Source organism: Microplitis mediator, chromosome 5 (genome assembly GCF_029852145.1).
Source record: "Microplitis mediator isolate UGA2020A chromosome 5, iyMicMedi2.1, whole genome shotgun sequence".
Classification (NCBI taxonomy): domain Eukaryota; kingdom Metazoa; phylum Arthropoda; class Insecta; order Hymenoptera; family Braconidae; genus Microplitis; species Microplitis mediator.
Genome location: NC_079973.1, coordinates 12108854 through 12354820, shown reverse-complemented (window position 1 = coordinate 12354820; position 245967 = coordinate 12108854). Strand labels below are relative to the sequence as shown.

At 30.7% G+C, this 245967-nt stretch overlaps 3 protein-coding genes and 1 long non-coding RNA gene across 4 annotated transcripts in view; 2 read left to right on the top strand and 2 right to left on the bottom strand.

Moving 5' to 3' along the window:
* The window catches only part of LOC130668840 (putative ankyrin repeat protein RF_0381), a 2900-nt gene extending 1580 nt beyond the window's left edge, over positions 1 to 1320 (bottom strand). Inside the window, exons 1-2 of the mRNA XM_057471330.1 lie at positions 837 to 1320; positions 66 to 695 (exon numbers count right to left, since the gene is read on the bottom strand). Coding sequence (XP_057327313.1) covers positions 66 to 695; positions 837 to 1320 — 1114 coding nt within the window. The remainder of the gene's footprint in view (positions 1 to 65; positions 696 to 836) is intronic.
* A 5023-nt stretch (positions 1321 to 6343) lies between these two features.
* Positions 6344 to 7660, top strand: LOC130668839 (putative ankyrin repeat protein RF_0381). Its single transcript, XM_057471329.1, has 2 exons — positions 6344 to 6827; positions 6969 to 7660. Exons 1-2 carry the CDS (start codon positions 6344 to 6346, stop codon positions 7658 to 7660), a joined length of 1176 nt encoding a protein of 391 aa, XP_057327312.1.
* Positions 7661 to 52984: 45324 nt separating this feature from the next.
* LOC130667966 (uncharacterized) lies at positions 52985 to 237709 on the bottom strand. The gene is made up of 8 exons (XM_057469914.1): positions 236444 to 237709; positions 142137 to 143231; positions 91133 to 91414; positions 86142 to 86302; positions 82067 to 82313; positions 70047 to 70162; positions 55398 to 55538; positions 52985 to 55125 (listed from the first exon to the last, which is right to left on the bottom strand). The coding sequence occupies exons 1-8, from the start codon at positions 236583 to 236585 to the stop codon at positions 54151 to 54153; spliced, it is 3159 nt and encodes a 1052-aa protein (XP_057325897.1). The 5' UTR covers positions 236586 to 237709; the 3' UTR covers positions 52985 to 54150.
* LOC130667967 (uncharacterized) lies at positions 106406 to 108757 on the top strand. The gene is made up of 4 exons (XR_008989935.1): positions 106406 to 106551; positions 107079 to 107202; positions 107302 to 108449; positions 108546 to 108757. It is a non-coding gene; the product is annotated as an uncharacterized LOC130667967 (long non-coding RNA).
* Positions 237710 to 245967: the final 8258 nt, after the last annotated feature.

Here is a 245967-nt window from a genome sequence, read left to right as displayed (position 1 = left end):
ATTTCATTGTAATTTTTTCAAGTCTTTATTGGTTAGTAATTTAAAAATATCCTTTGTAAACGTACTTGGGAGTTGGATTTCATCGAAAATATCGTTAGTTAAACTAATAGCTTTGAATAACATTTTTTTTCGTCCTAATGCTTTTTTTAAACGATAACTTATCATTCCACCGTATAGTGGAAAAAGAGATGGAATGTCCAAATCAAAAATATCACTATCACTAACATACTTTAAACTAACAGCCAATTTGTGCTCACATTTATTGCACAGAACATTATAATATGTAACATTGCTCGTACAAACATATGTTATCTTCATTTTTTCTAATTCACTTAAACACTGAATGCGTAATTTACCGAATTGTTCTTGATTTACGATTGCCAAATTTTGTTTATGGATATAAAAATTCGCCGCACTGAGTTTTGCAATATGTTCGATAATTGCGTCATTAACTTTTGGTGAATTATTAAGATTTAAAGTAAAAGCTGTTTCACCATCACTGTTTATTAAATTGATATCAATACCAGCATTTAGAAGTTGTCTAATGATCGTATCGTCGGTTGCGAACTCAATTGCGTAATGAAGCGCTGAATTTTCACACACTGTCACTATATTTTGATCAACCATACTATCATTAAGGATCAATTCTACTGCTTCCGTGTTCAGGCATTTGACAGCAAAATGTAGAGAAGTTCCTATTGAAAAACCAAAATCACTTACACTATTAACATCTGCACCGTATGCCAGCAGAAGCTTTGTAATTAGTGAGTTTTTTTCACTAATAGCACAGTTTAGTGGTGTTAAAAAAATAGTAACAAGATTCGGATCTGCATTACTTTTTAAAAGTAGCTCCACCATTTCTTCTTTACTTTGATCAACAGCAATTTGTAATGGTGATTTGGCAAAACACAATTCATAAAGAATCAATGTCCTATTCACATCGTCGTCTCTTTTCAATAAAAACTCAGGAATATCTTCATCATTTTCGTTAACTGGATACCGGAAACGAGTCACATAAGGGTCCACAAGTACCCGAGCATTAACGTCTGCCCCATAATTTATTAGACTCTCAGTTATAGGCAGGTACTTCATTATGACAGCAGTATGAAGAGCTGTACCCCAGTATCGGCTTTTTGAATGTACATTAGCTTTCTTGCGAAGCAGATAATCCACCAATTTTTTATCATTGTTGAAAGTTGCGATCTGAAGCAGCGTTAAACCACCCATGACTGGAACCACAGTATCAATATCTACGATAACTCCTTGTTCAATCAAGTTGCAAACGTATTCGTAGGTATAGGTTAAACGGTTTAATTCCATTGTAATGAACTTTATTTAGTCAATAATTGTTGATTTTTAACCAATAAACTTTTGAGTTTACGAACTTTAGCACTTTACTGTTAGAGTCACTGTTCACTTTATAATAATTTAAAGTTAAATTATTAAATGCCACTGATTTTAAGTTTGTGATTTCAATACAAGAGTAACTTTCGAGAGTAACTATATATGCGACTGCTCGTCTCAAGATCAAAAACGATTTTAAATGATGATATCTATGGGTACTATATGGGTGCACTCCATGGTACCCCCACTCTTAAATATCCATGATCATAATTTGTGGAGGAAGGGGCAGTATAGAGTACTTCCGGAAATACTAAGTTTTTGGGGATTCAAATAACACAGTGAAGCGGGGGGGGGGCGGGTAAAATAGGCCCTCAAGTACTTATCATTTGTTTTACTTCTTTCAAACCCCACCCCATATTTTTGGTCTCAATATGCCACATTTGTTGAAAATTACAAATATTTAAATTTGGGGCAAAATGGACCCTCGAAGAAATCTACTAAAATTCGCTTATTATTTTATTTCATCTGGAAAGCTAATTAATCAATTTTCATGATTTGTATACAGATACATATAGCATGTCATATTACTTTTTCGATATCTCAAATTATTTATCCCAATGATAACTTTATCTAGAAAAATATTTGTTAAATCAAAATGTTAGTCAATAAAATAATAATAATTTAGTTAAAATTTAAATAAACAAAATTACATGGTACTCAAAAACTAAAATCTTTGTCCATATAACTAAAATTTCCTAATCAAATAAATTGACATAATATTTATTATTTACTACTTTAAATATAAAAAGAATAAGTTTCTCGCTACTCATGTCTTATAGAATTTAAATTCATTGATTGTGATGAATATTTATTATAAGACGAAATAACAGTAACTGATTTTCATCGCTAAAAATATTTTTTTCCTGCAGAAATAACTTGAATTCATGAAATTACTATTTATGTACGATTTCTAGTAAGCATATTTTTACAATGTTATTGATTATTGTGAATAAAGAGTTCTAAACATTTTTTTATGTTCAGTTAAGTAACGCTTTAAGAGTGATTTAAAATTTTCATTGAAATAATCTTTGAAATTAATTATAATTTAAGAATGAGAATTATCATCAAAGAAAACAATAATTTAGACTTCAAATTCTAATCATCACCATAGCCACAATTTTAATTCCAACTTTGATTTACTGTTATATCTCCATTCCACCAAAAATTTTATAAGTCATAATTTGAGTTTACAGTTTGAATTCAAATTATCGTTAATGATAATTTTATTTTATAATTCAAATTAATATTGTCTTTAAAAATTACTAAAATGCAAAGTCTGAATTAATATTATCTCTAAGAATAATTAAAATCGAAATTCTAAGTTTAAAATTATTGCTGAAAATAACTTTTATTCGCAAATTTAACTGTAGCATTGATATTTATTGTAAAAGCATAGTATTTTTACTGCTATTAAAACTGCAAAGTCTTTTTTTTCATACGAAAATTGAAGTATTTTTGAATCAGTATTGATGAAAATGTTCTAATTTTGCATTAAAATGAAATTTATAAACAAAAATTAACCTCCCAGTGAAAATAATTGTTTGAATTAATATTTGCGACGTAAAAACCCCAAAGTCCCATACAGGTCATTTAAAGTTCTTAAATTGTACTCAGAATTATTTTTTTTTGTCCTAAAATTCACATAGCCCATTTAACAATAAGGAATTCCCAATAGGCTCATCGTCTCGACTATTATAAACCTTATAGTTGTCTCAGTTATAATAAACGTATCGTATTGTTAAATCATTAAAATTAAAGCAAAATTTTAGGCGCCATAAAGATGTTATCTTGTTCTTAAAATTATTTATTGTCTATACTAATCCTATCGTCTCGACTATTATAGTCGTCCAGTCTATCTCTGAATAACCAGAATTATCTTAATAATCTTTCTAGTTTTAAAATTAAAATGGATTTTGGGCCATTATTGAAGATTCTCTATCATAGAAAAATCCATCAACGCTTATCTTTCATGACATTTATGAAAATGCAAGTCTTTCAAATATATATATTATACTATTGTTTAATTGTATATGAGTGTCGTTAAGATAATCCAAGATATTTTTACCTAACTCAGGTTTATTGACGACACTCATTAGTGCTCAAGTACAAATTCAACAGTAAAATTGTTTATAGAAAACATTCATCTCTGAATATGGATTAACGTAATGACACGAATGGCGCCTAAAATTGTTGTCCATTTAACAATAAGGGATTTCCGATAGGGCCATCGTCTCGACTGCTATAGTCGTCTTACACAGAAAAAAAAAATTCTCGACTGAAGGTAAATATTCTTGATTCAAGAAAATTTTTTTGGAGACCCAAATTTCCTCAGATAAAGAACCAAGACGAATTCTCTTGGCTCAAGAAAATCTTGACTTGGTTCCCGAAAACGTTTGTCTTCAAAAATATTTTCTTGACTCAAGATAACTTTTTTCTCTGTGTAGATATATTATACGTTCTATGCTGTCTATGTAAGAAAAATTACTATTTGAATTTTAAAAATCGTAACTGATACTTAAAAAATAGACGACACGTATTATAGAATTTATTATCGGAATGTTAAAATTCCCCATATTGACAACCGGGTTCCGGGTTATAATTTCAAATAGTAATTTTTAGAGTTTATTTTTTTCCGTGTAATTTTTTTTTAATTTCAATGTTTTTTGAATTTTAGGCGCCATTAGTGTCATTACGTTAATCCATATTCAGAGATGAATGTTTTCTATAAACAATTTTACTGTTGAATTTGTACTTGAGCACTAATGAGTGTCGTCAATAAACCTGAGTTTGGTAAAAATATCTTGGATTATCTTAACGACACTCATATACAATTAAACAATAGTATAATATATATATTTGAAAGACTTGCATTTTCATAAATGTCATGAAAGATAAGCGTTGATGGATTTTTCTATGATAGAGAATCTTCAATAATGGCCCAAAATCCATTTTAATTTTAAAACTAGAAAGATTATTAAGATAATTCTGGTTATTCAGAGATAGACTGGACGACTATAATAGTCGAGACGATAGGATTAGTATAGACAATAAATAATTTTAAGAACAAGATAACATCTTTATGGCGCCTAAAATTTTGCTTTAATTTTAATGATTTAACAATACGATACGTTTATTATAACTGAGACAACTATAAGGTTTATAATAGTCGAGACGATGAGCCTATTGGGAATTCCTTATTGTTAAATGGGCTATGTGAATTTTAGGACAAAAAAAAATAATTCTGAGTACAATTTAAGAACTTTAAATGACCTGTATGGGACTTTGGGGTTTTTACGTCGCAAATATTAATTCAAACAATTATTTTCACTGGGAGGTTAATTTTTGTTTATAAATTTCATTTTAATGCAAAATTAGAACATTTTCATCAATACTGATTCAAAAATACTTCAATTTTCGTATGAAAAAAAAGACTTTGCAGTTTTAATAGCAGTAAAAATACTATGCTTTTACAATAAATATCAATGCTACAGTTAAATTTGCGAATAAAAGTTATTTTCAGCAATAATTTTAAACTTAGAATTTCGATTTTAATTATTCTTAGAGATAATATTAATTCAGACTTTGCATTTTAGTAATTTTTAAAGACAATATTAATTTGAATTATAAAATAAAATTATCATTAACGATAATTTGAATTCAAACTGTAAACTCAAATTATGACTTATAAAATTTTTGGTGGAATGGAGATATAACAGTAAATCAAAGTTGGAATTAAAATTGTGGCTATGGTGATGATTAGAATTTGAAGTCTAAATTATTGTTTTCTTTGATGATAATTCTCATTCTTAAATTATAATTAATTTCAAAGATTATTTCAATGAAAATTTTAAATCACTCTTAAAGCGTTACTTAACTGAACATAAAAAAATGTTTAGAACTCTTTATTCACAATAATCAATAACATTGTAAAAATATGCTTACTAGAAATCGTACATAAATAGTAATTTCATGAATTCAAGTTATTTCTGCAGGAAAAAAATATTTTTAGCGATGAAAATCAGTTACTGTTATTTCGTCTTATAATAAATATTCATCACAATCAATGAATTTAAATTCTATAAGACATGAGTAGCGAGAAACTTATTCTTTTTATATTTAAAGTAGTAAATAATAAATATTATGTCAATTTATTTGATTAGGAAATTTTAGTTATATGGACAAAGATTTTAGTTTTTGAGTACCATGTAATTTTGTTTATTTAAATTTTAACTAAATTATTATTATTTTATTGACTAACATTTTGATTTAACAAATATTTTTCTAGATAAAGTTATCATTGGGATAAATAATTTGAGATATCGAAAAAGTAATATGACATGCTATATGTATCTGTATACAAATCATGAAAATTGATTAATTAGCTTTCCAGATGAAATAAAATAATAAGCGAATTTTAGTAGATTTCTTCGAGGGTCCATTTTGCCCCAAATTTAAATATTTGTAATTTTCAACAAATGTGGCATATTGAGACCAAAAATATGGGGTGGGGTTTGAAAGAAGTAAAACAAATGATAAGTACTTGAGGGCCTATTTTACCCGCCCCCCCCCCGCTTCACTGTGTTATTTGAATCCCCAAAAACTTAGTATTTCCGGAAGTACTCTATACTGCCCCTTCCTCCACAAATTATGATCATGGATATTTAAGAGTGGGGGTACCATGGAGTGCACCCATATAGTACCCATAGATATCATCATTTAAAATCGTTTTTGATCTTGAGACGAGCAGTCGCATATATAGTTACTCTCGAAAGTTACTCTTGTATTGAAATCACAAACTTAAAATCAGTGGCATTTAATAATTTAACTTTAAATTATTATAAAGTGAACAGTGACTCTAACAGTAAAGTGCTAAAGTTCGTAAACTCAAAAGTTTATTGGTTAAAAATCAACAATTATTGACTAAATAAAGTTCATTACAATGGAATTAAACCGTTTAACCTATACCTACGAATACGTTTGCAACTTGATTGAACAAGGAGTTATCGTAGATATTGATACTGTGGTTCCAGTCATGGGTGGTTTAACGCTGCTTCAGATCGCAACTTTCAACAATGATAAAAAATTGGTGGATTATCTGCTTCGCAAGAAAGCTAATGTACATTCAAAAAGCCGATACTGGGGTACAGCTCTTCATACTGCTGTCATAATGAAGTACCTGCCTATAACTGAGAGTCTAATAAATTATGGGGCAGACGTTAATGCTCGGGTACTTGTGGACCCTTATGTGACTCGTTTCCGGTATCCAGTTAACGAAAATGATGAAGATATTCCTGAGTTTTTATTGAAAAGAGACGACGATGTGAATAGGACATTGATTCTTTATGAATTGTGTTTTGCCAAATCACCATTACAAATTGCTGTTGATCAAAGTAAAGAAGAAATGGTGGAGCTACTTTTAAAAAGTAATGCAGATCCGAATCTTGTTACTATTTTTTTAACACCACTAAACTGTGCTATTAGTGAAAAAAACTCACTAATTACAAAGCTTCTGCTGGCATACGGTGCAGATGTTAATAGTGTAAGTGATTTTGGTTTTTCAATAGGAACTTCTCTACATTTTGCTGTCAAATGCCTGAACACGGAAGCAGTAGAATTGATCCTTAATGATAGTATGGTTGATCAAAATATAGTGACAGTGTGTGAAAATTCAGCGCTTCATTACGCAATTGAGTTCGCAACCGACGATACGATCATTAGACAACTTCTAAATGCTGGTATTGATATCAATTTAATAAACAGTGATGGTGAAACAGCTTTTACTTTAAATCTTAATAATTCACCAAAAGTTAATGACGCAATTATCGAACATATTGCAAAACTCAGTGCGGCGAATTTTTATATCCATAAACAAAATTTGGCAATCGTAAATCAAGAACAATTCGGTAAATTACGCATTCAGTGTTTAAGTGAATTAGAAAAAATGAAGATAACATATGTTTGTACGAGCAATGTTACATATTATAATGTTCTGTGCAATAAATGTGAGCACAAATTGGCTGTTAGTTTAAAGTATGTTAGTGATAGTGATATTTTTGATTTGGACATTCCATCTCTTTTTCCACTATACGGTGGAATGATAAGTTATCGTTTAAAAAAAGCATTAGGACGAAAAAAAATGTTATTCAAAGCTATTAGTTTAACTAACGATATTTTCGATGAAATCCAACTCCCAAGTACGTTTACAAAGGATATTTTTAAATTACTAACCAATAAAGACTTGAAAAAATTACAATGAAATAATTATAGAAATATTTTTAAGGAACATTATTAAGTTTGTATCAAATCAGTAGTTATCGTAAGTCGAATTATAAAATCATTCAAATGAAATGTTTTACACTCGTAGTGTTGATAAGCATGATTAATAAATATGTAATCTTTATTAGCAGTATTGTAAATTTGTAATTACTTATTTAGTTTATTTATTTTTAATACATATTTTATGCATATCACATTAAGTTTACTATTTATCTTATAAGTTTGTGATTAAATCGATTAAGATTTGTTTTTACTTTTTTATAATTTTATAACTATTTATTTAAATTTTTTTAAGTTGTTTCACATAAAAGAATTAAATTCATTGTAAAATAAAAAAAATCAATTAATTCTAATTTGGTTCCAGAAATTAATTTTTAATACATCAGTTATCTCCAATAAATTAGTAGTTCGTAAGTTATTATCTAAAATTGTAATTACTAAGTTAATTTGTTTATTTTCATTATATGTTGGTCTATTGTATATATCATAAATAAATTATTGTACTTTTAAAATGTTGTGTAATTGTCACAATTTAATTTAATATTTAATTATTTATTAATTTTCTTTAATCAAAATTTTTGCAATGGTTTTCCATTTGATTCGTTTTTCCATTGTTCTCTTACTATTTCAAAATAAAACAAGTAATGTAGAAGTAAAATAATTAATTAAATTAAAAAAATCATGTTTTTGCTTTAAATATCGATTTTAAATAAAGATTCCAAGCTTCAATTTGAAAAATTTATAGTAGGAATTGGCAGGGATGTAGTATAAAGTAATCATAAGTGTAAAATATTATCTATAGTCATCAAATTGTAAATTATAGGCTCCATTGACGATTAATTAAAAAAAAAATAAAAATTAAGAACGAGCTTGCCGATTAAAAACAAGATTTAGAAAACAAGATTTTAAAACAGGTACGTACAAATGTCATACCCAGTGAACACATGACCTTATTTTGACGTCATACGTAGGTCATAGAAATGTCACGGCATCTGATGTAAATTTGATGTCAATCTGACGTTCTGCATGACTTTAATATGATGTAAAGCTTGTGACATCATATTGATGTACACATGACTCTTGTATGACGTCAGAGTTATGACTTATGTATTACGTACGTTTGACATAAAATCTACATCACATTATTACGTAGTAATAAAGTCATTATCGTATATCATAATGATGTAATTTTAAAATCATACATTTATGTCAGTAGCAAAGTCACGGTTATACCTAATATGGATGTCACTCTTAAATCATATCTTTACATCAGTGACAAGTCATTATTTTACGCAATGCTGATGTAATTTCCGAGTCTTAGTTTTTGTCATCTATTTATTAAAATAAAACAATCATAGAATAAATTTTCAAAAATTTGTAAATGTGTAAAAATAACAACTAAACGTCGTAGATTTTTGGGTCCAAAGTAATCGATAAACTCGATAATAGATTATTCAGACGTTTTAGATTGAATCATTAGCATCATAAAAAAATTAATTTTATTTTTTTAAATGATATATCGAAATCATCATTTAGGATGACAAAGAAAATGTAACGACAGTTTAAACTCTTTTGATATTAAGATTATAAAGTTTAGTATCGCAATTTTTCAATCGATTAAATTTCATTCGATTTTGTGCAATTGTTTAATATTTCGCAAAATTTTATATAAGATTTTTCAAATTTCACATCACAACAAAAAATTAAAAAATTGGATGAAACTTAATGAAATTTTAAACAATTATCATCGAGGCCGAAAAATATTGTTTCTATAAATATTCATATAAGTTCATAAAGTTTTTTTAAATTTTGTAAAAATCTTTCACGAAAACTTATGAACATTGTCTTTTCCGGCATTTCACTCTAAATACATCAATTAAGCACAAGCTTTGAACTCTCGTGATGTGGACCAGTGAGCAACGTTCAAGACTACCAGCCAAGAGGAACCGTGTTCGAACCCAGCAGACGCCCAGGATTTTTATATTATTTAACGTTATCTAATCTTGTTTCTGAATTCACAATACATTAGGGCGGTAATAATCAGATCAAAATTTCGGTATTTCATTTTTTTTTTTTTTTTTTCAAAAATATTTTTTCTGAATTGATAATTTTGACATCACCCATATGTCATATTGACGTCATAGAATGTCACACAGACATCACATTGACGTCATGTATACGTCATTAGTTTTACATCATAATCTTACGTAAAAAAGTGGGAAATAATGAGTCACACCTGACTCATTCGTGACTTATATCTTACGTAAATGATGACTTAGCGTAAAGTCACACTGACGTCAAATTTACGTAAATGTGTTTACTGGGTACTAACGACCCAGCATTCATCTACATCTGCTTTCATTGCTTGCATTGCAACGATTATGCCACAAATTCTTTGATTATTGTAAATTTTTCATGTGTCCACAACAATTGCCATCGGGTGGTCAGCATGATCCGACTTTTCTATGACACCATAGCATTTCAAATAAGAATAATTTTTTAGAGTTTCGAAATTGAAGATGGAATTTTTAAGTTTTAATTGATAAATTTTCAATTGGATTTAGTTCTTTAAACTATTTCTTCTTGAAAATATAAGTAGAGTAATTGATTTTTATATGTCAGAAATACTAACGTACTTTCCCTGTTTAGAAAATCTCATGGAATCCAATAGATTCTTATAAATTCCCATCGAGATTTTAAATGGATAAATCAGTTCTATGAGAAGTGCTATAGCTTAGTATAGGACCTTATACATACAGCTATAAACATCTATTGAAATTTTAATCAGGGGTATCGTAAAAATAGTTATTTTTAGAGTATGTTTCTATGAAATTGTACTAAAAATTACTGAATCAAACAATGTAATTCTTAAAATTATTGAGTTGTCACCGTAATCCAAAATTTTTATGATCCTGAAGTTAGCAGACAATTGACAATTTTCGGATTTTTTTTTAAACAAATCAAATAGAAAAAAAAAAAAACTAAAAATGTGCACCAGTAGAAAATTTAAAAAACTATATGTGCAATTTTTTCAAATATTGTTTTTTTCATAATTTATTATTTAAAAAAAAAATCCAAAAATTATTAAACGTCGGCTAACTCCAGTATCGTCAATTTTTAGGTAACTTTTACCATACAATTTTCTTCGTGTGCTATTTCAGTTTATAGTCTTACAAGGTTCTAAAATTAGACAACGAATTTGTCAAGCGATAGAGAGATTTGTTAACTTCCCGCTAAGAAAATCGATGATTTTCGAAAAATTGGGAAGTTATTGTTTTCACTCCGATTTGAGAAAGTCGAGTTTTCATCAGATGTCGACGTTTTGAGGTCCTAGGAAGCTATTCTGACTATTTTCAGAATGATATCCGAGTGGATGTATGGATGTGTGTACATGTGTGCACGCTTATGTGTGCACGTGTGTATGGATGTGTGCCCACATGTGTGTGTGCGTGCGTGTTTGCGCGTGTTCGCACTTGTGTGTGTGTGTGCAGAAAAAAATATATATCACCGTTGTTGATTCTCAACTCCACTAATATACATTATTACCCTTATTATGAATCTAAGATTATTCCTGTGGCTGCAACAGGACTGATCTTGTAGCTGTAACAGGAATATCCTGTTGAAGCTACAGGATCATGCTACAGGAACGCTCCTGTTGCAGCAAAATTTCTTTTTTTCCGTGTATTCAACTCTACATCAGTTCAGACATTTTGGGTATTTGTTATTAAAAATAGATCAACACATACGCTTGAAATCGTACTGTGCCATTTTTTCATGGATTTTAGGTGTATGTTATTGTAAAAATCGCTCAACACATACGCTTGGATTCGTATTGTGCCATTTTTTCACGAATTCCGGGCATATGTTATTACAGGAATAAGCCAACACATTTGCTTTAAATGGTATAGTACCCATTTATTGAAAATGGTCAATATTTTTTTAAGCAAAATATATTTTTCTCCCCTCCGAGTGGAAAGCGTCAACTTCCGTCCCACTGCGCGAAACGAAGTTGTTTCCGCCTTTTATTCACTATTTCGGAATAAAATTTGGGTATTTTGCCGCAGTTATTTTATCGTCGATCATTTTGTCAAGAGTTATTTTGTCGCGGTTATTCTCTTGTTGGTTATATAGCTGTATCACCGACTGTGTCACCTCTTTTATTTGCTGGTAAAAAACATCGCTATTACAAACTTAACAACCGATTTTTAGATTTGTTTTTCACTTAGAATTCATCACATTAATTTTTCATTGATAAAAAATTTGCCTCTAAAAAATGCGGGAACAAGAAGTATTGAATGAATAAAAATAAATTAAGTAATAGTGAGCAAAAATAACTAAAATGCACAGTCGCTGTAAAAATCTTTACGTATACGATTTGATATAAACTAGCATATATTAACACTGCCTTCATGTTTCAAACTTCTAAATGAGACTCTCAAGATCCAACTACCTCAAAGTCATTGTAAATTACGAGAGCCCTGAATCGCTAATAATGCAAGTGACAGTGTGTTAAATTTAAATTCTTTCGTACACGTATATATTGAACGTGAATTATTTTTTACGTGTGTCATTTGATTTACAAAACATTAAGCTTGTATATATATATATATATATATATATATATATATATATATATATATATATATATATATATATATATATATATATGTATCCATCGTTTAAATTTTTAACTAAAATAAATTTTCATTGAAACGTCAATCATTTGAAATTTTACGGCTATCAAACCAGGCCGTGATTAACTTTTACTGTCTAATCCTTCATATCATTCACTCTGACAATATCCCAAATTAATCTGTCTGTTTAAGCTTGATTATGATATTGCACACAGAATTAAAAATTAACTTGAATCGAGAACTTTCTTTCTCTTCAAAATTGAATTTTTACTTTATGTTCTCCTGACTTATTAATTCGAAAATATTTTAACTTGCATCAAAAACGATAAAATTTTCTAAGTATTTTCACTTTAGTTATTAACAAAATAAATACAACACAACCACGCGGTATAACCCACTTCCCATGTGATGAATTGAAATAAACATACTTAGTGTACTAGCCGTTCAACATGGATTTTGAGTTCTTACGATGCTTAATAGATGTAGCTCAGTTAAAAATCTTGAGATGCGTAGTAAAACGTCATTTCACCACTGGTGAAGAGAATTTACCGATAAAATAAATATTTCACTTATTTTACCAATTTTCAGCAGGTTATTTACCGGATAAATGACCAAAGTAGTTAATTTTGTTCCGTGGGTGGCGTTGATGTGCGATTGAAGATGTGGACAATGTAGGCTAAAAATTATTAGCAATTATCTATTATCTTTCAATATTATTGAGCTAATAAATAAATAGTTAAAAATGATACTAGTGAAAAATTGATCAAAGTTATTCGCGGATCTTGTCAAATGCAGCTTTAGTATTGAAATACGATCCTGTCTGTAAAGGTCTGTTATAGCAAAGATGGTTCAGAAGAATTTGAGATTTATCAATCCAGGTTCGAATCCGCGGCATGCAATTTAATATTTTTATTATTATTCTGAAGTTAGCCGACGTTTTTAATTTAAAAAATTTTTTTTCAATAATTAAATTAGAACAAAACACATTTTTTTAAAATTGCACTTAAAGTTTTTGAAGTTTTTTACAAATAAAATTTTTTTTTATTTTTTTGCAATAATTTTTTCAATAAAAAAAAATTCATTACGCCATATTGCTTTCAAAACTTAGTATACTAAACTACATACACATTCGACACAAGTAGATATTTATCATTTAAATTAATATTTTACCGGTTAAATAGCCAAATACCGGTTAATAACCGGATGTTTGTCCACTTGAATCACTATTCACCACTTACTTTTCACAACGCCGGTGAGAGTCAAGGACATCTATTTTGATTTTACTCAACTTCTGTGCATTGGTCGGTAAACAGCCATTTAGGGTTTGCAACGCAGACGTCATAAAAAGCGCAAATCAGGCCTGTGTTGAATAAAATACTTTTCTTGCCTCCGGCCCGTGTATGTAACCCTACGACTCGTGCTGAAACCATTGCCCTCGCCACGTAAAGACTATCTTAGTATCCTAACTATGCAATATACTATTATTTAATGATTTCTTTTAACTCATAGTTCAAAACGTACACGTTTTGCGAATTGATTATTTTGAAAAAAAAACTGAAACTTTCGTCACAAAGTAATGTTTAAATGTTTTGATTCATCAAAACATCATAAGAGACCTTCTTCGTAGAACATTTAACTCTCTGAAAAAATATGTTTTAGTCGTTTCAATTTATTGACCCGTTATCGAGTTATAAAATTTCACAGGTGAAAAAAATTTTTCTCATGTTATTCAAATAGAAAATTTTACTTAAATCTGCGCGCGTTTTAAAATGGAGTTGGAGGGCCTAACTCGGTACCCAATTTTTTCTTATGCTATATTCAACGTAATTATCATATGGGACTGAAAAAACATATCGATTTCATTTGGCACAGTCTAATATTTATATATATACACATACCCAGAGAGGAAAGTACCACGGGCCCAAGCTTGGCCCAGACTTGGCCCAACTTTGTAGAACCTTGGGCCAGGCTTGTAAGCCAGTCTTGGCCCAGCTTTGGTAGAAGCCTGGAATGATAATCTCGGGCCAAGCCTGGTTGCCAGACCTGGCCCATGCTTGGTTACCAGACCTGGCCCATGCTTGGTTGCCAGACCTGGCCCAGGCTTCCAGGAAACGAATAAATTTAATTAAAAAAAATTTATTATTATTAACCTCGTAGAATTCATGATCATTAACGTTTTAATTATTCAAGGGAGGTAAATGATGTGAAAAAAACTCGGTGGAAATTCTGCTGGACTTTGGGCGCGAACTGCCGTCCTTCTGATTACTGGGTCCGAACGGTAGCTACTGGACGAACCTACTAACGTTGAACTGGTACATTTATATGATCTACTTGTATAAACCATGGGTATATCCAAACTTGGGTAATCCTACCTTGGCCCAAGCCCGGGTAATCATTGTAACGGCCAAGGCTAGGTTACCCAGTCCTGGCCCAAGCCTGGCTTGCCATTGGATGGCCAAGACTAGGTTACCCAGTCTTGGCCCAAGCCTGGCTTGCCATTGGATGGCCAAGGCTAGGTTACCCAGTCTTGGCCCAAGTCTGGGTTGCCATTGGACGGCCAAGGCTAGGTTACCCAGTCCTGGCCCAAGCCTGGGCCAATATAGGTGTGCCAAAGCTAGGTTCCCCAGTACTGGGCCAAGTCGGGGCCCGTTGTTCAACTCTGGCAGCTCCTGTATGGGTATATATATAGATATATATATATATATATATATATATATATATATATATATATATATATATATATATATATATATATATTTGTTTAATACAGCTGAAAAACGCGCATGCGCCAACATGTACTCTTTGCATACTACTATTTCTCGACCATAGGAACCAACCTTTTCATTCTTAGAATTTCATATTCTTTGCTCGGACAGTAGCTCTTTCCATTTTCGAACTCAAAGCTTGTCTGTACAAACTAGCTTCCCCTGTAATCGTTTATTTCACCTCCCCTTAAATTTGAACTCTCGTTTACAAACAGATTCGTCGCTTAAGAAGTTACACTTAAAATAAAAAAATAATCTGCTAGCTAGTTCAGATTTATCTTCATACGGGGTGCTAAGAGTACATACATAAGTGGAATATATAGACAGTATGAGTATAGAAAACAGTGCAAGATGTATAAGAATGTAAATGTGGAAAGAAAATACAGAAAGACATACGGGAGAAAAATTTTTAGAAAAAATCTCGAGAAAGTCATCGATTTTTATTGATAGTTTTCAAATGTGAAAGAGTTGGTTGCACATATTCAATAGAATTCTTCCCAAGGATGAATAACAACTTCTACAACAAGAATTAGGTTGATTCAATTTTCGTGACAGCTCAAGTCCAGGTGACTGACAGACATACATTCTAAAGGATGTCACTATAATACATGTTTTAATTGAATTTTTTTTCCATTGTGAAGAATCCAATTCAATAAAAAATAGTCGACCATCACATTCATCAGACTTTAAAGTTTACAAAAATCATTAATCAGTACACAATGAACTAATCCTTTGAGTTATGGAAATGACTTTATGCGAGCGTTTTGCGAAACGGTGGGTATTTGACAGTAAATCCCACCTAAATACTTTGCATTTGAGGCGTGCAATATAGTTTCTATAAAACATCGGAATACCGATCGTTCACATGACATTCTCTGATAATATTATTAATGAATTATTTGATCACTCATATCGGTCGAAATCGAAAACAAATTATGATTAATTAAAAAAAGCTACACGAAAAAAAATGATGCTCAAAATTTTAATAGTTTATAGTTTATTTTTGACTTAAAATTAGTATATTTGTATACTGATATCAAACCAGGATCATTATATATTACAAAATGGCTATTATTTATAGTAAAATTTGATACACATAGAAGAACAAAATTTGTAATTTCGTATATTAAAATTAAAATGGAAAAGAATCGATAAATTGGTATCTACAGTTATTTATTACTATTCAAATAAACATAAAAAAATTAAAAAAATTTACCACTTATTCGATTTATGTATACCCTGGCGGTTTTGAATCACCCTAGAAACACCCTGGAATCACGGTGGATCCACGGTGGGTTTTTTTTTATTTTATCACCATGATTACACGGTGGTTAAACGGTGTACCCACCCAGATTCTACGGTGGTTACACGGTGTACCCACCGTGATGCCACGTACACCGCGTAATCACCGTAGATACACCATGGAATCTCGGTGAATACACCGTGGAATCATGGTGGGTACACCCTGTAATCATCGTGGAAACACCATGTAACCACCGCGAATACACGGTGGTAAAATGGCACAAATCCACCGTGATTCCACCGTGTTTCCACTTCCAGGGTGTTTCCAGGCTGTTTCCAGGGTGATTCATAACCGCCAGGGTATAATAAATTAATTTATAATAACGAATAAATAACATTTTATATTAATTATTAGTCAATGGGATAGAATTTATAAAAGAAGAGTTAAAAGTTATCGGTATTTTTATGAGCAAAAAATCAGTATCTAGTATACTAATTTTTCATTTAGTTATTTACCACTTATTCGATTTATGTATGTTGTATATTAATTTATAATGACGAATAAATGATATTTTAAGCTAATAATTGATCAGTGATATCGAATTTATAAAATAAAAGTTAGTAACTTTTCGGATGGAAAAATGGTATCACGAATGCTTGCCCGCGTACATAATATCCGCGGCATTGGATCCGCAAACATTAAATCCGTGAAGATTAAATCCGTAGACATTATGTCCTTTGCAACAAAAATTGACAGCACAGAAATATTTTTTATTTGAATTTCCCGCTTTATCATAGTTGAAGTTTTTTAGAAGCCGAAAACTATTTACTTATCTGTCGTATCTGTGCGCTGCTGTATGGGCATGCGCTCTTTATACTTAGCCACTTGGTAGTAATAAAGTATTTATTGATTTATAAAAATTTATCAACCACTTAACGTAGTTATATTATAATTCATAAATATGCCTCTCAAATTCATAAAATCAAACCGTGATAAAAAATTATTGCTATATGAAGGATACTTATATTCCCTAAAAAGTGACAATAAACATGATGTTACTTGGCGTTGTGCTCAATATTCGAGGTTATCATGTAGCATTATTATTCATACCGATTCAACAAACCGTAATGGTAATTTATAACCTATAAATTATTGTTTTATTTGAGTTTATTGTATTTAATCAGTATTAAATTAGTTATTATTCATAAATTATAAATTTTAGGTAAAATTATTGGTGATGCACCTGCACATTCACATATGATGTGAATAACAAAATAAAGTATTTAAAATACATCGCTCAAGTATTACCTATTAATTAATTTATGTCAGCTGATCAATAATATGATGTAATAAATAATTACTTATGTTCTATTAATAAATATTATTATCTATTATTAAGTATCTATTGTCTATTAATCAAGTATTTTCTATTAATTAATTTATGTCAGATGATCAATAGTATGATGTACTAAAACATCTATTATCTATGATCAAGTTTCTATTATCTATTAATCGTTAAATTTATTTCGAATTCTATCGTTAAAGATTTATGTGAATTTTTTCAGGTTATTGTTGTTCAGGTTATTTTATAACAAAGTTATTTTTTTCAGGTTATTTTGTTCTAGGTTATTTTGTCCGAGGGTAACCGGTCGGGGCACCATGAATGAGTTATTATTTATATTTTATTTAATCATAATACTATCGATTGAAATCTAAAATTGCAGATCAATTGTCCGTGGATTTAATATCTGCGGATCCAAAATGTCGCGGATTTAACGTCGGCGATTTGACGTCAGCGGATGAAACATTAGGGAACCGGAAAAATCAGTATCTAAGATACTAATTCTTAAATTGACCAATCATTACTTTTCAATAGATGTATGCCATAAATTAATTAATTTTCACTAGTAGGGGAGACCGGTGCAAGACGGCCCACCTGGGGCAAGAAGGCCCACCTCAAAAATTAACCAAAAATTTTTTTTTTCTTGTTTTCTTTTGATTATCACAAATTTAGATTATTTACTCATTTTTAGCCCGATACGTGAAACTTGGGGCAAAATGAACCACTGAAAAATTCTAAAAGGAAATGTATTTCATAGTATTATAACCTAGTCATGATTAATTTAATAGAAATATCATTTTTTGGTTAATTATATGGATTTGGATTAAAATAGAGCATTTGAAAAAGTTAAAAAAACCAATAATCAATTTTCTACAGAAGTGAAAAAATGACTCGTATTATATCAAAAAAGGTTATTTCGAGTAATATTAAAGTAAATACAGTTGTTAAAGAGAAAAATATGAACATTTGTTACGCGGGAAATTTTTTTACAATAAAAAAAAAAAAATTTTTTTTTTCATTTTTTTTCGGAGGGGGCCGTCTTGCCCCAAAAAAAAAAATTTTTTTTCAGGAGCTTCACCAAAATTTTGGTGAATTGAGTTCAAGTTGCACAAGAGTAAATCGACTTGATGGTTAAAAGCCACAAATAATAATAACCGGCTTAGGTGGGCCGTCTAGCCCCGGTCTCCCCTAAGTCACGTATTTATTTACCTAAAAGTAATAATATTTACTTACTTTTTGAAATAATTGATAGTAGTTTTTAGGAATCTACAAAAATTAGTAAACTACTTTGCATTAAGTACATAATAGTACTAATTATTGATAACAGATTCCACTTTTTACTATCATTTATTAATTTTTAATATTATATTTTTTCTGTGTAATTAACAAACAATTTTTATTATAATAAAAATTAACATCGACTTCAATTTATGATGAAAGTTACAAAGAAGCTAAACGAATAATTATTAATTGTTATATTTTTGGTACAAAAAAAAAACATCATACACTTTGTAGTCGGAAGTGAAGAAAAATGATGTAGAATGAGGTCGAAAATATATAGCACGAAATAGACTGCAGGTAAAAAGGGAAAATACAGTTTACGAACAAGTCAACTTACCGTTCGACCACTTAACTTACTGCTAGCTTTTGATGTTGTTTACTCTCCGTCGCTTTTTGTAATTTCCTTACAACAGAACTTTCATATCCACTTTTACTTTAACTCTTATTTTTCACAATAGTAATAATTGAATATTATAATTTAATATGCGAAGTATAAAAGTTTACACAGAACTTATTAAATCTCTGCTATGGCAAATGATAGCCCGGGTCGGAAAATTTGATTTGATTTTAATCTAACTGGATTTCATTTGAACTAATTGATTTATTTTTTATCTTTTATAAAAATTTCAAGCTGTTGTTGATCTGCTGCTTTAAAAAACAATTGTGATACAGAAGGACAAAACTAGATTAATTCTGGAAATTAGAAAAATTTTGATTCTGAAACTGCAAGAACAAAACTAGATTAAATCGTGGACTTGTAATAATTTCATTTATATATAAAAAAAACTTAACAAAAATATTCTAAGTTCCAGAATTGATTATGTTCTGTTGAATATTTAGTTTGGCTTGAAAACGACGCCATCTATAAATAATTATTCCGAGCCAACTATGATGTAATAAAGAGTCAGAATTTCATTCTCGTAAAGCGCCATCTGTAAATAATAGATAATGGCCATCTATTAGCTTATAGTGAGCTATTTTTTTATTTGAAAACAACGGCATCTATAACCAATTGTTTTGAGCCAGCGGTGAGGCAGCTGGTGAGTCAAGATTTCATTCTTGTACAGCGCCATCTGTAAATAATAAATATTGTTCACTCACGAGATGTCAGTGAGCTAAAAATATCATTGAAAAAAAATTACTCAATGTGAGGCTACGGCGAGGAGGTTTTTAGTGAGTGAAAATCTCACACTACCGACCATCATCTTCAACTCACACCCGTCAGTGTCTTTTGAAGATTTTTCCTCCTCATCCTAAAAAAAAAAAATAAAAAAAAAAGTTTTCCAAATGAGTCTATTTATGGCTCTATACATAAAGTGTCTAAAATCGCGCCTGTATTAAAATAGCTGCCGAGCACGAGGTAAGTAGGAACTAGCATAGTTCTACTTATCTCCTCTCACCTCACTGACTTAAACATTTAATTTCTCTTGACTCCGGTAGTTTTTCACCGACGAAGAAGAAGACGATGTCATTATTGCAAGTGTGAATATTATCTCAACGTACTACGAGTGTACTTCGCGCCATTTTTTATCATATGGTTGAATACGAGTTATTTTGTGATTCTCGAGATAAATTAATAGTTTTTCTCAGTGATTCACTTCAATTAGTAATCTGAATTAATTATTATATTAATATTAGTCCTCCCAATTTTAATTACAGTAAATGAGGAATTCATACTGAGAAGTTATAAACAATGTACCGGACTCTTAGTTTTTATGCAACACGTGCTCAGTAAAATTATCTAACGTTGGTTTTCATTTATATTTATGCAATCTTATTAATTGAAAGACTTAAAATTAACTCAGTCGTGGAACCACGTCTCATTTCACTTGCTACTTGTATACATTTGGGCTTTATCTCAGTCTTAACTTTTCAACACGTAGTTAAATGATGTCTTACGAATGAGTACATGCCATCGAAAATAGTTTCTCTGTAAGAAATCTGGCCAAGTACGCGCTCAAAATTTTTTGTAAAGAGCAAAAATTTACTCTACAAAAGAAAGAAAAAGATTCAAAAAATATCAAATAGCTGGAGAAATTTAAAATCATAAGAAAAATATTAATAAAAATACGAGCGGCAGGGACAGCCGATCGATTCTCGTGTATCTCGGGCGATCACCGAAGTTAAGTAGCATCGAGCATGGTCGCAACTTGGCTGGGTGACCGCTAAGCCAAGCGTTGAGCTCGATCGGAGGTCTCTGGCCGTTAGGCGCGGGATGAAGATCCAGCGATCGGTAAAATGGGAATTTTACCGATCACTAGAGCCTCACCCAAACCGAACTGTACTGGCAATGGTTTTCTCTGTGGTTTCCCTTGCCCCTATACTCCCACAGCCAAGGTGGGGGGTAGGGTATCACCGTAATGGTACAGTACAGTATAAGCACAAGTCGGGCCACATCCGCACAATGAAAGCAGATAAAGAAACGAAGCAGTTGCGATGTAAAGGCAAAAAGTGTAAAAGGCCGTAAATGCGGCTATACACTGGAACAATTAAAAAAAAAAAATATCAATAGCAATACATAAATTAATAAAAAAATATTCGAATGTACTTAGTGTTATGTGAACGGTGAATTCCATTCCCTGGAGTCGTTTATTTGAAATCAATTATAACTTAAAATCAAGCATAGAAAGTAACTTTTGAAATCGATTAACCCGGGAGAAAACGTTTTATAAAATTTTACAAAATTATGGTACTAAAACTTAACGAAAGTTTATACTGAAAATGACCTGGTAAAATTTCATGAAATTTTACGAAATGTTATAAAATTTGATAAAGTTTGATGAAATATTATCAAGTTTTGTAAAATTTTACCAGGAGATTTTCAATATAAAAGTTTGTAAGATTTCATTAAATTTTATAAAAACTTTTTTTTCCAACCATGATCATCCACACATCTAATGCCCCACGTGAATGCTGCTCAACTTTTGTTATCGCTGGATTGTAGTCTGCTGTACCCTGGGTCGAAATATCTAGCCTCAATCAGTTCTGATCGAACCCAAATAAGCCTCAATCCAGCCAAAGCTCAAAGAGCCTCAATGATCCTCAAATAATACTAATCGAATTTAAATTACATAGTCGAGACTAGGTTCATTTGAGGCTTATTGAGGATCTGTGACCATCATTTGCGGCTCATTAAGGCTTTTTGAACATCATTTAAGGCTACCTAATTTAAGGCACCTAATACTTTAAACCTGACTGTAATTTTGGCAACAAACTAGCAGAGTTAAATCATCGGCGACGATTCAAATTCACGTATAGGATTCAACGACTCAACTGATCCAGACCTCCTAGCAAGTACCTGCCTACAATCAGAAAGAGAAACGTCAGATAAATTCACAAACAGCAATGGTAGACTGCTCTTTGCCAGTATAGATGAATTGAATTTTATTCTATTTAACGGCCGTACCAGAGAAGACAAACTTCCAAGAAAAACCTTTTGCAATAAAAACGGCTCAAGCGTAATTGACTTCGTCTGGGCAAGTCATGAAGCTCTGTTATTAATTAGTAATCTCAAAATCTTATCAGATGCCTTCGCTTCAGACCACTTTTCTGTTATGCTAGAGCTATTGGATCCGACTTCTCCCATTAAACTTCCTCACCACACTGAAATAAATTTTCTTTAAAAATTACCGTTGTATTCACGGTAATCGTGGCACGAATGGCACGACCTAATCATTTGTCGGTAAGTGAGATAATTTTTAACTTTTTTTTCAACAAATTTTACCGTAGTCAACAGAATACATAAATTTTTTCGTAATTTTTACTTCAAAAATGGTAATAATCAAAAGCACCGCATTATGTCCCACTATTACAGTGAATTTAACGGTAATTTTTAAAGAAAACTTTTTTCCGTGCACAACTCAATCATTCAGCATTGGTATGGAGGAAAGAAAGAAAGAACTAAGCGCAACTGCTCAATAAACCGTGGTTTAATAAATCTTGTAAAAACGCAAAAAAATTACTAATACTGCACTTAAAACTTTCTTTTAAACCAGCTTTAACGAAATGGATAGATCAAATTACCTGACACTTGAAACAGATTACAAAGTGCTGATTAAAAGCAAGAAAGACCTATATACCAACCAAAATCAAGACTCTTTCACCAACACGAAAAATCCAACTGAATTCTGACAAGCTGTCAGACGGTGTGAGTCATCAAGTATGTCTCAGCCAGAACCCGCCATTCAGATTTAGAACTTTGTCTATGAGTCTGTACATCCTAAAATACAACCCTACCAAACCACACTAAGCTATCAGCATATGAAAGAACTAGACTGTGAATTCACTGCAATGGAACTAGATCTATGCCTAAAAATCTGAAAAACAAGTCACCAGGCCCAGACCAAATCCCAAACAAGTTTTTATTCAATCTTCAACACGGCAAGAAATTTTTTGCGGATATCACTATGACAGTATGGCCGTGAACGCCATACTGTATGGTATCGAAGATTTTTATAGGTTATAAAATTGTATGCGTAGATGATTCAACCATTGCGGGAATAGTAACATTGGCTATTGTTGTCGCGGACGCCGCAATGTCAGTATGGCCGTCAGGCCCGTACTGCTTTACTGTATCCTCATTGCTTCTGGCTGATAAGCCTAGTCTAACGACATGATTGATTGAAGCTGTACACGGAAAAAAAATTCTAGTTAAATTTACAATGTTAACATCGTAATTTGTCCTATTCATTATTGTATTGGTGGACTAGACTTTTAACATCGTAATTTTTCCGATGTAGGGTTGGAAATTTCACTTAAGAAATAATACTTCAGACAAACAATACGAAGTCTTAAGCTCTTTAATATAAATTACGATGTAACATCGTACAATTTGAAGAGAAATTTTGAATAAAAGATTAAAATAATATTCGTTCGGCAGTTGGATTCGAACCCGAGTCCTTTCGAGTGCGAAGTGTCCGACACCTTGGACCACTCGGCTACTGAAGGGCCTACACTATAGGTTGTTTTTAAGATCCATATAAACGATTTGAATAAACAGTCATAAGTCACGAGAGCGCCTCTTGCGGAGGACGCAGTTACTATTTAAAAATTACGATGTAACATCGTACTTTTCACAGCTTCCATCGTATTATAACAGAGGCAGCGCTGTAATATTATTTTGTTAAAAAGTAAATAGAAATATTAAATGTACGAATAAATATAGTTTTTAAAGTGTAAGTTTTATTTATTTTTTTTTACGATGTTAAATCGTAATTTTTGCAGTAATTTTTAATCCTAAAAGTCTTTGTTAAAATTACGATGTTAAATAGTAAAAAATATAACCCACATAATAAATTTTGAAATAAGACATTTGAAATATTGACATGAATAAAAGTCTAGTCCGCGATTACGATGTTAACATCGTAAATTTTGGTAGAATTTTCTTTCCGTATATGTAGCTTTTACTCGGAAACAGTATTTTAAAAAAGCAAAGAGTTTCTTGAGACCCGGCGAGCAGTTGACCCCAATGATTTGGCTCATTAGACGATGATTCGATAAGGATGCACAGTTCCAAAATTTTTGCTTAGCCTCCGCAAAAAATGGGCATATCACTAGGAAGTGTTTAAAAAAAAAATATATATATATATATATATATATATATATATATATATATATATATATATATATATATATATATATATATATATATATTATAAGGTATACAATTTTTTTTTAATTTTGGAAAATTGACTGACGAGACAACAAGGAGTTTTTACATTTCAACAATGAATTAATTTATGAAAAAACTGAGGTATTAAATAACTAAAATTTGAGTGAAATTACTTGAATGTCTACGCTGGAGAATAATTTAATGACAACTGATCGATTTCCAAGGTATTCTGGCTCTACCACACGTTTCTAAGAGCTTCTTTACACCTGCTATTAAATCATCCAAGAAATAGTAGCTGAAGCCTATAATAGAACTATAAAATTGTAATTTACTGATAAAACGATAAACATAAAAAAATTTTTTTTTCTAACACGTACTCTTGAAACAAAATTTGTGGTTACACGTAAAACATGTTGATATATTATTTAAACTTTAATTATCGTAAATATTACGTAAGTTAATTTTTAACATATAGTTTAATATAAATTCTTGTTTGCTATATTTACGTATTATAATTTATGACTTGGTATCACTTCAACTGGATATTTTCCATGAAGTATAAATTTATTATCTGCTGCATCATAAAAGCAATCCATTGAAAGATCATATATTCTATGGATGACGGCATTAAAAATTTTTTGATGATTTCATTATCTATTTTTTGTTTAACAAAATAATAATCGTTTATACGATCACACATGATCTACAGGATTTTCCTGGCGCACTAATTTATTACTTTTATGAAAATGAATTAAATCATAATGATATGAGACTCAGTTAACTTTTATTCTAACTATTCATGTTTTTTATCTACCCAATTAAGAAAAACGGTTAAATTTACCCCCAAACCGGTAGTATTTAAGCAACGATAGTGACGTGTTGAAAATTTAGGTATGCATACCATGGTAATTGTAAATGAAAACATATCAATTTATTGAACCAATTGAAACTTGTTCCGGCTTTTTAAAACTGCGCGCTCTAGGATGTGTCTTCAATCTTCAGAGGTTTAGTTTAGACTGCTTAAACTAACTTAGTTTATTAAAGCTGTATTATCCCCATGTATTATCATTAATAATGTATTATTCAATAGTGCGAGGCCCATGTTACGTTCTAAGGTGCTCAGGAAATTTTGTAATGGCTATCATAACGAATAAAAATAGTGCTGTTTGCGAGCATTTCATTGTCAGTAAACTCGGTTTTTTCGTCTTATCTCGCAAATGCTCACAATGGAAGATTATTCAATTCGGCTAAACAGGCATAAATGTACGAGGCGATCGTCGGTAGTTTCCGAAATTTAAATATAAAATAAAAATTATTATCGAGGACAAATTCCTCAGCTGCGTTCTTTTACCCACAGCGAGTCATCACCTGACTACCCCATATTTATCGAGGCTGACTCACATCCGTTCTTTAAAAAAGTTTAAACCTACACTGCAAATCCAAGTGTTTTGTTTTAAAACATTTTAAGCGTTTAAATACTTGTAGTCAATTACTAAACACTTTTTAGTGTTTAAAGTGTAGTAAACACTTTAAACGTTTAATTTCAACACACATAAAGTGTTTTAGATAATAAGGCACTTAAAGTGTTTAGGCATCAATACACACTTTAAATGTTTAGTGTCATTAATTAATAATATAAATATTTTTAAATTAAAAATAATAATTTTTCCATTGAAGTACAATCAATGAAATTTTTATAATAATATTTATAATATTAAAAATAATAGTTGCCTTTGAATAAAAGTCGTTATTGATTGTTGTCATATCCTGGAATAATATTCTTATTATCAATAGATTCAGATAATTATTGCATCACACATTCAGCATAAAAGTAGAAATGGAATTTAGTATAAATTAAAAATATATTTGTATTTTTGTCCAAAAAAAAGCTCTAAAAAGTGTTTACACTTGAAAAAAATTAGAAACCATAAAAGCAACTTTAAAATAACTGGTTATTTATTGAGTTATGAAAATCATTCAGAATCTGAAAATATACAGTATAATACAAATAATTAATTACAATAAAATAATAAAAGAACTAGAAAAAGATCGTCAACACATTTAATAAAAATTATTTAAAATTCGAAAAATTAAATAAATAAATATTAATTTTCTTCCATTAAGTGTAACATAAATTTTATAATATTGTTCGAATGTCATTTTTAAATTATGTCCATATTACTGCCATAGCATCTTCCAATTGTGACAGTCCTTACAAATTTCCGCATTTGTTTTATCCATCTTAAGAACTGGAATAGAAATTGAATAGTACCATTCATAGTCATAAAATCTACAATAACAGAATCTTAGGTTGATGAGCAAATTTTATTGTAGAGAAATTAATATTAAAAATTAATAATTTAATTAAATATTTAATTTTCATTATTATTTAATATTTAATTATTTATAAAAAATATTAAATTTAGAGAATAATCAATATATATTATATATGTACTTTATACAAAATATTATTAGATTATTAATTTTCATATTTATTATTTTAATTTAATATTCGATTGTAATTTTTATCACAAATTTTGTGTTAAATTTATTGATTTATTTTTTAAATATTTATTTATTTATTTATTTTTTCTTAATTGTACAACGTTACGTTTTTTACAGGTTATATCTTACGTATATTTGAATATATTTTTATAGTTTTTATATTTATTTTTTAAATATTGAATAATCAATAATAAATATTTTAAATTAATAATTTAATAATATTTAGTAGAAATTAGATTAAATAATAATATAATAATTTATATCAATAAATAATACATACGGATAGTTAACCTTAATTATATTGGAACACTTGAAAAAGTATATAAGCACAATTTTCTTCACTAATATTTACAAATAAGTAGTAAATAATATTTATCAAAATGTTCAATCCCTGATTAAAAAAAATGATTAAAAAGTATTTAAAATGATTTGTTTTTTAATCATTTTAAATACTTTTTAATCCTTTAAATCATTTCTAATCCTGTCTCTTATGGACATTTAACGTGTGAAATCATTTTTAATCATTTTTTTTAATCAGGGATTTAAATCACTATAGTGATTCAGTATACTGAATAAAATTATTAAGCACCTATACAATTCGCACTTTTAAAACACGTGTTGTGTATGTAGCAACTTCAACATTTAGTTTTCGTGTAAACCCTGTGCGCGCGCATCGTAAAGATGCGGATTATACATTAACATATATGATAGTACATTTAGTAATGTATGGCCTAAGATTAAAATGAAAATAACTAGAAAACACTCGGAATTCAAATGAACTTTATTTAAACTAATTTGTAGGAAATAAAATTGTCCATAAAAAAGATCCTATAACATTTTTTGATAAGTCTGATAGTTTTGCTGGAAAAGTAAAAAGATCTGAAAATTTATTATAGATTTGACTTCCAGCTCCGATAATTTTCGAATGTATGGATTTATCAAAAAACGATAAGAGACCTTTTTTGTAGAGCGTTAAATTCTCGGCGAATGCCGAGCTAGAAAAATAAAAAAATAAAAAAATTTTTTCCCATGTTATTTAAATGGGAAATGGAGAATTGTAAATAGGCACCTCTTAATATTAATATTAAAAGCTCAAATTTTAATAGAATTTTTTTTCATCATCTCAAACAATATTTTTACTGTAACTAAAGAAAAAAATAGTCACTTTTTTTGGCCCACCCTAATGGACAGATATGATCATATCTAAGCATTTTTTCCCGGGCTATTTTTTTCGATTCATCATATGCTTATTTTAAAATACTATTTCTTATTAATTACAGAAAGAATCTCATCAGAGAAAATACGCTGATACACAGAAACTTAACTTTAAAGATATAAAAAATGTATTAGTTCAAGAATATCTCTATCGTCGTTTAAAATTAAAAATCTACCATTTATTTCAATAATAAATTATGATCGTTTAGAATTCATTGGATGATATGAACCGAGTTCAATCAATTGTAAAATTTTATTTTTAATACAAAAAAATACGTTTTGATACATCTATATCGTAATGCATAAATATATTTGAAAATTATTACACTTTTATATTTTGAAATTGGTATTTGTATCATTTGTCGATTGACAAAATTGATAGAATTTTTTTAAACTGTTTAAGAAATTTAAGCGTTTTATAATATACATGTTTTTTAGATTAAACGTTTTTTCTGAAAAAGTGTTTAATTCCGGAATATCTGTTTTAATTTAAAACACTCGATGTTTTTTTAAACATTTAATGTAACAGTAAGCGCTTTATAATAAAACACATAGAAGTGTTTTTTTCTTTAAACGGATAAAACGTTTTCGGATTAAACACTTAAGTGTGTTACACGAACCTTTAAAACACTTGTAATGATTTATGCGATTGTTTAAACGTTTATACCGTTTTACTTCTAAGCGCTTAAGTTGCAGAAAACACTAACGTGTTTTATTTTAACACACTAAGTTAAACACTTGGATTTGCAGTGTAGTACATACTATTCCTTTCTATCCACCTTGCTTTGTTCTAGTTAAAGATAACGGCTGCTCCGCGTTTCAATGGCAAGATGTATAAATCTTAATATTACCGCGGTACCGATTCCCCGAATTAAACGAAATACGTTACCAACAAGAATCAGCTGTGTAAACACGAATATAAAACCAAGATGATAATAAAGAATCTCTTGTAAATTATGATGTCCAGAGTAGTCATTGTTACTAGCTCTGGCAGTCGCGAGTCTTTGTGTTCACAAGATAAGAATTCAACAAGGAGCTTATCAATGGCCCCCTACTTGCCTGGCCTAGCTACCTATCTTATTCTATGAAACTAACTTATACGTTCCCCTATTCTGCCTAGGATAAAGAAAATCTCACCTATTACTTCCTCCACTTCCTCATTACCCTACCTCGTAATGTCTTATCCCGCCTCTTTCAAATTTCTAGTAACTACACATCTAGGGCCCACCTACTTCCCTCTTTATTACAATTTGTATCTTCCTCAATTTCAACACAGAAAAAAAAGTTATCTTGAGTCAAGAAAATATTGTTGAAGACAAACGTTTTCGGGAACCAAGTCAAGATTTTCTTGAGCCAAGAGAATTTGTCTTGGTTAAAAAAAATTCGTCTTAGTCGGAGAAGATTTCTACTTTATCTGAGAAAATTTAGGTCTCCAAAAAAATTTTCTTGAATCAAGAATATTTACCTTCAGTCGAGAATTTTTTTTTTTTCTGTGAAGAGAACTAAGTGTCTATCTCCCTTATCAAGGTGCTAGATTTGCCACCCACCTGTAACTAAGTCAAGGCATATTGGTTCCCTCAAAAATGGAACTTCACGCCCCCTACGCAATTCAGAAAAATAATCCTCTAGTACCCCGACAGTCAAAAATTCTCCCTCGCCAGTATTCAGTTTCGAGAGTATAAAAAGACCCATCGGTTGTTACGAAACGTTCGCTCGTTCGTTTGTTCGCTCGCTCGCTCTGCCATATTTAATTTTTGAATATACTTTTTAACTTCTAAATTGCTATCAAACCTCTTCCAATAATTCATTAAGAATTCGATTTAATCGATTTATTCTGTTTTTGCAACAAATAGTTAATAAATTCTTATAACTTTTCTCGGTAATTAGTGCGGTTCTGAATTTACGAATAAATGCTGATTAGCGTGAATCTCATTAATTTACTTAAGTCTAATCTCGATATCTGATCCTAACTTAACGGAAATCATCAATTAGTTCAAGTGATAGTGACCAGTGAAATTGTCGAAGTAAACCGGAAGCACCGGCAAAACGTAATTCACCTCCAACTACTTGCCGCCAATTAGAAGCAGTCAAATTCGGGAGGTGTCCGAGTGTCTTGTCCAGTAACCACTGATTATTGTAATCATCATCGACTTGTGTACATTCTGAATAACTGTCTTCAATAAACAAACCGCATCTGTAAGTACTGACATTTTTATTGTTAACTCCAAGAACGCACATACACTTCTCCTATTATTCATATTATTCATGCTTGGCACCAAATAACGTGGTTCCCGAGTAAAGGACTTAAGTGTCCTGACTCAAAACAAGGGACTGCGATATATGTTATGTCATTTGGACGTAACACCCAACAACGTCTCCACTTTTTCTAAAATATAGATGTATAGTTCAAAATATACACTGAGAAAAGAATCTATCAAATATTAATAAAATTTATCAATATTTGATAAACAGCTTACTTAGATTTTCTCAAGTCGGTCATTATCAAATATTAATGCACAGCTTATTAAATATTAATAAACAGTTTATCAATTATTGATCAGCGGTTTATAAAATATTAATAAATACGAACTGATTTATAGTTTACGTTTCCACACATATTACATACTATCGTGATATGCAAGCAGTTTTTTGGTTAATACAAATAATAAAGGTTAGGTGGAATTTAGCAAGTTCCATTTTTTTTTAATAATTTTTCCATAACACTTTATTTTATTTTTTTTTTTTTTTTTGTTTACTATTTCAACTGGCATAAAAACAATTTGTTAGTTGTAACGCACATATAAGGCAATATGTTAGTTTAGAGGGTACAACGCCACCAAACCTATTAATACTGCATACAAATCTCACTTATCAATAGTTACATTTGAACGAAATACAACAATTAACATAATGAGATCTTATTATATCTGCTCAGATATAATCATGTATGCATTGTATTTTTATTGAAAAATGTTTATATCTGGTTATTTACACTCACGCGGTTGCATACGTGGGTCAGCGCAGTGGATATTATCAAAGACTTTGAGTGGAAAGGATGCAGGTTCGAGCCCATTAGTCACCGAAATTTTTTCATTAATCATAATCATGTAGGGGAGGGTGGGGCAGAGCGGCCTCCCTGAAATTTTGATAAAAAAAAATTTTTTTTTTTTCGACTAATTACTATAAATCTGATATGTTCGCTCATTTTTACCCCTACGCATGACATTTGGGGCAAAATGAACAAACCCAAAATTTGGAAAAAGTGATTTTTTTATATTTTTATCGTCAAATTAAAATAAAATTATTACAATTCCACATTTCTAGCCCTACGTATAACATCTAGGGCAAAATGGACCAGCTGAAACTTCCGAAAAAATTATTTTTTCATATTTATCGGCCGTTTCTCTATGTGAGAGGCAAATTTGGTCACTAAAAATTTATAAAAATAAATTTTTTTTTTTAGTTGATAAATTTTTGAAATAAAGTAAAACTATAGAATTGTATTTTTTTTTATTAAATAACAATTAGTAATTAAGGTAATCGAGAGTGAACGATTTATTACACCTTCAAAAATTTTTTTCGAGTAATATAAAATAAAAAATAGTTGTCAAGAGAAAAAAATACATTCTTAAAGATGAAAACAATTTAAAAAAAAAAAAACGAAAAAAAAATTTTTTTATCTTTTTTGGGAGGGGGGCCGCTCTGCCCCACAAAATTTTTTTTTTTTCAGAATTTCGGCAAAATGTCCATAAATTTGTTCGAAATAGGACAAAAGTAAAGTGATCTCACGGTTGAAAGCCACAAAAAGTAATAATTGGCTTAGGAGGGCCGCTCTGCCCCACCCTCCCCTATAATTCTTTTAAGTAACCCCCGGGAAAAAAGGGCTTAGATCTGACCATATATCATTATATCTGATCATATCTGTCCAGATCTCGTCAGATAGAGACAATTTAAAGATCTGGCCAGATCTTATCAGTTATAATTATGTATAGTCAGATTTAAACCTTTTTCCCCGAGAGGTCAATTTTATTTATCACACAACAACTACAGTCAAAGCTCTCTAAAGTTGCTCTCTCCGTACAGGATCATTCTCTAAAGTTGCTTTTTCCCCTTCTCCCCACTCTGCATTCTCGTTAGGATAATTGATTCTCCTATGCGCGTTTCGATGCGTCACAAAATGAAAACAAACAGTGTGATACATATGCGTTGAGGCTAACCTCAAATCGAGATTAATAAATAAATAATAATGAAATAAAATGAAAAATACTTAGAGTTTATGAAATAATCACTAATTTGAAACATTGACTGAATTGTTATTTGCACTGACGAAAAATAAAGTAATAAAATTTATTACATCTCGAAAATAATTTTGTTCATTAATTATAAGTTGCTCAGATAGTTTTATTAATGATAAAAAAAAATTGTATTTCTAGGTTAACTATCTCGCATAACAGAATATGTATTCAATCAATTATAGAAGTTTAAATCGCGCGCTAGAATCTTGAATTCTGATTCGTTTAGTAAAAAAAAGAGTGGGAGAAAATCCGAGCAGCTTTAGAGAGCACATCCTGTCAACTGTAAGGAGCTAGAAACTTTAGGGAGGGCAACTTTAGAGAGCTTCGACTGTAAATGACTTCTTTTCTACATGTGTCCCCTGGACTATTGTTTTCCACAACTACAATTGAAGGATCCCGGAAAAAATAGACCCGGAAAAAATAGACTTGGTAAAAATAGATCCGGAAGAAATAGACCCGGAAAAAATAGCCCCAAAAAAAATCAAAGTAATAAAGACAACCACATACAACAACAACAACAAAAAAAGAAACAATTGTTCATTCACCAATATCGTTAGAAATTAATTAACATTTTTATTAATTTAATAACAAACATTTTTATATTTGTAAGATTTATAAATATTAATCTTTATAACTCAACTAATTATGAATATGAAAAATTAATTTTTAATCACACAGTTTCAACTTAATAATAATAACAATAATAATAATAATAATAATAATAATAAGACACTCTTTCGGTGTCCTTAAATGGACCCGAAAAGAGCTTAGAGATCTCGATATCAAGACACGCAAAGTCATGAACATCAATCGGAGCATGCACCCTAAGTCCTCAGTCACCAGATTATACCTTTCCCGGCACATCGGAGGGAGAGGTCTACAGAGCTTGGAGTGTCTACACGATCGTTTGGTTTTGGGTCTAACATACGAAGTTGTCAATTTCACTGCAGATGAGAACGACTTCCTTATGCAGATTGTTCATAGTCATGAGAATCAGCAGAAGGGAGCGTTCTTATATAAGGCAGCACGATACGCGGCAAAATCCCTCGGTCTCGGAAGAGTAAACCCTCTTATTGAACTCCCTAAGGAGGAATTTAAGAGTGTCGTCAGGAATGCTGAGCAGCAAAAACTGCTCAGTACACACATGGACAAGTCCATGCACAGCGTGTTCTTTAAACACGTGCGTGATCATGGCTTGTCCACCCAGCTGACGTTTTCCTTCCTTAAGTCAGCTGGCCTGAGGTCCGAGACCGAAGGATATATTTTTGCCTGCCAAGATGGTGTGATCAATACCCTTGAATACCGTGCAAAAGTACTCCAGATGCAGCTACCCGACACTTTGTGTAGGGTGTGTAAGCAACATCCTGAGACGCTTATGCATCTCTTGTCAGCATGTCCTGTGCTGGCAAGAAGTGCATACATCCAGCGTCACAATGCTGCTCTGCGAGTACTTTATTACCACCTTCGACATACGCACGGTATCGATAAAACACCAGTGCTGCCTTACCTGCCAGGAGATATTCCGCAAGTTGTTGAGAATGACCGTTGCCGCATTTATTGGAACGTGCCATTCGCAACAACGCGGAAAATCGACCATAATAAACCTGATATTGTGCTCTTCGATAAAACCGCTCGTGACATTTATGTCATTGAGTTTTAAGCTCCTGCTGAGTATAACATCACGGTTAAAGAAGAGCACAAACACGAGATATATCAGGATCTCCTGTTCGAAATTGGCAAACTTTACCCCGGCTACCGTGTCAAACTTGTCGTCCTCATTGTTGGCGTCCTTGGAGGGATGAAACAGTCTTTAGTATCTGCATTGGCTAGAATACCAACTTGTTCAGCGCAAGTTGAGCTTCTGGCATCGAGGATGCAAAAGGCTGTAATTCTTGGATCCCTCCGTCTACTTAGGCAACGAAACTTGGCCTGCTGCGCATGCTGATCATCTTGTTGATGAAGCATCGCAGCAGTAACGATTTCGCGCTCAGGTGAGGCCCTCGGTAGAGTCGGACTACCGGGGATAACCCCCTGAGTATTTCATAAAAAAAAGAAATAATAATAATAATAATAGATCCGTGATTTTTTTTTTTTTTTTAATTAAAAATTCATCCTCAAAAAGTTAGATAATGGTAGATCAGGTAATCGGAAAAAATGGCCCCGGAAAATATAGGGTAGGTCATGCTGTTGCGTTCACAAAATAATAAAAAGTTTTATCTTCATCTGGGGGGCTTCGCCCCTGGATCCCACCAGGGCTTTGCCTCTGGACCCCCTTGGAATACCTTTTTTCCACGGAAAAAATTAACAAGATCGTTAAACAGTTGAAAAATTGATATTCCGAGCCTGTTTTATCCGGGTCTATTTTTTCCGGGGCTATTTTTTCCGGGTCTATTTTTTCCGGAACTATTTTTTCCGGATCTATTTTTTCCAAGTCTATTTTTTCCGGTCTATTTTTTCCGGATCTATTTTTTCCGATTACCACAATTGATTCCCCTTGGCTGTGTTTAAAATAAGTACCTGGACTTAATTCACATATGCACACACACATACACACACAATATTCCGTATGCAGTCCTTTGGTCTTAATCACACACATATACCTTTTACTTAAACTTCATTTTTCTTATACACTTTGTTTCGTATAAATTTTACAATTCCGCATATTACTATTATCAAATTTTCCATTTCTGCATTACAATTTAATGTTTTGTATTAAATTAATCATACCTATTTATAACTAAATTTCGCACTTTCAACTCTGGTAACAACACTTTAGACTTTATTTTATTTATCCCTCTCTATTCCGTATATACGTACTGACCACCTTCTTCTCTCGCTCCTTATTTCATGTATGCGCTATTCACCCTTGACAGAGGAAAAAAATATCTTCATTTTTCATTCACTCCCATTTTATGTTCCACAGAAAAAAAATTCAAATTTAAAAATGTATTTCTCTGATATATTCATTTCCGTTATTAAATTTCGAGTATTGTTACTCGTAAAAAATATTTAACAAAATTACTGTATACAAAATCAATCGTCTGTAATCATTCAGCTCTAGGGGATATTCATAATCCCGAATTTTTCGCGCAGTAGATGTACAGCAGTTTAATATTTATATTTTACTGAATGTTTCAGTTTAAAATACATAAATTCTCTTTGTATTATTAACCGATTTAATCACTAGAATAAATGATTTTTTTTTCTCCAAATTATTCGAGTACTTGATTCGAGTTTAAAATAGTTCTTTGATTTGATCGTCTAGCTTAATTTGTGATTTCAAATGTTCGTATACTTCTACGGAATATCTTCTTTCCAATAAATCTTTTTTTGCTTTATTTCAATAAGTTTTATTTTATTTTATCTTGAATACTTCTCATTTGGATTTCTTTGTGTGAACTGAACGGCTCGAGTGACATAAGAAAAACGACAGGAAAAAAAAATTGAGAGTACAATCAGATAATAATGAAATTAATGTGAAAATAAGTTATACAAGAATGTTTAACAATAGAACTTCTGCAGAACAATAATTAAAAAATATTCCAGTCAACAATTGATAAAATGTGTGGAGTGAAACAAAAGATTTTATACAATATACTGTTATATTTAAATCAACATTCGCATTTTCATTTACAATTACTTTTCATTAAATAGAGTAGAGCTTTATTTTTAATTAAAATATATAGGGGTATAATCAACAAATCAGATAATTAAAATTAATAATATGATCCTTCTTAATATTTGAGCCCTTAATTAATTTAAATAAAAGTATTAATTGTTTTCTTCCTTAAAACCATATTGTTAATTAGAAAATACGCTTATATTTTTATAATACATTTTAATTTTTATAAAGTTAACATACTTAATAAAAATTTAAATTATTCAAGTGATTTGTGGGGACTTAGTTAAATTTATTTCAGAGTCTCACAAGTTAAAAGATTTACAATAAGTAAGCACTTTTACTTTATCTTTGTATTAATAATGGTTTTTTAGCCTCTTTTATTCAAATAAAAACAGGAGACAATTTTTTTTTGCAGATTTCAAACTTTTTAATCTTTGTTTACTTAAGAACAGAAAATCTCGTACGATTTATATGTTGAATGTATGTGTAAAATTTTGCTTGACATTATGAATTTAATTTTTCAACACAATTAAAATAAATTATCATAAATATATTTAAGACTTTTTCCTGTGAGGATTAATTTTTTTTTCTTTGAAAAAAAAAGAAACTACACGGAAAGGAAATTATGGAAAAGGTTCCCATAATTCTATAAAATTTTTTCCTATATCAACATAGGAACTATGACCATAAATTATGGCAGCAGTTCCTATGATTATAGAAATGTTTCCCATAATTATAGGAACAGTTCCTATAATTATGGGAATGCTACCCATGTCCTTATAGAAATGGTTCCTACAATTGTAAGACTGGTTCCTAAAATTGTAGGACTAGTTCCTATAATTTATTGGAATTGTTCCAATAATACAATGGGAATCATTCCCATAATATATAAGAATGAACCCTATATTTTATAGGATTGGCTCCTAAAATTATAGGACTGGTTCGTATAATTTGTAGGAATTATTCCAATAATATAATGGGAATCACTCCTATAATATATAAGAATGAACCCTATATTTTATAGAAATCATTCCCATAACATTATAGGAACGGTTTCTATAATAGTGTGGGAACTATTCCCATAATATTATAGGGATGATTCCCATAATGCTATTGGAATAGTTCCTATACCATATGGGAATCATTCCTATAAAATAATGGAAACTGTTCCCATACCATTATAGGAACCATTCCTATAATATTATGGGAATGGTTCCCATACTATCATGAAAAAATTAATTTCATGAAAAGTGGAGTAATCACTTCTACAATACACAGAAATGTTATTTAATATGAAAATAAAAATTCAAACATTAAAAAAAAAATCGTATTTGGCAAAAACATTAAAATTTTTAACAAATTAGCGTCGAAGAAGCTCCATTCGAATCTCTCCAAATCATGAGGGAAATTTCTACACTATTTTGCAAAAAAAAAATTTTATGATATTATGGGAATGGTTCCCATAATATTATAGGAATAATTTCCATAATGTTATGGAAACTATTTCCATACTACTATGGGAACTATTTCCATATATTTATTTATTTAACGCCAATCGGCAATATACAATAACAATTTACATATAATATGAAAAGGGAATAACAGGCGAATTAACGCTATAATCGATGGATTGTAATAGAGCTACACTGAGATTATAAAGACAAAAAGATAAAAAAGATCGCACGTGGAGGGGTTTGTGGTTAGTCGTTGTATTCCAGTACCAGCTTTTTGACAGACGTCCTGAAGGACGGGTAGGGACAATCAAAGAAGTTTACATCCAAGCAGATAGCATTGACCAAGTTAGATAATCTGTTGATAGGCCCAAAACGGACATAGGTTTTGGAGGATTTTGTATAGGATTTAGTAGCCGGCTATGTCGTAGGCTCGTTTTGGGGCAGATAAATTTAAACTGTTCAAGTATTTCTGGGGAGTCAATGTACCCGTTGATTACCTTCTAAAAGAACGAATTGTCGTTAACTTGCCTTAAATTTGCTAGGTAACTGATCTGAAGGTCCTCATATACCACGTTGGTGTCCAATTCATTGCCTGTCTGTCGCAAGAAATACGATAAGAACTTGCAGAATTTGCGTTGGTTTTATGGGGATTATATTATGGGAACCATCCCTATAATCGTATGGGTACAATTCCTATACCATTATGAGAACTATTTCCATATTGCAAAGCAAAAGTTCCCATAATTTTCTTTCCGTGCAATGAATTTGGTACGACGTTCGCAACTTAAATATTGAACTGATGTCGATGTTTTAATTTGTATTTCACAATATCTTCGGAACCAACTAAATGATTTGATCACGATTTTCGACAATCGAAAGTATTTACCAAGACTGAGATCTAAATAGCTCTCGAAATCGGTCTGTTTCATCTTAAAAAGCAGTGTCCCATTTTAACACCCACACTTATGAAAAATTTAATGTCTGAATCTACCCCATTGTCTCATTTCATCCCACCCTCCCTGCTCCCTACACGAAGTGATTTTTTATAAAACTCTGGAGCTTCGATGAGTGACGAAGTAAATTCAGATTAAAAGTTCACTCCGAATATATATCGATTTGTTATAGTGCAGTTTCTAAGTTATTAAAAAAGAGCAAAAAAAGAAATTTTTTTCACTTTTTTATCTTAGAGCTCGTAAAATATTAAACTAAATTTTCTCAAAATTCATTAAAATTAAAGTTTCCACAAGTTTTTTTTCATGATATCAGCATCGAAACTTAAAGTTTCAGTGTCTCTACAGCCCGTCAAAACAAGCTAATTTCAAGTCGATGCTGCAAACAACCTAACGAATTCGTAACTCGCCTGCGACTCGGGCAGCCAACCTCACCCTAGCCTTGAAACGTCTTGTTTCATCTCTTGTCACAAAATTTACTATAGATTGTCGCACAATAAAATTAGTTCATTAATTCAATAAAGAGATCGTACCACAAAAATGATTTCTTTTTTAATTCAATTTTATTTAACGATATTTTCTAAGAAAATTCAGTGAATCGAATGTACGCTGTTACAATTAAATTAAATTTTATTGAATTTATAAGATATTTTAATTACTGAACCCGAAAAAATAACAGCGTACGCTTCTTTTCAATTCAAAGACAACACCAAGTTTTGGAGCTGACCGCGGCATCAATTATTTAAAAAATTTTTTTTCGAATTAGTGATTATAATAAGTACTCATTTTTATCGAACGACATTTATTAATTTTTCTTAAAACTACTTCATAAGTCAATAGGTACAGCTACTAACGTAAATGGGTAGGAAAGTGTTTTATAATAATATTTTAACATCATTTATACTGACATAGATCGTAAAATAAAAACTGCAGTTTTTAGACCTCCTGTGAGCTTCATATACTTGAAGAAAAGCAAGACGATTTGTCAAGTTAGAGGATTATAGCCAAGCTCAACGTCGTCGAGATAAATGTATACGAGGGTAGTTATGCAATGTAAGATACTACTGTAGTGAATCGTGATCTATACATGTATTCTATTTCAATTTTATTTCATTCTTTCCTCATATTTGGATAATTTTACTGGAATTCGTAACTATGTTGCTTTACGATAACTTACTGGGTACAAGATATCTTTTAGCTTGACGTTTCGTTAAATACAATATCTGTTGAAGCCTTTCTATTTCTTTTCATTGACATTGATAATAAATAATATTGGATATTAATCGCGATAAAAACGTGGAATTACTATTTAATTTTATTCTTTTCTTCGTCTTCAATCACTTAAAGCGTGATTTAGACGTTACTTATTCTCTTACTATTTCAACGTTAAGCCATCGCTTGTGTCTTAAATCGCGGATAAATTTCGTGGAAAAAAATCTTAGTTTTTCAGCCACACTATTATTGATTACATGTATTACATATACAAAGTGTAACATTAACGCGCATTATTTCTATGAGTTTTTTTGACTGTATTAAATCGTTCCCTAAATGTTTTCTATTTTTTTTTTCATTTTGTTTCCTGTTATTTTTCTTTCTTTCGAGACTTAACGTATATCAAAAATAAGAAAGGTTACTCTTAGGTTACTTAGATTGTATAATATGTATCATAAATCTTTAATGTTTAAGTTACAATTTTTGAAGGACAACTATCAATTTTTCCTGTATAGACAATAAATTTTAATATCCATCCTTTAATTATTCACGTTTTAATTATCAATTAAATAATTACTATTTACATTGATAACATATTTTTGGTCACCCGAGTCGAAATCTCAGATCTGTTTTAATCGTAAAAGTTTCCAAACCCTTTAAAGTCTCATTTACCGCCTAAAACGTGACCTGTTTTGAGCGTAGATGACGGTTTCGGAAAATAAATACGATTAATCCAGACCTGAGCGGCACCGTTTTAATCGTAAAGGTTATCAAAAGATGTACTATTATTATTATTTATTAACTCATTCATTATTATTATTATTATGACTTATTATTATTTTACGACTACACTGTAGAAAATCACCGGGGTAAGTCCAAGCGGTGTAGGTGTTAAAATTATCGGTGTTGAATTTACCCCCGAAAGCGGTGTGAAAATAACGCCGCCGCCGGTGTAAATATTCTAGACTGGTGTTAAAATATTTTACTTTGTGAACATTTTTACTTACTCGATCACTATACTTGTTAATAAATGAAATTTTTTATTAATTTTCATAACGAACTGACATTTCTTGTGTTTTATGATCTTTAAAGTTAATACTCCAAGCGGACGCAATTTACTTTGCTTTTACACCGGCATTACTCCACTTTTACGCCTGTTACTCTGCTTTTACACCAGAATTACCCCGCTTTTACACCGGCATTACTCCAATTTTACCCCTGTTACCCCGCTTTTACACCGGTTACCCCGATTTAACACCGGTATTTGTAACACCGGTGTATTACTCCTCCTACACCGGTGTAATTTCATTTTTACACCGGGCGGAGTTAAAACGAGTCCATTTTTAACACCGCTCTTTTTTTACAGTGTAACTTAAAACCCACCTCAGACAGGATCCAAATATATCGGCCGTAGCGTAGGGGGTAAAGCGATAGTCTGGCGAGCGTTAGGTTGTAGGCTCGAATCTCGGGTAGGGCGAAAATATTTAATAATTGATATTTAATAAGTTAAGCGTATGTGTAATATCTAAGTGTGTAGTGTGATTATATCTCTATGAAACGAACAAAAGTCACCTCTCCTGACCTTGAATCTATAACGTCCTATCTCCAAATACGGTCCAGAGTAAAAAAAAAATAAAAATTTTGCTTCTTAATCCTGATTTTGAATCGCAAATAACATGATAGTTTTTTTTTATATTATGTATTTATCAATATTAATTTTAATGAAGCATTATATAATTATGATCAATACGTAATACAACTAATAATTATTATTAGCAACTATGAATAATGTTATGCTATTTAAATGAAAAATTATAAAAAAAAAATACATGACCATAGTGGGATTCAAACCCGAGTCGCTTGGTATTTTTAAATATAATATTACTATTATTGTTATATTTTACATTATTATTATTTCGGGTCTGGTTTGATCGTAACTGTGTCAGAATGGGACAGAACGCCTATGATTACGATAAAAACAGGCCTGCGCCTATGGAGCAACCAAGAGCAGTAGGTCTGTTTTAATCGTAAAAATTTTCTGAAACTGACTTGCCAAAAAATACGATGTCGACATTTTTAAACAAAAGACACTAAATAAATAGTAAACAAAACATAATCAATTCTGTGACTTAATATATTTTTTATAAATATTGCCCATGAATAAAAATATTATAAGTCCATGATTTAATCTAGTTTAGTCCTTGCAAATTTTCAGAACTAAAATTTTTTAAAGTTCAAGAATTAATCTAGTTTTGTCTGCCCGTAACGTAATTGTTTTTTTAAACAACAGATCAAAAACAGCTTAAAATTTTTAGAAAAGATCAAAAAAGATCAAATAGTCCAATTAAGCTAAAACCAGATCAAATTCTTCGGTTCGGGTGGATCAAAAACAGATTAAAAATTTAATAGAAGTTATTCAATAACAGACCGAGTAGTCCAAATACCGTCCAGTTAGATTAAAATCAGATTAAATTTTTCGACCCGGGTAAGAGTTTAAAACAGCATAAAATGATACACAATTGACAAATTGTGGTGGGTTAAAAAACGTGAGTATTTGTTTTTCATTTCTGCAACTGAAAAGTTAGTTGCTAGGCACCTGTTGAAAATTATCAACAAAGATGAGCTCTTAATGTTAATCGGAAGATTCTCCGCATCGCAGTTTTTCAATTTTAGGTGATCCCGAAGTTGTTTATGATGTTGAGTAGTAAAAAATGTAACCTGCATAGTAAATTTTTAAATGAGACATTTGAAAATTGATGCTAATAACAGTATAGTCTACGATTACGATGTTAACATCGTAAATTTTAGTGGAATTTTCTTTCCGTGTATTTGGTGAGAATTTTCTAAAGGTGTCTATAGCAACCAACTTTTCAACATCGGAAATGAAAAAAACATATTCACGGTTTTTGACCCACCCTAATACACATAAATACATATATGTTAGAGACTTCCGGAAAAAAAAATTTTTTTTCTTATCATCTCAAAATTTTCTTCTGGCCAAAAAAAAAAAATTTTTCTGCCCTCCGGCCAGAAAGTGGCAACTTTCGGGCCGCTGCCCTGAACGAAGTTGCAACTTTCCGACTTCGTCGAGCAGAAAAATAGTATACGCACCTTGGCCAGTAAAAAAGAAAGCCTCAGACCACATGTTTGTCAACCTCGGCTTCGCCTCGGCCAACAATTACATGTGCTCTGAGACTTTTCTTGTTTTACTGGCCTAGGTATGTAATATACTATTAAAAGCGTAGCTCGATATTCAAGTCTAAGAGACGCTTAACGATTTTCCGTTTTTCGTTATAATTAACACATGAAGAATTTTTTTGAAGCGATGCTTCTTTACTCGCGCTTGGGATGGGGACCTAACACAGAAAAAGTGAAATGTTATGAAAAAGTGCAACGGAAATAAGCAAGAGAGATAGCACTGCCACGCGCAGCGCTGCCTGTTTCCTCTGTTCTTTCTCGTATCGTGTTGTGTTATGTGTGCATATTTATGTACATAGGTATTTAAAATCATGTGGTGTAGTGTAATTAACCTCCTTTTTAGTATTTACTATTTAATATAAAAGATACTGTTATTATTTTTACTTCCGTATTCCAAAAAATCTCAAATTAATTATTTGCAATTCTATAGCAAAATTAAATTATATTAATCAATAATTAGGGTTTTATGTATAACGTGAATGGCGCTTTGCTCCTCTCGGGTGTCCTATAATACACGTCTTTTTTTTCCTTTTTCCTTATAAGCCTCCAGAATGAATTTTTATTCTAATCTTTAAGCACATATTCTGGTAGGTAAGTGAATTTTCAACAAAAAATAACTCTGATATGTATTTCTAGTAATCTTAACAGATAAAAAGTTATTAGTTTTTGAACGCTCGCAATCAAATAAAATCTAACAAAGTATGATTTTAGAGCACAAATTCTATTATAAAGGATCTGATTATGAGGTTAAATTCGGAGTGAATGAATTTTTAATTATTTAGTCCCCTTGGAGTAAATTTCGCTTCGAAGGGGAGTTTTCGCGGAGTATATAATTTTTTATTAATTTAATCCCTCCAGAGTGAAATTCACTCCGGAGAGGAGGTTTGAAAATATTATTAAGAAAAAATAACTCTACTAAATAAAATCAAAGTAAAAACTCGCGTATTACATTACTGATCAGTTGATACGCACACACACACACGCAATCGCGCACTTGCACACACACGCACACACGCACGCATATACCCGAACACACACATGCACACATTCGTACAAACACGCTCACACACACACACACGCTTGCACGCGCACTCATGCACGCGCACTCATGCACGCACACACAGACACCCACACATAAAAACAGAATAACAAAAATCATTTTTTTTGTAATTCAGTTAAATATACACATAGCCGTATCAAGCTATGTAAAGTCATACAGGGCCATATATAATTCGTTTTTCTCTGGATTAATTAAATAGAAGCAAAAATATTCATTTCAACAAGTTATTAACTCCTCTTAGTCACGTCAGTTTTTAAATTATTTATCATTTTCTAAGCAGTACGTTTTGCCTGGATCTCGCCTGGACATTAGTTGCGACATTGAAAAATTACGCACTATAAAATTAACATCTCAAATTTTAGTTAAAATTTTTTTTTTTCGAGTTTTTCTTAACAGAGGTTCGTACTTCTCTCTCTATTACACTCAAGTCCACGAACGGTACGATCTTTGTTGCACTTGTGCAGTAAATGGAAACTTCGGCCGAGTTTTTCTTTTAAGCAAACGACTATTGTCAAACAATTTAAGCGTACTTCGCTACACGGGGAGAAATTAATTATTGTATCTACAATACAAAAATTGTAATTTTAACCATCTAAAATGGTAATAACATTTTTCAGTGATTATAATGATCAGTATTACAATTGAAAATGATAACAGTTACAATTGATGATGGTAACGGTTACTATCGAAGATGCTAATTGTAATTATTAAAAATTATAATTGTTACGATAAAAGATGGTAACTCTCACCATTCAAAGTTGTAAAAATTTTTAACTATATAAGAATGTGTGAGTGCTCGCGTGAGTGTGTGCATGAGTGCGCTCGCGCGTGTGTGTGCATGTGTACGTGCGTGGGTATATGTGTTCGCGCGGGTGTGTGCGCACCCGTCTGCATGTGTGTGTGTGTGCATGTTCGCGGGCGAGTGTGCGCATGTGTGCGGGTAAGTGTGCGCGTGTGTGCAGGTGTGCGGGTAAGTGCGTACATGTGTGTGGGTAAGTCTGCGCATGTATGCGGGTGAGTATGCGACCCCGTAGTTATGTACATGTGTGTGTGTGTGTGTGTGTGTGTGTGTGTGTGTGTGTGAAATTAATCACTTCCCCAGTTAATCAAATTACACATAGATAAGCGTCTGACTATAATGTTTATATTTTAATTTTTTACTAGCTTAGATGGTCATCATTATTTTGGCTGATAGTAACCATTACCATCAGGTTATTGAGAATTACGATTTTTTATAATAGTAGTAATTATTTTAGATAATAACAGTTATAATTTCTGGTTATCATAAATAATTGTAAGCTTTACCATACAGATGGTAGACACTACCATTCAGATTGTTTAATTAATAATTTAAATGATATTATCAATCATATAATTCAGTTTAAAAATTGTACTATAACTTGATGGTAACTTTTACCATAAAATTTTCTCCGTGTAGATTAGACAGTAGTGCATCAATGTGTGGTCTGTATTTTATATTTTGAGATTTTGTTTCTGAACAAAACTCAGCCGAAAATATCTGATAACCTCTGTTAATTTATTTTAATTGACCTAAGTTATCTCAGTGTACTAATTTGAACTTATAAACTGTTTTGCCTCTAAGAAACACAAAAATGAGCGAACACCGAAATCGAAATTATTTTTTTACCTGGTCTATATAAAGAGAGTAGTTGTTTTCGATATCATCTATTTTGAATATTTTTCATACCATTCTCCTGTTATGTAAATTTAATCTGATTTAGCTCTAATTATATGTTACGAATTAAAATCTACCCACATTATTTCATACTGTGATTTTAAAATTATTATTATTATTTTTTTTTATTTTTTTCAAAGTCGCGTAAACAACAAAGGTCATGAGCGACTTCAGTAGTATTCATATGATACAGTTTACATGTGAGAATTATATTTTATTGAGCAATTTTAAGTTTCTTAGCAGGTTTAGAACTGTAATTAAATTGTTTTTGTCATTTAAACAATCTGTTATTTCCGTTGGTAGCTTGATGGTCCTGTCTGTGGTGCCTGGACATTCTACTAGAAGATGTTGGATTGTTAGTGTTCATTTACATTTTAGGCTTTTATTGGTAGGTGCTCGTGTCATGAGATGATTGTGTCATATTAGTGTGACCAATTCTTAACTGTGTAAAAATTACTTGATTCGTACGGTTGTTAGATGACGGAGGTTCTTTCCATACATTATTTCTTACACAATGTAGTATAAAATTGTTCTATAAAATGAAAAGATTATTTATCGTCTGTTGAATTTGATAAATTATTTAATCATGTTTGCTGTTTATTTTTTTTTTTTTTGTTAGGGTTGAAATGTTGACTGAAGTAATTATACAGATTTGTATAGCAAACAATTTCTCATCTTTATTATATTTATTCATATAGTTGTTTCAAGTGCATGAGCACGTTCTATACATTATCAGCACTTAAACTCATTAATTTGATCCTTTAATTACGTGGATTTCACCAAACAACGGTAAAGTTATATAATGACAAAAAAATGCTTACTCTTATTTCTCCTAAATAGAAATTCTATCTATGAGTTAAGCTCATTCATTAAATTTTTTTTTTTTTTATGTAGATTGCTGAGTTATTTTGTCACATAATTACATTATCAATAATATAGTTTTAATAGAAATTAATTTATTCCATAAAGAAAAGTTAATAATTCGATTCAGCACATACAGAAAAATTTATAATTGAATGTAATATAAAATTAATTTCCTAAAATGTCTTATGTAATGAGAAAATTTTCATAACGCGAGACGTAATAAATTCTTAGGTGGTTTTACTTGTTATTGCTGAAATGTAGCATCGTTACCGCTCAAGCGTATATATTTTATTGTGTACCGTTCTTCCACGCTCTGCCACAAGCACAGTAGTATCACTCTGTCGCTGACTGCAGGAGTACTGCAGAAGACAGTTAATTCTCTAGTTTATATGTTAAATTTATTCTTATTCCACTTCCTTTAGATAACACATTGTTAATTGAAAAGAAGAAAATAAAACAAATAGAATCTGCATGTTCTGACAAGCATGAGATTGATAAATTAAAATATTTGTTTTCATATGAATTCCCGAGTCGAAACACAAATTCGGATTTAAGTCTCAAAGTTCTCAATGAGGTTTTTGAGAATCAATTTAGAATTTTAAGATTGGCAACATTATAAAAAGTTATCCTAGTTTAGTCCTCAAAGTACACGGTACAATATTTTGCGGATATCACTATGCCAGTATGGGCTCGAACGCCATACTGTATGGTATCGAAGATTTTTTTAGGTTATAAAATTATATGCATAGATGATTAAACCATTGCGGGAATAGTAACATTGGCAATAGTAACATTGGCAATAGTTGTCGCGGACGCCGCAATGTCAGTATGGCCATCAGGCCCATACTGTATTGCCGTATCCACATTGCTTCTGGCCGATAAACCTAGTCTAACGACATCTATATAGTTTTGGTGGTAATACGATAGTATACATTGATTGACACGCCAGAAATTATGGCGGAAAAAACTAGTAGCATTGTGCCGTCGACATTGTAATATGGGTCTCAGGGCCATGCTGTTTCGCCGTGCCTGTTATGCATACGTGTGAACAATACAATAGCTCCAGTACTATACAGTATATTAAATAACGCCATACTTCTGGGACTCGTTACAATACTGTCTTCGAATATTTCACATACTGTTTTAGTATCTGCCTTGAGACCATACCAGCATGGCTGAGACCCATACTACAATGCCGACGGCACAATACTACTAGTTTTTCCCGCCATAATTTCTGGTGTGTCAATCAATGTAAACTTTCGTATTACCACCAAAACTATACAGATATCGTTAGACTAGGTTTATCGGCCACAAGCATTGTGGATACGGCAACGCAGTATGGGCCTGGCGGCCATATTGACATTGCGGCGTCCGCAATAACTATTACCAATGTTACTATTTCCGCAATGGTTGAATCATCTACGCATACAATTTCATAACCTATAAAAATCTTCGATACCATACAGCATGGAGTTCACGCCCATACTGGCATAGTGATATCCGCAAAATATTTCTTACCGCGAATTGAGGCTTTTGAGGACTAAACTAGAATTTGTGTTTTGACTCGGGGTTAGTTATTCGATAAATACTTTGATGAAAAGACTTACCTTTCTTTTGATTTTCTAATGAACATATATAATACATATTAAATAAAAAAAAGAAACAATAGATTATTCAATATCATTATTCATTCTTTATTTATTCAGCACAAATATTTCTAATTAATTCTTATACATTTATGTATGTATTTTATGTATGTATTTATATTTATGTATATGTATATGCATATGTATAAGTATGTAAATATAGGTATATACGTATGTACAAATGGTTTACACCCTGCGTATTTTATTTATATACTATTAGTTTATTAATACATAGATTTGTACATAAGCATTAGCATTTTTATAATATAACAGCACGGAAAAAAGAGTTTTGTGAAAATTACAGAAAATCTTAAGAAATTAACATCTATTCTTATGTGAGTAAACCTGGATTCAATTTACATTCTCACGTATGTTACATTGAATACTAAAAAGTTAAGAGTGTTACAAATCGACGTTGAAATTGTTACATTTTTATGACATCAGGATCAAAATTTCAAATTCAATTTCAACTTAATATCACGGGCAAATATTAGCGAATGCGTGAATTGCGAATATTTTAAATCTGCAGGTGGTAACAATTATGTTTATTGGGAACCCTTAAACTTTCATGCCATTTTCTTAACCAACCAAAAAGACAGTCGTATTTGGAGAATTAATAAAAAGCTATGGCACAGAATAAAACACGATTTCGTACTTCGGGTAATGTTAACCCTCATCTTTGTCACTGACAGTCAACTTCATCCTCGCATAAAATCGCCTTGTTTCATATCTTCCCTAGCGGACATAATTTACCGTAATTTATGGCGGATTACCAAATGGCCGTATTTTTACGGTGGATTACCGTAATTTTACAGAAAATTCAGCGTAAATTGCGGCAAATTCGCCGTAAATTACGGTAAGTCTACTGACAAATTCGGTGGAAATCTCCGCAATTTACCGTAGTTTTACGGAAAATTACGGTAGGCCCATTGTAATCTAGGCAAATTATCGTATTTTTACGGCAAGGATACCGCAAATTACGGTCAATCCACCATAATGGACGGTAAGTCAGTATTTTACGGTAGATTACCGTGATTTACAGTAATTTGGGTCCGTTAGGGTTGCAATTACAACGTCACATACTATTTCAAATTTTCAAAACATATAATGAAATTTTTCGGTGCTCATGTAAATTTCACATATACATATCTTTTGTAAATATAACATAAAACAATATCGTAAAAATACTATTATAATATTCATCATTAATTTTTACATGATTACACTAGTCAGCGCTACAGTTTCATAGCGTAACCACAACAAAGTAGTTATGTAAAAATAACATAAATAAACTACATAATCTAATCAAACACTTTTCCGTAATTCTTTTTCCGTGCATCAGTAAATCTAAATTTTTTACTACTATTTTAATATATTTTTTTTTTTTTTTAATCAACGATTGGATAAACTATTTTTACGTTTATGTAAGTACTATATAACAATATTAATTGACTACATTGATTAAACAGTATATTGTGAGACCAGGGATGAATCAAAACGATATCAGACCAGGCTGAAGTTGTCCTGATAGCCAGGGTTTCTCGTCCAAAAGTTGGTATTCATTAATTTGCGACCAACTTGACGACAAGCTGTCAACAACTTTAGCATTGGCAACTTTTGGCTACAAGTTACCGCCCACTTTCTGAGAAAGTTGACGCCAGTATGGAGCCGCAACCGGAATGCAGGTTTCTGAGAAAATTGAAGGCTATTTCCCGTCAACTTATGGATTGCCAACTTTTGCCACCAACTTTCTCAGAAAGTGACCGTCAACTTTGGAAATACCAAATTTTGCCGGCAACTTGGCGCCCAGCTGCGGCTGTAAGTCTCACGCCAGTTTTTCGTCAACTAGGCTATCAGGGTGGGTGTCATCACCCGCAGTCTGAAATCGTGTTTTATCCTGAGTCACACACTATAGTTTTCATGATTACCTGCATCGGAACTTGAAGATTCAGTGTCAGCAGCCAGTAATAAACAAGTTAATTTCAAGCCGATGATAAGGAGAACTGTTAGAGAATGAGAAATATGTGATTTACAGTCACTTATTAAATAGTAAATAAGACAAAAAAATTATTTTCACTAATTTTTTAGTAATTCTATTCGGTTAATTGAAACTGTCACTTGACAAATGAAATGAGTAAACTGAAGTGACAAGTAAACAAATGAGAGTAAAAACGTAATAAGGCTGCCAATAAACATTAAGTATAACTGACACCGAGCAGAAACAATTGTGTTTCTTCCCTTGGGAAGAAACACAATTGTTTCTGCCCACTGTATGAAGGTATTGTTGAATTATGAATTTGCTAGCAGTTGTTTGCAGTACCGGCTTGAAATTTGCTTGTTTCAACGGACTGTAGAGACACTGAAACTTCCAGTGTCGATGCTGGTATCATGAAAAGTATTATTTATTTGCTAAAAATAAACAAGATCACTTGTTCATACTGGGATTTATTAAGAATGAAAATTTTTTTTCACTTTTATCGCTGAATATTTGTAGTTATTTATTAGTTTTTTATTCTCATGAACAATAATCATGTGAAATAACAAAAAATGCCATAAACCCAAAAAATAAATGCACCTTGAAATTACTGTATATCCAAATATGAACAAGTTAATATTTTATTTAAATTTTATAAATATGATTTTTAATCAATGTGAAAAAATATAGTCTATCTATTATTCTAACAGTTATTCATTTATTTGTTTATTTTTGTGACAAAATTTAGATATTTATTTTTTATTTTGATCATTATAATATTTAAACTTTCTCATTAAAATTTGAGATCAGTATTTTTATAAACTCCTTTATCTTTATAAACATTATTGAATGATAAATTTAATAAAATTTTTCATTCTACAGAGTACCAGTGTAAAATTTAAATAAGGTTGTACAAATCATTCAAATCTTCATTATTCGTCTTACTAAAATTTCACGTGGTCATTAAAACTTTATTTAGAGGAGAGTAGGGTCAATTGAACCAAGGGGCAATTGAACCAGTAAGCTCAAAAAATCGAAAAATGAGTCGTCCTCTTGGCATAATTAAATACACTGAACCTTAGCCTGACCGAAATTTGAAACCAATATGATAATTTAATTTTAAAAAATTCAAGTCTTTGTGTTTTTAGGCATCTCAACTTTTTTTTCAGCTCTTGACAAATTGTTTGATAAGTTTTTAATTTTCAAATGTAATCTTAAAATTTTTTTTGCAATACCTTCTGTCGTATATTAGTCATAAATTTCTAACTTTACATCTAGTAAAATAGTTCTTGAATATTTTTTTTAAACTAATTATTTCGATAGAATCATATGAGATCCATTGAACAAGTACTCTCGGGGACTGTTGAACCACACGAACCACATTGTGAGCATCAGACATGCGCGCGCATTTTGACTGAATGCAAAAAAAAGCTAAACTAACCAAGAAAAAAAATACCCGAGTCAAAATTAAAACAGTAGTTTGAGCCTCCAAAGCCTCAGTTCTTTTGATGTTGGACTTGCCGCTGAATGTAATATGGAATTTAAGTCCTCGATGTCCTAAAAGTAGCGTATGGAGGAGTAAATCACCTGTTTAAAATGGTATTTTAACCCTCCATGGCCTACCATACTTTTTATCTGTAACTTCGAATGAGCTCAATTCTTTAGCATGATATTATTGTTATAATAATATCTGCGTTCTAAATACATAAAGATATTTCCACCCCCCTTTTCCCTTCTGTTTTCTACTGATTGTACGTGATCCGATGAGAGTCTTTCTCGATCTATAAATTTAGGCTCTGGAGGCTTATTTTACCTTTTTAAAAAGATCATTTGAAATTTGAACCTTATGGTGGTAAAAGCGGACAAAGTTACCACATTTAGGTTCAAATCACTTTTTTAATGCATGGATCTTCGGTGACACGAATCGTAATCCGTAGATAATAGATCCGCGACGTAAAATCCGCGACATGAAATTCGAAGACAATCCGTGACAAAATATCCTGTCGATAAATCTTATTCAGAAAAATATATTTTCAGTGAAAAAATAATTCATGGTTTTCGATAAACGGGTACTGTACCATACCAAGCATATGTGTTGACCTATTTCCAAAATAATACCCACCCAAAATCTGTGAAAAAAGGGCACCGTACGATTTCAAGCATATGTGTTGATCTATTTTTAATATCTCACACTCAAATTTTATGTGAAAATATATTAAACATTTCTGATAAAAGGGTACCGTACTATTTATACTATAAGATATTTTGTCGGGGATGATTTATCTATTGAGTATTTAGTGGGGGATATTTTGTCTATCGGATAAAATGTCTTCGGATAACGAGTGACGGGACCGGATCTTCATATTCTAAAAAGATGATTTGATCCTTCTTACCCTCGTGTAGGATTTGGAGGCTCAAATCACTTTTTTAATTTTGACTCGGGTAATTATATTGACAGAAGTTGTAAAAGTGATTGTTATAACATATAATGTTATATAAAATAATCAATATTATTAGAAGTATTGTAATTTCAGTTTTAAGCTGTAATGAATAGTAAATTATTCATTAGTCATTCGTTTGTGGTTCTAATACTCCTGGTTCAATTGCCCCCGCAAAGGGGACAATAGAACCATTTGATGCAGTTGTACAATTTCATATTTATTAAAAATTTTCATCATTTGTTAAGTTATGTGCTTATGAGAAATGACAGTCTATACAATAAAGTATAATTTCGTAAAAAAAAAAGTTATCATTTTGATTTTATTCATCTAAAAAAAAAATGTTGAAGTATTTTTGGTTCAATTGACTCCACTCTTCCCTATTGTTATTTTTTTTTTTTGTGCTATGAAAATTATCACGTTACTCATCGTGATATTTTTTTTATTATCTACGAAAAAAAGAACATCTTAAAAACTTATAATTTATAAAGTTCTGCCTCCGGGGCAACGATATGTATGTGTCTACACAATCTTATATAAATATATTATTAAATATATATTATATATGATTGTAAATCAAATTAAATGAAAATTCATTTTTTACTGTAGAATACTCAAAATTAAAAAATATCTGGCAGTGACGATTTGATGTAAAAGGAGCAATGTAAAGAGAAAAAACAAAAAATAAAATAAAAGTAAAAGTTAAACGATAAAGTTAACTCATCTGTACGCAGAGTTTTTGCATTTGATCGAAAATCGATTCTCCTGAGTCTTCAATTATCCGCGTTCCGTCTTTGCAACCCTCAAAAGGTAACAAAGCTTGAATGATTACGTTGGAAATTCTGCCGGCAGCGAATACTCCTGGCAGTAAAATCCTCTTTAGAAGGGTATTGACACACCAATCTCTCTATTGAATGATCTACTCCCAGTCGAACCGGTAAACCAAACTAATCGATCGATTCCTGTTGATCCATCACCATTGATTCCCGGTGAACTATGGGTCGCTATAGTTTTTTTTTTTGGTATTGTCTGTTTTATTATTCTACTAGGCCAAGTACGATAAAACGTATCCTGAGAGCAACGTTTGAGAAGGCAACAAGGCATCGTAGCACGCAAATTATTTAAATGATAATGACGTCTATTATTACATCCAAAATTACGGCAACTATTTACTGGTGATTGAAATTGTTCTGGTGGTTTTAATATTATTTGACCATCAGCAGGTTCCAACGTATTATTAACAAGTCTTTGATTCGTTCGGGGTAACGCGGTAGTATACGTGGATCAGGAAGTCATCAACTGCTGCAAAGGAGATATGAAACAAGTGTCATCATCTAATGAACTCTGTGTGCCGACATTTACAAGGGGTACTTGACCAGAGTTATTGTATGATAGTAGGGTACTCTGAGATGTCATACGGGGATGGCGTCTCTTGTACGGCTCCCAATCCCCAGCTTCCCGCCGTCAGTGAGTTGCAATGACATCCGGTGCGCTCTTGGTACTTTCTATACTAAAAGGCCTCTTTTGGTCTACCTCGATTATCGCTTCTGCACGATACCGCGGATCAGAATGCGGGCATTTTGAAGCATTTGAATTTTGTGAACTATTTGGATTACTGTGAGTGTTACTAGAACCTCGACCAGAACCATATAAGCTTCCGTATCTTTCGCCAGAACCTATCGTAGCTTGTCTACTAAGCATTGATTCTTTGAAACCTGGTGGTATTCGTTCTGGTTTAGGACTTTGATATCTGTGGTAACTTGGGTAGTCAGAATCAGTACCAACATCCATCGAATTGAGAGGTAAGTAATTTGGTTCATGGACTGACCATCCTGGTGGTGCAGGTATTGTAGTGTGATTTGAACAAATAATGTCATTACTAACGTGACCACGTACATCTGAATTACAAATAGAACATGACTCAGATGGGGGACGTGTTCTTACAGTACTAGTGATACTTTGTTTCGGGCTTTGCGGAGACATCTGATCTTGGGAAGCTTTTCGTGTAGATGTACCTACTCCGTTTTGTGAACTACCAACACTACGGTATCCAAATGTTGAGAAAGCCGGAGATGATACTCTTGGAATCGATATACGGGGATCAAAAAGGCTTTCACGTGTTTGACAAGAACTATCGCACATTTCTGGTTCGTCGTTAGACTCTTGTAAACGTTCTTGTGTAGCATTACTAACGTTGTTACTTTGATGAATATCATTTATCTCTCTTGCACCGTAGTTCATTTCTAAAACAAGTTCTTTAGTATACTCATGTGCTATCAATGTTGCACCTGGTACTAGATCTTTACTTGTTTCTAACTCTAAACTTGGAGATTCACTATCACATTGATGAATATCGGTTTGAGACTGTGACAATGGGCATGGAGTTGCTTTACGACCTATTTCATCTAAACGATTCTCCCGTGACATTCGAATATGCTCCTGCAACAGAGTATTTTAATAGTAATTATAATTAATTTAGATCATATAAAATGAAAGCATATGACATTAAATGAACTATTTTCAAAAGCGCCCGTCAAGCCTTATAAAATATTTTATGGGTAATAAAAAAAACAGTATTTATATTACTTTTCATCCAGTTGTGTACTTAAAAAAAATTACTCATAAAAAGTATAATTACATCGTAGAGAGATTAAATACCGGCCTTTTGAAAAAAAATTCATTAGGGGTATCGATTTGCTGCACAAACTTACTTTTATTATTCGATGATCCCGTACGAGTTTATGGACACAGTTGAATATGAATGAAAAACACATTGCGAACATAATTAACGAAAATATCACAAGTATTATTATTATTCGAGTAGATTCTAGATTTATTGCACCTTGACTTGGCTGAAACATATCATAAAAAAACTCGGCTTAGTATTTTATCATATCGTTATTATTATTTTTCGTAAGTGAACTCAATGTTATAATAGAAAGGAACCGAGAAAAAATAGTGATTTAGTCTGGGAATCGGACCCTGGCTTTCTGATATCACGTCAACATTGAATTCACTCACAAAAATTATAAATAATGCATTCAGCCTATTTCTGAATGGTCCCAGTGCTGTACATTACGGTGCTAATACCAAAAATCAATACGGCAATTCTTAATATTACGGTAAATTTCATGCCAAATACGGTAAATTCTACAAAAATTCCGGTTAATTTCGCAGATTTTATTAAATTCTACGATAAGTTCCGATAAACTACGGTAGATTTTGCGGAAATTCATGAATCGAAATTGACTTTGAGCCTTGAGCAAGCCATGCGTAAGTACCTGTCGTAAATTACTGGTGCAAGAAGTACGCCAGAAACTTTTCAACTGCATGTATTTAAAATATCTTCAATAATCCTGGGTACAATGCCTTGAGCAAGTCATGCACACACGTCTTGATGACGATTTCTTGCTACATGATCTTGCGCAAGACCCATACGTAGAAGAAGACACTAGTAACTAAGGGTTTTGCTCAAGACTTTTTTGAATGTAGTCGTAATAACTGCCGAAAAAATTATCGTAGATAAAGATGAACCCTTTCGATATTCACTATTGTAGTTTTTATAGTTTTTTTTTTTTATACTTAATTAAAAGTGATGACTGAAAGCATTTTTGTACACAAATTCCTGTATATATTTTTTAACTTTCCGCTAAGAAAATTAGAAATTTTCAAAAATTCAGGAAGTTATTGGTTTCGGTCCGATTTTCGAAAATCGAATTTCTAAGAGATCTTGACGTTTTGAGGTTTTAGGAAACTATTCTGACTTATTTCAAGATGATGTTCGAGTGTTTGTACGTACATATGTAAATATTCAGTAACTTTTGAACGGATGAACCGATTTTGGCCTCTAAGGTTGCATTTGACGCGACTTGTCAACATCTAAAAGCTGTGAAAAATTTTAAGCTTGTTCGGTAGGGCTCGTACGGAGATATTCAAAAAATAAAATTTTTTCAAAAATGTTTTCTTTGGATAGCTTGTAACGTGCTCGATGGATCGATTCCAAAATCGACTGGGCTTTGAAACATTTTAAGCCACGCCGAATGCCACCTCAACCATCAAAATCGGTTCATTCGTTCAAGAGAAACCGTTGTTGAAAGAATTAAAACAAAAAAAATTTTTATTTTTTTTTTGAAATTTCTCAAAAACGTCTCAATAAATCGATTTCAAAATTTGGTCAGCTTTAGAACTCGATAAAACGCGTCGATTGCCACCTCAACCGTCTCAATCGGTTTATTCGTTTGAGAGATATCGTTGGAGAAAAAATGGTAAAAAACTTTTTTTTTCGAAAAAAAAATGCATACAAAAGTATTTTCGAGCTCGAAGAGCTGGCCCGCAGGGTTAACTGATAGACCGATTTTTTCCACTGGTGCTACCTCTGACGGATATTGTTGCAATCATATGTATAGATATATTCTGTTATGGACTTTTTACCAGTGCTGCGACCAGACGGCTTTTTTTTTGTACAACTTATCTTCAATTTCTTTTTATTTTTTTGACGTAAACAGTAGCATAATAGTAGCAAAAATTTTTTTTTTTTGATTATTCTATAATTTAGAAATACAAGTTATTTTGACTTCAAAATTAAATAAGCGTTATGAGGCGTGCACTTTCGGATTTTCCAAAATTGTTTTTTTTTTTTTTTTTTTTTTTCAAATAAACGATCAAAAGTATTTTTCGAAATTGTAAATTTACTGTTTCAATTAATTCGTTTTTCAAAAAGGAATATGAGCGTTGACGAAACGAGAATTCATACAAAATATAAACAGTACCATACAGACAAATTTGAATTGAAAATAAAATTAATCTTTTCTGTGAACATCGGTTAAAGCATGAATTTAAAAAATAATTATTCAAAAATTTAATATTAGGAATACTATGAAATAAAAAACTCAAGATTTGTAATGCAAGCTAAAATTATTTCTATTCCTCATCACGTTGACGCTTCATACATCACAATCTACGTGTGGGAGTTTTTCAAATTTCCCAGAGCATAGTTAACCGATAAAGCTCTTGAAATATCTCGACGAAATCATTAGATTTGGTTTGGGTTGAAACGTTACGAGGATTACATCAGTGGCTTCCCTACTTTGATGGGCGTTTCTCTAATGCAGTAATGGACGGAACTGTATGTCTAAGACTTCAACCACGACGTTAATTGTCGGACCAGGGTTGCAAAAAATGCATTTTTTTAAAATGCAATTTTGATATAATTGATTGATAAAAAATGAATGTTTAATTTAAAATTATTTTAATTATTAACTTTTTCATAATTTAGTATTTGATCAGATAGTAATTATCCTTTTTCGTTTAAATGCAATAATGACGATAAGATACATTAATCATTTTTTATTTAATTAAAAATTAAAAGAACTTACATTTTCCAATTTTTGAAAAATGGTTTAATTAAATTATTTTCATTATCCATTTTTTGAGAAATAGATTGATTAAATCTTTTCCATCATCCATTTTTTGAAAAATGGAAAATAAAAGAAGTTTCATTAATCCATTTTTTTTAAATTAAAAATCAAAATACTTATAATTATCCATTTAATGAAAAATGAATAATTCAAATTAACTATATTATTTACGATACAAAATTTTTAATTTTAACTGTTTGAAATGGTAAAAAACTTTTCAGTGATTATAATCATTAACTTTTACCATTGAAAATGATAACAGTAACAATTGATGATAGTAACGTGTGCCCGTATGTGCGCGCGTGTATGTGTGGGTGCGTATGTGTGTGCGTGTGCGCATGTGTACGTGCATATGTGTGTGCGTGTAGATAATTAAAATAATTTTAATTATCCAGCTGGATATATTTTTTCACAAATATTTCAAAAATATTTTTTCACAAATAGAAAATTAAAATAATTGTAATTATCTATTTTTTAAAAAATTAAAAATTGAAATAATTTTCATTACTCATTTTTCAAACATTCAAAAATTGAAATACTTTTAACTACACATTTTTCAAAAAATTTAAAATTTAAATAATTATATGGGTGGGAGGGACAAAAGGGGGTACTTAAGGAAATATCAAGTTTTCGAGGACTCAAATACGCTAAATCTTTTTTTTTTTTAATGATATTCAAAGTAAATAGAAGAAATTTTCAGTTACCGTTGAAAAAAAAAATTTTTCATTTCTGCGGGCAAAGTGGGGTACCCCCTAAAAAAGGTAAAAAAAAAAAATTTCTGGATTTTAAACGAATTTGATTAAGTTGAATTTTTTTTTAAGTAATTTACATAAAGAAAAATTATATTTTACGTGTTTATTGGATATAGTAGAAGAAAAATAATTTTTATAGTTTTTATCATAAAACAAACGTCAGTAATATTTTTCAACCGACAATTGATTTTTGAAAAAGTTTACCAAAAAAAATTCAAAGTAACGCTTAATTATATTTACAGAAGTGTTTTTGAAATGTTTAAAAACCATTTAAAATATTAAATTTATTTTTATCAAATTTTGGGGGTACCCCGTTTTGCCTACCCTACCCCCTTTTGCCCCCCCCCCCTTCCCTTGATTATACATTTTTTCAAAAATAGGTAATTAAAATACTTTTAATTAAGCATTTTTGGAAAAATTAATCATTTAAATCGTTTCAATTAACAATTTTGGACAAAATAATTAATTAATATAATTTACATTAACCATTTTTTTTTAAATCAAAATAAAAATGGCTTTTATTTTCCATTTTCAAAAAAATGAATAATCCAAATCATTTCGATTATTAATTTTTTTAATAATAATAATTGTAATTTTTTTAATTAAAAAATTTGCAACCCTGTGTCGGACATTCCCATAGTACAAAACTGATAACTACATTTAAAAAATGCGACGTCTTTGGCCTTTATAAGTAATAGCTTACTGTTTATAAAAAAAAAATTTCATTTTATTTTAAACAGAGTATATATTTTTTAAGCTTATTATCTTATTTTACTGTACATTCTTATGCTTTTATAAAAATCTAAAGAATAAAAAGCTTTTATCGTGACGTACATAAATATTTGTCCTAAATAAATTCTGTTGAAGAAAATTTTTAGTAGTGTGAAAGAATGAAAAAAACTAAGAGCTATGCGGTTTTGAGTACTGTGAGATTGTTTATTTGTTTACTTATTTTTATTTTTTTTTCATTTTTCAATTCAAAGAGTTCATTACAATAGCACTGAGACTTCAGGCAGTTTGCGAGGCGCTTGACTAAAACAATTCCTATTCTACTCGTGCTAGGGGCATTAACCGCAGTCGCAACCGCATGCCTGCTTTACAAGTAGAGTCCATTTGGTCGAGGAATTGTAGACAAGTGACGATCCATAAAATTATGAAGCGTTTAAAATTTAATTTTATTAGTCATTTTTATGCTTATGCCTTGCAAATTATAGATTGTTCGATATTATCTTGCTTCAAACCCTGGCTAAACTAAAGTTATTATAATAGATGCATTAAATGAAAAGTTACAATTATATATAATGAGAATGTTCTAATGGACAACGCTGATACTGATTGAGACGGTTTACGTGAAAGTTAATGTACAAAAATTGAATCCAATTAATAATTTTAATGGTGTTGGTTTGTCTATACACGGAAAGAAAATTATGGGAACTTTTGCTACGCATTATGGAAATAGTTCCCATGATAGTAGGGGAGCCTGGGGCACGAAGGCCCCCTTAAACCGATTTTTTCTTTTTGTGGCTTTTAACCATCAAATACGTTTATTTTCCGTCTATTTCGGAAGAATCAGTCGAAATTTTGCAAAAAATCGAAAAAAAAATTTTTTTTTTTTCTGGGGCACGAATACCCCTCCCCAAAAAGTTATAAAAAAAAATTTTTTCTTATTTCCCGTCAGATTATGACCTCTACATTTTTTTTATCATATTTTAGGTGAATATGTGATATGTAGGGGAAAATGGACCACTCAAAAAAAAGTTGTGACGAAAAAATTAACTTGACGGATAATAAAAATAAACATAATTTTTTCGTTACAATGTTTTTTTCGAGTAGTTCACTTTGCCTCACATATCACATATTCACCTAAAATATAATAAAAACATTATAAAGGTCATAACTTGACGGAAAATAAAAAAAAATATCATTTTTTAGAGTGGCCTATTTTACCTCACATGTCACATATTGGCCTAAAATATGACAAAAATATTGCAGAGGTCATTATTTGACGGAAAATAAAAAAAGATTTTTTTTACCTAATTTTTGAGGGGGGCCTTCGTGTCCCAGGCTCCCCAATAGAAATAGTTCCCATACCATTATGGGAACCATTCCCATAATGGTATAGAAATAGATCCTATACAAACATGGGAATGGTTCCCATGATATTATAAAAATTTTTTTTTGCAAAATAGTGTAGAAATTTCCCTCACGATACGGACAGATTCAAATGAAGCTTCTTCGACGCTAAATTTGTTAAAAAAACAAAAAATTTTTGTTAAAAATTTTAATGTTTTTGCCAACGAATTTTGTTTTCAATGTTTGAATTATTATTTTTATATTTAATAATATTTCTGTGCATTGTAGAAGTGATTACCACACTTTCCTTCAAATTAATTTTTTCATAATAATATGGTAAACATTCCTTTAATATTATAGGAATGGTTCCTATAACAGTATAGGAACTATTCCCATAATATTATGAGAATGACTCCCATAATGGTATAGGAACTATTCCAATAGTATTATGGGAACCATTTCTATAATATTATGGAAATGGTCCCTACAATTTATGGGAATGATTCCTATTAAATATAGAGTTTATTTCTATATATTGTAGGAATGATTCCCATAATATTATAGGAACCAATCCTGTAATGTTATGGGTAGCCATAATTATAGAAACTGTGCCTATAATTATGGGAAACATTCCTATAATTGTAGGAACTACTCCCATAATTTATGGTTATAATTCCTACACTTATCCAAAGAATTAAAGGAACAAGAAAATTTTATAAATTCCCGGGAAAAAATGTTTTTATAAAATTTTATAAAATTTTACAAAATTTTAGTACTAACATTTTATAAAATTTTATAAAATTTTATACTGAAAATGGCCTGGTAAAATTTTATCAAATTTTATAAAGTTTTATAAAATTTTATGAAGTTTTATAAGAATTTATAAAATTTTATGAAACTTTGTAAAATTTCATAAAATTTTATAAAATGATTTTTTTTTTCCGGGACGGGTCACCCATCCAATTTATGGCCACCCTCGATGCTGTTTAACTTTTGTTATTGAAGAATCGTTGTCTGCTACGCTCGTCTATTGGTCACTTGTAGCTTAGAAATATTCGTGGCTGTATTTATGATTACTCATGAATTCTTATCAGCCATATTTTATAGTATTAATTTATAATAATATATAAAAAAAAGATTTGAATAACTCAACTATCGATTGTTTAATGGACATAAAATTTTAAAATTAATTAAATTTATTGATTTTTAATGATTTATATTTTTGAATTAATGGCGAAACCTTTGAATTTTTCCTTGAGTAATGAAGAATTAATTTCAATTGATAGTTGACAAAATAAAAGTTTAAAAACATTAAATTCAAAATTATCACATTTTGTAATATATATATATATATATATATATATATATATATATATATATGTAAGAGAAAGGGGCGGCGGGGGTAGGCAAAACGAGGTACTTCTAAAATTTTATGAAAAAAAAATTTTTTTTTTTAAATCTATTATAACCATCCCAAAATTACTTTTGTAGATATAATTGAGCATTATTTTGAATTTTTTTTCGTTAAACTTTTTCAAGAATCTAGTGCCGGTCGAAAAACGTTAAAGAATTTTGTATTATGATAAAAACTATTAAAAACTTTTTTATCTTCCTTTGCATCCAATAATTGTGTAAAATATATTTTTTTTTAATGTAAATAACTTACAAAAAATTTTAATAAAATCAAACTTATTCAATATTCAGAATTTGTTTTTTTCTACATTTTTCTGGGGGTACCCTGCATATATTTAGGTAATCAATTATATTTTTGATAATGTAATTTTCATATTTGTTTATCACCATATTTTGCCCGCAAAAATGAAATTTTTTTTTTATGGCCATTGAAAATTTTGTCTATTTACTTTGAATTTCTAACAATTTTTATAATCAATTGTAATAAACTTTATAAAATTGTGTGAAATTTTATCAAATTTTACAAAATGCTACCCCACACTAGATGCAATAGTGACATCAAATTCTCTAAAGTTTTATGAAATATTATAAAATTTTATATTATTTTATAAAATTTCATACAATTATATAAAATTTTATCTAATTATTACTCCTCTTTTGAGATCTTACTTTATAAAATTGTATAAATTTGTATAAGATTTTATAAGATTGCATATAATTTTATGAAATCGTCTACAACTTTATAAAATTTTATAAAATTTCATCTGAATATTACTTCTCTTCTAAGGACTTACTTCATAAAATTATATAAAATTGTATAAGATTGTATAAAATTTTATATAATTTTATGAAATTGTATAAAACATTATAAAATTTTATAAAATTTCATCTAAATATTACTTCCCTTCTAAGGAATTACTTTATAAAATTGTATAAAATTTTATATAATTTTATGAAATCGTATAAAACTTTATAAAATTTCATACAATTATATCAAATTTCATTTAATTATTACTTCCCTCACTAAGAAATTACTTTATAAAATAGTATAAGATTGTATAAAAATTTATATAATTTTATGAAATTATATAAAAGTTTATACAATTTTATAAAATCTTATAAAATTTCGTACAATTACATAAAATTTCATCTAATTATTACTTCCTTTTTAAGATCTTGCCATATAAAATTTTATAAATATTTATAAAATTCTATGAAATTTGATAAAATTATATAAAATCATATGAAATTCTATAAAATTTCGCTGTACAGTCTTATAAAATTGTATAAAATTTTATATAATTTTATACAATTGTGTAAAACTTTATAAAATTTTATATAATTTTATACTATTTTATAAAATGTCATACAATTTTATAAAATTACATTCATCTATTACGTTCCTTACTCAGAGCTTACTTTATAAAATTTTATTGAATTTTATAAAATTTTATAAGATTTTATAAAATTGTATAAAATATTATAAAATTTTATAAAATTGTATGAATTTTTATAAAGTTTTGCTGTAAAATCTTATAAAATCTTACAAAATTTTATAAAATTGTATAAAATTTTACATTATTTTATAAAATTTTATAAAAACATTTTTTCCCGGGTTGTTTAGTGATTTTTGGAAGGCTGTATTTTCGTAAAAAATGATCGTATCGAAAAAATGAAAAAAGCAAATTGAAGCTTGAAATCTCTAGTTTAAAGATCTTCCAGCAAAATAATTTTTAAAGCCACGGTTTTTGCGGAATCATAAGAAAAAGGTCGAGACAAAATTTTTCCAAATTTTTAGTTTTGTTTTTTAAGTCTACGGGACCAGGAAATTTTTTTCAAAAAAACCAATTTATGGCTCGTTTAGGAACTTTAATCAGCTACAATTTGCTTTTTGTTATTTCTCTATACGACAGTTTGCTGCTGAGATATCAGCCTTCAAATAAAAAAGGATCCTTTTGTCTTTGATTATCGAAATCTCAGCAACTAATGGTTGCATAGTAATTTGAAGGAAAATTTGTTTTTTTTTTCTCTTTACCTTACATGTATTGAATAACTAACGCAAGAATGAAAGAAAATCCGAAAAAAATTAATTTTTTCATTTTAATAACGATTATACAATTTAAGGAACAAAACTTGTTCCTTTAATTGTTTTGCAAAACTTTAAGCAATCGTGCCGGACAAACGGTTCAATGGATCAATGTGAAAATTTTCAGGGTTTTTGGGGGTACATTAAGCAAAATCACCTGGCAACATTGACTTTTCCATCAATATTTGCAAAGTAACGATGAGTTGACTAAAAAACCAGAAAATGGCCATTTTTTGTGGGTTTTTCAAATTGATGTTAAGGATAAAAAAAATTTTTTTTTTTTTAAATCGAAATTGGATCTTGTAGAGAATTCATTCAAGTTTCTCAAACTGTCCTTCAAATTACTGTGCGACCATTAGTTGCTGAGATTTCGATAATCAAAGACGAAAGGATCCTTTTTTATTTGAAGGCTGATATTTCAGCAGCAAACTGTCGTTCAGAGAAACAACAAAAAGCAAATTGTAGCTGATTAAAGTTCCTAAACGAGCCATAAATTGTTTTTTTCGAAACAAATTTTCCCGGCCCCGTAAAATTAAAAAAAAACTAAGAATTTGGAAAAATTTTGTCTCGACCTTTTTCCTATGATTCCGCAAAAACCGTGGCTCAAAAATTTATTTTGCTGAAAGATCTTCAAACTAGAGATTTCAAGCTTCAATTTGCTTTTTTCATCTTTTCGATACGATCATTTTTCACGAAAATACAGCCTTCCAAAAATCACTGAACAATTTATAAAATTTTTTTGTTCCTTTAAATTTTTGGATAAGTGTTTGTTGGTATCGGAAAAAATTTTATAGAATTATGGGAACCGTTTCCATAATTTTCTTTTCGTGTAGTGGTATTTAGTCGTATTTACTTAATTCTTGTTCGAATAAATTTAGAATATCTAAAAAAGAATATTTTCACTCTCTTAAGAACTCAAATTTGGCTGAGAAATTAAGTTCATCGGTATCGTTTAAAGATTTGAATAATTTTTCAACTAGTTTCATTGTTTCTGCATCTACATTTCATCAAATACAGCTTATAAACGAGTTTCAGAATTTAGATACCTCAAATAATATTAAATTTCACCCGAAGCAGCGTAGATTTTATCATAAATAAATTGAAAGCTATGCATCAATTTTCTTCATTAATAACCAAATTCGACGCCTTGATAGATAATGATGGCGTAAAACATATTCGTTTACAAATTTTTACAATAAATACGAAAACTACAGAAAGACTCTCTTCTTCTGTTAATTTTTGTATAAAATTAGCTCGTAAAAGAAAGATTGCTATAGAGTATATTTGCTTGGCCATCCACTTTGTTTGATTCATAGCTCTAGGTCAATAAAACGTAACATTATGTCGTTTTATTTCAATAAACATCAAGCTCAATTCGATAGCTTCAAACGATCATTTCTATCATGATTCGGAGTTGGCTGCTTCTTCATAAACTCGTGAATATCGAGAAGATTATTTTATAATAGTTCCATAGTTCATGGATCTGCCATTCCACTTTTCAATTCAGTCAGGTCTAATGAATCCCATGCGTTTTTAATTCTAGCAATCAAAGTACCGTTTAGTAGAGAAAAATTGTTGTTGTTGTTGTTATTGTTGTTGTTGTTGTTGATGGAAATACAACTTTTTCTTGAATCTCCGGGGGAAAATCAAATATTTACTTGGATTATTGGATAATATAGGTCTTTTCCCGATGGAATTGTATATACCTATCGTTGTCACTATACTTGGAATTCTGTATTCGAATTAGTATTTGTACTACTGGTAATTTCCACAGAGTTTGAGATATGCACAAATTTTTATTGGCTGTATATCATAACGAAAAGGTCAATAAAATAATGAAATAAACAAAATGTCTTATTAAGAATTTTTTTGTTTTTTCTAAATTTATTCCAAGAATAGTTTATTTTTTGGTCATAAATGCAAAAATTGAAGTTACTGAGCACGTCAAAAATTTTGTAAAAGGCCAAAAACCGTAAGACTTCATCACTTATTTTAGTACGTGTGAGTGAGTGTTTGACGATAGCTACTACCTTTCTATGTTTGTACAGCAACAGTAATAGTATAAAGGAAAATAACTTTATCGAATGCACTTGCTTTGATGTTAAAATTGAACATTCTGTGGTTGGTATGTTGAAGAAAATTTTTTTTCTCAAAGTAACCCGATGCATATTCATCATAATGCGAACTTAAGAAATACACAATATTGCACATCCCAAACGCTAAGGGAAAATGTAGTTGTCTATTGTAGCCAAACGAAAAATCCGGGTGTCGGCAAACTTAAATCAACTCCATGAATTTTAAATAAAGCTTAAATAGTAAAAAACTTACTGATCTTAAGAGGATAGACTATTGGACAACTCTATTGTACTCTAAAGTTCTCTTACTCAGATTTTCATTAAAAAATTGGTCTATCGGTTGACCCTGCAGGCCAGCCCTAAAACGAGCTCCGTGAGCTCGAAAATACTTTTGTATGCCGTTCTTTAAAAAAAAAAATGTTTTTTACCATTCTTTCTCCAACGATATCTCTCAAACGAATTGACCGATTTTTATGGTTGAGATGGCATTTGACACGGCTCCCTTCTTTAAAAAAACGATTTAAAACAATTAGAAAAAAAAAATTTTAAATACTTTTCAATGCTTTTGAATGCTTTTGAATACTCTTGAATCGCCTTTCTTATGGGCATTTATAAGCTTATCAAGTTTTAGAGCCTAGTTGATTTTGAAATTAATCCATCGAGCACATTACAAGTTATCCAAAAAAAAAAACATTTTTGAAAAAATTTTATGTTTGGAATATCTCTGAACGAGCCCTACCGATCAAGCATAATTTTTCACAGCTTTTATATATTGACAAGCCGCGTCGAATGTCACCTTGACGATCAAAATTGGTTCATCCGTTCAAAAGTTAGAGATATTTACGTACGTACATACGTACGTACGTACATACATACATTCGAACATCATTGCGAAATAAGTCAGAATAGATTCCTAGAATCTCAAAACGTCAAGATTTCTTAGAAATTCGATTTTCGAAAATTGGACCGAAACCAATGACTTCCCGAATTTTTGAAAATTTTCAATTTTCTTAGCGGGAAGTTAAAAAAAAAATTCAAAAAAATTTCTGGTGTACATCAAGTGGACTGTTAATTTGAATGTTTGGATGTGAACACATAGTGTCTCATGAACGATGCACTGGATTGACTTCTTTTCTTATTGTAATCGGAATCATCTTAAGATGAACCCTTTGATATCCACTATTTTAGTTTTTACATTTTTTTTATATTCAATTAATAGCCTGTTTCTATACACAATCCCGAACATCATTTTTTTTCTTTTTCGAACCCGGGCTCTCTTTGAAGGCAACCGCAAGCCTGTATTTGTCCATCTCTGGTCGCTTTAAATCCGAAGTGGGAAGGGTGCGTATATTTTGGCCATCTCATTTTCACAGTTTTTAATAATACATCTCAATCCCATGCGTCGCAAACGCTTTTTTTTTCTTTTTACTATTGGGAATTGCTCAGTTTCAGTGTGACACCTGGTCGTGTAAACTGAAAGCGCCTATTGTTTCATAGAAAAAAATTCTTAATCCGAGACAGAAATATGATTTTTTTTTTAACTTTGCTAGAGTAAATAAATACGTTTGCCTTGACAGATTCTATCTTTTCCAATCCTTACTGTGTTTTGGATTTAATTTTTCAACTTTGAATGAGTGTTAGTTCATTATACAAATAAGGTAAAAGCACCAATTATTGACGGGGATCTAATTATTGACGCCCTATCCTATTTTAGAACATTTTTAATTGCCTACTACATTAATAATGATCGTATACATTTTCAAACATTCTATATAATTTAAAAAATCGAAAAAAAATTATTGTTAGTGAAAAATATTAAATATTCATTAATAAAAAAAATAAAATTCATTCGAGTTTATCGAAACAGCTTGTAAGCGTCAATTTTCTTAACTATTGCGGTTAGAAAAGCAGTCTTTTGAAACGATGATTTTCAATCCAATTTTTAATTGGAGCAACAGCATGCACGGAGAAAAAAATGTTGTTCTGAGAACTATACACTGTAAAAAATTCGCGGAGTGAATGCGGATTAAATCCGCAGTGAATGCGGAGTGAATGAATTTTTAATTATTCACTCCCCTCGGAGTAAAATTCACTCCGAGGGGAGTTTTAACGGAGTAGATAATTTTTTATTAATTTAATCCCTCTGGAGTGAAATTCACAGAGTTTTTAATTCTTTCACAGAGTTTTTAATTCTCGGCTTCGCCTCGGCTTTCATATCACATCCGCCAGGAAATTCAACTTTCTGGCCTAGTGTCGTAATATACTATATCATCAATAAATAATGATAAATAAATAATTTTGATTAAATAAAATAAAGTATTTATTAAGAGTCTGCTAGCAACAATTATACCCGATACACAAAATAGACGCGAAAATGGATGCTTGAATAGGTTAGGTGGTGCCGTGTGTGATGACGACTACGGAAAGTCGTATAGGGCTCTCAGCTATCTAATGGATAGTTACAGGAACGATACGGTATTGTTACCATAAGTAAACATATTGTTGAGGTAACGATCTACGAGTTGCTATACTTTAGATCATTCAAGGAACAAATTTTTTTCTCCGTGTGTCAATAGTTAGATCAGTCGGGTTTTTAACTTGTCAATAATTGGTGTATCCAAGTAACTTATTTTATCGCTTTAAATTAATTAGTAAATGTAATTTATTATTATAAAAAATGACTTTGTTTAGTTAAATGACTAAATAAGACAATGTTAAAATTAAAATTCAATAATATTAATCGTTAATATGTTTAAAAAAATGGAATTACAATATTGTCTCTTATAGTGTCAATAATTGGTGCTTTTACCTTATAAGGTGTTTGATTATAAATTTTGAACTTTTCATTGTCAGTGAAATTAATCGATTTTGTGTTTTAAAATTTTTCTATCAAAAATGGATTTCAACTCTTCTTAGACTTTCAAATACAAGTAAAGTGTGTAATGTCACTTAAATGTTAATGTATTAGTAGTAACAGCTGAAGAGAATGACATTGGTAATAGTTTCTCGATGGTATACCATAGACGTGAACCATATACGTGAATTTGAATAAACTGTTTATTTTTGTAAGATGAGCGGTAAAATTGAAATTTCGAAAGAAAAATTTTAAGTTATTGAAGAAGAAATTTAAAAAATGTATTTGGTAATAACATATATATAGTAAGAAAACAGAAAATTTATACGAAATCTCATAAAATAAGAGATTGTATAAAATTAATATCCCGTCTTGGCCAACAATGTATTGTTCGTTGCCTTGTTCTGGTACTTGGCCAAAAGTAGAGGTATTGAGTATCGTTAACCGAAAGCTCTCATTTGTTGTCAGGCATCTACATTGTCTCATGAAACAATCGAGATATGTGACTGTACTATATCCAACAGGATTATTTGGAACTACAGTCATCGTAAATTTATTATATTATGCCTGACTACAAAATATTTTGGTCTTTAGTATGACAGGTTATTAGTGAAAATATGGTTATTTTATTATTGTTACTTTTAAAGAAAATTTACTATTATTATATGTTTAAATAAAAAAATAACTCACCAAACAAATAGATTGGTCTTCATCCCATTTGAGGCGACAATTTTCACGGCCATTGCATCGTAAAAATCCAGCGATGCACGTAGCGTCGTCACAATCATATTCATCCTCTTTGCATGCTGTTTAACACATTTACAATTATTATTATTTTTTTTCATCAATTTAATTAATATATAAACTCATACCAAAAATAAAAGGAACAGATATCGCTTGAAATCTCGAGTTTTGATGCATTTCGATCAACATTTTTTTGAAGCTACGACTATTGTGTAAACATGAGCCCGGGTCAAAAAATTAGATCTGGTTAAAAATAAATAATAAATTCAAACAGTTTTTCTTTAATTGAAGTTTATAAATCGTATTTATTTTATTTAGGAATTTAATCTGTTTTTGTCCGTACTAGTCATTATCCAGGCCAATATCAGACTTATTGTCGTATGATATTTAGTCTGTTTTAAATCGCGTTTACCCAGGTAGGAATCGCCAAGGCTGACGATAGGCCGAGCATTGGCCCTGTTGTCACTTGCCAAGCTTCGGCAGCTGACCATTGGCCCAAGCCTCGGCCGAGGCTTGGTCCAATGGTTTCATTAAATTAAGCCGAGCCTTGGGTAGTGACCATTGGCCCGAGCCTCGGCCAGGGCCAGGCCCGATAGTTTAATTTTTGTTAAATCGAGCCTTGGCCGCTGACCATTGGCCCGAGGATCGGCCAAGGCTAGGTCCGATAGTTTAGTTTTTGTCAAGCTGAGCCTTGGCAGCTGACCATTGGCCAATGCCTCAGCCTGGGTTAAATTTTTATTTAATATTAAAATTATCAACTTTGCATGTATCTATATACATATATGTATACAGAGAAGACCAGGGCATAACGGTCTACCGAGTATACTATTAATATCAAGAGTTGAAATTTTTTAAAAAGTAAAATTATTTGATATACAATAATTTTCATTTAATTAGTTATTGCTATGCACAAAACTTTAGTTAACATGAAATTTTTATTTTTGGCGGGCAAAATGGGGTATCCTTTAAAAAAGTTGAAAAAAAAAATTCTGAAAGTTGATCAAATTTCATTAAATTCAAATTTTTTATATGTAATATACATAAAGAAAAATTACATTTCACATCATTGGTGGATACGAAGGCAAAAAAAAATTTTTTTTTGTGGGGCAGAGAGGCCCCTCTCCAAAAAATGATAATTTTTTTTTTTATTAAATTGTTTTCAACATTAAGAATATATTTCTTTCTCTTGACAATTATTTTTGGTTTTATAATACTCAAAAAAAATTTTTTTAGGTGTGATAAATCGTTTCCCCTCGATTAGCTTAATTACTATTTGTTATTTAATAAAAATAACAATTCGATATTTTTTATTTGTCATTATTGTGAACCCAAAAAACGTGTTTTTTGATTTTTTAGATTACAGATTATTTTGCATTAAATTATTCATTTATATCAAATCATAAAATTACAAATTGATAAAAATATGTCATTACTCATCAGACAATTTTAAGTTCATTAAATAAAACTACATTTCACCTCATCTTTACGATCTAATATTTCTGAATTAAATTGTATTTAAATAATTAACAAGCAAAAAAATCATGATTATCTGGACATCAGATTTAGCACAGTGGATAGCGTCCCGGCCTAGTAATCAGAAGGATCTCAGTTCGAACCCCGATAGCCCCCAAATAATTTTATTCGTTATTTCCCATTAATTTAGTAATTAGTTAATTACAATTCAATGTAATATCGATAAAAGTGTGATCAAACTTTTTTTTAATTATATTTATTAATTTAAATAATAACATTTTAGATCGAGCATTGGGTGAGCCTTAGATTTTTTGCTTCCCGAGGTTTGGCCGAGGCTTGATTTTTTGTTTCCCAAGCCTTGGCCAAGGCTCAATTTTTCGTTTCCCAAGACTCGGTCGAGGCTTGATATTTTGTTTCCCAAGGCTTGGGACATGGCTATCATCCAAGGCTTGGACCAATCCTTGGCCCAATGCTCAGCTAAGGCACGTGCCAAGCCTTGCATAATCCTAGTGACGCTTGGCCAAGGTTTGGTCCAAACCTTGCCCAGTTGTTCTTTCCTATCTGGGATAGACTAAAAACAGGCTTTTTTATTATAATTTATGGTCTGTGTTCAATTGTTTTATAGGACAAAAACAGATTTTATTTACTATAATTTTGAGTCTGTTTCGATTGCTTTTAAATCAAAAACAGGACTTTTTACAAATATAAATAATAATAATAATACAGATTCATAAACTTATTTTAATTTTCTTGTTATTTGAAACATGCTAATGCGCTTTCGTAATAAGATGTCGCACAAGAATTTTTCTCGATCCCCGACCCGAAAATTCAGACTTTCGTGCCGCGTTTCGCGCCAGAAACTACGACTTTTGTGGCTCGTTTGGATTACAGCGCGCTCTGGTGGACTACGTGTTTTTTCTGGCTCGGTAGGGTAATAGCTATATTCACAAGCACGCTGTATGCAATACCGGCAACTAACTCGTACGTCTCTACATAACCTTGCATTTTATTCGTTTATCAAACATTGAAAAGAAAGATAATTATGATAAACGAATATTATTTGTTACGTGATATGAAAATAACTAAAATAGTTAAATATTCTAAACGATAATTATCTTAAAAAAAAAGGTATTACTATTGCGTGATATTATAGTTATTGATTATATACGTTAATATATATATATATATATATATATATATATATATATATATATATATATATATACATATATATATACATAATATTTAATAAAAATTTCATTATATTTGGCAATTAATAATTGATTTTCATTTATTCATTTATTTATGTTCTTTTTATTCTTAATTTCTAGTGTCAGAATTTAGTCACTGTGCAATTAATTGTATTTTCTTTATGATATATTTTTTTAAGCCCACCCCGACCAGCAAAACCTCGGCTTCACCTCGGCTCTGCAAAAGTCGGGCCCCCCCCCCCCCCGTGATTCCGTATTTTCGGATGGGGATCAAGAAAAATAGTATACAACCCACGGCCAATAGTTGGATGCTCTGACGCAAGGAATATAGATGCCGAGGCAATATCCAACTTTCTGGCCTAGGGTAGTAATATACAATTGATGTTTTCTTAATGCCAAAATATTTTCGATTTTATCACTTTTATTTGAAGCTATAAATATTCAATCAAGACAACTAAAACATAAAGCTGTCAAACTTTCATTAACTGCCGACATTTTTAAACAAAAGATACTAAATAGTGAACAAAATATAATCAATTCTGTAACTTAATATATTTTTTATAAATATTGCCCATAAATAAAAATATTACAAGTCCATGATTTAACCTAGTTTAGTGACTTGCAAATTTTCAAAAATAAAATTTTTTAAAGTTCAAGAATTAATCTACTTTTTTCTGCCCGTAACGCAATTGTTTTTTAAAACAACAGGTCGAAAACAGCTTCAAATTTTTGTAAAAGATCAAAAACAGATCAAATAGTCCAATTAGACTAAAATCAGATTAAGTTTTTCGGCCGGGTAGATCAAAAACAGATTAAAATTTTTATAGAAGTTCAATAACAGACCAATTAGTCCAAATACCGCCCAGTTAGACTAAAATCAGATCAAATTTTTCGACACGGGAGAAATACCACAAGACAATAATTTTCTAAATATTTTTTTTTTCCAAAGAGTCCAAGGGCCGTGGAAAAACTTATTCAGCTAAACCAATGCATAGGTCGGTTAACAAATTTATTCAGCTTTAATTTTTTTTTTTTATCTTTGTACGACAATTTGTCACAGAGATATCAGCCTACAAACGAAAAAGGATCCCTTGGCTTTGATCATTAATTTCTCAGCTACCAATGATTGCACCGTAAATTAAGAAGCGGCTTTAAAAACTTTGATAAATTTCCTAGAAGACCTTTATCATTTTTTAGGTGAAAAATTTGTTTTTATCATCAGTATCCATTAGAAATAAGTACAAAACAATGACTTTTTTTGGTCTTCCAGTAAATCAACCGCAACTTTGTAAATATTGTCACGTAGCGATTCAAACGTGAATCGCTGCGCGCGCTTTTCCACACAGTACAAAATATTGTGTATTTGTGTTAAAAACGGTCCGTGTTAAATTTTTTGTGTTGATTATTTTGTGTCAAATCAACACAATCTTTTGTGTTACTTTAAAAATTTTTAATCGATCTCCTATTCAGCACTTTAAAAGTGTTACCTAGTACAAAAATCGATATTATCAACATTTATTAAGTGTTACTTTAAAATCAACACAAAAAAAGTGGTGAAACGACAGATGAATTGTGTTAAAAAAAATGTCTTCCTTCTATTCACGCGGGAAGCGCCATTAAGCATCAGTTTTGCTTGGTTAGTTATTATTTTTGTGACATTGATATTATTTATTTTCAATTGGACATAAAAAAATTAATTTGACGAAGTTCATGATTCGTACACTGTGAAAAATTCGCGGAGTGAATGCGGATTAAATCCGGAGTGAATGCGGAGTGAATGAATTTTTAATTATTTAGTCCCCTTGGAGTGAATTTCGCTTCGAAGGGGAGTTTTCGCGGAGTATATAATTTTTTATTAATTTAATCCCTCCAGAGTGAAATTCACTCCGGAGAGGAGGTTTGAAATCATTATTAATAAAAAATAACTCCACTCAATAAAATTGAAGTAAAAACTCGCGTATTACAAAATTGATCAGCTGATACGCACACACATACGCACACACATATTTAGACACACGGGCACGCACACATTTGCACACACACACATTTGTACACACACGCACACATTTACACACACACGCCCACATTTGCACACACACACACACACACACACACACACACACACACACACACACACACGCGCGGGCACACACGCAGATATTTGCACACATCCGAACACACACAAGCACACATTCGCACACACGCACACAAACACCTGCACGCACCCAAACACGCACATGCACGCAAACACACACTCGCACACACACACATTGTTTAGCAGTTTCATATAAATAAATATAAATTTATTTAAGTATTAAAACTCCGGACCGGAGTGAATTGGGAGTGAAATAAAATCCGCGTCACTCCGAGATCACTCTGCTAAAAAAACTCCCAATTCGCTCCGCATGCGGAGTGATTTTTTTTAAAACTCCGAAACTCCGAGTGGCGGAGTGAATCCGGAGTGAATTCGGATTTAATTTCACTCCGAATTCACTCCGGATTTTTTACAGCGTATAGTTTAAAAAGAAAAAAAAAATTTGTAAAATTGCATCTGTAGCTTTTTTACTTTTCTACATGCGCATATTTTTATTTTTTTTTTTCGTAATTGATTTGTTGATAAAAAAATTCAAAAATTGTTAACTGTCTGCTAACTTTAGGATCATGTTTACAATCACAAAATAGTTTAATGTTAAATAATAATTGTTGACACTTTTGATAACCTAAAAATAATCCATGGTACAAATATAAAAGTTTACATTTTTTTTGTGTCACCATTAACATTTAAAAAGTGTTGAAGTTACTTCTTATATTACTCGAATTTTATGTTGAAATTTTAACACAAATTTTGTGTGGACCGTTTCTAACACACAAATTGTGTTGATTTTAACACAATATTTTTTACTGTGCATCTCGCCGTGAATTTAACAACACCTCCTAGCTAATAAAACGCATTTATTTATTATAATATTTTATTATATAAGTATTTATATTATTTTAATTAATTATTAATTATGATTTATTCAGGAATTATTGATATTATTGTTTATTATGATTATGTTTTGATAATTATTTTGAATTTCATGTATTTAATCAATATTTTCATTTCAGTTAGTAGCACACGTGCGCGTATATATTGTATAAGAATATCGACTGAAGGGAGAGTAAGTCGATATAGTGGGGATAAAAATCAATATATCCCTCCCGCCACGTAGTTCACTGAAATAATTATTATTTTATTGTTTAAAGGGTTAATGATTATTATGTTTATGAATATCGATGAATAATGTTATTTAATTTATTATTATCATATAACTCAGGTCAGGTCATATGTTTAAATATTTTATTTTAATTGATAATTTCGGGTTCGAGGTCATTAGACGGGATAACACGTGAGTGATACCCATCCCTCGCAAAACCGACGCGGAAAAATAATTAGAGAGGACCGGGCTATTGTAAAGGTAGGACGTGTTGTTGTCCACGATTTTTAAGTAAAATTAATTTATTATTAATTTCTTGTTATATTGAATTGAAAGTAAAAGTTTCGTATTAATTGTTATTTAAAATTCCAGAAGTAAATTATTATCAACGCCGGTAAGTCATCTGTATTATCATTTGTTGCATCGGCTATCGCTGGACCCTCGGTGGAGTTGATCGCGATATTTAATTGATTAATAATTAAACCTGAGTTATTGTTGTAATAATAAGTTGAGTATATTCGGCATATGTCCCAGAGTTTGGTTTACGTGCGTAGACGCGTCGAATAAATTCCTTAGTGGATTATAGACAAGGATAGCGTATTTGACTCCTTGTCTTACAATAGTATTTAAAATATTATTTCTCTGGGTAAAATTTATTTTGTAATTTGATGGTATGCAACCCACTGTTGCCAAATATATTTGGAGTTCCCGCGTCTTTCTCTCCACAGAGTAAATAATATTAAACCAAGAAAGAAATTAGTATTTTTATATATATGAATTTAATATTGAGTATAACAAGTACAATTTGTAGTTTGTAATTTTATTCCCCAGTGGATAATTTAATTAATTTGATTTTTATTATTATTATTTGACTGTAATGAGAATATTATAATTTGTTGAAATTTATTATGAAGAATTATTGTTTAGTAAATGATTTTTGGTATTGTAATATTTTATTGGATTTATATTTATAAATATATTTAAATTAAATAATATAAAAGGATTCTAGGGATAGCCAACATTTGTTTGTTTATTTCCTGGATGTATTTTAGTAATAATCATTTCTTACTATTTTTTTTATTTATTATATTTATTTGGTTATATTTCCGCTTAGTGCATACATTCTCGCTCGAAATTTGGTCTCGTGATCTCTCCCCTGATTTGTTATTATTTTTGTCCGTTTTGTAAAAACGGACTGGCGCCCTCGTTCACTAACCTAGCCTGAGGAGCTGGTTCAGGCACACCTTTATTTTATTTATTGTTTGATATTATTATTTACGAATATTTAACTATTATTATTTTGAGTCGTATTTATTATTTATAATTTATAATTTTGTATACACGTGGGTGACCGCATACGGTTTACCAAATTTGTTCGCGTCTCCGTCGTGAATTCGAAAACAGTATACGTTATAATATCAATGGAAAGACTAACGTTAGTTACTCAGTAAATGTTTAAGGAAAAGTGAAAAAAAAAAAAAATGTTAAAAAAAGGACTTATTTTTGTATTCGAAATTTTTAGTAGCTGAGATATCGATGATCAGAGCGAAAAGGATCCTTTTTCGTTTGTAGGCTGATATCTTTGCGACAAATTGTCGTACAAGGCTAAAAAAAACCAAATTAAAGCTGAATAAATTTTCTAACCGACCTATGCAATGGTTTAGCCGAAAAAAAACAGCCCGTGGATTCTTTGGAAAAAAAAATAAAATTGGAAAATTTTTGTCTCGCGGTAATTCTATTGTTTGCGCGATAGCCGTAGCTTTAAAAAATTTTACCAAAATGCATCGAAGTTAGAGATTTCAAGCTATAAAATGCTTTTTTTTTAAATCTCGTTACGATTATTTTTCACAAAGCCCTGCATCACCAAAAAATTTCTAAAATTTTTCTGTACCTTTAATTTTTGGCATGAGTCTATTTTCCGAATTTTCGATTTAAAATAAGTTCAAGTCGATAATTTTTCTAATTAAATTAAAAACTATTTCATAAATTTATTAATTTGACCTTCATTAAATATTTTGTCTATGGAATTGTAAGAAATAATTGGCAATTAGTTTCCCATAAAGCTTTGAACACATTGCTATATTAAATCAAGATTTAATCACTTCAATTAAATAATTATGGAAGCTTTGGTCTTGATGTCTAAAGCTGCTTACTGGTTCAAATGCTTTAATCATATTGAAACAAAGCGTTGCCAAAACTGTTCTAAATCTTTGTTATTATTTTAGATTAAATTCAAAAATGATGTAGGAATATTATAGTATCTATATTTTAATCGATTTCTTTAATTGAGTTAATGATTTAAAATAAAAAAATCTGTGTATCGGTTGACCCTGCAGACCAGCCCCAAAACTTGCCGCTGTTTTCGAGCTCCTTGAGATCTTCGAGCTCGAAGAAATTTTTGTATCCAATTGTTTTCGAAAAAAACCGTTTTTTAGCATTTCTTTCTTCCACGATATCTCGCGAACAAATTAACCGATTTTGATGGTTGAGGCGGCAATCGGCGCATTTTATTGAGTTCTAGAGCTGACTAGATTTTGAAACTGATTATTCATGCCGTTTCTAAAGAATTCTAAGCAAACTAAAAAAACAAAGATACTTTTTTTTCGTATCTCTTCTATATCTTAGAGGCTATTTGATAGATCGAGCTAAAATTCTAAGAAAAGTTGATAGCCAACAAGCTCTTTCGATTATCACCAGAACCATCTCAATCAGTTAATTACTCAAAAAGATATGAAAAGTTTCCGTCCACACACATATAGTTTCCTTTCAAAACGTCGACAGCGGATGAAAACTCGACTTTCGAAAATCGGCGTGAAAACAATAATCCCTAATTTTTCGTTAAAATTGAGATCGTTGAAATATCCGGAAGCACTAATCTAATAAAGTGATTGAAATAATAGATTTATAATAGTAGTCTTTGCAATTATAGGGTTGTGATAATTTGATCGCATTGGGTTTGTTGACTATAAACTTTAATTGCCATAACAATTTGCTTCTGGTGATGCTGACTCAACAATAATTAAATGTACACGGAGTGAATTTAATGATACTATCTACAATATAAAATTTTTAATTTTAACTATCTAAAATGGTAACAACATTTTTCAGTGGTTATAATAATTAGTTTTACTATTGAAAATGATACCAGTAACAAATGATGGTGGTAACAGTTACTATCGAAGATGTTAATTCTAACTATTAGAAATTATATTTGTTACAACCGAAGATGGTAACTGTTACCATTAAAAGTTGTAAAAATTCTTAACTAAGAATGTGCGTGTGCATGAGTGCACTCGTGTTTGTGCATTTGTACGTGCGTGGGTATGTGTGTGCATGTATGTGTATTTGTGTGCATTAGTATCTGTGTGCGCGGGTGTGTATGCATGTGTGCGTGTGTGCATGTGTACGTACGTGGGTATATGTTTGCATGTGTGTGTATGTAAGCGTGCACGTGTGGGGGCGTATGTATGTGTGTGTGTGTGTGTGTGAAATTTATCACTTCCACATTTAAACAAATTACACATAGACAAGCGTCAGACTTTAACGTTTATATCTTAATTTTTTTTTAGCTTAGATGGTCGTCATTTTTTAGGCTGATAGTAACTATTACCATAAGGTTATTAAAAATTACGATGTTTGTAATAATAGTAATTATTTAAGATAATAAAAGTTATAATTTCTGATTATCATAAACAATTGTAAATTTTACCATATAAGTGGTAGATACCACAATCCAGATTGATTATTTAATAATTTAAATGATATTTTCTATTATAAAATTCAGTTTAAAAATTGTAATATAACTCGATGATAACTTTTACCATAAAATTCTCTCTGTGTACTAATAAATAGTCATTTCAACTATACTTTGTTACGGTTAACAAAATCATATTGATCAATGAAACTGCAGTCAAGAGTTGAGGTCTTGTTTAACTATTATTATTATTTACTAGTTCAGGAAACTATTTTTTTCTATTAGTGTATTAGCGTTGTTATACATCGAATTATTTACTTGTCGACTGTGTACATTATTCGCGTTCTTCGATTATTGTATATAAAAGCTAGTTATGCTGATACGATTAAACATTATATTGTAAATATTGAAATTATAAATATAATATAGTCAAGCTCTGAAAGAAGGACTATATTTTCCATAAATAAATATATTAATACGAAATCCATTTTATGTTATTTGATAAACGAATGATATATTATAACGTCAAACGATTTAACTTTATTTGTAAATATTTATTTATGACAAATATTATTTTTATTACAAGCTACAAAATATTTGTCCAGTTTCAGAAAACATTTTGAATAAATAAAAAAAGTATAGACATTATTGGCTATCGGCAAACCAACGATTTCGAAAATTTTTTATTTTCATAGATGAGAGGCTCAAACTGTGTCGTAATAATTTGTAATATTAGTTTGATTATCAAGTGCTGATTATAATCGATACATCCAGACGGAAAAACTAAATCGATTAACAATGCATACACGGTAAGAAATGCATGGCGTTCAACACCATGCAAGTATGGTCTCAAGACAGATGGTAAAATAGTATGTGAAATATTTCAAGACAGTATTGTAACGAGTCCCAGAAGTTTGATGTTATTTACTATACTGTATAGTACTGGAGCTATTATATTGCTCACACGTATGTATAGCAGGCACGGCGAAACAGCATGCCCTGAGACCCATCCTACAATGCCATAATTTCTGGCGTGTCAATCAATGTATACCATCGTATTACCACCAAAACTATATAGATGTCGTTAGAGTAGGCTTATCAGTCAGAAACAATGTGGATACGGCAACGCAGTATGGGCCTGACAGCCATACTGACATTGCGGCGCCCGCGTCAACTATTGCCAATCTTACTATTCCCGCAATGGTCGAATCATTTATGCACGCAATTTTACAGCCTATAAAAATCTTCGATACTATACAGTATAGCATTCACGCCCATACTGGCATAGTGATGTCCGCAAATGATTTCTTACCGTGTAGAAGTTTTCGGTGTTTCGTTAGAAAACTTTCATTTAATACACGGAAAGAAATTTTCTGTAAAAATTACCGTCAAATTCACTGTAATCGTGGGACGAATGGCACGACCTAATCATTTGTGGGTTAGTGAGATAATTTTTAACTTTTTTCAACAAATTTTACCGTAGTCTACTGTAAATTTTATTTGGTTTTCGGTAAATTTTATGAAGTCTAACCGCAAAATAAATACATTTTTCCGTAATTTTTAATTTGAAAATGGTAATAAATAAAAGCACCGCATTATGTTCCACGATTACAGTGAATTTAACGGTAATTTTGAACGAACATTTCTTTCCGTGTAGGTATCGGTAAAAAAAAGCTTTAGATCTGATGAAATCTGGCCAGACTTTATTAGATCAAGTAATATCTTGTCAGACATTGAATTTCGAACTAATTATATTTCGGCAGATTCAATTGTATCCGATAAATTTTCACAGAAAAACTTAAATATTTAAAAAATTCATATAATAATTCGATTTACTGTCAATCAAAACAAAATTAAATCTGGAGAGATTTGATCAGATATAATCTGATCCAACGTCATATCTGATCAAATATAATTTGATGTAACCATGTCTCGTCGGATTTCATTTTCGTTCGTGTAGTTTTTATTAAAAAAAAAAAAAATATTCTCTAAGCACTGATTCTTTAAATCGTTTAGCATCAATAAAAATGTATAATTCTCAACTAGTTTTTCACTATGGCATTCATAATAAGTGTGGAATGCTCTATTATTGCGAATCAAAAAGTTGTTAAGCTATATATAGATATTAAATTCCTGTATTCATTTAACTTTTCAATGGCCGAAATAAAAATTTATTAACTATGGATAAATGTAATCGCATCAGCTTAAATGAAAGATTTTTTAATATTTAACGAATAAGTATTCAATAATTTCTGCAAACAGATGGTTTATAATTAGCATTAATATATCCTGATTGATAAAAACCAATCCTTTGATTATTTTATATAGATAGTACAGGAGTAGTAATCAAATATGATTGATGTTGATTCATTTCAGTAATTCAATACTCACATTGAACATTGGGTTCCTTATCTCTGATGGCAGTCATTAGTGATCTGAAACTGCTGTTGATCGCTTTGATTTCTAAGTAGAATCTGATATACATGATGTTGGATTTTGTGTTAACAGTTTCAGCTATACTGCCACAAAAATTTTTCACTAATGCATTCATCTCTGTTTCCTTGTCAAAAACAGAGAGGAAATTGGCATCGCAATCGTTTGGTTTGTCCAATTTAAAAGATTCAAATGTTAGTTGCATCTGTAACATTTATACCAGAAGAAAAAATTGTATCATTATAGTGTCTCAATATTCTAACCGCAATTTTTTATTTTTACATACATGAAAAGTACAGCAAGTAAAATTCTAATAAACAGCAAATGTTACTGTATGATTCAGATTAAGGGTGTAGTTTAGTTCGTCAGTTTCGAAAAATCCGTTTTTTTTTCTTTTAAATTTTTTGAATATATATAGGGGAGAGTGGGGTCAATTGAACCAAGGGGCAATTGAACCAGTAAGCTTAAAAAATCGAAAAAAATAGAAAAATGAGTCGTCCTCTTGGAATTATATTTTAATACACTGAACCTTAGTCTGTCCAAAATTTGAAACCAACATGATGATTTAATTTAAAGAAATTCAAGTTTTTGTGTTTTTAGGAATCTGAACTTTTATTTAAATTTTAATTTTCCGCCCACCGGACGGAAAGTGGCAACTTTCGGGCCGCTGTCCTAAACGAAGTTGCAACTTTCCGGCTTCGTTTAGCCGAAAAATAGTATACACATCTTGGTCAGTAAAAAAGAAAGCCTCAGGCTTTCCACATGTTTGTCAGCCTCGGCCAACAATTACATGTGCTCTAAGATTTTTCTTATTTTACTGGCCTAGGTATGTAATAAACTATTGTATTTATACTTATTTATAGAAATAAAAAAACAAACGAAATGTTTGCAAAAACGTCCCACTAAAGATCTATCGACTTATAAAAAATATAACAAACTTTTTTTTCTGAAAACTTTTTGTTCAATCTTTTTGACTTCAAAAAATACTTAAAATAAAGAGAGAAAATTTTCAATATTAATTTTTCTAGATGTAAATTAGCTGATTCGACAAAGCAAACTTTTATACGCCCTCATGCCTCTGGAACTGATCTATCAGAAAATTGTATCAAATTCGCGGTTGCTTCATATTTCTATAAAACAGTTCAATTACACTGTAAAAAATTCGCGGAGTGAATGCGGATTGAATCCGGAGTGAATGCGGAGTGAATGAATTTTTTATTATTCACTCCTCTCGGAGTGAAATTCACTCCAGAGGGGAGTTTTAGGAATGTCGCTGATAAAATATAATTCCACTAAGTAAAATCGAAATAAAAATTCGCGTATTACAGTACTGATGATCAACCGATACGCACACACACACGCACACACACACACACGCACACACACTCGCACACACACACGCACACACACCCGAACACACACACGCGCACACCCGAACACACACACGCGCACACCCGAACACACACCCGACTAGAATTTTTCATAAGGGCCTGACAAGGTCCTTATCGGGTTAATTTTATGTCAAATAAGGTCCCGATCAGGGTATCCTGACGAGGATCCTGATATGGATGTAACGCATAAGACCCATGAGGTCCTTATCGGGATTGCCTTATCAGGACCTTACCAGGATATCCTCATCAAATCCTTATTAGGATTACCTTATTAGCAATTATTTTAAAAAAAATATTAAATTGCGAAACAAAAATAAGAGAATTTTAATTCGAACGAGAATGTTATCTATTGTATTGAAAGCATTAATTAGAGGAAGTAAACATATTTTTTATTGATGAAAAAATCCCGATAACTGCTGGGCTCGAACCTGCGTCCTTTCGATTCAAAGTCCTCGATGCTATCCACTGGTCTGACATACACAAGTGATCTTGAAAGTGTAAATATAATATCTGTGCTACAATGATCGACGTGATTTTTATATTATATTCTTTTGTACTTTTCTAAATTTTTAGCCTGTAAATGAAATATTTGAAGGAATGGGATAACTTTTTTTTGAATAAGGATATCCAGATTCGGTCCTGATCAGGAACTCGTCAGGTTGACCCGATCGGTAAATAACTTTTTTTTGAATAAGACTATCCTCACGAGGTCCTGATCAGGAACTTGTCAGGTTGACCCGATGGCAAATAACTTTTTTTTTAATAGAGATATCCAGATACGGTCTTGATCAGGAACTCGTCAGGTTGATCCGATCTCAAATAACTTTTTTTAGAATAAGGATATCCTGACGAGGTCCTGATCAGGAACTTGTCAGGTTGACCCGATGGCAAATAACTTTTTTTTAAATAGAGATATCCAGATACGGTCCTGATCAGGAACTCGTCAGGTTGACCCGATCGGTAAATAACTTTTTTTTGAATAAGACTATCCTGACGAGGTCCTGATCAGGAACTTGTCGGGTTGACCCGATGGCAAATGACTTTTTTTTAATAGAGATATCCAGATACGGTCCTGATCAGGAACTCGTCAGGTTGACCCGATCGGTAAATAACTTTTTTTTGAATAAGACTATCCTGACGAGGTCCTGATCAGGAACTCGTCAGGTTGACCTGATGGCAAATAACTTTTTTTTTAATAAGGATATCCTGATGAGGTCCTGTCAGGTTTGCCCTAATAAGGCAAACCTTACATTAACCTGATAAGGTCCTTATGGTACTTCAGGCAAATCAGGAAGAAATTCTAGTCGGGCATACGCACACACCCAAACACACGCACGTACACATTCGCACACACCCGCACACATACGCACACATTCGCATACACCCGAACACACACGCACACACACCCAAACACACATACGCACATATTTGCACACATACGCACACACCCGAACACACGCACGCACACACCCGAACACATACGCATAAACGCACACACCCGAACACACACACGCACACATTTGTACACTCGCACGCGCACTCACGCACGCACACACATCCACAGACACGCGCAGACACAGACACTCGCACACACACGCTGTTTAACAATTAATATAAATTAATTTAAACGTTAAAACTCCGGACCGGAGCGAATTGGGAGTAAAATGAAATCCGCGTCACTCCGCTAACAGAAACTCCGAATTCACTCCGCATGCGGAGTGATTTTTTTAAAAACTCCGGATTTCCGAGTGGTGGAGTGAATCCGGAGTGAATTCGGATTTAATTTTAATCCGGATTCACTCCGGATTTTTTACAGTGTATGGGATCGTTATTTGAAATAACCTATTTTTTTATAAAAATTCACCGGAATATTTCATTCAAATTAATTTAAACTACCATCATCCTTTCAGTTTATTAAAAATAAAAAAAATGCAGTTGTCTCCCCAGAGACGCTGATCATAGACCTCTCATAGATCTATCACAGATCGATGGTAGACTTCTCATTGATCTCGGATAGATCTATCATTTTTTGTACGGGATGTTATAACTCATTTATTACATATTTTGCCGTGTTTATAGAAAATATACACATGGCGGTACTTTGTCGTATACTTTAGAACTATACATTATTATCATGCGGGCATTTAAAACACGTTTTACGGTGTATTAAATATCTGTGTATTGCTTATGGTGATTCTATGTTATTTGGGAAGTGTGTTATTTTTGACTACCCACTTGGTTTTAGGATAAAATTCCCAAAAATAGCCTATTTTGTTATCCGATGAACTAGACTACACTACACTCTTAAGAACTACGTAAAATTATTTTTATTTCACAACATGTCACTCATAGTTCCGTGACTAAATTTAATAGTATTAAAAAATTATTCATGTCTCACCCTACTTTTACGTTGTAATTTTTTTTTTTTATGATGATGAGTAACATCCATGAAAATGGACAGTCATTTATTATTTATGACAGTTATAAAAAAATATGAATTATAGTTGGTAAATATATAAATTTAATGTTATTATTCCATGAAACTAAGTCATTTTTATGTGAATTACAAAAAAAAAAAGAAATGGATTAGAAATATTCAAAGTAAATAAAATTCTTATGTCATTTGAATCATATATACTTACTCGCCATTTTTCTTTCGCTCTAATAACCCATAAACAATCCAGTGGTACATTATTTTTTATCGCTATTTTTTTTTCTTCTTCAATAGCAGTGTTGTTAATTAATGCTTCAGCTTCTTCAGTCACATATTTGATGCAAGGTTCTGGTTCGGGCGGTACTCCCGCTGTAAACGAAATCTAGTAAGATTTTCTAAATTCGATAGTATTACACGGAGAGAAATTTATGGTAACCGTTCCTAGTGCGCTTATGAAATATCATCCCATACCGTTATGGTAATGATTACTTGGAATTATGAGATGTAGGTCCATACTTTCTAGGAAAAGTTCCCATAAGTATGGGAACAATTCCCATCATTATGGTAACAGTTCCCATATCGCATGTGAAAGAATTATGGTAATCGTTACCAAATATTGTGGTCACCATAACCATAATATTATGGTAATGGTTACCATATTATATGGTATCGATTACCATAATATATTGTAACCATCACCATAATAGGAGTGGGAGGGGCAAAAGGGGGTACTTAAGGAAATACCAAGTTTTCGAGGTCTCAAATACGCTAAATCTTTTTTTTTTTTTGATATTCAAAGTAAATAGAAGAAATTTTCAGTTACCGTTGAAGAAAAAATTTTTCATTTCTGCAGGCAAAATGGGGTACCCCCTAACAAAGGTAAAAAAAAAAAAATTCTGGATTTTAAACGAATTTGATTAAGTTGATTTTTTTTTTAAGTAATCTACATGAAGAAAAATTATATTTTACATGTTTATTGGATACAAAAGAAGAAAAAAAATTTTTAATAGTTTTTATCATTAAATAAACGTCATTAATATTTTTCAACCGACAATTGATTTTTGAAAGAGTTTAAACAAAAAAATTCAAAGTAACGCTTAATTATATTTACAGAAGTGATTTTGGAATGTTTAAAAACCATTTAAAATATGAAATTTTTTTTTATCAAATTTTAGGGGTACCCCGTTTTGCCTACCCTACCCCCTTTTGCCCCCCCCTTCTCCTATATGGTAACCATCACCATATTATTTTAGTAATGGTTACTATAATATTATGGTAATGGTTACCATATTATATGGTAATGGTTACCATATTATATGGTAATGGTTACCATACCTTATGGTAATGGTTACCATATTATATGGTAACGATTACCATAATATATGGTAACCCTCACCATAATATTATAGTAACCATTTCTATAATGTTATGATAATGGTTACCATACATTATAGTAATGGTTACCATACATTATGGTAATGGTTACCATATTATATGGTAATGGTTACCATATTATATGGTAACGGTTATCACAATGTATGGTAACCATTGTCATAATATTATAGTAACCATTATTATAATATTATGGTAATGGTTACCATAATATATAGTAACGATTACTATAATATTATAGTAATGATAACTGTAATATATATGGGTGCCATTCCTATAATTTACATTTCAACAAAACCGGTTACCATGCATTATGGAAACCATTTTATAATATATTGTGATTGTTACCATAAATTTCTCTCCGTGTACTATATTAGTTTATCTATCGAATGCGATCGTATTTAAGACGTGAGGTGTAAAGATTGGTGCCCGAGCCGAAGACGAGGGTACCAACACATGAGTGTCTTAGACTCGATTGTACTAGATAAATACATTAGTTTTTGTGACAGATATTAGAAATGTACTACATTTAGTGCCTATAAATGGCAGGTTATAAACTTGTGTTTATTTATTTGCTAAGATTGTTTTGAGTATTTGTTGAAAATGAGAGAGATGTCGGTAAGTGTACGAATTAAAATGATGATAAATTTTGTCACAAGATGGCTGGTTGAATTACTTCGATATTTTTTGGTCGTTTGCTATCGCACATGTATCCAAAACATATCTTTTGATCCGTTGATGACGTCACTATTAGATCGATTAGGTATCTTTATTATCAGCTGTATCTTATCTAATATTTCTAGCTGCTGCGCGGCTATAGGCGCTAAATATCGTACATTTCAAGTGTCTGTCACAAAAAATTTAATTTAGATTTAATTAATATGTACTTTTAAGGTGACCAAGAATTTGAATTCTTCAAAGATGAGTTTTGAGCAAATTGGGGTATGTCAAAATTTGTAAATAATTTTTTTGCAAAGTGGGACAATCTTTTCAGAAATAAAAAGAATGTTTTCTTGTTTAAAAATATGTTTTTATCTAATTTTTATGGTGCCGTAAAATGAAAATTTTTTTAAATGTACTCAGAAATTAAATTGCAAAAAAAAGTTCAATCATAAAAATTTTATCTTAAAATATATCTAAGCGAATTTCTTATTTCATTTTTATTAATTGGTTTTGCTATTAATTAGGTAGCGATTCACTATTCCGCAGTCTTGTCCCACATAGGAAGCAAATGTTTGTTGGTGATATTCATAATGAAACAGCAAAACAGTGATGATAACATAAATTACTTCTAGTTACTAGCCGGGAGCTACATACGCTTTACGACAAATTATCTATTTTCGAAATGTCTCATAATTTCTCTACTGAAGGTAATTTACGTTATTCTCTAGCACTCACTGTTTCGGCCATTCGTTAATTACATACATCAGAATTGCAGTCAATAGCAGAGTGAAATACAATAAGGTAATATAGAAATTCTAGAGAATAGCTCAGTAATAAAATATTAATTCTGCATATGACATATTATTGTTGTTATTATCATTATTATTTGTATTTATATTAAAAGACCATGATCATAAAGTTGTCAAAATTTTAAAGAATGCAATTAATAAATATTCATTTTTAGTTTATCGTCGCAAAAACAAATTCAAATGGATATGAAATATTAAAATTAAATTGAATGGTTTATAAAACTTAAAATGTTTATAAAATGAAAAATATGTAAAATTTAAAACTGAAATTCCTCAGTCATCTATTATACATGTAGTTATTTTCTAGAAACATTCACGGAGAAAAATGGGATTAAGAAACTTATGAATTTTTATTATGCTGTCGACCAAACTTGAAACAGAATGTTAAATCATAAAAAAATTATCTTATTCAACGCAGGCCTGATTTGCGCACTTTATGACGTCTGCGTTGCGAACCCTAAACGGCTGTTTATCGACTGCTGCAAAGAAGTTGAGTAAAGTCAAAGTAGATGTCCTCGACTTCCACCAGCATTGTGAAAAGTGAGTGTTGAAATGACGTTTCACCACGCGTCTCAAGAGTTATAACTGAGCTCCATCTATTAAACATCGTAAGAACTCGTTGAACGACTTAACGTTTTTTTTTTTTTAAATCCATGTTAAACGGCTAGTACACTAAATATGGTTACTTCAATTCATCATATGGGAGTGGGTTATACTGCGTGGTTGTGTTGTATTTATTTATTAATAAATATGAAAATTAATAAGTAGAACATCCGAGTAAATTTTAAATCAATGAAATATGAATTCTGAATTTTAAAGCCGATGGTTTCTTGTGATTTTGTGGGTGCACCGTGTCGCTAAACAGCCACAGACTTCGCTTCGCAGATTGTCATTAATCGCATAAATCAGGCAATTGTTGAATAAAATATAGTGCATAGTAGGACACTCAGATTGTCTTCGGCTCGAGTACGTAACCCTACAACTCGTGCTGAAAACATTGCTCTCGCCACATAAAGACTATCTTAGTATCCTAACTATGCAATATACTAATGCTGCACTATAAGGATTATTATGAGCCACTAAAAATTTTTTGTTCTCTACTATAATTCCTAATCTAGACAAATAATATTCATTACAATTTATCAATAAGTTTAAAGTATATAATGGTTGTAGTGTTTTTTGTAGTGTAACATAATAATTTGTTGGCAACTCAACTTCCTGTTTCAAGTTTGGTCAACAGCATAATAAAAATTCATAGATTTCTTAAGCCCATTTTTCTCCATGTTTAGCTTTTTGTTAAAATTGGAACTTTTAGCTCCTGTATCCCCAACTTAAAAAGTTTCAATTGTCTTGGAATGAGTGGATATTTATAGAGGGAGCTTAGTTTTTTTTGTTACGTTGCAATATAATTATTTTACCCTCAATTAATTTATAACCATTTCCATCTAAGGAGGTTCGACTGAATCTTATGTAAAAATGATTTTCCAACTTTAAGATTTGAAACTTACTATACATGTAAAGAAGTACTTTATCTATGTATTCTCAAAATTTGGATATGATCCACCGTCAAGATTTTTAGAAAAAAAGATTTAAAAATGACGTTTTTCGAATGATGAATGATGTTCTTATACACAGATTCTTATGGCGGACAAGCTTTCGTCATGACTTATTGGATTTTTTTCATTATTAACCTCCCAAGCTTAAGAAATAAAAAACCATATGCCATAAACTTGAATATTTTCAGAATATGATAAGATTTTAACAATATAGTGTTACCGTTGTAATTATTTAAATGATTCAAGTTAAACCTTATTATTTAATCTTGTTCATCGACAGAGATACATATTATTGAGGGTTTGGCAACCTCGCGGAAGCAGCTGCGAAAAAAAAACAAAGATAGAAATACATTAATAAGAGAGACGAGATTAGAAATAAATTTTTTCCGCTTTAATTTGAATATCGATGTGTAAGAAGTTAGAACGCGCTGTTGCCAAATCTTTTTATTAAATCATGAGTCAAAAATAACCAAGTGATTTCATTACTTTCTTTAATTAAATAAGTAATAAATATTAATTTATAAATTCGTTATGTTATTATAAATTATAACAATGGATTTTTATAACTATTAGGAGAATTTAGCAAACGAAAAAATTCAAACAATACTTTGACTCACTAGTTTCGGTCGAATCTGCTTAATAACCAAAATCAACATCAAATAAACTTAAAGCAGTATCACTTTGTTATTGACGCTGACTTCACCATCAAAAGACAAAAATGATTTTAAATTAATTACAGGTAAAAGCATTATCTAAGCGTAATGTTAACTAATACTCACGATAAGTTGGCCTTGGTACTTGACTCCAAATTGCTTTGAAGCCTTTGTATTCAATCGTATCATCGCTATGAAAACGTAACCAGAGATACCTTGTCCTGGATGTAATTTCAGGAGGAAAATTTTTATCACAGAAGTTGCCAATAGGAGTAGAAAAGCCATAGAATCCATCACGCACCTCGAAGTAATCAAATGCGCACTCTGGATCTTTATCGCTAGTAGTCATTGGTGCCTCAAGCTCAAAATAATCTCGGAAATCAAGTTTGATGAGCATCCCTTTATCCGCTATAACAAGAGACAAAACATACACATTGTAAAAAAAAGGCTTATTTAATCTGAAATTACATATTCAATAGGAATAAGAGTACATGAGAAAAATAAATGCTCTCTTCTTTTATTTAATAACGCGACTGAAGATATAGTATAATGCCGGACGGCTCAACTGGTAGAGCACTCGGCGTGATACTGACATAGTCTGGGTTCGATTCCCCAGTTCAGGTTATGGTTATTTTTCTCAATTTATCTATAAATTGTCTTATTGGAAAGGTTTGCATGTTTAGGTTCCACTGTATGAAATTGGTTCCACTATATGTTCAGGCGCCATTGCACAGTGAAACAGCTTACACAACCATGTACTTAAATAAACATTTTTTAAAATTGATTTGCTTCGGTATAGTTGTAATTGTAATATTATTTCTAAAATAATAGTAATCTTTCTTCCCGTGAAAAAATCTTTTTATAATATTTTATACTAAAATCGGCCTGGTAACAATCTGTAAAATTTCATAAAATTTTTTGAAACTGCACGAAATATTTTGAAGTTTCATAAAATTATACAGTGAGTATTTATTTTTAAAAAAATTTGGTCAACGGTTGGCTCTGCGGGCCAGCCCCAAGACTTATCGCTGTTTTCAAGCTCAAGGAGCTTGGAAACATTATTGTGGTTTAATTTTCGAGCTCGAAAACACTCTTACATGAAGTAAATTTATATGTTCAAGTTTGGAAATAATTAATAAGTAATGAAATTAATTTTTTTTTTCTATACAATTAAAAACATTAATTAAATTGTTTTTTATGTTTCATAAAACTGAGTGCTTTCCCTTACCCGGGAAAGGGGTAGATCCGCGATGTTAGTCCGCGAAATTTGCTATTGGGGTGTGTGTGAGTGTATGTGTGTGTGAGTGTGTTTGTGTGTTACTTGACCGCGTGAACCGGGATAATTTGTTGAAATAATAGTAACCCGCGATAATTTGTTTAAAAGAATTATTGTAAACCGAGATTATAAATAATTAACCCGCGTTTAATTATTGATGTTAATTATTGTAAAGGTAGTAGAACAGAGCATCGAAGCTCATGTAAAAAGGTTTTGTTTTGTTTCTTGTTTAAGTAAAGTTTTGATTATTGTTTATTTTAAAATTGTCCTTTTGTTTGAAAGGAATACGGCTTTACTGATCTGCTTAATTGACATATATTTATTTAGGGAACTTGTTGCACCACCATCATCATATTGAGGATTCACCGTCAATTTTTTAACATCTTTTCAACGGTCTAAAGTAGAATATACTTGCATCAACTTTACTGATGAGCCCAGCAAGTATATTCGGGGCGAAACCGTATTTATAATATTAACATCATTGACTAATAGAGTCCTTACAATTAAAGTATGGTATTACAGTGCGCATTAAGCAATATTAATTTACATGTAATTACTCATACGCAAATAAGGTTCTAAATAAATATATGTCAATTAAGCAGATCAGTAAAGCCGTATTCCTTTCAAACAAAAGAATTAAAAAGTCTGGTCGTAAATTAGATTCAATAAAATTAAAAATTGTCTATATTTCAAAGATCCCTTTTCAACCCTGGACTCCGGCGAGCTAAACCGAGCAAAAAGGGGTAACTGTTTATTTGAAATTGTCAATGTAGTGATTTTAATTGATAACAAATTACTTATTCGTCTAAGTTCCGATTTGCTAGATTTTAAACTGATTTTGATTAATAATTAATTTGGTTCATATTTAACGTTAATTAATATAATTTTAATTTAACCCAATTTTACTCGTTACAATTTAAAAGTATCAGAAGGTTGGTCCAGTAGCTACCGTTCAGATCCAGCAATCAGAAGGACGGCAGTTCGCGCCCAGAGCCCAGCAGAATTTTTCATCGAAGTTTTTTGACATTATTTACCTCAGTTAAATAGATTTAACGTTAATGATCATAAACTCTACGAGAATAATAATAATAAAATTTTTTAAAATTAAATTTATTTGCTTGCTTGGCTGATTGCTGGCTGCCGTTGATCGGTCGATAGTTGAGCGCCATTAATGGGCCGACGTTATCATCAGTATATTCAGCCATTCAAGGGCCATTAAAAGTTGCCAATTACTAGCCGTCAATCATCATACTTTGCCCAGCGATGGGCCATCCTAGGGCTGGTTTCCAAACTTTGTATGGGTAAACAAGCGTTCTCTGCTTCGCGTTCGAGGCGTGCAATAATATTTATAACTTTCTGATTTTGATTTAATATTTTGTTCAGAATAAATCATAAACTACAAAAATAAAGTGGTTATTTTATAAGTGACAAACGTGATTGATTAATATCTGAACATGCTTCTATTTTGTATACAATTTTAATAGTACCAAAAAATCACAATGTTTTAAAGTAAGAAATTTAAGTTGTTTTTTCATCATTTTTTGTGGGTCTTTAAGTAATTATCTTTTTTGTTTTTATTTTTTAAAAATAAAATCAAAGTACAGTCATAAAAACAATCGTAAAAACTGAGTTATATTTCCTCTGCAGTATATGCAGCTTAGTTTAAAATTATTCAACTCAGTCCGATCATAAGGATTCGTTTTACCTTTCGTTGGCGCACAACCAGAAATTCTATCTCTTTCCTAAAGGGAAATGTAGTATATATTATTTATGCTCGATGCAAATACTCTCTAGACAGAAGGTAGCTACGAGCTCTACGCGCTGTCAGAATGAGAAACCCTAGAGAGATTTTGGTAGCCCCGGTACCCAATAGTAACTATAGGAGTTTTGATGTTCTTAGTGATTGATGTACATTCTACATTTCGCATTTCACCAAGGAAATGACTCCAAATATCAGTTAAACGTGGTTTCACTGTTAACTCATTTATATTCTCAAGTTAAATACGATTTGAAATAATTTATAAACAAGTGAGCACCCATCAGTACAATAATTAAAAATCACAATAATATTTACATTTATTTATTCAAACCAGGCAATCATTTTTTTATCTATTTAAAAAAAAAATTAAACAAGCAACTAAACTTTAGAGACTGGGAACAATTACAATAAATATTGGCACAATTCATAAAACTATTTAAAATTTTATCATTTAAAAACAAATCTGAATACCGGCAGACCCTGCAGGCAAGCCCATATACTTCCCGCTTGTTTCAAGCTCAAAGAGCTCGAAAACACTTTCGTCAATACACCTATTTGAGCTTGACGAACTCAGTAATATCTTTTAATATATTCATTCTTGAGCTCTGCTTTCAGCAAGCAGTTGTAACGAACGGTACACATTTATTATGACTCAAATTGATTAAATTAAATAATATTAACTTAATTAAGGTTCATGACAAAAAAGGTCAAATTCTAAGAATAACTGTTAAACGATAGTTTACGATAATAAATATTGTTACCATCCCTTATGACAAAATGAAAATGAACTGGATAGTGTGACAACCTAACTAGGTCACTCGAAGTACTTTTCGAAGAAAAAGAGTTAACCAAGCTAAGCCCGAGTCAAAATTAAAAAAGTAGTTTGAACCTTAAAAACCTCAGTTCTTTTGATGATGGACTTGTCGCTAAATGTAATATGTTATTTAAGTCCTCAATGTCCTAAAAGTAGCATATGAAGGAGTAAATCACCTTTTTAAAAAGATGTTTTAACCCAAAAGGCCTACCATACTTTTAATCTGTAACTTCGAATGAGCTCAATTCTTTGGCATGATATTATTGTTATAATAATATCTGCGTTCTAAATGCATAAAGATATTTTCAACTGATCGTCAGCGTCCGAGTAGCAGTGCGGCAGAGGTTGTGCTTTATATTCGTAAGGTCGTGGTTTCAAATCCCGGCGGCAGCAGATTAGTTTTCAGCAGTTTTTTTCAAATTCTTCGGCAGTTTCCGTTTTCCAATACATCGTTTGTAGGGGTGGCGAATATTCTAATTTACGAATTATTGGTCTCGAATCGAATAATTCGAATGATTCGAACTATTCGAATTATTCGAATCGTTCAGATCATTCGAATCGTTCGAATTTTTCGAATAATCTGAATCCAAACCAAATAATAAACTAATTATTAAATTAAAGAAGAATTCGTATTCGTCGTAATTATCAACATTTTTAACTTCTCGCTAAGAAAATTGTAAATTTTCTAAAATTTGGGAAGTTACTGGTTTCAGTCCCATTTTCGAAAATCGCATTTCAAATAGATGTTGCAGACTGTCTGACATGGAAAATTTAAATAAATTTTGCCATGTAGCATGTTTTATTTAATTTATGTAGAATTTTCGAATCAACATACGAAATTTACCTTTTCATTCCAGATATGACCGGATGACACTTTTTTTAACAATAAAATGTTTATTATTTGAGTAATGAGTTCTATGAAAAAAATATTCAAATTGAGTCAAATACACCCGAACAAGACAACTTTTCCATTGAAATCGATTAATTTAAGAGCACAAGACAATTATTTGATCTATTCGAATTATTCAAATATTTCGAATTATTCGAATAATTCGAGCTAGTCGAATATTCGATTCGAATTTCGAATTGAATGTTCTATTCGATTCGATTCGATTCGAATGATATTCGCACACCCCTAATCGTTTGTATTTATTGTTCACATAAAATAATTAATTAATCATTCACTAATAAGTCAAAGACTCTAATTATTCAATTCAAACTTCGAATGACATAGTACTATTCTATTTGAATGCCTACTCGTATAACTTTAGCCATTATTATTAATATTTAAAATTTTATTATTTTTTAACTCACAACAAAACATTTATTACTATGAAATTATTTTCGGAATTCAAAAATTTCAAATTTTTTTCGATCATGGTGGTCATTTCTAATTAGTGGCCCCCTTTTCCCTTCTGTTTCTTTACCAATTGTACGCGATCCGATGAGAGTTTTTCTCGATCTATAAATTTAGGCTCTGGAGGCTTACTTCACCTTTTTAAGAAGATGATTTGAACCTTAGCTTGGTAGAAGTGGACAAAGTTACCACGTTTAGGTTCAAATCACCTTTTTGATGTATGAATATTCATATTCTAAAAAGATGATTTGAACCTTCTTATCCGTGTAGGATTTGGAGGCTTAAATCACCTTTTTATTTTTGACTCGGGAGGAGCTATCAACACATCAATGCTTATTGAAGAAGGACAACCAAACTCCTTAAGAATATATAAACCCCGGAATAATGGCAACTTTTGTCAGTCTGTTACGAGCAAGTAAGATCTGCTGATCTCTACCAATAATTTGGAATCTTAGAAGCAAATAGTATCACAACTATTTTTCGACCAATTTCATATAAATTTATTATAAAGTCTTACTAGTACAGTAAACCGCTCACCCAGATTGAAACTAGTTATCCTAGTTATCTTTAAGCATTCTCATCTTTGTAGTTGATACCTTTTGTTGTAGAAATACTCAACCATGTTATAAAGACAATTAACGATATATTGTGTAAACTCAGTGTATCAACAAATATTCCTGCAATCGTTGCTCGCACTTCAATTTAACTGTAAGAGATTTTTAATAAATAAATAATAATAAATCAGAAGTTGCGGCGTATAGCCTTTTTGGCCTTGTACACTTTTTCCTTTTATTTCGCAAGCTACTTACTTCTCCCTTTTGCCTTCATTGTACGGCTGAGGAGAAGCTCTAGTGATCGATAAAATTCCCATATTACCGATCACTAGATCTTTATCCCACGCCCAACACTCAGAGACCTCCGCTCGAGCCCAACGCGGGGCTAAGTGGTCACCCAGCCAAGTAGCAATCATGCTCAATGCTGCTTAACTACACTGAGAGAAAAATTTACTAATATTTGATAAATTAATTTATCAAATATTTGACTGTATTTATTAAATACTATCCTACACATATCAAATATCGATCTTTCCATCGACTAAATATTAATAAATTGATATTAACATTTAATAGGTCGCTGATCAATATTTAATAGAAGTTTATTAATATTTGATAAACTTTTATCAACTATTGATATGTGAGATTTGTATATAGTATTAATGAGTGTGGTGGCGTTGTACCCTCTAACCTAACATATGGCCTTATACATGCGTTACAACTAACAAATTGTTTTTATGCTTGTTGAAATAATAAAAAAAAAATAAAATAAAGTGTTATAGAAAAATGATTAAAAAAGTGGGGCTTGCTAAATTCCACCTAACCTATATTAACTAAACAAACTGATTACATATCACGATAGTATATAAGATATGTAGAAACGTAACCTATAGATCAGTCTGTATTTATTAATATTTGATAAACTACCGATCAATAATTGATAAACTGTTTATTTATATTTAATAAACACGTTTGCTAATATTTAATAAGCTGTTCATTAATATTTAATAAACTGTATTAATATTTGATAATGACCGACTTGGGAACAATCTAATTGAGCTGTTTATCAAATATTGATAAATTTTATTAATATTTGATAAATTCTTTTCTCAGTGTATGATGATCGCCCGAGCCAACCTTCAAAGTAATTATAAAACATAAGAAAACGAGGTGTTTACGAGTGCCTATAATTCACCAAACCCACTCATCCTTCCATGATACTTATCCGGGACCCCCTACTGCCACGCGGGTTATTTATAATAACGCGGATCCCTTCCTAGTACAAGCCACTCATTACTAGTCAAGGTAAGTAAATAGTATAGATTCAAATCATCGAGGTAATGAGCGATTAAGAGATTGTAATCTCATAGTTTAAAAATTAGGGATCTCCATATCTGATCATAGTAACCTCGTGTGATAAAAGAATTACAATTATTGATTTAAATAAACATAATTAACGTCACAACCCTCCGTTCGTGACACAGTTTTTTAAATTTTGCTTAATGAAATCAATGAATTCGGACAAAAATCAATGAATACGATTTGAATAGAAAGTTTAATGAGCATTGAATCAGATCAGAGCGTCATTATATCAAATATCCGAGACGTGTAAAAAAAAGTGATTTTTCTTAAATTTCTTCGATAATATTACTTAAACTAACAAATCGATTGGAATAAAATCTGTAGTGATCGAACAAAACTATAAAATGGTACACTCGGTTCAATTTTAGGTACATTTAATGAATTGTGTCGTGAGCTATACTGAGAAAATAAGGACAATTGTTATTTTTCAAAAATTTTATCGCCGATATCTTTTGAACTAATAGACCGATCTTGACGTCTCACGTGGCATTCGACCCGATTTTTCAGTGTCTAACACTAAATGATTTTTGGAAATAATCAATTGAACGATTTTGATTGTATGATTTTATTTTGATGGTTGAGGTGGCCATTGACGCTACCTATAAAGTGTTAGGTCTGTTTAGATTTTGAATCAATCCATGGAGTAAGTAAGGAGTTATAAAAAAAAACGTTTTTGAAAAAATTTTATTTCTGAAATATTTCTAAACGTACCGTACCAATTATGCTCAAATTATTAAAAATTTTTGAATTTAATGAGCCGCTTCAAACGCCACCTCAAAAAGCCAAATCGGGTCATCCATTCAAAAGTTACAGAATACTTACATACATACAGTCGGACATCCTTTTGGAAATAACCAGAATAGCTTCCTATGACCTCAAAACGTTGAGATTTGTCGAAAACTAGGTTATCGAGAATCAGACTGAAACCAATAACTTCCTTTTTTTTGAAAATTTTCAATCTTCATAACGTGAAGTTAGAAGAAGTATTTGAATGAAATTAACAGCTGTATTTAAAACTTTTTGTTAAATTTTCTTTGTGACGAATAAATATACTTGACTTAACTAAATATAGCAGTCGATGTGAATACGACAATTATCTATGGTATACAAAAATGAAATATAGTCGCTACACGGAGAAAATTTAATGGTACTATTTACAATACAAAATTTGTAATTTTAACCATCTAAAATGGTAATTACATTTTATCACCGGTAAAATGATTAGCTCTAATATTGAAAATGATAACAGTTACAATTGATGATGGTAACGGTTACTATTGAAAATGCTAATTATAACTATTAAAGATTGTAATGGTTACAATTGATGATGGTAACGGTTACTATCGAAAATGCTAATTGTAACTATTAACGATTGTCATGGTTATAATTGATGATGGTAATGGTTAGAATCGAAGATGGTAAAACTTACCATTCAAAGTTGTAAAAATTCTTAACTAAGAATGTGTGTGTACTCGCGTGAGTGTGTGCATGAGTGCGCTCATGCGTGTGTGTGCATGTGTACGTGTGAGAGTATATGTGTGCACGTGTGTGTGCGCGCAAGTGTGCGGGCAAGTGTGCGCATGTATGCGCGTGTGCGGGTAAGTGTGCGACCCCGTATTTATGTACATGGGTGCGTGCATGTGCACATGCGTAGATATATGTATGCATGTGCGTGTGTGCGTGTGTGTGTGTGTGTGTGTGTGTGTGTGTGTGTGTGTGTGTGTGTGTGTGTGTGTGTGTGTGTGTGTGTGTGTGTGTGTGTGTGTGAAATTAATCACTTCCCCAGTTAAGCAAATTACACATAGATAAGCGTCTGACTATAACGTTTATATTTTAATTTTTTACTAGCTTAGATGGTCATCATTATTTTGGCTGATAGTAACCATTACCATCAGGTTATTAAGAATTACGATTTTTTATAATAGTAGTAATTATTTTAGATAATAACAGTTATAATTTCTGGTTATCATAAATAATTTTAAGCTTTACCATACAGATGGTAGACACTACCATTCAGATTGTTTATTTAATAATTTAAATGATATTATCAATCATATAATTCAGTTTAAAAATTGTACTATAACTTGATGGTAACTGTAAAATGAGCGAATGTAATTTGGGATTCTGGTGTAGGTGTGGTTAATTCAATAACTAACAATTAACACAAAATTACAGATAATAGAATAGATCTTTATTTAACAATATGTACACTAAACTGTGAGAAAGATAGCGAATGCAACTACAAGGTAAGCGATAGCGAATGCGACTGAAAAAGAATACGCGTATAAATTCGACACGTGGTCGGTAGCGGTTAATGACGCGATAATTAAATTATAATTAATAAGACGCGAGCAACAATTCAATATATACTCAATAATCAGTAGCCTTGATATACTAGCTAATCATTGAGAATATTTAAGCAGAGATTTAGCGGAGCGGTTCAGACTTATATCACACTAGAGAATATTATTTTGAGCGAAGCGGTTGGATGGATAGCTGTATTTGTACTGATCGATGTAGATTAGAAAAATAGACGTCGTCTTCTTCCTTCGTGGCTGTTCGGTGGTGACGTGGCAGCATGGCTGCAGTAACGAATTTTCCCATTGGCTTAAAAGCGCGCCAACAGGAAATAGTTAGCCGGCAATTTCTCTGATTGGCCGGCTGGTAGCGGGTTCTCATGCCGACGTGGCACGGTCATGAGTAAGAAATTGCAGGTGTCGGGCCCAGATAGCGAGTGACCCGGCACTATTCTGACATTCAAGTCAGTAGCGAGTTCGGCTGCTCCCGTAAGTAGCGAAAGTACACGAAGCTTTTCAAAATGATTAAGCTCGTGACTGAACAGTAATTTTTACCATAAAATTTTCTCCGTGTACCAAATATACATTTGAAACATCAAATTCGTTAGAATTTCAAATTTTTTTAAATATCTACATGAGTTATTCTATTTTAATTATGTACTTATGAAAGTTGCCTTTTAAGGGTTCACTGTAGTGTACACGTTTCGAATACTTAGATATGAGAGAAAACTCAATGGAAATAAAATTATGAAAACTTTATTTATTTTAAAACTCTGTTTATAAATGAAGATTTTCTGAATCCGTTAGATTACAGACATATCATCTTTTTTATTTAATAAGTATCGAAAAATAATTTATAAAAACCCATTTTCAGCGGCTAGCAGCGAGCTTGTTTAATACGTATTTGATTTATTTTAAATATTACTAGAGGTTATACATGTATTTCAATTACATACCACCTTATTTATCTCAAGTAAATCATTTATTTGATGAATTTAAATTCCTCAAATAGATATATTATATATTTGCATCAAATAAAATTATTGATTTGCCCATAACTCAATATACGATTTATTTAGCCCAAATAAACAAGATTTGTTTACAAATTTTTTTTTTATTTTATTTTTGTCTAGATTATCAAAATTTAACAGGTAGAGTGTGGCTAGAAGGGGATAAAATGGGGTTGGATGGCGGCGGGGTACCCCTAAAATTTTGTTAACTAATTTTATAAACAATTGGATTTTTTCAAAGTCCGGTCCGGATTAAAAAAATTGAAAAAATGTCGATGCCACCAATCGACAGCATTTTTTTCTAAAGCAAAATTCTATTATATCGTCGCGAGACCATTTTTTCGCTCTGATTTTGGGAAAAACAATTGATGAAATGTCATCCCCGTCAAATCAGCGATTCAAGAGATATTTCGATTTAAACAATTTAATTTAAATAATTTAATCATTAACTATTGTTAGCACCACTTTTGAACAAAATGATTTGAAGTTCGCGATCCCTGGCCGAAAATACGTAAGAAACCGTTGAGAAAATGCTTAGGTAACAAGATATATACGGACTCTCCTCTTAAGCCGAAGGACTATATAGGATTATATTACATTCTACACACAAAAAAAGGAATTCTTGGGTCAAGAAGAAAATCGTTTCCAAAAATAAATTCTTAAATTAAAATATCCTCTTTTCTTGTTTGAAAAAATTTTCTCTTGGTAAAAAAATTTTTTTTTTTTAATTAGAGTATATAAAGCTCTTCAATAAAGAAATTCAATTTTGATTTAAAAATATAAATTTTTGCTTTAAATGTTTTTAGTTTCTCCGAACAAGAAAACAACTTGGTTGGCTCAAGAAAATTTAGCTCTTGGTTTTAGAAGATACCAACTCATTCTAAAAACATCGTTCTCTCGAATGTAGTCGATATCGATTCATTTCGATACATCGAGTTTTTAAACGGAGGCACATTTAACTTACTCCAAGTAAAAATTAATTTATTTAAAGATTTGATAACATTTAGTTCAAAATAAATGTAGACTTTATCTGAAAACAATTAATTTTAGATTAAAAAAATAAAAAACTCATTTTAAAACTAAATTATACATTAACGTAAAATAAAAAATACTTTTATTTTAAAATACAATAATTCAGTTCAATTTTAAATTAATTGTTTTTATTAAAAATTCAATTTTCAGAGTATATACAATTAATCATCAAAATATATTTTGATTCTTTATTACAATAAAAATTTTTTTTTTTGTTACAAAAATAAATGAAAGGTTAGGTTATTTATCCTGGCTCCATCGACAGCATCAACTGCATGATATATACCACACTAAAAAGGAAACAATTTTATATAAATTTAGGATCAGAAATGATAACAAACTTGAGTATCTGATATGATTAAAAACAGCATAAATAATAATTAACTTACTTTTTTGTGATTGAAACGACACCATTTAACTTAACGTGAATCAGGAAAAACACCAGATATAATGACTAATAACTACAATAACTTACATTTTTACCGAACACTTCAATTCAAAACAATTTATGTATATGAATTAGTTAATTGTATAATTAATAAACTAATACTATTAGAATATTGGTGTGTAATATACATATAATTGCACATATGCGGCGCCAGCGCTGAACAGACTCGTTTCATTTTTTTGGGATCTTCGGGCGTCTACGTGCATACACAAAGTAGTGTCCGAAGTAGAGAAGCTGCATAGACTCGAGTGCTCCTGTTATCCGAATGCTGCTATGGAAAAAAACCAAGAGCTTGATTTTCTTGACTTGAATTTTTTTTATTTTTGTTTCAAGCAATAGCCACTAGTTGGTTTAAGAAATCTGACTCCTTACGTAGAGAAGTTAAATTTCATAGAATAAAATATTCAATATACATGAATGAAGAAATTCAAAATATTAATTCAAAAAACAATTTACTTTCTTTAAATATTTTTTCTTTTTGAACTAAAATCATATATTTTTAACTTAAAGCTTTAACCCATTTGGGTCGAAAACATAACTTTTTGAATCAAAATAATCAAAATTAAGAGAAAATTTTCTTCAACCAAGATTTATTCCATTTTCCTAAATATTCTCTTGACTCAAGATAATTCTCTTTGAACCAAGATAACCTTTCGATCAGTGTACCCATGAAATAAAAGTATGTGTACCAACAACACTAGTATAGGCCCATTCAGTATATTGACGCATGAGACAGTTGATACGCTGCTTTGCACTCAGAAAATTAAGTAATGCTAAATTTTTACTTCCAATCATTTAGAATGATTGGAACATTTTTCAATCCAAAAAGAATTAGTGTCATAATTTTTTTTAATAAAATTACTAATTATTGGATGATAACTCCTGCAATAAATTTTGTAGGATAGTAACAGTTATAATTTCTGATGGTAACTGTTACCATCTAGATTATAGATATAACTATTTAGAATAATAATAATAATTAACTCTAGTTAACATACAGGATTGTAACAATTATTTTAAATATGGTAAATATTACAATATAGATGATTTATACAATCATCTAGAAAATATTCACTACTATTGGATTGAGAGTAAAAATTTTATCATAACTAGATAGTAATTCCCATTACTTAATTTTTTGAGTGTGTAGTAAAAGCAAAGTCACCGCCACAAAAAATATTCCACCAAGTAAATAAATTTATACTTGCCTAGAAACATAGAGTAGAAAAAAATTCCAAAGCTAACATCAGTTTATTATTTTTAAATAATTGCAAAAAAAAAAAAAAAAACATTTTGGGAATATCTTCATTTTCAGCGAGTTATGATTTTTTGAAGCGGTAACTATCATCTTCTAGCTTCTAATTGCCCTAACTGTTAATTTTAATAATAGCAAAAAAAACCATGAGACCACTTTTATGTAAAATTTAAAGTTCTACAACTTTGATTTGAATTTTTTTCTCTAGCTCTAGTCATTTTTCCAAAATTTGATAAAAACACTTTTTATTAATTTTTTTCAATTTTCACCGGGGGACGATTGAAAAAATTTCTTCACCATTCTATTTTAGATACTTCAGAGTAACATATCTACACTGTAAAAAATCACCGGGGTAAGTCCAAGCGGTGTAGGTGTTAAAATTATCGGTGTTAAATTTACCCCCGAAAGCGGTGTAAAAATAACGCCGGCACCGGTGTAAATATTCTAAACCGGTGTTAAAATAACGCCGCCGCCGGTGTAGATATTCTTTACCGGTGTTAAAATATTTTACTTTGTGAATATTTTTACTTACTCGATCACTATACTTGTTAAAAAATGATATTCTTCATCAATTTTCATAAAGAACTGACATTTTTTGTGTTTTATAATCTTTAAAGTTAATACTCCAAGCGGACGCAATTTACCCCGCTATTACACCGGTATCACTCCGCTTTTACACCGGTTACCCCGCTCTGACACCGGTATTTTTAACACCGGTGAATTACTCCTCCTACACTGGTGTAATCTCATTTTTACACCGGGTGGAGTTAAAACGAGTCCATTTTTAACACTGCTCTTTTTACAGTGTATATATATTTCTATAAATTATTACAAATAGATAAGCCTACTTATTTGAGTGAACAATTTACCGATATAGACTCTCGACGATCACAAAGTTTAGCTTATAAATCAAACAATGTTAACTTTGAAATTCCGCATTTTGTATCAAATTATTATGAAAATTCATTTGTTATCACTGTCATTCGTCTCTGGCAAACACCACCCCCTGATATTATTGGTGCTTCCAATATTGAGGTCTTTAAAACCAAATTGTTCGATTATTTAATGGAGCTAGAGATTTAAATTAAATCACTTATTACTATCCTCTGTGTTAATATTAATAACATTGTTATCATTATTGGTTTGTATATTTACAGTTATTATATCAATTCAGCTACCCTAGTTAAATCATGTTAAAATTAAATCTTATTATTATTAATCATAAGTATCTTTATTGTTATCGTTACTATGTTTTAAATTTTATATTATTTGTATCCACTATTGCAATAATTATTTTTTAAACTTTGTTATTTGGCAACTGCATTGGCATTATTAAATAAATAAATAAATAAATAAATATCAAAAGTTTCAAAACTTATCTCAAAATTCGCATTTAAAGTTCTATTTTCTTGGACAATAGTTTTTAACTGATAAAAAATATGCTTAATATTCAACACAAAGAGTTGAAGCAATAGAATAAATTAACGTTGAATCACAAAATGCAAGTATCAAGCTCAAGATTTCCCTTTTGTATATCAACGTAATTTATTTTTCTTTTGCACTATATATTTATATACTTATCATAAAGAAACAAAAATGTCTTGGTTTCAAAAAGTATTATCTCGGTGAAATTTGCTTGGAATCAGCGATAAAATACCTAACTAACCAACGGCAAGAGTCCTTTTCTTTTGTGCTCACGATTCAAGATAATTAATGGCTCTGCGTACTATCGATAGCACTTGGACACTTGCCAGACTCTCTCCTACAAACACATCACTTTTCTCACGGACATTGTACTTCCAACTTTACGTCCCAATTCCCGAATTAACTTCTATTCCATACCAGCAAGTATGAAAATCCGATACTTGAAAGATATGGCAAGTTAAACGACGCTTGAAAAGCACGTGAGAAATTTTTCTAAGAAAAATTTTATTAGAATACGACTTAAATTCAACCGGATGTTTATACTGTTAGCGAGTCATCATGACAGACGAATCTCAAACTTTGAAATATTTTTAGTTTTATTTTCTCACTCACATGAAATGACTCATATTTTTTTAAGTGAATTTAAATGTTATGTTAAATGTGTTTTTGTTTAATCTACATTCATTGCAGTACCAATAATAGATTGATGCACATGTAATCATTCATAAGGTCACGAATACCATCATTTATTGTCTATATTTAACACGTAAATATAAATAGTCTATTAGTGATTGGAAAGAAGTTATTTGAATGACAGCATTGCTCATTACATAAATTCAATTCAGTGTTTACAGTTTGGCTTACAGTGCAGAGAGTTTCAATAATGGACGGAAATACTTTTCTTGAGTATAAATTTTAAATCATAAATTGGAAAATACGATAAAAAAATTTTTTATGTGAGTAGTCGCTTATACTAAACTTATGAATACTAGTTTGCACGTCAGTGCAATGAGGGATCCAAGATCGAAAGGCTGATCGACGCCGCAGAGTTTTCGATCTCAATTTTTGACTTGTTCCCTACTTTATCGTACAGTCGTGTGTCTGTGGGGTGACTGGTCAGAATATCCATTATAAAAACATCCAATGCAATAATATCCATTGAAAAAATTATCCATTTATGCAGAAAATTAATGCAGTTGATATTTTTCATGGATATTATTGCACACACGCACGCACACACACGAACACTCATGCACACACGCATACACATGCACACGCACACACACACGAGTGCACACACGCACACGCATATGCAGACATTCTCAAAGTAAAATATTTTAACACCGGAAAATTCTATTTAACACCGGTAAAGAATATTTACACCAGCGGCGGCGTTGTTTTCACACCGCTTTCGGTGTTGAAATTTAACACCGCCAATTTTAACACCTACACCGCTTGGACTTACTCCGGTGATTTTTTACAGTGTTGCAACTAAACCATCCACAGACGGAAAATTGAAAATGCATCTTATGTCCGGCACCAGGAAATCAATAGCGTGAACTTTTTTATGAAATCGACTCCTATGGAGTTTGCGGGGTGTAAAAAATGTAAGTATTCACGTTCTTAAGCCCAAAGACCTACAGAATTGATCTTGCAACTTAATATTATTTACGAAACAAGGAAATCAATAGCGTAATTTTTTTTAGGATTCGCCCTTTCTGCAGTTTGTGAGGGCGTCTAGAATGTAACTTTGTCTGATTTTTAGACAAACGACTTACGAATTTTAAATATACATTAGTAACAACACGAGAAAATCAATGGTGTTAATTTTTTTTTAAACTCAAAAAATTATAACTTTGAAATCGCTGCACATTAAGGACTCAAATTTTCTGAAAATTCTTTTGTCGAATATATAGAACATCTCGATAAGGTTTGAACCAAATCAGCGATTTTCCCCGTAAAAAGAATTTTATTTGGTGAAATGACTCATATATGTGTATGTCATAACTTTTAAACAACTTGACTGATTTAGATCGTTGATATACCGATTGGAAAACTTTGTTGGCCATTAAAATTGGTTCGCATTAAAAGTAAAACGTCTTGATCGAGTCTGATAGAACCTATTTCGATCGGTTTTGTTTATTAATAAATCTTATTGAAATTTGAAGTACTCAAAAATATTGATTTTTCCAATTTAGAGACACGGTAAGAAATGCATGGCGTTTAACACCATGCTGGTATGGTCTCAAGACAGATACTAAAATAGTATGTGAAATATTCCAAGACAGTTTTATAACGAGTCCCAGAAGTATGGCGTTATTTACTATACTGGATAGTACTGAAGCCATAGCAGGCACACCGATACAGCATGGCCCTGAGACCCATCCTACAATGCCATAATTTCTGGCGTGTCAATCAATGTATACCATCGTATTACCACCAAAACTATATAGATGTCGTTAGACTAGGTTTATCTGCCAGAATCATTGTGGATACGGCAATGCAGTAAGGGCCTGACGGCCATACTGACATTGCGGCGTCCACGACAACTATCGCCAATGTTATTATTCCTGCAATGGTTGAATCATCTATGCATATAATTTTATAACCTATAAAAATCTTCGATACCATACAGTATGGCGTTTACGCCCATACTGGCATAGTGATATCCGCAAAATATTTCTTACCGTGTACAGCCGGAAGTTTTGGAGCTGATCCACAGGGTCAACCATTTTCCGAATTTTTCTCTCAATTTATAATAATTCAAGAAACTTATTATATGTTTCCTGCAGATTTATACTTTGAAATACAAGAAACCTGTTTTGCTTTATTCTGGAAATTTTTTTTACTGATGGTTAGTAATGGATAAAAATAAACTGCATATACTTTGTCATTCAGTATTATTATGATAATATTATTTAAGATTTATACACGAGTACATTCATTTCAGATCGCGAATGGTGTTGAGTGAATATTCATAAGTATCGATTGGGCTGAAAGACAATAGACAGTTTCCGCAACGTAGCCCAAAGCAATTGTATTGTTCTTTAATTATGATCAAGTCAGACCAAGTTATATGTAAATTACTGTATTTTATATCAAAAACTTATCTTTTCTGATCGAAGATATTTATGTTTCGATGTAGTAGGGGAGGGTGGGGCAAAGCGGCGACCCTGAAATTTTGATCAAAAAAAATTTTTTTTTTTTTTTCGTTTAATTACTATATTTATAGTTAGATATATTTGCGTATTTTTCCGAGTCGAAATTTCAGGTCTGTTTTAATCGTATTTTTTGCAAGTTAGTTTCAGAAAATTTCTACGATTAAAACAGACCTGCTGCTCTTGGTTGCTCTATAGGCGCAGGTCTGTTTTCATCGTAATCATAGAAGTTTTGTCCCATTCTGACACAGTTACGATCAAATCAGACCCGAAATAATAATAATGTGAAATATAATAATAATAGTAATATTACATTTAAAAATACCTAGCGACTCGGGTTTGAATCCTACTGTGGTCATATATTTTTTTTTTATAATTTTTCATTTAAATAGCATAACATTATTTATAATTGCTAATAATAATTATTACTTGTATTATATATTGATTATAATTATATAATACTTCATTAAAATTAATATTGATAAATACATAATATGAAAAAAACTATCACGTTATTTGCGATTCAAAATCCGGATTAAGAAGCAAAATTTTTATTTTTTTTCACTCTGGATCGTAGTTGGAGATAGGATGTTATAGATTCAAGGTCAGGAGAGGTGACTTTTATTCGCTTTATAGAGCTATAATCACACTACACACTTAGGTATTACACATACGCTTAACTTATTAAATATAAATTATTAAATATATTTTCGCCCTACCCGAGATTCGAACCTACAACCTAACGCTCGCCGGACTATCGCTTTACCCCCTACGCTACGGTCGATGTATTTGGATCTTGTCTGAGGTGGGTTATAAGGTAGTCGTAAAATAATAAGTCGTAATAATAATAATGAATAAGTTAAAAAAGAATAATAATGGTAAATCTTTTAATAACCTTTACGATTAAAATGGTACTGCTCAGGTTTGGTTTAATCGTATTTATTTTCCAAAGCCGTCATCTACGCTCAAAACAGGTCTCGTTTTAGGCGCTAAATGAGACTTCAAAGGGTTTGGAAACTTTTACGATTAAAACAGACTTGAAATTTCGACTCGGGCTTAGCCCTACACGCATGACACCTGGGGCAAAATGGACCAGCCAAAAATTCTGAAAAAATGATTCTTTCATATTTTTATCGTCAAATTATGAAAAATTTAATATATTAATCCATTTTTCGGCTGATTCTCTATAGCTTGGGCAAATTTGTTGAGTGAATTTTTTGGTACATACAGTACATTACCATAATTTAGATCCGCCAAGGTTGATATTAAACTGAACAAAAAAGTTTTACTTCGCATATATAATGTAATGATTAATCCAGTCATCTGTTCATGGTAATAAAACTCAATGCGTCTAATATTAACGTAGAAATTTGATCCATGCATAGACTTTATCGAATATCATTGAATTTATTCAACGAAGGATAAACCGTAAATGTGAAATCTAAAGACAGATTATACGCTGAACATCCGATTTACACTACTTCATCCGTACTAATTAAGCTTGAGCTTTTTACATTAATCCCTCTAATCTGAAAATAAAAAATTTCCAATATACATTAGCTTCTATCTTTTTTTACATTGATACCATTAAATCTCAACGAACCAAGCCAACTTAATTCTACACGACTAGTCTGTGATAACTGAATTCACGGATGAAAATTTTGCTCGCTACCAGAAGCATCAATACGTTGCTCTATTCACTGTGAATACGCTGGCTTCCGCTTGTACAAATGATTCATGGAGGTCGTGTAGGACAAACGAGACAGAGCTTTCTGTCCTATGATATGTGTTTGATTAATACAATAGAGAAGGGTGGACATCCAAGACATGTAGTGTAGAAACATTATTTTTAGAAGATTTTGAGTATTTAATTTTTTCAATGCTCATTGAAATTTAATTATATTTTCAATGAACAAAGAATTTGATAGGAAACTGGGCTTACATTCGTAACAAATAAAAATAATTATAGATTATCGGAAGCTAATAGTAAACTGATTAACTCATTAACCCACGTTCTTTGTGGTTAGATATTAAGTTACTGGGGTAGACCAAAATTTTACTAGAAAATCATAGGGGTCTCAAACCTGAACGTTCTGCTTTTGAGCCAGTCAAGAACATTGACTAGTATTATAGGAAAACAAGTTTAATTCCGAATCCCTTTCTTCGGCTGTGTGTCTTTCAAAGGAAGTAAACTAATGACTCAATGTAAGTATAAAAATTCATATTCTTTTATTGATAGTTTATTTCAAATTTTCACGAATAAAAAACTTTAAATGGATTTTCCCGAAAACGTTATTTTTTAAGTCCGTGAACATCATAACTCAAAATGTACTGAACCGATTCTTTTGAAAATTTGAACATTACTTCTTCACATAAATCAACAGGTAACCATGAAGAGTTTTTTTTTGTTTTTCATTTTTTTCTATTTTTTAATAACGAATTAACCGCGATTTTTTGATCTAAAATCGCGTTTTTCAAGTGCTGCAAAAAATAAAAAAAAAAAAAAAAAGCTCTTCGTGGTTACCTCGAGAAATACATCAACTTTAAAATGCATATCACTTTTTTTTTTCCGATGATCCGGTAACGAGTTATGATGTGCACCGCAAAACGACTTTCTTTCGAAGCGCCTCCGGAGATTCAACGTCACCGGCTTATTAATCAATATTTTTCGTTGAAAATTGTTTCTGATATTCTTTAAAAGTTGTACAATAATATGTGATTGAGTTTCATGAAATTAAATTACTCATCTCGCCGGGAAAAAATCACAAAAATATGCTTTTTTTTCGCCTATAAAACCCTACCCCCCCCCCTTAAGTACATAATAGTACTAATTATAATTACAATATATTGATAACAGATTCCACTTTTTACTATTATTTATTAATTTTTAATATTCTGTTATTTCCGTGTTCTTAAAATGTATACACATGTCGAGAATTCTCATAATAATCTTAATAAAATTTTTGTACGAACCCAGTGGTTTTAATGTAAGCCACTATTTCGTGTGAATAACTATTCCTTAGTAGATCTTTATATGTACAAATACTATATAAATGCAATTAACAATTGTATACCTATAAAGCAAAATCTTCACTCGCTGTGGATAAGATTGAGTTTTTCAGAATTTTCACGGCACTTGTGATTTTTCTGTAAGATGCAATTGTTCCTCGAAAATGCTAGTCAATATTCCTGAGTTGTTTACAAGCTGATCGTTTGTGATCCAGAACATCTTATCAATTCCGCAGGAAAATTTGTGTTTTTGCACGAGTAAAATACTATTATTTAATAAAGACAATTTAGTCCGCACGACAACATTCCATGGTAGTTCAGTATTCCCTTGAATTCCAAGAATTTCAAAAGTAAATTTTATTTGTAAATAGTTTAAATTTTTTTAGGGTGCGAAAAGTTATCTATAATAATTATATTATATTAAAATAGCGTAAATTGTATTTGCGATTCGGATTAAATGTTAATCAAACGTAATAAGGGGAAAATCGATCGGGGAATACCGGAGTAAGAGACCAAATCATGAAAATGTTTCAAGAGGCATTAAGATACTATGAATACTAACAGTAATTTAACCATTTGCCAAATGGTTACCAAGCGTATCCAAGTGGTTTTTGATGCTTAACCTCACGAATATTGAACATTCACTTCTACACTAAGTACATACCAAAATACTGAATTTACGTACAATACACTGAGAAGGAAAATTATTATTACAAAAAAATATTTTTAAGAGCCAACCAAAAAAATCGATTCTTAATTTTATGATTTTTAATTGATGGCAAAATATGATATTTGATTAAAATTTTTTTTGAAAAATACAATGTGAAAAATTTGCGAAGTAAACTCAGATTTAATCCGGAGCGAATGATTTTTCTTATTTATCTAATCCCGGAGGAAAGTTTATTTTAATAATTGTTAGTGTGTTTTATTCACACAATTTTTTCAGTTTTTTACAAAGTTTTTCCTTATACATCCTTAAATTTGTTTCCCTTTTTATACTCCCTAAGCTTTTTTACCCTTTGTGCGGCTGTGGCCCGACTTGTGCTTACTGTACTACATCATTACGATGATATCCTACAACTCACTTTGCGGTGGAAGTGTAGCTGCATAGGGAAACCACACAGAAAACCCATGCTAGTACAGTCGGTACGGATGAAGCTCTAGGGATCGATAAAATTCCCAGGTTACCGATCACTAGATCTTCCTTCCGCGCCTGCCGAGTCAAAAAACAAATTCTAGTTTAGTCTTCAAAAGCCTCAGTTCCTTCGATGTTTTAATTGCCGCCCAGAAAGTAACTCTACTTTAGAACTCAATGCACTGAAAAAAAAAATTTGCTATCATAACAAAAATCAAGACTACACGGAAAGAATTTTTTGATAAAAATTACTCTGTAATTTCGAGTAATCCTGGGCCGTTGCAAAAAATTGGTATATTTTATTTTAAATTTAAAATTTTTTGTTTAAATATTAACGTTGCTAGACTATGTATTACTTTACTACTGATTTTTTAAAAGTTATATTTAATCGATTATTGTGAATATCTCATCTTAATCTATTAATTTTTACTCCATGCGATTAATTTTTAGTCCCCAATATACCATTCTTTAAAACCCATTAGCTGTTTGATGAAAAACTGCTTATAACTCGAATAAATTTTCTTATCTATGGGAGTAATTTTTACTCTAAACTGCAGGGTAATATTTCAGTAGTCTCCGTTAATCTTCGGTTAATATCGGCTTCAATTAAATGTCTTTAATTTTGCTCGCGACAACATGTTACGCACACAAACGTAGGCTTGGAAAAAAAGACGATCTCTGTATCTCTCTATAACTTGATATTTATTTAAAAATTAAAAAAAAATTTGTATCCTTTCTTTTTCAACACAATAAGAGTAATTTTTTTTTTATTCTTTTTTAAAATATTTATTTTAAGTCATATCATCTAAGGCAATTAGATGGTTATTAGATTTTTTTATGGAAATTTCAGCCTATTAATTGTAATTTTTATTGTAATTCAAAATAAATTTTATAAATTGAATCGAATCATCAACTTTTTATCATAACCTACGAGTAAAAGTGGAATTAGAAAGAATTTATTTAGACAGCCGCTAGGGGTAATTTTTACTCGTAATTGTGAGTGAAAATTAATCTGATTGATTTTTACTCACTGAAAGAGTAAAATTTCATAATTCGAAAGTAAAAAGTCGTAATGGCCCAAGATAACTCGATTCAAAGTACTTTTTAGAATAAATAACATGGCAATATTCATACGTAAATTCTTTCCGTGTACGCAGCTATTCGTTATAATAACAAAACTATCTTGGTTAACGCAACGAAGTGACATTTGTTGTGGTAAGTAAAGTGAAGTTGCTGTTGTAATAAATGATATGTGTTGAGGAAAAATTTTTCGAACACGCATATAATTCTGTGCTTCAATTAGGTGAACCATATCATTAAGAATTTATCACGAGTTTTTCATTTTTGACATAAATTGCGTTTGTAAATTATGGTTAAAATATTAAACGCTACTTATTTTGAAAAATATACCAATATGTCTAAGTATAGCTAAGGGCGCCTTGAAAAAGTGATTTTTTTGACTCAAGAGAATATATCAAGAAGCGATAATATCTTAGGTGGAGTAAAATTTTTCCGAGTCAAGAAATTTTTCTTATCTTAGGAATTTCTTTCTGTTCTGAAACAACTCAGATCTATCTGAAAAATTCCTGGTTCCAGTAAACTTTTTTATTCATCTAGTACATTGCTAAGGTTAATAGTCTGTATTGGACATAGTTGTAAACGTTATGTTTGGCCCAATTCGGACAGACAGTTATTTTCCAGATAACAATTGTGAACAAAGTTTCATGAGTTTCTTTTTTAGTTATTTACTAATTCTTGCAAAATCAGTAATTCTTAATGAAATTGTTCACCTAATTACAGCACGGAATTCTATGCGTATTCGAAAAATTTTTCCGCAACACATATCATTTGTTACAACAGCAACTTCACTTTACATACCGCAACAAATGTCACTTATCATAACAAATAACTGCGTAGTCTTGATTTCTATTATGATAGCAAATTTTTTTGTTCAGTGTGTTTTCAGTGAGAACTATGAGGTCTAAATGCGAATGATATATCAATTTTTAACTATAACTAAGACCTCAAAATGCTTAACGACTGAAAAGTTACACTTCGGATTTTGAAAAATTTTAGATGGATAAATTGTATGTACAAAAAAAATTAAAAATTCATGAGTCGGCATAATTTAAAATTAATACACAAAAAGCATGTTTTTTTTTTTTTTTTTTTTTTTTTAATAAAATCAACATCACTCCGAAATCACCCTACCAAACAAAACTCATACCCTGCGTATGCGGATTGATTATTTTAAAACTAATATGAACTCTGAGTGGCGGAATAAATTCGTATTGAAATAAAATCCGTACACTGAGAGAAAAATTTACTAATATTTGATAAATTGATTTATCAAATATTCGACTGTATTTATTAAATACTATCCTACACATATCAAATATCGATCTTTCCATCGACTAAATATTAATAAGTTGATATTAACATTTAATAGGTCGCTGATCAATATTTAATAGAAGTTTATCAATATTTAATAAACTTTTATCAACTATTGATATGTGAGATTTGTATATAGTATTAATGAGTGTGGTGGCGTTGTACCCTCTAACCTAACATATGGCCTTATACATGCGTTACAACTAACAAATTGTTTTTATGCTTGTTGAAATAATAAAAAAAAAATAAAATAAAGTGTTATAGAAAAATGATTAAAAAAGTGAGGCTTGCTAAATTCCACCTAACCTATATTAACTAAACAAACTGCTTACATATCACGATGGTATATAAGATATGTAGAAACGTAAACTATAGATCAGTCTGTATTTATTAATATTTGATAAACCGCCGATCAATAATTGATAAACTGTTTATTAATATTTAATAAACACGTTTACTAATATTTAATAAGCTGTTTATTAATATTTAATAAACTGTATTAATATTTGATAATGACCGACTTGAGAAAATCTAAGTAAGCTGTTTATCAAATATTGATAAATTTTATTAATATTTGATAAATTCTTTTCTCAGTGTATTCACTCTAAGCTCCCTTCCGATAGTGTATTAAAAGTTAATGAACAAAAGCTCATTATTTCGATGATCATTAAGAAAACATTTTTTCCCACTCAGTAAAAAGTAGTTTAGTATGAGGTTAAGTAGTATGAATATAAATGAAATAATTAAGTTCTATTTATTGATAATTGCATTCACACCCCTGATTAAAAAAACTCATTGAAAAGTATTGAAAATTATTTCAATTCTTTTCAATCCATACGGAGATTTTGGAAAATATTAAATGAAATTGAAATTTCGATCATTTGAATACTTTCTAATTCTTATAATACTTATTTAACTTAGTTTACGCATAAATATTGTATTAGTTATAAGACATTTTGCTAAGCTTTGTAAATATATAAATTTATATTTACATTATGTATAACTCTATTAACCCTATTATTGGCGCAAGCTGTTGGGTTTGTTTTTTTCAATAAAAATAAAATTAAATAAAATAATGGAATTCAACAGTATTGAAAAGAAATCAATCTTCCATTATTTTAATTTATTTTAATTCAAGTCATAACTCGAAATATGGAACTATTTTATTATCAAGAAAGATTCAAAAAAATTGAAAATTCTCAATTTCTTTCAATTCTTTTCAATCCTACACTCGATTCAAAATGTGGAACTATTTTGGTATTGAGGGAAATTCAGAAAGATTAAAAACTGTCAATTCATTTGAATTATTTTCAATCCCACACGTGACCCGAAATGTGAAATTATTTTGTTTTTGAGAAGTATTCAGAAAGATTGAAAATGTCAATTTATTTGAATCTTTATTAATCCAACTCTTAACCCGAAATATGTAACTACTTTGGTATTGAGGAAGATTTAGAAAGATTGAAAACTGTCAATTTATTTGAATTTTTTTAAATTTTTTGGGAGCTTAGAAATTCTTATATTATTTTTAGATTCAATATAATTGAAAAGTATTAATTATATGTCCAGATGAAAACCTTGTGGAATGGGATTTATTCAAAAATATTCAATCCTCGTCTTTTTCAATACTTTTCAAAAGTATTTTTTATCAGGGACATGTTACTTATTTGTGCTATTGTTTTTTTATATGTTAACAAGATTTAATAGTGTATTGTAATATTTTTTGCAAGCATACACTCTAAAACCAAGTGTGTTACAAGTGTATTATTTTAACTTATATTAAATGTGTTCTGTATTTAAGGCCATAAACAAAACTATAGTTTTGTAGTCACTTAAAACACTTTTCACGGTGTTTTAAGAATCTATAGATTACTTATGGCATCTCAATGTTATTCGGCAAGTGTGTTAATTTCGACTACATACTTGGTTTTAGAGTGTACGTTAAAACATGACAGTTAGTCAATAGTCACTCCAGAAAATACACATTCATAGTTAGAATGCTTTGCATTCGTATCGTAGTATTTGTAAGCACTTATAATTCAACATGAGAGTCCGGCCAGTGAGAGACGTAAGAAAGTTGGATGAAACTCTATTCAAAGACATGACTATATACTTTGAAAGTTGCCTTCTTCGGCTATTTTATAGGAAAGTTAAGTTGAACCACAAAACAGACGACTTTTGGCCACAAAATAGTACTGCATCAGACTCGTCTCGGAAACCAAGTGATGGTCAGTCGTCCATAGTGATAAGTATTATTGAAACTTGACTCAAAAAAATAATACGACTGTAGTGCTCAATTGTTGAAATTTCACGATAACAATAAGGTATTGTCATATATTTTTTGTTTTAGTTAAAATATTAAGAAACTTGTTCTGATATGAGGTTACTTTATGATTCGCGATCAACTTTAATTCATAGCTTGTAATAAACGAAAAAATCAGATGGAAATATGGATCAATATGAATTTCATGAATATTTTTGTTTGTGTTCATGACTCATAAATATTTTCTCTAAGGGTAAGATAACGAGCATTTACTAGTTAATGACCACCAAGACACTAGAGTGCGTCGAGTGAAGTATTGAGAGTTAAGTCAGGCAAAATGAGGTTATTAATTTTATAATGGTCGAAAATTCACGTTTGCGTGAATTAATTATAATTGAGGTCAATTTTTATAAATCAGTGCCGTCGATTTAATTATCATAATCGAAAAATCTGATAACTTTTATTTTATAACTCAAAAACCATCATTTAAAATTTTTCGAAGCTACTTCGATTTTGGTCGTGTTGAATTGTGATGTCATTAGCGAGACCACAAAACTATTAAATATATATAAATTTCATTCTGGTTATATAACTAAATTAATGATATACTAAGAGCGAGCAATTAAAAAGTTCAATCAGAGTACAATTAGAACTCGACAAAGAGCTTGAAAAGCTCGAAAATACCAATGCACTTGAAGGTATTGTCGGGTTCAAAAATTTCGGGCATGTATTGACCATTATGCTATCGAGCTCAAGAACAGTGGGAAATTTCGGGCTGACCCACAGGATCAACTGGTGTCTAGATTTTTTTTTATAAATTAACAGTTATACATGGAGAGAAATTTATGGTAACCGTTTCTAGGGTGCCACGACCACTCAACCGCGGACAGTTCAACCGCGACAGTTCAACCGTAGAAAAAAGGGCACAACACGATAACAAGCTTATGTATCGGCTTATTTTTGAGTAAATAATTTTTTCCGTTACTGTGCAATCATTTATACACTGTATTTGGTAAGGTAGAATTGTCTACGGTTGAACTGTCACGGTTGAACTGTCGCGGTTGAACTGTTACAGAACCGTTTCTAGTATGTTTATGAAATATCATCCCATACCGTTATGGTAGTGATTACTTGGAATTATGGGACATAGACTCATATTTTCTGGGAAAAGTTCCCATAAGTATGGAAACAATTCCCATATGTATGGTAATGGTTACCAGATGTTATGGTAATGGTTACCAGATGTTATGGTAATGGTTACCAGATGTTATGGTAATGGTTACCGTATATCATTGTAATGGTTACCATAATGTTATTGTAATGGTTACTATAATCTAATGGTAATGATTACCATAATATTATGGTAACGATTACTACACGGTAAGAAATGCATGGCGTTCAACTCCATGCTGGTATGATCTCAAGACTGATACTAAAATAGTATGTGAAATATTCCAAGACAATATTGTCACGAGTCCGAGAAGTATGGCGTTATATACTATACTGTATAGTACTGGAGCTATTGTATTGCTCACACGTACGCATAGCAGACACGGCAAAACAGCATGGCTCTGAGACCCATACTGCAATGGCGAGTGCACAATGCTACTAGTTTTTCCTTTAGGTTTATCGGCCAGAAGCAATGTGGATACGGCAATACATTATGGGCCTGACGGCCATACTGACAACTATTGCCAATGTTATTATTCCCGCAATGGTTGAATTATCTACACTGAGAGAAAAGTCGATAGTCATTTCAACTAAAAAGACTTCAACTATTTAAAATTAGTTACTGGTACTAATGCGTTAGTAAGGCTAACTATTCAGTAGTTGCTTAAACTAAAAAAAAATTAATTAAAGCAACTAAAATTTTTCAGTCTCCGAAAATTGTTGTTTTAACTAAAAAAATTTAGTTGATAGTATATGAATTTTAAAATTAACTATAACTTAATTTTTTTAGTGTATGTAAATAAAAATTGTTTTTATTATAACTGCTGATTTAAAGTTAAAATAAAATAGTTGTTATAAATATAAATCTAGTTAATGGAACTAAAATTTTCAAGTTACTGTAATTGAGTCAAATGTAGGCAGGAAATGGATTTTTAATTTTTTTTCAAAACTTAATGATTGAGTAAATAAATGTTTTTAAATCGCCAAAAAGTTTTTATCAAAAACTTTTTCTTAAACATATTTTTTTAGCAAGATTATTTTTTTCTAAAAAAATTATTTTTCAAAGAATTTTTTTTTCCAAAAAATTTGTTATCTTAATTTTTTTAGAAAACTTTAGTTGTTAAAAATATTTTGAAAATAGAAATACATATTTATATCAATTATTTAAGATAAATTGGAATACTTAAACTGAACTGTCGTACAAAAATTTTCGATTTAAGTATAAAAATATGTTGACTTGAGAAAAAAAATTTTGATTCAAGATAAAAATTGTAAGATAATTATTTACTTGGTGCAAGAAGATTTTTCTTGAATCAAGAACATTTTTACTTGATTCGAGTTAACTTTTTTCGATGTAGTTATAATTCGCAAAAATATCGGATAATTTTAAAAACCATTTAGGATCAATATTAATAGCTGACAAAATTTTTTCCTTTAGCTAATAAGGTTCTTCATTTGTACGTTATCAAAACCTAAATGCGTCTTTCAAATTTTAGTTTGTCTACACTGTAAAATATTATTGGACTCGGTGTAGTGTAAATGTCTGTGTAAAAATTGTGGTGTGAAAATTACACTAAGTATTGTATTAAATTTAAGCGGTGTGAATTAGAAATTTTTCCTCTGTCAAGCGTGTATATGTGTAATTTATATTTAAATTTTGCGTTTAAGGCAAATAATCATAAAAAAATTAAAATGTTCAAAACACGAGTTAATATCTAAATAAAATTGCTTAAACCAAGAGAAAAATTTCTTGAGAGAAAACATATGCATGGAGGAGAGGAAAGTCACCGGTACCAGACAGCAGTAGCGGGAGTAGTTCGATGCTCGCCACGAGATCGCGCCCAGCCGCTGTGTAGTGTCCCTGGCAAGATATATATCTCAGAACTGTTAAATTCCAAAGTTAAAAACAATTTCGGCATCAGTACAACTATGTCATTTGACAAAGTGATACTTACATTTTTGGATTGTATTATAGTTTATCCTATATTACATCATGACATTAATATTTATTATTAATGGTTCAATAAATAATTTATCTTTAAAATTTAACTTGAACTTTCAAAAAAAAATTAATTCTAATCAAAACTCTATAGAGTCTCTACTTAATAATTAAAACCATGTGAATGGTATATTTGTGCGAAAAAAACATTATTTATTTAATGGATTTAACTAAAAAATATTCATTGAATTAACTAAAAAAACATCGAAATGATACTTAATATTTTTGTTTGCTTTAATGAAAGAGTTATAGATGAATTAACTACCTAAGTTCAGTTTGAAAAATTAAAAATTATTAATTGAATACAAGTTTAAAAATCAGTTACATTAACTATTTATATAGTTAATTGAACTAAAAAATATTTAACATAACTACTTAGAGATATTTATAATAACTATCTATTGGTGTTGTAGTAACTCCGAAAAAATAGTTAAAGCGCTATTTAACTGTCATTTTATAGTTAGATTTACTGGATTTTTCTCTCAGTGTATATGCATACAATTTTAAACCCGGGTCAAAAAATGAGATCTGTTTTAAAATATAATGATAAATTCAAATATTTTTCCTTCAATTCAAGTTTATAAATCGTATTTATTTTATATAGGAATTTAATCTGTTTTTGACCGTACTAGTCATTATCCAGGCCAATATCAGACTTATTTTCATATGATATTTGGTCTGTTTTAAATCGGGTTTAGACTAAAAACAGACTTTTTTATTATAATTATCAGTCTGTGTTCAGTTGTTTTTAAGGACAAAAACAGGACTTTTTATAAATATAAATAATAATAACAATAATCTAGATTTATAAACTTATTTTAATTTTCTTGCTATTTGAAACATGCTAATGCGCTTCCGTAATAAGATGTCACACGGAGAAAAATGTTGGCTCGAAACCTACCAATTTTTATTATGCTGTCGACCAAACTTGAAACGGGAAGTAAAACATCCAAAAAATTATTGTGCTCTTACAAAAAATGATTTATCGATAAGCTTCAATATCAATTCCTTTCATACATTATAATAATTTTGATGCAGCATAATAATTTTTTATAAGAGCATAGTAATTTTTTGGATACTTAACTTTCTGTTTCAAGTTTGGTCGACAGCATAATAAAAATTGGTAGATTTCGAGCCAACATTTTTCTCCGTAGCACAAGAATTTTGATGTTTTCTTATGCCAAAATATTTTCAATTTTATCCAGTAAATAAGAAAAAATCCTTGATATTTTAGGAGTTGTTTTATCACTTTTATTCAATGATATAAATATTCAATGCAGACAACTAAAAATTAAGATGGCAAATTTTCGTTAACTGCCGACATTTTTAAACAAAAGACACTATATAAATAGTAAACAAAACATAGTCAATTCTGCAACTTATTTTTTTTTTTAAAAATATTGCCCATAAATGAAAATTTTATAAGTCCATGATTTAATCTAGTTTTGTCCTTGCAAATTTTTAGAACTAAAATTTTTCAAAGTTTACAAATTAATCTAATTTAGTCTGCTCGTAACTCAATTGTTTTTCAAAACAGCTTTAAATTTTTATAAAAGATCAAAAACAGATCAAATAATCCAATTAGACTAAAATCAGATCAAACATTTCAGTCCGGGTAGATCAAAAACAGATTAAAATTTCTATAGAAGTTCAATAACAGACCAAGTAGTCCAAATACAGTCCAGTTAGACTTGATCAAATTTTTCGACCCGGGAAAACCTATAAAAATCTTCGATACCATACAGTATGGCGTTCACGCCCATACTGGCATAGTGATGTCTGCAAAATATTTCTTACCGTGTATAACGTTATGGTACTGGTTACCATAATATATGATGACCATTACCATAATATAATAATAACCATTACCATAATATTATAGTAATGTTTACTATAATATCTGTGGGTTCCGTTACTATAATCGACATTTCGAAGAAACCGGTTACCATGCATTATGGGAACCATTGTAATTGTAACCATAAATTTTTCTCCACTTACATACATATTATCTCGCCGATTATAATGATTAATTGAGTCAAAACAGAAAACAAATGGTTTCTTACCTCAATAAGCATTTAATGTTAGTTATCATAATTCATTATTAAAATTTATCAATAATTATCTAGTGAAAGGAGAAGCAAATTTCATTCCATATGGAATTCATTTATATAGGTAATAAATAATTAAACATTATTCGACTTAATGAAGGAATGAACTAATTATGAACATTATTCATTTTATGGTTAATACATAAATTATCGACATAAATATCAATTAATAATAATGAAGCAGAAAAAAAAAACTTGATTTTGTAATCATAATTCGTGACATTCCACGAATATTAAACTTTTTAATTTAATTTATTAATTTTCCATTATTTTGAATTGACTAAATAATTAATGTTAGTGAAAATAAACAATATTAATTAGATAAATAAAATTATTCAGTGAATTTCATCGATCAGATAAATTTTTGCGGAAAATTCAGAAAATTTGAAACACCTACTATTTCGAAACTCATCAACCAAATTTGATCCTTTTCGAGCTTGATCAAAATAATCGCCTAAAAAATAAGTATGCCAAGGTCAACCGTGATCCGTTAAAAATTGTCGTTAGCATTTGAGTGACCAAGTGCGTTATATCCCATATGTAAACATATGATGAGAAAATATCAATAAAAATATGAAAAATATTGTATATAGTTGTAAATTTTATTTTTGAGTTTATAAAATTAATTTTAAGGTTTATAAATAAAAAAAATGTATATATAATTAAACGTTTTGTTTTTATATATTAAAATACAAGTTTAAATGATAAGATTCACAGGTCAGATTTATAGTCTAGGGGCCGATCATAAGACTCGTATGCAATTCGGTGACGATGGCACAATCGTAATAAATTAAACAATGTAAAGATTAGGATTCCTTACAGTAATTAAATTTAGTTCAAGATAAGACTTACGAATTTCTAATAGATTTAAATGTTTACTCGATCACAAAGATTGGAAAATACATGAGTCACGGAGGTGCGACAGTTGTCAACAGACAGAAGAGCCTCTTGACAACCACACCCAATTAATTCTTTACTAATATACTCAACCCAGTTTACAACAGCAATGATAGTAACACCTACAGTGAAAAAGACTTCAAGCGCTACAATTAATTCATTACCTCCGATACCAAATCCAGGCACCCATAGATTTTTCAGAGCTACTATTTTTTGGCAAAGAGTGTCATCTGGGACGGGGGTAGGGACGCCCCGCAACGCATTTATACCCAAAAGGGCGTGGAAACGGCCTCCCGTAAAACGAAGGTGGACTTCGGTCCCATTATATTATAGCTATTTACGATATTAGTCGGATAAGTAACAGATTATAGTATAGATGGTTTCAGAATGAGCCGACAGATTGCGCTGTGCCACAAAAAAAACGGGTGAGAATTTTAGCGCCCGAGCAAAGTCGGATGATGTCATACAATGAAAAAGAGGGGAGGGAAACTATACTACCAGATGGCATGGATTCTCGCACGTACGTAACCTACCTCCTTTTTTAATATATTAAAGTTCATTCCAACTGAGCATACATTTTTTCCGATTTCCCGCTAAAACATGCATGAAGTGCCATCTCTTGTTGTATCTAAGATACTTTTTGCTGAAGATTGTGAAAATGAGCTCAGAGTAAGCTCAAAAAAGCTAATATAAGCTCAAAATTACTGACGTGAGAACGATGCGGTGGTCATAAATTAAGCGGGAAGTTTCGAGCTCGAAAACAGCTGGTTTCAAGGCTTGCCCGCAAGGGTCAACCGCTTTCCAGATTTTTTTCTCATTGAACAATATTTATACATGAGGCGAATTTTATAAAGTGTAAATAAGATTTCTGTTAAAACTAATAAAATAATATTATCATTTGAAAAATAGCTCTCTACTTAAATTGCATTTCTGTGCTACAATATTGATCTTATCGTAAAGTTAAAAACGGTGAAACTTTTTCACGAGTTTTAAACTAAATTTCTTTAAGTCACTTTTTTTAAGCTTTAACCTTACTTAGACGATCTTAAACTATTCGTACAAGTAGCTGAATAATCAAAAAAGTTTGAAAAATCAAAAAGTTCACACCTCAAACGCTCACATTACGATTGAAATAATCAATTGATATTTATAAACCGAGAAAGGAAGAATATTTTAATCGTATAAATAAAAAGACAAGAAAAAAATTCGGTCTATCGGTTGAACCTGCGGGTCAGCCCTAAAACTTCCCGCAGTGTTTTATTGAGTTCTGAAGCTGATCAAATTTTGGAATTGATTTATCTGGTGGTTTTTGAGATACTTCAAAGCATCCAAAAAAAAAATTTTTTTAATTTCTTTCGACGACGGTTTCTCTTGAGCAAATGAACCGAATTTTATGGTTGAGGTGGCATTCGACGCATCATTTTCTAAAACTATCAACTTTGAGCTTCGATATCACTTAAATGGTTGGATTCAAGAAAAAAGTGTAATAAACCTTTTTTGAAGAGCGATAAATCTTCTACAAGCCAGTTTATAGCGCTTAATTCTATGTCTGTGTGTTAGAGAGTTATAAAATTTCAAACAAAAACGCTAATTTTTTTAAACAAATCAAACTTTGACCTTCAATATCTCTCAAATGTTTGGATTCATAAAAAAAACCTAAGATACCTTTTTTGAAGAGCGGTAAATTTTCTACAAAAATGTTTGTCTGTCATTGCTGTACGATTATTTTTAAGCGAGTAATCAAATCTTTCTCATTGTACTAAAACGGGAAAGTATCATTACTTAGGCAGGGTTGAACGGCATTAGAATAACTTTTTTTATTTTTTTTTTTTTATTATTTTCGGATGACAAATAAACCATTTACATCATGGCCAAGTAAAAAAATCTAATTTGGAAAATAACGGACACCCTAATGAATATAAACGAAGAGAAAATATTAGATTTTTCAACTTATATTTAATCTTGAATTTTTTTTTTTTTACAAAAAAAATATTTAAAAAAATATACATACACTACAACTAATAGCTTTTCGAAATAAACTGAATTAATAGTTTTATTTCGTGACGAAATATTTAATCGTCTTTGTTTCATATACTAAACGCTTTTTTATCTACAAAGCAATATTAAATCGATATCACTTGATTAATTAAAACTACCAACGTATTTTCCCATTTTATTTCTTTGTCCCTATTGAGTATTCGAGCGTCCGACAACAGACTATTTAATTTATTATCAAAACTTTAACAAATTCAAGTTAATAATCCCGGCCATCAAAATGAGTGAGTAAAATTATTCGAAATTTAAAAAAGTTAATTGCAACCTTAGAAATAATAAATGATTAATATATTTTTTATTTGGCAGATAATTTAATTATTAAATTAATAATAACGCTGGTAACATTCGCCACCATTTTATTCGTCGATTCTGACTTGGTAAAAATTTTCATAATGAATTTACTATTTTTATAAATCGATTATTTATTGAAATGGTAATTTTAAATATATATATATATATAAATATAGATTGATAAACATTCACCGTCGACTGAAGGCGTTATAATTGGACCTGATACTCCAGTTTACTATTTAACATATCCACGTGATAATTATCTAAGAATTCTTCGCGATGTGAACGTAAGTTTCAATGAATTATTATTATTATTATTATTATTATTAAATTCTCATAATATCTAATTTGATTAGAAATTTAAAGCATCCTCTTCTTACAACTACTATCGTAATCCGGAAAACAAATCTAACGGTAAGTACACAGAGAGAAATTTATAGTAACCGTTCCTACTAAAGGTAGTACGTTTATGAAATATCATCCCATACCGTTATGGTAATGATTATTTAGAATTATGGGACATAGGCCCATGCTTTCTGGGGACAGTTCCTATGGGTATGGGATCAATATCCATCATTATGGAAATAGTTCCCATATCACATGTGAAAGAACTATGGTAATGATTACCATTACATTATGGTAATCATTTCCATTATACTATGTTGAACGTTACTATAATATTATGGTAACGGTTACCATATATTATATTATTATTATTATTTACTTATTTTATTGACCATGTAGTTGAAACTACTTGCGGCCATCCATTATAGTAATCGTTACCATAATATTATAGTCATCGTTACCATCATGTTATAGTAATGGTTTCTGTAATATTATGGTAATGGTTATCATATATCATGGTAATCGTTATCATATATTATGGTAACCGTTCCTATAATATTGTGGTAATCGTTGCCATATTTTATAGTAATGGTTCCTATAATATTATGGTAATGGTTACCACATTATATAGTAACGATTACTATAATATATGGTAACCATTACCATAATATTATGGTAATGATAACTATAATATATATGGGTGCCGTTCCTGTAATCAACATTTCAGAAAAGCCGGTTACCATGCATTATGAGAACCATTTCCATGATATATTGTAATTGTTACTATAAATTTCTTTCTGTGTAATTGTGTAAATAAAATAAATCGAAATAAACTAATTATTTTTTTTTTCTAGGCACATTTTTTCCGAACGTATTGGTAGTCCTTGATTGGTATGATCTAGAAAACAGAACAGACCATGATATCCTTAATCAAGTATTAACGGATTGGAATAAAGTAGATAAATATTTTGAAAAACTTGATAATCCCAAAATAAAATTGGCTATTGCTGGAATCGTTATACCGAGAGTAATTTGATAAATTTTGATTTCCTTATTATTATTGTTTATTAATCTATGGTCATAATTATTTATTGTAGAAAGCGGATATTTGGGAACCAACAATTTTCGTTGATGAATCTTCTCAGGTTTATTGGTATCGTATCCCCTCTTTTTTAGATAATATGACCAAGTGGTTCGATGATAATCCCCATCAGTTTGAAAGTCTCACTTATGATTTTTTTATATACATGTCGCAGTAAGTATAATTATACTTTTGCCCTCGAGGCATGACATTTTGCCCTCGAGGCATGACATTTTGCCGCAAGAAAAGTAACATTTTATTCTATTTTATTAAGCTGGAAAGTGGCTCAGCAAAATGAAGCCAAAGAATTAGTAGAATACTTCGGATATTCGACGAATGAATTCATTTGTAATGAAGCAAATGGTACAGATTATTTTGATGGACATGCGGGAGGAATCGTGTTAAATAGTATGGCCTTTGGTGTCAATGCTGCCATGAGAATAGCTCTTATGTAAGAATGTTCTTTGCAATATAGTATCCCGAGTCAAAATTAAAGAAGTGATTTGAGCCTCCAAATCCTACTCGAGGGTAAGGAGGTTCAAATCATCTTTTTAGAATATGAAGATCCAGGCATTAAAAAGGTGATTTGAACCTAAACGTGGTAACTTTGTCCGCTTTTACCAAGATTAGGTTCAAATCATCTTTTTAAAAAGGTGAAATAAGCCTCCAGAGCCCAAATTTATAGATCGAGAAGAACTATCATCGAATCGCGTAAAATTGGTAAAGAAACAGAAGGGAAAAGGGGCCACTAATTAGATATGGCCACCATGATCGAAAAAAATTTGAAATTTAAAAATTTCAAAAATAATTTTTCAGTAATAAATGTTTTGTCGTAAGACTAAGAACAATGAAATCTAAAATATTAATAATAATAGCTAAAGTTATACGAATAGACGTTCGAATAGAATAGTACTGTCCTTCGAAATTCGAATATAATAATTAGAACCTTTAACTTTTTATTATATGATTGATTATTTTATGTGAACAATAAATACGAACGATGTATTGGATATCGAATTGGATAACGAAAACTGCCAAAGAAATTGAAAAAAACCGCTGAAAAATAATCTGCTGCCGCTGGGATTCGAAACCAAGACCTTACGAATATGAAGCACAACCCCTTTCGCACTGCTTCACGGACGCTCACGATCAGTTGGAAATATCTTTATGTATTTAGAGCGCAGATATTATTATAACAATAATATCATGCTAAAGAATTGAGCTCATTCGAAGTTACAGATTAAAAGTATGATAGGCCTTGGAGGGTTAAAACATTTTTTTAAAAAGGTGATTAAGTCCTCCATGCGCTTCGTTTAGGGTATGGAGGACTTCAATAGCATTTTAAAATATATGGTAGGCCATGGAGGGTTAAAATTACATTTTAAAAAAGTGATTTACTTCTCCATACACTACTTTTATAGGAGATCGAGGACTTAAATAACATATTACATTCAGCGGCAAGTCCAACATCGAAAGAACTGAGGCTTTGAAGGCTCAAACTACTCTTTTAATTTTGACTCGGGTAGTTTATTTATTAAGTGCGATTGTGTATGAAACGTGAGTTATGACGATTCACTACCATGCCGACTATAGGCGCTGAATGGTGTACATTTCGAGTATGTGTTACAAAAAAAATTTTGTTTTTAATGACTTTATTGAGTTGCAATTATATTTTTATACAGATTAGGAGTTGGAAAAGATAATGAATTAGGTTGTGATACTGGTTACATTATGGACGAAGTCATATACAATGTTACTAATTTAACTTGGTCGGAATGTTCTAAACAAGTATTTGAATCGATGCTCAAGTAAGTAGTTTATTTTATATTTTTCGATTAAATTTTGGGTATTGAAATTCACTTAAGATCTTCATTCATTGCAGCAAAACCGAATACGCTTGTTTATATCATGTGATTCATGATAAAGATGAAGACGACTACTCATAATTTGATTCAAACGTTAAAATAAAATTTCATACTTTAATCAAAATTGTATATAAGTCAATGAATACTGATTCCCAACTAAATAGTAATAAACCATATCAAGCTCCTTGAGCTCAAAAACATTGTTGTGAATACATTTTCGAGCTCTTTGAGCTTGAAAATACTTTTCTATGCCATTGTTTTCAAAAAAACTGTTTTTTAGCATTTCTTTCTCCCACGATATCTCACAAACGAATTATCCGATTGAGATGGCTCTTAATATTTAAAAGAAAGAGAGTACAGAGTGCAATCGTAAAGAACACACGTCTTCTTGAGCAGTAGTCGAGAACACATCATATCCTGCTGACCATATATTCATTCTCAAGTAAACTAAAGTTTAACTGCCGTTCGTATTTCGTTAACTCCACGATTGAGTTCTATTTTAAATAAGTGAATACTTTTAAAGTACATTCGCACGTAGCCTGCATAGCTATTTGAGTATAGTTATTGGCATATTTATAGTGTTTAGCGAATATTTAGCAATGTGTCGTATTGGTCTTAATCTACAACTTACTGTAATATTCAAATTCCTAGTGAAAAATCTTTTTGGGAGTAATTTTGTAACCTCAGTCACTTTGTTGTTTATCAAATACTTTTATAATCAAACAAAATGAGTACCAATAATAACAATAATAATGGACGTGCTAAGTGTAACACCTAACTAACTGCTGACACTCTGACATTTATGTTTATATATATATACAAATTCTTGAGTACCGTTTGAATATTTAAATTTTGAGCTGAAATTTTCAGCATAGTCATGAGTTCCCAAACATAAACTATTCGCTCTGAGGCCATCGAGGCCAGTTCCAGCGGCGGTACTTTAACGCACTGTATGAGGAATATTTTGACAGTTTCTCGTGCTGTTACATGCAAATGTGAGTGATTTGTTTTATAAAAAAAGTGCGATTGTTGACCCATAAATCATGAAATCAAAAAAAAAAAAAAACTTTTTTTAAATGTTCTGTTATTAATTGTAAGAATACTTCCGTTCATTCAAGTTATGAATCTACCATTATTAATGTAATAAATGACAGCGTATATGTGCTTGCATTTACCAGCAGCTTGTGATGATACACAAGTACAAGATCTTTTAATAACATCTCTGTTGTTGTCGAGCTAAAGAATATAAAAATTATTAATTAAATATTCGGATCACATTAAATATAAAATAAATGATAAATCAAATTTAATAGTTAATGATAAATATAATAATTATTCAAAAAATATATTTGAATCTGACATACTCCTAATTTTATTTTGTATGGAGCATTGGTGACACTTGTTTGTCTTATTACACTAGCAGTTATCATTGTTAAACAATCTGGTACATTGGTTTCTTCAACCCTTTTTGTTAACTTCAGCTAATTTTTTTCCATTTACAATTTTTGCGGATTAATTTCTATTGAGTGAGTAATGTTTTGAAAGCCGGTTCTTACAATTTTTTTCATCGTGATGATAGGTTACATGACATAAAATATTTGTTGAGGTGATAATATAATTGGTTTTACGCAACACTTTAAATTAAAAAAATTTAATTTATTTAATTCTCAAAATTACTTTTATTTTATAAAAAATTAATGTTTATTAAAAAATGAAATGATTTTAACATCACTATTTACTGACTGCTTCTGTACTTTAATTCAAAAATATTCGTCATACAGTGTTAAATATAACCACGGGTGGGGTTGCGCGCGCTTGCCCTCGGAGCGAATAGCTGCCACAAGAAAGAAGAAGCTTCCCGATGGAAAAAGATTTTATACAATTATATATAGACAATATATAATTATATATAGACAATATATAATTATATATAGACTATATATAATTGGATAGAAAAAATGGCCCGATTCAATTGAATAAAATTATATATACAATTCTATATATTGCAATTATATAGAATTGTATATAATATTAAATTGAATTGTATATGATTTGTATAAAATTGTATATAATTATATAGACTTGTATAAAATTTGTATAGAATTGTATACAATTTCTATACAGTTGTACACTGTAAAAAATCACCGGGGTAAGTCCAAGCGGTGTAGGTGTTAAAATTGGCGGTGTTAAATTTCAACACCGAAAGCGGTGTTAAAAAAAATTATCCGGTGTTAAAATAACACCGCTGCCAGTGTAAATAGTCTAGACCGGTGTTAAAATAACGCCGCCGCCGGTGTAGATATTCTTTACCGGTGTTATAAATATTTTACTTTGTGAATATTGTTACTTACTCAATCACTATACTTGTTAATAAATGATATTTTTTGTTAATTTTCATGAAGAACTGACATTTTTTGTGTTTTATAATCTTTAAAGTTAATACTCCAAGCGGACGCAGTTTACCCAGCTTTTACACCGGTATTACTCCGTTTTTACACCGATTACCCCGCTTTTACACCGATATTACTCCGTTTTTACACCGGTGACCCCGCTTTTACACCGATTTTACTCCACTTTTACTCCGGTTACCCTGATTTAACACCGATATTTTTAACACCGGTGAATTACTCCTCCCACACTGGTGTAATTTTATTTTAACACCGGGCGGAGTTAAAATGAGTCCATTTTTAACACCGCTCTTTTTACAGTGTATACTGGATCGGGCCATTTTTTGAATATAATTTTATACAATTGTATAAAATCTTCTTTAATCGGGTTAGAACAAAAAAATCCGAATTTTGATCATTTTTTATATTTTCGAAATTCGTGAGCGACCTCTTGAAAATTTTTTTTCAAGCTGATTTTTCGAGAGGCTTCTTAACACATCTTAAACCAACAAATTTTCAAGAAAGACTCGAAAAAAAAACATAGTTAGTTTTTTTTGGGTCATTCTCATATATATTCTAGAAATGCAGGAGAAATTTGATTAGGTCCAATTTCGATCGGGTGATTGGTGTGAGGCTATTAGAAGTCCTCACGAGATATCACATCGAATTCGGATATTCAAGGTCATTACGTGCTTGAGGCTTCCGTAACTGTAGATAGAATTTAACGTTTCTAATAACGAATAGTTAATGGACCGTGAGATAGTTAGTGTTATTGGAGAATACAGCCATGAATATTGAAGTAAAATAATTACATACTGATGTATAGCTCTAGATATCATGTAAATGATTAGTTTTAGTAAAATTATTTTATTTTTCATATTTTACTGTACAGTGAGTTAAAATATATAATTGATGACTGTCAATCCCAATCGCGAACGCGTTAAGTGTGCTTTTCTGACACAATTTTATTTTTGACTGATTGACTCATGTTAAATTATATTTACATTTTTTACGGTAGACTGAAATAGAATAGAAGTATCCATTAGTAAAGAAAAGCCAGAGGACGATAAGAATGAATCGATTCGAATGAAATATGGTCACAAAATAGCGTTGTATAAAAGCTGGTTCTGGAAAATATTACAGAATTTTAACTCCACAATAACCATGAAATACGATCGACTGTTGTCGAAATTATGCCATGAAGCAAAGTTTCGACAATCAGTTTTATCGTTCATCATTAGATTTGTTAATTTAAAAACGGAATAAGATTTTATTCTTGAAAAAAAAAAAGAAATATTCAAAAACTTTTCATTCAACGAAATTGTTTTGGAAAATTTTTTTATGGAAATGATAGTATACATAAGTTACAACAATATGGCTAAATCTCTTTGAATCATTCATTTTTTCTGAGAAAAAAACAGTTTAATTTTTTTAACTATAAAGTACCGTTTTGATCAAAATAAAATTTTCGAGGACTATTTCGGACGTAAAAAGATATAAAAAAAAGTTTGTTTCACAATTGTACTCGAACGTTCTTATAGTAAAAAAAAAATGTTGGAAAATCCAATAGTGCATACCTCAATCGCTTAATTTATTTTTAATCATTACTTTTATTATATAATATTAATGTTTTTTTTTTGTTATGAACTTTTTTATTCAACGAACAAATTATCAATTTGTTTTTTTTTTTTTTTTATTTCCAGTTCAATATTTTTCTACTAACATTTTATTCCAAATACCCCGCCTTTTGTCTTAGATGTCGCTTTTTTTTCAAACATATTGATACTAGTGCTGCCACTAGTAGTTGATAGAGAGAAACAATGAAAAAAATAATAACAACAGTAAAAATAGCAGCTAAATTTTTTTCGAATAATCAGTTTTCACGTTATTTATTAATTACACCTAAACAAAAAGATTCAGATAGTAATTTTTGAAAGAGTTCTTGTGATAAAAAATACACAGATAATAAAACAAAAATCTGTCTATCGGTTGACCCTGCGGGCCAGCTCTAAAACTTCCCGCTGTTTTCGAGCTCCTTGAGCTCGAAAACTTTGTCGTGAATTCATTTTCGAGAATACTTTTGTATGCCGTTCTTTTCGAAAAAAATAGTTTTTTACCATTTTTTCTTTAACGATATCTCTCAAACCAATAAACCGATTAAGACGATTGAGGTGGCAATCGACGCGTTCTATCAAGTTCTAAAGCTGATCGAATTTTGAAATCGATTTATTGAGTCGTTTTTGAGATATTTCGAAAAAAATTGAAAAAAATTTTTTTTTTAATTCTTTTGACAGCGGTTTCTTTTGAACGAATAAACGGATTTTGATGGTTGAGGTGGCGTTCGACGCGGCTTATAAATCTCTAGAGCCCAGTCCATTTTGGAATCAATCTATCGAGCACATTAAAAGTTATCCGAAAAAAACACTTTTGAAAAAATTTTATTTTTGGAATATCTCCGAATGAGCCCTACCGATCAAGCTCAATTTTCTTTCAGCTTCAAGATATTGACAAGTCGCGTCGAATGACACCTTAAAGTTCAAAATCGGTTTATCCGTTCAAAAGATACAGGTATTTACATACGTACGTACGTACATACATACATACATACACTCGGACATCATCTTGAAATTAGTCAGAATAGCTTCCTAGGACCTCAAAACGTCGTTATCTGATGGAAATTCGATTTTCGTAAATCGGACCGAAACCAATAACTTCCCGAATTTTTGAAAATTTACAATTTTCTTAGCGGGAAGTTTAAAATTTTTTCTAATTTTAGTTTTTTTCAGGTTACTCAAAAACTATTCTAGAAAGAGTTTTGAAATTTTGAGTGTTTTGTTAGTACCAACAAATTTTTACACGATAATTGAGATATTCATAAAAAAAAAAAGTAAAAATTATTGTTTTATCTCGTTATTCGGAAATTTTTTTTTTATCTCTTTACCTTACATTTACTGAATACCTAACGCAAAAATGAAAGAAAATCCGAAAAAATTAATTTTTTCATTTGGTAATGATCACACAAAACTTGTTCCTTTAATTGTTCTGTATAACTTTGAGCAATCGGCCCGGACAAACGGTTCGATGGATTGATTTGAACATTTCCATGGGTTTTGGGGGTACATTAAGCTATAAAATCACCTGGCAACATTACCCTTTCCATCAATATTCTTAAAGTTGCGGTTGATTGACTAAAAAACCATAAAAGTCTTTTTTTTTGTTTTTCAAGTTGATATTAAGGATGAAAATTTTTTTTTTTTTTTTTAAATCAAAAATGAGGCTTGTGGAGGATTTATTTAATTTCTAAAGCTGCCCATAAAATTACTGAACGACCAGTAATTGCTGAGATATCGATACTCAAAAACAAAAAGATCCTTTTTCATTTGAAGGCTGATATCTCAGCAGCAAATTGTCGTAGAGAGAAACAAAAAAAAGCAAATTGTAGTTGAATGTATTTCCTAAACGGGCCATGAATTGATTTTTCTGAAAAAAATTTTCCCGGCCCGTAGACCCAAAAAACAAAACCAATAAATTTAGAATAATTTCGTCTCGACCTTTTTCATGATTCAGCAAAAACCGTGGCTCAAAAAATTATTTTGCTGGAAGATCTTTAAACTAGAGATTTCTAGCTTCAATTTGCTTTTCTTCGTTTTTCGATACGATCATTTTTCATGATGATACAGCCTTCCAAAAATCACTAAAAAATTTATAAAATTTTATTGTTCCTTTAATTTTTCGGATAAGTGAATTATCCATCATCGATATCCATTAAACTAATTAACCGATTGCGATGTTTGAGGTGGCACTTTCCGCAGTTTTTCCGCCTTTAACGCTAAAACATCATTAGAATCAATCAGTTTGTGATTTTCAACAACGGTATCTAATTTATTTTTGGAATAACTAGAAACATACACATACCGATCAATCTCAATTTTTCACAGCACCTAGGAACTAATGAGCCGCTTCGAATGAGAACTCGAAGGTCGATATTAGCTCATCTGAGCAAAAGTTATCTAATATTCATATCCGTACTACTGTATACTTGGACACCATCCTGAAATTCGTCAGGATACGATCAACGATTTTTAAACTTCACATCAATTTGTATATATACTCAATGAAATCAATATTTGATATATAATTATAAAATAAAATCAAAAGTTTCTTGTTATCTGTAATATTATTTAATAATAGTCATCATGAAATTCAACAAACATGATAGTGAGAAAATCGACGACTCATTTTATCATTTGACGTTTTACTCATCGTGTAACGCAGAAATGCTAGGCACGTATCAACATCTCAAGATACGATTTCTCGGTTTTACCCTCGAATTTCTCATGAATTCTTGATACCCATTATCATTGTGGATTAGGGAGAAGACTCATGATATATTTCCGATGATTATCTCGTTTACCTATTGAATATTTATGTATATACTTAGTATATATACATTAGGGTGCGTCATTGCAGAGCAAATAAATTTTTTTTCAAATTCTTGTGGAAAAAATCATAGTTTACTACAAAAGAAAAATTTTCGCGCACGCTAACAAGTTAATAAATTTCTTGTCCAGTTTTTCATTGATTTTATCACTTATTATAACCTGGGTCAAAAATAAATCTTGATTCAGGCTCGCTTCGCCTTATTTTCTTTTGAAGTTATCAATTTGCCGACGATTTTTTAATAAGATCTCGACTTTTTCGACTTAAATTTAATTTTTTTAAACTTTTTGAACTATTTTCATCTTAGTTTTAACTTATTCGTCTTAATTTTGAGCATGATAGTCATTCACATTACTTTTGACTTGCTAAACCAAGTCGAAAAAAAGTCATTTATTTGCCTTACTTTCGCCTTAATATATAAAAATTATTTCACCTCAATTCTGACTTTTTCGACTTATAATTTAAGTTGAATAAGTCTAAACCAAGTCAATTTCGACTTGATCTTGACTTTTTCGTCTTAAATCGTGACTAGGTAAGCCAGTTAAGTCTAAACCAAGGCGAAAACTTAATATATTTCATACCTCCGTAAAAAAAGTCAAGCTTGTTTTGTGAAAAACGGCTCCAAATTTCGACTTGGTAAACCAAGTCTAAATCAAGTTTTATTCTTGACCCAGGAATCAATTAATCCTAATTTTAATGATTAGTTATTTATGACTAGATCCGAAAGAATTTTTCGGCACGTGGTTCTCACGATTTGCCTAGAAAGTTAGACGTAGTAAATTCGGCTCAACTGCTTGGATTCTTCGAGATTATTTGAGAATACTAAACTCTTCAACGTCTAGCTTACGAACTCATTTACAAATTATTTAATTAATAATTACTTATTAATTTACCTCATTCAGCCTAGACGCGATGATCACGTCACGGACACGACGTACTCTTAAATATATTCATCAATTCGAAATTCTGGCCCAGGCCTGGTATCCAAAAGTAATCAATCCCTGACGATTTTAATTACAGCGACGAATTCTATCTTGTCCTTGTTCGTGTTGTCTCGTTGGTGTACTTCGAGTTTGTCTGTTCTAGTCCTGGTCGTCTGGTCCTTTCTCGTAAACTTTTTCCAAAATTTCCGATCTCCAAAGGACAAATATAATAGCTACATTTCTTCAATATTTACCAAATAAAAACGTTTTACTGTTTTATAATAATCAGCAATGGTCATGTACATGCATCACTTTTACCTCGTGGAATGACCCGAGTCAAAATTAAAAAAGTAGTTAGAACTTCAAAAGCCTGAGTTCTTTTGATCTTGGACTTACCGATGAATGTAATATGGAATTTAACTCCTCGATGTCCTAGAAGTAGCGTATGAAGGAGTAAACCGCCTTTTTAAAATGGTATTTTAACCCTCCATGGCCTACCATACATTTTAAAATGCTATTCAAGTCCTCAATGCCCTAAACGAAACGCATGAAGGACTAAATCACCTTTTTAAAACGATGTTTAACCCTCCAAGGCCTATCATACTTTTAATATCTAACTTCTAATGAGCATAATTCTTTAGCATAATATTATTGCTACAACAATAGCTGCGTTCTAATTAGATAAAGATATTTCTAACTGATCGTGATCGTTCGAATAGCAGTGCGGCAGGGGTTGTGCTTCATATTCGTTAGGTCTTGGTTTCGAATCCCGGTGGCAGCAGATTATTTTTCTAAAAAGTTAAAGGTTCTAATTATTCAATTCGAATTTTGAATGACTTAGTACTATTCTATTCGTACACCTATTCGTATATCTGGAGCTATTATTATTAATATTTTAGATTTTATTGTTTTTAATCTTACGACAAAACATTTATTACTAAAACATTATTTTTTGAATTTTTAAATTTCAAATTTTTTTCGATTATGGTGGTCATTTCTAATTAGTGGCCCCCTTTTCCCTTCTGTTTCTTTACCAGTTGTACGCGATCCGATGAGAGTCTTTCTCGATCTATAAATTTAGGCTCTGGAGGCTTATTTTACCTTTTTAAAGAGATGATTTGAACCTAAACTTGGTGAGGTAGACAAAGTTAACACGTTTAGATCCAAATTACTTTTTTTATGTATGGATCTTCATATTCTAAGATGATTTGAACCTCCTTACTCTCGGGGAGGATTTGAAGGCTCAAATCACATTTTTAATTTTGACTCGGGAATCTATGTATACTTCGTTCACATAAATCTGCGTGGATCTACATAGATCGATGTAGATCTAATTCATTTTTTCCCGATATTTTATAATGGAAACTACGAACTTTCGAAATTTGACATTCTTATTACACTTACCGAAACTCTATTGACCTCGAGACTTATTCATTTAGTAAAAACAGACATATGTTTAATACAACTAGTCTGTGACTATTTCTAGATGCCAAAAGTCCGGCTGTTTTAATTCCACTAGTAGAGCACATCGACCCTGACTTAAATCTAAGCGAGAACTATATATAAAATTTTATATACATATATTTTAGTATTTAAATGTTCGAAAAGCATGTTCCAATCGAAGAAGTATTTAATCGGAAAAAAAAAATTATTTCACTATAAAATTGATTTGTGCTCAGAAAAATTTTTAAAAATCAATTAAATGCAAAATATTTAATGTTATTAATTCCCAGTATATATTTAATGAGAAAAATAAGTATTTAACATTATTTTATTTAGATTCTTTTGTGCTCGGGTTGCTATGGGGGTGGATCGATTGGCGTGCTTTGCTTCTTCAACAGTCGTTGACTGCACAGAGAAAAAGTAAAAAAAAATAAAATAAAAAAAATGGGCGAGGAAGAAGCGAAAGAAGTGATTTACGACTTTCTAGGGAAGCTCGCCAATTTTTTAGGTGACTTTCCTTTAGTCGTACTCTATCTTTCTGCGATCAACGAGTGGACTTTGGGGATGAAATTGAGAGCTCGGACTAAATTGTCTTGTATGTATTTTGACCTCACTGAATGACTGTTTATTTATGGAAGAAATAATCTTGAAAATAACTGATAAAAATGATTGCAAAATCAGACGCAGACTCAGATGGCTATGCGTGGGAAACAGGTGTAGAAACAGCTTTCATATTAAGCGTAGTAATTGAACGACATATTCATCTTAATCTAACGTATAAAACGTAGTTACAACGAAATGATGTTGTACATGAATATTTGCTTTATCACTGACGTAAAAGAATTCATTACCTATAAATTACTTCAACCCATACGAAAAATATATATCCGGGAATAATGGAATATATACCGGCATAATAGCATACATATGACAATACTGAAGACATAAGCCAGATATATACTATTTTGCTGGGATGTATATTTTTTCGTGTGGGAACGCGACAAAATGATATACAAATTTTATTTCTGCACCTGTGCAAAAAAAATGAGGAATTTACTGTTTATAAAACCGATTTCTAAAGTTTTAAGTTTGTTTTGTCTTTGTTGAACAAAGCAGAGTTATCGATTTCCTATATTTCCGGTATGCGAACTGTGAACTTTTCTTTGATAAAAATTAATCTCTGGTTTAATACTTTTTCTTTATCTACTTACAGAGTGTGGATTTCGTTTTTTTTAAATTTACTTTTTTCAGCTTTATGCAATTTTTCTGTAAGATATCTGATTCCTTTTAATACTTTAAGGCAAGTTATAACAATCCCTAGTCAAAATTTAACTTCACTCGAAACTTAGTTGCCCAATTTCGAAACACAGTAACTGATAAGAATACAATTTTTGACATATGTATTGAATCATGTTGACAAGACTCCACTGGAACTAAAAATACTAAGATATCGATTATGAAATTGGGCGATCGAGCACTTAAAATGCTTCAATAGAACTACTTCAGTACTTGAGATTCTTAAGTAGGCCTAAAAAGTATGTTTCATACTTTACACTGTTATTAACTCCTATGGATTCTAAAAGATCGAAATTTAACATCATTCTATCGTAAATTGCCGTATTCTATTGTAAATTACCGCATTTTTACCAGTGATTACCGTATCTTTCGGTAATTTGCTGCAAATTACTATACAGTACGGAAAATTTGCAATAAAATACGGTATTTTATACACTGAAAAATCACCGGGGTAAGTCCAAGCGGTGCAGGTGTTAAAATCAGCGGTGTTAAATTTCAACACCGAAAGCGGTGTAAAAATAACGCCGCCACGGGTGTAAATATTCTGTACCGGTGTTAAGAAAAATTCCCCAGTATTAAAATAACGCCGCCGCCGGTGTAGATGTTCTTTACCTGTTACGAAATTTATTTCACAAGTTATCATCCAATAATTATTAATTCGATTAAGAAGAATTATAACACTAACTATTTTTGCATTGAAAAACGTTCTAATCATTCTAGATGATTGGAATTTAAAATTTAGCATAATAAACACAATTACTAAATTTTCTGAAAGTAAGTCTACTAGGTCTTAATAAATAGTCTAGAATTTATCCCGGGAAAAAAATTTAGATCTGTTCTGATCGAATTAGATCAGCTCAGATCAAATTTGATCATAATTTATACCGAACCCAGATCAGAGTAAATCTGCTCAGATCAAACTAGATCTGATCAGATATGACATTTCTCTTTGGGGAAAAATAGTCCAGATCTACCCTGATCAAATCTAATCAAGTCAGATCAACCTAGATCTAGTCAGATCAAAATAGATCAACATTGATTAAACGATCAATTTATGAAGTAAATATAAATAGATCTAATGGGATCTGTACGGATCAAACCAGATCTAAGCTGATATAACTTTTTCTCGGAAACAAAAGTTCGGATCTGCTCTGATCAGATTAGATATGTACAGATTATAAAGAAATATTTCTTTACATTATATTAGAATTATAAGATTAACTAGCTGAATTTTGACACATTCATCTAAATTTTGATAATTCTAAAAAGTCTATCGTAATTAAAATAAATACATTTTTTTGTTTATTCAGCTAATAATGTTTTTATTTTTGTGGTACCTAATAATATTAATATAATAATAATATTTTTATATTAAAAAGCCTAAATATATTTTTAATCAGACATATCAATTTTTATTAGGATAGAGATAAAAAAACAGATCTATTTAGATCTTGCGAATTAGATCAAATTTGATCTGAGTAGATCTAAGTGTTTTTTATATTCTGATCAGAGTAGATCTAATTTGATCTAAACAGATCTGGCCAAAATGCAGATCTGTTCAGATCTGAAACATCAGATCTAATTTGATCTAATTTTTTTTTCCCGGGATAGGACTAAGTAAGCTTTTGTAGTATGTTTGAGCTCTGATGAGTATCAATCATTATAAATTTTAACGCCTATTTGACGGCTAAACATGTCATTTTCACCCATAACTGAAATTTATAGGTTGTATATAGGAGCTGTTTGTCTATAAAAATTAAGTACTCAGTAAGTCCTTTTTTTTTTAAACTATAATATCTAGGTTCTAGCAAGGTTTTAAATTTCGACTCGGGAAATCTCACATTCCTTGCTTACTATATCTAAATCTAAAATATAGCTCGTCAAAATTTAATTACGTTTCAATATTGACTTTTTTTTTAATTAAAAAAAAAGTTATGAGATCATCGATATTAAATTTTTTCATGATACGTATCGTAAATATTTACTATCTTCTGATCCGATAACAAACATTGTATACGATATTTAATTTCAAATGGGTAAAATGTATTCAGGGGTTAGTGTTTAATCCCAAGTGTAACATTTAGCGGTCGAACGATATACTAAAAGGCTAAATGTAACTAAAATTGAAACGCATTTGGTACACAGAAAACATGTTATCTCAAGTACGTTACGAGTTAACGTTTGCGTACGTTGAAACCACAAATCGATTGTCAAATAACATTAGGTCAGACATTCCAATTGGAAGAAGTTAAAGTTAAAAGAAAAAAAAAAGTAAAAAAACTCACCCTCGAGAATTCGCACACAATCTTGAAGCGGTGGATAATTGTGTGGATAGTTGGGACTGTAGAATTCTTGTTTAGCTTCATCACCAATTTTAAATTTGTCACAAGAGCTATCTGATATATCTCGCATATAACGTCGTGGTAAACTTACAGCTGTGGTCGATAAGGTTGATTCACTAGTCTGGGCAACCTCAAGAGAAATGTTCGGCTGGGTTGAAAGCCACTGATGCTCTTTCTTTATGTTTTCTTTAACAGTGGATTTAGTAGTTACAGAAGTGGAAACAAGTTTCACCTGGTTTACGACTCGTCCTGATTGAAATTGTAATGGAGGGATGGTTGAATAAAGATCAGTTGCGTGGGAAAGTATTTCAATATTGTTTTCTGTTTGTGAGTGATTTTGAAAGATTTGTGGTGTCTCGTCGTCAATTCCCGCAACCGTGAGGGCTAAATTCATTTGAATTCTTGAACCGAATGAGATCGAGTTTACTTCAGTGGTTTCCGTGGTTGCATCGAGAGTCCGTAGTACGTTTCCTCCATACTTCTCGATTCCTACAGAATTTCCTTGCGAAAATTTTCCCATTGCTTTCTCCTCGATCCCCGCTGACGATTCGGTGGTCGCACGGAAACCACTGAGTCTCGTTAAACGAGCTTCCTTTCTTTCCGGAGTGGCCAATTGGCTAGGAACTGATTGGAATGAAATTCGATTCACCAAACTCCCTTTAGTAAATGGGAAAATGGTTGTACCAACGAACTCGGAATCAGTTTTATAAATTTTTTTATTTACTCTATGCTCTGACAGATCAATAACCTTTTCCATCTTGTGGTTATGAGTGATATATGAAGTCTTTTCAGTTATGTCGTTCAATGCATTGATATGAACGAAGGATACCATCTTCTGTGATAGGATATTGGAATCTGACACTTCTGGACGTTGAGTAGGATAAAACTCTCTTGGGGTTGATATAACACTCTCTAGTAAGTTCTGCCACGATGAGATGCTCGTTTCCTTGTCCAATGACTTTGTCTTCCCTTTAGTAACCATGATACTCCTTTCCGGCTCTTGTTTTTTATCAGTGCTTCCCGAAGTGACTGTAGTAACTGCAAAAGTTAAATTTTATTTCTTTAGATTTTCATTGAATCGAAAGAGTTTTTAATTGAAAAACTATTATTTGTCAACTTTTCAAATTAATGAAATAAGAATAGTTTAACTTGGAAAACAACATATTTTTGAATGATATAAAAAATATTTAAAGCGATTTGTTCTTTCGCGATTCGGTTATTTTGTTTGAAAGGCATCGTGTTGCATGAAATGAAAGAAATGATTAGACTTTATTTGGTACAGGATTATTGAATATTACAATTCCACTTTAGAGGCAAATATTTTTCAGTTTAAAAGTTTTTAATCGCATTTAATCGATATTTAGCTTTACCACCGATTAATCATTCGTATATTTATAAATATACGGAGAAAAAAGTATAGTAAAAATTACAATACTATAGTAAAATTTACTACTTAGTAATAATTACATAATAAGATATTCAAAATTACTATGCGTAATGTATTTTTTGCTAAGACGATTATATTTTTTACTATTTGTATAGTAAATTTTATTATAAGTACTATTAAGGAGGTTCATCGGATAATCACTTTTTTTACGATATCTTTCAATTTTTAAATACGAATACTTTGAAGTGTCCTGTACACGTAGGAATTTTTTAAAATAGTCCAAGCGGTACTAAATTTCGAAATATTAACAATTAAAAATCGTACATTTAACATGCATTCCCTATGTTGACCGTAGTTAGAGTGAGAATTTTATTAAATAACAATCATACTTTTTTTACAACATTTTTTTAAAAGTTGAAAATTATTAATTTAATTTATAACAAGTAATTTTTTTTTAACACGATTATATTTTTTTACTATCTGTATAGTAAATTCTATTATGTATAGATGAAATTAAAAGTTGGTGGGGATAGTATATACAAATATGTATTACAAGTTCTGGAACTTTTGTTCAAAGGAGACATCAGGCCGTCAGACATAGGAAAGGACTCACGCGCGGGAGATCGGGGTTCGAATTTGGTTGAAACAAGTGAAGTTTTAAGAAATAAGAATCGACACCAACACCAATACAGATGACATAAATAACAATAATAATCAAAATGATAGCAATAATAATAAAAAGTTAAAAAGCTAATAAAAATTTTATTTTTTTTTTTTCCATTCTAATATAGTGAAATTCACTAATCGGGACAATAAAATTTACTAAATATAACTAAAAATGAATATGCAATATAGGAGATTTTCCATAACCAGTATATGAGAAATTACTGAACGACTTTTAAAATGTGCTTATCTGTTTATGAACTTTTCATATAAATCATGAGCGTTTCAAGAGTACTATCCAAATTTAGTAATTATTCTCATATTTTTTAGTAAAATTTACTGTATTTTTTCTCCGTGTAGTCATTAACTTTAGAATAGTAAAATTAATTGTATCCTTCAATATTAATATATTTCTAAAAAATTTAGATTTTACCAGTACAATATAATTTTTAGTACCAGCATCGAAATTCTAAATTTCAATGCCTGTCGGACGACAGTCGAAGCAACCTCCCTAGTAGAAACGTAATCAAGTATCTGGCCAGTAACTGGCTAGTTTAACTAGACTTAAGCTAGGAACTGGCTAGTATAATATCCAGTAACTGTCTAGTAACTGGCCAGTTTTACTAGATAGCAAATAAAACATGGCGACTCTTGTTGATCTTGAGGTTATTGAGTATTAAATATTGATTTTATTACAATTAAAAATTATAATAATAACAACAATAATAATAATAATAATAATAATAATAATAATAATAATAATAATAATAATACACGGAAAAGTTATAAAATTTATTTATTAATTTATTATATTATATTTTTAAATATAAAACGAGAAACATTAATAACATAAAACAATAAAAATAATATTTATTTAGAATACACTGCATTTATTTAGAAATGTTTTTGCACACATTGGCAAATCTGGGATAACTCCTCGTAAAATTTTTAATAATTCGTCTAGATGACAATCTGGAGTATTTGTTTTGATTGCCCACAACCGTAATTCGTTTATGGTGTCGATTTTTTTAACTTCATCCATTTTTTAAAATATATTACCGATTATTTTTATTTTGAAAGACACAATTTTTATTTTTTGTTAATTATTTGTATTGTTTCTTGATGTTTACTAAATATTATTCAACTTACAGGTTAAAGTGAAAAAATAAACATACACATACACTAGTATAAGTAGAACATCAGTGTGACCAATGTTTACGATTCAGTTATAGGTGGCGCAACTTCCAGTTTTTACCTAGTTTCACTAGCCAGTTACTGGATAAGATTGCTGGCCAGTTACTAGATATGAACGCTAGCCAGATACTAGACTTAATCGAGTAAAAAATTGAACATTTCTACTAGGGCTAATGTTAGATCATCGCTGGTCAACAGGTTCACAATAATCAGTCATTCCTACACGGTAAGAAATACATGGCGTTCAACACCATGCTGGTAAGGTCTCAAGACTAAAATAGTATGTGAAATGTTCCAAGACAGGATCGAGTCCCAGAAGTATAGCGTTATTTACTGTACTGTATAGTACTGGAGCTATTGTATTGCTCACACGTATGCATAACAGGCACGGCGAAACAGCATGGCCCTGAGACCCATATTACAATGTCGAGGGCACAATGCTACTAGTTTTTCCCGCTATAATTTCTGGCGTGTCAATCAATGTATACTATCGTATTACCACCAACACTATATAGATGTCGCTAGACTAGGTTTATCGGCCAGAAGCAATGTAGATACGGCAATGCAGTATGGGCCTGACAGTCATACTGACATTGCGGCGTTCGCGACAACTATTGCCAATGTTACTATTCCCGCAATGGTTGAATCATCTATCCATACAATTTTATAACCTACAAAAATCTTCGATACCATACAGTATGGCGTTCACGCCCATACTGGCATAGTGATATCCGCAAAATATTTCCTACCGTGTAGGTATAACCATTTTTATATATAAAAATTATATATAGTGGAAACCTAAACATGCAAACCTTCTCAATAAGACAATTTATAGATAAATTGAGAAAAATATAGATAGCCCGAACTGGAATTTGAACCCAGACCATGTCGGTATCGCGCCGAGTATAGGAATGAAAAACGTCAAATTTCTGCCCAGTTAATTAATCTGACTTCATTTTGGTTATGTCAGAATTATATTTGTTTTTTGTAAGCCTCAAAACCCTTAAGCATTTCTAGACAACCAAGTTAGTCGGATTTATACATACGCTATTGGTTTTAAATGGTCTCATTTTGACTGGCTTCAGTCATTCAAACTCGCAGCTTTTATATGTTATGTATAAGAAATATATATTGCACGAAATCAAATACGATTTCATTCTTCAATCAACCTGATTGTCATTTGAAATGGTCTCGTTTAATCCTCAAGTACACTATATCAAAGATGAATGGAACGATAGCTTTTGATTATCGTCATAAATTGACTGGAAAAATCTTTGGTTGATTTTAAAAAGCTCATAAAATTTTAATCAATATTAATTATATTAAAAATTAATATAGATTTAAATGATATTATCGCTTAGCACAATGCGATCTCGCATCAGTAACTCCCTGAATTCTTAATACTTTCTACATCAAAACGATTTAATCAATATATGATGGTGCATTTTTATTTTCGTAACTGTGCAATTTTTTGTGCTTTTGGATTATGAATTCGTAGATTTTCAAATATTCAGCACACAATTCCTTAAAGATTCATTTAATGTTCGTTGATAAAAGACCGGAGATGAAATAATTCTGTACATTTCATAAGATACTTCTGGATATACATATATTGTTACGGATTTTTTACTATTTTCGACCTACTGGAAGTGGAGTCCAGGTAATTGGCCAACCTAGAACGAATAATTACAAAGTTAGGCACTGGGTTTGATTAACGAGACACCACCTCTATCGTCGATAACATTGATCAACTCGGCAGCCCTGTGGTCAGTAGAGGGATGATGGGTTGAACAATGATACACACCTGACAAAAGGAGACTTAAGTTCTACATGCGACGAGTGAAGAAAATCAATTTCTTCATTTAAAAAAAAAATCAACAACGAATTTATTTATATCAACATATTGGTAATTGTACTCGATAATAAAAAAAAAAAAAAAAAAAAAAAAAACGTATGTCAGCTCAAAATCAAATTAACCTCGTTGATCGACATAATAAAATTAATATTTGATCGAATTAACAAAAGTGACAATTGATCGACATGAAAAAAATGAATAATTGATCGAATTAACAACATTAACAATTGATCAACACAACGAATTTGTTCATTGTTCAAATGAACCAATCGGCGATTATACATTTGCCAAACTCGACAATACTCATGCGTTCATTCGTTATTCATACAGTACATAAAGTCAGTAATATCTAACTCAGAATATTATTTTAATAATAAATAGTACAGCCTTCTCGAAATAACTGAAAGTCACGAGTACAAATGACTGTTTACCGATACAGCTCAACTAGCAATTTCAACCATGTGTTATAGTATTACGATAATTGACAAATACAATTTTTGTTCAATTTGTAGAGCATTAATTTTTGCATTTATTAAATTAATAATATGATATTCAAATTGATAAAATTAACGATTCAAAATGCTCTGGATTCGAGCTCGACTAGAGAACGACGCTTACCAAATTATTTATGCTACACATCGGCATCCATGTGTTAAATTACGTAACTCAGTAGTATTGGACGTCTCCAATATCGAATCAACGAACGTTCAATCAATTATTTACGTATAAATTATCAGATACAATTAAACAAAATTAAGCGTCAATATAACCGACGTAAAAATTGATAAAAATTAAATACTCCATCTTCTGTATCCGTGTCAGCAATGACGCTCAGTCGACTCTCATAGATCCTTAAATCGATTATCGATTCGATTTACCATCAACAGCCAGGTTTTAAACTTGTATAACAGTTAGCGAGCCCCCTGAACCTCTCCGAGTTATAGGGGAGGAGGGGGCAAAGTGGGTCCCTCAAAATTTTCTAGACGTCAATAAATTCGGACCGATAACAAGCTTATCAAAATTTCTTATATAATGAGGGCTAAAATGGACAACCAAAACTGTTCATTAAATATAATTTATTAAGAAAGTTAAAAATAATAAAATTACGTTTTAAAGTTATATCGCAGCAGACTATTAAAATGACTTTTATATTATAAAAAAATTTGGAAAATCCAAAAGTGCACGCCTCGAACGCTCATGTTATGTTTTTTTTAAAAGTTAAATTTCGAATAAAATTGAATATCCCGCTCTTTTCCCATAGAAATTTCCATGGTAAATATACGGTAATAAAAGTAAAAAAAAAAATAAATAAGGAGAACATTCCTAATGAAAAATGGCGGCAGTGTGTGTTTGTTTACATGTAAGATTGCCGGTTTTAACCGTAATGATTTATTTTTAAAAAAACGAGAAGGCCTACAGTAGTGATTTTCGAAAGGAACCTTCTTTGCTTATTTCTGAAAATTTTGAAAAAAAAATTAAGTAGTTTCGTCAAGTCGTTCTCGAGATATCCGTACCACGCCGTTTTTTTGAACCACAGACTAATGGACGTCCACGATAAATTTTTTTTAATGAACTTTTTTTTATATTAATACATATTAGACAAATTAAAAAAAGTATCAGGATTATTTATTAGTGTTTCAGCTTTATATTGATGTGTTTTTCATAATGTGTAAGAGTAATAGAAAAAAAATATATGCACTTTAATGAGTGGAAATCGTGTGACCTTGACAGGTTGGTTATAAAGCACAACCTCTCCGCTTCGCTTCCGAGGCCTGCAATACAATTGTTTTATAGTTATTTGCAAATATCACACGTGTAAAGAGTAAAAAATATCAAATCCGAAATTTTTTGGAGGCCTTCGGCCCGTGTATGTGACCCTACGATTCGTGCTGAAAACGTTGCCCTCGCCACATAAAGACCATCTTACACGGAGAAAAAAATATTGCGCTCCCCTAGTAGAAATGATATCGAGTTTTTAGCCAGTAACTAGCCAGTTTAACTAGACATAAACCAGTAACTGGCCAGTGTAATATCGAGTTTCTGTCAAGTAACTGGCCAGTTTTACTAGAGATCGAGCAAAACATGGCGGCTTTAGTGAAACTATCAATTTTGAATATTGAGGTTATCAAGGGTTATAAAAAATTGTCAAATAAAATAAAAATAATGTTAAATAAACGATATGACATAAACATTTAATTTATATTTATTTATATTATGAAATAAATAACATCATTAGATTAATAGAACTGGAATTTTTTTCAATTTCAAAAGATACACTACATTTATTTAAAAATGTTTTTGCCGTTATTGGTAACTCAGGAAGAACTCCAGCTTGCAAAATTTTTAACAACTCGTCTTAATAACAATCTGCAATATTTGATTTTATCGCCCACAGTCGCAATTCATTTATTGTGTCAACTTTTTTTACCGCATCCATTTTGTAATATATTTTGTAAAATATTTCCACGTTAACATACACAAATTTTAATTAATTCACTCTGTTTTTTAATATTTTTTAAAACAACAGCGCGTACAGGTTAACAGAAAAAAATAAACAGACACACACACTAGTAAAGGTACAGTGTCGGTGTGACCAATGTTTATGACTTAGTTGTAGGTGGCGCGATTTCGAGTTTTTACTCGATATCACTGGCCAGTTACTGGTTTATATCGAGTGAAAACTCGATTATTTCTACTAAGGTCACTACTCAACGGTATCGTGATATTCACTCTCCTCGGTTGGTTATACTTTGTATACGGAAAGTCTTGGTCTATCGGATCGTGATTATCGCGATCCAGGTGGATCCCGAAATCATAAGATCGTTTTGCTATAGTAACGATCCGTTTTGTTATAATAATTATCTTTTAAATCATTCTGTCAACGATACGCCAGAAATCTAAATAATTTACATAGGCAAATAGCCATAAAAAATTTGAGGTTAAAATAGATAAATTTTCAACTTTAACTTCATTACAATTTTATTTTTAGTTGGAATTAATAATCACATGTTAATAATTCTAATAGGTGCAATAAAAAATTATTATTTAATATCAAGAAATGTAAAGTAATAGAATATACGTAATTAATTGATGTAAATTTTACAGTCTTTTTTTTCGAAGATAAATTAAAAAATTAATCGATAAAAAAAAGAAATTCTTGCATTAAATATATAATTCGTATTTTTTCATCGTAGTTTTGTGTGCTTTAAATAATTAATAATTTTATAAATAAACACTGTATAACAACTTCGCATTTGTTCCTTGCAAGAGATGAGTTATAAAGTTTAATAACTTGGTTATGAGTGGTAGCGCTTGAGAAGTAGATCGCGATAATCACGATCCGTTTTGGTACGATATGGATACGTTAACTGACAATCACTATACACTTAAGTATATTCACAATCCGTAGGATCATTATAATAAGTATCTAGTGTTTCATTCATATCGATATATATATCGTGAAAATCAAGAAACAATTTAGTACTAATCACGATACAAATGTCGCTCTCCGTTGGTGAGCGATAAGCGCGATATTTTTTGTTTCGTGTAGTATCCTAACTATGCAATATATTATTATTACATGTCGTATACTTTATTGAAAAAACTCTAAGTTCTTTCTATATCATATAGAATTTAATCAAATTTTACAAGAATTATTATGGAAGTTTGAACTTCATATCTCGATAAATATAATATTTATTCATACGCGATCACGTACGTGGATCGGTGCAGTGAATAGCAACATAGACTTAGAATTGGAAGGATCCATATTTAGGTACATCAGATGGCGGGATTTTTTTGTCAATAAAAACATATCTAATCCGTTTCAGTAATGTCCTTATCCATTAGATCAATATATACGATCGTGTTACATTTTTTTGTCCAGGATTTGATTTTTTTTTTCCAATTATGAACATTGTCGGTTAAATTTTGCGATATATCATGAAATTTTATGCAATTTTTGAAAAATTTTACCAGACTATCTTTAGTATAAAATTTTATTTTTTATTAATTTTATGTCGTTTATTTCATTTTTTTCTTTTTAAAAAAGCGATATAACGATTCGAAAAAATTAATGGATGTGTTTTTCAAACAGGATTATATAACATGTAAAAAAAATGGACTAAATAAATAATGATCAGGTCCACGACCTCGGTGATTTGGCGTGGAATGCCCCTATATACACTATATAAATTGTCGATATAGCAAAAAGTAAACACATCACCAAAAGAGTTAATAACTCAATCTATAATGGCAAAGCATTGAGCGAAACCGTCAAAATAACGCAACTTTAGATCTATAAACATAAATATATAATAACGTAAATAAAAGTTTGTGTTTTTCTAAAACATAAAATAACTTTTTATATTTAATATCACAAGAAGTTGAAATACGTACAAAAAAAAAAAAAATCTATTAACAGATTTAACAATATAAAAGTTTATACAAATTTTATAAAATACTCCTAGTTCCACTTTGGTACAACAAACTATTCGAGAGTCTCAAAGGATTCTATAAAATCCGGAAATAACCAAAAATGTTGTGGACCGCCTACAAGAAGACATAAAATTGTGGATTTAAATCTGTACTAGTCAAATAAATCAGATGCTACGCCATCTCACATGAGTTTGCAAAGTCTGCAAATCTACTAACTTTGCCATTCGTTTTATCTTTTCGTCTAGTAATCCTATTCACTCTTCGTTTTCTTACTTCCACGCCTACGGAAGCAAGTCTTTGACACTTATATGATTACTAAAAAATTGAAAAAAAAAGTAAATAAAAACTTGGGTCTGTAATATACGCTAACTTCTGATGAGAAAATTATGCAATTTTTAAGACCGCATTTTCCGGTGAACGATAAAAAGTTTTTTGTTCTCTATTTTTTTTTTCGACGTATCATGTTCTATCATCTGAAATATAAGTGGTTCATTAACTATTTACTTAAGTTTCCCTGTTAATTTTCTTCCTGTCTTAACACCAGCTTTAATGGTTTTGATATTTCTGGCATTTGCGGTGATTAAAAATTCTACTTTTGCCTTAAGTTTATAAATTTAATTAAGAGTAAATAATATATTTAAAAAAAACAAAAAATTTTTCCCACAGATGTTTAGATTTTTAAAATTTATTTGTTGATTCAGTTACGGAATACAACTACACGGAAAAAACAGTTCCGTAAAAGTTACAGAAAAAAATCTGTAAAATTTACTGATGACATTATTTGTAAAATTTACAAATAAAATATGTTATTTTGACAAATTCACAAATGTTATTTTTATAAATAACATAATGTAATATTAGCACATAATATTCTGCAAAAATTAAATATTTTTTCTGTAGATTATTCAATATAGATTATACAATTCGGATTGAAATTAAATCCGAATTCACTCCGCCACTCGGAATTCCGGAGTTTTGTGTGCAAATGTATGTGTGCGTGTGTGCAAATGTGTGCAAACGTACCCACACACACACACGCACACACAATAGTCAGAATAGCTTCCTAGGACCTCGAAACGTCGACATTTGATAAAAACTCGATTTTCGAAAATCGGTCCGAAACCAATAACTTCCCTTTTTTTGAAAATTCGCAATTTACATAGCGGAAGGTTGAAAATGATAAAAACCACCGTATTATGTTATTTACTAAAAAAAAATTTTCAATTCCAAAAATTTTGAGTTTTTTAATTCAATTTGTTGCGCATACCCCTATTAATTTCTTGACAACAAAATTTCACAACTTATTGCGAAATAATGAACATTTTAATAATTATAAGGGAAAAAATATAATTAGCTAGGCTTACAAACTCTTGTATCAGAAAGAATAAATGTTTAATAAATTCTAGAAAAAGAAATAATTTTACTAAAGTTTTTCCCACAGATACTGACGCAGTCCTTAGTGGTATGAATTTTAATCCATTGGGGTATGTACTCTGGACTGGGAAAAATAAAAAAATAAAATAGGCAGTAGAGAAAATAAATCTAATAAGAGGTCCTCATTACTAATGCAAATGATTTATGCGGAAAAAGTAAGGCAATTTCGGGTGAATTGTGATCAACTGTCAAGCATTAATATTTTACATCAGTCTCTAGAGAATTCAAAAAAATATTTATCGGATTTTACAAGAGCAAAAAACATTGCGTTGAATTATCTATGTGTTATAAATGGTTAGCTTGTGGTATTATTTTAGAAATGCTACAATGCGGTTCTATTTAAATGATAACTATTTAAGGAGTTAACTTTGATATAAAGTATTAAGGTAGACTTGAACAGTGATGGAAAAGCATCAAATAGAAAAAATAAATGAAGGTGCGCTTGCTCGTGTCATTTAAACTTTATCAAAATATAATAATGTATAAATCAATAAAGTAACTTATCTGACTCATTTATTTTCTATATTGTTACTTGATATTATTTAAGTGATATAATTGAAGCTCAAAAATTAAATTTTAATATTCGATTGAATTGAAACGAAATGAAATGGAAACTTAGCTAGATAACAGAAATGGTCTACTCGTTAGCCAAACAACATCTGTTTTTGTTATTAGGATACCAATTGCAAGACTTAGACCGATTTTTTTAATTGTGTTTAATCGGTTGACCCTGCGAGCCAGCCCCAAAACTTACCGCTTCTTTCGAGCTCCTTGAGCTCGAAAAAACTGTTGTGAATACATTTTCAAGCTCTTCGAGCTCGAAAATACTCTTGTATGCCGTTCTTTTCGAAAAAAGCGTTTTTTACCATTTTCTCTCCAACGAATAAACCGATTTTGATAGTTGAGGTGGCATTCGACGCTGCTTATGAAGTTTTAGAGCTGATTAGATTTTAGAATCAATCCATCGAGCACATTAAAATTTATCCAAAAGAAACAATTTTGAAAGAATTTTATTTTTGAAATATCCCGAAACGAGCCCTACCGATCAAACTCAAATTTCTCTCGACTTCAAGATATTGACAAGCGGCGTCGAATGCCACCTTGACAAGTAAAATCGTTTAATCCGTTCAAAAGTTATAGATATTTACATACGTATGTACATACATGCATACATTCGGACATTATCTTGAAATTAGTCAAAATAGCTTCCTCGAACCTTAAAACGTCGAGATCTCTTAGAAATTCGATTTTCGAAAATCGGACCGAAACCAATAACTTCCCGAATTTTTCAAAATTTCCAATTTTCTTAGCGGGAAGTTAAAAAATCTGGAAACGGGTTGATCCTGCGGGTCAGTCCCAAAACTTCCGAGCTCCTTGAGCTTTGACAATACCTGTTCGAGCTTTTTGAGTTTCATATTAAACTCCGAGAATTCAACAAATTCAAAACTACAATAAGGATCGTTTTTTAAAGCCTTGCTCACGATCATGCTTGATAGGTTCAATGTTATTAAGCAGTAATTCATAGAAATTATCAAAATAGAGAGTGACATGAACTTTTAATTTAAGGAGCGAGTTAGAATATAAAGCATACCAAAAATAACGTCAGGATCATTGGTTTTTCAAAATTTTTGATTATAATATTATTTCAACTATTGAATCGAATACTATGAAAGCAAAGGGGCAGTATGCGTTTTGGAGAATGGTGAATATCGTTGTTCGTTTAAACAAATGAAAATTTTTTAATTTTCCATCGCTGATATCTTACAAACTAGTCAACCGACTTTGAAGTTTATGGCAGCCTTTGACGCAGTTTTTTAGTCTTCGATGCTAAAAAACAGTTCGAATCAATCAGCTTGGCGATTTTGAATTCATTAGAACACTACATTAAACAAATTTAATATCATTAGATCGAAAAGACTGAAATAATGAAGAAATACGAAAAAAAAAAATTGTTTTTTTGGAATTTTTCACAAACAATTTGATCAATCGATTACAAAACCTATTCAGTTCTAGAACCCAATAAAACGCGTCGATTGCTGCCTTAACCATCAAAATTATTATCGATTTGGTCATCGCCAGCAGTGCTATCTATACCTAATCATGGGATCAAAGAATTCTTTATCAGCTGATAAAGTATCTGACAAGCTGAGTGCCGGAACTACGCCATGTCGATTGTGTTAAGACAAAAGAGGTCAAGCGCCCTTTATTGGGCGGCAGACCAGCAACCACTGCCCTCTCGGTTGGTTTCGCTACTGGTACTCCAACCATTAGGAGCCTTGAAAATGTGGCTGTAGGAAGCGAACAGGTTTCTCTGTGAACTTATTAACGAGTATTTCCGTGGCACCATGATTTGTTTTATAAAATCACGGGGCATACATGGTGGAAGATAAGATTATCACTTAGTGATGGAAGAGGGCAAGTTCGTGTCAATGACATATCTGAAATCTTAGTGATTATAAATGGAGGGAACCCTTTTTCGGGTATTGAAGAGAAGTGTCTCACCATTTCTCACGATGCAACTTGTCGACCAATGCAAGGAATTAGTACTACAGGAGGCCTTTCCAAGCTCACTACGACCAGAGTCTTGTTATTTCCTGAGATAGTTGTAGTGTTTGGCCCAAGAAAAATATGGACTCCTGATGGCTGCGGGTGAGGCACCTACACGCAAAATGATCTTTGGTCTGATCATCGATCCTCAGGTGGAAAGTGTTGTCCAATTAGGATGAATGGAAGTGATACACGTTGTTGTGGTCCAGGACGGAAGTTACCACCTTCTAATGAAATAGCTTCGTTTCCGTTCTCACTTGAGGAGCTAACCTTTTGTATAAATGATTGTGTTTAGAAAACAGTTAAGGATCCATTGGAAAATGTCACCAATAATCTCATTTCGCTTGGTGAAGATGTCAAAATCCTGCCAAGTGACGTCAAACAAAAATTTTTCAACACTGAGACTAACATTATCAACTTGGATGAGAGAGTTATAGCTTCAGAAACTCAACAGACAGAGAGGGCCATAGACGACGTCTTGAACATGTCTAATTTCTTAAAAGAACTTGATAATTGAAGCTTACGGAAGTTAAATTCAAATGCTTATGCACGGAGAAAAAAATATTGTTCTGAGAAGTATACTGTATAGTTACAGTAACAATACGAAAAAGTTATCTACTAGATTGTTACTGCAACGATCTACTGTATCGTTCTGACAACAATACGATAGATAGCTCTGAGATCTATACCGTATCGTTCCGACAGCTAAACCGTATCGTTCTGAGCCCTATCTGACGTCACGTGCGTTGCAAATGATATAAGACGTTTAAAAATCTTTATCATTAATAAATAAATGATAAGTTAATAATTTTGATTAATTAAAATAATTTATTTATTAAGCGTCTGCTAGCAACAATTATACCCGATACACAAAATAGACGCGAAAATGTATGCTTAAATAGGTTAGGTGGTGCCATGTGAGGTGACAACTACAAAAAGTCGTATAGGGCTCACAGCTATCTAATAGATAGTTACAGGGACGATACGGTATTGTTACCATAAGTAAACATATTGTTGTGGTAACGATCTACGAGTTGCTATACTTTAGATCGTTCGAGGAACAATATTTTTTTCTCCGTGTGGTGCCCCTGAAGCATCTGATCAGTCTAAAACTGTTGAACAAAACAGAACTCTATTAACTGAAATACTGTCATTTCTGAAGTATGAACCACCTCAGAATTTCAAATGCATTAGAATTGGTAATCTTAATGAGGATAATAACAAGCAAAGTCCTGTCGAAATCAAGATATCAAAAATGAAAGTACACCACCGATTTTAGATGAAACTGGTAAAACTCGTGGTTGTCAATCATTTCTTTTCTCACCAAAATTTTTAATTCTCGAAGGGTTCCTTTAAGGTCTGAGTTAATTGGACCACCACCAGCTTGCACGGCTTGCTTAGCCGTCGTTACAATTTTTCTGAGCCCACCTTAGACCGTCTCCTAGTGCTTTTCTTCTTCTTACCACCCACTCTCTTCTTCTTACCACTCATTCTCTTCTTCTTTACTCCCAATCCAAAGTGTTTTTTTTTTTTCACCTTCATGATTTTATTCACACTCGAAGCAGCAGCTTTTTTCGCCCAGAAGCGTCTTTTTCTTGAAACCGTCACCACGCTTTCTCAGCTAGTATTTTATCAGCCTTTTGACGTGCAGCCAAATTTTGTCGGTTTTTCGAGTGAGTAATATTGTAATCTTTAGATGCTGCATCCACAGGATTGATACCAAGATCACCACGAGCCAAACTCTGTGCCAATTTTGTACTTGGTCCACGATACTGATAACCAAGTATATGAAGTTCAAACGGTAGCTTTGTGATGATCATCCATAACATTTTAAGGAACTAAATAAAGTTGTGTAGAATTCTATCAACTTTTGATCATAACATTCTATAAAACTCTGTAAAATGTTACAAAATTTTATACAATTCCTTTCAACTTTATGGAACTTTATAAAATCTCATAATGAGATTATTTCTCGGGATATATATTTAATGGTGGATTTCAAATTAGATTAAGCGCATATGCTTACAGCTCCCTTTACCATTAGCTTCAAATTAACTTGTCGCTGGCTGCTGATACTAAAACTTTGTTTGATTAAATGTAATTACGTAAAATGTAGTGAGAGACAAGATAAAACACGATTTGCGACTTCAGGCGTTATCAACGGTCTTCGACTCGAGCAGCTAACTCCACCTTAATCTATAATCGTATTGATACATCTCTTGTTATACAATATGCTATGGATAACATGGTTATAGTTTTCACCTTGATTTTCGAAAGTCGAGTTTTCATCAGATGTAGACGTTTTAAGGGGTAAGGAGTTTTGATCCCCTCAAAAATATCCTGGCTAGAATATCCCCAGGACGTAATATCCCCAAAATACAATTCCCCCAATAATGATTTTTTATTTTATTGAGATCTTATGTCGCTTTTCAATTTTGAATATACTTAATTAAGTCATATATTTGATTGTATTATGGTTTTTCCATACTTTGTAATTTGAATTTCGATGCCTGTAAAAAAAAGATCTCGCTTGATCATATAGAATAATCTTTCCTTATATATAATTATATATGGATTTTTATATGCATATATATATTTAAATATAATCATATCAACCTTTATACACTTATCCAAAAAATTAAAGGAACAAAAAAATTTATAAATTTTTTAGTGATTTTTGGAAGGCTGTATTTTCGTAAAAAATGATCGTATCAAAAAAACAAAAAAAGCAAATTGAAGCTTGAAATCTCTAGTTTAAAGATCTTCCAGCAAAATATTTTTTCGAGCCACGGTTTTTGCGGAATCATAAAAAAAAGGTCGAGACAAAATTTTTCTAAATTGTTTGGTTTTGTTTTTAAGGTCTACGGGGCTGGGAAAAATTTAAAAAAAAAAACAAATTCAAGGCTCGCTTAGGAAATTTATTCAGCTACAATTTGCTTTTCTTTTGTTTCTCTGTACGTCAATTTGCTGCTGAGATATCAGCCTTCAAATGAAAAAGGATCCTTTTGTCTTTGATTATTGATATCTCAGCAAATAATAAGGGCAGTTTAAGAAACTTGAATAAATTCCCTACAAGCTTCATTTTCGATTTTTTCAAAAAAAAATTTTTTTTCATCCGTGATATCCATTTGAAAAACCCTTAAAAAATGGCCATTTTCTGGTTTTTTAGTCGACTCATCGCTACTCTGCACATATTGATAAAAAAAATAATGTTGCCAGGTAATTGAACAGCTTAATGTACCCTCAAAAACCCTGGAAATTTTCAGATTGATCAATTAAACCGTTTGTCTGGTCCGATTGCTCAAAGTTTTGCAAAACAATTAAAGGAATAAGTTTTGTCCCTTAAATTGTCTAATCGTTATCAAAATGAAAAAATCAATTTTTTTCAGATTTTCTTTCATTTTTGTGTTTGTTGTTCAGTAAATGTACACAGTAAAAAATATTGTGTATTTGTGTCGAAAACGGTTTGTGTTAAAAATTGTAGTGTGTTAAACTAACACAAAGTTTGTGTCAGTTTTTTATGTAACATAAAAAATGTGTTATACACTCTTTATTAACACATTTTGTGTGTTACTCTGGAATACTTTGCGTCCTCTTGTGGCGATATTTCAACATTATCTTTGTGTTAAAAAGAGGTTACACAAAGTTTGTGTCGAAATTTCAACACAAATTTTGTGTCGAAATTTCAACACAAATTTTGTGTCAACCGTTTTTAACACACAAACTGTGTTGATTTTACACAATATTTTTTACTATGTAAGGTAAAGAGAAAAAAAAAAAAAAAAGAATAAAACGTAAAAAAATTCTTGTTTTATCTCGTATTTTGTTGGAAGATCTTTAAACTAGAGATTTCAAGCTTCAATTTGCTTTTTTAATTTTTTCGATACGATCATTTTTCACGAAAATACAGCCTTCCAAAAATCACTAAAAAATTTATAAAATTTTCTTGTTCCTTTAATTTTTTGGATAAGTGTATATAATTGTGTATGACATGGTATATAATTTGATCCGATTATTTCTGGCTAGTACACTATATCTAGAGATATGTATGAACCTATATGTAGGTCTATACATGGTTAGATCTGATTAGATCGGATTAATATCGACGGACGTATAATCAAATACAGGCCGATTTACAATTAGATCTGATCAGACATGACTGATATTAACTCATTCACAATTAGATGTAAGTCTATATATGGGGTATTTCATGCCAAATCGGGTGGTTTAAAAAATTTTGGTTTTTGATTTTCTCGAGTTTTTGGTATTTTTGAGAACGCCTCAAAATAGGCTTTCTAGTAAGTTTTAAGGTTTTTTTTTATCACTGGTTGAAAAAATATCGAATTCTCAAGAGACCGCTCTTTTTGGTTTTTTGCTAACAACATTCTTAATAATGGTCAAAATTCAATACTTGTTTTTTCAGAATTTTTGCTCATAGATGGCCTTTAAAGAAAAAAATAACATGAATCTTCTTCTTGATTATTTATATTGATTTCTGTCTAAAAGAATGGAGTCATCAGGCTTAATCTTGAGCGAAACGTAAAAAATCAATCCTTATTGATTATTTTTAATTTGTTGAATTCTCGGACATTAATACATAACGCCACTTTCTTTGAAACATCGAACATGTAACGACAGTAATGTTTTCGAGCACCTTGAGCTAGAAAACAGCAGAAAGTCTCAGGGCTGGCCGGCAGGATCAACCGTTTTTCAGATTTTTATTGTTGAAATGATTGAAGGTAATCTGATTGTTCTTTATATATATTAACAACGATATATTACATAAATTCAGACACTGATTTATTTTTTTTTAGTTAGCTTCAAATACAATAACTTTCAGTCCACAACTCCGTTTTACCCGTAAGCTTATCCTGGATTTGCGACTAACCCCAAGCGGCATTTCCACCTTGGGATACACACTAGCATCCAAGATGTATTGTCATGGGCTAACTGTGCAGCTTTTCAAATCCCACGTAATATTGGATTTCCCGGTAATGCCTTAACTTTTTATTATTTCATGTAACTAAAATAAAGTTAATCGTTTGAATATAAACACGTTTTCATGGACATCAATAATCACATTGTAAATAATTCGTATATTATTGAAAGAGTAATCTCTATATTATAAAAAAAAATACATTCGAATATCATTGTAAGTGTAGTGGCAATATTGCCGCGATTTCCGTTAAATACGGTAATTTACCGTAATTTGAATCTGCTAGGAAAGTTTATAGATAAAAAGGCTTGGTTATGTCTATCTGACGAACTCTATTATAATTTCTGTAAAGAACGGAATTCATTAATTTGTGCATTATTTGTGTAGGATGTAACAGTTTGAGCATTTGAGTTAATTAATGCCATAATTTGTTTCTATTTATAAGTGTATAGCAGAATAGAGAATCAGACGAAAATCCAGCGATATCGAAAGCTAAGCAGCATTGACGTGGGACATTAGTCCGATAGGTGACCCCAATAGTAAAACAGCAGTTTACTGAAAAATAGTGTTTTTTTTTTTTTAATGGAAATGTCACTGACCTCCATATTAATATAGACAATAAATCCCAGTGAAATTACTTAATTAATAGTCATTTTAATTGAGATATTATGAATGACTATATTCGTTCATGCATCATTATATACACTAATTACAAAAATGGAAGGATATTAACAGATTTCAAAATGTTTAATTGATTTTCAACATGCTTTAACTGGAGGAAAATGGTCGTACAGTAAGAACAAAAAAAGCAAGTTGTAGCTCCAAGTGTCTTGTTTTTAGATCCGGACCTGAAAAAATTTTATCATGTACACGGAAATAATTTTCGTATGAATATTGCCATGTTATTTATTCTAAAAATTACTCTAAATCGAGTAATCTTGGGCCATTACGACTTTTTACTTTCGAATTATGAAATTTTACTCTTTCAGTGAGTAAAAGTCAATCAGATTAATTTTTACTCACAATTGCGAGTAAAAATTACCCCTAGCGGCTGTCTAAATAACTCTTTCTAATTCCACTTTTACTCGTAGGTTATGATAAAAAGTTGATGATTCAATTTATAAAATTTATTTTGAATTACAATAAAAATTACAATTAATAGGCTGAAATTTTCATAAAAAATCCAAAAATCATCTAATTGCTTTAGAATATGACTTAAAATAAATATTTTGAAAAATAATAAAAAAAAAATTATTCTTATTGTGTTGAAAAAGAAAAGATACAAATTTTTTTTTTAATTTTAAAATAAATATTAAGTTATAGAGAGATACAGAGATCGTCTTTTTTTTCCAAGCCTACGTTTGTGTGCGTAACATGTAAGTCGTCGCGAGCAAAATAAAAGACATTTAATTGAAGCCGATATTAACCGACGATTAACGAAGACTACTGAAATATTACTCAGCAGTTTAGAGTAAAAATTACTTCCATAGATAAGAAAATTTATTCGAGTTATAAGCAGTTTTTCATCAAACAGTTAATGGGTTTAAAAGAATGGTATATTGGGGAGTAAAAGTTAATCGCATGGAGTAAAAATTAATAGATTAAGATGAGATATTCACAATAATCGATTAAATATAAGACTTTTAAAAAATTACTCAGTAGTAGAGTAAAACATGGTCTAGCAACCCCGATGAAAAAAGATTTTGTCTAATCATATATGATCATGCATAATTATCTATATATGATCAGATTCAAAAATTGGCCAGATCTGATCATACATAACTTGATCTGTTTATCCATGATCATATATGATTATATATAATCATGCATGAACGAATATAGTCATTTTTAGAATCTCATTTAGAATATCTGTAAATTATTAATTAAGTAGTTTAATTAGGATTTATTGTCTTCATCAATGTCAATGTCGGTTAAAATTAAATAAAAAAAAAAAAAAAAATTATTAACCAACGACAATTATTTTACTACGAGGTCACCCATCCAATTAATGTCCCACGCCGATGCTGCTTAACTTTGGTTATCGATGGTTTGTAGTCTGATCCTCTAGTCTGTTATACACTTATAATTAAGAAACGTTTATGGCATTACTTAACTCAAATAATCAAATTGATACTTTATACTTTTAAATTGCTGCTGAAACCTTTGAACATTTTTTGAGTATTGGGGATTTAAGTTTGATTGATAGTTGACAGAATAAAAATTTAATAACATTGATATTAAAAAATTGTCATATTATTTAAATATATATATATATTTAAATATTTATAGGTTTCATATCAATAAAATCTGATCAGATTTAATCATACATAGACATATATATAGACATATATAACTACATGTAGGTTTATATCAGTCACGTCTGATCAGATCTAATTATATATAGGCCTATATCTAATTATATATGAGTTTGTATCAATCATTTCTGATCAGATTTAATCATGTATACACATATATGATCATATATGGGGTTATAACAGCTAGGTATGATCATATCTAATTATATATAGACTCATAGATGATCAGATCTGATCATATATAGACACATATATGGTTATATATGGAGTTATAACAGCCAGATATGATTATATCTAATTATATAGACTCATATATGATCAGACCTGATTATATATAGACTTGTACATGATTATGTATGGGGTCATAACAGCCAGGTATGATCAGATCTAATTATGTATGGGGTCATATATAATTATATATAATTATATATGACCCCATATATAATCATGCATGATTATATATTACTTCATATATGATTATATATAATCATATATGATCATACATATGAACATATATAATCATATATGATTAGACAAAATCTTTTTTCATCGGGACGTTAATATTTAAACAAAAAATACCAATTTTTTGCAACGGCCCAGGATTACTGGAAATTACAGAGTAATTTTTATCAAAAAATTCTTTCCGTGTACCGTTTCAGAGTACTCGTAAGAAAACCACCGCAAAAAATTGCCAAATTTTTGCACGACTTAAGAACAGTCTGTTCACCCGACTCGAAATATTGAACTTACACTTAACTTACGTTAACTTATAGAACTTACATTGAATTTACATAAGCTTAATGGGCTTGATTATAAGTTGAATCGACTTAAATCGAAATACTGACTTAGTTATAACTTACCTGGAATAAAATTAACCCAAAGTGATCGGTATTTGTTTGGAAAACTTCGATAGTGAGTGATTTATGAGATTGTTGGGAATATTTGTGCAAAAGTTTACGCCGTAAGTCAAATGATGTCAAAACGGGAGTATTTTTATCGTCCAACCCACTAAAATCTTCCACGGGAAAGCCGAAGGAAATTGATTTTGTCCATCTTTTTTAACATTGAATATCTAGATGACGATTTCAACGTCCAATACTTTCAACTTACGATTCAAATTTCGACTTGGGAGTACATTCAAGTTCACTTTGGGTTAATTTTATTCCAGGTAAGTTATGATTAAGTCAGTATTTTTGTTTAAGTCCATTCAAGTTATAATCAAGCCCAATAAGTTATTTAAGTTAGATGTAAGTTCTATAAGTTAAACGTAAGTTCAATATTTCGACTCGGGCAATAATTTTTTTTTTTTTTTTTGATAATCTTACCTTAAAGTTCGTTTCAATAATTGTATGCCCTTTCATTTGACGCTTTTAACAAGCCTTTGAAAATTAATAACTCGGAATGTATTGATCGTATCAGAAATGGAAGAAGTATGGCTTCGGAAACTGCGAATCAGTCTATATAAGACATAATTAGTGGCTTTTGATAAAAAATGTTTTTTGAAGCGACAATTTTGATAAAAAAAAAAGCAAAAATTCGCATATTCAAGGATATTTGGATAACTTGGTATAACTTTGAATATAATGGATGAACGAATGATATCGTCAAAACTGTAAAAATTATGAAAATTTTTTTTTGACAATCACGAAGCGTTGTGAACATGATAACGTAAAAAAAATTTGAAAAAAAAAACAATTCCAACTACATTTTATATATAAATCCAATGGATGAGGGCATTACTGAGATGGATTAATTATGTTTTTTATTGATGGAAAAATCCCGACGACAACTGGGCTCAGACCTAAGCCCTCTCAATTCTATAAGTCCTTGCTGCTATCCACTGCACCAACCCACGAATGAGATCACGTATAAATAAATAGTATAATTATCGACGCATGAAGTTTTAAACTTTCATAACAAAGTCTACAACATATAATCAATGACTATGTACAATAGGGTGGGCCGAAAATACGCTTTTTTTGAATTTTCATTATTAATACCAAAAATATTTTTCTTTGTACAAAAAAAAATTTTTCGGAAAACAAACAATATTTTAGGTCGATATCTTAGGCTCGCCAAATCCCGTTAAAGTTAGAAGTTGTTTAAAATTTTTTTCCAACTTATATAAAATTACGTAAAGTTGATAGTTACTGAGATAATTGCAATTTTGTTCTAAAAAATATAATTTTCAAGATATTATCACTTTTTCATGATAAAATATGAATTTTATCATATAAATTTCATGGAAAATCAAATTTCTCACAATCTTCTGGTAAAAACTTGAAATTTATAGTTATTCAGAAACTGGCAGTTTTATGTTTAGATATTCACATTTCTCATTATTTGGTGTTTTTCACCAAGAATTGCTATTATCTTTGTAACTATCAACTTTGAATAAATTTTTATTTAAAGATTAAACGAACTTACCTGTAAGTGAAGTTCTATCTTAATTGTATGAAGCGCCTCTTCCGAATGATCACTAGTAGTACCCTTACTTCCTACAGTTTGTGCCACAAGTTTAAAGTACGTAAAAAAAAACATTTTTACCGCCGTGAACCCAGCGCCACGACTAGCTGACTTCATTTATTTAAAGCAGTGCCATAATTAATATTTAAGGGGATCAAAATACAATAATTTTTGATTATTGGGATCGGGAGGGAGTGATCATTCGGAAGAGGCGCTTCATACAATTAAGATAGAACTTCACTTACAGGTAAGTTCGTTTAATCTTTAAATTGTATTTCGCGCCTCTTCCTCTGATCACTAGTAGATGTTTAAAGTATTATGGCACTAAAATTATTAATCGTGCGTAAGTAATCTATTGATTAACAAAGTGAAATGATTTATTTAGTTACATGCTCTCTTATTTTAATATTGCTTTAGCAAAACTAGATGTATCCTCAATTATATTCAAGTTATAAAAAGTAGCAAAAGTTTTAGACTTCTTGGTCCAACCAGCAGTCTTTTTTATTAAATCGACACTGATACCGCTTCTCTTCGCTGCAGAAGTCGACGCGTGTCGAGTACTGTATGCCGTAAAAATATCTGTGTCTATTTTACACATATCAAGGACTTCTTTAATCCATCGGCTGATGGTTTGGGCTGTTACTTTGTCGTGAGGTTTCCGATATGAGATAATCAACTCTTTTGTATTTCCTCGGAGTTCTTTTGTCCTCTCCAAATAGTTTAGTAGAGTAGTAGCAACGCAAATCTTTTTGTTTTTCTTAAAAAATGGCAATGTAAGAGTTGGTTGTGTTCGCCGAGGGCCTGAAGTTTTAATCGTTGCTTGAATTTTTATAATAATAGCCTCTCGCTGTCTCTTAACATCTAAAATATTAATCAGTGAAAAAGTTTGCATACGATGACCTGTTGTTAATGCTAGCAGGATAACTAACTTAAGTGACAGCTGTTTTAAGGACAGATCAACACTTTCTGGCCACTGATTCAACAGTTTGAGAACAATTTCCGGATCCCATGTGTCATTGTATTTACGCTTTGGAGGCCTTATATTAGCGACACTTTTACAAAATCTTTTTACTCTGGCGTCTTGTCCCACTTCTGGTCCTAGCAGCAACGATAACGCTGATCTATACGAGTTGATGGATCCGTATGACGCACCTCTATGAAATTCTTGCGTTAAGAATTCTAAAGTATGCGTAACATCAAATGTGAATCTTGCTATTTTTTGTTTCGTGCAAAATAACCACCATCTTTTAAGTGGAGACTCATATTGTTGAAGTGAAGATTTGCTTAACGATGAGAGAGATAGCTCAGCAGCTTCTGCAGGTACCTGTCTTAATCTGAACGCCTCCATGATAAAATTCCTGCCACCAGGGAAAGATTCTTCCAGAGTGGGTGAGGTTTCCTGTCAATAGAATGAATGAGATTAATATTAGGCTTAAATATTATGGGCTCCGATTCTAGCATATTTGTGAACAGTGGATACCACGCTTGTGTTGTCCACTGAGGGACAACCACGATACCTCTAGCCTTATCAGTCTTTATCTTTTTAAGAGTCTTTAAAATAATTGAAAAAGGAGGAAACCCATAGAAAAAATCGTCCGACCAGTTTCTCGTGAATGCGTCAATTGCCTCAGCCCCTGGATCATTTTTCCACGAATAGTACCTACTACACTTAGTATTTGAGCGACTTGCGAATAGATCTATTATTGGAGTATTAAATTTATGGCAGATTTTTTTTGGAACGTTAACTCTGAAAGTGAAAATTCAGTCTCAGGTTCAAGTCTTCTAGATTCGAAATCTGCTACGTAATTATCTGCTGATCGAATGTACGAAGCAAAGATCCATAAGTTTCGTTGCTCGCACCACTGCCATATGGACTTCGCAAGGCTATTTAAATTTTTGTATTGAATACCTCCCATACGATTAATATATGATATGGCGGTGGTATTGTCGATCCTAAGTAATATATTACAATTACGAAGCTTTCTGGCAATTGATTTCAAGGCTAAAAAGGCTGCAAGCAACTCGAGATAGTTAATTGGATTTTTCTTCTCTTCTACACTCCAAAAACCATGCGCTTTCTCTCCGCCGGAGGATGCACCCCAGCCTGATAAGGAAGCATCTGAGAAAATCTCGATTTTGAACTGGAAATTATTGACTGGGCTTGTTGCCGTCATGATAGATTTTTTCCACCATTGGAAGTCGTCTTTTAAGGATTTTGAAATCTTCATATTTGTATCAAAATTACCAGCCACGCGTTCTAATGCTATAAATTTTTCCCTTTCAAAATTTTTCATGTAAACCCAACCGTATTGGACTGCTGGACAACATGCCCCAAAAGAGCCAATAAAAGAAGCAAAATCCCTGATCTGACAACTTTTTAAGTGAGAGAATTTATTCAATTTTTTGTTAATGTCAAACCTTTTTTCTAATGGCAATGAAACTAACATTTTTTCTGAATCTAGAATAAACCCTAAAAATTTTTTATTAGTTTCCGGTGTTAGACTACTCTTGTTTTTATTAATTATGAAACCTAGTTTTATCAATAACTTACAAGTTGTTGAAATATTCTTTAGACAGTCATACTTAGACTTTCCAATCAACAGTAAATCGTCTAAGTATACGACAGACATAAGTCCCTTCTTTCTCAACACAGATACTACCACTCTCATAATTTTAGTAAAGACATAAGGCGCCGTATTGAGTCCAAAAGGCATACACGTAAATTCATACAGTTTGCCATTAAATAAAAATCTTAAGTATTTTCTACTATTTTCTTTAATTGATATTAAATAGTAGGCATCCTTAAGATCAACCGTGGCCATCCGACAAAATACAAAAATTAAATCTCGCGCCGTACGAAGGTCCTCTAACTTGAAGTGCTGAGTTTCAATAAATTCATTCAGCCTTTTTAAATTTAAAATTAACCGATATGATTTATCGGGTTTCGGAACTAGAAAAATTGACGAAATAAATTCACCTTCGACGTGCTGACATTCTGTAATTACTCCTTTGTCAAGTAATTTCGATATGAGCCCCGGGATTTCCCGAAGCTCTTCAGAAGACCACTTTGACTCTATCGGAGTGGTATTTTGTCGAGGAAATCGGCTAAAAGGTATCTCATAGCCTGATATCCACGTTAAAACAATGGGATCACTGGTGATCGAAGCCCAGGTGTCTTTAAACAGACTAAGTCTACCTGCAGGTTTACTTACATTTAATGTCTCCTCGAAGGATAACGACTGCGGGTTGAGTTCGGATTCTGATTCTGACTCCGGTAAGCACTCCTCTGGTACGTGCTCCTCTGGTTCGTGCTCTTCTGGTTCCATGAACGTCTCGGCCCGTCCAGTTTGGTCTGTGTCTTTGCTGCTGTCATCAAACGGGACGGGCGCTGACCATTTTTTGCTGGCTTGAGGGATTTGTTTGAACTTTTCAGTTCTTTGCTTGTACGTTCCAATGTCTTAGCGATTTTTATTTGACCTTCGAGTTCTTTGCCAAATAACATTTCTCCAATCGTTGTTGCATTCAGCGTCTCTTTCAGGTTAGAGTTTAAGTTTGTGAGGACTAGAGCCTTTCTCGTGAGAGATTCCTCTCTCTGAACTTCTGAAAGAACTCTACCGGCATCACTCACTAGCTCTAATACCTTTAATTTATCAATTTCTTCAGTTGAAATTAAAGATGTGATAGCTCGGCCTAAGGCCGTGAGGCATACAGATAATTTTGTCTGTTTTTCAACCATTCGAGCATCTCTACTGATTGCACCCTCTGGGAGTGATGCTTTAATCTCCGGGTTTAATTTCGGGGGATTTATTAATTTACAATTCTCTGGAGTAGGGAATTTTTTCAGAAGTTCCAGCTTTTCTTCTTTAGGCAAGCCCTTCTCCAGAATTTCTGTCCAGCGCAGCGCAATTTCTTGTTCAATTGGAGGTCCTGTGGCGTTGTCTGGATCTAACCGTTTTCCAATTGCTTTCAAAATTGTCTCATCAAGTTGTGTTGGCTGAGCTGTCAAGATCGTCTGGCTGTCCTGTCCCCCCTCTTTTTCTTTACTTGAATCTGAAACCGGATTAGAGGGATTTCCAGATTCTGTGCTCTGCATAGCTGGTTCATCACTACTTAGCTGAGTAGTATCTTGGTTGTCTCGGCTTTTTGAACCTCGATCTTCTGAATGATGAGAAGGTTGTCTACTCTGGGACCGACTACGAGAGTTTGAATATTCTTGTCTGTCCCTCGAAACTCGTTCTCTTGAATAGGTATGAGTACTATGATCTCTTGATCTAGTACGCGAGAAGCGATCTCGTGATCTCATTTTTGAACGTCGATCACGTGGTCTTCTACGTGCGTGGCGATCTCGTGATCGTGCACGTGAATAATAATCTCTTGATCTCCCACGCAAGAATCGATCTCTCGATCGACTTCGTGACTCTGAGTAACTTGAAGCCGAGCTTCTGTCATAGTAGCCTCTTGATCTACTACGTGAACGACCTATAAGGACGGAATTGGAAAATAATAATTCTTATTATTATTTTGACAGTAAGCATATTATTCAAAAAAAAATTTTTTATAAATACAGACTCGTGTCCGATTTATCAAATTTTTTATCATGCTAGTAATTCCGACAATAGACTCTTGTCCATTGGTCGGGTTAACTATAGGCACTTGTGGACTCGTGTCCAAGCTAACCTTATTAATGCATAAATATAATATGACTCGTATCTGAATAACTACATAATTATCTCTTGATAATTATTTTCAGCATTATTCCTAATGACTTGTATATTTATCTGTAACTTTTTTAAAATTTTCATAATTCTTTGTAATTTTAGGTTATACTTACGTTTTTGTTGACGTCTTTTATATTTATTTAATTCTTTTTCAAGACGCAATATTTGTCTTTTTTCATAATCATAGTCTCTGTCAAACTTTGCTCGATTCATTTTCCAGGTTTCAAAATAATTTAATTTAATTTATTTTTTAATTATTACGCACGTTGAAAACTTTAACTTGTTTACACGCTCTGCACAAAAAAAGGAATGAAGTCAGCTAGTCGTGGCGCTGGGTTCACGGCGGTAAAAATGTTTTTTTTTACGTACTTTAAACTTGTGGCACAAACTGTAGGAAGTAAGGGTACTACTAGTGATCAGAGGAAGAGGCGCGAAATACAATTAGATCTGTTTTGTAGAAAATTTAATTTCCTACGAAATTATTATGATACCACGTTCCCTGTCTTCTATACTTCATCATCCGTCATCTGATGTTGTAGCGCAGAAGAAATTATAAAAAACAATCTAGTCTACTGACACTTGGATAAAACCATCAGGATACTGATAGTTTTAAGTCCTGTTGAACAAAACAATCTGGTCTTCTGTCTTTGAAAAAGTATTGTTGCTAAATTTAAGTAATGATTCATATCATTGAATACTTACCAATACCAATTTTATTAAGTATAATTAAACTATTCCAGTTTGTTTAACCCATAGGCCTTATTACCCTACCATAGTAAAATAAGGCCTATTCGTATGGTTTTTGTAAAAGTTTAATTTTTTGTTTGTTTGTAGTATAAATTACCATTACTTCATTATATTTTATGGCTAATGTATTAAAATAAAGATTTATGATACATATCGATAATTAAATGCAATATTTTCGATTCTATTCAAAATCTCCCTTCGCTAGGCCTTATTACCCGCTAGCACCTTATAGTAAATAACGCCATATTTCTGGTACTCGTTTCAATACTGTCTGAGAATATTTCACATACTGTTCTAGTATCGGTCTGGAGACCATACCAGCATGGTGTTGAACGCCATGCATTTCTTACCGTGTAGACCCTGCACTAAAGATCATCCACGGGGAAAAAAGTATCGTGACCAGCAAGATACTGTATACTACCTATCGCGATACCCGTTCATTTAGCTATTTGGAGCTTATGCGAGTGTTAATACGTATAGTTTTGGCAACGATTTGAATCGTGAATAGGACTAGAATGGATCTCCACGGTAGCTATACAGACCGCTCCTTTCACGATACACAAATCATTATCCAATAGATCGTTCCAATTCTGATTTTTTTTTTCTCTGGTCCCGCATTATCAGTCATTTTCAATTCTTGTCACTAGGAAAGCATAGATATTAATCTAAATATAGTGTTTTCAAATTTAATATCTACAACAATATCAAAATAGTCTATACTATTTATTTTCTTCTACTGGATTATTGTTTTTGCCAATTTAAATCCATAACAAGTTAAGAGGTTTAAAAATTTCATTATCTTTCCTAGGACAGAAGACGTCTAGCTTCTGCTCACTGAATATATTTCTGAGTTAATTCCAATCTTGGCAGAATTGCATTTGTGAATTGTAAGCCTCATCAGAATAGTCATATGTCATTCCAACCAACCAAGTTGACAGTTTAATTTGTACAAGCGCTATCAACAAGTAGTTATAAAAAGTGACTTGTATAGCTTGGGATAAAATACGATTTCAGACTGAGTGTGACATCAGCCCTCATTTTCAGCTTAGGCAAACAGCCTTACCCTTATCCAAAATCATCTTATTTTATCCCTCGTCATATAATATGCTATTTTATAACGCCGTTTATGACGTTGATCCCGGCCATAAAATGTAATTGTCATTTCTTCAAACTCTTTTTTCTCTGTACATAAATCATAGAATTTATTTTTCAGTTAGCGGGTGCAACAGGTTTATGATAATTATTTTAAAATATATATACCGAACAAATAAAAAATAAAAATGATAAATGTGCTGTTTCCAACAGGAATAAAAAATATATACCAGATAAATAGTATATCATGAAGCAAGCTCCGAAAACGATGTATATATGGGCTATGAAGAAATAATATATATGTAAAAATAGTAAAAAGTGTAAAAAATTCTCCATAAATCGACATAACCCTTTAGACATAAACTAAGTTGAGTGATGTATCCGAAATGTTTGCGGGCTTCTAGCCAGTAAAGCAAATGCTTTGCAAAAGAGGGATGCAACATTAGATCTCTTCCGGTCGACCCATCCTGTGGTGAGCTACTCTTGCACCACTGCGGCTGGTTGCTTTCACCATTTATCTTTTTCGCTGACTTGGCTTGACCCCGTCTTGTCGCTGCGATTTATAATCGAGATCTTGTTTGAATATAAAAACTGGGAAATATACTAGAATATATGCTATGGGCACATTGCATACTGAAAAAATATAACAAAGAAAAGCTATGAAGAAGGAAGTATAGAAGGTATACACTATTAAAAAAATTGTTTGAATTTTCAAAACATTGTATATAACGCAATAAACACATACATTTGTGCTTGAGATTTCATTACTAATTTCATATACACGGAAAGAAAATTATGGAAACTGTTCCCATAATTTTGTGAAATTTTTTCCTATACCATCATAGGAATTACGACCATAAATTATGGAAGCAGTTTCTATAATTATAGGAATGTTTCCCATAACGTTATAGGAATGGTTCCTCTAATTACAGGAATGGTTCCTATAATTTATAGGAGAACTTTCTATAATATTATGGGAATCATTCCCATAATATATGGGATCTATTCCTATAAATTATAGAAACCATTCCCATAAATTATAGGGACCATTTCCATAACACAATAGGAACTATTTCTATACCATTATGGGAACGGTTCCCATATTGGTATATAAACTACTCTTATACCATTATGTGAATGGTTCCCATAATGGTATAGGAATTCACCCATACTATTATAGGGATGGATCCCATAATATATGGGAAGCATCCCTATAATAGTATGGGTACAATTCCTATACCATTATGGGAACTATTCCCATAATGCATAGCAAAACTTCTCATAATTTTCTTTCCGTGTAGAATTTGAAATACATGTTTTTGAATTTTTAAATTAACACTTTGTATTTTCAAATACTTCTTCTTGAATTTTCAAATACTTTCTTTATAATTTTTAAATAAATGTATTCGAAAATCTGAAGCGTTTATTTGAAAATTCAAAAGCGTGAATTTTTAATTCTATACGATCGTTACAATGAAATTTCAAACACAATCGTATGTGTTTATTGCGTTGTATACAATGTTTTGAAAATTCAAACAATTATTTTAACAGTGTACATCACATTTAATACTGTATCATTTTATCATTCATCACACTGTCAATGATGTTCAGTTCAGTCACAAGTTTTATTTACTTTATATTATTGAGGAAATAAAAACTAAACAATAATAAAGTCTGATGTACAACGCTCACATTACTCACACGGATATTATATATTTTACTACACAATACTTGATTACTGAACACGCAGCACGTGACGCGCAGAAATTTCATATACAAGCATTTGAATTTTCAATTAAGTATCATGAAATTTCAAAATAAATTATTAAAATTCAATATGTCTTAGAATTTTTAATACTTGGTTTGAAAATTTATAAAAAAAGTATAAATTTTAAGTACGTTTATTAAATTTCATATTTTTTATCTTAATTTGAAATACCAGCTTGAATATTAAATTACGTATATTAAATTTGAAGCTTTTTCCATTGAAAATACAATTCAAATATCTAGTTATGAAAATTTAATACCTTTTGCATTGTAATTTTCAAATTATTTTTAACAGTGTACTATTTATATAAATGAATCTATACAGCACGATGTAATACGAGAGATTATTATTTTATAACTTTACAGTTTACAAGCAATGATGGCAAAATATTGATAACTTTTTTTGCTTTTTGATGGAATGTCATTATTTCTACTAAATTAGTTTCATTTAGTCCTCTGCAAATAAGATAAGACAGATTCATCATTTACAACAAAATTGTATTGGTAAGGATCCACCCACGTTTTTTTTTTCAATACTTCTTGCATTTTGTTTTTCCAATCATTTCTCTGCTTCAACTTGTAAATTATTTAGGATAGAGCTTAAATACATAAATAGAAAGAATGTTCTTGATTCAATGATTGGGTTATTATAGAAATCGACTACACGTACTAAACGGAATTATATCTCCCTTCATAGAAATTTCACGATATTTGAAAAATAAAATTAAAAAAAACTTTGTTTTTAATAACTTGAAAACTACCTGATCAATTTATAAGTTTCGCATCCAATATTTTCTATAAAAGCGATAAATTGGAAGTTAATCTAAATTAGTCAACTTGTTTGGTACACATAGAAATATTTATGATAATTTAGCATGAAGCAATTAACTGATGTATTAATGTTTAAAAAGTTTCATTACACTATTTAAAAATATGTTGTTTTCATTGTAATTGTTACTTTTTTTTTACAAATTATTCTCATTTAGCATAATCAATTCTTTTATAGAATTAACAAAAGTTTCTGAAAAAAAATTTAACATTTAACTTTGTTGAAATTATTGAACTCCAAAATATTTGCGGACCTTAGTTTCAACCCTGGGTCAAAAAATTAGATCTGATTAAAATAAATGATAAATTCAAATATTTTTTCTTGAATTTAAGTTTATAAATTGTATTTATTTTATATAATAATTTAATCTGTTTTTGCCCGGATTATTTCTTATCCTGGCCAATATCAGACTTATATACGTATAATATTTAGTCTGTTTTAAATCGCGTTTAGACTGAAAACAGACTTTTTTATTACAATTCATGGTCTGTGTTCAATTGTTTTTAAGGATAAAAACAGACTTTAAATACTATAAGTCTTAGTCAGTTTTTAATTGCTCTTAGATCAAAAACAGGACTTTTTACAAATATAAATAATAATAATAAGAATATAGATTCATAAATTTATTTTAATTTTCTTGATATTTGAAACATGCTAATGCGCTTCCGTAATAAGATGTCACAAGAATTTTAATGGTTTCTAATGCCAAAATATTTTCGATTTTATCCAGTAAATAAGGAAAATTTCTTGACATTTTAAGAGTTATTTTATTACTTTTATTCAATACCATAAATATTCAGTCAAGACAACTAAAACATAAAGCTGTCAAACTTTCGTTAACTGTCGACTTTCTTAAACAAAAGACACTAAATAAATAGTAAACAAAACATAATCAATTCTGTAACTTAATATAATTTTCATAAATAGTGCCATAAATAAAAATATTACAAGTCTATGAAATTATGAAAACTGTTCCCATAATTTTGTGAAATTTTTTCCTATATCATCATTGGAATTACAACCATAAATTATGGGAGCAGTTCCTATAATTATAGAAATGTTTCCCATAATTATAGGAATAGTTCCTATAATTATGGGAATGATACCCATAACGTTATGGGAATGGTTCCTCTAATTATAGGAATGGTTCCTATGATATATAGGAATATTTTCTCTAAAATTATGGGAATCATTCCTATAATATATAGGAACTATTCCCATAAATTATAGGAATCATTCCCATAAATTATAGGAACCATTCCCATAATGTTATGGGAACTATTCCCATAGTATTATAAGAATAGTTCCCATGATGGTATAGGAATAGTTCCTATACCATTATAGGAACCATTCCTATAATATTATGGGAATGGTTCCCATACTATCATGAAAAAAATAATTTAAAGAAAAGTGTGGCAATCACTTTTACAATACACAGAAATTTGATTAAGTATAGAAACAAAAATTCAAACATTGAAAAAAAAATCCATATTTAGCAAAAATATTAAAATTTTTAACAAAAAAAATTTTTTTAACAAATTTAGCGTCGAAGAAGCTTCATTTGGATCTCTCCATATTATTTGGGAAATTTCTACACTGTTTTGCAAAAAAAAAAAATTTTATGATATTATTGGAGTGGTTCCCATAACATAATGGAAATAGTTCCCATAATATTATAGGAATAGTTCCCATAATGGTATGGGAACTATTCTCATACTATTATGGGAACTATTCCCATCAATTATAGGAACGATCCCTATAATAGTATAGGTACTATTCCCATACCATTATGGGAACCATTCCCATAATACATAGCAAAACTTCCCATAATTTTCTATCCGTGTAGTTTAGTCCTTGCAAATTTTCAGAACTAAAATTTTTTAAAGTTCAAGAATTAATCTAGTTTTGTATGCCCGTAACGCAATCGTTTTTTAAAATAACGGATCAAAAACAGCTTAAAATTTTTCTAAAAGATCAAAATCAGATCAAATTTTTCGTCCCGGGAACCTCGAATTTAAATTGCAAAAAAAAAAAAAAAAATTATAGAAGATCATTTGGACCTTTATGCTATGCTCATTTCTGTTTCGGCACTATGGATGTTCAAATGAGGTTTTAATGTTGAACTCGAGTTAATAAAGGTCAATTACTTCCGGAGTATATGCGAATCATCGTTTAGGCCCGCTGTAATGCCCTAGACGGAAAAAAAATTCGACGAAAAATTCCAATATAACTATCGTCATCCTGGACTATACTTTTAATATCTGTAACTTTTAAATATATGATATGAAAATTTACAGTTTTTAAAAGATTTTTTACTATTCACTATCGTAATTTCATTAAGAGCTTGTTGTATTAAATTCAATAAGAAATATTACAATGTTACTATCGTAAAAAGTAAAAGAATAAAAAATAAGATTTAGTTATACTATTTATTCCTTTATTCTTTCTCTTAATTGACAGTACTGCCTCTATGTTTTTACAATACAAGCCACAAAAATTACGATAGTTGGATTGTAAATTTTCTGAAATGGTATAGGATATGCCATCTGAAGCGTTTACGTATGAAAGACAAGTGTTGTCACAATAACATGATGTGATGCTTCGTGAGTGTATATATATATACACTGGTCACAAAAATTACGGGATAGAAAAAAAACCCGAAATTTTTGGGTGATTTTCAACATGCTGTAACTCGGTAAAAATGGTCGTAGGAAAAAATTTAAAAATAGCAAATTGTAGCCTCAAGTTTCTAGTTTTCAGATCTGGAACTCAAATTTTTTATCATGTACGGTTCCGGAGTAATCAGAACAAAACCAACGAAAAAAATTGGTCTGTCAGTTGACCCTGCGGGCCAGCCCCAAAACTACCCGCTGTTTTCGAGCTCAAGAACCTCGAAAACATTATTGTGAATACATTTTCAAGCTCTTCGAGCTCGAAAATACGTTTGTATGCTGTTGTTTTCGAAAAAAAAAACGTTTTTCACCATTTTTTCTCCAACGATATCTCTCAAACGAATAAACCGATTGAGACGGTTGAGGTGGCAATCGACGCGTTTTATCAAGTCCTAAAGCTGATCAAATTTTGAATTCGATTTATCGAGTCGTTTTTGAGATATTTCAGAAAAAATAAAAATAAATTTTTTTTTACTTCTTTCGACAACGGTTTCTCTTGAACGAATGAACCGATTTTGATGGTTGAGGTGGCATTCGACGCGGCTTATAAAGCTCTAGAGCCCAGTCCATTTTGGAATCAATCCATCAAGCACATTAAAAGTTATCCAAAAAAAAAACATTTTTGACAAAATTTTATTTTTGGAATATCTCTGAACGAGCCCTACCGATCAAGCTCAATTTTCTTCCAGCTCCAATATATTGACAAGCCGCGTCGAATGCCACCTTAAAATTCAAAATCGGTTCATCCGTTCAAAAGTTACAGGTATTTACATACGTACGTACGTACATACATACACTGTAAAAAGAGCGGTGTTAAAAATGGACTCGTTTTAACTCCGCCCGGTGTAAAAATTAAATTACACCGGTGTAGGAGGAGTAATACACCGGTGTTCAGAATACCGGTGTTAAATCGGGGTAACCGGAGTAAGAGCGGAGTAATACCGGTGTAAAAGCGAGGTAACAGGTGTAAAAGCGGGGTAAATTGCGTCCGCTTGGAGTATTAACTTTAAAGATAATAAAACACAAAAAATGTCAGTTCTTTATGAAAATTAATAAAAAATATCTTTTATTAACAAGTATAGTGATCGAATGAGTAAAAATATTCATAAAGTAAAATATTTTGACACCGGTAAAGAATATCTACATTGGTGGCTGCGTTGTTTTAACACCGGTCTAGAATATTTACACCGGTTGCGATGTTATTTTTACACAGCTTTCGGGGGTAAATTTAACACCGATAATTTTAACACCTACACCGCTTGGACTTACCCTGGTTATTTTTTACAGTGTACATACATACATACATACACTCGGACGTCATCGTGAAATTAGTCAGAATAGCTTCCTAGGAACTCAAAACGTCGTCATCTGATGAAAATCCGATTTTCGTAAATCGGACCGAAACCAATAACTTCCCGAATTTTTGAAAATTTACAATTTCCTTAGCGGGAAGTTAAAAATATTTTCAAAATTTTTTCTGGTCTTTCAACAACTCTATGGGCGTCAATAAATTTTTTTGAATAATTCGACCTTATGACTCTTTTAGGAAATTTGATGCCCTTTAATTTGGCGGCCTCAAAAAGTCTCTACGACATTTTGGCGCTAAGTTATCATTGATCAAAGCAAAAAAGTCTATTTTGGCTTTGATAATCAATAACTCCGGACATATTGGTCGTATAGAGAATGGAAGCAAGGTTTTGAAAACTGGAAAACATTCTCTATAAGGCAAAATTAGTGGCTTTTGATAGAAAAATTTTTTTTAAAGCGATATTGTTTAGTAAAAAACAGGTAAAAATTTGCAAATTTAAGGATATTCGGAAACCTTGCTATAACTTTGGATATAACGAATGAACAAAGGATATCTTCGTTTTTTTTTCAACCTCAAAGTGTCCTGATGATTGCTTTGATCAATAATAACTTGGCGCCAAATCGTCATAGAGACTTTTTCAGGCCGCCAAATTAAAGGGCATAAAATTTCCTAAAAGAGTCATAAGGTCGGATTATTTAAAAAAATTTATCGACGCCCATAGAGTTGTTGAAAGACCAGCAAAAAGTTTGAAAACATTTTTTTCGTTGGTTTTCTTATGATTACTCCGGAACCGTGCATGATAAAAAAATTTGAGGTCCAGATCGGAAAACTAGAAACTTGAGGCTATAAATTGCTATTTTTTAATTTTTTTCTACGACCATTTTTTATCGTGTTACAGCATGTTGAAAATCACCCAAAAATTTCGGATTTTTTTTCTATCCCTTAATTTTTGTGACCAGTTTATATAATCCATATTTAGAAAAATAATTTATTTTCTTGACACGTACTTTTTTGTCGTACTATGTTAAAAATTGTTCACACACACACACACACACACACTGACACACACACACGCGCGCGCGCGTAGTTAAAGAATAATTGATTTTAATCACTGTCAAAAAAATAGCTAGATGTCATAAAAAAAATCACATGTCATAAACTGTCAGAATTTCATTTGAAAACTTAATTATAATGGAAACAATGATAAATGAGTAATGCAGTTTAGATTGAAAATGATCTTAAGTAAAAAAATTATGGGTAATTCTTGGTAACATTTAGATATGGCTAAAGCGGCCATTAGACGTTAATTTTAAAAATTGTGATGAAAAAATTTTTTTGTCAAAAAAAAAATATTAATAATATAAAAAATATGTTAATCTTTTGATATTATCTATTATAAAAAACTTTCCTTATTAATCTACTAATCAGAGCGAAAAAATTTATTAATGGCTTGAAATAATAAAAAGGTTTTTTCAATGGAAACTCATGAGTGAAAGTAAAGAAAACTTTCCTTAGTCTATTTAATATAGACTTTTGTGATGAAGAATAATATCGCTCTAAAATTAAAAAGCTATAAATTATTATTTTATACCAATTTTGAAGCATCTACTTGGCATTTATGATCATATAATTTACAAGATTTTCATTATTTATATACTATTGTTCTCAATTATTCATAAATTTCATTTTACATCTATATCATCTAGCGTATTTTCTTTTACTCATAATCTATTCTTGTTGATGAATATAAAACTATGTCTTATTCTTAAATTGAGTAAACTTAAAGCAACATTTATTTATCTTTTTTTTTATGTTCATTCAAAAATCTCATTGTATATGGTATTTAAAAAAAAAATCCCTTGAAATTTTCTCTTAATTTTAATTTTTAAAGCTGGTTATTCAAGTTTGAAATATTCCGCTAAAATACGCGGAAATGTCGTTTTATATTGAATATATAAATATGATTTATAATATTCTATTCAGCTATTTTTTATAACAATCTTTTATCGCCATGCTCATCTCGTATGTATCTGAATATCAAAACGTTTTTCGCACAACGAAAATGACTAAAATTCCTGTAATTTCACTGCATAAGAGGTAGTTCCGGAGGTTAGGGGTGGCCTCATATTTCCGGCTGACATACTAGCATCTATATGCGAAACATTGCTGAAATCTAGTCATCCAGTAGATTTTTTTCTTTCCAATTTTTGTTTTCGTTGTACACCGAGGAAAATGTCAAGTAAGTATTCTTTTGATGCATAGTAATGGTTACATTACTATGCTGCATCGGAATATTTATTTGACGTTTCTCTCCGTGCACGTAAAACGTTCCGATCTTCAGGTACATTATTTTGTAAGTAACTAAGTTCCCTTCAAAAGTGTTCAAGTACTGAAAGCTATCTCTTTTTTGAAACTTACGGTAATGGAAATAAGCGCAGTATAGAGGCCTTGATGAGTGTATTGATGTCTTGGACTCTGGCATTGACGATGATAGGTAGTGTTTGTACCCTTAAGAAATACATGGCGTTCAACACCATGCTAGTATGGTCTCAAGACGAAAATAGTATGTAAAATATTTCAAGACAGTATTGTAACGAGTCCCAGAAGTGTGGCGTTATTTACTATACTGTATAGTACTGGAGCTATTGTATTGCTCACACGTATGCATAGCAGGTACGGCGAAACAGCATGGCCCTGAGACCCATACTACAATGCCAAGGGCACAATGCTACTAGTTTTTCCCGCCATAACTTCTGGCGTGTCAATCAATGTATACTATCGTATTACAACCAAAACTATATAAATGTCGTTAGACTAGGTTTATCGGCCAGAAGCAATGTGGATACGGCAACGCAATATGGGCCTGACGACCATACTGACATTGCGGCGTCCGCATCAACTATTGCCGATGTAACTATTCCCGCAATGGTCGAATCATCTATGCACGCAATTTAACAGCCTATAAAAATCTTCGATACAACACAGTATGGCGTTCGAGCCTATACTGGCATAGTGATATCCGCAAAATATTTTTTACCGTGTAGTTGTTTTTGTACCCTCAGTTGATTGTTCTCATGGCCGTTGTAGTCTTCCGTGACTTAAAATTCAGTGGACTGATTTAGATTGATATGTTTGCTTTTTTTGGATCTAACTTTTTCCAATTATTTTAATTATTATCTCCACCGGGATTGTAAGGTTGGCCGGTGTTCACATGATCGTTCTCATCGATTGACTGGCGGTTATCAGCGTAATCATCATCAGTACCCGTTGACTGTCTTCTGTGGTCTTAAGTGGGTCCGTTTCAAGCCGACTGCTTTCGGACGGGCCTTCCCTCTCTTCGAATAGAGCTTTTTCATTGGATGATGATAAACATCGGATTCTTTCTTCCTCTCGTTCTTAATTTTCCTACCACTTACTTACTGAACTATACCTGAAGCGGGCAATATATACGTCACGTGAATTTCAACAGGCACTGAGACTCAAAGCAACGAGTGGACAAAATTTTCCCTGTCACATATGACACTTCCATTATTTTCAATGCCAAAATAACATCTATGTCAATAAAATTTGATTACATCGACATCTACAAATGCCAAGCTTAACTATTATCTACTTCTTTCGAATTATACAAAGACGTTACTTAAAATTTATAAAAATATTTATTTCGTTCATTCATTGGACCAACTAGCCCATATGGTATCAAAGTATATTGAATAAAATATAACATTTTTGTTTATTGACACCGGAGATTAGACTTACATGATATATACTATGTGAATAGAAGTACTCGACAGCTCAAGATCCACTTCAAACTCAAGGGGAATTCCTAGAGCTCTCGAGGGCCACTGTAGGATGTAAACACAAAAAAAAAAATTGAGAATCAAGAGATAAATTTATTTAATATTGCGTGACCTACATCGATACTTTTATTAACTACTTTTTTTATCAACTATGCCTTATTAAGAAAATCGATTTAAAACGATTAGAAAAAAATAAAATTTTAATACTTTTTAATGCTTTTGAATACTTTGAATACTTTCGAATCGTTTCATTAATCAGGGAAACTACCGATTTAATATTTTTTAAATATTAATGATTGAGATAATCACTTCCCGAGTGAAATTGAAACTTATAGTTGGCCAGCTCGTAGCTAACAGATTTTAGTCATACTTCATCATTGCCTAATAGAAATAGCCAACCATAACCTTACTATGTTACGCCATTTTAGCCAATGGATGAAATAAAGAATTATCAAGTATTGAAATATTTTTTTTTGAAATTTTATTCAACGCTGACAAACATGATGTATGACTTTCTATAATTATTCATAAAGTTATGAGCATTCGAACATTTTTTATTTGAAATTGTCAAAAAGTTATAACTTTCTTAAAGAACGATATGAAAATTCAAAAAAATCATGGATGCGTTCTTCAACAAGGGCTATAACTTGTAGAAAAATTTTGCTAACTAAATCGGGTCCACAACCTCGTTGATTTAGCGTGGAATGCCCCATGTATATCGTTTTTTTAAATTGAAAAATAGTAGCTTGCCATTAGAAAGAGACGAATTATCTATGCAATTATATGAACTACCGCTAGAACAAAAAATATTATCTGGTGAAGAACCAATAATCGGTCAGCAAATTCTTTTTATATCGCACCATTCATTAATAATAACTAGTGGCTACACGGAAAGAAAATTATGGGAACTTTTGCTATGCATTATGGGAATAGTTCCCATAATGGTATAGGAATTGTACCCATACTATTATAGGGATGGTTCCCATAATATATTGGAATAGTTCCCATAATATTGTGGTAAATAGTTCCTATACCATTATGGAAACCATTCCTCTAATATTATGGGAAAAGTTCCCATGCTATTATAAGAACCATTCCTATCATGTTATGGGAATGGTTCCTATAATTTATGAGAATGATTCTTATAAAATATAAGGTTCATTCCTATATATTATCGGAATCATTCCCATAATATTATAGGAGCAATTCCTATAAATAATAGGAATCACTTCTATAATTATAGGAAGCATTCCTATAATGTTATGGGTAGCATTTCCATATTTATAAGAACTGTTCCTATAATTATGGAAATCATTCCTATAATTATAGGAACTGCTCTTATAATTTATGGTTATAATTCTTATGTTGGTATAGGAAGAAATTTTATAGAATTATGGAAACCGTTTCCATAGTTTTCTTTCCGTGTAACTATGAGTGAATTGAATTGAAAACTACGCTGTCTATAAATAATTATTTTGAGCCAGCTGTTAGGTAATGATAAGTCAGCTTTTTATTTCTATATAGCACCATCTGTAAATAACAGATGATCACCAGCAATCAGCTTATAGTGAGCCATCTTTTGATTTGAAAACAACGCCATTTATAACTAATTATTTTGAGCCAGCTGTGAGACAATGATGAGTCAGGATTTTATTTTCGTACTGCACCATCTGTAAATATTAAATATTGTTCACTCACAGGATATCGGTAAGCTAAAAATGTTTTTAAAAAAAAATTAGCCAACAATGAGCTCGTTATCAGCTAAATCTGCTAGCTAGTAACTGACTCTAACCTCATCTTGATTAACTAGGATTTTTCTGGGGAATTTGGATTACTTAACACATAATTTCAAGTTACGGTTATATGAATTTATACAAGTTATTTTGTCAACGTCAAAGTTAAGTTGTTCAACATGACAAAATACGCTTAACACATCATGCGTGATATTCATGACGTTAAATTTGTGATGCAAGCGTAAACGAGGATAATCGGGAAGGTAATTATTTCAGTGACACAGAAGCTTCTACTGCTTTCAGTCATTTGTTCTTGCAGTACACCGTCATCATCTCTTTTGAAGAGCTTGGGAGTTCTTGAGCTTCATATACTCTGTAGTAGTACGATAGTAAGAAAACAAGAGAGGACTGGGATATCCATTAAATGGGGATGAAGGAGAGAAACGCAGACAAGAGCTTCCTCTTACGCTTTAGTAATTTTAGACTTGATGGACTCTGTTATCTCCTGAGAAATAATCACTTGTTATATTTTAAAGCAACCTAACCACTAATGATATTTTTTATTTCAAAAATCATAATAATTTCTTACTATTGTATTGTTTAAGTTATCTTATTTGATTATTTTTTATTTCTATTATGTACACGGAAAGAAAATTACCCAAACGGTTCCCATAATTCTATAAATTTTTTTTTCTATACCAACATAAGAATTGTGACCATTAATTATGGGAGCAGTTCCTATAATTATAGGAATGTTTCCCATAGTTATAGGAATGGGCCCTATATTTTATAGGAATCTTTCCCATAAATTAAAGGAACCATTCCCACGATATCATAGGAATAGTTCCTATAACAGTATGAAAACTATTCCCATAATATTATAGAAATGGTTCCCATACTATCATGAAAAAATCAATTCAAAGGAAAGTGTGGTAAAGACTTCTACAACACACAGAAATATTATTTAATATACTAACAAACATTCGAACATTGAAAAATAATTTTGTATTTGGCAAAAACATTATAATTTTTAACAAAAATTTTTTTTTTAACAAATATAGCGTCGAAGAAGCTTCATTCGAATCTCTCTATATCATAAGGGAAATCTCTACACAATTTTGCAAAAAGAAATTTTTATGATATTATGGTAATGGTTCCCATAACATTATGGGAATAGCTCTAATAATATTATAGGAATAGTTCCCATAATATTATGGGAATGGTTCCCATAATGATTCGGGAGTAGTTTCCATAAAATTATGGAAATGGTTCCCATATTGGTATAGGATCTATTCCCATATTATTATTGGAATGGTTCCGATGGTAGTATAGGAATTGTACCCATACTATTGTGGGAACCATTCCCATATATCATGGAAACCATCCCTATAATAGTATGGGTACAATTTCAATACCAATATGGGAACTGTTCCCATAATGCATAGCAAAAGTTCCCATAATTTTATTTCCGTGTATGATAATTAGGGATATGGAAGCAAAGAGTCCCTCTCTCTCTGAATTTTCAGTGAAAATAGTGCGTAAGCTTTATAAAATTTTTGAAAAATATCTTGAGAATATACAGAGAGTATGAACCCTTGAACTGGAAACTGGTGCGAAATTGGTGTTAGCTAAATTTTTGAAAAGTGAAATCTCCGAAAACAAATCTACAATTTATGCTTAATTTACCTGATCCCGAAGACTTTGTTGAAAAGTTTTACCTCAAAATCAAATATATATTTACATACTTTAATTTCTGTTTTCATCCCCGCGTCTCAAGACGAAATCATGAAAATTAAATCCGCACCTGTGTCCAATTGGAGGGTGCTGGAATAAATTGTACGGTTTCAGGGTTAAAATACTGAGCTCTGCAAAGTTTTAGACCACTGTATGAATAAGTTTTTGAAGAATAAACTAAATAAATAATAACTGAAATTCAAATCAAGTTTTTCTGTGATTAATAGATACTCAAATTTTATAACTGAAAATAAATCGAATAACTGTTATTCAAAGAAAATTTTACTGATACTACAAGCCAAAATTACATGTATTGATTGTAAGCCTCATCATAATAATCATATGCCATCCCAACTATCTATGTTGACAGTTTAATTTGAACATGCGCAATTGGTCTTAAATTATCTCATTTCGACTGGTTCTAGTCATTTAAACTAACTTTCAATGCAAGTGGTTATGGAAAGTGAAATGTGTGGCCTGCAATATAAAACATAATTTCGGACATCGTGTGGCGCCAGTCTACGTGTTTAACTCGGGTAAACAACCTCACGCTTTTGGAAAATCATCTAATTTATGCCTTGCCACACGACGTACTATTTTTGCGAAAACTTTTACGATTACCATTTTTCCCCACTTTCTGCTATACCAATCAGCAAACCGTAACAATTAACAATTTTAAGTGCAAAAAAAAAAATAAAGGTTAAACAATAAAATCATTTTAGCAGCAGTCCCGAGTTAAAAAACGAATTCTAGTTTAGTCCTCAAAAGCCTCAATTCCTTTGATATTTTATTTGCCGCTCAGAAAGTAACTCTACTTTATTACTCAAAATCCTCAATGAGAACTATAAGGTCTAAATGCGAATAGGGCTGCACTCAAGATCGAGGTTATTTTGATCCTGTCTCGATCTCGTCTCGACTTATCAAGACGAGACCAAGACGATATTATAGATAGCAATATCGAGACCAAGACCAAGACCATCGAAAATTTTGACAAGAGCCAATACAAAATAATAAATATATGTGAAATAGTTTTATCAAGATTTTGTGTTTACACATGATTGTTATTCATGTAGTTGATTGTTGTTGCTTACGACAGTGCAATAGAGCTCTATTTAAAAAAACTTTGTGATTAGAAAAAAGTTTTAGAAATGATTTAAAAACTGTCAAATAAAACTTGTGATTTAATTTACTGTTATTATTGTTACTGCTATTGAATTTACATATTTTATTGGGAAATGTTAAATGGATATTTTAGCTTTGATTTCTGAATTTTTCAGAATTTTGTTCTTGCGATATACTAGAGGTGCCATGGTAACACGTGTTTGAGCAAGATTCTGGAATAATTATCTTGAAAAAGACTCCTAGCTGCTCGTTAATCTGCTGCTATAATTTAATATTATTAATTTTATTACATGGAATTAAAATAGTATTTTAAAAATACTATGGAAGCTCGTTTATTTTAAAAAAGATTGAAAAATTTAATAACAGATTCAAGACATGTTTGAAAATTATCCCATTTATAAAATACAAACCAATGAAATATAATTGTGTAAACTATTTTGAATCATTTTAAGAGATATTCAGAGTAATTCACGACCAAGGCAAGATCTTGACAAGACAAGACAAGACGATATAATCAATTGACTGATTTTCGAGATCAATACGAGACTTAAATTTCGAGTTCGAGATCAAGACGAGCCGGAAAGTGTCAAGATCGAGACAAGCTCGATTGCAGCCCTAAATGTGAATAATTTATCGATTTTAAATTACGCACACATGTACATAACTACGGGGTCGCATACTTACCCGCACACATGCGCACACTTACCCGCACACATGCGCACACTTACCCCCACACACGTGCACCCATGCGCACACTTACCCGCACACATGCGCACACTTACCCTTACACATGCCCACATGCGCACACTTACCCGCACATCCGCACACACGCACGCACAAATGCGCACACACCCGCGCGAACACATGTACACACACACGCACACATATACCCACGCACGTACACATGCACACACACGCGCGAGCGCACTCATGCACACACTCACGCGAGCACACACACATTCTTATATAGTTAATAATTTTTACAACTTTGAATGGTAAGAGTTACCATCTTCTATCGTAACAATTATAATTTTTAATAATTACAATTAGCATCTTCGATAGTAACCGTTACCATCATTAATTGTAACTGTTATCATTTTCAATGGTAATACTGATCATTGTAATCACTGAAAAATTTTATTACCATTTTAGATGGTTAAAATTACAATTTTTGTATTGTAGATACAATAATTAATTTCTCTCCGTGTACTTTGAGGACTAAACTAGGATAACTTTCTACACTGTTGTCAATCTTAACATTTTAAATTTATCCTCAAAAACCTCATTGAGAACTTTGAGACTTAAATCCGAATTTGTTTTTTGACTCGGAATAGCATCTTAGAGAAAAAGAAACTATCAAGTTCTTACTAAAGTTATATTTAAAAAGAATATCGAATAGTCGAGCAAATAAGTTGATGATAACTTTAGCGTACTTTTATCTACATTTACAAAAAGATTGAGAATAGTCGAAGTACTTATCTGTAATTTCGTGCATTATTAAAAACTGACTGCTTTGTCTCATCACTTTATGTAGGTAAAGTCTAAGAACACCCATGTACTTTATCTGTTAGAGACTTAACTTATTCCAAACAAAAGTTTATATGGATACATGCATGTATCGTAAAATATGAAAATTTATATAAGAATATATTTTTCTAAAAATATATACTTTCAAATGAGATACAAACGTGTCTGTATAGGTGAAATTAAAGTGACAAGTTTATATAAATTTATAAAATACAATACGTCATTTTACCAGAAGAAATATTATATAAGATAATTTTGTTTCTCAATATTTTTTATAAATGAAGAATGTGACTAAAAGAGAAAACATTATCATAAAAATATGTAAACTCCATTAGTACATAGAGAAGTTTCAAATGCAGAAATAGAATTCGCAATCTAAACTTTTGCGCTGTACCGAGAAAGCGAAACTGTGTTTCAACAATGATCGATAGACGCTGTAAAAAGTTTTCAAAGTTTCATAAGATACCCACAAGCTATACAAAGTAGAAGGTGTTCGTTAATAATTGTTAACTAGTTGTAAAATACAGTACTCATGTAAATTAAAACGATGCGATGATTAAATAGTTATTACAAATAAAAAGTTTTTCGGATGTACATCGGTCATTCCACCAAATGAAGTTATTTTTACGGGACGACCCACGCCGATTTGGTTCAAGCTTTGTAGAGGTGTTCTGTACAACTAAACGAAAATTATCTAAAAATTTGAGCCCTTCATTTTAAGTGACAGAAGATTCTTTAAAATTTGTTTAGAGTAGAAACAAAAATTTTTATGAACGTGCGGCGCTTGATACATCTAATTTGATATTTTTTTCTGAAAGCTAAGACTTTGTCTCTTAAAACATGGAATTTTGACGATATGCATATTTTCTGTTTAACAAAAGTTAAATAAAATGTAAACGCTCTATTATGAAAAAACTTTAATAATTTCTGAACTCTTGAGGTTGCACGGACAGTACTCCGTAAGTCATACTAGAAGCTAAATTCTTTTTTTTTTTTAATTAAAAATTAGAATATAAAAATTCATTGCTATAATTTAACCTTTAGCTAACATTATCATTAATGAGATTAATTAAATAATTTAATTAACAAAAACAATAAATAGTCAACGTTTGACTTAAGTATTTTTTCACAAAACGTAGACCTGTCAACATTGCACTTAACAGCTGCTTATATTTACCTCACTGTGTAGTGTTAAGTTGTAATAGGTTATTTGTAATAGCCAACTGAGTAATGCAAACCAATTTAGACACAATGGGCGATTTGCGAGTTTAAAAATTAAAAAAAAAAAAAATGTGGTGTGGTGTTGAGTGTTTCTACATTTCCTTTTTCCACACTGCCAATTACATTCTTAATATTATAGTTATATTTTAAAATGTAATTTTTTTCCACAGTTTAATGAATTGAAAACAATAAATTTTTATCTCTATAAAGAAATGTAAAAACATAACCCATAAAAATACACAGGAATTTTCACCATTCGAAGTTGGCGCGTTTTATTCTATGCAACGTTGCCACACTTTGCTGAATCACATGATTCATTTATTTTTAAGTATGGTAGACTGATATTTTCGTGAATTTCTTTTCTTTTGCATTCAAATATCTTTAAAAGCCTTTGTCAGAAAATGTTTATTTTATTGTGAACGTATTTTACAAAAGTTGATTAATTGAAATAGAAGTTATTTGTTTTTTAATCTTTATAAGAGTTAGTCACATAAATCGATGTATGTGCATCTCGCCAATATTCTCTATAGGCTACATTTTAGATTTCAATTTTTTAATAATTTATTTAACGATAACCCTTTGTCAGATTAATTTAGATGTATGAAATAGCAATTCATACACTGAGAGAAAAAACTAGTTTTGTAAACTATGAAAAAACATAGATCAATGAAGCCTCCATACGGAAAAAAATTAATCGTGAATGCAACATGATGCAGTCTTGGTAAATAAACATGATGAAATCATGTTGCATTCACATGATTTGTCATGTTTCGGCTACATGAGAATCATGTTGCGGTAACATGAGAAAATCATGTTGCATTCACATGATTTGTCATGTTTCGGCTACATGATAATCATGTTGCGGTAACATGAGAAAATCATGTTGCATTCACATGATTTGTCATGTTTCGGCTACATGATAATCATGTTGCGGTAACATAAGAAAATCATGTGGCATTCACATGATAATCATGTTTCGTCTACATGATAATCATGTTGCGCTAACATGAGAAAATCATGTGAATGCAACATGATTTGTCATGTTTCGGCTACATGACAATATGTGGCAGCAACATGATTATCATGTAGCCGAAACATGACAGATCATGTGAATGCAACATGATTTTCTCATGTTACCGCAACATGATTATCATGTAGACGAAACATGACAAATCACGTGAATGCAACATGATTTCATCATGTTTATTTACCAAGACTGCATCATGTTGCATTCACGATTAATTTTTTTCCGTGCACTATTACCCTCAGTTCAGGTAACTAATATATAGTTGTAAAATGCACGATGATATCATTGTTGTTTTAACTGTGTTATAATTCAATGAATAATGACAATAGCGAACGTAACTGAGTAAAAAATGGTATTCTTACTACAAAAAAATAGTGGAGAAAAATCCTTGATTATATTCGTTGACGACTTAAATGATGCTAAATTAATGGAATTATAATCGTACAATTGCTGAAACATTTGTGATTCTGCTGAAGTATAATTTCTGAGATCTAATATTAAGTAGTTACCAGAACGAAACAAATGCTTTGTTAAAACTACTACTTTCAAATAGTTTCGGGCACTATGATATAATTCAAGAAACTAGAAATATTAGTTAAGATGACTATTTTTTCAAAGCCATCCTTTTCTAGTTACCACAACCATACACTTTTCTCTCAGCCCGATAAAAAAAGATTTTATACAATTGTATAAAATTATATACAAAAAATGGCCTGATCCAATTGTATATAACTGTATAGAAATTGTATACGATTCTACACAAATTGTATACAAGTCTATATAATTATATACAATTTTATACAAATTATATACAATTCTATATAATTGCAATATATAGAATTGTATAGAATTGTATATAATTATATAGAATTGTATACAATTTGTATAGAATTGTATACAATTTCTATACAAATTGTATACAATTGGATCGGGCCATTTTTTCTATCCAATTATATATAGTCTATATATAATTATATATAGTCCATATATAATTGATGTATAATTCTACACTAATGGAAAAAATTAAAGGATCAAAAAAAAATTCTAAATTTTTAGGCAATTTTAAACAGGCTCTAACTTTGAGAGAAATGGTCGTACAAGAAAAGAAAAAAAAGGAAATTGTAGCTCCAAGTATCTACTTTTTGGATTAGAACTTTAAAATTTTTTAGCGTCAGCAGTTTTTGAGTAATCTTAGAAAAACCAACGACAAAAAAATTTTCAAATTTTGAAAATTTTTTTTTTTTGGTCTCCGGGCGTGGAAAAAATTATTTTTGCTCAACCACTATGAGGATCGGATACCTTCATTATTCAGCTTTAATTTCTTTTTTTATGGACCTTGATACGTCCACTTCTCGCCGAGATATCAGTCTTCAAATGGAAAAGGATCCTTTTGTCTTTGATTATCGATATCTCAGAAACCAATGATCGCACAGAAAGTTAATGGTGGGTTTTAGAAACTTGAAGAAATTCCCTTCAATGATTAGCCATTGCTTTTTCGAAAAAAAAATTTTTTCCTATCGTCACATGAATTTAAAAATGCAACAAAAAAAGGGCTTTTTGTGGTTTTTTGGAAAATCAAGCGCTGAAACGAAAATATTGTGGAAATCGATAATGTTGACTGTGCATTTTACAGTTCAATATGTCCACAAAAACCCTGCAGAAAGCCAGATTAATCCAACCAGCCGTTTTTTTGTTTCACGCGATCAAATTTTTAAAAAAATTAAAGGATCACGTTTTTTGCTCTGAGAAGCTCATAATTTTCAACAAGATGAAAACAAACATTTCTTCGGAGCTTTGTCCACAATTTTATTGCAGACAGTGCTTCAATTTCCAAAAAAGAAAAAACTTTTTTTTCGAAACAAAATTTTCAAAAAAAAAAAATTTTTTTTTTAACTAATGACTGAGAGATCAGTAAAATCACGGAATGCAGCAACGTAAACGTGTTAAAAATTATTGGGTGTTGGTTTTGTAAATTACCTAAAGTTATTCCAAAAAAAAATTTTTTTGAAAAATTTTTTTTTTGAAAATTTTGTTTGGAAAAAAAAGTTTTTTCTTTTTTGTAAATTGAAGCACTGTCTGCAATAAAATTGTGGACAAAGCTCCGAAGAAATGTTTGTTTTCATCTTGTTGAAGATTATGAGCTTCTCAGAGCAAAAAACGTGATCCTTTAATTTTTTTAAAAATTTGATCGCGTGAAACAAAAAAACGGCTGGTTGGATTAATCTGGCTTTCTGCGGGGTTTTTGTGGACATATTGAACTGTAAAATGCACAGTCAACATTATCGATTTCCACAATATTTTCGTTTCAGCGCTTGATTTTCCAAAAAACCACAAAAAGCCCTTTTTTTGTTGCATTTTCAAATTCATGTGACGATAGGAAAAATTTTTTTTTTCGAAAAAGCAATGGCTAATCATTGAAGGGAATTTATTCAAGTTTTTAAAACTCACCATTAACTTTCTGTGCGATTATTGGTTTCTGAGATATCGATAATCAAAGACAAAAGGATCCTTTTCCATTTGAAGACCGATATCTCGGCGAGAAGTGGACGTATCAAGGTCCATAAAAAAAGAAATTAAAGCTGAATAATGAAGGTATCCGATCCTCATAGTGGTTAAGCAAAAATAATTTTTTCCACGCCCGGAGACCAAAAAAAAAAAATTAAAAAAATTTGAAAATTTTTTTGTCGTTGGTTTTTTTAAGATTACTCAAATACTGCTAACGCTAAAAAATTTTAAAGTTCTAATCCAAAAAGTAGATACTTGGAGCTACAATTTCCTTTTTTTTCTTTTCTTGTACGACCATTTCTCTCAAAGTTAGAGCCTGTTTAAAATCGCCTAAAAATTTAGAATTTTTTTTTGATCCTTTAATTTTTTCCATTAGTGTATACTATTGTATAAAATCTTTTTTTATCGGGTAGTGTACACGGTAAGAAATGCATGGCGTTCAACACCATGCTGGTATGGTCTCAAGGCAGATACTAAAATAGTATGTGAAATATTCAAAGACAGGATCGTAACGAGTCCCAGAAGTATGGCGTTGATTACTATACTGTATAGTACTGGAGCTATTGTATTGCTTACACGTATGCATAACAGGCACGGCGAAACAGCATGGCCCTGAGACCCATATTACAATGTCGACGGCACAATGCTACTAGTTTTTTCCGCCATAATTTTTGGCGTGTCGATCAATGTATACTATCGTATTACCACCAAAAATATAGATGTCGTTACACTAGGTTTATCTGCCAGAGACATTGTGGATGCGACAACGCAGTATGGGCCTGACGGCGATACTGACATTGCGGCGTCCGCGACAACTATCGCCAATGTTACTATTCCCGCAATGATCGAATAATCTATGCATGCAATATTACAACCTATAAAAGTCTTCGACACCATACTGGCATAGTGATTTCTGCAAAAATTTCTTACCGTGTAGCATATTAAAAAATTAGCTTTTGATCCTGAAAAGTGCATTCATGTCCGAGCAACCTTAAAGAATGTTGATACATTTTATATACAAGCATATCCTAGGCTATCAATAATAGGTGAAAAAGTGTGCATTGCTTGTGTGCCTTTCACCGTATTTGACTCCAACTATCGTACGTCTAAAACATTATTTTTCTCCAAATATTCGTCATTCGTTAAGAAAGTGAAATGTACTATGAGGATGAATTTTTGAAAAATCTACTTAAAAATTAATGAAATAAATAAAAAAATAAAATTTTCAAAAACTCACAAAATCATAAATTTGAAACGGCTGCATATTCAGGGTTCAAATTTTCATAGAATTTCCGTTTGAATGTATAGAACACTTCCACAAAGTTCGAACCAACTCGTCAAGGGCCAACTCGTAAAAATAACGTTATTTGGTGGAACGACCCATATACACTTTTTATAGCATAATCGATTCTAAGCGATGAAATAACACGAATGGGAGCGATGATTGACTGTCTGAGCAGAGAATAAAGGCTGACAAACAAATTTTGAATTCATACTTTATTCCATACCCCATCATATATTTTTTATAATAACTGCCTTAAAAACTTAATTTTAAATTTCAATTAAAATAATTCAATTTAAGGCCAATGGTATTGGGAATGATTTGGATATGCATGTGTCGCGATTTGTGATTAACGAGATCGTAGGATGCATAATAATATGATGCCTTTGATTAGTATGTTAATTAATTTTTTATTGAATTCAATTTTTCGATTACAACTGAAATTCATTAATATAAATGCATTGAAGTATATATAACTGGCGAATACGGGACCAACACAGCTGATTGAAACAAATACTCAATCTTTCTTAAGAAAAAAAGAAGCTTTTGCTTCTAATCTAGAAATCAAATAACATGCTTGATTCTTTCCGTTGATTACAAGCAGTTGCCAAGCATATAAACGTCGATTGTTATCAACTATATCAGTCTGAAACTTGTTTGTTTTGGCTGGCTGTACGGGAATTAAACAAATGCGATTCTGACAGGTTTGAATGACGTCAGAAATTAATGCAGTGAACAGAAACACGGCTTTGTTCATCTCCATGGATGATAATTATTATTTCCAACGCTAATTCTCATTAGCCTAAAATTGGCTAGTTTCAACTGACTAAACAAGCATTAAATCCCGTAGCTTCCATGCAGGACAGAGGAAGATGAGCAATAATTAGAAACCTTATCCTTTTATGGAAATTTAATTAATAATTAATTAATTAATTATTTCATTCATCAAACACCAACTTAATAAAACGTTAACGAAAATATTCTGATCAAATGTATTTTAATATGCAGTAGTCGTTTTTAGGTAGATTTATCTAAAATCTAACTATTGTATTTGTCCTCAAAATCATATTTTTCAAGAAATTTTGCCATAACCTATTATAATTGGTTAAGTAGATTTCGAAAATACCATTCGTTAAGAAATTTATGCATTCATAGTAATATAACATATATATGTGGTGGTTCGGCTTCACTCCGCGAGATGGCTTTTACAACTCACGCCTCTCGCAGTACCTCGTCCGTATGCCTGTTTCAATCGATAACATTTCCGACATGTAACTTTCAACACGGCGCTTTAGGTAGGGTATACGATAGACACACCTAACTGAGGAGTCTCAGCTATCGTATACTTAGACGAAACACCTCTCACCCAACAATTTCCTTTTTCTATTGCTCCTCTTCTCATTATCACTCACAACGTTTCACTCTTTGGTATTTGGCGACTTAGGCAGTGATTATTACAATCTAATCCTAGAGTATCGTCGCTGAATATATGTGATATAGCCAGACTTGTTGCCATGATAATGCCTACTATTCTTATCGGATCCTAATGAAATTTTCTACACTCATTTTATAGGTGATTATCTTGATCGAAATCGAAGATGGGCTAAATTGGTCGATTAGTTCAGTCATTATGGCTGTTTGATATTTCCACAATTTTTCGAAAAAATAAGTTTTTATCTCTGTAAAAAGCATCTGCAAGCTTGTTTGATACGCTTCAATTTTTGCTTTTCAACTTAACGTTTGGATTATTTCTTCTAATTATTTGAAACCCTTGAAACTATGAACTAAATCAAGAAAATCACCGTATGGTTTTAATGACATAATTTTACTGCTTTTATGGAAACTCTAAATTTTTAGAACGTCTTTAGAATAATCTAACTTCCATTCTGGCTGCCCGGTGGCATTTTTTTCACGCATTTATTTTTATGTATTTGTTAAAAAACTAATCGTAAACTAATTTCAGTTGATCGAAAATGTTGTACACATTCTATTCTTTATTCTATCAAGATGAAGACTATTTGGAATTGGTGATAAAAATATAGAAATAAAAGAATTAATAATTACAACCAATTTTTTTTTACTCGCTTACAAAAGCGTATTTAAAATTACTTGTAGATTTAATCATATGAAAAGTATGAGTCAATAGAGTAAAACCATTAGAATTTCCTTTATAATATTATTAGAGAGAATAGGGATTTGTGAACTGCAATTAAACGGTATATTCATGCGAATATGTTCGCATATTTGCCATAATTTACAGGATTTCCAAGTTTCCGCTCACAAAGTTATTAAAATCACCCCTCTATGGCGTTTATAGTATGCTATTATATTTATTTTTGTCATTAATGCTACACGTGCTATTTCATTGAGTATCATAATAGTGAATTTATATTTTTTATAAATTTTACTGAACTTTCATGATGTACAAAATAAATAGAAAATGTGGATACATCTCACTTTAACCATCTTACATCTTGAATTTTCTTATCCTGTACTATCTCGTTAAGTCAATTCTAACAGCAAGTGTACAACATTCTACAAACATTAAGGCACAGCTGTTAGAGTCCCTTCGGATTTCTGGGGTTATATCAGCACTAGTGTCACTTTGGTTGTGATTATAAGCAGTTACAGAACTTTATATACTTTCTATTTCCTCAGTTAGATTTTAAAAACAAAAAAGGCCATATCCCTGATTAGAAAATACGATTAATGATGATTAAAAGTGTTTTAATCGTTTGAAGTATTCATGAATCGTCAATTAATCATTAAAGAATATTAAAAACGATTGGAATTTTCAATAGCTTTTAATCCTCATGCGGGACCAGAAATTGTAATATTATTTTACGATTAAAAACGATTTATGATGATTAGAAATTTCTTATGGTCACAAATCATTTCAATCTTAGAATAATACAATAATTTCTGGTTCTGTATGAGGATTAAAAACGATTCATGACGATTAGAAATTTTTAATCGTCATGAATCGTTTCTAATTGTAAAATAACAAATCCTGTTTTGATGATTAGAGATGATTAAATGTAGAAAAAACTATGAGAATTATGAGTATTAAAGATGATTAAATTGTTAATCGTTTTTAACCAACACAAATCGTATTTTCTAATCAGGAATTCGGCATCTGAAATAGAAGTACATTTCTTATTATTTGTTTGTTAATTCCCAAGTCTTAACCACAATATAATCTATTGACCTAAAATGGCTTCAATCAATAAATTTTTCAAATTCGTTTTAGTTTAGAAAAAAAATAATTTTTCTGTAGCAAATTTTTTTTCAGGTGGTCCATTATGCCCCAGATATCGCAGATCAGCTTGGAATATCTTTTAAACATCAGAGGTATCATGATTTGACCGAAAATGAAAAAAAAAACTTTTCCCAAATTTTTGAGGGGGGCCGCCGCGCCTCAGGGGGCCGTAGTACCCCGGTTTCCCTTATATTGAAGAATTTTTCACCATTAATTTTCTTAAAAATAGTGTAGACTTGGAACAACTTTGATGTGATATAATGAAGGTAGAGAGGATTCAAAGTCAGTAAAAGGGCCGAGGGCGAAAGAGTGATAGTAAAGCACACCCAACGCTTTCACGATTGAGGTGGGCAAAAAAACAAAAGTAAAATTCAAAAAAGTCGAATTCTTCATGGATCTGAAGCGAATACAAGAAACCACAAACCTTTGTGTACTTCACAACTTTCTTTGAGTAAATTATTTCTTGATCTAATTTTTTTTCAATTAAAATAAATTAAATAAAAAAATAAATAACACAAAATGAATTAAAACAAAATCAATAAAACATCGTAATTTAAAAAAATGATATGATATTATCATCATGTATCATTTTTCAAGTACATCATGTCCTATAATGATAGAATATTTCTCTCAAACCAAACTTCCTCAGCGAGTTTTACTAAAAATTCAGTGTATTTCATGTGTGCAATGGGAAGGACACTTTTCAAGCATGGTTGCGTCAATCATTTCTGTTTATTACTACATTCCAATGAGTACTTAGGCTGTACAATCTACTATTTTGTTCGAATTCATTTTAATCATAGTCCGTAGAGAAAGCTTAAAAAAATATCAGGTGCGGTTATGAGAGTGTGCTCCTTACGGTGGTTTACTTTTCAAAGCCTGAATCAAGTGTTATATAAAATTAGTGGAAATAACTTTTGAGGGCGTTCTGGTCTAGAAATTTAAAAAAAAATTAATTTTTTTTGCATGTTTTTAAAGTGTAGACCCTCAAAAATATGTCCTTAAACGGATTTTTCAAAATTCGGATTATTTTCGGAGATACGGCGGATTTTGTGACGCAATAGAATTGATAGCTTTGAACTACAAGCTTCTGCTGCTTCAAAAGAAGGCAGAACGGCTCGGTTAGCAGAATAAACTTTGCAAGACATTGCTTATGAATAAGAAGAAGGCCCAATGTATGGATCTGGGATTTCCGATTAATCCAAAGTGGGTATTAAATATTATTATCTGAGTTATTTTACTGGAATTGTTTCTCGAACTCCAAACGCTTTTTTCTCAAACTACTTTTTTTGAGATGGTTGACATGATATCTCAAGTTCTACACGGAAAGAAAATTATGGGAAGTTTTGCTATGCATTATGGGAATGGTTCCCATAATGATATAGGAACTATTCCTATAATATTATGGGAACTATTCCCATAATGTTATGGGAACCATCCCTATAATATCACAAAATTTTTTTTTTGCACAACAGTGTAGAAATTTCCCAAAATTCAAATTTTTTTGAATGTTTTGTGCTGACAAAAAATTCTTGTTAAAAATTTTAAGGTTTTTTTGCCAAACACAATTTTTTTTCAATGTTTGAATTTTTGTTTTTATGTTTAATAATATTTCTGTGTATTGTAGAAGTGATTACTACACTTCTTTAAATTAATTTTTTCATGATAATATGGGAACCATTCCCATAATATTATAGGAATGGTTCCTATATTAGTATGGGAACTATTCCCATAATATTATGGGAATGATTCCCATAATGGTATACGAACCATTCCAATTGCATTATGGGAATCATTCTTATAATATTATGGGAATAGTTCCCATACTATTATAGGAACCATTCCCATAATATTATGGAAATGGTTCCTATAATATTATAGAAAGTATTCCTATAAATTATAGGAACCATTCCTATATATGGGAACCATTCCTATAGTGTTATGGGTTTCATTCCCATAATTATAGGAACTATTCCTATAATTATGGGAAACATTCCTATAATTATAGGAACCGCTCCCATGATTTTTGGTCGTAATTCCTATGATGTTATAGGAAAAAATTTCACAAAATTATGGGAACCGCTGCCATAATTTTCTGCCCGTGTACTTTACCGATTCCTTTAAAATTTGGTGAACATCTTTTTTATATATCTCTCTATCGCCCCTGCCTTGGATTTTAGAAAATTTTAATTTGAAGTATTTTTAGAAAATTCGAAAAGGTCAAAAAAGGGGGTAAAAAAAAAATTTTTTTATGTAGGCGCCATTTTGTGAATTTTTTTTTTTTCTTTGGCAAAGGTCAATAGCGGCATCTTTATCAATAAAGAATTTTTTTAATTTGTTTTTTTTTTTCTTTTATCAATACAAGGGTTGGAATCATGTAACCAGGGAGCACCGTTTTTTTGTAGCCCCCACTTCACCGGCCTACAATTCGACGATTTTTTTATTTTTTTTATGTTCTTTAAATATCAATAAAAATCATATTGAAAAATGTATACCAAAAATGTTTTTCATTTTTTTTTTATCCTAGTTTGAAAAATGCCTAAAGTTTAGGCTTCTAGACCAGAACACCCCCTTCATGCTTGTATCATATGTCCTTAAGAGAGTAAAAATAAGGCACACCCAATTGTTTCCTGTTTGAAGCGTGCACAAAATTATAAAACTTTATCGGTAAGCATTGAAAGATTACATCGTTGAATAGCTCTTTCAAATTATAAAGTTATATTAGTTTTTTTTTAATTTAATATTTTATTTCACTTCAATTGCAAAAAAAAAAAAAATTGTAAAGATTCTTTTTATTATATTTATAGAAGTTATATAGAATGTTAATGCATGACGCAATAGAATCATATTCAAAACTAAATGTATTCATTTATTTACTTAAAAAAATACCTAAAGAAGTTGCTTGGTAATATTTAATTATTGCACTTTTTCTTTTTTTTCACACAATTATAACTATAACTTTATACATCGTCTTCATTAAAACTCATTTATATTAACCGACCACCCAGAAAATGCAAAAGCTTTTTATGCTGACGTATTTCATTTTCGTATATAGAGGTAAAATTGTATAGGAATACTTCATATTTCATTTCAGTATACACATACAAGTATGTATAATAGTAATTCGCTATTTTCATTCATTTACTGCAACGCTTCTAATTATTTTTTAAACATTAAAATTGCACTGAAGAAAAATTCAATGCCTATATACTATGGAAATTTGATGCCTTATCTTCTTTAAATTAAAATAAATTACAATGACACTTTTCACAAGAGTTAACATCTTTTCATTTGGGTTATAATTGACTCTAACGTCATATTAATTAATTCAAAATATTTTAATTTTGTTAAAATAGAAACAAAAATTTAATTTTTATTTGTCAGAGAAATTATTTTATCAGTCACTAGAAGTTGTCAACAAAAAAAAATTTCAAAAAAGCTTATGTTCGGTATTAGTCGAAGCGTCCCGCAAGAAAATACCATATATGATAAATATTAGCCCGACTAGAATTTCTTCCTGATTTGCCTGAAGTACCATAAGGACCTTATCAGGTTAATATAAGGTTTGCCTTATTAGGGCAAACCTGACAAGTTCCTTGTCAGGACCTCATCAGGATATCCTTATTCAAAAAAAAGTTGGTAGCCATCAAGTCAACCTGACGAGTTCCTGATCAGGACCTCATCAGGATATTCTTATTCAAAAAAAAGTTATTTGCGATCGGTTCAACCTGACGAGTTCCTGATCAGGACCGTATCTGGATTTCCTTATTCAAAAAAAGTTATCTCATTCCTTCAAATACACTGGTCACAGAAATTAAGGGATAGAAAAAAAATCCGAAATTTTTAGGTGATTTTCAACATGTAGTAACTCGGTGAAAAATGGTCGTATAAAAAAAATAAAAAAAGCAAATTGTAGCCTCAAGTTTCTAGTTTTCAGATCTGAAACTCAAAATTTTTTATCATGTACGGTTCCGAAGTAATCATAAGAAAACCAACGAAAAAAAAATTTTCAAAATTTTTGCTGGTCTTTCAATACCTCTATGGGCGACAATAAATTTTTTTGAATAATCCGACTGTCTGACTTTTCTCGGAAATTTTATGCCCTTTCATTTGGTGGCCTTAAAAAGTCTCTACGACGATTTGGCGCCTAGTTATCATTGATCAAAGCAAAAAAGTCTATTTTGGCTTTGATAATCAATAACTCCGGATGTATTGGTCGTACAGAGAATGGAAGCAAGGTTTTGAAAACTGGAAAACATTCTCTATAAGGCAAAATTAGTGGCATTTAATAGAAAAATTTTTTTTAAAGAGATATTGTTTGGTAAAAAACAGGTCAAAATTCACAAATTTAAGGATATTTGAAAATCTTGCTATAACTTTGGATATAACGGATGAACAAAGGATATCTTCGACTTTTTTTTAACCTCAAAGTGTCCTGAAAAAACCCTGAAAATTTCAAATCGCTGTGATTTTTCTTTCTTAGTGCCCCGAAGCTTTAAATTTATCGATTTTGTCAAAAATCACCATAATTGGTAGTTTCTCGGTTTTTGTTCATTTTTTCGATTTGAAAATGTTTTTTTTACCGATAATCTTCATTTCTTCGATCAAAAAGATCGATTATCGAAAAAAAATGAAAAAAAAAAATTTTGAAAAAATTTTTGTTTTTTTTCAAAATTTTTTCTTTTGGTGTATCTGCAATGATTTATCATTGTCAAAGAAAATTCCTAACATTTTTTTTACCGCTGTAACTGCATCTGCTTTAAATTTCAACTTAACAAACATACGCTTTGGGTAACTCTAATGCCGGCGGTAAAAAAAATTTTAGGAATTTTTTTTGACAATCATTGCAGATACAACAAAAAAAAAAAATTTTGAACGGAAAAAAAAATTTTTTCAAAATTTTATTTTTTTTTTTTTCGATAATCGATCTTTTTGATCGAAGAAATGAAGAATATCGGTAAAAAAAACATTTTCAAATCGAAAAAATGAACAAAAACCGAGAAACTACCAATTATGGTGATTTTTGACAAAATCGATAAATTTAAAGCTTCGGGGCACTAAGAAAGAAAAATCGCAGCGATTTGAAATTTTCAGGGTTTTTTCGGGACACTTTAAGGTTAAAAAAAAGTCGAAGATATCCTTTGTTCATCCGTTATATCCAAAGTTATAGCAAGATTTTCGAATATCCTTAAATTTGTGAATATTGACCTGTTTTTTACCAAACAATATCGCTTTAAAAAAAATTTTCTATTAAATGCCACTAATTTTGCCTTATAGAGAATGTTTTCCAGTTTTCAAAACCCTGCTTCCATTCTCTTTACGACCAATACATCCGGAGTTATTGATTATCAAAGCCAAAATGGACTTTTTTGCTTCGATCAATGATAACTCGGCGCCAAATCATCGTAGAGACTTTTTAAGGCCACCAAATTAAAGGGCATAAAATTTCCGAGAAAAGTCAGACAGTCAGATTATTCAAAAAAATTTATTGTCGCCCATAGAGGTATTGAAAGACCAGCAAAAATTTTGAAAATTTTTTTTTCGTTGGTTTTCTTATGATTACTCCGGAACCGTACATGATAAAAAATTTTGAGGTCCAGATCTGAAAACTAGAAACTTGAGGCTACAATTTGCTTTTTTTATTTTTTTTATACGACCATTTTTCACCGAGTTACAGCATGTTGAAAATCACCTAAAAATTTCGGATTTTTTTTCTATCCCTTAATTTCTGTGACCAGTGTATTTCATTTACAGGCTAAAAATTAAAAAAAATACAAAAAAATATTATATAAAAATCACGTCAATCATTGTAGCACAGATTTTTTACTTCTTCATCAGTTGTTCTTTGATATCATAATGAATATTATATTTACACTTTCAAGATCACTTGTGTATGACAGCCCAGTGGATAGCATCGAGGACTTTGCATCGAAAGGATGCAGGTTCGAGCCCAGCAGTGTTCGGGATTTTTTCATCATTAAAAAATATGTTTACTTCTTCTAATTAATGCTTCCAATACAATAGATAACATTCTCGATCGAATTAAAATTCTCTTTTTTTTATTTTGCAATTTAATATTAATTTAAAAATAATTACTAATAAGGTAATCCTGATAAGGATTTGATGTGGATATCCTGGTTAGGTCCTGATAAGGCAATCCCGATAAGGACCTCATGGGTCTTAAGCGTTACATCCATATCAGGATCCTCGTCAGAGACCCTGATCGGGACCTTATTTGAAATAAGGTTAACCCGATAAGGACCTCGTCAGGCCCTTATGAAAAATTCTAGTCGGGAAAGTGATCCAAAAAATAACAAATTTTTTTTTTTTCTCGGAAACAGGTTCATTTAGATAAAAAAAAAGCCTGTGAAAATTAGAGCTCTTAATATTAACATTAAGAGGTTCCTCACCGCACTTTTCTATTTTCCATAAGAATAAGATATCACGTGTAGTCACATATATATTTATATCTATAACATATATTTATTAATACATGTTTACTATATACGATATTTTCATGTGGGGTACTGTACCAATTAAGCTTAATTTCTCTCAGCACCTGGGAATTAATAATTCACTTAGAATGCAACTTTAAAGCTCTAAATCGGTTCATCTGTTCAAAAGATAAAATATTTACATTCATACATTCAATCGGACATCCGCTTGAAAATAGTCAGGATCGCTTCTTAAGACCTTAAAACGTCGAGATCTGTTCAAAACTCAGTTTTAAAAAATCGGACCGAAACCAATAACTCCAGTTTCTTTTTGAGTTTTCAATTTTCTTTGCGAAAAGTGAGAAAAAAAAATTTCGATTTGGACCAATCTCAAGGGAGTTATGAGCAAAATAAAAAAAAAAAACAAAAAAAGAGTGATTTTCGAATGGGTCATCGGAAAAATCTAACAATTTCTTAGGAAGAGATTTTTGATGGATACAAAATATCAAAAAACAAAAGAAATAAAAAATAAAAATTTTTCAAATTTTCTGATTTGACATGGAATACCCCATTTATATTATGGTGCTTAATGTACACTAATTCCAAAAAGTGGTTCGATTGACACTCCAAATTAGTAAATATTCACTTATTTCACTTATTCGTATTTACACGGAGAGAAATTTATGGTAACAATTACAATATATTATGGGAATGGTTCTCATAATGCATGGTAACCGGTTTTTTTGAAATGTCGATTATAGTAACGGCACCCATAGATATGATAGTGATCATTACTATGATATTATAGTACACAGTAAAAAATATTGTGTATTTGTGTCGAAAACGGTTTGTGTTAAACTAACACAAAGTTTGTGTCACTCATTGTAACATAAAAAATGTGTTATGCACTCTTTATTAACACATTTTGTGTGTTACTGTGGAATTTTTGCGCCCTCTTGTGGCGATATTTCAACATAATCTTTGTGTTAAAAAGGGGTTACACAAAGTTTGTGTCGAAATTTCAACACAAATTTTGTGTCAACCGTTTTTAACACACAAACTGTGTTGATTTTACACAATATTTTTTACTGTGTATTCGTTACCATAATATTCGGTAACCATTACCATAATATTATAGGAACACGATGAAAAATTTCCTATAAATTTTACTATGGGTGCATAGTAACCCCGGACTATAAGAAAACTGGTACAAAATTTACAAGTGTCCCATAGTAAACATATGCGCATAGACCGCAATCGTGCAGACTGCGCATATGCTTACTGTGAGGCACTTGTAAATTTTGTACCAGTTTTCTTATAGTCCGGTGTTACTATGCATCCATAGTAAAATTTGTTGGGAATTATTCACAGTGAACCGTTACTTTAACATTATGGTAACCATTACCATAATTCTTTCACATGCGATATGGGAACTGTTCCCATAATGATGGGAATTGTTCCCAGAAAGTATGGGAACTTTTCCCAGAAAGTATGGACTGATATCCCATAATTCCAAGTAATCATTACCATAACGGTATGGGGTGACATTTCATAGACGTACTAGGAACGGTTACCATAAATTTCTCTCCGTGTAGAGAGTAAATTATTTTGATGTCTATTATGATCCCTATAATATAACAACACGAAAAATATGTGGAGCCAAACTAGTCATACCGTGATTGGCTAAGAGCTTAAAACAGCCTAAAAATATACACTATTGTCACAACAATATACGTTAAAATGAATATATATGAAAAACGAGACTCGCGCGCGAAATATGTAGGCTGGTTCGCATATAAATAACAGAAATTTGCATATTCAACTGTTTTTCCTGATAGAGTGTTTTCCATGATTGAAAACATTGAAATGTGATCATTATGTTTAATTCTAAAGAAATGCTCATATTTGGCTTCACATATTATTATAATATTAGCCCACTTTTTTATTGAATAGTTAAAAAAAATTAATTACTAGTTTTTCTCTCAATTTTCATTAAATAAAATATAATTTAATTATCTTTATACTGAAAGGTATAAAACAAATTATATTCATTAAAAATTTTCATATAAAACGTTATTATAAACTAATAAATTAACTTTCGATTGAATGCATACAAGTCAATTGTGAACTAGGTTCAAAATTCAATTTAATTGATCTGAAAATAATAACACCGCTCTTTTATTTAGCGTGAAAAATCAGAACACGTGTTTTATGCATTGAAAAAAAATCTGGGCGTCGGTTGACCCTGCGGGCCAGCCCCAAAACTTCCCGCTGTATTTGTGAGTACATTTTCGAGCTCTTCGAGCTCGATAATACTTTTGTATGCCATTGTTTTGTAAAAAACCATTTTTCAGCATTTCTTTCTCCCACGATATCTCGCGAACGAATTAACCGATTTTGATGGTTGAGGCGGCAATAGACGCGTTTTATCAAGTTCTAAAGCTGATCAAATTTTGAAAATGATTTATCGAGTCGTTTTTGAGAAATTTCAAAAAAACCAAAAAAAAATTTTTTTTTTGATTTCTTTCGTCAACGGTTTCTCTTGAACAAATGAGCCGATTTTGATTGTTGAGGTGGCATTCGACGCGGCTTATAAAGTTTTAGAGCTGATTAGATATTGAAATCAATCCATCGAGCAAATTAAAAGTTATCCAAATAAAACATTTTTGAAAAAATTTTATTTTTGAAATATCTCCGAACGCACCGTACCGATTAAGTTCAAATTTTTACGGATTTAAGATATTAATAAGCCGCGTCGAATGACACCTCAAAGATCAAAATCGGTTCATTCGTTCGAGAGTTATGAATATTTACATACATACATACGTACGTACACACATACATACACTCGGACATCATCGTGAAATTAGTCAGAATAGCTTCTTAGAACCTCAAAACGTCAAAATCTGATAGAAATTCGGGTTTTTGCAAATCGAACCGAAACCAATAACTTCCCAAATTTTTGAAAATTTTCAATTTTCTTAGCGGGAAGTTAAAAAATAAATACGCGGAAAAATTTCAATGACTCAATTAATTAATTGTAAAAGTTTGTGGTAAATATGAAATAATTATAGCATAAAAGTATTGTTATCGATAGTATAATAAAAATGTTGTTTTAATCATTTTATTAATGTAATTAAAAATATAATTAACTTAAAGTCATGTTAATAATCGTCCATTGTATATACAAAATATGTAAGAAATTAAATATTGACAAGTTGGATACGTACAAAATATAAGGTATTTAATTAGTGAATTTCCGGCAGCCGTGAGAATCAATAGGGTCACAAAACTTTTCCAATAGATAGTTAGGTGAGCCACAATGGAGCTTAATTCAGTTGAAAGCGATTATGAAACTCCAGGACTGATTACATTTAACTAAATCGTTGTTCAAGTATTACATAAACTGTAAGGAATTTGAGTCTAATGCAGTTTATGCGGTAAATTACACTTTTGCAAACGATAACGTAATGATAGTGTCACACGTATATTGGATTGTGTATATTTAATTATGATCGAACACTGCGTGTAGAGAATAATTTTACATCATTAACGATTTGCTGGAGTAAACAATATAACAATTAATCTCGCTAAAGTTATTCACATTTGCCTACTTTATTTACATCATGGAACATGAGTTAATTCTGGATAAAGGTAACAAACATTATGTAATGAGTGAAGAATAAACAAATAGAAAATATTGATTTAAACTGACGCATTAAATTTACATGGAAAAAAACGCGGCTCAAAGTTCATGAATAATTACAGTCGTGCATTGAAAGATATTTTCGGAAACTCTCATGGTATGAGGTTAACTCGTTTGGGGACTTGCACGCAGGGTCAACCCGTCTATAGATTTTTTACTTCCCGCTATGAAAATTGGAAATTTTTTAAAAGAGGGAAGTTATTGGTTTCGCTCCGATTTTCTAAAATCGAGTTTTCATCAGATGTCGTCGTTTTTGAGGTCCCAGGAAGCTATATAGCTAGAATATATTCTGACTATTTCCGGATAGACGTTTACGCGCGCGCGTGTGTATGTGTGTGTGTGTGTGTGTGTGTGTGTGTGTGTGTGTGTGTGTGTGTGTGTGTGTGTGTGTGTGTGTGGGTGAACTTCCTTTGTCCGATGAGATCTTTAGAATGAATCAACTGATTTGATTGAACGAGAAAAAAAAAACAATTTCGTTAGTAAAACCATATACGGAAAGTAAATTATAGGATCTTTTGCTATGCACTATGAGAATAATTTCCATAATGGTATAGGAATTGTACTCATACTATTATAGGAATAGTTTCCATAATATATGGGAATAGTTCCTATACCATTATGGGAACCATTGCCATAATGGTTTGGGAATAGATCCCATACCAATATGGGAACCATTCTCATAATATTATGGTAATCGTTCCCATACTATTATGGGAACTATTCCTATAATATTATGGGAACTGTAAGAAGGACACTTTAATATATTTCACATGCTAGTAGATAGAAACAAATATTTATTTAACAATTACACATTATTAACTCGACAACTAATCGTATAATATGGACAGTAAAAAATAAGTAATATGATAAGGGAAAGGGAGAGAGTAGCTAGATGACGTCACGTTGGGTCCTCTCGGAGGGCCCCGTCGGGATTCCTGTTCTTCGTCAGCCTCAATCTCGCCCTTTTCTAGTGAGGAGTGAGCCTTGTCACAGGCTGGGGGTAGCTCCTGATGTCAGAGGCTACAGGCCTCAAGATGCCTATCGAGCAAAAGGCTCGGTATTCAGGAACGAGTAGCTTACAGAACTATTTCCATAATGTTACGGGAACCATTTCCATAATGTCATAAAAATTGTGTTTTGCAAAATAGTGTAGAATTTTCTCTCGTCATATGGAGGGATTTCAATGATGCATCTTCGACGCTAAATTTGTTAAAAAAGAAAATTTTTGTTAAAAATTTTAATGTTTTTGCGACATACCAATTTTTGGTTCTCTGTTTGAATTTTTGATTCTATATTTAATAATATTTCTGTGTATTGTATAAGTGATTACCACACTCTTCTTTAAATTGATTTTTTCGTTTTAGTATGGGAACCATTCCCATAATATTATAGGAATTTGTCCTATAATAGTATAGGAACTATTCCCATAATAGTATGGGAACTGTTCCCATAATACTATGGGAATGATTTCCATAATGGCATAGAAACTATTCCAATAGCATTATGGAATTGGTTCCTATAATTTATAGGAATAATTCCTATAACATATGGGATTCATTCTTATATATTATAGGAACCATTCCTACAATGTTATGGGTAGCATTTCCATAATTATAGGAACTGTTCCCATAATGTTTGGTGATTATTCCTATGTTGGTATAGGAAAAAATTTTATAGAATTATGAGAACCGTTTCCATAATTATCTTTCCGTGTATGTTTATAAATATATTTAAGCAAATAAAAAATGTAATGCAGAACACACCCCATACGAAAAAAATATGTATCCGGATATATTCGGTCAAATCTGGAATATGTCACATATATGCAACATATATATAAATATGTCTCATAGATGCAGATTTGCCCGAATATATCCGGATATATATTTTTTTTGTATGGGACTGAGAAAAAAATTTGTCAAATATTAATAACATTTATCAATATTTGATAAACAGTTTACTTGGATGGTATAGATCGCTTGGTATAGGAAAAAATTTTATATAATTTTGAGAACTATTTTCATAATTTTTTTTTCGTGTATTTTAAATATTTTATTGCCTTCAACTTAACAATAAAATTGTTTTATCACTATAGCACTATAGCTTAATAGTAAATGAAGCTGGGTTATTAAAGAAGGTTTTCTCGACTGTAAATTTATATTGCTAGTGTTTTAACACGTATTTTATTTCTCTTACTTTTGTTAAAATCACAGCCGCAATATAATGTCAAAACAGACATGAACTAAATAAATGAAGACTTGGAAGCTTTCATTGTTTTTTATTATTTTTTTTTTTTTTCACCACCATGTATTTTATTCGTCTCGTTCTTAGTCTGAAAGGAATGATTAAATAGTGAGATGAGTACATGAATAAGTATATATGTACACAATGATGAGTTGCTCGAAAATTAGCGATTTAGTTGCCAAAAATCGTATGAGAATCAGGTCAATTTACTGGTGAGATGAACTAGATAGGTTATGTGACAAAGTGTGTTGTTTGTATGAATGTAGCTTGAAGTATTAATATCATACGTCAGGTTAACTCGTGTTCGCGTTGCGGTATGTAAAAGTTGTACTCGATTCAAATGAGAACGCGTCTCCGGAGAATTGCGACGCTTTAAAAACGATAATGAGTTTTTAAATATGTGGCGCTTGCTCTCATTTTTCACTCTTAACTATCAGAAAAACTTTATCATTTTTTGATAAAACATAGAAAGAATAAAAAAACTTTAAATGAAATACAGAGATGTTGTGTTACATATAATTTTATTTCTTACAAATATATCACATATTCTGTTCACAATCCTAAATATTTCTCAATACATTACATCTGCGTACACGGAAAGAAAGTTTTGAAAACTTTTGCTATGTATTATGGGAATAGTTCCCATAAGGGTATAGTAATTGTACCCATACTATTATAGGGATGGTTCCCATAATATATTGGAATAGTTCCCATAATAGTATGGTAAATAGTTCCCATAATGGTATGGATATAGATCCTATACCAATAGGGGAACCATTTTCATAATGTTATGGAAACTATTTCCATATCATTATGGGAACCATTCCTATAATGGTATGGGAACTATTCCTGTAATGTCATAACGAATTTTTTTTTGCACAATAGTGTGGAAATTTCCCTCATGATATGGAGAGATTCAAATGAAGCTTCGTCGACCCTAAATTTGTTTAAAATAAAAAGGCCATTCGGCAGCCGATATGGTGTATTACCGTACGATGGATGGTGTGGCTCAATAATTTATAGATCAAATTGAACGGAATATAGTATAGTGCCGGATAGCTCAACTGGTAGAGCACTCGGCGCGATACCGAATTGGTCTGGGTTCGATTCCCAGTTCGGGCTATCTATATATTTTTCTGAATTTATCTATAAATTGTCTTATTGAGAAGGTTATTTGCATGTTTGCATGTTTAGGTTTCCACTATATTTCAATGGTTTATTAAAGATTATGAAATGGTATATTAAAGATTTCTTACTCAATCGATCGAATAAGTTAATTTCGTACATGAATATCTTGTGATACACGTTAGTGTGTAGTCACGGTATGAAATTAGGCTCGTTTTCTAAGAGTGGGGGTAAAAAAGGACAACGACTTACTTTCTCGGAGAACTTCAGATAGTTAATTTGAAAAAACGTTGTATAGATAATACGCCAATCTAACCTCTACGCAAATAAAGCATTGCTATATTCATAGTCTACAATGTTTATTTAATTTTTAGATGATGACTGTAACCTAACAGTATTACTATTAACAAAATATTATCTTTCAGTGCAAACAAAGTAAAAGATTATTTTAGTATCGACAAGAAAAATTTAACGGAAATCGATTTTAATGTGTAATGCATAAGTTATTAATACTTGAAACCATAAAAGATGCGCGTTTCTATATTGAAAAAAAATTTTCAATGCTTTAAAAGTATCATAAAACAGTAACAATGTCAAGTTTAAGGTACAAAATTGAAGCCTGTCAAATCATATTTAAGATACATTGAGTAAAAATTATCTAAAATATTTAGTTTCAGAGTTATAAAAGCCTTAATAATTAAAAGATCACAATAAAATATAACTGATAGAATTGGATTATACTGAGAAATTCATTAGTTATCAGGAATAAAAACCATGTTTTTTAATTATCTTGATTCTGGCAAAACATTCAGGGCTATCAAATTATTGGAAAAAGGAGTCGAAACATAACGTTTAAGGTAAAAAATTTCAACTTATTAAACAAATCTCAAGATGCTTTCTACAGAAATCGTCTAAGAGTTGTGAAATTGAAGTTATACAACTTTAACTGTGAATAAAAACTGATTCTTTCGAAATATCAATAACATTTCAAACAGCGATAACTTCTGAACTAATCGACGGATTTAGCTAATCTTCAAACTTAATAACAACAACTATCCATAGAATATGTGTAGAAAATTTCATTAGGATCTAATGAGAATTCTAACGGCTATCACGATGACAAGACAATTATAATTATAAGGCGTACAGGTACATTCGAAATGTCAAAAGTAATAAAAGAAATACTTTTAACATAGAAAATAGCTGTGAAATTCACAGGTTATTTTGTTCACAATAAAATACACTGAGAAAAGAATTTATCAAATATTAATCAAATTTATCAATATTTGATAAACAGCTTACTTAGATTGTTTCCAAGTCAGTCATTATCAAATATTAATACAGTTTATTAAATATTAATAAACAGCTTATTAAATATTAGTAAACGTGTTTATTAAATATTAATAAACACTTTATCAATTATTGATCGGCGGTTTATCAAATATTAATAAATACAGACTGATCTATAGTTTACGTTTCTACATATCTTATATACTATCGTGATATGTAAGCAGTTTGTTTAGTTAATATAGGTTAGGTGGAATTTAGCAAGCCTCACTTTTTTAATCATTTTTCTATAACACTTTATTTTATTTTTTTTTTTTATTATTTCAGCAAGCATAAAAACAATTTGTTAGTTGTAACGCATGTATAAGGCAATATGTTAGGTTAGAAGGTACAACGCCACCACACTCATTAATACTATATACAAATCTCACATATCAATAGTTGATAAAAGTTTATTAAATATTAATAAACTTCTATTAAATATTGATCAGCGACCTATTAAATGTTAATATCAATTTATTAATATTTAGTCGATGGAAAGATCGATATTTGATATGTGTAGGATAGTATTTAATAAATACAGTCGAATATTTGATAAATCAATTTATCAAATATTAGTAAATTTTTCTCTCAGTGTACAACTGACGAAAATGGATTATAATAGGACATGCATAAGTTATATGCAATGAAAACCATATTTTCAACATTTCAATTCCATTAAAATTTTCAAGGCTATCAAATCATTAGAAGGAATGGTCAAAACATAAAGTGTAAGGTCATAAATTAAAGCTTATTAGTCAAGCTTTCAAATACTTTTTACGGAAATGGTCTATGTGTATTAAAATTATATGAACTTGAAACTGGATAAAAACTGATTAATTCGAAAAATCGTGAAAATTTCAGACAGCCATAACTTCTAAACTAATCAAATGATTCGGCCTTTCTTTGAACTTAACCGTGATAATCGCCCATAGAATAAGTGTGAAAAATTTCATTAGGATCCGATAAGAATTGTAGGCGCAATCATTTCCTCAAAACTTGGTTCTATTACATATGGGGCATTCCATGCCAAATCACCGAGGTTTTGACCCGACCCCCTTCGATTTCGCTGAAACTTTTTTATCATTTTTTATCCTACCAAAGACATTTTTCTGAATTTTTTCAGATTTTTTTATCCAACCCAAAAAAAAGTTACGAATTTTTGAAAAAAAAACGCTCTTTTTTTTTTAAATTGCTATAACTTATAGCATAATATAATATAGATAGCCTTATAGACAATTTTAGATCAAATTGAACGGAAGATAGTATAGTACCGGATATCTCAACTGGTAGAGCACTCGGCGCGATACCGACATGGTCTAGGTTCAATTCTCAGTTCGGGCTATCGATATTTTTCTCAGTTTATCTATAAATTGTCTTATTGAGAAGGTTAATTGTAAGTTTAGGTCTCACTATATTTAAAAATTGGGAATTTTCTTCCGAAAAAACAATCCTTGCCCCTAATACACTTTACGGTCGTTTTTGTCCAATTTTATTCAACTTCTGATCTTTTAAAAACATTCTAAAAAAACTTCAGCGCAAAGTCATAAAAAATAAGCCAAATTTAGAAATTTCTGTATTTTCAATCGAAAAACAAAAAATATAAAGGAAAGTCGGCACAAAATGGGAATAGCGGGGTTGAATACTGTCTTGGTTGAAGTTTTTTTTGAGATAAAAAAATTGAGAATCGAAGGTGTCGAACTTCGAAAAAATAACGGTTTTATTGAAAAAACTGAAATATTTCATATATCGTGACTTTCGAAACATTTTTTGTATTTTTTTCTGAAAACTACATTTAAAAACACAAATTTTGAAAAAAAAAAAGTGCTGAAAGATTAATTTTTGAGAAAGTTATAGCAATTAAAAAAAAAAGAAGAGCGGTTTTTTTAAAAAATTCGTAACTTTTTCTGGGTTGGGTAAAAAAATCTGAAAAAATTCAGAAAAATGTCTTTGGTAGAATAACAAATGATAAAAAAGTTTCAGCGAAATCGAAGAGGGTCGGGTCAAAACCTCGGTGATTTGGCATAGAATGCCCCATATATATATATATATATATATATATATATATATATATATATATATATATATATATATATAAATTTTTTAACGAATGGTATTTTCAAACTCTACTCAACCAATTATGATAGGTTATGAAAAAATTTCTTGAAAAATCGACCATGAGGACAAATACAATACCTAGATTTTTAAAAAAATCGACCTAAAAAGGGGGGATCAATTTCGAGAGATGTGGATGCCAAACTACTTTAAATTTGTGGAACTAATTAATTTTTAGTTAGTCATAACAAATCCGTAATTATACGTACATGCCAGTACATAAATTGATTTAATTATTATAAAGTACTCTTGTGCTAAACAATAATTTAGCGATCGAATTAACAGAGTTACTCTCGCAAACATTCACTAATAATTAACTGAACTTGGGCGTCTATAGAGCTATACTAAATATTTATTGTACGAATTACATAGTAATATTCGCATTTTGTTAAATGCTATTATGAAATTCTTATTTTAACAATGTATTTAATATGTATAATTTATGTTCTATATGTAGTTTAAGGAAAAAGCCCCTATACCCGCTTAGTACCATTAGTCGCTTACTTTAACTGTTTTAGACGTTTTTATATAATTTTTATAAAAAAAGATTACAACTAAAAATATTATTATTAATAAATAATTATTTGTGAATCTAAATATATCAAAATATGATGTATCAAATTATTTTATAATAGATTATAAATTTAAATTAAGTGACTGTTTTCAAAATCGTGCTCAGCCGGGCATTTTTTACTTTAACGTTCATTCGTTAGATTAAATTTAGGTTACACCAAATTTTTTAAGAATTATTACAACTATAGGGGAGGGAGGGGCAAAAAAGGGTACTTAAGGAAATACCAATTTCATCATAAAACGAACGTCATTAGTATTTTTCAACTGGCAATTGATTTTTAAAATAGTTTACCAAAAAAAAATTCAGAGTAACGCTTAATTATATTTACAGAAGTGATTTTGGAATGTTTAAAAACCATTTGAAATATAAAATTTTTTTTTAGAAAATTTTGGGGGTACCCTGTTTTGCCTACTCTACCCCCTTTCCCCCCCTCCCTTCCCCTATCTTATTAAATATATTTTTCAACTTCATGAAAATTTATATTATGAAAGAATAAAGTAGGGCAGGTCGGGGCTAGTTGATCATAGGAGCAAGTTGTGCAATCGAAATATCTCGAAAGGGATATGGGAGGAGAACACATTGCATGATTATCAATCGCCATCCGGTGCTCAGACTAATTAACAGAAAGCTTTGTTTTTTTTTGCGTCAAAATAAAAAAAACAGGTCTTTAGAACTTTTTTCCTATACTCGTATAAAAATACTTTTTCGGGATCACGTAAGTATTCAAAGATAATTTAATTATTGCTCTTTCGATTATATATGGTTATTTATTTTTAACTCTTATCATTTCTTTATAATTTAACTTTTACTTTGTTGCCTCATTTGGGGCTAGTTGATCATGACGCGCTCAATGCATTAAATGCGTGCCGAGCGTCGATCTAACCTATATGTTTGTATACATGCAATTGTAATAGTGACAAAAATGATTTAATAATTTGGGATTATTAATCATCTAGCAATATTTTTGGTCTCATTATTAGTCATTACTTTAATTTGATATTTATTTACTTAATAATTATATAATTTTAAGTACAAAAAGTTTAATAATAATCCAAAGATTGGGAAGTTTTAATTTTGTTTGATTTTATTTTAAATATCAAAGTTATAATAATAATGTAAGTATGCAACAATCATAATAAATAAATATTTACTTGTTAATTACAATTATATGTTGTATTCATATGATTTTATACAATGATTCCGTTTATTTTAGCCATTGCACAACTAGTCCCATACTATGCTCAACTAGCCCCACTAGTGGGGCACGTTGATCAATTAGGAGCGCAGGCTGATTTCTGGGAATCACTTGTAAATTAACACTCGGATCGTTTTTGTGTCGCTAAACCGTTTAAAGAAGACTAAATTACGAACCTAACAGCACATGAATTGATTAAATCCGATGCATCGTCTTAAAGTTATGGAAGATCAAACCAAAAAGTGATCAACTAGCTCCGCCCTGCCCTAGTATAATTTATAAATTATTTTCCAATAAACTTATCATAATTTAATTGATATTGTCTTTGAGCGATTATAGGGCCATGTGTTGATCGAGTAATGGTACATCACAACTTTAAGCAAGCGACTATGGGTACACTCAAGGACTTTATTTAAAAAATTAATAATAATTAATTATCAACATTATTCTTCAATTTAAAATTTCATTCTAATACTTGAAACTTCAAAAAATAACTATAAAAAAAAATATGGTTTTTCATTTTATATATCAATTTATATTGAGTGATTCAATCTCACTCCAATGAAAAGTGAGTGGTTATAGAGGCTTTTCACCTTATATTGATTATTTTAAAAAAATTTTATTGTTTACTTTGTCTCGGATTTATGTATCGCAAGTTGAATTTATATATTTTATAAAATGGAAATTTTCGAGTAGGCTATTCTTTAAGATCGATGTCGTAGAATTATTTGTGTAGGTGTGTGTAGTACAAAAAAAGTAATCAATTACTTAATTATACGTACGTATAATTCGATTTCAGCGATGCAATTAACTGGCTAGGTAATTATAAACGAAGGAAGTTAATGGAATGGGGTTCGCTTTGACTAAAGAAAGATTGTGAAAGTGGAAATAAAGCTAAAAAAATGTACCTTTGGTTAATTATTTTACTATTGAACAAAGTGTGAGCTCTGGGTATACATATTAAAGAAGTTTCCGGAAAAATAGAAAAAGAATCTGAAAAAAAACTTTTTTCACCGAGGTTTATGTATTGTTTAATAGAAGTTGGTATACACATATATACATACTGCAGTCAACAGCATGGCCACGATAATAAAACACGGAAATAACCTCCCGACAATGGAGTCTACTCTTGAGAATAGAATTTACTGGTTGAAAGTGAGTTTCCACTGACGGAAATAAGGGTGTATCGAATTTTTTTTTTTTATTTAGACTTTCGCACGCATGGCGTGACCTCAAATGTTTTTAAAAAATCTCTGAAGCCCTAGCAAATTCGGTTACACCGAAAAAAATATTCAAAACATACCTGGTATTTAAGTATGATTTCAGTATGTTTTCTATATTTCTAAAAGTATACTAAAATTATACTCATCCATACTAATAACTTAGGTATGTTTTTGAACCATTTATACCGTACACGGTAAGAAATCCATGGCGTTCAACACCATGCTGGTATGATCTCAAGACAGATACTAAAATAGTATATGAAATGTTCCAAGGCAGTATTGTAACGAGTCCCATAAGTATGGCGTTATTTACTATACGGTATAGTACTGGAGCTATTTTATTGCTCACACGTATGCATCGCAGGCACGGCGAAACAGCATGACCCTGAGACCCTTACTACAATGCCGAGGACACAATGCTACTAGTTTTTCCCGCCATAATTTCTGGCGTGTCAATCAATGTATACTATCGTATTACCACCAAAACTATATAGATGTCGTTAGACTAGATTTATCGGCCAGAAGCAACGTGGATACGGCAACGCAGTATGGGCCTGACGGCCATACTGACATTGCGGCGTCCGCGACAACTATTGCCAATGTTACACACAAAAAAAAAATTCTCGACTGAAGGTAAATATTCTTGATTCAAGAAAATTTTTTTGGAGACCTAAATTTTCTCAGATAAAGTAGAAATCTTCTCCAACTAAGACGAATTCTCTCGGCTCAAGAAAATCTTGACTTGGTTCCCGAAAACGTGTGTCTTCAAAAATATTTTCTTGACTCAAGATATCTGTTTTTTCTGTGTACTATTCCCGCAATGGTTGAATCATCTATGCATACAATTTTATAACCTATAAAAATCTTCGATGCCATACAGTATGGCGTTTACGCCCATACTAGCATAGTGATATCCGCAAAATATTTCTCGCGGTGTATTTATACTCACCCGTGAAAAATGGCCATACATAAATGTTTCATACATGGCCATGTATGGAAATTGGCCATATATGACCGGATATGCCCATACATGGCAATATTACTATATGTTGCATAGGCATATTTACTTGACATTTCTCTCCGTGTACTATACCAGAAATCAACCCAAAAGAAACTTAATTTATCGGTTTGAACAAATTCGCTAGGGTTATTAACCCATACGAAAAAAATATATATCCGGATATATCCGGGCCAATCTGCATATATGAGACATACATTTTTATATATGTCGTTTATATGTAGATTGGCCGGGATATATCCGGATATATATTTTTTTCGTATACTTCTTAAGAAGTATAGAACTCATCAAATTACTTTAATACCGACCGGTAATAGAAATTCCGAATCTAAAATTGAATTATTGACAAATGTATTAACTATTTATAATTCATATTCGGCGCAATATATTGAAAATACGTTACTAAAAATACAGATGTCTAATTTTAAAATCCAATAAATGCCAAAATCTTAAGAGCTAATATTATAGGTACTTTTACACTTGATGATGTATTATACATCTAATGACATTCTTATTTCATCAACATACCTTGTATAAAAAAAAATTTTTCATTAAAAATTTGTTTTCGTTTTTTCTTGGATAAAGAGCGTAGCAGGATAAGCAAATAAAAAGTGCCCCCGCTCCAAATTGATTATCCTTTAGGTATGTTATGTAAGTATCTTTCATGAAGCTGCTCATCAATTTTTAGATAAAGATATTGATTTTTACACCAGATAAAAAAAAAAAACGAAGAATCGTAAGAAATTTTTTTCTCGAGAACTACTTGACCGACATCGTCTGTCCAGTGCGAGATTTTTCTTTGAGTTGCACTCTAATTATAGACAAAAATTTAAAATTTTCCTACCAAAGAAAAGCAGAAAAAAAAAATTTTGAAGTTTTCAAAAATTTTTTTTTCTTATTTTTGAAATAACACCCCTCCCATTTTTTTTCTATAAATTCTACTCATTTCAATCTATATTAAAAAAATTTTTTTTAATTGCACGACTCGTGCTTTACGATCGAAAAATTTTTTTCGCCTCACTTCGGCGACTATTTCAGTTATTATACCTTTGTTATTTCACGGAATTAAGATATTTTGCATACTACTTTGAAGATAATTTAATGGAGATTAGTTTCATACTTTTCAAAAATTTATTTAGTTCAATAAAAACGGAAAAAAACATTAAAATAGTTTCAAAAAATTTCCTGTCCGTCAAGTACGGATCCCGTATACATGATAACTTGCAAAAAAATCCAGTAATTAAATCGAATTTTTTTTTTTTTAATTCTTTGAACGATTTGTAGGTCCCCTATTGCGAATGACTAGGTAACTCAGTGTTGTTTAATTACAATTAATAAAAGAACAAAAAAGGCTGTATAACTATATCTGTATATATCTATGTAAAATTAACATGGATGGTGATATATCTATACATTATACGTATATTTATTCCACCAGGGGCGCTTGCGCATTACCGTCCTGGAACAGCTGTTTGTTTTGCTAATTGGTAGGCCTGAATTTTTTCAATTCAATTTTTTTTTATTTTTGTTTTTATTTACGTTTATTTTTTTTTGTTATTAATCGAGATATTTTGAATAAGTTCTTTTATAATTATAAAAAAATACTAATATAATAAAAAAAAAAAAAAAAAAAAAAACATGACAAGTTTCAATGAAAGAGAATTGTATATATTTTAAATTTATTCGCAATTCCCGCCATTTTTTTATTGTTATTTATTATTTCATAATATATGAGCATTACGAGTCGTGCACTTTTGGATTTTCCAAATTTTTTTAATAAATGGTAGATCATCATCAAAAAAATTTAGGAAATTAAAGTCAATTTTTTTTTATGTTATCAAATATACATATATTAGGTTGCTTCGTTTCCAGCGAAAGTTTTTTTTTCGTTGCTCATCAAGCAAAATATTGTTTTTCATGCTGAAACAAAAATTTCTGTCGAGTTTGAGCTTTTAATTTCCATCCTAAGTACTTTCCATTTCATTTCAAATGCACGTAAATTAAATTACTTTTTTTTTAACTTTCTAGTTCTCAGCTGCGTTTTATGATATCGACGAAGTTTTGGTCGCAAATTGTAGAGCATTTGGTGTTTTTCAAAAGTGCCCATAGTTACTTAGCTGTAATTCCAGCTGTTTCACTGTGTCCGTTGTGGAAGTCATTTTTCCTATCAAATCGACCTTTATTGGCTTGCAGAACGTAAACTAGTGAAAGTACACTAAAAATGTTAATAGAAATTTTATGGGAAATTTTCTTCCCTTCAAAAAAAGGCCTATAAATCAAGTCGCTAAAGTCCATAGTTTCCGAGTTATAGTAATTTTAATAAGTTGAAAAATATAATTTCAAAAAATAAATTACAATTAATATTTTATTTGTTAAATTATTAAAATTACTAGTCAGATTTATCATAATTGTATTGAATAAACAGATACAATTAGATATATATAATTTTGCTGTTATAAATCATCAGATATTCACCATACATTTATTAATGTATGTTCGGCCAAGTATAGTTTTTTTAAGCGGGTTTCAGTCTAGAAGTATTGAATTTATTAAGCATTATCATGACTAAATCGTTAAAAGACTATCCTTATTAATTATTTTCAATTACCCAAATTCTCAGAGATTAATAATTCTCAAAGTTCCAAGTCTGGTCCACAGGTCAATCGGTTTTCAAATTTCCCTTTAATTTAATAAACTTTAAACACCCACAAATTTTGAACTAACCGACTGACTTGGCTCATCTTCTAACTTGACCTAGATTTTTACCCAAAAAAAAGAGTATGTTTCATTCAAATCTGTGTGGGATTGGAGGCGCTATCGTCTTCACAACCCGGTTTATGTTCTATATATCCATACATATATGAATGTATATATATTGTCATATACAAAAAAAAAACTTTGGTAAACATACTAAAATATTAAAGAAGTTTTCAGTACAATCGTTCAACAGAGCATAGCTAGTGTGGGACGAATAAGACATTTATTTTGATTCCCGAAATAGTTTAAGATATTTTTGTTGCCAATCGAAATGGCTTTCAAGGGCTTGACTTCTCTGGTACTGATTTCAACCAGCTTATGATTAAATAATTTTATTAATTCATTATTGGGCCTAAATTTTTTTTTGTGGTAATATATAAATATTAATAATAAATTGATAGAATATATTATAATTATTCTGTAATTTTTGAAATTTGGAATGCCCCGAAAATTCCCGCTGTTTTCGAGGTCAAGGAGCTGTATGCATGTATACTTTAATCGTGTAAAATGTTCACATTAAAATAATAAAATGTAAAGTAAATAATGAATTAAACACTTTAGCTGCTCAATGCACTAAACTATTGATGAAAAACTTGTTGTTGTGGAATAATTTTGAGTTTTTGTACATGATGACAATTATTTTCATCGGAGATCATAATACTTGTCATAATTTGTAATGATTATGATAGCGAGATAGCATCACTATATTATGAAAAATATCATCGAGTGATTGTAATTCATGTCATATGATATGATAATAGCCATCATTTTTGTGATAATGATTATTATACTAATTAACCTGGGATGTTTACTATTGCCATCGATCGTTTCAATTATTAACATATTATATTGTTAACCTAACAATAATTATGAGATCAGTAGATGCCGTGAGAAAAAAAATGATTTTACCACCATGAGATGAGAATCGTTGCCATAAAATTCTCAGCGTGTACGAGAAAAAAAAATTTATAAATCTAAAAGATAATATTTTCGTAAATTGCCATGTATCAAAATAGATAATTAAATAATATTAAATCTACGTCTATTTCGGCTATACGAAGAGAAATATATGGTAACAATTACAATATATTATGGGAATAGTTCCCATAATGCATGGTAACCGGTCTTTTTGAAATGTCGGTTATAGGAACGGCACCCGTATATATTATAGTTATCATTACTATAAAATCATAGTAATCGTTCCTGTTATACTGTGGTAACAATTATCATAATATATGGTAAACGTTACCATAATATCATAGTAACGTTTACCATAGTATAACGGGAACGGTTACCATAATATTATGGTACACGGAAAAAAAATATTAGTAAATAATTCTCAGATTCTCATCAACAGCGCGCCTAGACCGAATATTAGTAAATATTATGGAGTAGAATGTAAGAAATTAATAACAGATGCATTTTTTTGACAAGTATCTTGTAGTTTTTTAAGGTTTAAGTATAGTGTAAAGTGAGCAAATGCGCAAAAAGGATCTGGTTTAGGTGTGATGGAATTTTAACAATTAAAAATTACACAGATTTTATCAATAAATAATTAGGTTATTTATTTACACTTTATGCAGTTCAATATGGTGAGAATTAACATTAGATAGCGAATTCGACAAGATAGACAAGCGATAGCGAATGGGACAAGTAAAGCGGTTAAAAACGCGTGGTGGTTAGTAAGACTGCACGATGTAGATTAGATATTGAGACGGTGTCTTCTTCCTTCGTGGCTGCTCGGTGGTGACGTGGCAGCATGGCTGCAGTAACGAATTTTCCCATTGGCTTAAAAGTGCGCCAACAGGAAATAGTTAGCCGCCAATTTCTCTGATTGAACGGCTGGTAGCGGGTTCTCATGCCGCCGTGGCACGATCATGAGCAAGAAATTGTATGTGTCGGGCCCAAATAGCAAGTGACCCGGCACTATACTGACACTCAAGTCAGTAGCGAGTTCGGCTACTCCCGATCGTAGCGGAAATGCACGAAGCTTTTCAAATTGCCTAAGCTCATGACTGAACAGTATAGTAATTTTATATACACTTATCCAAAAAATTAAAGGAACAAGAAAATTTTATAAATTTTTTAGTGATTTTTGGAAGGCTGTAGTTTCGTGGAAAATCATCGCATCGAAAAAATAAAAAAAGCAAATTGAAGCTTGAAATCTCTAGTTTAAAGATCTTCCAGCAAAATATTTTTTTGAGCCACGGTTTTTGCGGAATCATAAGAAAAAAGTCGAGACAAAATTTTTCTAAATTTTTTAGTTTTGTTTTTTAGGTCTACGGGGCCGGGAAAAATTTTTTCAAAAAAACGAATTCATAGCTCGTTTAGGAAATTTATTCAGCTACAATTTGCTTTTTTTTGTTTCTCTGTACGACAATTTGCTGCTGAGATATCAGCCTTTAAATGAAAAAGGAGCCTTTTGTCTTTGATTATTGATATCTCAGCAAGTAATGGTCACACAGTAATTTAAAGGGCAGTTTAATAAACTTGAATAAATTCCCTACAAGCTACATTTTCGATTTTTTCAAAAAAAATTTTTTTTTCATCCTTGATATCCATTTGAAAACCCCACAAAAAATGACCATTTTCTGGTTTTTTAGTCAACTCATCGCTACTCTGCAAATATTGATAAAAAAAATAATGTTGCCAGGTAATTTTACAGCTTAATGTACCCCCAAAAACCCTGGAAATTTTCAGATTGATCCATGGAACCGTTTGTCCGGTCCGATTGCTCAAAGTTTTGCCGTGTCGGGCCCAAATAGCAAGTGACCCGGCACTATACTGACACTCAAGTCAGTAGCGAGTTCGGCTACTCCCGATCGTAGCGGAAATGCACGAAGCTTTTCAAATTGCCTAAGCTCATGACTGAACAGTATAGTAATTTTATATAGTCAAGCAGTATATTTCAACGATTAACTGTTAATTATAGCAATTTAAACATTAAAATCATAATTTTACTGATTAAAACGACATTAGTTATTGAATATAACATAAATAATTAGAAGTTGAACTACAATTATCGTCAATTATTTTTTTCCGTGTAATCATTACCATAATTCTTTCACATGCGATATGGGAATTGTTACCATAATTATGGGAATCATTCCTATACTTATGGAAACTTTTTCCAGAAAGTATGGGCCTATATCCCATAATTCAAAGTAATCATTATCATAACGGTATGGGATGATATTTCATAAACCTACTAGAAACGGTTACCGTAAATTTCTCTCGTGTACCGAATAACCTTTTTTAATATTGAATTTTTTTTTTTTCATTTAACAGTTTTAAGTTTATAAATATTAAGTACAATACTGCTCATATTTTATTGTCAGAACTGAATTTTATGATTCACGTGATAAACGACGACACTTTACATAATTCACGAACACATTTACATCCGACAGTATCCAACATAAAAACCCCACTCTACAGTATAATTCATTATTTTATTATAATTTTTTTCGTTTTTTAATAACAATTATCATTAGTGAATAACAATTTTTCAAATTTTGATACTAAACAATTATTTAATATTTATCTACATAACTATATAATCTGTCGACTCGTTCTGAACACTTGACTGATTTATAAAATTTTGTGTTAAATATTCGTTTTAGGACACCCTGATCTCAATTATGTAATTTTTACAATTTTTCTTTGTCTGTCTGCCTGTCTCTCTGCCTGCCTGACAGTGTGCATGTTCTGTTCTAACTTAAGCTTGACCGATTATAAAAGAAAAATATAAACATCGAAAAAGCATGCAATTGCGCAAATAGGCTGTATATCATGCGTTTAATTGATATTGTAATGTTAAGAAAAAATTAATTATATAAATCACTATTTTTATATATTCTTTCGAATAAACATTTCGATAAAATACTCCGGATTTGTTCATAATGAAATTATAGATTTGAACTTATATGCGCGTCGCGCGCAGCAGCTATGCTGCGTTTTTCTCTATCGCACTGAATAGTGTGCTCAATATTTCTCCATCACACACCTATGCTTGCACCGTTTTTAAAATTAAAAATCCTGGCAATAGTAATTCATGACCGGTTTTTTGGAGGCAATACAATACTATCGTGTTTACAATAAAATAATCTTTATTTTAATATACACTAACGCAAGAAATTAAAGGAACAGAAAAATTTTATAAATATTTCAGTGATTTTTGGAAGGCTGTAACTTTGTGAAAAATAATCGTATCAAGATTTAAAAAAAAGCATTTTATAGCTTGAAATTTCTAGTTTCGATGCATTTTTATCAACATTTTTTAAGAACTCTGGCTATTGCGCAAACATGAGAAATACCGCGAGACAAAAAATTTCTAATTTTTTTTTTTTCCGAAGAGCCCATGGACCGTGGAAAAATTATTTCAACTAAACCAATGCATAGGTCGTTTAGCAAATTTATTCAGCTTCAATTTGGTTTTTTTTTTAACCTCGTAGAACGATTTGTCGCAGAGATATCAGCCTTCAAATAAAAAATGATCCTTTTGGCTTTGATCATCGATATTTCAGGTACCAATGATCGCACAGTAAATTTCAGGGTGGCGTTAAAAACTTGAATAAATTCCCTACAAGACCCTCTCATCATTTAAAAAAAAAAAAAATTTTTTTATTTTTAACATCCATTAGAAGTTAGTATAAAAAAATGACTTTTTTTGGTATTTTAGTAAATCAACCGCTACTCTGTACATATCGATGAAAAGACTAATGTTGCTAGGGACTTTTTTAGCTTAATGTACCCCCAATAATCCTGTCCATTTTCGAATTGATCTATAAAACCGTTTTTTAGGAATGATCGATCAAAGTTTTGCTAAACAATTAAAGGAACAAGTTCTGTTCCTTTAATTGTGTAATCATAATCAACATAAAAAAAATAATTTTTTTTCGACTTTCTTAAATTTTTGCGTTAGTTACTCAGCAAACCCAGGTAAAAAAAAATCTTAAATTTGACTTGATTTAACTTAATTTCCTTTGAAGTCGTCGATATGCCGACAAATGTATACCACATTTTAACTTTTTAAACTATTTTTGACTTAATATTGACTTAATCTCGACTTTTTTTAACTTTTTTGCCTTAGATTAGACTTTTTTTTAACTTTAAAAATTGTTTAGTTTCTTTTAATTTAACTTTCTTGGTTTAAATTATTTCATTGCCTTAAATTTGACTTATTTTGTCTTAAAAAAACAACTGGTTATCGATTCGAAATCTAGTTCTATATTTGACTTAATTGTAACTTGCAAATTAAGTCAAATCAAATGTGGTTTTTATACTTATTTATTAATTAAACTAATCTAAAATTAAAACACTATTTTAATTATAGCAAATTTTTTAAAAAATATTTCTGTTTAAATTAAAAATAACTATTAAAAAAAGTTTTATTGCAATTATTTTGTTTTATTCTGTTCCTGAAGAATTTGTATAAGCTTTTGTTTACAATATCATCCATTTTCATATTGATTAACCAATTCTGCAAAAAACGTTTTATTACCTGTATTAATATAAAAATATACCGATAGTAAATTTTCGACAGGAATTCCAAATACATTTTCAGTTACAATGAATTCATATAAGTGTGATAGTTGGAGAAGTCTGACAGGCTCTTTGAAAGGTTTTGTTTGCAGAAGAGTTATTATTGCAAAATGATGGCCAAGGCACTTACAATTACTAATTTTTTGACAATCGCATATTTTATCAATAATTTTTATAAAAAAATGAAGAAGACCGAAACGTTTTTCATTCAAGTATTTAAATGCTACATAAGAAGAATTATTTTTTAATGTTTATTATTATTATTATAATTTACATTATTATTATAACTGTTGCTAATAATTATTACTATTATTAATTATATGTTACTAATTATAAGTATTTTTTAAATTTGCGTTGTAACTGCCTAATTTTGTTTTATTCTGACTTTAATGTAACTTTTTTTGTCTTAAATCTAAAGGAAATAGAGTCAAACCAGTTTCAACCTAAACGTGACTTATTTTGTCTTAAATCGATCCTAACTACCCACAAAAAGTTAAATCTAAGTCAAATGTTACGAAAATTTTACACTGACTGAAAAATTAACTTAGTTGACATTTGAAGGATTTTGACTTAAATTTTAAGTCATAATTAAGATTTTTTTTCGACCCGGGAATACAATGAAATGACAACAAAAAAAAAAAATCGGTCTGTCAGTTGACCCTGCGGGCCAGCCCCAAAACTTCCCGCTGTTTTCGAGCTCGTTGAGCTCGAAAACATTATTGTGAATACATTTTCGAGCTCTTCGAGCTCGCAAATACTTTTGTATGCCATTGTTTTGTAAAAAACCATTTTTTAGCATTTTTTTCTCCCACGATATCTTGCGAACGAATTAACCGATTTTGATGGTTGGGGTGGCAATCGACGCGTTTTATCAAGTTCTGAAGCTGATCAAATTTTGAAATTGATTTATTTAGCCGTTTTTGAGAAATTTCAAAAAAACCAAGGAAAAAATTTTTTTTGAATTCTTTCGTCAACGGTTTCTCTTGAACGAATGAACCGATTTTGATGGTTGAGGTGGCATTCGACGCGGCTTATAGAGTTTTAGAGCTGATTAGATTTTGGAATCAATCCATCGAGCAAATTAAAAGTTATCCAAATAAAACATTTTCGAAAAAATTTTATTTTTGAAATATCTCTGAACGCACCCTACCGATTAAGTTCAAATTTTTACGGCTTCGACATTAACAAGCCGCGTCGAATGACACCTCAGCGATCAAAATCGGTTCATCCGTTCAAGAGTTATGAATATTTACATACATACATACGTACGTACGGACATACACTCGGACATCATCGTGAAATTAGTCAGGATAGCTTCCTAGGACCTCAAAACGTCAACATTTAATGAAAACTCGATTTTCGGAAATCGGAGTGAAAACAATAACTCCCCGACTATTTGAAAATTTTTAATTTTCCTAGCTGGAGGTTAAAAAATAAAATTTTCTCAATTCTTCGTAGCGCGTATATTATTGTGACTCTATTAAAAATAAAACTGACTTCTTTCATCTTGGCATGTCATTAGGAAAGCTTGAAAAATGAAATTTTTTTTACTACGTTTAATATTGATCAATGCTGTAGACTTTATTCGAGAAAAACTTTTATACACGTCCTTCATATTTCGTAACAAATAGAAACCTCTGAATAAAAATAGAATGTGAAATTCAAGCTTTTTTTTTCAACGTCAACGAAAAACTACGACTTTAAGTCTCTTGCGTATGAGTATGATATTCGAGAAGATTTATCCAATGGTCCACATGTAGAATTGGCTACCACACAGAAACGGCCACCCAGAGCAATAAATCTTCTGGAACACAAAGGTCCTGGAAGGTAACCGTCTATTAATCGTCACCATTTTATCCTCACTTTATGCGATCGAAAAAATTTCGGAAGCCATATAAAATATTCCATTATTCTATTGCCAAAATCTTTTTTAAATTTTTAACTAGAAACTTCAATTCATAAATTTGTAATTTTTCCATAAAAAAAAAAAATTTATCTTTCAAAAATATATGTAAATTTGTCGAAATTTAATTTAAAATAAATTTTAATTTTTGAAAATCACACATTTATATTCATATTATAATTTGAGGGTCGGCAATGCAAACCGGATTTCCAGATTTGAAATTTCTAATTACGTTTCAAGGTAGTTGTCGGGTGATGAGCATAAGTCAGAAAATTCGAAAACTTTGTTTACTTATTAAAGAGTAATATAGTTACCATTAAAATTTGAAGTCGATTGACCATCTCTACTTTGAAATATTTATAATCGCAGTTTGAATCATTAACATCGCGAACAATGAGCAGTACGCGTTTCAAGTCGCGTTCGTGACTCTAATAAAACAACTAACAATTAGCATTTTTGAAAAACTAACAGGAAATTGATGAGTTGGTCCTGAATTAAAAAAAGAAGTCAGTGCGTGTATCAGTGAGTGTGTTCACGCGGAAGAAGTGAAACTTGCGCAATGGTAGGGACTCTGACGGCTTGAAGTGACGTCACGAGTTTGAGGCTATGGGCACATTCTTATCGAGTCCGGATATAGTACGAGGTCTTGATGAGAATGTATCCATAGCCTCAAACGCGTGCCTTCACTTCAAGTCTGTCAGGGTTCCTACCTTTGAGCATAAAGTATTGAACAAAATTTTTTATCATATCAAAGGCGGAAGTTGGATTCGAGAGAGAAACAGTCAAAAATGTTTAATTAGTGTTTATTTAATCCAAAAGCTCAAGAATTCGAAATTTTTTGAGTTAAATATAAAGTTTGTCACACGAGATTAAATGGAGACAGATTAAATGTACGTTTATGTTAAAGTCGTTTACAAGAATCGACTGTTGCTAAGATTTTTTCCGATTTTTACTCTACCTAGCAGACGTTTGTCGAATTAAAAGATATTTCGACTCACCTAATGGCAGGGAGACGATTATATGGTGGGGACAAGTGAATCGATCGAAGCGCTCGCTGTGGGCACAATTTCGTTGAATCATGCTCTCGTTGAAAATAAACACGTGAAAATTAAGTTAAAAAATAGTTCATAATAGTTATTGTGTCGTTAATGTTGGCCTTTGCTCATCGTTTGAGGTTAAAACAATATTTTATGATTTATTGATTCAAATCCGGTTTGGATAATGATTTCCATCATTGCCTTAAAATTATTTTTCAACCCTTCGTTACTCGCGCTATATGGCGATTCCCCGCACAACACTACTCAACTAACCTAATAGAGTTGGCGTGAATACGAGTGAGACACTAGAGAAAGCGTGTGTAACGGAAGGTTAAAATAACATTATAAGTTAGTACTTTCTTAGTTACGATTCAGAAGCAAATTATCATGAATTAAAATAAAATTATTTATTTCAATTTTGTTAAAAAACTCAATTTACTATTCTACTATTTTTTAAACTTTTATCATTGTAGTTGTCATGTATTATTTGTTTTGATTTTATCGGTTGATCTTATTCTATTCTAAAAAAATGGTATTTATTATTTATTAAAATTTTTTATACTTAATTTCTTTATCAAAATATATTTAATTTAATTTTCTCTATCAAAAATAAAATTTCACTTTTTTATTTATATCATTATAAATTTTTATATTTTGATTTTATAACGAATTTTTATTTTTTACACTGATTTTATATATCTTTTATAATTCTCTATCATGATTTTTTGTAACCATCAAATGTCGTTTTCATCGCGCTCCCTGCCAATAGCGTATTTTAGTAGTCGTGTAGGAATGTAGAGACAGATAGAGAGGGAGAAGTTATTTTTCGATACAAGTTCGAGCTAAGTTAACTAAACTGTAGATTGCAAGAAATCGTATACTTTGCGCCCTCTACATGTTGCTCGAAAATCCAACTTTTACGGTTGATATGACAAAAAACACATTTATTATTATTATTATTATTATTATTATTATTATTATTATTATTATTATTATTATTACACTGAAAAAAATAATCGCTAGCTGCTAGCGATTATTTTCTTTAGCAGCTAGCAATTAAAAATCGTTAGCTGTAAGCGATTATTTCGTTAGCAGTTAGCGATTTCTTCGATAGCCGAAAGCGTTTTTTTCGTTAGCAGGCAGCGATTAAAAATCACTAACCGGAAGCGACTTTTTCGCTAGCTGCTAACGATTTTTCCGCTAGTAGCTAGCACGGTGTATTTTTGAGTCGGTGTGAGTGTTTGATACATATATTTATTTTAATAATCAAAACAGTAATGGACTAATTTTCAACTAATATACAGATCTTATATTCGGACAATGTATAAGCTTTGAGTTAATAACACCAAACGGTGTGGAAGATAACACTCACACCGACTTAAAAATACACTATGCTAGCTACTAACGAAAAAATCGCTAACTGCTAACGAAATAATCGCTTGCAGCTTACGATTTTTAATCGCTAGCTGCTAAAAAAAATAATCGCTAGCAGCTAGCGATTATTTTTTTCAGTGTATGATTATTATTTTAAACTGCATATTAAAATATTATCAGAATAAAAGAGTACATCTCTTTTTATAATTACATATTATAAACGAAATCTTCATTTTCATTGAATAATAATTAAAAAATATTTTATTATATACATTTACAAATACACTTACACAAAGTTTCATTATTATTGGTCTATTTCAGTTATACTTAAGGGTGTTTCAGTACATACTTTCGTTATCAAAGGCTTATGAGAACTAAAATAAAAAATATAAGTTTTGCACTCCATATCATGGAGTGCAAAAAACTCTCTAATTTTAGAGAGTTACATAAAGCGAAATTAACACTTAAATCTACACTTAAAATTATAAGTGTTTTGTCATAATTTTGTTTAAGTATAACGGAACCTTGTGATGCATATAGTAATGGATGAAGGAACTCGATGATATCATTTAACTTTTTCACTATAAATGGTTGTATATTGTCTTTTAATTAATAACTAATAACTTGCACGGTCAATGTTTATAGCTTATACATATGCAGCGAATATGATAGTATAATTGTAAAATGCGAACTGATGAACCACTATACCACCCTTTTATGATTAACGAATTTAATTGTATCAACACGTTGATTTTACCGAGGCGTCTATATGATTTAAAAACACGCAAACAAACTAAATATATCATGTATTGTTTCGTGAATATCTTTCCATAATATGGTGTGTACACGTACGGATTACATATTTTAGGGTGTTTCAAAAAAATTCGAATTTTTTTTTTCTCGGTAACGGGTTCAAAAGTTTCATTCAGACATAAAAATACGCATGTGAAAATTAGAGGTCTCAATATTAATATTATGAGGTTCCGCATCGAACTTTTCTATTTTTCATAAGAATAACATGGAAAAATTTTTTTTCACGTCTTCTGATTCTTATAACTAGCTAACTATGCGGCGTAAGGAATATCTGCCGACTATTCATGGTAGGGAATTGAATGCTCTTCAGAAGATGTCTCTTATCATTTTGTTGATAAACTCATCAGTTCAAAAGTTATTTGAGCTTGAAGTCAAATTTATAGTCAATTTGAAGATTTTTTCGCTTTTCCGGCAAAACTGTCAGACTTATCATAAAATGTCATGAGATCTTTTGTAGGGATAACTTTATTTGTCAGACATTATCTTTCTTAAAGTTGTTCGAGCTCCTTAAGCTTGAAAACAGTGGGAAGTTTCAGGGCTGGCCTACAGGGTTAACTAGTTTCTAGGTCTTTGTTTTTGAACATTTTAATATATATATATATATATATATATATATATATATATATATATATATATATATATATATATATATATATATATATATATATATATATATATATATATATATATATATATATATATATATATATATATATATATATATTATATATACATATACGCACATTTATAAGCTTTTGAACCAATAGTAGTTTTGGAACTTACTCGACTAATTATGAAAGGCGATGACCGAATTCTACGAAAAATCCACCATGACCACAAATGCAATGGCCAAATTTCTATGAACTCTACTAAAAAATTATAAACAAATTAATAATCTTACGATGTTTAAATTTATCACGAATCAATATAATTCTAGTGTCATCTTATGAAAAAAAAGAAAAATTTAATTACATCAAACACGTGACATTGAATTTTATAATTGAATATTTGAGTACAAAAGCTTCTTTTTACTGTATTGTATTTTAGATATTAAAAACCAAACTGTGATCCACCCTTTGACATCAAGTAAGACATCGAGTATCTGAGTAGACTTCTTTTTTAAACTGACACGACCAAATAGAATAATTCTATAGATTATTCAATTATCTCACAGTAAAACTTAAAATTATTAGATTATTTTCACTATAAAATTATCGCTATACACTAATAAAATATAACAAATTATGTTAAATTTTGCTGCTTTCAACGCTTTGCTACACAAAAATTTAACTGAAAATAGATACTTCCAGATTTACTTTCAAAAGATAATTAATATGAATTATACAGTTGAAGCGCTGTTTATTTTCATCATGTTTGAACTAACTTTATTAATAAACAAATTAATTTACTGTTCTGTGAACAAAAAATTCTGGAAGCCGGTTGACTCTGAGAGCCAGCTTCCAAACTTTCCTCAGTTTTCGAGCTCAAGGAGGTTGAAAACATTATTGTTATTGCATGTAATTTTATATTTCTGAGCTCTTCAAGCTAGATAAAAGACAGATTTCGTATTAATCTCCGAGATTTCGAGAAATTTAAAATGGTCAATAATCATTGTTTTTTGCGTTTTGCTCACGATCTTTTTTGACAATCATTATCTATTGTATTCTAATTTAAAATGTTATTCTACCAAACGTATCGTCACTGCTGCAGATGGGAAAATCCATATTCCAAAGCGCTTGATTTAATATTTTTAAGTTAGATAATTGTTAACTTTCTCTACATTAATAATTCATAATTAATAATTTTACTTACAATAAAATAGTAATTAAATATAGGGGAAGAGGGGGCAAAACGGGATAGGCCGGCAAAATGGGATGCCCTCAAAATTTCGTCAAAATTTTTTTTTCTCGAAAAACTTTCGAAAATGGTCAAAAATGACATCTAGTATCGTTTTACACTATTAAAACCTAAAAAAAACATTTTTATATTTTTTGCGAAAAGTATAAATGAAAAAAATTTACAAATTTTATCGTACTACAAATTTATTTTCATGAAGTATCACAAATTAAGAAATTTATTTCTTTAATTAACTCAACAACAATTTGCAAACATGCAAATAACCTTCTCAATAAGACAATTTATAGATAAATTGAGAAAAATATAGATAGCCCGAACCAGATAAGGAGCTGTTAGAGATACAGCGCTGTCAGTGGGATATATGAACATTAAAGTTCATATTGGCGCCAATTTCAAATTTTGAAAAGAAATAACAAGGAAAAACTTCTTTAAAAATATGTTGAGAGTAAATTTTATTACTTACATCAATTTAGAAAGACATTATTACATCAATTTTATTCACTTAAAAAAAAAAAATTTACTTTTTTTTAAGGTATCCCATTTTGTCCGCAGAAAATAAAAATTTTTTTTCTGATGGCAGTCTAAAATTCGTTATATTTATTTAAATAGATATTTATGTCCCTAAAAACTAAATTTTTCGTTAAGTATCCCGCTTTGCCCCCCCTTCCCCTATTTTCAAGAAATAATTAAATTATTGTAATATTTTTCTAGTAAAACTAACTCATGTTAAAATATGTTAATATAAATATTTATTGTTTTATTTAAAAATTTTTTAAATCAGTTAAAAATTTGTTTATTATTAATTAAATAACCTAATTTTTTAATTGTAAAACCTTATCTTAACAGTAACCTTACTACCTTGAATTGGAAGCAGCTTCATCGAAATTGTAATAATTCCAATGTAGCATAGGGATGATTCCAATGTAGCATATGAATGATTCCCATGCTAGCATAGTAATGATTACCATGCCAGCATGGCTAGCGTTACCATTCAAAAATCGGACAAACTATTATGTCAAATAAATAATACGGCTAAAAAACTTGCATTACCATGCTACATGATCATAATTATTATGTTATATTGGAGAATATACCGTTCACTTCTCTCCGTGTGTGAAAAAATGTCAAATACAGTGATTTTTTAGAATATTTGTTGATATGCTTTAAGTTAACGAACCAATTGCAATAAATTATGTATAGTGATCATCAAAGACTATAAAAACAAAGGACCGGCATAAGTTTTGGAACATATGATGAATAACATTATGCGTTATCCGGAAAGAATGTAGTAAATTGTTTTTTCTAAAATTATTTATCGCCGACATCTTTTGAACTTATCAACGGTATTTTATATTTGGGACGGAATTGGATGCTGTTTTTCCGCCTATAACGCTAAAACATGTTTCGAATGAATCGATTCTCCGATTTGTAAGTTTATTAGAAAAAAAAAACTTTTTTGAAATTCGTTAGACCACAAAATCTCTTGAACTGATGGTTGAGTCAGTATTTGATGCAGCTTATAAAGCTTCAGAGCTGATTAGATTTGAAATAGATCAATTTTCTTATTTCCAAAATATTCGAGAAAAGCGAAAAGAAACGAATTTTGTTTATTTTTCCGTCGACGCTGTCTCTCGAACGGATAATCTGATTCAGACGTTATTGGTGGCAATCGAAAGCTTTTATTATATCAAGTTCTATCGCTGATTAGATTTGGTAACTGATCGATTTAACAGTTTTCGAAATATTAAAAAAAAAAATACGTTTTTTTCGTATTTCTTAAATATTTTAGGATCTATTTAATTAAGTGATCCCTAATTTGCATGAAATCTAAGTTCAAACGGACTCTGTCGACTGCTGCAGGTACCATCTGGATCAGTTGATTTATTAAAAAGATATGAGTGGTTTACATCTACACACAAACACACACATCTCTCTGAAAATGTCAGAATAGTATCCTTAGACCTTTAAACGTCGGCATTTGATGAAAACTCAATTTTGGAAAATTGGGATGAAAACAATAACTTCCCACATTTTTGAAAATTTTCAATTTCCTTGGCGGGAAATTGAAGAAAAAATAATAAATACATAAAAATGATTATATGCCTCCGATATTTGATATCAATAGATAGAAAGTAATATTAAAAAAATATTTAAAAAAAGTTAAACGGTGGATCAAAATTGATAAGCCCGTCACATGACGTTTCATCTCGCAGTTAAAAAGTCATAAAAAAATTAGATGGAATTTTATCGATGAAAACCGATTAATTTAAAGATCGTTAAATATCTGTTCCTGTTTCATATGTAATATAATATAGCTACAGCAGAGCTTTACATCGATATTCTGTACACATAACTCTCCATGTTATTATACATAAAATCTAAATATAGAGGTCGGTCACAGTTTAAGCAATACAGCGTAAAACTTACCAAGTACGAGAAACAGAAGAACTTGTTGCGGGAGCCGGGCCACCATTGTGGATACCTCTCGCACATTTATGTATTTAAATCGAGTACGTCTGCCGTCTCTCGATTTCACTATCACTATCACGAATGTCCGAGGCAAACACATTCATTTGACGTTGAACCCGATTAGATTATACTTGTCCACCCCGAATACCCCTAACGCACCACTCTCCTACCCTTGTCAATTTATGATATTGTTTTATACTGTCTACTAAAATGTTTATACTAATTTATATTAAATAGACAGTGTACCTAAATAAATATGCATACGTATATGTATTTATATATATATATATATATTCGATGAATAAAAACGTAAGTTAAAAAATAAATGAATAAATTTCCAACTGACAGAAAAAACTCAAAGAGGAAAAAAAACTTCTAACGGATTATTATATTTTTTAATTGTCGTGTGCTACAGCGATCACTGGAAAGATGGTTATGAAAATAAGTATTCATCTAGAATAAAGAACCATACACGTACTATATGAAAGAAAATCAATTTTTTCTTTCAGAAATATACACGCCCTTTGAATATGTATGATCACGTGCGATCAAGCTTTTAAAACAGTTTTCATGCATTTATTGAAGCCACCGGTGCCTGATGAGTTTACGAAAGATTGACAGGTGAAGGGCTGTTAAAAAAAACTGAATGATTTTTTCAATAAAAATTTTTTTTTTTGTGATTATATTAACGGAGTATTTCAATGACAACCATCGGATTTAATTTTAATGAAAAGAATCAATCATAATTTTTTATTTTTGGTTTTTCTTGTTAACGTGAAGGAGATATTATTTGAATCTTCTTATCAAGTGACCTGGTATATATTTCACTTGAGTCGATTTGGCTTCATGCCGAAATTTTTCATGATTTATTTTTATCACTTTAGTTCATCGGTCACAATTGTTTCTTCAGCAAAGGTTGTCACTTGCTCACTATTTTAATGTTAAATTTTTTAAATATTTTTATTACTATTATTATGAAACCAATAAAATAATTTATTCTATGCTGTTTTGATTATCAATTATCACTATCACTTTTTATTTAAAAATGGCTATTTTTTACTGGTCACAAATTTTTTTTTAATGTTTTATTTTTTTTTTTTTTAAATGTATATCACCAATTTACTAAAACTATTAAAATTTATGAATAAACACAAGCACGTGATATAAAATTTTATTTGAAAGTTATTAAAAGAGCACACATAAGAATGTATGATACGACACACGCGGAGTCCGACCGCCGACTGATGAACTGCGCGTCGAATGTACAGACTGTAGTGTAGACTTAGTAGTACAACCGCGTTGGTAATCAGACCAACCACCAGGCGCTTAGTTAACACTATAGCTTTTATCTATCTATCTATCTATAGCTTTTATGTTAATATTAATATTAACAACCATCTCATCACAATTGTCGATTTCCTATTTAAATAACATGGGAAAAATTTTTTTTTCAAGCTTGGAATTTTATTATTCATCGGCGAATCAGTGTACCGGAAAAATCAATCGATTATTATTGTTAATAATTGAACACTGCAAAAAAATTTTCTCAATAAATTTGATTTTTGTAGTTATTCAAGGTTAAAGGGGAATTCATAGTGAATTTTAGTATTATTCGATTTTTCCGGCAAAAATATCAGACTTATCGTAAAATGCTACATGATCTATTTTATAAATTATTTTAAGTCCCACAAATTGTTTATCACAAAATTGCTGGAATTTCTGTAAATTTTATAGTTACTTGCATTTAAAATTAATAATTAAGCCGGCCAGGATACGATTTCTAGGAACAAATTGACATTTAAATGCAAATACCCACGCAGGAGCTGCCAGAGTTGAACGACGGGGCCCTACTTGGCCCAGCACTGGGGAACCTAGCTTTGTCACACCTATATTAGCCCATGCTTAGATCAAGATTGGGTACTCAGTCCTGGCCGTTACAATGATTACCCGGGCTTGGGCCAAGACTGGGTGTCCCTGCCTAGGCTGTCCAATGGCAACCCAGACTTGGGCCAAGGTAGGATTACCCAAGTTTTGCTATACCTATGGTTCAATAAGTAGATCATATAAATGCATCAGTTCAACATTAGTAGGTTCGTCCAGTAGCTACCGTTCGGATCCAGCAATCAGAAGGACGGCAGTTCGCGCCCAGAGCCCAGAAGAATTTTCACCGATTTTTTTTCACATCATTTACCTCCCTTAGATAGTTTAAACGTTAATGATCATGAACTCTACGAGGTTAATAATAATAAAAATTTTTTTAAATTTAATTTATTCGTTTTCTTGATGTATGGGCCCGGTCTGACAACGAAGCCTGGGCCAGGACTGACAACGAAGCATAGGTCAGGTCTGGCAACTAAGCATTGGCCAGGTGTACCAACCAGGACTGACCCTGTGTTATCATTCCAGACTTTTACCAAGGCTGGCTTACAAGCTTGGCCCGAAGTTCTACATACTTGGACCAACCCTGGGCCCGTCGTACTTTACTCTCTGGGCAACAAAAGAGCTGTCAAGCATCTTGAAAACTTTGTGAAAGTTAAGTACTGGGGAATGGAATGACCTAAAAAAAGACCCTATAGTATCTTACGGTAAGTTTGATATTTTCGTCGGGAAAGTCAAATAATACCAAAGTATACTATGAGTTCCACTTTAACCTTGACTAACTAGAAAAATTAAATTGATTGGAAAATAAGAAGAGATATTTTTTGTAGAGCGTTCTATTGACTTTTCCAATAAACTGGTTCACTCATGAGTGATAAAATTCCACTGAAAAAACATTTTTCCTATGTTATTTAAATAGAAAATCGACAATTGCGATGAGATGGTTGTTAATATTAATATTAAGAGCTCAAACTTTAACAGCATTTTTTTTTTCGTGATCTCGAACAATATTTTCCGTACAATTTTTAAAAAAGAAAAATAGTCGATTTTTTACAATCAGTTTAATATATGTATTTATAAATTGATGTATTTTATCTTAAATTTCTGTTTAGTTGTATAGTAGAAATGTGCGAAATATTCGAACTTCTGAATCCATTGCAAAATCTTAAATCCATTTAAAAATCCGATCCCAATATTCGCATCAGAATTGAATAATGTAAAATATTTCTAATAATTCGAAAGCTTGCGAGTAATTCAAAAACTGACTACTATTTCAAAATTATTTAAATTATGCGGAAATTCAAACTATTTTATAATAATGTTGAATTGAATAGCAATATTCAATTCAAATACTCACATATTAATTATCTAAATTTTGAGCAATATAAACTCAGAAAATTGAGTAATTGTGTTTATTATGCTAAATTTTTAATTCCAATCATCTAGAATGATTGGAACGTTTTACAATGCAAAGTTAGTTAGTGTCATAATTTTTTTTTAATAGAATTAATAATTATTGGATGATAACTTCTGCAATAAATTTTGTAACAGTTACTATCAGGATGGTAACAACTACCATCAGGATGACAACAGTTACTGTCAAGGATGGTAATTAATATTATTGATTGCACTGAAAAAATTGATCGAAAATTCAATAATTTTCAAGTACTGTTGCAAAATTGTTAATTTTCGAATACAATTCTGATGACAAACATACTTAAGTTTTATTTGTTAAATTTTTACAAGAAAATGACAATTTTTTAAAAGTTAAAATACAAGTATTAAAATTATTTATATTATAAACTCTTCATTGGCGTACTAGCCCCATTTTAATTTTACTTTCAAATTGTAAACAAATATTTTCTATTTAAATCCATAATTTAGTAATGTACATTTTATTGTTTAAAATTTTGAAATAAGTTACCGTACAGTCGTCTAGGTCAGCGTAAAATAAAAATTTCCAAGCGAGAGAGCTTCTGTCAATATCTTTGAATGATTGAGTATACTCATCAAAATAAGAATCATCCAAGTACTGAGTAATAAATAAAATTTGGTCATTATTAACATTTAGTATTGTTTGAATCTTGTAACTATTATAATTTCTGATGGTAACTGTTACCATCTGGATTGTAAATATAACTATTTAGAATAATAATAATAATTAACTCTAGTTAACATACAGGATTGTAACAATTATAATAAATATGGTGAATATTACAATCTAGATGATTTATACAATCATCTAGATAATATTCACTACTATCAGATAGATAGTAAAAATTTTACCATAACTAGATAGTTGTGAATATTATTTAATTTTCTGAGTGTAGATATTCTAATGTTATTGTTTCATTCACTGTTTATAAAAAAAAAAATGTAATAAAATATTGTACCATAAATGTAAGAATGATTCTGTCAACTTTTAATTGGTTTTATAATTGGAAAAATGTGTTTGACATGGCTACGAATTGAAATTATTAAAAAAATACAAAAAAGTTATACTTTAAAAAGAAATATATATAAAAACATTTTATACACAATTATATTTGAATTCGATCAGTTAAATTAGTTTTCTACGTATAACAATTACAGCTTTAAAATATAACTAGAAAGTATATTGATTGTGTTAGTGTAGTGGAATTGAAACCTAATCATTATTTTTAACTTTATTATTTTTTCATTACTATTTAAATTGAATTGTTTAATTAGTATTTTTACTAGTGTTGTCTGGTTATGAGCAATTTCAGACACTCGACATTTTTATTTATATTATATATACGCATATAAAAATGTGCCTGTAGACAACAAAATAGAGTAAAAAAATTGCTTATGTAAACGGAAAGAAAACTAATAAAATTTACGATGTTAACATCGTAATGGTGAGCTACACTTTCATTAGCAACAATTTTCAAATCTCTTATTTCAAAATGTTCTAATATTTAACATCGTAATTTTAACAAAGACTTTTTAGATTAAAAATTATTTCAAAAATTACGATATTAACATCGTAATAAGAATAAAATAAAACCTACCATTTAAAAACTATATTTATTCCTATAAGATGAAAGCCCCTATACCCGCTCAGTGCCATTAGTCGCTTACTTTAACTGTTTAAGGCGTTTTTTTATAATGTTTATGAAAAAAATTACAACTAAAAATATTATTGTTAATGAATAGATATTTGTGAATCTAAATGTATTAAAATATGATGTATCAAATTATTTTATAATAGATTATAAATTTAATTGAATGACTGTTTTCAAAATCGCGCTCAATCTAAGTAAGCTGTTTATCAAATATTGATAAATTTTAGTAATATTTGACAAATTCTTTTCTAAGTGTGTTTTTTGCATTACATTTTTTATTTGCTAATAATATATTTATAAACATACGCGGAAAGAAAATTATGGAAACGGTTCCCATACCATTATGTAAATGGTTCATATAATGATATGGGAATAGTTCCCATACCATCATGGGAATGGTTCCTATAATGATATAGGAATAGTTTCCATAATATTATGGGAATAGTTTCCATAATAGTATGGAAACGATTCCCATACCATTATAGGAACGGTTCATATAATGATATGGGAATAGTTTCCATAACATTATAGGAACAGTTCCCATAATATTATAGGAATAGTTTCCATAATATTATAGAAATAGTTTCCGAAATATTATAGAAATAGTTTCCATAATATTATGGGAATAGTTCCCATAATAGTATGGGAACGATTCCCATACCATTATGGGAATGGTTCATATAATGATATAGGAATAGTTTCCATAATATTATGGGAATAGTTCCCATAATATTATAGAAATAGTTCCCAGAATATTATGGGAATAGTTCCCATAATAGTATGGGATCGATTCCCATACCATTATGGGAATGATTCATATAATGATATAGGAATAGTTTCCATAATATTATGGGAATAGTTTCCATAATAGTGTGAAAACGATTCCCATACCATTATGGGAATGGTTCATATAATGATATGGAAATAGTTTCCATAACATTATAGGGATAGTTCCCATAATATTATAGAAATAGTTCCCATAATATTATGGGAATAGTTCCCATAATAGTATGGGATCGATTCCCATAATAGTCTAGGATCGATTCCCATACCATTATGGGAATGGTTCATATAATGATATGGGAATAGTTTCCATAACATTATAGGAATAGTTCCCATAATATTATAGAAATAGTTCCCATAATATTATGGGAATAGTTCCCATAATAGTAAGGGATCGATTCCCATACTATTATAGGAATGGTTCACATAATGATGTGGGAATAGTTTCCATAACATTATAGGAATAGTTCCCATAATATTATAGAAATAGTTTCCATAATATTATGGGAATAGTTCCCATAATATTATGGGATCGATTCCCATACCATTATGGGAATGGTTCATATAATGATATGGGAATAGTTTCCATAACATTATAGGAATAGTTTCCATAATATTATGAGAATAGTTCCCATTAAAGTATGGGATCGATTCCCATATCATTATGGGAATGGTTCATACAATGATATGGGAATAGTGCCCATAATATTATGGAAACTATTCCCATAATGCATAGCATGACTTCCCATAATTTTCTTTCTGTGTACATGAAATTATATCGACTATAACAGTGAAAAATAACATCTTTCAATGAATTTATAAATTTTCATTGTATTTCCTGGAAACCTAAATACAAATGTTTCATAATTAAATATATTCTTGGACAGTGAAGGAGAAATAAAATCATTCAGAGTTAATCACTATTGTTTTATATTGCTGTCAAGTTAATTTTGATAAAAATAAGAGTGATGCTCGAATTAATAATATGAGGTAGTTTGTCATTGTTTCGAGTACAACGCCTGCCAAATATTGATCGCAACTTGAAATTTTGTTGACATTTAATAAATATTATTTGCTCTTAAAGTACATTAAAATTATATACTGTATGTGAAACCACATATCTTGTCAAAAATATAAAAAATATATAAATTTCATAGATATTTGTTACAGTGTAACGTAAAGATATATTGAACAATCAACAAACGTTTTTCAAGCTGTTTATATTGGTATTCAATGAGTGGGTCGAGGTGAAAATCATATTTTTTTTAGTAATTGTAAAAAGTTTATTTGAAAGCAATCATTGAATTCCAATTGAGAATACATTTGGTTATATAAATCCAATCTGTTTAATACGTATGTCATGGTTTTAGCAATTTTCGTAGATCATAAATATTTTTTTTATTCATAAAAAAAGGATTTTCATATGTATAAATATTTTACGTATTCTACCGCTTCAATTTAAATATGCACATTTTTTTATTGATGTGTCAAATAATAATCAACAATATTGCTTAGTTACGTCAAAAATGATATAACTTCAACATCCATATATGTGCGAAAAATATGAATAAATAGACAAATGAATTGTTATAATTAACCGTGAAATCGAGTTCCCTTATAATTATTCACAATAAAACATTGAATTTTTCGTGTTTTACACGAATAAATATGTATTACCGTATATGTGTGAAAAATTTCATTTCAACGCCATTCAGTGAAAAAAATGTACCACTTTTCTGTCGTCAACAAAAAAAAAATCGATCTGTCAGTTGACCCTGCGGGCCAGCCCCAAAACTTCCCGCTGTTTTCGAGCTCAGGAACCTCGAAAACAGTATTGTTACTACATTTTCGAGCTCTTCGAGCTCAAAAATACGTTTGTATGCTGTTGTTTTCGAAAAGAAACGTTTTTCACCATTTTTTCTCCAACGATATCTCTCAAACGAATCAACCGATTGAGACGGTTGAGGTGGCAATCGACGCGTTTTATCAAGTCCTAAAGCTGATCGAATTTTGAATTCGATTCATCGAGTCGTTTTTGAGATATTTCAAAAAAAATAAAAAAAAATTTTTTTTTTAATTCTTTCGACAACGGTTTCTCTTGAACGAATGAACCGATTTTGATGGTTGAGGTGGCATTCGACGCAGCTTATAAAGCTCTAGAGCCCAGTCCATTTTGAAATCAATCCATCGAGCATATTAAAAGTTATCAAAAAAAAACATTTTTGAAAAAATTTTATTTTTGGAATATCTCTGAACGAGCCATACCGATCAAGCTCAATTTTCTCTCGGCTTCAAGATATTGACAAGCTGCGTCGAATGACACCTTAAAGTTCAAAATCGGTTCATCCGTTCAAAAGATACAGGTATTTACATACGTACGTACGTACATACATACATACATACATACACTCGGACATCATCGAGAAATTAGTCAGAATAGCTTTCTAGGACCTCAAAACGTCGACATCTGGTGAAAATTCGATTTTCGTAAATCAGACCGAAACCAATAACTTCCCGAATTTTTGAAAATTTACAATTTTCTCAGCGGGAAGTTAAAAAAATAATAACGAGAAAATTGGATGCAGCAATGGAAATTTGAGTAGCGTTCGAATCTATAGACCAACTCCATAAAACTTACCTCTAGATTCGAGCTCAGAGAGCTTAAAAAAATTAGTATTTATGTATTTTCGGGTTTTCGAGCTTATTAACTGTTGTTTTTGTTTATGGACCAGCCCCACAACTTTCCGCTGTTTTTGACCTCAAACTCGTTATTATGAATACACTTTTAAGCTCTTTGAGCTCCAAAAAAGTTATGTTTTGCCTCACTCAATGGTATTAAAAAAAAACCAAACAAAATTTGGAAAAACAATTAAATCTTGAATTATTGATAACGATGATTGTTAATGGAACGTATCGATTCGGGTAAAAGTACATAAAAGTAATAGGAATAAAAGCACACTCTGATGCTTCGCATCATGAGTCGTGCAAAAGAGTAAAAGGAGTATGGAATTTAATTATAACGTTAGAGTATGAAATATCCATGGGAAATTCAGAAAACGATAATTTTTTAAATATTTTGTAGACAAAATTTTTACAATATCAAACCATTCACAATTCATTATGCGGTGAATATAAGAGACTATAAGACAAAAAATTTAGTGTAATTTTTGGAACAATCGATCAATAATATTATGTGCTACACGGAGAGAAGAGAATGGTAATTATTACCATTCTACATGGTAACCAGTCATATATTTTAAAGCATAGGAATCGATACTATGTAGCATGGGAATAATTTCTATTCTTCTGGTAATATTTACCATACTACATAGTAATCATGCTACTGGAAAATATTACTTTGTAGCATAGTCATCAAAGCCATGCTAGATTGGTACTGAGTCTCATGCTGTATAGGGTGAAAGCAATTTAAATATTAAGCGCTACTGTATAGTATATACGTCCAATATAACCTGCACATATATTAATTGTAATTAATACTTATATCAATGAATATTATTTTAATGAACATTATCAATCATACGAAACTCAAGTATTATTTGACAAGTATCATTGTTTATTGTATTCTGATTTAAAATGTTATTCTACCAAACGTATCGTCACTGCTGCAGATGGAAAAATCCATATTCCAAAGCGCTGGATTTAATATTTTTAATTCAGATAATTGTTAACTTTCTCTACATTAATTATTCATAATTAATAGTTTTACTTACAAGA

What these genes read in the sequence shown, in the direction of transcription:
- LOC130668839 (XM_057471329.1), top strand. Translation starts at nt 6,344, where the DNA reads ATGGAATTAAACCGTTTAACCTATACCTACGAATACGTTTGCAACTTG. An exon ending in GGTGGAGCTACTTTTAAAAA is followed by an intron (nt 6,828 to 6,968) that starts GTAATGCAGATC and finishes GTTTTTCAATAG; the next exon opens with GAACTTCTCTACATTTTGCT.
- LOC130667966 (XM_057469914.1), bottom strand. Translation starts at nt 236,585, where the DNA reads ATGTGTTTGCCTCGGACATTCGTGATAGTGATAGTGAAATCGAGAGAC. An exon ending in TCTTCTGTTTCTCGTACTTG is followed by an intron (nt 143,232 to 236,443) that starts GTAAGTTTTACG and finishes TAACTTTTGCAG; the next exon opens with TTACTACAGTCACTTCGGGA. An exon ending in AAGACCAATCTATTTGTTTG is followed by an intron (nt 55,539 to 70,046) that starts GTGAGTTATTTT and finishes GATATGTTTCAG; the next exon opens with CCAAGTCAAGGTGCAATAAA.